We start from the raw sequence: 250,725 nt of genomic DNA on the forward strand, positions 1-250,725 counted from the left end.
CATTTTGCTTCTGAGAACCACACAGAGCTTAAGGGGTCTCCGGGCAGAATACAAACAAAAAGAACCCCAGGTTGAAGTACTCTTAATGAAACAGTTTTTCAACATGGCATTTAAAGCCAGTGAAAAGCAGAGTGTGGTGGCAGACCACACTTATCAGTAACCTGAATCTCTGAGAGGCACAATTAAACTGAACCAAGCAGGGCTTAAACAGCTAACACTATCCATAGAATAGCTTCCAGGTATTGAACCAATTGGATTAATAAGCTATTTTAAGTTAATCTTTTGCAAATTTTGAATATCAACATTTATTGCTGTGATCCAAGCATAACTGCCTCATGATAGCTCCTTAGAACCAATACATCACAGGCTGAATATAAAAGTAAAATGATCTCATTCAACAACACTGTCCAAGATGAGTGAAATGTAAATGAGAGATCAGCTGTATAGAGAGATCACTTGATGTAACTTATCAGGCATAAACCTTTCGATCAGAAGAAGATGAAAGTTCTATTGAATTGCAGGGGCCAAGGTTTTGATGTAGTTTACACAATGACTGTCAGTGATGCTAAGAACAGAGTTTGTTCCACAATTACAATCTTCTGTGTGCACTTTTGTTTCAAAATACCTGGCTGTGTGCATGTGTGATGCTTGTTTCTTTGGATTCTGGCTGAGAGTGAAAGGGGAACAATGTCCAAATCCCTTTTTATCTCTCATTATTGTTTTGGCATGGGGAGATCTCTGTCAATCATTTGCATCCACTGGCTATGAGCAGCCTGGCTTGAGGTTTAACTCAACATGCTTTGTCCTCTCCAGTGGTGTGTCTTTGCTGCTAAATATCATTTACTGCCATGTGGCAGCCAAGGCACACCCATGTCACCCTTGTCACAATGTCACCTTAGATGGGTACAGCGATAGGATTTAATTCAGCTGCCTACATGGTGCAGGGTCACTGCTCACAGCAAAGCTGCAGCACTGCTCCAACTGGTATGCTGGCAGCACAGCTGGGGAGAAGGGAAGGCAGGACAAGAAGGTGAGCGTGTGGGAATAAAACAAATAAGGAGCTGTAATTGCAAGTAATGTGCTTAGCTTGATTGCTTGATAACCTCTATTTTCAGCTCAGTACGATCATGTGAACTTCGTGGCCAAAACTTTGCTGAAACAATAGATATAGCTGTGTAACCTTTGCTAATTAGAACCACAACAACAGCCCACGGCTGTACAGGAGTGCATAGCTGGGTGAATGGCCAAAGTTAAAGCCCTGTGGAAATATTTTTTGCATGCATTGATCCAAATCCCAGTGAAGGCAGAGGGAATGCAGTCTTGTGCCAGAAGCAAGAAGACCCAGATCCTCTTCTGACTAAGTCTGGAATGATCTGTCCAGACCTTTTAGTTTCAGGTGTTTTGAAGGTAGTTTTTGCTTTAAGTGCTTCTCTATTTCCGAGAAATCCAGTTTGATTATTGGAACACCTTCATGTATGGGCAGAGGAATATGCTGAGTGATAGAGTGATAGAGAAGTGGTAGCAGTGGCCTATCCTTGGACATCAGCAGCCCTGTCATGGAAGAAACTCTGAAGCTTCTTTTGTAGGAAGGTTGGGGAAATAGAATGGTAAAAAACAAAGTGGGAGAGCTGGAAGCAGATGGTAATACTAATCAGTGATTATTCTGAATTATATGAAATTTTGACAGCATCTAGTAAGGTACAGGGAGTTTAGCAGGGCATTGACTGGTACAAAAATGAGAAGGAAAACTGATGGAGAGTTTTGGGAACTACCTGCAAGCATGACAAAGCATTAGGGCAGACTGAGAACTGCACCATGGGAAAGGACAATGCATTTCAGACTTGAATTTGCCATAATAAAAGACTTTTCTTAAAGCTTGGGTCAAAATGACACAAACAAATTTCTTCCAGAAGCAAATACAAGCTGGGTGAAGAACTATATCCTTTATTTTCTCTTCCCTTTAGCAGTCGCTGCTTGTGGGACACACACAAGGTGCACAGACCTGCTCCCCCACTGGACAATGGACAAGCTGTTTTTCCTCAAAGCCACATGCCAATCGTGGAGCCCAGCGTGCAGCAGGAAGCTGGTGTTGCTTGAGCAGGGGTGGAGAAAGCCACTCTTCTTCCATTTCCACCCCCTCCTTCTTTTCATCTAACAGGAATACCCTAATCAGGGAAGTATGCACAGGCTGTTTAGCAAGGGGTCAAATCCATTTGGATGAAATTCCAGGGCTTCAAGGATAACAATGGCAGGAAGAGAGGTTTTTAAGCTGGCCCACACAGTGCCTTGTTGACAGATATGGCCCGCTGCCTCATGCTGCCCGCCCTTGGAAAGCCTTGGCGGCTCCCGACACCAAGCGGAACTGAAAACTCACTGCAACTGGAGTTAAATGAAAGAACCCCTCCATTAATTATGGAATTATTCTGTGACCATACTTCTTGCCCAAACCTAAATCTCCTCTTCAATGTTTGGACATTTTAGGTGTTTTATGGGATGGTATGCTAGCAAAAAAGGGAATTCCACTTTGCCCCTTGCCTCATTCCCATAGGAAAACCCTCCTGTACAAACCCCAGTGTAAGCATGGTTTTCATAACAAGCCCAAGTCTCAAGATTTTCAGTCTGCATGAGGGAAATCAGGCTTTACTAATTGCTCCTCAAAGCATATGGAGTGACACACAACTAAGATGCAGCACATAGATTTTGTGTGTTTGCTGTCAATGTTGGACACACTTGCTGGTTTTTCATTATTTCAGCTGCTGTTTTTCCTGCTTCCTTGAAACTCGCCAAGTTAATGTAGATGGGCAAATGGACCAAACCCAGGGCACAGGACTGCGTCTGGCATTTGCTTCAGGAATGTGAGTGCTGTAGACTGAGGGATGTTTCTCTATCTGGCTCTGACCCTGGGATGAGGAAGGGGGAGGAACTGGAGGGATAGTGCGAATTAGAGCACATTTTTTCATTTCTAACAAGCCATGCAGTGCTCTGATTGCCTGATAGTGACTGTATGGGAAAATTCTGTCTTATCAATTAGTTAAAAATGCCTTTCTCATTGGGGAATAGGAGACAGTACTCACGTGCACAGACAGAGAGCGTAGGAGTGCTTTGAGAGAGCTCTGATAATCGGGAAACTCCAAACTCCAGCAATTCAGCAAAACAAACCAGAAACTCCTAAAAGGCACCACAACCACTAAAAGGAAAAGCCTTTTTTCTGTCAGTGTAATGACCAGATCAACCTAATTTCTGTCATGACTCTTTCGTTTGTTGGTTTGGGTTTTTTTCCCAGCTGACCACAAGGGTGCACGCACAGAATGATGTCCTGCATTGTTTCCTCCGGGTCATTTCCTTTCCCTCAGCTCTGGAAGCAGCTTGCAGCATGTGGAGGTCGGGGGGTCAGACCTGGGCCCACGTGTTGTTTCTCTGGACATACAGATGACGTGTCCCCTGGGGAGAAAGACGCCGCAGCTGTACATTGAGTGGAACATACTTCCACGATGAGTACGCAGATATGTCACCAGGGACACACTCTGGGTGTACATCTGAGTGGCACAGGCTTTGCCTACAGGCTGCGCTTTACGTTGGTAATGATTTTCTTCCTTATAAGGCACGGCTATACTCAAAGAGCATGTCCGAGATTCTTCCACAGTCTTGTCTTGCCGCATAGTTGGGGTTTGGGGGTTTTTTCCTTCCCTTTTTCCCCCTCCCAGTGTTTCTCTACTGCTCTTCTGTGACCTTCTAACACCGCAGATCATTTATCAAGTAGCCAGTAATGGCTAAACAGAGGCCCATTGTAGCAGGTACTTGCAACGATTTGTTAACAATAAATATGATGTGATTAGTAAATACCTTATAATTGAGTTTCATGATATAGAAATATCAGCTTTCGTATTTGCCAGAATGTTGTTTTTGGTTTTGTTTTGTTTGTTTGTTTGTTTTGTTTTGCTTTAATTAGCTTTTCTCTAAAATAGTTGTGGTGATTTTTTTTCACTTGCTCAGTTTTTTCTACAGCTCTGATTCAGGACTGTGGTCAAAGTTCAGCTCTGAATTTGTATCAGAGTCTAGGATTGAGACTTAGGATGACTAAGTAGATCAATAATTGGAAGCAGAAATGTGAAGGAAAACTTGAAAGTCAATTTTCACACCACACACAGTGTGCATGTGGATTTGACCTGCCTTGCAGGGCTTTCTTTATCGATAAACGTATTGCTGATGGAGGATGAATGATCTTTATATCCGGAGATGTACAACACAAAGAACAACAGTATGAAGTTCCACTGGTTCATGAAGGAGCCTCTTTCGTGGCCTGGGCTACTAATAGCAAAAAAGTTGATCCTTCACTGGTATTTAGTGAACTACACATAAGAAATAAATTCGATGTCTAGGATGGCAGTTCAAAAGAACTAAATTTTTTTCTTTTTTTCCCCCACCTCAATACTTAAGTTTTGAATTCAATACAGACCCAGACTGTCCATAAGCTACCGGCTATATATATCTAGCTGTGGGTCTGTGACCCCTATGATTTCCAGATATTTCTTCTTCAGATAATGTATTTCTTCAACCAGGAAGGGTAGCCATTTTATATTCTCTCCCAAATCCTCATTCAAAGTGATCCTTTCCAAAATCAGAGCTGCATAAAAGCATCATTTAAGGTGCAATTGCACAACCACCAAACTCATGAATTATACGCAAATTGTATTGTAGTGATATGAGTACTCAAATATTTGTGGTTTCACTTCTGCAACAACTAGAAAATGACTGCATAACTAAACCCTTCACTACCGTTTAATATAAACTCTTTCTCACAATACTTTTCTCTCTTCCATCCCCTACAACTTTCTTATTTCTACTCCACCCACTTCCAGTGTTCCTACAAGCTTTTCAAATTGTTCTGCTCCTTTTGGGTTTATTTGTGCTGTACACCATCCGTAAAGGCATCTCTGGAACTTTTAAGTACTTTTGCAAAGACAACAGTGGGAAGGCAGTTGCACATCATATTATTTTTGGCTAGACCCTTCAGGAACAATGGCCTTTGTTTGGCAAGCTAGTAACAAGGAGGCTGCATTAGTGATATAAGGATTTAGAGCCTTGGGGGTTGTTCCACAAATGATTATGAGGCATTTTGGAATATGTGTGATTCAAAAACATTTGGCAACATGTGTTTTTAAAAAAGATTTTTCAAAAAGGGGAGGGTAGGGTGGTAAAGGCAGGGGGAGGGGGGGGGGGGAAGAAAAAAGTGCAGAACATCCAGAAACCTGAACCCATGGATAAAAATAATGTGCTCTATAAACTTTTGGGGTTTTTTCGCTCTTGCGCATAACTGTTACATGTGTTGATCAAAATGACTTTCTATTTGTTCTCCCCCTTCCTGTGATTTCGACTGAACAAGGCGGTGTTGGCTGACTGTGAGACGCCGCAGCGGGACCCCGCGGGGATTTGCTTTCGGGCTGGGGCTGCTTTGAGCTCACAGATGTGCGAGTGCAAGAACGCCTGTGCCAAAGAACTGCCCCCGCGCTTGAGAGGCAAACGCTGGTGCATCTCTGGGAATCCATCAGGCGTGTCTGCTAATGAATCAGTAATTAGCACCGTTTAGAAAGCTGAGGCGACCCCCCGGCTGCTGCACCCTGGAACGCCATCGGCAACGCCGAAATCGCCCACCAATGCAGGTGACGCTGCAAGGAGCTGCTGTGGGGAGGATGTGGCAGCTTTCCGGGGCGGGAAAGGGTCCTTCCCGGCGCTGGGGGCCGGCAGAGCCGGGCCGGGAGTCGCCCCGGGATCTCCCGCTCCCGCCCGTGCTCCTCGGCGCTCTTAGGGCGGGCGGGTGGTGGCGCTGTGGCGCCGTTAGGCGGCGCTGTGGCGCCTCGGAAGCGGGCCCGCATTCCCGCCCTGCCACGCTTCCCTCCGGGAATTGCCCGTGGCGGAGAGGCCGCGGGGCCGGCGCCTTGAGCGGAGCGGGGCTGCCGCGGTCTGCCGCGGTGCTTCTGGAGCGGGGGAGCCCGGCGGCAGCGGCGCTCCCGCTTCTGCGCTGAGGGCAGCGAGTCCTCGGCACCGGCGGGACTCGTGCCCGCTTGTGAGCCTCGCACTACAACGAGGACACCGAGGGCTGGAGGGCTGTAAGGCGCTGGAACGGGCTGCCCACAGAAGTCGTGGAACCACCGTCCCTGGAAGAGTTGGAAGGACGCGTGGATGTGGCATTTTGGGACATGGTTTAGGGGTGGACTTGGCAGTGCTGGGTTAATGTTTGAATTCAACGGTCTTAGAAGTCTTTTCCAACCTGAACGACTCCATGATTTAAAGTGTGCTTCGCTGTTTGAAGCACACTTCCACAATTCTGCTTCTCTCTGTCCACAGCTGAAAAAAAGAGAAAAGCCTAATGGAAATAAATGCTTAACCATGGAGCTCCTTTTATACTCATGTCCTCATTTCCCACTTGGGCACTGATGTTTGGGCACACTCACTGGGTGTTTCCATATCAAAAACTTGAATTAACATCTCAAAAAGCAGTCTTGTGTTGGTATATATTGGTTTCCTCCTTCTTTCCCTAAGGAATGTAGTCCATACTAACAGCGAAACCATTTTGTCCTGCATACTTGGAGGAGGCAATTCTGCTTGTCTTGGGTGTAAAAAGAAGCATTATTCTCTTATATATGTGCTGTTCTCCAGGTAGTGTGGGGAATTACCCACTCAAGGTGAAAGGAACCTGAAGCTTTGCTTAAATGTTTTGAGAACATTTGATAGAAAGTGACATTTGAAACACCAAGTATTACCATTAAATTTTATAGCTCAGAACTATCATTGGGCCATATCCTAGAGGTTTAACTCAGACCCTTGTTTTTAGACTCACCAGTGTCTGGAATCTACACTGAAGGGTACTGATATCAAACACTAAGAGACTTTAGTTTGCTTTTCAGGAACACTGAACTCCTTGCAGTGCAGTGTCTCTGAAGACCTTAAAAGGCAAAAATTCTGCTTTGGGGCTTTTGACTACTTGTTCGAAGATCTGACCTATAGTAATTGTGTTTGTTTTTTACCTGATGCTTCTTTCCAAATGGTTAATCCAAGGACATACAGTTTCTAGCTGTAAGCAGGAGCTTTAGTTCAAGAGTAGTTCTTGATATTGGGGTTATTTATATGAATCCACACTGCCAATAACCTCTTCCTCTGAGGTAAGAGGTTACTACAGATAATCAGCAAGATTAAATTCTAACAAAAATTATTATGAACCCATATGTGACTGCAATGATTTTTTTCCCCAATATTTACTGAATAACTTGCCTGGGAAGTGGGTCTTGGTTTGGCTCTCATGGTTGATTCTAAGCCTTCTCTTGCCCATACCCCTGAGACACTCGTTAATTTTGTGGCACAAAATATTTAATTATGTGTTCTGCCAAGTGAATACAAGGTCTCAAATTGAATTTCAGCGTCCCTGGGCAACTATTTTAGACACTTTGGTAGAATGTAAATGCATATTTTCTGCATGCCAGATCCTGGCTTCATATCCATCAAAGTAAATCCTCAGTGGTTCCACTCAAGGCTTGGAACAATCTTAAATTATGTTGTTGAGGTCACATTGTGACCCTGAAGCTCTGGCAGAGACCCAAAGCAAGAAATTTGTGTGGGAAACTGGGGAGGGAATAAATTAGCACTTGCCTATGCTTTTTGTGGAAGTAAACTGTTACAAAGGTGTGAGTTAAGATGAAAGCTCCTCTAGGTGGTGGATATTGCTTTCCAGCTGTTTCTGCTGGAAACAGCTCAGTGTGTGTGTATGGGATGGGTCCTTATTTTCTGATGATGCTCTGTCTCAAATAACAACCAGTTTTGCATTTCCATCCCCCCACTGTCCCTTCCCCCTCACCCCCTCTAAACAAATATCGCTAAATCTTATAAAATGAAAGTCCAGGGGTAGGTTCTAGTCTGGGTGGGTGGTTTTTTTTTTTTCCTCTGGTGAATTTAATCCTTCATTTTCTCTCTCTGCCAAATGCAAGTGGCAGGTCTAAACAGTATTAGGTAATTGTGGTTGTCATGCTGCAGATTGCACTGTGGAAAAAATTAATTGCTGTTTTTTCGCCCAGGGGTTTGAGCCGTGGTCCCTTCGTCTGCCTGGAACAGCGTCGTTTCCCGCCCCGTTGGGGCTGCGTTCCGTGGAGCAGCATGAAAGGGCTCCTGTGCAGCTGCTCTGGGCGAGTGGGCGGGCACCTCATTCAGTAATAACAGCTAATTTATACAGCCGTGAACATCGCCGGCTATAAATAAACAACTCTGACTGGCTTTGCATACTTAAAATGAAATGAGAGAGACTGATGGACTGGAAAGAGAAATCTGGTGTAAATGTCGTCAAGACCAGATCCTTACACAGGGTGTCTCAGCAAAGCCTTTTGAAAAATCACAGGGAAAATGTTGCTTTGTGAGCAATGACACATTTTCCTCCTTTCAGGGCTTTGTGGACGTGAGAGAAAGGAACAAAGCAAATCCAAGATCTCAGCAGTTGTGTTTTGGGGACAGGCATTCCTCATTGCTTTCCCAAAGTGCATGACTGGAATCTAGCTTCTCTCCGTACAGGATGTAGCAGAGAGAAGTGCCTCTTCTGAGCCCTTTTCAAAGAAATAAACAGCCTCCCCCATGATTCTCCTCAAAGCCCTGTAGTCCAGCAGCTCAGTCACCACATCAGATCCTAAAGGTACCCCTGGAACAGGACCTCCTGGAGCAGGAGCTGAGGGTGAGGTCTGCCATTTGGCTGCTCTGGTTGGAAGTGGCAGGACCTATCCCAGTGTGCTGGGGCCCAGGCTTAATTTTGAGTTTATGACAATTAAACAGTTTGTACTGGAGTATCAGTACAAAATAAAAGAATTTAAAAAGAAGAGAGGTAGAGAGAAAAATACCCAACAAACCTGTACAGGAAGTTTCCATAACTTTCTCTTCTTCCTTAATTCTCTCCATGTTTTTTCTTCTGTCTATCTCCGATATATTTCCTTTGACCAGCATCTTTCAACTTCAACAATAAAAGAGGGAGGTGTGTGTTTGTGTGTGGGCATGTGTAATTGCTTACATTCCCCTTGCAAAGATAGCTGGAGTGAGTTATCTATATAAGCTGGGAATTACTGAATGCATGCACGTCTCTCATTGAGTTCACTTAGTTTACAGTCTAGGCCTAGCATGTTAACTTCCCAGATTAGAATTTTTATCAGGTGCTTAACACATGAGAAGAACAATCTTATGTATACACATTATCTTTTTATTGCTCACAGGCAGCTTACAATGTGCTTCGTTTTTACTAAGCTCCAGCAGCATTTGAAAGGTGAAAATAACACCCCAGTGAACTGCGTCCACAGTAGCTCTAAGCAAGGGGTTTTGGCAATGAGGATGGAGTTAGACATTTAAGTACTGCAACTAGTTTCAAATCCTCTTTGAATGCAAGAATAATAAGAGAGATTTTTCTTTTTCACATTGACCATTAAGGAACACTTATGCTACTCTCAGTCTTGCATGTTTATTGGAGTTTGCAAAGCAGATCTCCAGTGTTTTGGATGTTAACAAAATGTTGAGGCTAATAACAGAAATCAACTATATTGAGGAAAATTAGTAAACATGTGAATGGAGTGTAATTATATGGCAGGCAGCTTTATGTTAAACAGTGCTTTAAATTAACATGCTTTCTGTCAAAGCAATCATACAGTCAGTATAATTAGGTTACTTTTGCTGAGACATTAACTGAAACCAAGAAAAAGGAAGAAACTGTTGCCTTCAGATTTCCTGTTAAAATGGAGGGGAGATATTAGGCATATTAATACTACAGAAAGTTTCTCGTTAGGAGAACTCAGCTTCATAGTGAACTTTCTGAGCAGACATTTCTAATTACAGTGCTTGTTAGCCCAATTTGTTATCTAGCTAGCTTGGAAGTCACAGCACTGTTAAAATTATCTCTCCTCTTAATTTTTTCCAGACTTGATGAAGGGCAATCCAAACAAGCTGGCTTGCATTCACAGGTCTTTTACAGAGTGGTTCGAGGCTCATGAGGGAGTGCATTTACCAGTGACAGCTTTTGACCATGGACACATCCTCACATACGTTGTGCAAGAGATGAGAAATCTGTGTAAACAGATCAACACAATTTTCTTATTCATAGCAGTTGCAGAGTTATCATGAAAGAGGCAAACATTTCATATTTTCCACCAGTTTTCCATATGTCTGATGTCATAATGGCTTCACCAGAAGCTGCAATGCATTGGAGAAAGGATTTATCACAGCTGCATTTATTTTCCTCTACTTCACAGCTTCAGCATTCATGGAGAAGTTGTTTGTCTTCAAGAGGAGGATTCACTTGCCTTTCCACTTGTGGTCCAGTATTACTATCGAATCTCCTGTTTGGACACAGAGGAGAAGACATTATTTGGGGTGTGAGGGGGAAGGCACAACAGAGAAGTCCTTTCACGCATCAGGCATGAGGAGGGTGTGAAACTGGCCCCAGCTTCCGAGTATCCCCAGGGGACTCTTCCCATTTGGGAGTGGGAGTAAACTGCATGTCTTGGACCAGCTGCTAATGCTTAAGTGCTGCAGAAGTCAAATGAGCCTGGGATGTCCCCAGCAAATTAGAGGTTACTCAGCGATTGAGGAATTATTTGAAATCTGACATGGGCCACACCCATCGAGAATAATGGTGCTTTGCCAGTGGGAGAAAGTATCTGCCACCAAACCTAGCTTGTTGTAAGAGTATGTGGAAAGCTTTAAAAATAAAGCTTGTCTGGAAGGGCAGCAGAGGAGTAATCCCTGCACTTGGGGTATCTGGAGGATCCACATGTCTGGTCAGGACAGCACAGGACCTACTGAAATCCCACAGCTTTCTGAAGCACCAGTTACTGTGCTACTGTGGAGCACCCAGTGTGGCAATAATCAACTGTTTGTGGGTACCTTTTCTAACACACTGTCTCAGCCTCTTTTCTTCCCCTCCAACAATCATTCACTCACAGGAAACTCCTTTAAATGATCTTTTCTTGTCCATAGACCTCAGAGGCTCTGAAACACTGATTGCTGTATTGTATTGGGGTGTCCTGACCAAAATATTTATGGGTGAGGAAAAAAATCCAAACCACAAAGAAAAAAAAATAGCCTGGCTGGCCAGGCCCAGCATGTTAACCAGCACTTGTTAATGTCTGGCCTCCACTGATGAATTCGTAAGCCCTGGTTTGTGAGAGGTTCTGATCCAGTCTGCCTCCAGTGGATCACCAAATAAACTTATCACCAAAAATAGGACTCGTGACAAGTAGCGCAGGTTTCCTTTACGCAGTCAGTCATCTCTGCCTGAGGGATAAACTGCAGCTTTGGGGAGTGACAAATATGAAGGACATAAATATGCCATCACAGGTTTGTGGTACGACTAGGATGAATGGATGAGTCAAAAGTAAATATTCATATTTAGTTTGCAAACTCTGGGATTTAAATTGTGTAAAATCTGAGTTCCATTCATCATCGATAATATAGTGAAATTATGGATATAAACATTGTTTGGTCACTGAAAGGAATAGATGGACTCTGGACTCTTAGTCTTTGTTTTTAAAGGCATGATACAACAGATCCTCTGGAAAGGAATCTCAGTTAAAAAATCCCTCCTGTATACTGTAATAACAAAGGGTAGAACCTGTGTCTGGAGTAATAACTACGTGCAGAACATCAGCATCTTAACATTCATACAAAAACTGCTGTTGATAAGCCTGTACCAGTGCAATGGTAGCAGGGCTTCATACCCCGCACAGTTGCCCTTCGCATCCCTTTACTTGCCATTCGGGTTTCTGCAATCTCAACAGCTGCTCGTAATAATGACAGCATCAAGAATTCAATCTTATTATAGTATTGCTTTGTATTGCACAGATTTGTGAGCTGCCACATAGGCCGGATTTCCCAAGGCTACAGGGTATTAAGGGAGCTTGGTTTCAAAAGCCCATAAATACAAAAATAAAACTCAGGGAAAATAATCAGTTGTGAAAATATGTTGTATGATTCTGGAAAATGCATTGAATGCAAAAGTACTTCCAAAAAAAGTGGAAAAACAGGCTCAAGAGAAGATTGTTGTTTAACTTTATTTCAGCCTTAGGTAAGTAGGTTTCAGCAATGTCTTCCGGAGATATTTAAGAGCTCATAGAAGATCTGGAAGAGCGCATCCATCTCTGCACTGAGCATGCAAAAGTTTTTCCACCATAAGTTTTCTCTTTTTTCTCAGAGCAATGGCTCTTATTCTGGTTGTGCTCCCTTATCTCTTGCATTATAATATCTTTAATTTTTGTTTTGCCCCTGACAGTGTTCCTCAGCCAACGGCTGGCCAAAGCTTTCCCTTCTAGAGTACAACAAGCATCCAGGTGGGTCTGCTGCTGTTGGAGCTGCTGCCCACTCCAACAATCAGCCTCCTTTCCTCCCTGTTTCTCTCCCAAAGGACAGTTCCACCACCTGGGAAGAAGCATTTCTCTGAGAGAGGCCTTGGACTCACAAAATCTTGCAAGTTGTTTGCCAGGTGTCCCTCAGGAGGTTTTTCAATCACTGGTGGAGCAAGCTGTTGCTAGCTATAGCTCCTCTCCAGCTGCCTTTCAGAGCATTGAAATGAAGCAGGTGATGAATGTTATTTTGGGGTTTTTTCAGATGTGTTAGATGGAAGACAAATGAATGTGCTCCATCTTCAAATGCTGGTTTTAGATAAGAGACCTCACTTGAAAGGCTGCTCTGTCTGATGTGGAGAACTTTGATCCAAATTTCTCCCAAGGATCTGATTGTCCCAACAAGATCAAACCCCAAGCGAGCACTGCTTTGCTTTATTTTTGAGGATTCTACTTTGACTGGTCGAAGAAACATGAGGTCAGTTGCCTGTGTGATGTTTTCCACCCATCAGGAACGGGAGAAACTATCACACGGTTCATCTTTGGTACTCAGACCCTGCAGCCAAGTTCTTGGCTGAGGTAAATTTATGGCAGTAAAAGAATCAGCTCATTGTTTCAAATTATCCTCTTTGGAGTTTCTCTATTGCTCAACATTGTCTGGTACTCTAGAAACTCTGGGATTTAAAACAAAAAGAAGTCATTACTGGTACTATTTTCTGTGCCTCTCAGGCTGTGCAGCTGGGTTGCCTTAGTTACCACCAATCCAACTGTGCAAGGGGAGGGAGAGGAGAGGCACATGAGAGATAATACATTTTTAAAACCTCCAATACTGTATGAAACAGTTTGTCTATAAATAATGAAATGAATTTAGGGTCTGGCATCCTGAAAAGGAAAAAAAAAGGTTCAATTATTCTACAGCCTGGATTTTCCAGCTCTCAGAAATAATACTGCATCTTTTTGGTCAAGCACAGGATGTAGATTTAACACTTACTTGCTTGAAGCTGGAAGCTGACATTTATGGACTTCGGAATAAGTTGGAACTAAATATACCTTTAAGTGTGAAAAAGAGTAAATATTAATGTAGCTGGTTTTAGGAAAAAATAATAATGGCCTAGCATTATAAGGAGTGGGGAAAAGCCCATATGAAGCATGGTGTGCTGTGGAACAAGCTTCGTTAGCAGCCTATGTCTGCCACAGGATGCAAGTCCAGAAGGGAGCCAGGCTTGCCACTCTGGCAGAGCTGTTTGTTAATCGCTTCTCACACCTTTGAACAAACACATCTGGGCAAGCGTTCTTCATTCAAGTGGGAAAGAAATAAAAAGGAGCAATAGCCCCGTATTTTTTTCCTTTGGGGAGAATCCTGGTGCCAGCAGCCCAGTCAGAGAGCTCTGCCTTGTCATATCTCACCAGCATCAGGTCTAATTGTTTGGTGGCTGTAGGTTTTATTAATCAAGGTGTTTTCAGATGTGCCTATAGGAACCTAGTAGATTCCTGCATTAACCTGTAACCCAAACTGCCTTTGGGGAATGAGGAGGAAGCAAAAGAGAAATCAAAAGTGCCCTTCCATGTACTTTGTCTTTTAGGGAAGACGAAGGTGGAGGGTGGAGAGTATGGAAAGATGAAGAGGTCTGTTGTCTTCCGCTACTGATTGTTTTGCCTTGTGTGGGGGGTTGGCTTTGGGTTTGGTTTTGTTGTTTGTTTTCTGCAGGATCATTTCCACTGCATCCTCTGCCTTACTGTGATGAAAAGGAGAGACAGGAAAGGGTGAGATGAAAAAAAGTGCATGGAGCCTTTTTGCTGTGGGAACAAAGGTATGTTGGAATGGGGTCTTCATTCAGTTTGCAGCTCTTTTTTCTCTGGCAATGCTGAACCAAAAATTTGTCTCAGTCAGCAATATATTAAAACTCTGGCACACTATAATTTGGAATAGCTTCCCTGTGGCTATCTTTCAAGGCATATTGGGCCTTCATTATTGATACCAGCTTAAGGAAGTCCTACTCTTCTGTTGGGTGAACACAGCTGGGAAGTGGATCAAGAAAAACACTTGGCACCAACATGGGGAACTGTAACTCAAGGAAAGTGTCTTGCACATGGATGAAAACACCATGTAATTGTTAAGGCCAGGATTTTGTGGCTCCTTTGAAAAATACCAACTATACATGGAGAGGCAGACCCACCACACAGATGAGGCCTCCAGGGATTGCAAGAGCACACCAGATATCAATGGAGAATATTGTGTATTGTTTATATACATACTCTGAGGTTACATTCATGCCACCACAACTGGGGTGCTTTTCAGCCTCTCTGTGTGCACAGTAGAGTGCTTGCCCCAGTTTCTTTAGTCAGCTGTTGAATATGCATCTAATTTTTGCAGTTAATTTGATCTCTGCTTGGCACAACATTTTGTCCAATCAGTTAACACTTTGGAAATCAAATTATTTTAATTCTGATTATCTCCAGCTTAGGCAGCAGGCATACTCTAGGCCTAAAATTACTAATATGTACTCAGTGATGAAAAAAATCTGATACGTATATGTATTAGATATCTCATATAAAGACTTATGCTATCATGTAGTGATGGTGCACTCTTTGATTGGTAACAGTTACTATTTATGTGATGCATCCTAAACCAGAGCTAGTGCAGAAAGGCTGCATATCTGTTTCCATTTACCAGCAATCCTCATCTCATATTATGTTTATGCAGAACAGAATGTGGCCAAAATCTCCAAACATGGACATGTAGAGCAAGCATCTTGCTTGCAAAGGTAGCAAGTGGTGAAGTTGGTTATTCAGCACATTTGAAAGCCAATCTGCTGCTTTTAGTTAGCTGAGTACGGATGGTGAGAGACTAGCTACAGACACTCTACTTTGGCTTGACAGGCATGTGAGACTTTGCAAAATGGATCAGGCATCAAATGTTCCCTGAGAACAGAGGGAGGTTGTCTTATTTATTTTCAGAGGTGTTTTTGCAATGATTTTTCTTTCATCAGAAAGCTAGTTTAAGAAATTGCAAATGTTCACACATTTGTCCTAAATAAAATACACACATTTTCCTGACAAACACTTTCATCCTCAAAAATTCAATCTTGAATGAAAAAGGAGAGGAAACCAAAGGAATAATAATGATAGAAACAATAATAATAATAGTATCCCATGCCAAACCCCCAAAGGTGCTTCCTCAGTTCTCTCTTTCTTCCACTGGTTAAATATGTTTTCCTAAATTACTCTTTTTCCCCTGCAACTGCCCATTATGTGCAAGGAAGCTTCTTTTAAATTTTTAGGTCACTACTGCTTATACCACTACCAAAGCAGAAGGGAAAAATTCTCAACAGTTTGTAAACCTTTCCAAAGTGCTGTTTTAGTCATGGAGCTGCTGCCGCAGTGCTTTCGCTTGGTCACACAAATGCATTCCTGTAAATTTGCAGCAAACACTGCTATTCCCTAGTCTGACAAACAACATGTGATGCAGGTGTAAGAGTTTTAACCCAAGACATGTGGCTTCTCTGGACGCTTCTTTGAGCAGGAATTCACAATCCAGTGATTATGCTGGTAAGAGGTGCTTCTTGAGCCAAAATAGAGGAAGCTGATCCAATCTTTGTCTGGTAAAGTTGGGATCCTTGCTCCAATTTGTTCTCTATTTGTTAGCACATGGGTGGGACCCAACAATCACTATCTGACACCCAAATACCACCACCCCAGCACCTTCCCCAGTGTACTCATGCCCCCTTCCTCTCCCTGTCTTCCTGGACAATCACAGCAATTAATTTTAGGGTTTGTTTTTTTTTTCATATACATAGAAATAATGAGGAAAACTTGGACTGACCCCATATCATACGGTTGAGGAACTCTCCGAAGTTGTAGAAGGAGACGATGATGGCAAGGCTACCGGCAAAAAAGGCTGCTAGCCCAGGGGGGCTGAACAAAGCAAAGAGAGGATATACCCACTCTCCCGTTACAGAATAAATCCACAGGACCCTAGGCAAGGAAAGAGAGAAATTACCTTTGGTTAGGACCATTTAGTTAGAAGAACCACTTCAAAATTTCCAACTCCTGAGGGGCTGAGTTATCAAAACAGGCTTGATACAGAGAAAATTAGCTCAGCTGTCAATACATCTCCTTGGCACTTGGACTATTTGCTGTGAAGTACACTTGAGCCAGTGCTAAATTGAATGAGTTTCAGTGCAGGTTGAAATGTACACAATATTCAGCTGTCACCCTGGTGGCATTGGCTATTAACAGCAGTAAAAGCACAGTAAAATAGCAAAATGTTCAGGATCAGGGATATGCACTTGGCTATGGTAAGTGAAGCTTATTCAAATAAGCTCTCACATATGTTTGCTCTTTAGATACAACAGCTTTCCAGCCCCTATCCAGATCCCTAGAATCTGTGAAGATGCAGAGCTGTTCCTCCCTGTCTCAATCCTTCTGCTGTTGACCACTGTTTTGAGGAGTGGAAAGAAGTATTCAGGAGATGAGAGGGCAAGGGGAATTCTCCAGCACCTTTTCTTTTGTAAGAGAAAGAACAGAAGAGGAATAGTTAGGTGGGAAACAGATGTGGCTGCTTCAACCTTTTGTGGCAGAACTGTTTGCAAAGTGTGGTTTGGAAAAGAAGAAAAAGGAAGAGGATTAATATGCCTGCTTTATAGGGTTTCTTCTGATTGTGCCTTTTTTTATTCTTCCAGAAAATATCTTGTAGTGTATGTCAGTTCGCTGGTAATATATGCATTGTTTATGGCTCATAAGAGTAGTTGGTAAAGAATAGCTGAACTTAAGAATATAAAAGTGATCTTTATATGTTAATATAGGAAAAAATACTTTTCTGTGAACGTTTTTGTGAATAAATTATTTTTATTTGTATTGATTATGTAAAGAACTTAAGAAATAGGGTAAGTCCTAATTGATCGTTATCAGGATGTGCCATTTAAACAAGGACAGTACTTCCCTAAAACTAACTTTTGGGTCCAAATGGTAATAAAAGATTTAATTATTTATTAAAAAACCATATCTGAGGATTATGCCATACTTTCCACCACCTGGAATGTGCTAACATGGGAATGCAACCACAATTTTTTCTGATGGCACCCAGCCTGCTATCTCACACTGAACATCATGACTCAAAGAGAAGTGACAAATGGGCTGCCACACTATCCTGAAACTATGTCATGACACTGAGGAATGGGAGAATGCTAAGGAGGAAAAAAAAAAAGGCTAAAAAGATGCTTCTTCCTTTCTCTAGTAAAAGAAGGAAGGAGCAGGGCATAAAAAGGTGCTTTTTTGTCTTGCCTGTAAATTAAGATTTACTGTCCTCACCTAAGGGATAGAGTGGAGAAATGGAGGGGATTGATAGTAGATCTGTCTGGACTGAACATGGAAATATTTAACGGTAGGGACTCCTTTTCATGATTCAAGATTCTTTCATCTAACAAACAGAGCTGTGAAACACCTAAGTGATTAAAAAAATAAAAAATAAAAAATAGCCTGCAGGAAAGGCCCCTGAGAGGCTGAGCAGAAACACTGAAGTCCAGGTGCTAAGTGTAGCCTGTGCAAATGTCAGCACGTGTTCTTCACTGCACAGGACTCCTCTTTTCATATTGTATCTCCAACAGTAAAACAGAGAGTGACAACCACCTTTCTTTTATATAATGAGGAACTAGATTATCTTCATGCTATTTGGCCAGATGGTGTGTCCTATATGAAGCACTCCAACCCTTATTTTCAAACCTAAATAAATGACTGTGCAGGGTGTTTAGAGCCACAGTGACACCCTGCTCAGAGGCAGGTGTCTGGTGTGAGATGTGGCTGCTCAGTTTCTCTGCTGCCTCAGAGGGACCAGTCACTTCTCAGCCCATCAGCATTGCAACGATGGCAGTGACAGTCCAAGAAGAGGCTTGGAGGAAGGACTCTGTTGCTTATGAAACATATGGTGCCCAACTGGGGCTATTAAATCACCAGGTTGTAGCACCAACAGTAAAATATGTTCATGTGTTGAGATTTTGGTGTACAGGCCAGAAAATTTTTCTGTTGGTTGAAAGCTGTTGTCTGTGGTTTGCAGGGAACCACGAGGTGGAGGCAAAAAGAAAGCAGTTAGGGGGTTCCTTGCTGATTTGAAAACTGTATTGACATCCTAGAATCTTTTATCCAGTCATCAGGGCCCTGGCACACAGGGGACAAGCACTCTAAAGGACCACCTTCCACTCAGGACCCTGGCAACACAACACAGCACCAACTTCCAGAAGATACTGGGAGGGCTCAATGTGTTGATGCTTGTGTTGATCTTCATCCTTCAGTGTGGATTCAGGTCCTGATATGAGCGATGTCTCCTGAGGGATGAAATTGCTCAGCTGATAGGGATTTTAGAGGAAAGTGTGGCTCACATGGCTGTAAGAGCAGTCTGGTCTCAAAGACCGTAAAACCCAAATGTTGTCATAAGACAAGCAAAACAAAGCTGGTGTTAAGCAACTGGGTGAATCAGAACATAGAAAAGGAATCAGAACATAGAAAACGAATTTAGGAAGCCATGGTCGTAATCCTATTAGGCTCTGGGCTGGATTAGAATAAATGGCTCCTAATTTGCTTATGTAATGTATCAGTGAAGCCCCCTGTTTCCACAGGCACTCTGATGGGTTTCAAGTTGCTCCAGTGTTTCATCTGAACAGTTTGTTTTCTATTTCAGATTTTTGCTCTCTGGGCTGAAGATGGTCTCTAGCTGAGAGTGAGCACTGGTGAGTGGGAATGGGAAGGAAGGGTTTCCTCATAGTTCCAGTGACTTCTCAGAAGTCTGCATTAGGACAAGTAGCTTCCTTGCTGACCAGTATCCTCTTGTTGCTATACAGGTGTTCTGTATTCTTCACCCTAGACCCTGGATATTTCCTCAGCTCTGGAAAGCTGTATCACAGCATACCCTGAAATGATACACCCCCTTCCTGAGCTGGCATCCTCTGAGAGCTTTGAAGTGTTGGCAGGTGCCCATGGTTACATGGGGTGGCAGTGCCTCCATATCCCGGCACTGCAGCCAGGATGCAATGAGCAAACGCTCTCCAGGGGTACATTACACACACACAGCAGGTGGACAGATGGCTATGAGCTGTGGGAGGTGCTGATCAGATATAGTTTATTCTCTCAAGATCATTCTCCAACAGGTTGGGGAATCAACTGGTGCATTGCTGGAAATGTGGGCAGTGCCCACTGGTGGAGTGGGAGGTGGTGGTGGGGCTGATGCCTCCTCACTTCCCACCAGTTTGCACCTGGCTCTGATTATCCTTTTCTGTCTCAAGTTTGTAAAACCAGCCACGTGTCCCTGCCAAACACTAAACTAAGTTTTACTCTTCTCCTGCTCCCATGACCCCCAGACCTTTAGGGATTTGGTGGTTTTGCAGTGAGCAGGACAGAAAGTGGAGGTAAATTTGAAGGCACCAGTAGAAGTAAAAACTCCAGCCCAGAAGAAATTACTCAAATTATCCCTGAGTTTATGGCAATTTAATTACTTTCCTATAAGAGGCCTTATAAGAGCAGGAGACATTATGTAAGGTCTCAGGACCTCTATTGTGTTTGAAGAAACCTGCCTTGTTTACATTTGCAAATAGTTTTCATGCATCTGAGCTGAAGTCTAAACAATTTCTCCACACAAAAGACTGCTGTCCTCCATGTGTCTGGGTGGGAACTTTATATCTAAAATACAGCATTTGGCCTTATTTTAAAAAGTAGATTTACTTGAAGAAAAATACTTAAATCCTTACCAACTGATATACAGAAAAGCAACAAATCCCAGTAGGATCAATCCCTTCTTCTTTGCTGGGTAACGATGCGGCAAGGCAAGGATTTCCAGGAGAGCAAATGGCAATACAGCCGTGTGCTGAGGGAAAAAGAGAGTCTGTCACTGACAGATCACAGTGCCTCACCTTCAGTCATTGCTAATCACAAAGTTCAGGCACCTGCTCAGAAGCAAAGAATTATTTAACAATAGTGAGTATAATTGTATACAAATGTGCATGCTTTATTTTTAACAATGAAGTACCCCTAGAGTAATAAGTACAAAAATCTCCTTGTTAATATGATGTAAAAATGAGGTTTGCCTGTAGCATGGTCTATGTTTATAATAGGTGAGCTCTCCTTTTGCATTTTGTAATACAATATTTTTTTTATAATTCCCATTAGAGTACAAAAGATATTGAACTCTAACATTATGTGCGGCTGAGTATGTCAGAAGAGTGCTCCTTGAACTCACTAAGCAATTGCTGAACTAAATAAGCAATTGCTGAATTGCCTTCATGTTCTCTTCTAGTCATTATTGTATTTTATATAGTGTAATTTATTACTTGCTCCAGTGCAATCCCAGTGTGTAGTGCTTCCCTTTGTAAATGGAAAAATGGGGTTGTAAACATACAGGAGGCTTCAGTTAGCTGTGATTGAAGGTGATGAAGGAACTTCAAACAAGTTTAGCCCAGAATCAGAAAGGAGTTAAATTGATGGAGAAATGTGTTTTTCTACTCTTTTTTTTTTTCTTTTTTTTTTTTTTTTTTTTTTCCTTGTTGAAGAGTTTGGATTGTAGCTTCAGTTTCAGGGACTTTAATGATAACTGTGTGAGCATGGAGGATTTTGAGCTCTGGGCAGATGGTTTGGTGGCACTGACTGTTCTGTGGTGAGGAGCTGCCTCCAAGAGGGATGCTCCTCACCATGGGGATGTTGGGAGCACAGCAGAAAGCCTTCTGGGCTCAGATGTTAAATGGCCAATGCAGGGATTCATGAGATGGTAATGCTTCAGATTTTTGACTGATTTGTAATAATTTCAGAAAATAATTTGCCTGGGGGAAATTTCCCTACTGAAAATGTTGTATTATCTGTGCAAGCAAACAATAACTTTGAATTGCAATACCTAGGACAGATGGCTTAAACAACATTAGTGAGCAACAAAGCAAAACTAGTCAATGAAATGCAGCAGAAGAAAACTCTAGCAACAACTGTAGCTGATTAGGTGGTTAAATTCCTGTTAATTATGTAAGTAGTTTCATGGGTAGATGGGGGAGGTATGGGAGGAGGGCAACAGAGAAAGATAGATAGACTTTTAAATAGAAAAAAGAAGTCAAACTAAGGGATTTCTTTTGTCTTTCTCCCTAAAGGCATAACCTGCTGGGTGTATGGTATGAAGATTACTCTTGTCCCAAGGAAGTGGTTCTAACATTTTTAATCTATGTGTTTTTCAGAAACTGTTGTCAGTATCTGATATGGTAATATGGTGTCAAAGTTTTATCGCCATATATTTATGCTATATGTTGTGAAAAATACACATTGAATTCTTTAAATGCACAGTGAGCTATAAACAGTATAATGTATTTAGCTATTTGTTTAAGAGATGGACATGCACTTTTGTCTGCTGCTTCCTAGTGACCACTCCCTGGAAGCTGAGTATCCTCCCTCAGCCCTCCTACCACACCCAGGAGCTGCTATTCGTTCCTGGCTATCCTTCTATCAAAATAACCATTCCACCTCAGTTATCCTTTTCCAGAGACGAACGACAGAAAATACTTCTTTGATGTTCCAGTTCTTCTCAGTCATTGGCACTGGGATTTTCTTCTGTTCTGTTTCACAAAGATATTCTTCAGCTCTACAACCTGCTTGGTTGATTGCAGAGGTCTCATATCAGTACAAGTGATTCCTGGATTCATTTAACCAGAAAAATATCTTCAGTGCACACAGTTTTCATATATAATCCCTGTAACTTCTTTTAGTCATAAATCTATGTGTTAAGCTGCTTTCAAAAAGATTTAAGGGTTTATTTTCCATAGTTGAACAATAGTTTGTCCTTGAACAAAATCCAAAATGCCCATGGCAAGGCAGTAGTGATGGAAAACCTGCACCTTGTCCTCATTTTTAGGCTTTAGCCTAAGCCTTTGGCTGGCACGCTGATTTAGAGCACCTCATTTTGATAGGTATTTTGGAGCATGCCCAGGAAAGAGCAGCACAAAGAGCCAGAAAGTATGAATGGTGAAGCACCCCAAAGGCAGGCATAGAAATTGTGAATGCACTGAATGTGTTGTTGCATCTAGAGAGGAGAGGAAAATGAGGAGTTTCAAAGGCCTAAGAGATTGATGCAGTGATGACTGTGATGGGCAAGGGTTCCATGTTCATCATGTCCACGACCAGGGGTGAGTGGCTCAGTGTTCCACAGGAGAGATGTAGCTTCGTGCTGGGAAGCACATTTGCTCCAGCAGCACACAGACAACGTGTGGACAGCAGGATACAGTCACAGAAAGAGGCTGGGGGTGGTGAGGGGCAACCTGCTGCTCCAACACGCTGTGCATTGGCACTACTGCTGAGCAGTAGGCTGGTAGTGCCTGTCAAAGATTGCTGGGAGATCTGCTTTTTAGTCTGTGCTGCTTTAGAAAAGGCTAATATGCTTTACTACTCATTTTTTTCAGGCTCCTCCACTTACATAGGAGTTAGAGGAAACACTCAGGGGCCTATAAATCAATAGAAGCTTGAAAGTTACTGGCAAAACTGGAAAATTTGGCTGCTTCTGGGAACAGCCAGGAGTTTAGTGGAAGAGATAGGTTGAAATTTCTGCTCTTCCTGATTCTACGAGCTTTCCTGTGCTTGTAAGAGTGTTTCCATGTCCAAGGACAGCAAAAGCATTCAGGAGTGGGACTGTCTGCCTCTTGTTTTGCAGTTTCTTAAAGGTCTTGGAGCTAGCCTGATTTGGAAAAACAAACTCAAAAAGAAAAAGGAAGAAATTTGTTGTGGCATAGGAAAGCTGCAAGTTGCTCTCTTCCAAGTTCAGTGGTGTCACTGGCCAATGACTGTGTGCTGTGTTTCCGTTCAGATAATTGCATCTTTTAAAATATATTTTGCCATGTATATTAACTAGATGTGGGGTTTTTGTAGAGTCATTTAAATTTGCTGTGAAAATACCCTCTTGAGACAGATTTCTACAACAGTTTTCAGCTTCCTTGAGCACCCCCAGGATGATTTTTAAAAATTGTATTATTTTTCCTTTGTGGATACAAAGGTTTGTTGTTTTTTTTTTTTTTTTCATTTTTCCCCTCTGGCCCCCAATTCCTTCTCATGTACACATACATCCCAGGCTCGTAAACATGTGGGAAAATCTTCCCTTGCACCTCTGCTATCCCAGAGTCTCTTTCTGCCAAGCTGAATTTCTGCATTAACAGTAAAATCACAGAGGAATTTCTCTCGCATACCCCAGCAAGTTTCTGACAGCAGATGTGTATTTGTAGAGCAGACAACAGGGGAATGTGTGGATGGCTACGGGCTGTAGAGCCTGCCCTTTGCCTACGACACACAGTTGACTTTCCACATGATTTCCCTCTCACAGCCCAGAGACGTTGACTTTGGCAACATCATTAGTGATAGACCATGTATCATGGTTAATCAGATCTGCTGAAAGGCTATAAAGGCTTCTCATATCCTTCTCTAAAAAAAAACCAAACCCCAAACCCAAAACAACGAAAGGATGAAAAAAGAGATGCATTTTCTCATCCGCATTGTTTTTAATCATAGGTCTCTGGTGCATAGTCATTAAATGTATTTTCAATCCTACTTAGCAGCGTTTTCACATTCTTAAACTGATGTATGTCTGAGGAGCACAGTGTTTGTATGGGGCCAAATTAAAATATACAGTTTTGCCTCTTCCTTTAAAGAAAACTTAATAATTAAGCTCAGATTGACACAGATCAAAACATTGGCAAAACTTGCTGGAAACAGTGACTCATTTTTTATTTCAATTAACAGCTTCTCAGTTTCATATATAAACAGTGAAACTGTCAAAAATAATTATCACAGAGGGAGGGGAAAAAAAAACCCTATTTCACTCCAAGGTAAGAAAAAGAGGCTAAAACAATAGCTGTGTGTACTGATCAGGCTATCAATGAACCAAACTGAACCAGAGAGCTTTTCCCTACTCCTGGCAGGGATCCCATTGGTACTTATTTTTATGTTCTTTGAAATATTAATCTAACAACCTCTGTTTGTTGAGGAAAGCTTTCAGCTTACAAATTTTGCAAAAGCAGAATTTTTTTTATTTCTTTGTATTGTGAAGAGGTAAAAGTGATGGGACTTTTAAAATTATCAGAGACATTTACTAATCACACTTTTAGCCTGAATTCTGCTACCAAACACTCAATTTTAAAATCCTTTGTGTCTCTTTTTTGGCAGTCATTAAGATTTTCCAGTTGATTTTAGTTTCTTTGCTTCTTTTCTGAAAAACTCAGCTGAATCTAAACTAGTTATAAAATTACAAATTTCTTTTTCTTGTTCATACAAACTCTGGCATATGAATACAAGGGGAAGAAAGTTTCTTAAACATATTCTGAACTTCATCTCAAATATTGGCGAGTTAACTTATCTCCTGCAGACAAGAACATTCCCCTGCTTCTTTACTTTTTGTTTCCTACCCTGTGTTGTATGTTTCCCAGGATACGTTTCAGGTTCATGAGTTTAAGCTGAGATAAATAGTCCCCTCTGAATATTATTTCCAGTGTTTGCTAAGACCATATGGAATTTTTACTTCCCGTATTTTGAGTAATTTGCGTATTTATTTAATGCCATATCCCCATTGAGAATTCCAGTAAGAGCGAGTTTCCTGGGGCTGAGAAGACAGGGTTGGGTAGAGTTTGTGCTCAGCTGCAGGCTCCAGCCTAGGCTGAGCTTTGAGCCCATGAATAATCTCCCCAGAGCTGCTGAGATCACTGATGCTCTTGACGCGTGTGTCGTGGTTGACTCGGTGTGACCTTGTTTGACTCCAGAGCGAAGGAAATGATGCCTTGGTTGACCAGAGCTGTTTGTTTCTAATTCGTCTGCATTTACATACCCTCCATGTCTGCTTTCCATTAACATGTGAGACTTTAGGGAGGGATCTTTTCACAAACAGTTACCACTGGCCAAACTAAACTCCACTGGGCACAGTTGGAGACCATCTAGCGGTTTTGAAAAACTGCCTGCGTTTCTCCTTTCAGACGGATTCCCAGTGGAGCCTGTGTGCTGACAACCAGTTGTGGCCAATGCTCATGATTCCCTCTCCCCCATCAGTGTGTTACTGCAAAGAAAAAGGAAAAACCCACTTTGGTGTTGCCTTGTGAGGCTCAAAAGCCAGTTCACTGATTGTCTCTCGAAGTGGTTACTCAGATACTTTGTTGGGAAACGTCCTCTTGTCTATGGAAATTTCCTTCAGCTGGATGTTTTCATGAGCAATTACAGCCTGTGTTATCTGAGCATAATAAAACTAAACAGCTTCCTTTCACCATAACCTCTGTTTAGTTTTATACTCATAGTTTTCCAAATCTCTTTATGGTCTCTCCTTTCTTGGGCTAATTTTGGAACTATTTCCCTCTTTTGATTTATTTTGCTATTATTTTGCCTGTGTTCAAATGCCTCCTTCAAAATTTTATTTTGCAATCTCTCCCTATACATTTTTCTTCTTCTCTTAACATCTCTTTATTTTTCAGGGTGGAAAGGGCTTAAGCATTATTGTTCATTTTATTTCTTTAACTAGTACCTTGCCAAGTCTAGCTGAAGAAGTAATTCTCTCTTATGGTTGCTACATGTCTTTTGTGTTTCCAACCATCAGTGCATTTTCTGGGAACCACAGATTTATTTTATGGATAGAGCACGAGTCACAGGGGAGCCCTGTTATGAGCAAGTGTGTAGCAGATTAGTAAGGAAGCTATGGCTCAGTTTAATTCCGGCAGCACTCCTCTCAGAACTATCAGCTACTGTCTGTTTCTGCCCTTTCCAGATCCATTCATGCTCACCTGTAAAGCAACATTAATTTTTTTTTTTTTTCTTAGATACGTAGGTAGTTTGGGAGTGTTACCGTGAAAAATGGATGAAACATTAGACCAATTGTATGATCAAAGGTAAAAGAGCTTCAGAGATAATGTTTCTTGCCTGCACACATGCATTTTTGGGAATAGGGCCCTGGCTGAATATCCTATTGCTTACTAGCAAATGTTTTGTCTCAATGCCAGTGCCAGAATTTTAATTGCCTTTCTCCCTGACATTAGATATGTAGTCTAAGAAACTGATGTTGCACTGCATCTGGAGGCTGACATGAGACTGAAGTGACACATCCTTTGCCATGGAATATTTTTCTCCAGCTGTTCCTTTGTGGGGAGGGTTGTGGAGACTGCACCTGTGCACGCTGGGGTAGCAGCAGCCCAGGAAGATTCCGTGCCATAACATTTGTCTGTGAAACACATACTTTCTCCCTGAGGAAATGGGCTCATGTCAACAAAAATGGAAACTTCAAAAAAATCTGTGTAGTGCTGGGAAAAGCTAAGCATCTTTGCTCTTAAATGTGTGGGGTGATTAATTTTGTGTGCCATATTCCTCACACACACATTATTCTTCTTTTGCCAAAAGCTGAATATAATTGGCAGCCTGTGAATGTCCATAGTTGCCAGACAGCTTAAAATTGAGATACTGTGAAATGCAAACAAATGGAAATGTTTCTCCCTTGTGTAAATATGCAAGAATTATTAAGCATTAAATAACACTTGCAAAGAGAATAATTTAAGATGGTCAGAGATAAACTTGAGGTTCTTCTCGTGTACACACCTAGAGTAGGAGCCGAGTTCAAGTGGCCTGAACAAGAGGGTTCTTCTCTTCAAACTGAATTTGCACCCCATTTTTTGGTTAGTGATGCAGCAGCTTCCTAAAATAGCTGTAGTAAGATGTAATCCTTCACACAGATACCCTCACATGACAGTAACTTATATTCACATAACTTACATTTTTTCCAGATGGGAGTAAATCACACTGATTCAAAATACCATTTCTGTTGATGTAGCTGTGTCCACACTGGGGAAGGTGAGGTTTAGCTAGGTAGGCAGAACATAAGCAGCTCGTATAATACCAAGAAGCTCCAAGATGAGAGGGGACATAGTGAGACCTGCTGGTATTCCTACTCTCAGGACATTGGTGGCCTGCTTCAGTGAAGGAAAATTACTTGTATGTGCCTTGCTTGTTCTCTCACTCCCTTGCATTTTATCTTTTTATTTTCAGATACAGCTTAGCCACAACAGGGCAAAGTGCAGAGGAGCTGCAGAAGCTCAGGCAATGGGGGAATATGTTGTCATCTTTGCTGAAAGTCGGCCAGGTAAGAGATTTTTTTTCTTAGCCTCCATTTACCTTCCTTCCTTGTCTATTCTCAGCTTTTTAGATAACAAAAATCTTCTGAACATGCACAATTCATAACCATGTGTCAGTAGAGTGCCCGGGGAACTAAAATGCCTATTTTAGTAAAGGTGAAAGGGTAAAATATCGACAGGGCAAATTAGAAAAAGAAGTGGCCAAACTCAACTTAGCTGCACTCTGAAAATAATGAAAGTTGTGCTTTTGAGAAGAACTGTGCCAACAGACTGAAAATAGAAATCTTCTTTTACAAAAACACAATTGTACCATTACATTTTTTGTGAACACATCTGCTCAACATTTATATGTATCTTTTGTTATAGATCAAAATATTTTTGAGTTATCTCTTCTGACCCACCAATGGCCCACTTTATTTAGCATTCAATTCTGTCAGACCCTTCAAAGTGTAGTGTTCCCCAATACTGCCATTAAGTTGAATAATACATGCATATGGTTTAATCCAAGCTGTCTCCAGCAGTTAGTCTCCTTCTGGAGAGTATCCAGATGTTGCTTGAAAAGGGATGACTGGGAAAGAAATAAACAAATTCACTTGACGAATTGGCCAACATATCTTTTGTCTCAGCCATCTTCCACTTCAAAAATCTTGTTCAAATAAAATAATTGTGCTTGAGACATAAGTAGAGCAGACTTTTTTCATCCCTGAAGGTCAAGGTTTTGTATAAAGATGGTAAAACATAATTATCTCAGGCAAATGGAAGTGGAAACTGAGGCCCAGCCTTTGGGATAAACTCAGTAAAAAAGCAAAGAGAGAAACCTCAGTAGTGTGGAATACTTGGTCTTCTTCAAATATGAGCAAAATTCCTTTCTACATTAACCATCCTGTCTGCAAAACAAAATGTTTCTGCTCGGAGCGCAAAAATACGGGTAAACTGTAATGCTCACTCTGCAGCTCTGGGCTACCAGGTGGGCAACAACAACTCTCTGGCACTGTAAGAGCAGGCCATGTGAGGAAAAAGATGGTTATTCATTTCTGCATGGAAGGTACTGCAGCATCACCACAAGCCACAGAATTCAGTATTCCTGAAGTGGTTTTGCATAGTTATTTTTTAGGTTCACTCTCCAGTTACATAGCAACATATGCTTTCTCTGTTTACAACATTAAAATAGACCGAGATTTAAAAAAAAGAACTCCCACTGCAAATGCTATGGCACTGATGGTTACTACTGATACAACCATGTCTTTCTCCTCCAAAGCCAGCTACATGCTGCCTCAATCTGTCATGAAATGCCTGTATTCTCAGAGCCATAATGTAACGGCAATATGCAAGGAAATGAACCCAAAGAAAAAGTGTCTGCTTGGCAATCAGAACTTGGAGATTGTCCCTTAAAGTGTTGGTATGTCCCTGGATCTCCCTAGAGTTTCCAGTAGATATTTTGTGTTGGAAGAAAGAAATGTCTCAGCTAAGCCTGAAGGCACCTGTTGGAAGGTGTTCTAAAATACAAGGATTGTCGATAGCAGGGATCAGGCTATGCCGATGGCAGATGTTTTATCCTTGATTGTGACTGGAAGGAAAGTTTCCTATCCAGGAACTGTCAAGCACAAGATGTCTGCAGTGTATTAAGAGCTTTAGAAATAAAATACCAGGTTGTGATAGAGGTTTGCCTTATGTGAAGTTTCTGTCTCATCAAAATAATTTTCAGGAAGAATTGTTTTTCCTTTTCTAACACCTGTTTTTGACATTTCTGATACAGAAAAGACTTTTGTTGTAGTCAAAATAACTCTGTTAAGAAATTTAGATGTGCGTAGGGTAAGGAGAAGTTATAGCTGATATGTTTGAGGGGTTTCTGCAAAGGGTTCTCACACATGAAATAAAAATGTATGCCCTAACACCTCTCAACCTTCCCATGTCGTAAACAAATGTGGAAATGGAAAGGGCAAATTCTCAGCTGTGAGCCAGGATTAAAACAAGCAGCAAAGCCTATCTTCTCTGGGATTCACTTTGTGCTACCCCCCTCCCCCCTTGCCCAGCATCTCCATCGTGAGGATTTTAAACCAGTTGCCCATACTAAATCCTGGACCTCAGACCAGCATGGTGCTGAGGACATGAAGAATCTTTCATTTTGGTGGATGATGGTTTTCAGAAAGAGCAGTGCCCTTTTGCACCTGTACAGAGGTTTGGACAGCCACAGAAAGGTCCTGGTGGAACTGTATTGTTGGACAGAGAGCAGGTGATGAGGTTAAAAGTGCATGATGGCTGTGGTTCACCACTCGGGTATCAGCAATGCGGACATGCCTCTGTATGTTTGGATTCCAGTCACACGACTCTAAATGCACCTGTCTAAATCAAGGGGCTGCTCAAACCTCAAGCTGTCCTCAGCCAGACACCCCAAACCCTCCCAGATTTACCTTCAACACTTACTGGGGATTGCTGCAGTGGATGGCAAGGCACTGTGCTTAAGAAATGATGTCTGGAGAGAAATGAGTCTTCTATGAGATTATTTCATACTTTTTGGCTTCTCTGATTCAGCCTAGTGCTGAACCTCTCCCATCTCTCCCACTTCCCATTCACCCCACGAGGCCTCCCTGACCTTGCAATCCACCCACAGTTTCCATGTTACTGTCAGCCTCCTTTCACTTGACTGATGAGAAATATGTGATTATTCAACACATCATAAAAACGGCCACAGCAAATGAAGGAGAAATCTGGAAAGTATTCATAGAAAATCTGTAAACAATCATTGCAATCCAGCTATTTGAAACTGTGCACACATTAGTTTATTAGCTGTAGAGCTGTCAGATTCTCTTTTGTTATTTTACCTTTTTTAAAAATTAAGGGCTGCTTTGTTACACTCATAGCCATTTTGTATTTCAGAGACTTCTGTTAGCAGACACAATTTCTTTTTTGAGCTCACAATAAGTGAGATTTTCTTCCCTTATGACTACATATCATTTCATTGACTTCAGAGGTTTGACAAGCACCGATTCACTGATGTTTCGTGTGTGCTAAAAGGCTTCTTGAGGCAGCTTCAAGCACATGCATCTGATTGCTGTGTACAGCTCAACATCAGATTCAGATAAGCAGAAAGGAGGAGGTGAGAAAGGAAAAGCTGTGAAGCTCTTCTGGAAAACGGCACAATGCCGTGGTGTGGTGGGGCACACGTTGCAAAGTCTCCCTTTTCACTGCAAGAGAGGCTGAGGTGTTTCTTACTCACCATAGCGTGATTTAACCAGAGCGGGATGACTCCATCAAGGCTTTTGGGGTAAACTAGCTCTCGGTTGTAGGTATACAGTGTCCAAAAGGATATACACACAAACTGGAATCAAAGTGAAAGGAATTTAAAAATGAAAGAAATTTAAAAATGGAAGACAAACATAACTGATAGGATTTAGTTAGTGCTTTCATTTCTGAGAAGGCAAAACGTCTCCATGTTTTTCTACATGAAAAATTATGACATTGCCAGATAAACTCATGTTATCTCACATTTACTCAGAGATGCAGTGTTCTGTGTTGATACTGAGAGAAAAAAACTCTACTTTATAAACTGCCAACACTGACATTTTCTGTGGAATCTGAGATTAGCTGCTACTTTTTTTTTTCCCCTTTCCCTTTGCAGACGGGGTCTTTTGATGGTCAGGTAGTTCTCCTCAAGGGACTGTCTGTCAAACCTTTGTTTTGCTCAGTAATAAAGTAAAAACAGATTTTGATAAGGCAGTTCACGTAAACTTAACCCTTTACCTTCACAATTCTTAAGCCTGATTCCTAAACTGCAGGTGAAAGTTGCATACTGTGGCCACCCTTCCCCCCCCCCCCCCCCCCCCCCCCCCCCCCCCGATAGAGCAGGAATTACAGTGGGACAACTTAACTGGAGGAAATGATCCCTGGTATCAGTTATTGATACCTGAAATCTGATTTGCAATTTTTGGCCTGGCTTTGTATTTGAGCACAATTTGTGCTTGGGGTTAGAAATCAGGGGTGTGAGATGCTGGAAGAGTGAAACTATTCCACAGTCCTGAGGGCATGGTGAGGATGCCTGGGGGGATATGAGAAAAGCATAGTGAACACTGCTGTGCAGGGAAGATAATTATCCAGTCTCTCTGACTCCATCCCTGGCAGGGCTTTTTTATGGAGCCAGCTAGCTGAGCTGCTTGTGGACCATGTTTAAGCAGTTTTTCTCAGCCCTCTGAGATTCAGCGGTGGCTGCAGGCATCACTCTCACAGAGTGTACCTGCACGTATAAATAACCCATCAGTTCCTGTCGAACCCACGGCTTTTTGATAAACAGCATTGTCTGTGAGGGAGTAGGTGATCCGTGAGGAATCTGACGTAGGCTGTGACTATAATTATTTTTCTGTGAATCTGTTTCTCTCCAGTGCTTATTTAAAGCTACTTTGGCATCAAAGAAGGAGATGTGAGGTTTTGCTGCCTCTTAGGTACCCTCTTGTGTCCTCCTGACCTGTGCTGCCCTTTAGAGAAAAGCCCTAAGTTGATAAATCCACAGCTATTTGGACCATGAGATTAACAGAGAGGTTACACCTCATTCACCCTTTGGGGTCAATCTGTGTCCACTTGAGGACAGCAACCCTAATGTTTGTGCAAGAGGCTTTGCTCTCAACCACCACAGGCTCAGCATTGTTTCTTCTTTTAAAGGGTCCAAATCCATTCCAAATTCAATGGTAAAAGAAAGCCCTTAATTCTTATCTATTTCATACACATACTTTTGGTACTATACACTCCTAACCATTTATGCAAATGTTATTTTCACATACAGAGAACAAAGGGTACTTACTGTGGACACTGGGAAAGCCAGGACACTGAAAAGAAGGTCTCTGCTGGAAATTACGGGCTTAGCACATCGCAGTTTCCTAATTAGTCTCAACACATCAGCCAGGAAGGACACCCCATAGAAGACAGCCTGCAAAACCTAAAGTAATTACACCTAATGAGGGAAACTCATCCAGCTTTCATTAGCATGTTCCTCAATGAAATCTGTTCGTGCTCTTCAGGGAGCTGTTTGTGTTCATGAGCTCCAAGCCTGTGTGAGGGAAATAGCTGTTGGCTAAATCTCTTTTACTAACCCAAACTGATTAAATAAAGTTGGTCAGGAGATAACTTTAACAGTATCCCAGTTAATAGACTAAACAGAGATGTGTGATGTGATTCAGATGAGTGAAGGGACATGTTGAAAGCCAGCTCCATCATGCTTCCTATGTTAATGGTTGACCACTGGACATATCTGAACAGGAGAGAACAAATAATGCCAGGATATATTTCCTGTAAAGCAATTGCTAGATAGCTTTCCCACTATTTAGCCAACACAAGTTCTTCTTTCTAGGGACTCATAGTGCAGTTGATCTCTGTGCCAAGTAGCTCAAAATGATCTAAGGTGAGAATTAGATGCAGAAGTTACAAAAACAGAACCACTTTTACTGAATGCAAAGGGATTCAAGAAAGGATTTCAAGTGCTTAGAAGCGAAGATCCAAACGTCACCAACTAAAAATGAAACTTTACTTAAATTTAAATGAAACAGTTTATAACTCATGAATTTTAGGACTGGGAGGTTGTGTTTTGGTTTGAAGTTTTATTCCTTCTTTCTTTAAATCATTTATAGGAAGTAAGGGTGGGATTTTTTCGGGAGGACACTAGGAGGATTTGGTAAAGACTTTGATACGTGCACAAATGATGAGTAAAATTGTCGTATTATTCTGGTTTAAGTCAATATTGCTTCTCTCAGTGTTTCATTTTCTCTCCTAACAGTACACAGCAAATCAAGATGAACCAGATTTGTCAGACATGCAACAGCAGAATAGAAGCTTGCAGAAAAATACTTCTCCCACTGCCTTGCATTTAGCAAGTTCAGTTCACTTATTAAGGCTAAGTTATCCCAGAGTGATGCAATATGAGAAATGCAGCCTACTGCAAACTCTGGATCAGCTAGTCATGCTTAAATGGAAAGCAGGCTACAGCTTTCAGGATGAGATCTCTTTTGCCATGATCTTACCCTGAATCAGATATTTATTTAGAGCAAAGTCTCTGAAGTTGTGGCTGGTTACTTCATCAGTTTCTGAAGAAGCTAAAAAGGGTGGTGCTTGGGAGGGGACAGGATTAGTGCAATGTTTTTCCTTCAGAAATTCCTTTATTATCAAAATATATGAGGGGAGGAGGAGACTGTGATTTCGCCATGGCTGTTGTCAAACAAGGGCTTCTGCAAGCTTTAGTTTCCAGAGACTGAGTCTTCCTGGGCAACAAAATGACTATAGTTTGCAGTTTTCTGCAACCATCCCCAAACATTTTGTTTCTTCGCAGCACAGGGAAAAAATACAGTCTTCCTTCCCTATCCTTTCCACAGCCCAGGGAGCCACAACAGTAAGTACCACTGTTGGATTGTCCCTCTCCCTGTGCAGACCCACAGCAGTGGAGGTAGGGAGGTGCTGACACAGGTGGGTAACTGGCCCAGGGTCACTCAGGACCAGGTATCAGAGGTTGTGCATCACCCAGTTCAGCTGCAAAGCCCTGTATTTCCTATCAAGGCCTAGGGTGAGCAGACATATCTTAACGTAAAAAAAAAACCCCAAGCAGCTTCACCAGAACCCACATAGGTTCAGTTCTGAGGCACTCAAAGCAGCTCTTTCAAGTGTGATGTGTTCCTCCCCATTATCACAATTAGCAGGCACCTATTTCAGTCAGGAGGGATTCAGCCCTCCAAGTCATGGTTCAGTGAAGTCCATGCTGGGGTGCAGTGTACATAGACACAAACACATGTTCAGCCCAAATGTCTCTCCCAGTCCTTGGCCTCACCAGGACACCAATACCAAGTCCTCGAAGAGCTAAGAAAAGCCTGGTAATAAACAGAAGCTCTTGTTACACCCTGTAGAGTCAGCAGTAACTTTCTGTAAAAGGCATGAAAAATGAACATGAGGGTGGTGACAGTCCAGTGACACATGGTGACTAATTGCCAATAAAGCAATTAGGGAGAAGCCTGGTTCCCAGAGGATGGGGCTATTATTATCTTGTTCATGGTCAGCCTTACATTAATCATGGGACAGGGATAGGCTGCTTCTTTCCCCGCTTCAAAATTAACTAAAATAAACATTACTGAAAAGAAACAGTCCCAAAACAGCCACATTCTCAGCCTGGTAAATATTTTGTTATACACAGGGGAGGACAATGTTATCTTGTGTATGGAAAATTCTTATCTGAATGTGTAACCTGACCCATTTCTCTGGCTATGGAGAAGAACAACTCCTGAAGAAGTTTGAGCTCAGCCTCAGGAGCTTGGATTTGTGCTGCTGTAGCTCTACCCTTGTTCATCACCATAGTTTCAAAAGGTATTTCAGACACTTTAGTGAACACCCTGTTTTTACAAGAGCATTGGAAGGTTATACAAGTAGTTTTCAAATTAAAAAAAATTGAATTTAGCTAGGATCATCCCTAGTACTGTGCAGTCTGGCATTGTACACTCCCAGAAGATCAGAATCCGAGCTCCAAACCCACTGGGGTTATTGTTGTAAGAAAGGCCCATCCAAAACTTGTAGCCCTTCACTTAAGGGAAAATTTTGACACCATAAAAAAAACCCGAAAACAACAAAATGTGAAAACATCAAATTATTCCAGATGTGCTGTGAATTTCCCAGGCAGCAGTGCTGGCACTCACAAACCCATTGCAGGCGCTCATGGAATATAAATCCACTGGCTGTAAATAGAAAGGATTCCCTAAATTGTTCCCACACGAACAGAAGGAAGACTGGAAGCATTCAGAAAGCTAATGATTAACCCAAAGAGAAGAATATGGATATGATTATCCCTGCTGGAGAGAGGCTGCTTTCCCCTCTAGACCCTGCAGAGTTCCATGGTGCTGGATGCTGTAGAAACATTTAATTTGGCCAGATCGATTTTCCAAACTGAGGCTCACAGTGACAAAGACAAAGCTCAATTTTTATCTGGTGCAGTGATCAAAAGTGTGTTTCTGTTTAACTAACCTGACATGATTTACTTTTGTGTATAAGATCTTGCCATATGTGTATATTGAAATCTACAACTAGTACAAATAAATTGGGCTCCAAGCTCTGCCCTTTAGGGAGGGATAAATCCAATATTCTGAGCAAGTTATTAGACATGAAAGTCAACATTTAGTGTAGACACACATCCATTCACATGATAATGTCCAGGAAAATATCTTCACTAAATACTGGGCCTATTCTGAAATAAATACAAAGCATCTTTCAGGACAATTGAAAAGTATTTCCATTATGAAAGACAAAAGCATAAGGAATAAATTGTGGCAGAAACGCAATTAGTAGTTTTTAAAGGTGCAGTGTGCTCATTATGCAGTGATTTACTAATGGATTTACAGCAGTGAGCAGATTTTTATGGGCTCAGATATTTCAGGCAACGAATGATTCTGCTTTCACTGTTTTGTGTCACAGATGAATGAAATGAATACAAAACTGTTTTTATCTATCATTTCTGCTTCTTCAATAATGGGTCAATGAGCCACCTTGATACAAAGCCCAGTTATCCTTTTTTTTTCCCCTACAAAAATATTTCCTCTCTGAATCTTGATTGCTATGATCATTAAGAAAATGAATCTGAAGCAATGTCAGAGCTCTGGCTCTCCTGGGAGAGGCACATGACTAGCAAGGAATTAAATGAGGTGCTAAAAGAAGGTCATATCTAGAAGGAGTTCTTCCAGCATCTCTCCAGCATAACTGGGAGACAAGCAGCATTTCCATCCCCAGAAAATACTACTTTTCCCAGTACTTCCATTTCAGATCACAGTGAGGCAGCCAGAGCAGCTTTCCACAGAAAGAAATTTTTAAATGCTATTCCAAAGAGATAAGAGAATTTTTGGAGGGAAAATTTCCAAGTGATTCAGACAGCCAATGCCAGAAGCCAGGCAATCCCAGTCTGGCAGGACACAGGTAGAAGAGCTGAACAAAGGCCGTCTCTGTGTTCCTGGCTCTGGGGAAGCCTCCAAGGAACTGCCCAGGCCTTCCCCGCACAGCAGATCCACTGAACCAGGACAGCCCAATGTGAAGCTTTTGCCCACTCTTCTTCCCCTCAACCTGACCTCCCGACATCCCCAGGTGTTTTCTAGGACTGTGTCCAAACTGACAGAAGTTCAAGACATAGGATGTGCACCCAATGGACAAGTGTGGTTGACAGGCACCTCTTGTTCCTTGATGTTCCTCAGCAACCACAAGGAGTGGGTTATTGCCAGACCATGGGATGAGTCTTTTAGGTGCAGTGGAGCCCCACAGAGAGCACCACAGTATGTGGGACATATTGTCTTCTCACCCTCTTCCTCTCTTATACAGCAGCTCAAGAACCTATTGCCACCTTTTTGCTGCTGCTTTACCAAAAAAAAATGCTGCCCAGTTCAGCAGGAGAAAGGGTGTGACAGCATTTCTTTCCCTAATCCCTCTTCATTTTTTGGCAATCCTTTCTTGAAATAAATAAATCTCTGAAGAAGAACTACCATCCATGAAGGAGTAATTTTGCACACCCTGCCCCATTGCCACATTTTCTGCATGAGAGAAAGGAAATATCTTCAGCCCAAACCATTTCTCTGTTGGCTGGCAGCTCCATTTTATCACTGGGATCGGATCAGTGAGTGGTTAGAAGTTGGGACTTAGAGGACTGGGGAAGTGGAGCAAGAGCCCTCACTCATGGAGATTTAATAAGACCTGAGCTGTTCAGCAGATCTGTAAATGAGCTGGCAAAGGGAGCAAATATTGAGGTGGTACAAATTTGGGAATGTGGTGGAGTTTTTTTCCCTGTCAAAGTGACCTGACTGTAAAATTGCCAAAGAATCTCAGGATACTGAGTGCCTGAGCGATCAAATAGTAGGTAAAAAACAGTGTTGATAATGTAAAGCATTTCAGAAAAAAAATAAAAAGCAGTTTCAATTATATACTTTTCAACAGTGGGTTCTATATTAGCTATCACCATCCAGTAAAGAAATGTTGGACTCAGTGTGGATAGCTCTCTCAGTTTGCTGTCTTCTTGCCTACCAGTGGTCAAAAAAGACAAATAGAAAGAGTAGTCAAGAAGAATTAAACTACAAACAAGAAAACACCTTTAGGCTAGTGTATGCATTATATGCTCGTAACTTGACCAGTGCGGCCTGCACCACCTACCCTCTCCTGAAACTTGAAAAACTGCTGCAAAGGGTGACATGGATGCTTTAGTGAAAGAAGCAAGACTTTGTGAAGAGAAATGAAAAAGGCTTGGACTTCCAGCTTGCAGGAAAGAGTAACTGAGAGGATAATCTAATGCCACGCTAAGGAGTGGTGAAAAAAATGTGAGCAGGGATGGATGATTAGATTACAACAGAGAAATAATAAGGCATCCAGTTCAGTTGTCAAGAAAGTAGGTTTACACCAACAAAATGAACTGCTCTTTCACACAAGGCACACTTGCCTCATGGCACAGAGGACAGGGAAAGTACCAGAAGTATGAACAGGCATGTTTTTCCTTTAGATAGAGGAAAGGAAGGCTTTGATGGGTATTAGCTACCTTAGCCTGGATTTTTTTTTTTTTTTTGGCAGCGTTACTCAGTACACTAGTGGGACAGTAAAGCCATGGAAACTTCATTTCATGCTTGTACATGCTCTTGCTTTGTGCAGCCTTTCCCTGATCATCCACTGCTGGTCACTAAGGGAAGCTGGATGATAATTTCAGTGAGTATTTCTTCATCCCAAAATACTCGGAGATTGGTTACTTGCTTTGTCCTTTTGATCTCATGCTTTAGAGCTGGGTCATAAATCTCATTATAATGGTGCCAGGGGATGGGGGTGGAGATGCTGTTTTGCCTGAAAGTATGTGTGGTCTTTTAGTGAGGTCAGCTATCCCCCCAAAATGGCTATCCTGATAAACAGACAACATTGCAATTAGCAATACAAATGCCACCTGACTGCAGTGATATATATGTGTCCTCATCCTTCCATAGCTGGCTTGGCCACTGAGGAGAGCGCTGGGGCTTCCAGAACCCCCAGGTTGTTGTGGCCACTTAACTTGCCACTCACTGCCTCTTGGTTGCAAATCTCTGGCAGAGTCATGGAACGGTTGAGGATGGAAGAGAACCAAATTCCCCACCTCCCTGACGGTCTCCAAAAGCCCCCACTTGGAGCTGGGGAAACTTTAGGCTTCCACTGAACTCCAGCATAGGGTGTCTTCTTCTGAAGGGTAAAAGCAGAGACAAACATGCCCCAGACTAGACCTCCCACTGACATTTAACTCTGACGGTCACACGGGATGGATGAAAGGCTACGTAGGTCCCTGTGGTCATCCTTCAAATCAGCAAGTGTGCCTGAAGTTTTTCCCTTGTAGGAAACCTCTCCACAAGCCTGCTCTTTCCAGCCCACCAGCACTAGTTCCCCAAGCTGCTGATGAACGCCTTGGACTTTGAACAAGCCTTCTCCCCTGGGTATCCCATGTACTTTCACTTTGATCTCTATCCTGTGAAATGTTAGCACATTAGAAGAACCAGAATACATTACAGCCTCTCTTTTTCTACATGCTTTTAGGAAATGTACAACCAGTTGATAGCACTGCTGAAACTCATGTATGTAATATCACAAGCACCTCTCTCCACAGGCTGGAATTTCTTTCCGTTGTGTTCTCTACTGATTGTCAAATGAAGCAGGTACTCTGAATGGCTAAATTAGCATGATGCTCTGCTTTGTTTCACTTTTCCTGTAATTTAGAGGACATAAAAGCCTTTTTTAAAAATTTGAAGCAAAACTCCAAGCAGTGTTGAAATGTTTTGAATCAAAGGCTAGAAAACAAGCACCAAACTTGTATGTGTCCTGGCTGGACATACCCCCACTTTTCTGTCCTTCTCACTGAAAATGTCTCTTTTACAAGGAGGCAGCTAGCTTCAAAGTATTTTCTGAAAACCAAGCTTCTCACCAGACAATATTCTTTCTGCATGAAACCTGTGAATACATTTCAAAGCACAAGCACAGATGCCTCCTTAGTTTCCTCTGGGGTAAAAAACCACCAAAGGAAGCAGTTTAACAGCAGCAAATACACCAGCTGCATATGTCTTGAGGCACAGATGGCAGACAAACAAATAGACATATTGGTATCACTATACAACATGATTTGCTTACCAGATTGAGGACTGTCAAATATTTCCACTGCCCACCGTAAAGGAACACTTCAGATGGCCGCTCCTCTGTCTTTATGTGTGTGATGGAATAGGCAACAAAAAAATACCAGACAAAAACAAGGCAGTGGTATGTGGCGAGAGTAGAGATTTCCATGCTTCAGCCAAGAGCCACTGACAACTGCTCTGAAAGCAGCTTTTCTCTTAAGGTGCTCAGTGCATGGGATAAGGCAAGGCGGGAGGGTTTCCTTCAGAGCAGTCTTGGGGCACGATGCCACTTTGCTCTTGTCAAAAGGAAAAATCACAAGGCTGCAAACTTTGCTTCTATTTGTTTCCTTTCTGCTGTAGAGATAGGCTGGGGGGTGGGGGGATGAAAAGAATAGGCTTATTGCCTGGATTTAAATGCCTTGCTCAAGATTAACAAAGATTAGTTGCAGAGTTACATAAGTTTTGGGTTGGGTTATTCTTTTTGCAAAAGTAGGGGGAAGTTTTTCTGCTGATTTTGTGTGACAGGCTGTCATGTGTTGGGTAGAGAGTGAAAACCAGCAGCATTTTCCTCACTTGTAGCTCTGTGTGCAGCCATGTCTCCAGCTCAGCTTGGGAAGCCTCTGTGACTGTTTTTGCCTTGTGCCAAAGAAAGGAGTGGGAAATGTAATGGCCTGTGAAAGAAAAACCTAGTTGATTTGTTGATAGGCTCTGGAGGTGGCAAGGAAGCTGACAGGATTCATAGACAAAGGTCCTTGGGGCTGAAAATGTCTGCGGCTGTTAACATTATTTTGTGGGAAAAGGCTCTGCCACCTTTATGCTGCTCCCAGCAGCCAGGATTCATCACAGCTGTGCATGGCAGGTTGGACAAACCCTGAGTCACACTGAAGCTCTGGCAGGGATGGAGACACAGGGCAAAGGCCTTGGGTGACAAACAAGAAGTGCTGAGCAGCGTGTCTTGCCTCTCTGCTTCTGTATTTGCTGCCATTCACCTTCAGACAGCCCCTCTTCCCTGGCACAATGTCATTGCATCATCAGGGCTGAGAAGAATAGAAGAGCCAGTACAAAATGACCTTAAAATGAAGCAAACAGGAAAATTCCAATGAGAATGGTTGCTTTTCCCTCTCCTCCTGCCTCACCAAGTGGCCATAACTAGCACTGGAAAACACACACAGCATTTCCTAGAGTCTCCATAGTTGCTGCGATCTCAGCAGTTATTGCCACCTGAGTGTTTCATGGGGGCCTTGACGGGGAACAGGTATCATGCCCCAGCCCACAGCTGGACCTTCCCCATGCAGGATGGGGAGGCATGATGTTATTCCTGCCCCTGCAGAGGTTGCCCTGTGAGCAGGGCTCAGCTTTGGCCAAGCAGACTGCATTAAGAGATCTCTTTTTCCTCCCCTTTTAACTGGCCTACAGACAGCATTGAGCAATCTGCTGTGGTTTGGTTTGGTTTGTTTTTATCTGGGTTTTTTCTTCCCTCCTACTGGATGCAAGGCTCCATGTGGGATAATTTCCTATGAACTCAGACAGCAATGTGCATGCATGTTGGGAAATAGACCTCGTGCTAAGGCACTTGAGTATTCTCCTGAGTTTCACTGACTTCTCCCCTAATTCAGATTGCTCGCATCCAGATCCTCCAGGCGTTCCAGCCACCACAATCCCAGCGAATTATTGCTGCCTCACTTATGAAAAGTAAAGATACAGAGCCTTCTGTGGTTGTTTGAGGTTGGAAGAGAAAACTCCCTGCCAGGAAAAGAAAAAAAAAAAAAAAAAAAAAGAAAAAAAAAAAAAAAACCAAAACAAACGGAAAACAAGACGGGATTATGTTTTTTGTACTCTGACAATGTCACCAGTCTTTTCATAGAATTACAGAATCACAGAATTATTTGGGTAGGAAGGGACCTTAAAGATCATCTAATTCTAGCCTCTCTGTCATGGGAAGGGACATCTTCCACTAGACCAGGTTGCTCAAAGCCTTGTCCAACCTGGCCTTGAACACTTGAAGAGATGGGGCATCCACAACTTCTCTGAGCAGCCTGTTCCAGTGCCTCACCACCAGCAAAGAATGTCTTCCTAATATCTAAATTAAACCCATCCTCTGTCAGTTTAAAGCCATTTTCCCTTTGTCTTGTCACTACATGCCCTTGTAAGAAGTCCCTCTCTAGCTCTCTTGCAGAATCCTCTTTAGGCACTGTAAGGCTGCTCTAAGGTCTCCCTGGAGCCTTCTCTTCTCCAGATTAAACAACTCCAGCTCTCTCAGCCTGTCTTCATAGGAAAGGTGCTCCAACCCTCTCAGCATCTTTGTGGCTTGACGCTGTTTTACACCACAATGACACAGACTCCAAGATTGAGAAGGCTGAAAATGATTTTTTTTATTTTTGGGATGTGTCTCTCTTTTATACTATTTTACACAGACAAATTTGATTGGTGAAACAAAGGCAAACCTCTTCAATCACATTGGTCAGACCAGAGGGACATCAAGAAGAAGTCCCTCCTAGGAAAAGAAATTAGTAACATAGGTACAGTTACAAAAACATTTCTCGTATTTACAGAAAATACCCTGGGAAAAGAATTTCAGAAAACCAAAACACCTCAGGCATGGAACCAGGGCTGCAGTGGCTTTCTCTGGACTTGCTATAACAGCTCCTTCTTATGAACAGAGCTGAATGGGATTACTACAGGTGGGTCTCATGAGGGTGGCATAGGGGAGCAGAATCATTTTGACCTGATGGCCACACTACTTTTTATGCAGCCCAAGATACATTTGGCTTTCTGGGCTGTAAATTAACATTTCCAGGCCATGCTGAGCTTCTCATTAACAACCCCCAGACCTTCTTTCAGGGCTGCTCTCAATCCATTCTCCCCTAGCCTGTATTTGTCCTTGGGATTGCCCTGACCCACATGCAAGACCTTGTACTTGGTTTTGTTAAACTCCATGAGGTTCACACAGGCCCCCCTCTCCAGCCTGTCCAGGTTCCCCCAGATAGCATCCGTTCCCTCCAGTGTGCTGACTGCAGCACACAGCTCGGTGTCACCAACAAACTTGCTGAGGGTGCCCTCAATCCCATGTCACTGACAGAAATGTTAAGTAGCACTGGTCTTGATACCAACCCTTTAAGAATTCCACTTTTACTGCTTTCCACTTGAACGCTGAGCTGTTACCACAGCTCTTACAAGGCAACTATTCAGTCAATTCCTTATCCACTGAGTGGAGCATCTGTCAAATTTGTCTCTCCAGTTTAGTGACAAGGATGATGTCATGTGGGACAATGTCAAATGCTTTGCTCATGTCCCAGAAAATCCAGCAGAAAAGGGTTTTCATTTGCCTTTACAGAATTTCTGGGCAGGGGCAGTGCCATTACAAGCTGCTCTTCCTTGTCTAGACTCATCCCTAGACAAAAAGTGGGAAGAGATTAGGACTATGGCACGGGAGGGTCCTTTTTATTAATAGTTGGTATACCAAAATCACCAGGCAGTCAGCTCTTTTAACAAGTAATCTTCACACCAGTGTTTCTGAGGTTGAGTGCAGCTTAAAAAATGGGAAGGCTGAGCATTCTGCTCAGTAGGTGCCTGAATGCATGCAAATGAATGTAAATGTATGCAAAATGGCAAGGTGTGTTTTTTCTTTTCTAGAGGGTTTTGGCCAGTATGGCTGGGAAGGTGTCAAGTGTGGTGACAGTTTTCTGATGTGGACATCTGTCCCTCAGACTGAGACCATCTGCTTTGTTTTCCCATATACAAGAAGGAAGATACACTCCCTTCAGCCTAGCTAAGGGATAAAATTTGGATGCAGAAACATCGCAAAGAAAGCATGAGCACCAAATAGAATCTGAAATCAACACTCCACACTTCATGGAGTCTTTCTTATTTCACAGCCAGTGTGATGTAGCAAGCAAATATACAGGAAAGGTCAAATCTTATGTCATCTCTCCATGGGTATGAACATTGACTGAAGGTTCAGTGGACTAGGAGATTCAGCCCAAATCTTTTTGCAGTGAGTGGAAAAAGGAAGAAGGAACACACTTGGGGTGCAGCAGATGTGCTGCTGCAGATCTAGTGGGACTGTTTAGGGAAACACCATTTTCCATCTGCTTGGTACCACACCCCAGCTTGCATCTGCTTCTCCCCTGGAGCTGAGCCACATTCACACACTCTGACAATGCTCCCAATCCACTTCGGGGGCTCATCTGATTTGTGCAGCGATAGCTGACTTTGTGCTGAAGCAAACTGGGAGCTCCCAGTTAGTTCATTAACGTGGTTCAGCTGAAGGATAGAACAAATAACTGGAGCTGTAAATCACCTTGTGTCCACAAAATGTCCTCTGCTCATACCCAATTCTATAAGAGTGACTCAGGCCAGCTTGCTTGGCTGCACTGAAATGTGTTTGACTCACTCATGCTATTAGTATGGTTCATGTACAGAGGTGACAGCAAACAGTGTGAAGTGGCAATATCTTAGATGATTGTGTGTCTTCACTGATGGGCATGGTATTTCCAGGCCATTAAGCAGTCCCCAGTTGAGTCCATCATTACTATATAGTATTTAATTACCACCTCAATCTGTTGTTAATGAAGCAGCTGATAGAAACAAATATTTTGGTTTCCTTACTTCTGACAATTGATAGGTGCCTTTCAAATACTCTTCAATATTTTTGCACTGGCAAGGGTCCCTCCCTGCCAGGGCAGCATCCAGTGATGGCACAACAAGTGAGAGCAAGGCAAGAAATTACTGACAAGTGACAGCAGTTAGGATCAGGTGATAGGAACAGATTCAAAGTCGGGCAAAAGCCTAGAAAAGGTTTGGGGACTTACAAACCCCGTCTTTATGCTTAGCTCTCCTTTCTAGGCACCATCTAAGAATAAGAGACTGGTGCAGAAGGGGGTCTTGCTTCTGCCAGAGTGATTTTATGAGGTGAAAAAACCATAAGGCATTGGGTAAGTATATTTTTCTTCTAGTTTTTTGATGCGTGTTTCTGTTCTTGATGCCATTCTGCTATTTCACATGTAGATTTCCTAGTTTGGTTGTCTTTTATTTACTGCTGTTGTCAGCTGGCTTACATTAGGGGCAGCATCCCTGGAAAGGGGGGCCTGGGGCTGTTCTTGTGCAGTATCCTCTGTGCAGAATCCTCTGTGCAGAATGTGAATGTGTCCTGGGGCTCTGCTTCCCTTACTCTGGCTCAGTGGCAGGTGGTGCAGGGGTCTGTGTGGAAGATGAGTTTTCTGACAAGCCCTATCTGAGAAAGCTTTTTAGCATGTAGTGTGAGGCTGCCTGAGCTCTATGTCCCCAGGGACATCTACGATAACATTTCATCCCATGATAGCCCCAATGCAGGAAATGAAACATAATTGACAAAATTGCAAGCTCGGCATAGTCTGCTCCAGACATCCTCAAATCCTGAGGCAAAGTCATGTGGTTGGTGTAATTCACAAGACTTAATTCTCTCTGGTTTTATTTGTCTTGGGTTTTGGTAGCTTCTGGGGGTTTGAGTTAACTTTTCTTTGCAGCTGTGTGAGCAACAAGTGTAAAAATATTTTATCTTCTAATAAAAGCTGACGGCTTTGCCCAGCAATGCAGCAGTGATAGCAATAAGTAAATAAAGATTGTTTAAGTATATTCTGAACAATTTCTCTACAAATCTGAGAACAAACAATGCTGCAACATCTACCTAATCTGTGTGGCAAGCAGGAAAATTTTACAGTTCTTAGACAGCTTATCCTGCATGCGCCTCTCCTCTCTCATGTAAGATTAATTTTTTTTAATATGTATTTTTAAGGAGAAGGCGGGAAGTGGCTTAACTCATCTCAATATCTTTGTTCTGAATTGAATTAAAAGGTTGTTCCAAAAAGCCAAAATTCAGAGGGATTTCTCAGTCCCAAAGGGATGATTTGTGTACAAGCAGGAATTGGATTCAGTAGTTGGAATTATTTGCTTAGATTTCAGAGCTTCTCCTTCTCACTGAGTTGGCTTTTAAACTGTGTGTTTATTCAGACTGCTAAATGAAATGTCACTTTGATCCAAGCCCAAAACTTCCTGTGTAACAATGATTTGACATTTCTGACTCTTTTAAATGAATGAAAATTATGACATTAATCAAAACAAAACCTTTTCAGCTAACAACTTGGTTTCTAAAAGTAGATATGTTGAAATTAAGAAATATTTTATCAGAAAAACGCTTGCCTATCTCATTATCTCCTACTCATAGAGGAAATTAGTAATTGTTTACCTTACCACCAAACTACAAGTGTGTTCTCTCTTGGCAAGGTTAATATTGTTTAGAAATCAAAGGCATGTTTTTCACTTATTTTCAGCAGTTTCTGAGAACTTATGTACTTTTTTAAAGAGATGGATAAGTTGCTTCCTAATTTTACCTTTTCCCTCTTGTGTCAGAGAGGCAAAATTAATACTTGACTATTTAGAAATATTGTGCACAAACAACCTGAAGTTCAGAGTCAAAGAAAAACAACACAGTGTATTAGGGACAAAATGCCAGAGTATTTATCCTGCATACACGAAGTATAACTGGTTCTCAGACTCTGTTCTTCTACACAGTTGTGTTGAGCAAGATAAGGTTTGGGGGTTTTTTGGGAGTTTTTTTGGGTGTGGTGTTGTTTTTTTTTTTTTTTTTTTTTTCTTTGCCATTTCCAGACGGGGGTCAAGAACTTGTCTTGTAAATAGATGTGTGTTTGATAATATACTGTATATCAAAATTTTCAAATTTTTATGGGATTTCTTCATCTACCACTGGAACTCAGGAACTTCTAGGGCAACATATTGGAACTCTATGACAGAAGAGTTTCATAAAGATTTGTGACACAGAGAACACCTTGCTGGACTGAAGGGATAAGAATTGCAGGTGGCATAGGAGAAAAAACACAGATGTCACTTTTTCGTTACTAAGGAGTCATCACTAACAGAATTTTTTCCACTTCCTTTTCAGAAGATAGCAGATCTAGCACGTTACTCTTAATGTAGTCCATGTATAATCATAAGTAACTATTCCACATACAAGGCAATAGAGATCCAGCACTGACCCCACTAAGTGCTTAAAGAATTGATGTCATTTATGTGTAACTCTGCTTTAGATAATATTAGATAATGTGTTAGATAATAAGATAAAGTCCTATCTATAGTGTGTATTAGTATAGTACCTAAATCTGTTGTCACAACCTTTGATACTTAGATTGCAACAAATGCAGAGAAGACCAAGGAACTGCTTATCCCGGCCACCCGCGTGGAGAAGTGCAATCCAGAGCAGTGAAACAGTGTTCTGTTTGGAAAGCTTCTGCTGAAATGTAAATTAATGATTTTTCCCATTAAATCCTGATAACCTCTGAAGCATGTTGGAGGATAGGTCATAATTCTGCAAGAGATGTTGAAGAGGCGCTGGTCTGCCTCCTACCACTGGTATCGTCTTGATGGATGTCTCAGTGGGTTATAAAATGTGTAAATGCCAAGAATTTCCTAAACCCCACTAGATGCTGGGGACCTTGCAAGTTGGCCGGAGTGGCAAATACAAGGATCTCCTCTCCCTGGGAACACTAATATCCTTTGTACACCAAATCCATGTCCAGTTCCTGCTCACTACCAGACACTGAAGAACAAAGTAATTTTTTCAGTCTGTCAAAGACAGGATAAAGCAAAGGTTGCAGTGTTTTAATGATGCTAACAACCTGTTAACAGAATAATGAGATTTGAAGCACAGGGGTTGGTCTGACTGCTGTTCTAGCAATGGGTACAGAGAGTGGGATTCCTACACAAGAGCCACTGCTGTGGTTTTCACAAAAAATATCAGCAGTGTCTGACACAGCCTGTGGCTCTGAATCCTGCTTGTGTCCTGAGCAGGCAGCTGCTAGTAGGCCCTTGCTGGAGCAGGGGCTACTCAGTGGGCTATTCCTGCTCAGGCACAGCCTAAACCCCCTGCTCAACTCTCCAGGTATTGCCAGAGCAACCAGACTCTAGCTGGGCACTGTCAGCAGGCAAATGTTGGGTTTCCCAAGTCAATGCTGCTCTTCATCTCCCCCTTCTCAAACAAAAAAGGCAAACCCTGCAGCGGGAAGCCGTGTGTGATACCAGTGATATCTCAGTGTCTTGGCTGTTGTTCTTCACCAGCAATATATGAGTACTCCTGCAATGTGAAGAGCTGGCAAATTGCCCCCTATTATTCAGACCCTTTACCCTGAGAAGTTCTCTGTGTTTTCATGCCTCTTTGGTGAAGATGGGATGGGGAAGGGGCAAGCCTTGCCCTGCTTCCCCAAGCTGAAGTGGCCTACTGCCTCCTCTTTATTTCTTCTTATCCCAGCCACCAGGACCAACCCCCACATAAAGATGTTTCCTAACACCAGCACCTTTCTGAGGATGTTGATCCACTCCCTCCAGTTGTCACATGTATCCACACACACTGTAGGTTCCTAATTTTCACAGGTCTTCCTCCCAGAGTGGCTCTTCCTACCTCCTCAAAGTGCAGTGGTGATGTGTATTGCCCAAAGAGCTGTGCCAGGCATGACCAAGTTCTGGCCGACAGCACCTTCCTGCAGTATGCCTGTGCTCTAGCAGTGCTACATGTGAGGGAAGGTGGCAGTACAAGCATTTTCTCTCTGTTTCTGAGACTGTCTTCTGCTTTGCAGGCTGTGCTTGGGGCACAGCTTGAGCTTGCCCTCTGCAGGGCAGTGAGAGGCGATGGGGAGCCCCGTGCTTCCTGTAGCAGCTGTGGCTTACCTTTGCATCTGCAGCCAGGGCCTTTTTACTCCATTTAGCAAGTCACAACTTCATGAACTGGGTTGATTTAGGGGTGGCTTCTCACAGCATTTTGCCACAGCTGTTCATAAGACTGGCTGTCTCCCATAACAAAATGTTATCCTTCAGGAGTTATCCTGTGTAGAAATAAACTTGAGCAAGGGGAAGAGGGGAAAAAAAAAAAGACAAAAAATATTCCCCACAAAATCCACTTTTTCATCCACCTAAAGTTTTCCTCTGCCACTGTCTGTTCTATTACATGATGCACATTGGCATATTTCCTTTCTTACAGCTATTTTCAGTGCTGAGGAGAAGTGCCTCCAGTTTTTGGAACGCTTCATTTGATTACTGGTCAGATAATCAGATGTATTTGTGAGGAATTTGAGGTTGGAATAAGGCCATTTGGTATGAAACTCTTGTGCTGCCTCCTTTTCCCTGTCCTCTGAAATCATGCTCTGCTTCGTTAACACGAAATGTTTTCAGAGGACCTGAACCTTCTCAGTCATGTGCTTTGGCTGCTTAGTGAAAACATAGGTAGTTTGTACACCTCTATGTTTCTGGGATCAACTGGTGAAGGGAGGCAGTGTTTGCTGTTCACTTCCCATCTCAAAGCCGTGGAGTTTTCATGCATTCTTGTTTTCTAAAGTTGGGGGTGGAAAAAAAGCGGGCCCTTGCCAAATTCAAGATGCTGGTTATCAGCTAATTCTACTGTTTACTGTTCACACAGTGAGAGAACTGCTTGTGTTTGGCAGTGAGCTTGAGTTCATCTGCAGAGTGCAGGACAGAGCTGCCCGCTTGTTTTCTTCAGGAGCTTTCTGCTCGTGTTTAGTTGTAGCACTCAGTGGCGATGTGCTGTACTGCTTTCTCTGTGTGCATTCTAAGACCCTTTAAGAAGGAGGGTGTCATCTCCCTTGCTTTGAAAAAGGAAACCTGAGTTTCTAGACAAGCAGTGCAGATGTGCTGGTTCCAATACATTAGATGGAAGCTGGTAAAAAGACAAAGAACAGTTAGGAGTTCAGAGGGTTTTGTTTCTTCCCAAATTTTGCCCCTTGCTAACATGGACTGATGCTAAGTGGTGCTGCTGCAGGTGTCTGAGAGCAGGAGTCAGACTTGTGATGACTCCTTTCAGTGTTGGTGATCAAGGCAGGAAAATATATGAGGGGCGAAAAAAAAGGGTAAGAGTGATACGAATGTAAAAATAATCAAAAGTACCCCAGATCTGGATGAGGATTTCCCCGAGTACCATCAGCACTGGCCTCATGTAAGCCGAGTTGGCATTTTCCTAGGATACCACACCTGGAGCTTTTCTTGCAGCCAAATGTCTATGGGTCTGGGCAGTGCTGCCTTGCAGTGGTGCTACTCTGGCATGGAGAGCAGGGCTGCTGTCACACGTGCCAGAGCCAGCCCTCTCCGCACTCTGGGGTGCCAAGAGGAAATATCAGCCTCTGCGTCATTAGTGACAACTTCATGTTATTGAACAAGTCTTTGATCCCTTCCTCCTCTGCAAAACTGCGCAGTGGGTGGTAAATTAATCCCTGGAGTTTAGCCCAGCACGTATGCAGAAAGCACAGGGGGAAAAGTAGGTGATGCTGTGCTGAGAGCCCAGAGCTTGCCTGTGCCCTTGGTTTTCACTCGGTGTTGTGCCGCTGACTTGGCTGGCAGGAGGTCTCACAACCCTGTATGTCAGCATAGGCTGTGCTTCTTTCCTCATGCCTGCTGGTGCACTCATACAACAAGCATGAATCCAGATGCCACTGCTCTCCTCACTAAATGCTGCAGTCATTGTGGAGTAAAAGAACCTGGTTCAGTCTACCCTGGCTGAAAGCAAAGGTAGTGTTGTCAGCTAAGTGGGCTCAGTGCTGGAAAACTGGGTGGTATTGCTTCATGGTGAAACCAGGAGCAAAACAGAGGAGAATGACAACTGAGGAATAACCAAATAGCAAATCTAGTTGGTTCAAGGAAGGGACTTGCAGTTCACACAACAATGGGAGGAACAGAGGCTGCCACATTAAAAGAATGAGCCTTTCCAGTTTCACATATTTTGCTCTTTTACCCTTTTCTTTGTCTTTTTCTCCTCTCCATTGGGATTTAAATTTCCAAACTCAAAATCTAATGTATTTTAGGACGCTCAAAGGGGAGAGAACTTTTGCTCTGTATGTGACTGGAAAATGGAAAAAATACACTCTTAATATGTAAAAGGTTATAAGCTTTGTAATCTGCTAGCCAGCTTGGTGTGAGAGCTGAAGCAAGCTGATGCTCTTCTAGAAGAAAGGCTTTGCTGAGACCCCAGTGACTGGATCAAGCTACTGTCTGCTGACAATGCCTAGTTCAATCCCACTAGCTGTAGCTAGGATGTGGCACATGACTGCAGCACGTGCTGAGGATGCTTTGAAGTGTCTTTTTTGCTTTTATTTTTGCTTTTTTTAAAAAAAAATCAAGCTGTAAAGTATGCAGTTCAGGAAGGTCAAGTATCACGTGTGAATATTGCTGACTGCACAGCACAGTCGAAGGTCTGTGCTGAATGAAGTTGGGCCTCTGGTTCTTTGCAGATATTTAGTAACAACCTTGAGCAGAGCATCTTTGCTTTCCACAACAGTTCTTGTAATTCAGCAAATGCAAATTCCCCTCAAAGACAAATCTACATACCCTGGCAATTGCTATTTTTGTGTAAAGCTCTATTTTACTTATTATTGCATAAGAGTTAGCCTGTGTACATTTTCAGGAAGCTTGTCCAAGGCAGAATAGCTACTCTAAAGACAGCACCATTGGATAATGACTTCCAGACTGTCTAAATCTACATTCCTTCAAGCTTCTCCATCAGTGCAGTAATAAAAACTCTGAGCCACCTGGGCTGCATCTGTACTTTGTGGGAGGTAGAAACTGGTGCACTCTGCAGCCCTGCTCCCCTGGCTGTCCAGATGAGGCCTTCTGTTGAACTTCCCTCCTGTCACATGCCTGAGTGTTCTTCCAGTGGAGCCTTGAAACACATCCTGATGGGGGGTGCATGCACAGGCAAAACAGGGCCTCATCCATGGAGGTAATGAAGGCTGAATCATGCTGGAGATGGTTTCCATGAGCACAGTGAAAGTCAATTAGGAGAGGTCCTGCAAAGGACTGGAGGGGCTCCTTCCCAGGACAGCTTTTGGAGGTTTGGGACCGGCAGCTGGCAGAGGGATTTTGCTGGTGTAGCTTTGCTTTGCTCTGCCGGAAGCTGGTTCCAGAGGAGCTCTTGAGCAGAGTGAAATTGAAATGTAAAATATTGAGCAGATCTGAGCTGCACCAAAGATGGCTTGTGCCTTCATGGAACAGAAGCCTGTTTCCCAACAACACAAAATCCAGGGCATGTGAGGGCTTTGCTACAGATTAGTGAAAATGTCATCTATGGGGAGTAATCAGATAATTTAAAAAATAAATAAATAAGAAAGCTAAGCTGCCCCAAAGCTGATTCTTCCACAAAACTAGTTTTTGTGACTTCCAAGTGATGTCACAAAATCCATGGCTATGCAGGACTTGCAGAAGCCATTCCAGTAGTGGCTCCACCTTACAGGAGAGAGAAGATAACAGATTTTGCTATCAGGCCTTGAACAGTGGGAAAAAGCAGACAAGATTCAAGAACAGAAGCCCTTTCAATCTACAACAGGAGCCTTGCATTTCAGCGCTGGGACTTTGAATATGTACAGTCAACAGCAAATTAATATCTTGTTTACTCTCTGGTGTTTTTTTCTAAATATATTGTAGAAAATATTAAATAATGCCAGAAATATCTATGGAAACTTGTAGGAGAAAGTAAATTTAAGTAGTTTCTGAACTGACTCAGTAGTGCAGTGGTCTGGGCATCTTTAAATGATGAGTTTGAGGATTGCTGTTGCAAATCTGATGTTAGCCATGTTATTCTGTGGGACATGCATGGACTGTTAAAAAATTTATTTAAAGTGTCTTTTTGCAGTGGAGAAATAAGCTGTCTGTCCTGTGTAATTGGTGTCACTGAGTGCACCTTCTCTTTCAATGAGCCTCAACGTTTAGATTTGAATTTAGGCCACTGAGAAGTTCAGCTGACAAAAAAAGGTGAAGTCATGGATTCAAAAATATAATGAGAACTACAGGAAGGAAGTAGGAGGGCAAGGGAGAAAGCAGCCTAAAGGGATGGAAAGATGAAACAGCAAACAATCTCCAGGAGGCTGGATCACAACTTTTTCCAAAGTATTTTGCTTTTCAAATGTAGAAGATTACCTGTGCAAGTACATAGTTAGGTCAGGAGCAGCAGTTCAGAATGGCCTTGTTGCCTTTGGATATTGATTCTTTAAAGGCAGATGTACTGCTAAGGCTTGGTGAAGCAAAGAGGGGGATTCTGTCGTCTGGAGTCCCTGTAGTTATTTTAATATATAATGTCCGTGCCTGTGGATGACATGCTAAATGGCCTTACATGAGTTGTTTCATTTCTATCAGATGCCATGATGAAAGGAAGGGTCTGGCTGCATTGGACTTCTCTATGAGACCCTGGAGATTGATGACCACCCTTCAGTCAGAACCCACATTTGACCTGTAGGTTGCTTTTCCTTTGGCTAAAGCCCTACCCAAAGCAGGGTGAGTTGAAAGCTTGAGTAAATCCAGTATATTTCCAGTGTGCTGCTAAAGATCTGGAGCTGAAGCTGGAATTAATTAGACATAAATGAAAATGACAAAGAATACACATATCAGCCTTATCCCCAAACCCAGGACCTGACCTTCCCCCAAAATTAGGTGATCCTAGCAGCTGCCTGTGTGGATGCTTACTCTGCACTGAAGAATTCATTTCTTTACCCTCACTTCCTCATTTGCGCTTTTTTTTGGTTTTTTTTTGGTCCCAAGAACCTCAAAAAAAGCTCTCTTGATGCTACTCCCTGGAACCTGCTGAGGTCTGTGTGTCCCCAGCATCAAAACTAACTCATTTCCCTTGTTTCTCAACTGTTGAGAAGAAACAGCAGATAGTAATCAGTCTTTTTCTCTCTCTCAATAGCGCCACCCCCCTGCCCCCCAAATGTGGGAGACTCCATGTAATTCTGTCTTTCCTCTGTTTCTGGTGGAACCTTCCAGGACAAAACTGTTTTATTTGGGAGGTAGGGATACAGAAAGTAGGTGTCATGTTTCACTTTTGTTTCTGTTTTGGTAAACCTTGTATGAAAGTCACTTGAAGCTCACTGGCCCAGAGCGTTTATTTTGGAGAGAATACAATTCCTATTAAGCTACAGCGGTAATTGTATGTAATGTGTATTTTTTTAAGTGGATAAGTTATCCACAAATCCCAGATGATGATATGTCTTTCGAAGAAGATGCTGAAGAGGGCCAAGATTCCAAGAGTACTGTACAAAGGAGACAGTGTCATCAGAGGGTGAACAAAATGGAAATGTTTGCTAGGGGAAAAGAACCAACCATCCAACCTTGTGTCTCTTTTTACTGTTGCTCTGAGCCCTTGCCCAGCAGCTGTCCCAGACTTGCCCCTGAGACTTGAATGCATTTGTTTTGCTCGCTGTTTGCTGTGGGTACAGTGAGGAAAGGTGATGTGACCTGTGTGTGGTAGGGCCAATGCTTCACCTGCAACCTCAGGCCCCCGTTCTGAGCTTCCCACCACAGGCACCTCTTGGTCCCCTCTGGAATGGTTGAAATTGGGATGCTTGAATGATGGTGTAAATGGAAAAGGAGGAGGAGGAGGAGTAGTGCTCGGACATGTTACTGGGGTGTGATGTTAAGTGCCTGCTCCACAGGGCTGTGCAGCCCTGAAGGAAACAACGGCTGCTGCCACACTGGGAAAGAGGTCTTTAAAACAGAGAGCATTAGGTGGGGCTTCTCCTTCTGTTTTCTTTCCTTTTAGGTTTTTTGGGTATTTTGGGGGTTTGTTTGTGTGTGTGTGTTTTTGTGGTGTTGTGTTTTTTTGGTTGGGGTTTTTTGGTTGGGTTTTTTTTTGGGGGGGGGAGGTTGTTTTTTTTTTTTTTTTTTTTTTTTTTTTTTTTAAATAAAGAAATAGGAAATTTTGAGACTCTCCATCTGCCTGGAGACTTTCTAAGCCATATTTTCTCAGGAGTGGCCATTTTTATCCTGGAAATTGTTTTAATCCTGCTTCTTGCCCCTCACAGCCTCGTTGCTTTGGGCTCTGCTCCATCCCTCCCCACCGCCTTCTCTTGACCCCTTTTGGACAAACTGCAGCAGCGTTTGCCTCGGTTAAGAAAAATAGGGCTAGACAGAGATGGGCAAGGCTCCTGACTCGTCACAGAGAGGGCGGTGAGGAGGAAAAGCGGCCGCAGCTGAGTTTATTTTGGAGCCCGCCCACTGGTGCCCTGCCCTTTGCCCGGGGCCCCGACATGGGCTCCAGCTGTGCCGGGGAGACCAGCAGCGTTCAGGAGAGGAAGGAATATCGTGGAAATCCCCAGTGCAAAAGAGCAAACGCTGCATTATTTTACTTCAACCTGGGACATGGAAACTATGTGGGGTTTTTTCGTTTCCTTTCCCCCGCCCCCCCCCTTTTTTTTTTAACAGAAGAGAATCTGCAGATCTCAGTTTAAAAAACCTGAACGCTTGCATTCCTTTCACTTTCACACATATGTCACGATTCGGATTATCCTGCCATTCTAAAAGGGTGGGTTTGAATGCGCTCAACCTGAGGAAAGCCAGTAACCGCTGGGATGGCCCGGCGGGAGGAATGGGTTTCCCAGAGCTGTGCCCTCCTCGGGGCTTTGCTTTTCCCTTGCCCTCCCGTCCCCTCGGCTCTGAGAAGGGACTGAAGCAGCCGAAAGCTGACAGTTCTGCGCAACAACAGCTGCAAATCATTTCAAACCCATCCTTGGGTGGGAGCGGGCCGGGGGGAGCGTGCGGCTTGTTTTTGTTTTGCTTTCCCCGAGCATTGCGCAGGCTGCGGTCCGCTGGCCCCAGCAGCCTGTGACTCAGGGCGCTGCTGCTGGTGCTGCTCCAGGGCTGCAGGAAGGCTGCCCGCAGCCCGGCGTGCCTGGGGAACCACGGGCCTACGTAGGCGCTGAGCTCAGGGATGGGGATGTTCCTCGTCCCGCCACGGAGGAGCCTGGAAGATCCCCGTCACCACTGACAGCGGTTAGGCACGCATTTACAAAGGTCTTTGGGAGTACAGCTGAAAAACAAACTGCCTTTGCCTTTTTTTTTCCCCCCCCCCTCTCTTCCCTGCCATACTTAAAAGTCCCCTGGTGCTTCACCCTCCCTCGTAACACTCCCACAGCTCCTCTGCCAGCATCTCCCTTGCCACCGCGGCTGAGCAATTACCACCGCTGCTCCCAGGGTGCTGGCTCCCAGAGGGATGAGTGAGGGGTCCCCGGGAGAGCTCCCCGCCTGCCCGCCAGTTAGGTTTACCAAGGATGCTCCATCGGGGAAATCCCATGTGCCTCTCACAGGAGTAAACCAGCCAGGCATGCTGTACGCTCTATGTGTGTGTATATATAGATATATCTGTGTGCATGTACAGCAAGATATTATTTAGTGGCATAAGCCCTCATTAATGGCAGTGGGATTTGTGTGGTTTACAGCCCCTGGGAAGCTATTTGATGGCTTACTCCTAATTTGCAAATCTTTGAGGCCAATCGCCGTACCTGGTGATTAAGGGGTTTTTTTCTGCAATAATCCGGTGCAGAGAAAAACAGAGGCCTCTCAGTGGTTTTCATGAAAAGGCTGCTGTGCGGGTCCTGTGATTCACGGGCCAAAAATAATGTGTTCTGTTTAAACAACGTTCGCTCTGTGATACAAACTGACAAAAGCCAGCGAAATTTAAAGGGACCCTGTCAAATCGGGTCTAAAAATAACCCCAGCCAGCTGTGTTTTGGTGAGTAGGCATGTGTGCTCATGTGCTGTGCTCCCTCTGCTCTGCCAGTCTTGTCCTGGGCTGTGGGTTTTTTCAGAAACAGGCTAATATGACACTTGAGCTTTGCCATCTGGTCGCTCGGTGTATGAAATTACTCTGTTCTGGGAGAAAGGGTCTGGCTTTGGCGTGGGAAAGAGCAGCCTCATCCTTGGCCACAGCGTAGCCCCATCTCCCTGAAGGAGGTGGAAAGTTGCTGGTGTGGGATTTAGCATCCCAAAAGGATGTTGCAGCAACAGTGCTGGGTATCATCCTTTAATTCAGCGGGAATGGTGGCAGCACAGGGTCTCATCCACGCCGTCTTTAGTAGGAACCCTCAAGATGCAGCAGGACTCCTCCTTCTCCTCCCACCTCCCTGGGCTTTGGAGGCATCTCTTTCCTGGGGAGTGCTCTGACTCACTTCCCTACAAGCACCTGTGAGATGAGCTCCTGGTCATGAGATAGCTCCTGTTTGTAGGATAAGGCTTACTTTGAAACTGGGATTCCCCTTCTGCCAAAAATACCCTGTAGCATAAACAGGCCAATTTGCACCTTGTCTGACCTCACATTGCTCTTCCCAGGAAACAAATCTAGGCTTTCTGCCTCTGTGAATGTAATCATTCCCCGTGCCCTGTCCTCCTCCCGGGCATGTGAAAAGATGTATAAAAAGAAGTATGCACTTAAAGCCTGTGCATGTGTGTGATGCAGCTTCTTAGAGGAGCAGAAGCAGGCTTCAGTTGGTTTCCTTATCTAAAGGAGAAATGGGAGATGGGTATTTCTTAGTATCATCTACCCATGTGCTGTATTTCCCCAAGTCCTGTCTTTTTAAGTCAGAAATGGCAATAAATAGCTGCTGGGGAATTCCCTCCTGCATAAACCTCAGGAAAACACCCCATACCCAAGAGCAGCTTCCTTGTTTGCTCTTCCCTTTCCCATGCACCCACCAAATTTCTTGCTACCCTTTCTGCCTTCTTGAGGTTTCTGTTGCAGAAGTCTCAACCCTGTGGTTGCTCTATCACTGGCAGTAGGATATTGAGCATCCCCTTCCCCCTTGAGTAGAGACTGCAAGCCCCAAAAGATCTTTAGATCTTCCCTGACAGGCAAAGGAAAGAAGTTGAACATGTGCAGTATCTGGAAAACTTTCCCCTTGCTGCCACACCAGGAGCCGGCTGCAGGATTGAGGTTCTCTTTAACTATCTCTTCTGATTTTTTTTTTTTCCCCAGGGGTGATTTTATGTTAATTCAAACTAACGTTCCCAAATTGCACTATTCTTGCCCAAAATATTTACAGTGGTAAAACTCAAATCTTCCTCTCAGCATACTTAAGTGTAACTGGAGCATTTCCATGCCATTCTTTTTCTTGAGGGTTTAGGTATTAAATCAGGTATGACGACTGACTGAAATCTGAAGCAAAGGTGGCTTTGGAATTAAGTTAAACAACTTTATTTTACCACACTGAAACTGTAAATACTGCTATCACATTCCTTTTTGATATTGACAACATTTACTTTTTGATGTTATTTCCAAAACAAAATGTCAGCAAAACTTGAAGTCTTGGCAGGATTTTGTCCTTCTCTGATTTTGCTCTAAGGCTGTCTTCCAAGTGAGATTGTGCTCTTGCAATGGTGGTTTTGCGTTGCTGTATACTAACTGCTTCAGTCATCTCCCACATGGGGGTGAAATGTGCATTTTGCTGTTAATGGGCTATTTATAGTGATGTTTACATTCTGATAATTGGTTTTTTTTGTTTGGTTGGGGTTTTTTGTTTGTTTTTTTTTTTCTAGAGCATGCTTCCTTGACTCTGGGCTTCTAAGTGTAGTACAGGACACTGGTGTCCAAGGATGAAGAGAACATCTGCTACCAGGAGAAAAGTGGCAGATATTCAGAATATCAGATAGCCTCTGGTGTTCATTGAGGGGGAGAAATAAGAAAGCCTTCATTTTGATCTCATTGCTGGCACTGAAATGCCAATGGAGTTCAAAAGAACTTTTCATCTTAAGAAGGAGAAACAAAACTTTCAAGATGTTCCTCTGAAAAGAGTTAAATGGAAGACATCCAGATTATGCTCTTTCACATCCACTGATCTGATCCTAGGAAAGAAGGATGGACCAGGGAGAAAAAAAAATAATTCTAAAGCTCTTTTGACTTGGTATTGTCAAATTGCACTCTGTTCGTCAGCACGAATTTATTATTTGCCTGAAAAATCAGAGGTCAGAGCAAGTGTTGCAGAAAGCTTTCACAAAAAGTCAATTCCAAATTTCTACCAGAATGCATCCTGGATTACATTTCTGGAATGCATCCTCCTTTTCTGTTTACTGTCTGCAAATGGATTTAATGGTGAGTTATAGAATTAAAACCCCCAAAAAGAGAGGGGTGGCAGAATCACAAGCAAATATCAGAGTAGTCCCAAAAAAAGCAATTTTGAATTCATCATAATCATAAGTGTGGAGTTTTTTTCCAAAAACCATGGAGTTAATCATTCAAATACAGTAAGACACTGACTGATTTGTGTGTTCAATCAAGACTAATCACCACAGCTTGAATTTTGAATATTAAATGTTTGTGGAGTCTGCTCACAAATTATGTGCATAATTTTTGTCATGTAGATTAAGTTATTTGATGAATTATGTCAGATGACATGTCTAAAAGTTAGGAAATGCTGGTGAACAAAATGCACACAGAGGAAGAGAGAGGTAATTTCCTATGAATAGTTTATTCATTTCTGAGTTTGATTCCAAGATCTTCAGGTCTTAATTTTTCATCACTAGCAATTGATGAGTGTGACTGATTTTTTGCTGGGTAACCTTTTATGGGGAAGTTATCTCCCTTCAAAGTGAAGGTATTGTGAACTGCTGCCTGCTGCTACACTGCAGAGCCGCTTCCTTGGAGCTGTGTAGCCACAGACTGTTTGGTCTGCTTGTGTCCTGCATCTCCTCCTCCTGTTGCTGCCAACTGCAACCCAGGGAGGTAGGCAGAGCTAGTGAAAATTGAAATTGCAGGAATAAACCAAACAGCCTTTGGTATATGAAGCTGATGGTTAGTCAAGTGGAACTAGGAATTAGTAACTGGCTTGCTGAATCAGAGAGGAGCAATGGCCTGATTAAAAAAACTAAAGTGAGTTGGTAGGTGAGAGACATTAAAATGCTGGAGTTCATCAGTGTGTGAAACTAAATCAAGCAGTGAATGGCGGAGCAAGAAACAATATGAAAACCTTGTGTAAGACATAGAATAACAGAATAGTTTGTGTTGGACAGGGATCTTAAAGATAACCTAGTTTCACTCCCCTGTCACAATCAGGGACACCTTCCATGAGACAGATTACTCCATACCCTGTACAACCTGGGCTTGAATACCTGGGGGTAAGTGGATGCAACTGTGGATGGGGTATCCACAGGTTCTTTGTTGACTTCAGGAAAAAGATGCAAACTGTACAGTGCTGCCCCAGGTTTGTGTGAGCTGGGTTAAAAGCCGTGTTCTTTAAAGTCTGGCTGAGGTGCTCTCGCTGTGTGAATGGGATGAATTATCAGGGTCTGGCTGACTGCTTCCCGGGGATGTCCAGTCCTTTCCTTGGAGTAAAGCATTTTAGCGCCCCTGAGGTTTGTGTGTAGATAGTATTTGTTGCCAGCAGAGGCAGGCAAATTCTGTGCCAGTGCCTTGCTGTGATTCCCTCCTGGCTTTACTGGGCATCTGAGTGTGGCTGTTGTCTCGTACCCCCTTGGCTGGGTAGCATCGTGCAGGAGGGGTATTGTATATGTGATGTCAATGTGTCACAGCTGAAGTCCATCTCTAGGGTATGAGCTTTTTGAAACAGCATGATTCAGATTCTCTAATGCATTTTATAGTGTTAAGGACAAGAGTAATGCTGTGATTTGGACTCCCCTTACAGGAGAGGCTGCACAGTTAATTGAGAATTTCATGTTTTGGCACATTTTGTGTTTGTGGAAAAAGTCTGAAAAAAGCCCCTGACATAACAATCAAATGTTCGTGGTAGAAATGAAAACATACGCAGTATCTTTTCCAAAGCATTGATTTTGAAGCAGTTTTGTCAACTTAAATTTCACCTTGTTATGGACAAATACAAAAAACACCAGAAGTATCTCTGATGGGGAACCCTGGGTCCTCTGATTGCCACTGACTTCCTGTGACCTCTGAAACAATGAGTCTCCTGACACTGTCATCATCTGCATCCTTAGGAATGTGTCTGTGATTTACCATGAATTAGACAATGATAGGCAAAGAAATGCAGATATTTCTCTCTCCCCCCCTTTTCCCCCCCTAAATTCCAATGTCAACAGCTGGTTTTCATACAGGATTCTGTCCCCTCCCTATTTTAGCCTTTGCAATTGAATCCGCCAGTGACACTTAAGTGTAAATAAAAATGAAATCAACTTGATTACCAAAGCTGAGATACAAGGCAAATGGATCATGCTGATTTGTTTTTTCATTTATAGGATATTTTCAATTCTCAGTCTAGGCAAGAACATTAATTATTCACCCGTTTATTTAGGCTGTTAAAATCACACCATCCTTCTAATGAAGAATTAACTAGGATAGCAATTGGAATAAGCAAACTTGTAATACAAGACAAGATTGTTTTAAAAGTGCAGTCAGTCACTACAGTGAGACAGTACTATAGATCTCCTTGCTAGTGATAAGGGAAGGAGGCCTCAGTCTTTCAAGAAAAGCTCGTAATTTCAGTCCCCAGCTGCCCCCGAAACCTTCTTGAGTAAGACTCACACCTCAGGGCAACTCATTGTGGTATGCTTTTACAAAAAGTCTCAGAGAGCAAATTGGAAGCTTTGCTCTCAGGCTGCTGAAGCCCAGAGAGATGGCTCCTAATTATTTCCTCTCATGCTGGAGCAGGGATATTATTACACCTAACAGGAAAACTGGAAAGTTCTGGGGAATCTGTGCCAGTGTCCAAAGAGTACTTTGTTGAGCATACGGTGAAGAAAGTTTCCTAAATAAGGGACAATTGTTTGAAAGGCTTGTTACCACCACAAGTCACTAAAGTCCACAAGTTAGCAAGCTGCAATTAAAAAAAAAAAAAAAAAACCACAAAAACCCAAAAACAACAACCCACCAAAACCAAACAAAAAATCAGGTAAAGAAAAACACAAAGAACACCCCCCCCCCGCCAAGAACATCAAAACCCAACAAAAACCCCCACCACCACTCCCAAACAAACAGTCCCAAGGTTAACAAGAATATGCAGAACTGCAGTAGTATATGTTATCAAAATTTAGAAATGTATCTACTGGTGGCTGAAGGAATCCCCAAGTGTGGAAGATTGATGAGAGGTCTGGTCAGCTAACCCCATATTTCACCACTTCTTCATTCTTACATGGGCTTGTATTTCCCCAGGGGAAGAGCAGGAAGGTGGCTGAGCTGAAACTTGCTTAGTCACCCCTTTGTCCACAAAACCACCCAGCTGACCCACTTAAAATTTCCAGGCCTGTCACCCCTACTGCCCCTCATGATGGGACGAGATGATTAGAAAGTTGTCTGTGTGGTTATTGGACATCTTGGTAAAGGGCTCCCTCCATCTCGGTAATTCCCTTTGATGGCCCAGTGCCACAGGCAAAGCGTGGGTGTTTACAGAGACAAAAAAGGTAAAAGAGAAAGTGAGTTTGTTTCTCTCATAAGTGAAAGAATTGATTGGTGTCATGGGCGAAATTAATGCCCACCCTGACCACACAGTATCTTCAGACTTGCTTTATTTTCTCTTGCGTGGGAACCTATCCATGATCCATGGGGTTTATTTCTGGTGGAAGGATGGTTTGGGTAAGATAAGGCACTTCTGGGCATTTACATGAGGTAAACAAATGCTTCTAAGTGCAAGATATCCATCTTCAGAGATACTCAGAAGTCTTCTGGACATGGTTCTGAGCAACCACCTCTGGGTGACCTCACTTGAGCAGGGGAGTTTGGCCAGATGATCCCCACAGGTCTCTTCTCACCCCAGCCAGGCTGGTGTGATCCACCTCCAGAGTTTTCACTGAAACCTTGCAAACTTCCCATGTCTTCATGGCGAAAGGATGGGTGCCAGTTCCCAATAACTTAATACTGGAAAGGGAGAGGGAATACTAAGAATGGCAGAGCCTTTTCAATGCCTCAGGGTAATGAGAAGTGAACTCCCTTTGTTTTAGACCATGCTGTAGTAACTGTGTGTATGCTTTCTCTATTGATAAATGTCTCCCTAACTCTGGCTGCAACTTCTCATAACAGGAATATCAGGGAAAAAGATTAAATATATGTCTAGCAGCACAACTAAACTAACAAAAACCCCACCCTCAATGCAGCCTTTTCCAACCCGAAGCTTGGAATACAAAAGGGGAAACATGCCAGAATCCACTTCGTGCTTTAAAAGCTGTTTTTTCTCTACAACTTCACCCGCTCTGGAGCAAATCCTGTTCAGAAAGAACAGGATTCTCACTTTTTGCTGCTGTTGTTTTAAAAATCTCTTTTTCAACACCAGGTGATGTTTGTCTAGGCTTTCTCTGACCCTTGCAGTGCAGGCAGTGTTCATTAAGTTAGAGAAACCTGTGATGTCACCCCCCTTAGGTCTGACAATAGCAATGGCTGAGGCAGGCAATTAATGAGTACCTGCTGCTGTGTCTGTGTTTGCTGAAGGCCCAGGGGACATTAGAGTATAGGCTGTACCAAAGACAGTGCAGGACTGGCATTGTATTTTGGAGAGAAGTGACATGATAAGCTGAGAACTAGTTGGAGAAAATATATGAAGCATGGGGTGTTGAAACCCCACTAAGCAGAGCCTTCTTGGTTCTCACAGTTCAGTCAGTGAGTATTTTTGTGGAAATTTAGAACTGCAACGTCTCAAACTCTTCTCTAAATGTATGGTCTATTTCTCCTCTTCCTTAAAAAAAAAAAAAAAAAAAAAAAAAAAAAAAAAAAGGAAATGTTTTCAATCTATCACTTAAGGATAACAGGGAGTCTGGTGGCCCTCTTTGCTTTCTTGCTGGGGAAGTGCAAGACGTGGCAACTGGGAACAAAATTGTGGAATGACTAATGGAAAGGGAGATACTGTAATTTGGCATCTTCCATGGCATATGAGCAGTCATTTTAGAGATGCTTTTTCCTTACAGACAAATGTCAGCATTGGTAGCAGTTTTTTCTTTTCTGGTTGTAATCAGCTTTGTGAACAAGACCCAAAACTGTATTCACAACTGACTTATACATATAAGCATGGCATACAATAGATGTGCAGGCTTCAAAATAAATTCAAAGAACAAATTGTCTTTGTGATTGTTCTTGTTATAAAACAATTTTATGATTCCAGAATTTTACTGAACGGATAATATGTTGTTTCTCAAGCTGTAAAAACCCCCAAATGCTGGAAATGAAAATGAAATGCAGAGTTTTCCACCTGGCAGATCAATAGCTTTTCAACATTTTCCTTTTCTTGTGTTCCCCAAGTGAATGCCTGTTATTTGGAAGCGTAACAAAAATAAGACAGAAAATGACCATAGGAAAATTCGAAGCTAAGTCTTTCATTTAAACAACTGTAACACACAAAGAAGCGATGAAATCTGATTTTTTTTTTCTTTGAGAAAAGAAAGTGAACAATGCTGTATTACTGCACAACACTCTTGATTTGTGGGTGTTGGACTGAGCAGGCCCTTTTCTAATGGCAAGCAAATAGTTGGAGTCAGTATCTGGAGAACTATGCTCCATGGTGGCATTTCCAAAGCATCTAACATCGATGTCCACAGCTTTGCTACGTGCCTGGCACTGGAGACTTTGATGATGTTTTTACATGGATAGCTGAGTGCATGAAAAGAGATCCCCAGTAATGCTTAAGTACTGTCAAAAATCCAGGATTTACCCATGGCTGCAGAGATGTCTCCAGGAAAGTCTGAGTTCTGCTCAGAGGGAGGAAGATCTGGCCAAGTTGTTCAAGCAATAATGCAAAAGCATTGTTAGCTTTCAAACTTCTAAATCTGCCAGTGAGCTTGATCCTTTTGAGGGAGCATAGTGTGGTGGTTTGGGGTTTTTTCCCTTGTTTCTACCAATCTATGACGTTGCACTTTTAACCTGAAATACGTACTTGCCTTCTGCACCTCCTGGCTTGTGTGCAGCTGTGCTTTGCTGGTGATGCTCAGGAAAGCACCAATGTCAGCGGAAGAGTCTTGCACATAAGTGCATCTGCCAGTGGCACTGAGCAGGAGCTTCAGAGTGACTCGGTGTTTCCAGTGAGTTAAGAAAGCAATGCTCAAAACAGCAGGTGTCAGGGGTCTAACACAGCAGTGGAGACAAACTTAAAAGTGGGACCAAGCCCAATATTCCTGCTCTGCCAGATCTTAGAGTGGCCAGAGTAGGGTGGTTGCTTTGCTGAGCTCATGAGTGCTAGAGAGGGAGGTCACTGAACGCTCAGAGAGGAGATCTCGGAGCAGGGGTGTGACTCTACCCGGCGTCTCCTCAGCTACCAGGTGAGTCCCAGTTGTCTCATGCACAATGGGTCACCCTGCCCCACCACCCACCTGGCCCTAAGTAGGGGGGCTTTGGGCAGGAAAAGGAGCAACACCTCAGCCCCTCTTGTTTCCTGGGAAAAGTCATTCATTTCCATATGCAAGCAGGGAACAGCATCTAAGACAAGGATACAAACAAGCTGCCAGCTGCCTGGAAATCCCTGAGATCATCAAGAAGGCTGGATCTGTCCTGGCGTCACAAGATAAAGTCTGGCTATTAAACTGTTTACTCTCAGCCTTTCTCTTTGGGAGAAGGGAATTTCTACCCCATAGTGCCACAGGCTGCCTTAACCCTCATGGCATGAGCACTGAGATAGGACCCGAGGAGAAGACCTGAACAGATGAACAAGCACCAACTATAGCAGGCAACTGCAGCTCTCCCTGTCCAAATCCAGCAGAGCCACTACCGAAACACGCTGGATCTGGAGATCATCCTTGGTGCAGGAGCAAAAGGAGCACGGCTTTCTGGGACACAGTTTGCTCATGGAAACATGTGCTGCTTGGGAATGCCAGGGGTTTGTTTACATCACCTTTCCTCAGCACCTGCTCTGTGCTCACCCAGAGGGGGAAGGAGAGCCCAAGAGCCAAGGGCTGGTTGTGGAATGCATGACAAAGGTATGAAAATCTGGGGAGAATGAGGAGGAATTTGGGTGATAATTGTGGAATATCCATGGGCTGTGACAGCATCCTCTTCTGCATAGGGACCTCTCACAAGCAGGACTGCTTCATGCAGACCCTACTGACCCTTCAGGCTCCTCCTGCAAGCTCTTCCCCTTAGCTGTCCCTGAAGGTGCTGTGGTACCTGCTCGACCCTGCAGAAGAGGAGGGCTCAGATTGTCCATCAGTGTGCCTGTCCTCAGCTTATGACCACAGTCAGCACACCCCTCTGATTTGATTTAATTTGATTTTAAAACCTCTGAGGATCAACAAGTTTTGCCTAATAGGTGCACTCCCAAAGCCACAAAAAAGGGTGAAGAGAGTGTCATGGGTGAAAGCAATGGATCTGGATTTCTCAAGCATCTGGCAGGTGATTTTTGAGAACTCAAAAGGAAGCTAATTTAAGGAGAGATGATTTTCAGCAGGCTGTAGGCCACTTTGGCTTTATAAGGGTCATTAGGCAAGACTTGATGCATTCCCAATCACTAAAGCTTGTATTTCCAATCCTGGCTACATTTTATCCTAACCATCACCCTGAATGCTACCTTTTATTCAGGACAAGTTGTCTTTTCCGCTGTGTTTAAATGCATTCTTAATGTGAATTATCATGTTTTATGGTGGAGCATCTGAAAAAGAAAGAGGCTTGAAGAAAGCTTTTTGCTGGCAATAAATTAGAAGTGCTGTAATAGCTCTTCAGAGCAGATGTATTTTATCAATTTAAGAACACAGACGGAGAAAACATGTACTGCATTCAGACTTTTAAAGAAGTATTTTCATGTTAGTATGTTCACAGTCAACAATAAATCCAGAGAAGCTGATTGTCTTCCAGTTAGACATGATGCAGCTTGTGCTGTGTCTGTTATTTATATATAGGATGACAGAGGCACTTTTCAAGCCACAAGTTGCTCCTTAACACAAAGCTGGGTACTGTTGGAAATGATGAGCTGTTGGCCCAGGTTTGGTCAAGGGCCAAGGCATGCACCCAGGTAGATAATTCACCCACATGCAGGTTTATGGACTCACAGGACACAAGAGAAACCTCTCTCAATTATCTGCAATCCAGTTTCCTGCCCCAGGAGTCTTCTCAGCTGCTGTGGTTGTTGTCACACATGTGAGATATGTCACTGACATCAACTTCCTCCTCCTCTTCTTCCTCCTCCTCCCAAATGTCTATGTTCCCAGCCCCCAGGGAGAGAGGCTGGCTATATCTGCCAGCTTGGGCTGTTCTGGACTCCCAGCCATGTCCTTTGTGCCAGCAGCAGACGTGCATCTCACCTGACTCAGAGGGGTGACCCTGAGGGTGATAAGGCTGGAGGAGGTGTGGGAAATTCCAGTGAGGCTGTCCAACCCTGGAGTGCTGATCCACTGAGAAATCAACACAGTCCCACTCTCCCAGCTCTTTCTGTGGCATTTGTCTGAGCTTCTTCAGAAGAAGCAGATCCACCTGCCCTGGATTTTATACAGTGGGTATGGAACATGGTTTTTCCCTTGCCTTGTCATCTTCCTCTTTTTTACAGTGCCAGTCTGTATGTGAGGTAGTTTTGCTTACCCCTCAGCTATACAGGCTGATGAATACCACCAATCACCATTTCTCTTGCTTTTAATTTTTTTTTCTTGAGAAGAAAGTATTTTGAAGAGAAGTCTGCTCAGTTTTGCACAAATTTGTATCTGTTTTTCAGCTGGGCTGTGAAACTAGTCAAGAGATTTTTCATTACTTATTCTCATCAAAATACACTGGCAAACAAGCAAATATTTTGTGAAACACAAACACAGGTTTGATTTTCACACCTCTGTAGAGGATTGGGCACCCACAAATTTAGGCAAATCTCTAGGACCTTACAGATACAGACTGTGTGACTTCTGTGAAGGGTAAATTTTCCAGTCCTACTGGCAGACTAGTTTGTTTTGTTAGAGATTTAAGAGAACAGAAAAGCAGGTACTTTGAATTTCATTGTTTTCTGGCATGGTTTTTCTAAGGAAGCAAGTCTTCTGCAATCATGTTGGCTGCCTGGTTTGAACCTCTCAGTGTTGAATCATTTGGTTATTTTTAGGGACATTTTTCAGAGGGGGAAATGTCTGAGATGTCATTAAATTGCATCAGTCATGTGAAAATTAGAGTCTCCATAAAATAATTTTTAAAAAAGGCAAAATGTGTGCTCCAGCAGAGGCAATGTCTGCAACATGATTGCAGATGGTGTTAACTACTGGAACACCCACATGAGAGACAGAGACTTTATGAATGTTCCATCCACAGGAAAAGTTTCTCTGGGAATTTGAAATCAACCACAAGACACAGATCTTCAAGATGCCAGATTATGTTAAACTGGGGTGTGTGAGGGAGTAGCCCTCAAATGTCTACATTTTCCCCTTGCCAAGGCCATCCCTGTATTGTTTAGTTTGATATGCATACCTGAGAAATTTGCTCAAACATCTAAGAGAGTTTTCCATGAGCAAGGTAATGGATGCCAACAGAGGTGCACATCCAGAGCACACAAGGAATTTTTCAGAAACCCTGCTGAGCTGAGGTCAAGCAGAGTGTAGAGACATTTTCTGTCTTCATTGCCTCACTCAGTCTTCTCCCACCCACAGGCAGGCAGACCTGGGCAAGGAGGTTTCCAGAGGAGCAGTACTGATGTGACACTCTGCTGATCACATCAGAGTGATGTGACCTTTCATTGTGTTTGTTTCTCTTTCACTCTGCGGTTGGACCAGGGTTTGCACTTTCCACTTCAGTTCCGTCTTTCTGTGTGGAGGAAATTTGCAACTTCCCCTCATGACATGATGTGATGTAGATCATGACTGTCTTTATGAAAACCCTTTGCTAGTCCTATTCACCTTTAAGCTTAACAAGAGTGCCCAAACCAGATTTGTTCACACTTACTTGGCACAGAGTGGAGCAGCTCCAACAGGAAATGCTGAATCTTTAAGCAGAGTAGCCAGCAGCCTTGTGGTTCAGAAATCACTGGGGAGGGCCCGTGTTAAAATCCCCAATCTGCCTGATTTGGAGAGGGAAGTGGAAGCAAGACTGTCTGCTGGAGTGCCCCTTTCTGCCAGGGTGAGAGCTGCTGTCCTTTGTGTTGAAGATGATAAACTTTAAACCAGGTCTAGATTAGAAAATCAGATAAAAGCCCATATAATGTGTAGGAGAAGAGGCCTGCTAAAGAAAACCAGAGAAAATAGAGCTTCACTTTACCTTTCCCCTACCCTGTCCATCTCAGTGCTGTTTGTAGATGGTCACAGACAATTAGATCCAGGATAAAATGTAAAAAGTACATGAGGATCACTGGAATGAGAGATGGTTTAGCAACGGACTTGTCAGTGTTAGGCTTATGGTTGGACTCTATGATCTTAAAGGTGTTGGTGAAACGAAATGATTCTATGATTCTCTGTCTCATCTTTCTGCTCTTCAGCTCTTTGACTGCTGGGCTGAGGCATTGCAGACATATTTCTCCACTGAGATGAGCTTCCCTTCTCCTCTCCCTAGGCTCTGGTGCTCCTCAGGACAAGTACTGCCTCTTATAATGGGTTTCTGTAAGGCCTGTCACCATGGGCAATGTTGTGAGACCTCTTACCATGATTCTAAAATGCAGAATAACGGCCCCTGTAGAGTCTGTTCATTGCCTGTACAGGCCTGGTTTGTGTCTAAATAGGGTTAGGAGTAGATATTATAGAAGCTGCATAAAAAACTGCTTGCTTCTCTCTGGGCTGAATAGCCTTCTGGGTGGTCAGGAACTTTGCTGGCAGGGAAGTGTGACATTTGCCTTTTTCTCTTCACTGGATTTGGCCCCAAGGGGCAAGAGCCGGAGGCTGTGGTTTCTGCAGTAAAAGATTAGTTTTCTAAGTCACTGTCCCTGGCAGATAGGCATATCTACATATTTACTCTGGAATGTGATGGTGGAGGTTCTATGCTGTCAAGGTGCTCTCAAGGAATAAACATTACATGTTTTAATTTGACATTAAGTCTGGAGCAGGAATTAAATTTCCCCTTAGATGCAATCCCTGTTTAAAACAAAATCTCCATGTACCAAACAAAACCCTGGATTTGGCTCCTAAAAGGAAAAAAAAGAAGTCATAGTTGTACACTACCATTCACTTCATTTTCTGCAACTGCTGAAACTTTCCAAGAGACAGCAGTCAAGGTACTGAGCCAGCTAAACTCTCTCATCCTCAAGCATCAGATGTCTTCTAGACACGTTCAGCTGAATGGCATATTCTAGAGTTCAGAGGAAGAGAATGAGAAGACTTTTTTGGAAGGGCTAAACTTCATACATATATCCTTTCACACCAAAGGAAGCTTCCTTATTAAGTACTTCCAGTGCCAAGGGTGTTACTGTGGCTCACCAAAGGATAAGACTTGCATGAGAGTTTGAATATAAACCCCTTGACTAGAGCAAGTGAAGTGGCAAATTTGAAATGGCCAGAAAAAATTCTTAGCAAAGCCACAGGACATACTTTGTTTGGGAAAATTCAAGGACATGTGACCTCAGGGTGCAAGGAGCCTGAATTTTTCTTAGGGAAAGGGACAAACCTCTAAAAGCTCCTGTTACAAATACAACAGCAGATGCCTGAGCCTCAGACAGCAGAAATAGTTTTCTGGACATGTTTCTATTCACGAATTCTCTCATGATCGTTCTTTTCTTTTTAATTGAATATCTCCTGAAAAAAAAAAATTGATTACTTTCTAATGCTTAGCCTTAAACTGCTCTGCAAGTCTACATACAACACACTGGGCTTTGCAAAGCCACAGCTTGGTGCACACAGGGTCTGTCTCCCACCATCGCCCTGCAAACGGGAGATGGAGCAGCCCCAGCCCCTCTGAGTCACTGCCGAGGCACAAACAGGTTCTCTGTTCTCACGGGTGGGAACATACTTGTCCCAGTAGTGTTTGGACTTTCCATAGCTCCAAGGGTGCATGTGGTGTTATAAATAGCAGCGGTGGGGCTCTTGAGGGGTGCAGGGCTGTGAGTAACACTGTTTGAATAGTGCGCTCTCTGCGGTAGATTAATGTTTTTATTTCCAGTGTTTGTCCAGCATTTATAATCTTCCCTTGCTGGAGTTCATGATGAATCTGGAAGGGAGAAGCTTTGCTTTCTCATTTTGTGAACTGGAACAATCCTGTGCATTGGGACTCTTCAAAGCTCTCCGTCCAAAGGCGCCTCACAGTATAAAGTGATGTATCTTCCTGCTTTTTTCTTGGCTGCTTTAAAATATGCCTTTCACCAGATTAGCCCGAGTGGTAATTCTCTGCCAGCTCGCTCTGAATCTCGCCCTCCCACACGTCGTCTCTGTCAGTGTAAAGAGTCTCCCCTTTCCGAAGCGTTGGGAAAGAGGGAAGACAAAGGCAAGAAAGCCTCTGCCGGAGGCTGTAGGAATGGCTGAAGTTAAAGCAGGCGGTGCCTGATCTGCTGCATGTGGCAGGGGAAGCTCTGAGCCCGGCACAGGATGTAGTGGAGCTGCCTCGTGTTTCCACAGCTGGCAGGGAGAAGTCACAGATGCCACTGCCCATGGCTGGGAGACCTCCCTGCAATGCTGTGTGTGGCTACTGTGTGAGAAGCAGCAGAGGATAATGCCGTGAAACCCCGGATTCCTCCAGCACAGCCTGGCATGCCGGGGGAGGCTGAGACCTGACAGCAGGCACCACCAGCACAGGGCTCACACAGAGGAGGTGAAGCACCAGGGACACGCCAGCTCTCTCCCTCCACACCCAGCTAATGCCCGAGACATCCCTTCAAACAATGAGCTCTCTTGACAAGCAAAAGTGGAAAAAAAATCCACAAAATCCATTGCAGAGGAGCTGACACAGATTAGATCTCAGCATTAGGTAAAATATTCAGCAAGAATACCTCCTGCTGGGTTAGCTTGGGGAAAAAAAAGCACAGAACAAAAATTCAGTGCAAAGGAAGAGTGCAGATTTTTAGATATGGATGCATGAATTTGAAAAGCCTGTCTCTTAAAATAAGGAGGGCTCAAGAGTGCTATGTATTGGCTAAAATATAACGTGGAATATAACTCAGATATGCAGATGTAAGAGTATCTTTCAGGATTGGATGTTTGGTAAAAGCTTACTTTTTTTGGTAAATAAATGGAGCTAAGAAGCCCTACTGGCACAGACCTCATCTAACAAGAAACAGTCTAATTATTCCTCAAGATTTAATGGCTTTTAATGAAGATCTCAAACCTCAGTAACAGGAGTGGAAATATCCATTGGAAAACATATTCTTAATTTTCTCAAAATAATGTAGAAATCTTAGCTTTTTAGTAGGATCAAAGTTGGCCTTTGAGGAATAATTGGGAGCAAATAGGAGTATTAGAAACATCTTTGTAGAAGCCAACAATGACATTTTTTCCCAGTTTTCTCTTGTGTTTCAGGTAGGCGCAGATTTATTAATGCAGAGAAGTGTTACCAATTGCACCCTGAGAGAGCAGGTCCAGTCAGCCAGAAATCAGTTTACATACCTTGCATTCACCCCTCTGTGATTATTTTGCTCTCTGTCAAATGGTTGGTTGGATTACTAATTAAAAAGGAAAAAAAAAAAAAGGCTTTCCATTTGCAATGGTTTCGGGGACTTAATTTCCTTGAAGGTCTAACAGTGTGTGCTGTTGACACAGCTCAAACATTCACATCTCAGTTATCCTGAAAAAGTGCTGCAGACAGGATAATGAACTTAACACGTGTGTCAGCGTGGGAAGCTGGAGAGGCCGATTCCAACCTGTGACACTCCTCCAGCAGCAAGGAGTGGAGGATCATGCCCTGCATGGGGACATCTGTGCAAACACCACTGCCTTGCCTATCCTGCCCTGCTCTGGTGCTGCCCTTTGTCACATGGGGCTGTCACCAGCTTACACTGTGGCCCACAGCCTTGCAGGAGGCTGAGTTCCAGGGACGTCTTGTAAGGTGGCAGTTGTTTTTCCACAGATGCAATGGAATGGGGGAGGAAAAGAAAGCTTTGTGGTCACCCCAGTGAAACCAACAGAAGATACTGGCAGGTGTGAGACCATCTGGTGAGCGTGGCACAGAGGCTTCCCGTTGTGTTTGCCTTATTTTAAAGCACATTGGCAGGTCTGTGCACATGTGTGAGCTCTTACCTGCTCAGCCCATCTGAGCAGTCTCTGCCCAGCACACACCGCTGCTACTGTGGCAAATTCTATTTCCTCCTGCAGAGAATATGATCTGGTGGCTGTGGCCACTCTTCAGAAAAAATACTAGTTAAGGGCTTGTACAACCTGACAGAACAGAGCTTTCTACAGACATGAGAAGTGAAGGAAGCTGTAGGGGCAGGAAAGTGGAAGCTAGTCTCTAGTGAAAATCAGCATTGTTAACTTTGCTCTTACTGTAGTTCGGTCCTGGGGTCCTCTGCCACTGCATGAGAGGTTCCCAGCAAGGTACACCTGAGCTGGTGACCCCTGAACCAGTAGGATGCCCTGCAGGAAGGGGCTCAGTGGAGAGAAAACAGCTGCCATTTAAAGCTCTTGGCTTCTCTGCCAGGTTCAAGCACAAGCTGCAAGATGTTTGACAGTAACTCCAGGGACAGAACCCAGTGCTGGGAGATTTCAGATAGGCAGCCAGTGGCCTCTGCACTCCTTGTGTTCTTAGATCTTCTGAAGGGTCTTGGAGGGGATACACATCTTTGCGAGTTCTTGATCACAATCCTCCAGCCTCTCCACGTGTCTGACCCTGAGTTTGAGGGCAAAAGGAGTGTGCCCTCAAGAGGCAGGATAGGTGAAGCCATTGCTTGGGGATTGCCAGAGAGTGTTGTGTAAGAGCCTCATGTGCCCATCCTCTGAATGTGACAGTTTTGCTCAAACTTCAGGAGACAATCCTGTTGCCACCTCCAAGGCAGTTTCTTTCCAGAGAAGCTGTTACAAATGGCAATAAAATTTGCCTTCTCCTCTCTGCTGTCAAGATTTCTTGGGTAAGGGCGGCACTCTACAGGCAGTCAAGAACTGCAGTGCAAGATTGTGATTTCTGATTTGAGGGCTGCCTGCCCCTGACACCAGCTCTGCCCAAGGAGGGCTGTATAACCCTTAAATAACCTGTCTGCAACCAAAAAAAACTCAAATCCAAGCTGCTCACATGCCTTCCCCATTCTCCAGCTTGACAGGAGAAATGGAGATGAATTATAATCAGAAAGGAAACATGTTCTGTCTCTCAGGCTACCAGAGCAGTCATCATTCTACATGGGATAGTTATTTGCTGGCCTAGGAGTAACTATGCAAGTGTGTTCAATTTTTGTGGAGAAAAATGTACTTGTAGTCAGTATTTCAGCTAATGTCCCAGTATCCAGGCTTCTGAGGGGAAGGCAGAAAGAATCCAGTCATGGTCACCCCCTAGGCTGGTGGCTGTGGCTCCTTGGTGATGGTTCCTCAGGTCCTCAAGGACAGTGCAGGTGGGCCTAGAAAGTGGCCAAATGCTCCAAGTCCCCATGAAACAGGGAGCAACAGTGCTCCTGCCCTCTGTGCACTGTTTGAGGAATGGGGAGGAGTGGGAGAGAGGATGGTGTTTGCTGGAAGGGGATGATGTCGGCTGATGAACAGATGTCATGAGGGACCACAGTGCAGGTGTGGCCAAGCTCAGCCCTGTGGTTGGGCGCCAGAAATGAGAGATGCTCATCTGTCAGTCTAGTGTGTGTGGCATGTGCTTTTATAGTTGTCCACATTGCTCCCAGGTTGTGGTACTGATTTCACCCAAGTTAACCTCAAATTGCTCTAGTTCTGTTTACTGTAATAATTTCTTTCACTAGATCACTTCTGCTTTCACAAAAGGTGAGAACATTTATACCAGATTATACGTTGGTGGGCAAATACTCTAGGTTTTCTTACTTATTTTTTTTTTTTCTTTTCTCTTTTCTTTTCTTTTCTTTTCTTTTCTTTTCTTTTCTTTTCTTTTCTTTTCTTTTCTTTTCTTTTCTTTTCTTTTCTTTTCTTTTCTTTTCTTTTCTTTTCTTTTCTTTTCTTTTCTTTTCTTTTCTTTTCTTTTCTTTTCTTTTCTTTTCTTTTCTTTTCTTTTCTTTTCTTTTCTTTTCTTTTCCCCCCCTCCATTCTGTTCAACCGGAAGAGCAAACAGTAAATCCAAAATTTACATTGGGGAAAATAATTTCAAGAACTTTTATTCTACCTACCTTTGTGCTATTGAATGCCAATACAACTGCAGATTTGTTTCATAAAAACAAATTAAAGGCCATGTGGAGTGTAATCTCCTTTGTGCCCAGCTGAAAGTTAATGGAATTCCATTGTTTCACTCTCCCGTGATTACAAAAATGCTGCTTTATATTGCAATCTGCAAAAGCATAAATAAATCTGTGGGTTTATATACATAGATGGTCACTTAACTGTTTCAGAGAAATGAATCTTTCCAGATTGCTCTGTCTGGGTATAGGAAAAATGTAATGAGTAATGCAAGTAAAAGAAGCAGCAAAATGGCAATTCTAACCACCCTACTCTAAAATATCAAATGTGGGCAAGAAAACAGGGTTTAATCAGTATTTGCTCCAGTGTCTCTCAAAATAGGATTCCTTTTTTTCTCCATTGGGACACAGTTTATCATGGCACAAGTGCAAGTAAAAAGTGCACTACAGGTCATTCCCTACTTTGAACTGTGGGTGACCAGCTTTTCTGGGTACTTGGATATATGTGACTCCTGCTGGTCCCTGGTCAGGCAGAGGGTAAATGTGAGAGTAAGTCTGGAGTCCTTCTGTCTGAGCTGATTTACTGCACAAGTAAGTCTATCACTAATAATAGAGCAACTGAAGCCAAGGAGCACTGCAAAGCAAAGCAGGGATTTATAGCAACCAGAAAGCACGGATTTAAACAGTCAGGAAGAGAAATAATTGCAAATTGCAGCATAATTTAGTCTTAATGTCAGGTGCAAAGCATTAAGGAGCTAACCTAACAGCATGTGCCTGTGCAGACTCACACCAAGTGCTTGCCTGTTTCTTAAGGGTTTTGTTGGCACCTACTTCAATGATCCCCAAATGGAGGTGGAGCAGAGACTTGACCCAGCAAGGCTCTGGATGTCCCCAAGGATGTAACTGGAGTTGGAGAGCTCTCAGCATCCTGCAGTGCCACTCTCCCATTTAGGATTCATTTGACTACTCAAAGTTCTGTTAAAATCTCTTTGTTATTAAATCCATTTGGAGAGATGAGCGGTGTTTACTAGACAGACACTCCTCCCATCGTATGCATTGTCTTATTTCATGCACATAAGCTGTACTGACACTGGAGAAGACCACGTTTTGTGGAGGATTTTAGAAAAATTATTAGTAACTTGAAAAACAGCCATTTCAACAGCCATTTGTCTTTCAGGACCCCATTGTCACCACTCCTTGTTACTTAGAGTCAGGAGAGGACTCTCTCAGTAGCTTCTGTTCTGTTTTATGAGAGCTGAATGCTGGTTTCAGACCTCTGGTATGGCACTGCTTGATGATGCTGGCTTTTCTGCTTTGGATCATCCATGTTTCAATTTCCTACTGTGCTTGTAAAGAAAGAGCCTTTAAACGTGTCCCCTTTTCTCCAACTATCTTTGGAGTTTCTCTGTTTATTAACTATAGATATATAAAAGCAGTGGTTTTAGCTTAATTTTGTGTTCAGATACAGAAAGTGTTGAGTTGCTGTGGTTATGCAGGACAAATTTAAACAATATCCATGGCAGCCTGGCTTGGAGAAACATTCAGAGTTAGAATAAAGGCAGCAGAATAACAATGCATGGACTGAAAAACACAGATTCCGTCTCCTAAAAAAATATTCACTATTTTTAACTAGTAGTAGCACTTTAAAGGTTGTTAAAATAACAACCTGATGGCTGTGCCGCTGCTGGTCTCAGACAACAGGATGGAGGGCAATAAGTTTCTGCTCCTTTGTGTCCACTCCCTATAAACCACTGAGTAGGTCAGAAAAACGTTTCTGCTGGGAAAAGATACTCAGTTGCCCTTAGTCTTGATGGGGGCTGTGACCTAACCTCTGATTCAGCACAGTCTTGTTTTCCAGGTCCAGTCGTAAGAGCTGCTGAACTGATGCTTTTTCTTGCTCGGATGTGTCAGGCCATGCATCAACTGGTGATGCCCTAACCAAAAATTATTTAAGCAATTGTCTCTGTGTCTCAGAAAATATTAATATTGCTATATTATCCCCTTGGGCAGCACACCCTGTCAGTGATTCTGGCTACACAGCCTTTATCTAAACACCTTGACAAGCTTAAATCAGCGTTTTTACAGCAAATCTTCACCCAGTTTAAACAGACATGATTTTATCTATTTTAAAGCTGTGCTGTTTTACACCAGCCAACATAATGGCTCTCTTTTCCCAAAAAAACGATCTTGAAAACTTTCCATTAGATAGAATTTACCTGAGATGTACACCACAGATGATTTTGCAAAATCATCTATGCTATGTTAATGCAGAAAGAAGGAGTTCTACTGTTATTGTATTAAATGGTTTTGTTTTTATCTTCTTAGAGCAATTATTTCACTTGATTATCATAGAAGAATTTCATCTGACATTGAGTTTAGGTGCACCTGAATTCATTATACTCTCTAATTTATATCTGATATAAAATGACAATAGCTTGAAACTGTATTGACAGATCTTTATTGAAGATAATTACTCAACAGGAATCATTCTGCATGAATTACACTGAAAATTCGCTTCAATTTTACAGCACTCCAGCGATAAGAAACGTAACTATACACATTTCCTTTGCTAAATTGTAGCTATAATTTTGTTTAAAACTCTTTGAATTCTTTCAGGTAAATTTGAGCTCCCCAGAGAAGCTTGTAACACCTAAGCTCAACTTCTGAGACTTTATTAATTCACAATTCAAGATGATATTACTACAGGCAGATGTCTCACTCTTTTCCCTGGGATGGCAGGTTGTCAGCTGTTTCAGGGAGACAGTTTTGTGGGAAGGGTGGGAAAAGTGGCCACCTTCCCTGCTCTTATCCAGAAGAGGGTTTGTTCCCCATTTGCAGAGCAGGTAGGAAACTGGTCGCTGCCATGTGTGTCTGGTGATGTCTCTCCCCACACCCAACTCCAGGAAGGAACTGGAGGACTCAGGTTGCACCCCCATCCCTCTCGTCTGGCTGGCATGATGCAGATGGTCCCTGAAGGGAGGTTGTATCTAAGTGAGGGGCAGTGTTAGCCCAGGGAAGAAACAATATGACCAGAGGAAAAGACCTCAAGCTGCAGCACAGGAGGCTTAGATTGTATCTCTGGGAACTATTCCTCCAACAAAAAGTATATCAAGCTTGGGAACAGGCTGCCTAGGGCAAGGGCTGAGTCACCACCCTCAGAGAGGTCTGAAAGTGATGTGCACATGGCGTAAGTTTGCAACTGAACTCTGTGATCTTCAGGGACTTTTTCAACCTCGATGATGCAGAGATTTAAGTGTAGCTCAACCAGTGTGGAGTCAAGGCTGAGACTCAACTATCCCCAAGGGTGCCTTCCAACATGGATATCTATGAGATTGCCAGTGGAGGCAGCTGATAAGAAAGAAAGACAAAAGAAAAGTCAAGGGAAGTTCTTTGAAGATGATTCACTCGAAAGCAGCCTTAACCAGTACACCAGGGCCACTCTGAATGGCTGAGCTGGGGTGGGGACAGAGAGTGCAGTTGGTTGGGTTGTGATGCACTGTGGCACCTATGACATCACGGGGGACATGTCACAATGGGGGCAGCTAGAAAAGGCCCCAGCAGGTAACACTGGCCCTGTTTTGCTTGGGCAGGCGGAGGAGGAGGAGGAGGAGGAGGAGGAGGAGGAGGAGGAGGAGGAGGAGGAGAAGGAGGAGGAGGAGGAGGAGGAGGGAGAGGAGGAGGAGGAGGGAGAGGAGGAGGAGGAGGAGGGAGAGGAGGAGGAGGAAAAAGAGGAGGAGGAAGAGGAGGAAGAGGAGGAGGAGGAAGAGGTAGAGGAGGAAGAGGAGGAGGAGGGAGAGGAGGAAGAGGAAGAGGGGGAGGAGAAAGAGAAAGAGGAAGAGGCACAGGCATATGATATGAGATGGCTTCTAGAGGAGTGCATACAGTGGCCTGTACAGGACCTGGAGGCAGGCTGCAACAGGACAATGGCCCTGATGGACAACCTCACATCTGTATTCAGGCATGTCTTGGGTGACACTTTCTACCCGGTGCTGCAACAAGCCATTGGTTTTGGCAGTGCCTTCGAAGGCTGGAATGCCAGTGAGGAGGAAGTTGTGTACTGTGTGCTCGTACCCCTGACTCCTCCCCTCGGGCACGTCTTCTACCTGGAGCCTGGCACTGACCAGCAGACGCTCAGCAGATATTTCCGTGTCCTCATGAACCTGGAGTGCTGCTGCGGGAGGAAGCAGCAGGGTGCGTATTCGCTGTGCTTCCTGCACCACGCTGATGTGGTTAGGAGGGTGACAGGGCAGCCCAATCTTCTAGACACGCTGTGCACTGACTCCTACCTTGACGTGAGGAAAACTATCCTCTGGTTCAGTGCATTGGCAAGAGCAAGTTGGCGGCGTTTGCCCCAGTCACACAGCTGGGATTTAGCGCTGCCGCCCTCAAAACACTCCTGCAACCTCAGGCTGACCAACAGCCAAGAAAGCTACCAGGTGAGGGTTTGCAGTTTGGGGTGCAGTGACACAGCTCAGACATCTTTATCAGCAGCCAGTCTCAAGGGACCGGCACCCCAAGCACAATATGGCCTGAAACATACGTCGTGGCGGAGACCAAGTTCTTCAAGCATGTGGCCAGGCAGGTCCCCCAGGACAGCTCGCACCTCAGGTGCCTGCAGCTCCTTACTGCTGTTGCGTGCAAGGACTTTTCCAGCTATCCCATCAAGACCATCGTCATGCACCTCCTGAACACACTACCAGCGACACAGTGGCACAAGACATACTTCCTGCTTCAGCTGTTGGACGTCCTGGAGCAGCTGCGCTCGTCTCTGGAAGAGAAACGCCTTGAGCATTTTATTGTGGGCAACCCAAGGCTTCCGCAGGAGATCAGGTTGCCCCCCGATACACAAAGGGCTAGACCTCGCAACCTCTTCCACAGCCTGGTGCAAGATCCGGCTGCCCACTCTGAAGTGATGCAAGCCTACCATGATCTGTGCCAACGCTTGGCAAAAGTGCTGACCCGTGGCCACTGTTAGCAGGGCTCAGAGGATCACAGAATCACAAGGTTGGAAGTCACCTTCCAGATCATTGAGTCCAACCCATGCCCTAACACCACCTCAACTAAAGCATGACACTGTGTGCCATATCCAATCTTTTTTAAATATATCCAGGGTTGGTGACTCCACCACCTCCCCTGGGCAGACAATTCCAGTACTCTTTACTCTTTCAGCAAATGTTTTTTCCTAAGATCCAGCCTAAATTTCCCTTGGCACAGCTTAAGACTGTGTCCTCTCATTCTGTCAGTTGCTGCCTGCAAAAAGAGACCAAGCCCCACCTGACCACAACCACCTTTCAGGAAAGCTGTGGAGAGTGGTAAGGCCACCCCTGACTCTATGTTTCTCCAGGCTAAACAACCGCAGCTCCATCAGCCGTTCCTCGTAGGACTTGCCTTCCAAGCCCCTCACCAGCCCTCCTTTGGATGCGTGTGCTCGTGGGCCTTGCAGCCAGTGGCAGAGAACCAGCTTTTAGTGCCATGACTAAGACAGGAATAAATGGTGTACATGGACAGATAGATATATGGATATATAACTATAGTGTGTATATATATATATATAACTACAGAGGTTTTTATGAACAAATGTGGTTTTAGTAGATACATATTATAGCGATAGTTTATCAACTATCATATTATTTTATAAAAAGATATAGCACATATATAATGTCACTACCTGTTGTGACACATATTAATACTCTGCAGTTACTGCATTTATGAGAGGCAAGAGTTTTATTAAGTTGATATATTTATGAAATATATATTATACACATATTGTGTATACAAATACAATAATTTTAAATAATTTAAAATAATACAAAACAATAATTTAATAAATAAAATGGAAATTAAATAAAAAATAAACTGTATATAATTTCTATAGAATTACAGAGAATAATATATATTAATAACTATCATTTACTGAATATGTAAGATGTTCTATAATGAAAAAATCATCATAATAAGTATGATAATAAAACATCATAACTTTAGTATGTATATCATGCCACTATCTACAGTGACGATATTAACGCTCTGTAGTTACTGTGTTTATGGCAGAAAAGTTTTCTAGTATATAAATATATACTTAAAATATATATAATGCATATCACATATGTAGCATTTTTGTACAGAACTATGGCCATATACAGTGTCACTATCTGTTTGGACCCATATTAATGCTCCATAGTTAGTGTATGTGTGAGTGGCAAGCATGAAACTCCTTTTCTGTTTTTTCAATAAAATGCAACCTTACAGAATCTGGACTGTGCAAGACTTTCTTGATCTCAGTCAGACCTAGAGTAGTGGTGTATGTCACATGCTGGGAATGTGGGCTTGTGAACAGTCTCCTTGAACTTGACCAAACTCACACTGCTGAACTGGTTCCAGTCAGAAACTAAGCCCAGCTGCCGCCAGCCCCTCTGATCCCAGAAGCACAGAATGGTTGGGCTTGGAAGGGTCCTTAGAAATCGTTGTCTTGCAACCCTGCTGCCAAGGGCAGGGACCCCTTTCACCAGGCCAGGTTGCTCCAAGCCCCATCTAACCAGGCCTGGAGCACTGCCAGGGACGGGGCAGCCACAGCATCTGTGGGCAGCGTGGCTCAGGGCCTGAGCAGCTTCAGAGGCCAGAACTTCTTCCACATCTCCAGCCCATAATGGTTGTCATCCATCTTGCATTCTTTGCCTACAAACTGGCATGTGTGGAACTGGCTTTCCAATAATTACCTTTTAGAGAAATTTTCTAAAAATTATACTCAGCCAGGATGTAAAACAGCAAAAAGGAAAAAAAACCCCAAAAAACAAAAAACAAACAAACAAAAAAAACCCACCAAAAAACACCCCAGCTAACCATAGGAGGGCAGAGGAAGGAAGGAAGAAAGGTAAAATATCATCAGTACCTCTGAAACACAATTGTGGTGTGTTCACACTGAGAAGACATTCAGCATCCACAGTGGCTTGACCTAGTAAGTAGTGTAATTGTCATTCAGACATATTGTAGTAGTATTTATTTCATGTCACGTTAAAAAATTAGTTGAGTCACAAAAGTTGAAAATGAAGAATAGTGAAGACAGGAATACAGAGGTAGACAGAAGAATAGGGATTGATCACACTGAGAAATCCTACTGAGAGTGAGTGTGCTACAGATAAGTTAATTCCTTCATAGACTATTAATTAAAGGTTTATTTCCTTGTGCTGAATATCATTGTTCTAACAGAGTTAGACAGAGAGGAAGGAAAGGAAAGAATGGGGTGGATGAAATTCATCATCAGGAGAGGAAAGCCTCTGCATATAATACAGTCCTTCCATCCACATGGTCTGTCTCTCCATAGTAAAACACTTCTGGATTTTCCTCAGCACCTTAGAAATAATTTATGTTATTGTGCTTCAGCTGGTTTATTAGTATTCATTTTCTTCTTAGCCAAATGGGATCGTTTATTGAGAAGCATTACTGCTCATCACTGAGTATCCAAGCTATTGTAGTTTGGCCGTGCTTGCTTCCTTAAAGTCTCAAAGGTTGCCAGCTGCTTTGTGCTAAGGATATGAGCCAGCAAATTGTTGGTACCCACCTAAACATTGACTGCTAGGGGCTTATATGGCTCTGCACAGAAATGTGTACCAAAGGTTGCTGTCACTTGCTGGTCGCTATTCCCATCTGCTCTACCAGCCCTGCAACTCTTCGTGAGGGATACTACGTATAAGGCACTATGTGTGTGGGGAAGAGGAGGTGGTCATTGCCTTACAGGCCATGCACATGCTCTTTTCTCATTCTTCACCCCTAATGGGACAGCTTCTCCTCTCTGGTTTTGTTCTTCTGGCTCCAGTGGGGTTCTCCTATTTCATTCCATTGTGAGCAACTAGAGGAACAGTTGCCTTTTGAATCCTCCTCTTGCTAGCACCACTTTGATAGCTGTGTAATTCCATTAATTTCAGCTGAATAAGATAATTGATGCCTATTTGGTGAGAAGTGAATCAATTTCAATATTGCAAAAGTTGCTGTACCCTTTTTTGTGTTACTTTGTATCATATGTATTTTCCTGTCTCTATTATAATACACCTTTCCAGACTTAATAAGGGTTTGCAGAATGTCCAGAAGACCTTGGTTAAACAACTTGCAAATTTGCTCAGCCTTTCTAGGAAAAGAAATAAAAATATTGTGTAGGACAATGCAAAGGATTTTTCCATACCTTTAGGCTAAGCACAGGAAGAGGAAGCAAAGTCTTATGAGGGAAGATTTTGCTCATTTTCACAACCCCAATTACAGACCTGTGAATTAAATGCAGGAATAGCACTGATAAGTTCTCCGTCACGTTTTACTGCCAGTCAAGTATTTTCACTTATGAGTTATTATATAAAACCCAAAAACCACCTGAAGGAGAAAGCAGAAACCTCACTGGAAAAAGATTCGTGTGTGTTGGCCAGCTGTTGTTCCACCCGTTTTATCCAGTACTAGTTCCCACTGTAGAAGCTAATTTGGAAGCTGCTGAACTTTTCATCCATGTAGATTTTGCAAATAGAAGATGAGCGGGAAGGACATATAGTTCAGCAGGTGGACTTAGTCTACCCTGTGGAAGACAGGAGCTCATGGAGGATGCTTAGATGTCTTAAAGAATAGAAATAATAGTCATAGTCTTTTCAAATACATTATATTACACTGATGAAGTATAAATCTGGTTTCAAACAGAACTGCCGATAATTAAGCTATTTGTGTTCCTCCTCTTTGGATAAGGAAATGTATTGGACTGGCGTAGTCCAATAGCCCAGTATTTTAGAGGAATGATTTTTAAAAATAAGATTAAAAGCAAAGAAATATTCAAAAATTTTAGATTCTACAGAGGGGAAAAAAACCATGGAAAAACCCCACTGGGCTGAAAAGCCTGAAAACAAGGCTTTTCGGAGTTGGTTTTTTTTTTGGCCCTCTGTCTTTGAACCTTTGCTGATCTACACTTGCCAACCTCAACTGGTCTGGGGCAGAAAAGGCAGAAGGGGAATATGGAACTCTAGTGAGAGAATGTTTGCAGAAAGGCTGCAGAAAATTAGAACAGAGTTGAGGTAGCAGTTTCCTCTGGGTTTGGCGTTTGGTGAAAGGAAGCCCAAGAGAACCTAGAGTATGTCAAAAATGGGTGGAAAATCTTTTTTTAAAAAAAAAAATATGTACTTGGAAGAGAATGTAGAGAAGTAAATGACTCTGGTTTTCATTTTCCCTGTGTCTTACATGTTTGTAATAGCCTTTTGTAAATAGTGAATAATTTTAAAAATTAAGGTCATGTTAGAACAGTGTGAGTGACGAATAGGACTTCACCTGGGACATGAGATTGAATTGGAGCTGTCCCTTGTTTAAAAATTTACAGCACATAGATTTCTGGGAGAGAAGAAGAAAACAGCTGAGTTTGGGCAAGAACACAGATTCTCCTTCTTCAGGAAGTGAGGGAACATTGATTGGACTGCTGGAGCACTAGAAAGAAATTCCCCTAGCAGGAAGACATCCCTTAGTTATCTACTACAAAAATTCTTGTGTGTCCTGTAACACTGCTTGTATGGTGGCAGTACAACTTCCAGCCAAGTAATTTTGGTGCAAACTTTTAATACTGCAGATTCTCGCTAAACCATAGTTTATGCTTTGAAGAAAACTCCATGAGACAAAAAGTAGGTATTCTGACTATTCCCCTTATTTTTATTGCTCAGTCTGTTCCAAGGCATCTCCTCCTAAGTCAAACTTGCAAGATTCAGTTTCAAGTTACTCACACTTCATGATAAATCTGAGTAGCACCAAGATTTAGGGCTTTTATCCTTTCAGTAGTGTTCTTATCTTTCAAGGTCTGCTATAAAAAGTTGGACTTAGCCAGGTTTCCTTGCATCACTGTCTGTGTTTGAGGAAAGTTGTTTTTGGGAGTGTGGATACAATTCTGCTTGATTTTAGTGGAGGGGGGGTGGTGTGTGTCTTGCTTTTATTGGAAAGAGCATTGGATTTTGCTTATGTTTTGAAACATTTTATCTCGTGGTTGAAAACCAGACTTTTGAGTTGCATATAAAACTTTGATTAAACTCACATCACAATGTACATGGACTTTCTGAACTATTTTTATGGCAATTCGATAACTTACCACTTGAAACAACTCAGAAGGTAGTTGAGAACCAAAATTATTTCAAGTGTTGTCTCATAGGTAAGGAAACTCATACTGAAAGAATTAAAGGTAATATTAGTGGTTTAATTCTAGGAAAACGTAACTGGCAATTAAGTCACTGTCATTGGTCATACAGTGTAGTGGACTTGAATTATTTCTCCAGACTGTTGTGGAGACACTTTTTCTTTCTTTAACTCATAATAGAGATATGCCAAGAATTGAAGGCTGGATCCTGAGATCAAATAATATGAAAGATGTGTAACTACTGCACAGTAATGGCTGTCATATAAAATAAAAATTTATTAAGATTGTGAAGAATATCCATGCTTGAAATTTTCTGTGATCTCATCTTGGCTTATGGTACAGGATAACTGGTTAACCTGCAGTTTATTTCCAATGCAATTATGCGAAGTTATCAAATGGAAGTACAATGTTTAGTAGTAGTAGTGAGACAAAGTAATAAAGATGTGCCAACACTGAGGACTGTGGTCCATTAACAAACAAAAAAACCCAACAACAAAACCTCTAATGGACCATCCCTTATGTTCCTTAAAGAGGTAAAATCCTTTCTTTGCCCTCACTGGAGCAAGGGCAAACTGCCTAAGTAAGAAATATGGGACTGGTTTACATATGTGTTATCATTCTTCCCCCAGCTTGAGTGAAATGACCCAGTATCTCAGCCCAGCCTATCTGGTAGCAAAAACTCATGAGCCATTTTTCCACTACTTGACCTGACACCAACAAATAAATCCCAGGGGCTGGAAAGGACAGTCAGAGTGAGAAGAATAAGAAAACATATGGCAAGATCAAGAGATGTGTCTGGTTTGTAATCTGAAGAAATACACCTTCGGATTTTCCCTCGTGCTCTGAGAATGCAACTCTTAATCTTCTTGCTGCCACAGAAAAGCTTGGTCACCCTTTTTAGATAAAGCAGTCTACTTATCTCATAAATACCCACTCACCCATTACTTATTTCACAAGTTAGAAAGCTGTCAGCATTGCATAAGAACCATCAGCATGAATATTTGATGACCGCAGCTGCCATAAGCATAACAAATCTGATCTACTGCTAGCAGCCATTAAATATTCTGTTTACTCCATAAATGTACACTTTTAGAAATCTCTGGAGAGACACAGTCCAAGGAGATTTGAAGCTGGGTATTTAATATGAATCTTAGTTTTGAATATAAATTATAAACTTCTCCAAGAATCTATACAACATTTACATCCTCAGTGCATATTTCTGCATTTAATGAGTGCTTAGAATGCGACATCATTTTTTGCTTCTGACTCTTGTGGGATGAAATACAGTGACTTGTCAGTTTATACTGTACTGGAATGCATTTGAAAGCCACATGAATATGTCTGTTTTAATAGGCAGCAGTATTTTAAAAGGGTGGAATAAATTAAATTGTTTTTTATGAAATACTAGGTTGTAATTGCATATTTTCCCAATTTTTAATCCTATTAGAACTTCAGCAGCTTTGCTTTTATGCACAAAAATCTCCCTGGATTTGTAAGCAGACTTCTTTTTGTTTTGCTCTCTATGTTTAATGCAGCAGAGATTTCATTTATCTGTGCTGGAATGTGCTCCAGTGGCTTATACAGTGAATAACAACAACTCATTCTCTCAAGTTTAAGAGTTACTTTTAGATATCAAAAATCGCCCAAATTTTCAGCCTGATTTGTCATATATTTATTTTTTATTAGAGAATTCAAAAAATGTTAATGGTTTCAATTAGAAATCCAGTCAAGAGTGTTTGTTATGGACCAGTACTCAGCTTGTGAGACATTGAAGTGAAGATGCCAAACTGAGGCAATGATCAGAAGAAAGTTTGGCACTCAGTAGTTCCCCCATAGAGAAGCTGTTGAGCTTTCTCGAGAAAAAAAAAATAAAGAAAAAAATAAAGAAAAAAAATTATTTCAGTAAAGATACTGAGTACTGAGTCTTTCTTAAATTATTTTCACTCTGGTCTTAAAATGAAAATTATTTGCACAGGAGTCTTGGAAAGCAGGAAATAAAAATGGACAGTGTTCAGTTAGGGGCCAGAGCAGACAGAGATGGTTTTCCTCAGGGTGTCAGAATGAGCACCACACACAAATTGGCAATTTGAGGTCCATCACTCCCATGCCCATGGAAAGGGCAATAGTATTCTTCCATCTTCTACACTGTTGTTCCCAAAGGCCACAAGACAGAATGGAAAATCTGCCTGGTATTGAAGATGAAACCTCCTTCAACCAATGTTTGTATATTTACAGATTCCAAAACTTGCCATGTTTGCCAGCAACCTCTGGAAACCTTTTAGCCACACAAACTGCTTTGTGTACTTTTACAGACTTTCGTGGCCATATTCATGATGTACATTCTTTATCTAATATCAGATTACTTTGCAAAACTTTTATATGAAGTCCAGTTTAAATAGCTTGCAATTAGAGGTATATAGTTTAAAAACCATAAACAGTGAGTAGGAAAACCTTAATGAGAGGATTTTTGCATTCATCAAAAGAAATAAAGAATTCCCTGGTTCAGCTGTGTCTGTCAAAAAGCAGGGCAGTGGTAGCAGTCTGAATTCATCACGCTGTGTTGCCTCTCAGGAACACTGCCCTTTTCTTCTTTGCAAACAAAGACTATGGATCTGATTGAGCTGGATATTTTAAATCTGCATCTTTAAAAAAATTGTTGACACCATTTTAGTAGACAAGGAAAATAATGCAAAACATTCACAATGAACATGAATAACAGCTGTACCTTTTAAAATTATTTTTCTCCTCCTTGCCAGTGTTTCTAGTATCTCTCTAGGAGTCTGAAATTAAACCATTTCCCTGTTGATTTGGGTTGACTTTTTCCAATTGGAAAGAAAGAAAAGAATATGCTTTCCTTTTTTTCTTCTTTTCCTAGCATTGCAAAGTCCCACAAGGATTCTCTTCAAAGAAATCTGATCAGTGATTTAACACAATATAAAATGTTATGTAAAAGCACTAAGAAATATTCTCATAAAAGCCATTTGGGAACAAAAAAAAAGAGACAAAAACAAAGTTTCAGCCAACATTTCCAAAGGAAGATCTATCATTTTTATTATTATTATTTTTAGACTCAATCTTTTTCCTCATTCAAGCACATGAAGAATTGGATTTTCATATGCATCTTATGCCAGAGCCCAAGCTGGGAACAAGGTGCTTGTCATCTCTTCAGCATTTGATATGCTGGAGTTGAGGATCCTGAGGGGAGGGAACAAGGCTCAAAGCAACATTACAACTCTGGTCTTCAGGAGAGCAGGCTTTGGACTTGGATATGCTTGGAAGAATCCTACAGGAAACATCCCTGGAGAGAAGAGTGTTCCAGGAGAGCTGATTGATTTTCAAAGGTCATCTGTTCCCAGCACCGGAATGGTCCATCCCAATGGGCAGAATATCAAGCAAAGGTAGCAGGAGATCTGCATGGATGAACAAGGAGCTCCCTACCAAATCAAAATGTAAAAAGGAAGTATGCAAAAAGTGGGAGCAAGTGCAGGTGATCCAAGAGGAGTACAGAGATACTGAGAGTGCATGATTGGGGTAAGAAAAGTCAGCCCATATGGAGTTGAATCTTTAAGGGGAGGTAAAGGGTAACAAGAATAGTTTCTCTGGGTAGATTAATAGGAAAAGGAAAACTAGGGAAAATATGGGCTTGGTGCTGTATGGGGCAGAAGGGCAGGAGACTTGGTGGCAAAGGGCATAGAAAAGGTCAATGCTTTCCTCCCCTTGGATTTTACTGTAAGACTGGACTTCAGCAATCAAGGGCCCTGAGACCAGAGGGAAAGCCCAGAGCAAGGGAGATGTGCTCTCAGTGCAAGAGGACTGATTAGGGAACATTTAAACAAACTGGACACATTTGAGCCCATGGGAGCTGGCAGGGTGCGCTCACAGGCACTGAGGGAGCTGGCTGACAAATTGTGAGACTGCTTCTGACAACCTTTAAAAGGTCCTGGCGTTTGGGAGAGGCACTTCGGAGTGGAAGAAAAAAAATGTCACTCCCTGTCTCCAGGATGGGGGATCTGGGGAGCTACAGGCCAGTCAGTCTCACTTAGACCCCCATTAAGATGATGGAAAAACTCATCCAGGAGATAGTTTCCAAACATACAAAGAACAAGTAGGTGGCTAGGAGTCAGCACGGACTTCAGAAGGGCAAATTGTGCTCAATCAATCTAATAGCCTTCTATAACGATATTAATTTGTTAGGTTATGTGACAGGCAGTACAAGGGAGGGGGTTAGATCATTTTAGCAGGAACAAAAGTGGGAAAATAGCAGGGCAAAGGTATAAAAAGGGGTGGTTGTCCATAAGCTGTTGACTGGTCAGTATGGTTATATGGCTGTGCCCTGCAGCTGCATTCTGTCCTGAAGAAGCTGAGATTGTTTCATGCAGAGAAGAGAAGGCTTGAGATGGGCCTTGTGTGTAAAAATATCTGAAAGAAAGATGTAAAGTGACAGGCTCTTTTCAGTGGTGCCCAGTGACAGGACAAGAGAGAATGGGTACACACTGAAATACAGGAATATACATTTAAACCTTCACTCCAAAAGTGGAACACTGGGAGAGGTGTCCAGGGAGGTTGTGAAATCTCCATCCTTCAAAACCCAACTAAAAATTGCTCTCAAAATGTGGTCGTTCTTGTCCCTACTTTGAGAAGGGAGGTTGGACTGGATGATCTCCAGAAGTCCCTTGCTCACTTCATCAGTTCTGTAGTTTGATGGCATCAGTGAAGCTGAGGTGCAGCCCAGCAAAAGTTGGGGGCACAAGACATCCTCTCCTGTACTGTCACCTCCAACAGCTCCACAACTGCCAAAGGAATCAGTGAGCACATTGCTTGCCTCTGAAGGAGGGAGCAGAAGAGGTGACAAGGAAGAGCTGCAGTCTGTCCCTCATAAGTGGCAGCGGGGAAGCTTCAGCTGTGCTCCCAATGCTGGTGTTGTCCTGCAAGTGCTGTTGCGTTCATACACCTTCCTGCCACTGCCCAGCTCTGCCCCTCACCCTGCCCCAGTGAGGCACAGCTGCCTCTTGGCATCCTCCTGGTGTGAAGCCACTTCACGGAATCACAGAATTTTTGGGCTGTGATATGGGCAAAGGTGGAAGTTATCTGCTGGGGATAAGGGCCGGGAGGAAAAGTGCTAAGAGGCTGGCTCCAAAAGCATTGGTAACCACTGGCCTAGAGACACTGGCAGCTTGCAATAATTAATGTATTCCATTACCTCATTGTTTTATGCTTCAGATGCAGATTAATAGCACTCATTCAAAGAAAGAATGACATCATCTGCATAAAATCCTTTCCAGTGTCATACAGTATTTTCTTGCTCTCTGATTATTGCTGGTCTACTGGATTAGTGATGGTGTTTCAGGTTTTGTTTTACAACTTAAAAAATATAAGTCCCTCAATCCTCCATTCAAGCCTGTTTTGTAAGAATCCTCTTAATGGACAAAGGGACTTTATATCCATATATTTTTTATGTCTCCTCCACCTCCTCATTCTTACAGCAAACTTTCTGCAGAGGTTTTGTGTGTCTTCACAACCTGAAAGGAGGTTGTAGTGCATGGCAGTCAGTTGTGTCACAAGTACCAAGCAATAAGACAATAGGAAATGGCCCCAAGTTGTTGGGAGGAGATTTAGATTGAACATTAGGACATTGCCCAGGGAAGTGATTCAGTCACCATCCCTGGAGATATTTAAAGGAAGTGTAGATGTGGCTCCTGAGGACATGGTTTCGTGGTGGACTCACTAGTGGTGGGTAAACAGTTGAGCTCAGTGATCTTAAAGGTCTTTTCCAACTTAAATGATTCTATGATTCAGCCTCCATCCTAGCAGGGTCATCTGGGGGCAATTTGCATACTTGTGGGACTTTTTTTTGAGGAAAAATGGTCATTAGACTCCTACACACCATTCTGCGTAAGCAGCACAATCTAGCTCCGCAATTTTTTGATGCCATTGCCTTATTAAAAATAAATAATCTCCAAAGATAACAGGGCAAAGGAAATAAGACAGACAATATTGCTTTGGACAGAAAGTCTCTCATATGCTCATATGATGCAACCTGATATCAAAGTACTACTTGAATTTCAGAGAAGTAGGGTTTTTCCACAGCATTTTCACAAAGCTTCCATTAAACACCAATTGAGTTCACATGCATGTGGCAGGAGGATATACCCAAGAGTACATGTAAAAAATGAGTGAGTGAAACAAATTCTAAATACTTTACTGCTTTAGTTGTCTATTTATTTTTCAATACATTTCTAATCTGAAACCTGCAATTAAGATGTTGTGCTATCTGAAACAATAGACTGGGTTTACATGTAGTTGTCAATTACCACGGAAGGTGCTGGGAAACATTCTGTAAACTCTGTCTACACTATGCAAATAGGAAATCACAGCTGCAGCTAAGCAAGCAACATAATAATAATTTCCCTGAAGTCACTGGCTTGAATTTTCAAATGAATTCACCACAAGCAGGCTTAAGTTCAAATAACATTCCTTTTCCAGCAGCTTTCTATCAGTTCAATAGTCCAGACCCTTGTGGAAAGGATACTTCCAGGACTTTAGAGCTGGGAAGTTTTTCAGTGTGTCTGATTATTGTTCCCTGCTGTGGCTTGCAGGCACACTGCATCTGAATTCATATGAATGACAAAGCCCTGTCTTTAAAGGAAGGGCCAAGGAAGGAAGGAGTAAGGCGATTCTTTCTGTTATTTCCTCTAAAAAGATTCTGTCTGTTCAGAAACACCTTGTTCCCAGCTTGAACTTTTCTTAACTAACCTAGTCTTTTCATGTCAGTGATCTTTCCACTGTTTACCCAGTATTTATACAACTCTCCCATAATCTTTGCAGCACTGGTTTTTGACAAGGTAAACAAGCTAAAGTCTCATGGTATCCTCCAGAAAGTTTCTAGATGGTCCAACAAACAAACAAACAAACCCCCCAATCTGAACAAAACAAAAACAAAACAACTAAACAAACCCCAAAAAATCAGAAAAGCAGACCTGTATCCAGACCTACATATGGAAGTCAAATTTCCATCAAATGTCTGTCACCTTGCAAATAATATATAAATTCTTAGTACTGTTCTGTGTTGTTACTATAAAACAGACTGGCCCAATGCTCCAGAGAGAGCAAAAGGACTGTATTGTTTAAGCCCCAGGCTGAACATCAACATAACCCAGTGCATATTAGGCCTGTTTTTCAGAAATGTTAAACAGCTTTGACCCTTCTTGACTTCAGGTGGAGTTGAAGATGCTCAGATAAGGCCCTTAAAAGCATGGTTTGGCTCTTGAGGCATAGAATGAGTCTGTACTCACACAATAGTCTGATGCAGATCTCATATCCTCAGGTACATTTATAGTTGAGAAGGGTGGCAAGCTGTCACATCCTTAGAAACCCTTTTTGCTCTTCCAGTTATTTCAACTTGGCACTCTCATTCTCTGAGTGAATCACGAGTGGTCAGAAATTGTCTGAAGGAAGAGTTTTCTGCCCATTGGAGAAAGCTGACTCACCCAAACCAAATCCTCTGAAGAGACTGATTACAGAAAATGCCCAATTGTTGATGCTGTGTGACTCTTGTTTTCAGAGATCTTTCCTGGGACTTGTGCTTGGATAATGGATGCACAGATGAAATCTGCATGTTATAGGTGAAAGAGAGGTGAAGCTCTGTCTTTGGTAAGGGATTAGATGGGTCACTGGCACTTCCAAAAGATTTAGACAGTGCAATAGATATGATAAAGATATGAAATAGATATGATCAAGAAAATAGTGTAAAGGGGCATCATTTTGACTGTTTGTTATTAATGTTGGAAGAAAGGAGAGGTTAGGGCTCACAAAAAGGAGAGGAAAACTATCGGTCCATGTTGTAGGGTCAGGTCCAGAGATAAGAGGCTCTGCATTTCTCAGAGCAGCACCAAAGAAAGCTCTCAAAAATGTTCAGCATGGTGAGAAAACTGAGGCATGGTATGGCACACAGACATGTTATTGTTTTGCCTAGATCTGTATTTCTCTTGTGCTTCCTAAAATAGTGTTGAGGGAGCTGTAAGGGGGAGGATTGGGATGTGGTTGGAAACCTCATGCAAAGGCTGCAGTATTCACTTCAGCTATCATGTGTCCCTGAGGAGGCAGCCTGCCAGAATATCCACAGAGCTGGTGCTCTGGGAAAGAGTTTGATTAAGCCATCAGGGAGTCTCTGAGACCTGAGACCAGTCTCAGGATCTGCATCAGTGGGAGCAAAGGACTACACAGAGGTCAAGTTCACTCTGACTAAAGATCTGAGTTGGCACCAAAGGCAAATCAGCTACAAAGTTTTTGCTCATAAACTTGGCACTCAGCTCCAAAACTCCTACAGAGTACCAAGGCTGACTGAATGCCAAGGTCCCAGCTCTCACAAGGGGATGCTCAGAGAGGGTCTGCACTTTGGGAATGCATCAAGAAATCCAATGATGTGAAGCAAAGACATCCAGCAGACTGGACCAAGACACACAAGGAAGAGGGGGATAAGGGCTACAATGCCAAGCTCTCCAGAGATCACCTTGTGGGCTTCTGGGGAATGATGAATTGAATTACCAATTTGCAGCCTTGAAGCTGCCTGGGAAAATGGGAGACCCTGTGGTTTGCAGGCTCACTGGTCCCAGTCCTGCTAGTCACATGGAAAGCCCTGGGATGAGCGACTGAGGGTTTCTAGCACCCTCCCTTGTTCAGCAGCCTGCCAGAAATGCAGTGACCCAAGGGGTTTCCCTTTCATGGAAAAATTTTGAAATTTATATTTCATTCCAATTTGAAATGAAACCAGATTTTGCAATATCAAAATGCTTCACAAAATGAAATGGCTTTTCATAGCACAGCTTTACTGATTGATGCAGACAGCATGTAACTGAGAAGAGCCTGCTAAGTGGGTGTTTCAATCAGAATTTCCTGGTCTGTCACTTCCAAGAAGACAATTAAGTGCAAAACTGATGGCTGCAGTTTTGCAGGAAGATGGCAGGAAAGCAGATCGGGCACAGCATCGGCGCAATGTCACACGGTGTCTGGGTGCTGCTGCTGATGTGACAGCTTCTAGGGACAGGTCTGTCTGCATGCTGCACCTTCCCTTTTTGGTGCTGCTGACATGCCTAGGCCATGGTGGGAGTCTTCTCCTCGTGGACACAGGCACAGCTACCTGGGTCTCTTGGCTTAGGGGTGTTCACATTGCAGGCAGCAAAACTACAACAACTGGGGTTAGCTGAGCTCACCAGTAAAAGTATCTGATTTAAGGTGGACAGAAAAATAAACTGAGGGTGAAGGAGCTCTGTAGATGAAGGAGCATCGCATTAAATTTTTTTGCACAGAAATTACTTCTGTTTATCACCATCCAGCACATGCACATGGGTCCAGTTTTTACAGCAGTTTCCCAACTTACCTGCTGTGTATGGATGATAAGATACTCAACTGTGAGGAAGATTCAATTAATTCTACTCTGCAGTTAGTTTGGTAAATTCGTTTGATAGTCTGGTCTGAGCGACAGAGTGTTATTAATATCTGCAGGAGGCACAGGAGAATGCTGCAGAGTAGTATTTCTGAAGCAAAGACTCTAAGACATGATTGAGACAATAAAACTTCTCCTTTGTACAAGATGATTACTTTAAACTCACTTCTCTTTAAATATCAAAAAAGCTGGTGGCACAAAGATGGGTTAAAATACTTATTTTCACTATTTATTTTGCTGGAAGAAGATTAGAACAGAATAAGCATAGACTTTAAATTATGCTTATCAGAAAATACAGCTTACAAAACAAAGAAACAGACTTGCATGACTTTTTTCATCTCTTCACCTCTGGAACAAATCCTGAGTTTAACTGCAGGAATATGTTGTCCTTTCTGTGGTAGGTGTTGCTTTCTTGCTGGTTTTTTTCATGTTCTTAATTCATTTACCTCCAGCAGTTACAACAAAGTGGACAGTCTTTTTCCCCAAAAGGAGAGCCAAAATGGGTCCCCCTTGAAGGAATTCCCCACCTAAGGAAACTAAGGCACAACCTGTTCCTTCAAGCTACCCAAACACAGGGAGCACAGGTTTCCCATGGGTTTTATTTAAGCCATTTAAATTGTTTAAATAATAAAATTAATTAATAAAATTATTTTTGAGACACTCAGTGACAAGGTGTTCCAGACTGTCTAAAATCTGTCAGTCTGTAGGTGTTTATTAGTATGTCAGCCCCATTCTCCATTCCCCTCCAAATTCTGATTTTCTGGATGCAGTTTTACAACGAGAGCCCCAGCTCTGCAGCCCACACTTAAAGCAAGAACTTGTATTAGACATGGACCTCTCTTCTGTGGCACCCAGCTTGCATCAGCGTGGCCAAGGCAGGTGAAAATATGCTCCCAGCAAGGTTTTCTGCAGACAGAAAAGGTGAAATCTGTATTGAACAAAATAAGCAAGAAAGTATTTTCACTCCTTAAAAATCAATATTCTCTGGGAACTTCACCTCATCCTTAAGGTATCTAATTACTTCTGAACTTCCATTCACAGTGACATGTAGTGTTGAAGGGATGAAAGCTAATGGGAACTGTCTGTCTTCCTTTATCCTGCAGAAATGTCAGGTTTAAGAGTTGTATTTGTTACAAGCACACTCTTTCCTTTGGGAAAGATTACATATTTAATCCACTTAGTATCTTGCTACCAAGACAGATACTCTTTGGAGCAATACATACCTTTTCAGTGCAGTCTGGGATCTCAGTTTACCAGTAAATAAACCACAAAAAAACTTCAAGGGAGTGTTTCTCTTTGGCCAGGGTTGTAAGGCACACAAAATCCAGGTTGTAGCACAGTCTTCTACTCTACCAGAATACACAACCATTGCAAAAAAGCAAAAAACAAAAAACAAAAAAACAAAACAAAACAAACAAACAAACAAACAAAAAAATAAAAAAAAAAAACCCACGAAAAAGAGAAAGAGAAGGAGAAGGAGAAAGAGAAGGAGAAGGAGAAGGAGAAGGAGAAGAAGAAGAAGAAGAAGAAGAAGAAGAAGAAGAAGAAGAAGAAGAAGAAGAAGAAGAAGAAGAAGAAGAAAGCGCAGTGATTAACACAGTGAGTTCATTTGAAAAACATCTGAAAAGTTTCTAGGAGCATTTCCACTGACCTGCTCTTTCATACCAGACATCTTTTGTTCCCCTCCTCTTTAGGCTGCAAGCTGTCTGTGAGTACTTACATGAGAGTAGTAGTTTACACTGGAACAGTAACATTTCTCTGGAGACTTTTAGGTGTATGCACAAGGTGAGGAGGTCTTCGGTTTGTCCAAAGAGGAGCTCCTCCAGGATAGACCAATTGGTTGCTTTAAACAAGGAGAAGGAAATGCAGCTACCCATTCTCTCTCTCTCTTTTTTTTCCCCCTTTTCTATTATTTTGTTTCAAATTAACGTTACACTGAGTGCTAGGCAAAATAAACATCTTCCATGGAATTTTAATGAATGAGATAGTAAATTCCAGAACTTTACAAAATAGGTAAATAAACTGAGAATTCTCTCAGGTGGAAATGTGGAGTAGCCTAGATGAAATTATTGAAATAATTCTACACAAAGGAGTAAGTATGAATTAGAAACTCATTCACAGTGCTAGAAAGGATCAAAGAAGAGGAATGATCAGGTAGGAGTGAGAATGATGGTACACAGACTTTCATAAGAATGAAACAGACAAAGGGAATCAGCCACCCTCACTCACACACAGGGCTGCTGCAGTACTGGAGTGTATGTTGTTACTTGGGTGAAATACTCGGCATTGCCTTATGGGGTGTGCATGCCTGCAAAGTTCAAATATTTTATGTGAGACCTATCTGGCCTGGAGGGAAATTCCTGCTGCCTTTATATTTAACTTGCATTACAGAAGGCAAATAAAATTCCCATCGGATTTAACTGTCTTACTTAACAACTGCCCAAAATTAGCAGGCAGCCTTTTTTTTTTTTTTTTTTTTTTTTTTTTTAAAGAGGCTAGAGCAATCCAAAGGAATTTTACTAGATTAAATAATATTTACCCTATGCTAAAGTGGGACGCCTCTTGAGAGGAGCCTGGCTTGTGGCAGGGAGGGGGGTGTGAAGGGCATCTGGGCCCTCACAAATAACCTCCCCCTCTGGATCAGGCAAAGGCAGCTGCCATGCTGGCAGTGGACTGGAAAAGTCTGCATCACTTTCTGCAAAGCGGGAAAGGTGCTCGTGCCTGTGTCTGATTTCTGTCGCAGCATCCCTGGACACCCTAACCCATCCAAGGATGGGCTGAATGGGGCTCTGAGCAACCTTATCTAGTGGAAGGTGTCCCTGCCCATGGCAGGGGGTTTGAACTAGATGGTCTAGTTCATTTCATCTTGCCAGACAAAGCCTTTGTTGCTCTCCTGTGTCCCACCTCCCCATGTTACTGCTGCTTTTTCTTACTGCCTGCTCCCAAGAACAAGGCCGCGGATCTCAGCAGAGCTTATTCACTTGGCCCCTTGCACTGTACTGAACCTCACCTTCAACGTGGACATCACTGGTTGGGAAGTCCTAAGAGACCTGAGTTGTTCTGCTAGCTCAGCAGGAGTGGTGGAGGGAATGTGAATGCAGAGGATTTGTGTGGCATGTTTTCCATCACAAATTATGGAAGTGCATGAGAGTTCTCTGGTAGGAGCTCATTATTGCGTACTTCCAGGTCCTTGGCACTTGCTCAGGAGGGAACCTCAGGGGATTTTCAGAACACTGTGTAAATGGCCTTGCAGAGCAAGCTATCAGCATTCCCAGACTATGTCCAGAACTAGTAAATTATGCTAAGGCAATAGCACTTCCATCTGTGTTTGGAGGGGTTTTTTTTCTGGTTAGTTTCTTGGGGTGGGTTTTTTGATCTAATTAGATTGTACATCCTTTGAAGCATATTTTGTAATGCCTAATATAAGTACAGGCAGATAACTGATCCTGATACTCAATACAGGTTTTATAGTAATGTATTAGAAGGATAAAGATAGTCCTGGCTATTTTTATAGTGGTGTAAGTGCCAGGTCTCTGACCCCAAGGTCTGGTCTGCCACTCCCTGAGGACCAGAGCTTAAGCTCTCAAGTTATAAGCAATCAAGAGACTTTATTTGTGCAGCTGACATGCTAAGGTGTTTAAGGTGTCTGAGATCAGGTCAAGGTGTCTATAAGGACAGAGTCAGCAGCAGCTCCAATTCAGGCCTTGGGTTGAAGGGACAAAACTAGACTGAGTCCCCTTCTTTACATCTTTAATAATCCATCCACATGCTACCAGCCAAGCAGCTGGTAGTTCCAAGAGAGAGGAGAAGTTGTGGAAGAGGAGTCTGGGAACCAGGGTTTAAAGGACAACTGAGGAAGCTAAAAGGAAGATGACAAGCTTGATAAGGAAATGAGAGCGGAGCATGAGTATGGAAACTGGGAGAGTAGAGTCAGAACCGGCTCAACAATGCAAGACTGTTTGGAAAATCAGAATGATGGTGGGACAGGGGAAAGTAGTCAGGGTAAGAAAAGGCAGAAGACTGGAACTCGATGAAGGGTCTACAGAGGCACTCTGGTGGGCTGAGTTACTTTTTAGGAGGAAGCTTTGGGGTAGAGCTGGGTCTGTCTGGGCAAGGAGGCAAAGGCAGAGCATTCATCAGGGACAAGGAAGACTGTACAGCAAGGGGTTGCTTGTGAAGCAGAAGGACTGATGGGAGGAAGAGACTCAGGTAGGGGAAAGTGTAGTTTGGCAAAGAGCCTCAGATGGGGATTCACAACCCAAAGGAGGAAGGAAGGAAGGAAGGAAGGAAGGAAGGAAGGAAGGAAGGAAGGAAGGAAGGAAGGAAGGAAGGAAGGAAGGAAGGAAGGAAGGAAGGAAGGAAGGAAGGAAGGAAGGAAGGAAGGAAGGAAGGAAGGAAGGAAGGAAGGAAGGAAGGAAGGAAGGAAGGAAGGAAGGAAGGAAGGAAGGAAGGAAGGAAGGAAGGAAGGAAGGAAGGAAGGAAGGAAGGAAGGAAGGAAGGAAGGAAGGGATTCAGCTGACAAGGAGAAATGGATAGGGCTGAGGAGTGCCAAAGGAAAAGAATCAAAGCAGAAACATCACAGTGGGCTGGGACAGAGTCAGTCAAGCTCAGGAAGGAAAAGCAGAAGAGCATGTGTCCCAATGGACATCAGTAGTAAATGGTGTCCCTCAGGGGTCTGTACTGGGACTAGTGGTATTTCATAACTTCATTAAAGACACAGACAAAGGGATTGAGTGCATACTCAACAAATTTGCAGATGACACCAAACTGAGTGGTGCAGTTGACACATCTGGAAGAGCGGATGTGGGACCTGGACATGCTTGGGAAATGGCCCATGGGGACCTCATGAGGCTTACTTGATAAAGAGCAAAGTCTCTTTGGAACAACCTCTGGTAGGCTGGGGAATGGACAGGTAAAGAGCAGCCCAGCTGAGATGGACTTGGGCGTGCAGGTAGATGAGAGGCCGGGCATGAGCCCGCAACGTGTGCTTCCAACCCTGAAAGTCAAATGTGTCCTGGGCTGCATCAAAGGCAGTGTGGGCAGCAGGTTGAGGAAGGGGATTCTGCCCCTCTGCTATGCTCTTCTGAGACCCCACCTGGAACACTGCATCCAGCTCCAACAGGTCCCCAGCACAGGAAGGACATGGACCTGCTGGAGTGAGTCCAGAGGAGGCCACCAGGATGATTAGAGGGTTGGAGTACCTCTCCTGTGAGAAAAGGCTGAGAGAATTGTTTATTCAGCCTAGAAAAGAGAAGGGTTCAGGATGACCTAATTGTGGCCTTCCAGTACTTGAAGGGAACATAGATGGAGAGGGACTTTTTACAACGATATGTAGTGACAGGACAGGGGAGAATAGATTCAGATTGAAAGAGTGTAGGCTTAGGTCTGATATTAGGGAAAAAATCTTGACTGTGAGGGTGGTGGGGCACTGGAACAGGTTGCCCAGAGAAGTAGTGGCTGCCCCATTCCTGCAAGTGTTCAAGGCCAGGCTGGATGGGGCTCTGATCAACCTGGTCCAGTGAAAGGTGTCCCTGCCCTTAGCAATAGGATTGGAGGCAGATAATCTGTAAGGTCCTGTTCATACCAAACAATTCTGTGATTCTATGACTCTATGTGCCTCTTGCAGCATATATTTCTTTTGTTCATACAGTGTCAGCAAATAGCACTGAAACTCACTGGCAAAGTCTGTGTGTGTCTGTGTATGTGTGTTTGTGGTATAGACACTCACATACACAAACATGCATATCGGATGAGAACCTGTCAGATATACCAGGCAATGGTCAAACACTAACGAAAATTGTCCTTTAGTTAAAATAGGTGATGTTTTCAAGAACAGTATGCAGGCTCCTGTGTGCTGGGGTACTGAGAAAACAGAAGCACATTGCTGGGCTTTCGGTGTGTCTTTATAAACTTAGGAAATAATGGCCTTTTTTTTTTTTTTTTCCTTGTCAATGTTTAAAAATATCAAGTCCTTACTTTTTAGGCAATGCTAGAATTAAGGCTGCAAAATGCTCTCAGCCCCAACACCTATAATTTTAACTGCATCATCATACATACTTCTTCCCCCAGGACACTTCTTTGCTGAAGACACAGGATAGATCTGCTCTGGGACATATCCAGAGTCCTCTTCCCTGTTCTACATAGAAATTGGCAAATGGGCATTGCATGAGACAAAGAACTGAGGATAGAGACTAGAGATTGTCAGAGTTGTATCTTGGTTCTGCTCTAACTCCTATATGATGTTAATCAAGCTTTGACAGTTTGACAGCTTATTTAAGCAAGTCTGTTTCTTATATACTGTATTCCCAGATTTCAGGTGCTGATGCTCATGTTTGCAGTGAAAGTCAACGTAAGCTGTTCCCTTGTCAAGTAAAGTGCTGTATAATGCTAAAGCTTCTGAGAAAAAAAAAAATCAAACTGGGCATTTAAAATTAATGAACAAATGGGTATTTGTGATATTCGAGTGGCGGGTGTTACGGATATTAGTAATTCTGTCTCCACCACAGGGTTTGAGTGGCACCATTACTAAGGCTTTGGTACCATGCCTTGAGCAATATGGCAAAAAGGAATATTGAACAGGAGCTCATTAATGGTGCAATCACACACAATTTTCTGGCTGCAGCGGATCCTGTCTCACGGGGTGCTGACCTCTCAGATCTGCTGGTAGAAGAGCACATCTCTCTGTTCCTTGGCTTTGCAAAAATGATCTGCCTTAGCGTGGGCACTGCTTTGACTGCCATTTAAAAGCACACACACCCCCGTGCTGCCCCCCTGAAAAACTGGATCATTTGACAGAATTGAGTTAGGAAATGACTACAGATGGAGCTGTGCTGGCAGATCAGAAAGTGTGATTATGTCCCTGGTAGAGAAGGGGTGATGAGCAGCTGGTGGTAGCACCAGGGCAGTGACTCTTTCTTGGGATGAGCTGTGATCAAAACACATCTGATCCTGTTTCACTGGGGTCCCACCCTAAGCACCACACAGAGCATGGGTTGGCCTTCATGCACAGCAAAGGAGCACAACACGATGTTGGGCTCCAGCACTCACTACACAGGATGCAACTATGCTGCACAGGTGACATTTCTTGTGGTGTTTCCCAACTGCTAAGTGGTGAATTTTACAGTGTGAAATGTATTCTGAGCACATTTTTATATGTCAGTACACATGGAAATACATGTTACATAAGGTATATGTGTGCCATGCATATGTATGGAAATATATTTTTGCTACCTTTTCTTTGCTATGCACTAGGAAATACTCAAGGGGCAGAATAATCAGTCCTAGGGCCCAGTCAAAGTTACAATGAGTCTATCAAGTAGACCTCACAGAGAACATTTAAATCCCATAGGCATTTCAGAAACACTTACTAACTTCTGGTGCTCCTTAAATATTAACAGCTGCTCTGGACTGTTGGACACAAGATCATTTGGAAAGTGTTTTGTGCAGATCCATGACATAACGGTGTCTGAGTTGAAGAGGAATGATTCCTTTAATCAAATCATTGTGTAACATGTTTGATTCACCATGGAGCTACTAAGTAGTGTGTCCCAAGTCTCAGCAGCAGATACAAGGCATAACTGTATGGGGTGGGGGGTGGGGTGTAGAAAAGAGAAATGTTTTTTGAACCACTCCCATAACCTGAATCTCAGGCCAGAAGTGTTCAAAACAAGTTTCCTACCTGTAGGTGGAGTCTGAAAGCTTCTTTGATTTGTGCCAACTGGTGGTCCCAAGAGCAGTTTGAAAGGAGAAGCAAATAGGCTGAGGGCAGCAACCAAGCATCCACTAGTGGTGAGGGTACCCCAGGTCTTAATCTGGGGTCTTAATCTTTATGCCATCCTCAGAGAAGATAAAAGGATATATAAGGTGGTCTGCTAACTTCATATTAGCAAGTTAGGCAAGTCCCCCAGAGTGAAGCCAGATGGCTTTCAGGACATTTTGGTTTGTCTCTGCTATTCCAAAAGACTGTAGTGAAGATATGTGGGCTGAGCTGGGAAACCTGCCGCGCTGCTCTGGTGTACCTTGAGTGATATGCATGTACGAAATGCATCTGTTTTGATTGAGAAGGATTTACAAATGACAAGGAGGCTTGACATTGGCAGAACTATCATTCCCACCACCTGGTACAGTTTTCTGCACAGAAAGAAGGATTGAAAGGTAGTTAGAGCTCAAAACCCATTTTTTAGAAATTTAAAAGACAAGGGGTACACCACTACACTGACATGGGTGTTGTGCACAAGCCTTGAAATGCTTTACAAGACTTTACCACTTTACCACACAAAGCTTCCCTGAAGGAACTAATTTTGCCTGTTGGGAGAAAAATAATCTATTCTTCTTGGGATGAGAAAAACTGAGTTTAAAAATGGAAATCATCTTCTGACAAACTGCACCACAAAGGTGAAGAAATCTTCCTGTGGAACTCTTGATGTGATAACCTAGAATAAATGCCAGTTGGTTGAAGAGGTTGTCCACATGGTAACCATTCATACTATGTACAAGTGATGCAATTGATTTTTGTAATCCCAGACAAAAGTAGACTCTTCTGAAGCATTGTCAGCCTGGGAAAAGCTTCCAAAGACCAAAGCTGCTGCTGAAAAGCCAATGGTGTGGCCAGCTTCCAGCTTGGCATCTGCTGCTAATGTTCCATCTACCTAAAATTGCCATTATAACATAGTTAGAAAAGGCGTTTTTCATTTCCTGCTCCGCGCTGATGTGTAGAGTTACTGTGTGCTGTTAGCAACTAAGTGCTGGTTTTCACTTCAGGAACAGATGCCTTTTATTGAAGGCTGCATCCTGGCAGCCCCTCCATAATTACAGAGATGGAAAAGGGTGCAAGAAGCTGCCTGGACTCAAATGTGCCTGTGTGATGCTCTTTCTGTCAAGTTTGGTTTTCTCTTTTCACTGTCCTCATCTTTGGTTTCTCGGATGTGAGGCTTCTCTTCTGATAAGAACATGCTCATTAAGTGAGCTGCATCTCTCCAGCACAGGAGAGTGTTCCTGGATGCAGGTAACTGCAGTCCCTGCCCAAATCTTCCCTGTGTGAAATTGCTGGTTCAAGCCTTGTGGGCTGCTCTGTAGTTTCTAAAATATTTCAGACTTCCTCTATTGGGACATGATAAGCAGCTGCCAGTCTCTAAAGATCAGGGCACTCATGGTGGCCAGAGTTTGGTGTGAATCAGATTAATTTTCTCTGAAGCAATTTGAAAAGCTGAAACTGTCCTTGTCCTCTCCCTGGATAATCTCCTCCTGATGATGGTCATGAATCATCATTGAATAACTCTTCCATAGAGATGGTTTTGACATTCTGTGGAGTCATCTGTGCAGTCTGGGAGGGTTTGCTGTATGCTGGCTCCACACCTGTGTTTTCCAGAACAATCCAGTGGGAAATGCCCCACAGAGTCACTTGTGGTGTCCTGCATGCAGTAGCATGCACCATTCTGGGTCACCCCCATCTCTTTTCAAAGGTAATGTAGCTTTTGCAGCATCCTTGCTTTCCAGGTCTTAGCTAAGCCAGGTCATAAGCACATGTTTACTGTGAGGCTGTCTCTGCTGGTTGAAGATAATGGCTCTGCGAGGTACTGGTGACTGTTCAAGTTCAGAGGTCTCCATTCCCACTGATCAGCCAGCAGGTGGAAATGTGTTTACATACACCATTTGCTTCTTTACAGAATGAGCTCAGTTATTTCAAACCACTGAAGAAGGCAGTCTGAAGTAGCCCACGTGTGGTGGAGAAGCTCAAGGGGTGTCCACACAACCCCTTCTGCTGGCAAAGAAGGAGCTGTGAACTTCGGGTGGGACTTGGACACACACAGTCACAGCTGAAAAAGTAACGTGAGTAGAAAACATTTATCCACAGCATGGAAATCCATCTGACTTCAACCTGGTCCATTTGAGGTAATGGTAGCCCATGGACAGGATTTTAAATATTTAAAGATTCCAACATAAACTAAATTAAAAACTAATTATACAAACTTGCAATGAAGAGGGAAGAATAAACATAATAACTGAACTCTATTAAGGGATTTGCATTTGTACAGGAACATTTGCAAAAGTAAATGTTTTAAAAATTGTTTCAGATAATTTGGCCAGGAATAATTATCACATAAAATCAGACTGTAAACACAAAGAAAACCAAATTAAGCTGAGACATCAGGTAAAGTAAGTTATTAATAAGAATCATTGTTTCATATTTTGTATACTTTTTTTCAACAGCCCTGAAATATCTTACTGCAGGATAATTAGAATATAATCTTGTTCCAGGAAATCCAGCACTTGCAAGCCCAGCCCTGTATGTGTTTGCATTCAAGTCTCTCTGCACACCGCTTGGAATAACCTGACTGATGTGCCAGATACTGACTAGTATCTACTAGAGAGCAGGGGGAAGGCAAACAGCACTAATTTTTCAGTTGATTTTTAACTTAGGAAGGAGTACAGGTGCCACTAAATACCACAAAAAATAGGGAGCATGTTGTAAAAGTTATCCATGTGGAATGGGAAGATCAAAGGGAGAATCAATTTGGGGAAAACAGCCTAAAAGTGGGCATAACAAGTAGTAGTAGAAGTACGGAGCACTAATGCAAATTTGAAAAAAAAAGAAAAAAAGAGAGGCTGTGGAAGGAACTATTCTTTCCAGATTTATAATCATTTGTAGACAAGCAAACTAGAAAGTTCTTGAATAGATTTTAAAGTAGCCTGGATGCAAATTGGAATGCAGGCCATATTATTTGCAGCTTGAAACTTTTGCCTAAAAGCACTTGCAATCCCTTTATTACAGCTGTGTCTTTCTTTAATTTCCTAGTCTTTTACTTGCTGTGTGACATCAGATAGATTTTTAGAGTTAAGGTCTATTCCAAAACTTAGAGGCTCTAAAATCACAAGCCAGATGTTTGGAAATGGAGAGTAGGGCTTAAGAAACGGAGAATCAACATAGTGACGTATAGGTTGTGTGCGTGTATATATATATATGTGTGTGTGTGTGTGTGTGTGTATGTTTTGCAGTCTCTTTTGCTCATTCTCTCCATCAGGGTCCTGAGAACACTTAACAGCTCTTAATAAACCTGGCCAGCACCATCTGGGAACTCCACCCAACCACCTTAAAAGGGAGCAGAGCCCCTTTTTAGTTTAGCTGGGGACTGTCAGCCTCTTCTTGAACGGTTGTGGGATATTTTGGTCTCCAGCTCAGCCTAGCTAGGGCTTGCTACAGAGACCTTTTTTTCTGAACTCGCTGTCTGGACTGTCTTCCCAGCCTAAACTGGGCAGTGTCTTATCATCATGGCCCTACTTGGATGTCACTGGACCTGACTTATGAACTGGCTTCCTGGTTCTGCCTTCCTGCTTTGATCTTGGATCTGCCCGGTCAGCATGCTTTTGCCTTATGGTCTGGACTCCTGGTTGCTATCTCTGAGCCCATCCTGCCTGGCTCACTTGAGCCTGCAGGGCAAGCTATGGGGTCACCCCAGTTCATGGCTTGCCATCCCTTGGAGAAAAGACCTGTTTTTGCTGCTCTGTCCTTTCTTCAAGTGTGTGTGTGAGTGCACAGAGGTGAGGTACTGTGCTGTCACAGTGACAGAAGGTGGTGGCTCCTACCCATTTGACAGAAGTGCTGTAACTGGAGTCATCTCTTTGCCTAAGGAGGAAGGAGCTGTTGTTAACTGTCTAGTCTTCCCCTGGAAGCAGGAAAGGAGCAGCAGAAGGCAGTGATAAGGAATAGAAGTCTCTGGCAGCATTGCTATGTTATCTGCACCACAGGAGGAAAATCTAGATAATGGTTTTATTTTCAGATGTGAAGATCTGTGGTTCAGATTTAGCTAGAGGACTTTGCCCACAAATATAGATAATCCTCTATTCAGTGTTTCACTTCACTGCAAAGCCTTGCTTGTCTAGGTAAGAAATGTGCACTGACATGCCTCATGTATTCCCAGAGCTCAGTGTTTAGGTCACACTCGGTACTTCTTATCAGTCAGACTGATCCACTTTTGTTTTATAGGTCAAGGGGACTGCGATTCTGCAGTAAGCTTCCAGAATCACCTTTTGATCACTTTTTGTCACTGTATCCAACCAACTCCACAATATCAAGGAATGTTTTTGGCCTCGTTAGTAACAGAGCTGGGAAGCAGGTCCCAAATTCGAAAACAAGAAGCAGCTATTTGTATTTCCATGTCTCCTCTGTGCTTTCACTGGGAGCTGCTGAAGAGGTATCCACCAAATATTTAGCCCAGAGGGAGGATGATAGAGAAATGAGTGAAGGAAGCTTCAATCCCTCCTTTCTTAACCTGCAACTTCTCAAGATATATCCAGATTGGGAAAAATAAGATGGAACACAGTGTCTCCTCATGCAGCCTGGGTAGGGAAAAGCTGCTTTGAAACTGGGAGAGGAGTAGTGTGGAGAACAACTGGATAAAGAGACAAAACACAGCAGGATCCTGAGAATGGGAGTAGGGATGAAGAAGTAGTTAAAAAGAATGTGTAAGTGGAAAGGGTATATTAAAAAGAAAGTTTATATGCAGTCTGTGGGGCAAAAAGGGGAGATACAAAGGTAGGTACCATGAGTTTGGCCTCCATAAGCCAGACTGAATTATCCTGCTTACTTTATACTGCAGTCCGTAGCAGTGGAGCGAAGTGCTTCTGCATCTCTTGGTTTGTGTGAATAATATGTTCTTGGCATCAGCTTTGGTTTTAATGTGATTGGTTTTTAAACATAATTAGAAGTGTTTTTACAGCTTTGTGTATTTCTGTTTAAGAGACAACAAAAATTAATGCACAGTTATGTTTTATTACTAGAGAAAGATCTCTAAACTATTACACCAGAATGGCACTACTGTCTTGATAGTAAGATCATGCATGGTGGATCAGTGCAGAATTGGCTCTGAATGTTTGCCAGCAAAGCCTCTGACTCAACAGAAAGCACAACCTGTGGTTTGTTAGCCCCATTGACCTTGGTGCCTTGTTGTGCAAGCTGTTCACAGGATCAGATACCCCAGAACAGAGCCTTAGATGGGGGAGGAGGTGTTCAGTAATGTTTCAATTATGAACTTCCTTGATTTAGGAATATTCACTTTCCTTTTTCATTTGGAGTTTCCTGTGGAGGCTACAGTAAGATCATCAGGGACTCCAGGAATGCATGGTCCCTCTAAGCCAAGGGGATAATTCACATGCTCAAATGATGCCTGTAAAACTTGATACAAGGACCCCTTAAGCACATGCTCTGGTTTTCTGAGAGTGCATTAGTGGGACTTAACAGACACACAAATTCTTTCCTGAAGATAGGCACAGGAAAAATTACTCCACAAAGGAAATGCCTCTCCATAGAAGGATTCACAGCTGTGCAATGTACTCTTCCCTCTCACTGCACTCTGGTGCCTGAAGCCTCTGGGGAGCTGGGCTGTTCTTCGCAGGCTTGTCTCCTATCTGTGTCCAGCATCTGCCTCATGTGGCTTGGTTCTCTTTATCTCAGCTGGCCTGGCCTCCATGCTGGATTTCTTCTGGTCAAGCAGACAAACCCAGTATTTTTAAGAAGTGAGTGCACACAGGTTTTGGGTTTTATGGGTTGACAGGCTGCTCCTCCTGTAGTATTTCTATGGAAATAACAAAATCTAAGTATCTTGAAGGAACTTTGACAATTTAAGCCAGTGGAAGATTCAGTGTCTTAACTTCTGCTTTTTCTTGTGTTTCCATGAGTTATCTGCAAGCTTAACAGTGCATCAGTGTCAGATTCTACTTTTCACAAATGTACACACATTTAATTCATCAGAATAGCTGTTCCACAGTTTGGTCAAAATAATATATAAACCAAATTTTTGTGACTTAAAAAAGGCCTTAACACTTGCGATAAAGACAGGGCTGGGGAATGATTCACCTCTGAAGGAAATAGTGCGCTGTTTCTGTTGTACCACTTCTTAAGCCAACAGACAAACAGCTTTGAAACCTGCTGCTGCACCCTAGAACATGTTTTGATGTTGCCTTTCAAGTGTTTAAACAGAAGATAGAGTCAGTTGTGAAATGTCTTACTCCCTTTTGATGAAAAGAAGCTTCAGCTGGAATCTGACAAAGTCATGGCACAACTTTCTGGAAGGGGTGCAATGTGCAGCTGGAGCTGAAGAAGTCTGTGTGGAGGCTGCCAAGCCAGACTGGAGCAACAGCTTGGGTCAGGGGGAAACAGGGCTGGATGTTGCAGCAGCTGTGGGCTGATCCATGAAAAACCAAACCCCAATTATTTCTCTCCTTCCTGCAGTGAGAAGCCAGCCTTGACCCATGTTTCTTATTCATATCACTGTAGTTCTTCATCTGTCTTTCCTCTATCTTGTACGCTACGTGGGTAATTGTTTATCAATATGTGAAAATGGGTAAAGGATGCAGTCATACTGCTGTGATAGGACTTTTGGAAAATGAGAACCATGGCTTTTACAGTGTAGGCCTTGTGAAATTTTGGGACGGCTGCAAGACTGCAAGTACTGTTTTCAACTTGCATTTGTTTCCTGCAGCATGTTTAAATTTTTCTACACTCCTCAGCATTGGAGCTTTACCTTGTTAGCCTTAGGCTAAAAAGATTTATAAAATCACTGGCCACAACTAGAGAAAATGATTTTTCAGGAGACACCATAAACATGGAAATTACATAGAACCATGATAATTCAAAGCAAAGCCCTATGTTTAATTGTTGCTGTAGCCATTTGGATTTAAGGATCACTCAACATCTTTAAATGATAGAGCATGGCTTACTAAAGGTGAGCTGTGTGGTTTGTGATGCACCACTGCAAATATTCTGTGTACTGTTTGAATGCCACTTCATAGTTCTGAGGAATAAAGGCTAAAGGAACTTGAAGCTTTGTTGTTGATCTGTGTCTAGTGATCTGCAATATTCCTACAAAGTAAACATTCCAGTAATCAAATAAATTTAACATATTTGAGAATTTTCAGTAGAATGGGGATTATTTCCCCTTTGTGGATTTCTTCTATTCATATTTTTACTGGGAAGGAGACAAGGGAAAATATTTCCACAGAAAATAACTATGTTTTGCTTATTTCCTTTTAACCCTGCAAACTCTGAGCTGCTAAGCTAACTTAACGTTCTCAAAAAGTGATATTTAGAAGACCTCTCCCACACATCTGTGGCAAACAATACTAGAGGGCCACTGAATGGCAAAAAAAACCTTGGGGAAGAAAGCATGGGTTGGAATGCTTTTTAATCATTCAGATATGTTAAAATGTTTGTGGTCGAACCTAAAGAAAAAACATACCACTGAAGGCATCTTGGCAAGGTGCACTTGTGTTAAGTGCCTCATGTGTCTCCTGTTTCTTTAACTGATAAAATAAAAGGCTTAGGAAAAAATGCTGGCAAACCACACCATATTTAAATGAACAGTTCAGAACCTAGAGCTACTGAGAAAGAAAGATCAGAGTGAACTGGTGGGGTGAGGTAAAAAGGAGATGCAGTGGAAAATATGAGCAACTTCATGAAAAGTTCAGAAACCCATCTAACTCAGAAGTAAAAATACCAGGGTGGGAGGGAGTAAAAGGGCTGTGAAAGTGCAGAGCCTGCTGACCTACAGAGAAGCAGCACTTTCTGAAAAGACAGAAGCAATTTTCAGTGGAAAGCCAAAGCTCTGGGGCTTGCTTTTCATGGGTACATCTACATTAACTTCAGAGCACCGGCCCAAGCTCAAACTTGCCTCATGTTTGGACACAAGACTCTGTTCAAGGCCTTGGGTGAGCTTCATCTCTGAGAGGAGGTGGGGACTCTGTGCTGGTTCAGCTCTTTAATATAACCCAAATGGTATCATACCATGCACTTCAGATGAGTCTTTTCCTTCTCCCAAATCCTCCATTCCAGATCTCATAATTCTGTGTGGCAATTATCTCCCTCCCAGAAGTGCTTAATGTCACATCCCACAAAACCCTGCTGGATGTGTGGTGTGCTGAGTACGAGGCATTCATAGCATGCCAGTGGTCCAGCCTTCTCCTTATCCTGCTAAGGGCAGGTCAGCAGCAGCAGGGCCACACCATCTGCCCACTGCTAGGGCTTCCTCTTGGACAAAAAGGCAACGGTGGTTTAACCAGTACAATTTTAATTATTTTTTGTTTTTCTCCTTAGATTTTGGCATGCTGTCATAAATGGTTTGGCAAGATAGGGAGTGGGGCCAGCCTGGGAAGTGCTGAGGGTGACTCCCTGTCTCTTGGCTTCATCAAGTATCTCTGCAGGGAGGATGCTGCATGAGGTGTGGGCTCGGCAGAGGGCTTGCAGTACCGAAGGACACCTCATAGAGACTCTGTTTGAAGGTATTCTTCTTATTAGCTGCTTTGCTCTGTGGCTGGCGTCTTGTCTGATCTCTGCCCTGTGACCATCCCATGAGGCTGCATGTGCTAGGAGGAAGGAAGGCTGTGGTGGTTAAAGCAGGGTTGAAGTAGGATTTCTTCCCCTGCCTCCATGAGCTGTTCTGTGATTACCCTTGGGGAAGCACCCCAGCAGTCAGGACCCTTCCAAAGATAGAGAAGGACAAAAACTCACCAAAAGAGATTTTAGCATGGCCTCTTAAACACAGGTATTCTTGTCTGAGATGCCCTGATATCATTAAGATGAACATGATGTAAGTAAGTAGGTATGGTATCAGTGATGTTGAAGTTCATTGAAATGTTTGGTTAACAATACCTGGAAAACAGGTGAAGTACTGTCAGTGAACTGTGCCCTATATCACATGATTAACCTGAAACTGGAAAGATTTGTACCCTTTCTTGGCCACAGGAGTTCATACCAGGTACCACCACACAGAGCTGCAGATGAATGATATTGCCATGAAGAATGTCCCAATGAAGACCAGCTTCTTGTTTGGAGCTGCAGGCTATGAGGAGTGGTGCTTGACCCGGTCCCTGCTGTTACCTTTGCCCACCTCCAGGAAAGTGTCTGGCTGTTGCTGACAAGGGAGAGTTGTGAGTATCTGGGGTGACAGCTACTGCTACAGGAAAGTGGAAAATGGCCTCCCTTCACATCATCAGTTGCTGCCCTATCTCTCCAGCCCCGCTGCAGGAGTGACAAGCCTAGAAAAGCTCTAAGCACTCTCTGGTGCCAGGTAAGCCAAGATCCTTTGACTTTCATGTGAGTGGTTCTCAATGAGAAGCCTCAGAGCATAAGCTAATAGACAGCAGCTCTTTTAGTGAAACCTTTATGTTAATACAATACAGACTACTTATGGAATTTCCCTTCTCTGAGAAAATCTCAACTTCTATAGAGAACAGCCCTCAGTCTTGTTCTTTTTCTTTTCAGAACTTCAGAAGTTCCCTCAAAAATTCCCTGAAGCCTTAATAATAATGATTTTCAGTTGCATGTCAGGATGTAATGTACAATGTAAAGTTTTCACATTTGACGCTCAGCATAGTTAAATTTACCACAGTGCTTCAATTTCAATTTATCCCAAGAATTCTAGCAAAATCACATACTGTTCAACTAGAGATTTATCATGGGGTGCTTAACAATGAATTATTCAAGACTACCTAATGTATCGTGGTTTCTTGAGAGCCTAATGTGTGTATGTGTATATATTTATACATAAAATACCTGTGAGCCATTACAGAAAACCAGTTTCTGAGTGAGGTTTCAAGAGTAAAACTAGAGGATGTTTAAAAATAGGTGTCCTCCTGAAAATACAGTGGAGTTTTAGAGAGAAGAAACCTCAATAATCTTCCCTGTTCAGCTATACACACAGTCATTTAAAGAGCATCTTTATCCTGTAGGACTCCTTTTAGATGAAATTTGAGAAGTATCTAAATTCTGCAATGAAGGTGGTGTTGTGGTGTTTTTTTGTTGTTTTTTTTTTTTTTTTTTCCCCATGTGCATATTCATGTTGCATTTTAGATCTCACTGAAATGTTTTAAAGAATTTCCCTCATTTGCAGGTTTGAGAAGATTACTCTGTGCCTCCTACTAGCAATCATCCACAGTACTTTTCCCAAAGTACTTTACTGAGTGGGTATGCACTTCCTTTTTACTGAGGGAAAAACAGACAGAAAAATATGAAATAGTCTGCCTGGGATAAGCAGCTTGGTATGCTGCCTTTTAAAAGCCCTTGGGATTGCATTTTTTACCTGGCCAGGGGACAGCCTGCTGGAACAACACTGAACAGGGATCAAGGCAGCTCTTCAGCCCTTAGTTCTGCTCGCTCGAGGGGAACAGGCTGAGGTGAGTCCCCAGCTCACAGCTGCCTCTTTGGCCACTTTTTCAGATGGCCATGGAAATAACCCCAAGGGGCAAGACTTTCAGTTCTTCCTTTGGTCCTCTGACCCAAACCGACTTTGAGATGATTGGTTTTATGTTCAAGGGCGGATCAGCTGCCACCATCTGATATGCATCCCTGGGGACCTGTCTCCTCTTTGACACCTCATTGAGTCTCTTTTTACGACAGTTGTGCTTGTTTGCAGAGGAAGGGCACCTATTATACTGCTGGTGAGAGGGCTGGATTTTCACACTGATGAGTGGGAGGCAGTTTGACTACTTCTAGAAACTTTTCCTGCTGGCTGCAGGGGGTTTGCTATGGTCATATTTCAACTTGCAGGCTGGAGCATCTATTTTGAACTTACTTAGGTCCTTAGGAAGAGATGAATGACCTAGAACTCCCTTTGGCACCAGCAGCAGCTGTGATGGCTCCTTTTTCCTAAGGCATCTTGATAGGAAGGGCCAGTATCTGACGCTTTCTCCCTGATGACCCTGCTGATCACAATCTGAGCTTTCAGACAATGAGTAGTAAAGGAGCTAGATGCTGTGTGCCCCAGAGGCCTGCAGGACAGCCTTTAAGGAACAGCTGAGCAGAACAAGTAGATGTTCAGATGAAGCTTCAGAGGTCACTTGGTCTTGGGTTTGTGACTGGTCAGACTTGGTACACTAGTTTAAGCTTACAGCAGCTGTAGGATCATATTCTTGAAGATGTGTTTAGGATAACAGCAACTCCATTCTTTAGCAAGTCTAGAAGAGCCCCAAGTCTGAAAGCCAGACAAAGGAAGAACAAGGGGGAAAGGGGGGGGGGGCAGACCAGGGGGAAGACAAGCACTGTCTCTAACAATAAAGAATCATCCTTTTCTTGCCCAATAAGAGTAGCAGAACGCATTTCTCCTGAAGATACTCTTTGAGGGTCTGATTTTCCCATGAATCTTCAGTTCAGCGATGAATTCTATCTCTTGTCCTAACCACTAGTTGCAAAGTAGCCAGGGATTTCACTCACATTTGCCTCCCGTGTTGCCTCTGGGCAGGACGTAGAACAGGTTACGCACAGCAGACGACCTGCCACCACAGCAAGCTGTAAGTGTTCTCAAGGTATAATTTAAGTGAACTCAGGAAAAATAGCCCAGAGACAGTGCCTGTGGTCAAAAGTACAGGCAGAAGTCATGTCAGTCCACAGCTATGCAGCGAGCTACTCTGCATCTTCCTGCCTTGGTTTCTCCCTTGTCAAATGAGGATTAAAATACTCCTCTGTCTTACAAAGATAATTAAATTTAGGTTGAAAGAAGGTCCTGTAAAAACCTTGAAAACTCTGAGAATGGTGATCCCATTCGCTTAAGGCAGGATCTGGTCTGGACACTGAATTCCAAAGGGAAGGATGTAGCAGGGCCAAGGTGCTCACAGCTGAGCGCACAGGCTGCCAGGGGAGTGCAGGCACGAGAGGAGGGAGAACACGGAGGTGATGCAAGAAACATTTAACTGGGTTTATTTGCTAAAGACATCACGTGCTGTCTTCAAAAGAAAACCCGATGGAAAACCCGAGTGGCAATGAAAAGCTGCCAACACTGCTTTGTCAAAGAGTTTGGGTGACAAAATTTAAAAAAAAAAAAAAAAAAAAAAAAAAAAAAAAAAAAAAAAAAAAGAGAGAGAGAGAGAGAGAAACGCCAAATCCCCCTCCTCAGTACCCAAAGCCCAGCCGGGGCCCCCTCGCCTTCTGGAGGGCGGCCCAGCGCTCCCTTGCCCGCGGCGGGGGAGAAGGGAGGGCAGCCCTTGGCCGGGCAGGGTGACCTGGCACAGAGAGCGCACACACACACACAGACACGTGTGGGCTGAGCACACACACCCCCGCAGCTGATGCAGGAAACCAACCGCGGCGGCACAGCCCCCACCGGCAAAACCCGCATCCCGGGCCAAAAAAGGGGCGCCGCGGCGGAGAGCACGACGCGCCTCCTCCTCGTATTTCCTCCCCCGCCCACTTCCAGCGGCGGAGGGGCTCGCTGCCGCCGCCGGCTGCCGCCCGGGATGGAAAGTTGTAGCCGCGGCGGGATGCGCGGCGCGGCGGTGAGTTTCCCCGGCGGCGCCGGGGCGCGGCGGGCCGGGCGGGCGGGGGCGCGGGGAAGCCCGTCCGGGCGGGCGGCGGGGAGGAACCTCCGGCATCTCCGCGTCAGCCCCGTCGCTCTGCGTGTCCGTCTGTGTGTGTGTGTGCGCGCCCGGCCGTGCCGGTGCCCCGGGGGCCGGGCCCTGCCAGGGGGTAGCGCGACGCGCACCGCGCAGCGCCCCGAGCGGCGGCGGCGGCTCCGGCCGTCGGGGGGAGGCGCTGCCTCGTGCCGCGCCGAGCGGGAACCCCCCCTTGAGGAGACCCCCGGGAGCCGCGGCGGCGCGGTGCCCCCGCTGCCTCGGGGCAGGAGCAGGGGCCGGGGCGGCGGGGCCCGGAGGGGTCCCACCGGTGAGAAGGAGGAGGAGGGGAAAGAAGAGGAGGAGGAGGCGGCGGGGCAGCAGCGGCCCCCCGGCGCGCCGGCCGGGCCTCCCCCACCGGGCCGCGAGGAAACCCCCTCGGTGACCCCTCCCCCGACCCGGGGAGGGGGCGGGACCGGGAGACCCGGTGACGTCACTGCTCCGGCCGCGCTTCCTGCAATAGAAAGTGAGAGAAGGTAAAACACCCCCCGCCCCCCCGCGCTCCCCCCGACGGTGACCGGGGCGCCGGGGGGAGGGGCGGGGCGGGCCCGGCGGGGAGCGCGGCTCTCCCCGAGGGGTCCCCGGCGGATGCGCCGAGCCCGCCCGTCCTCCCTCCCTCCTCCCCCGCCGGGCCCGCCCCGCCTCTCCCGCCTGCCAGGGGAGGCTCCCACTCCCCCGCCCCCCGTTCCCCCGCATTGTGTCCCTCCCCCCCGTCCACCGCCCCACGGCCGAGGGGCAGGGCCGCCATGGGGGCTCCCGAGTGGGACGTGGGGGATGGGACTCCCGGAGGAGGGGTCTGCTGCCGCGGGGGGCGGGCGCGGCCGGGGGCCGGGGGGCTGCGGAGCGGGGCCGTGCCGGGGGGCGGCGCCTTGGCCGGCCCGGGGGGACGGTGCATGGAGGAGGGGTGGGTGCCGCTGCCGGGCTCTGTGTGTGCGTGTGTGCGGGCGCGGTGGCGGCTGTTGCGGCGGCGCTGGGTCATGTTTGTGTTTGAGGTTGTCAAGTGAAGGAGGCTCCCGGCCCCCCCGCTCCCCCCGCTCTTTCTCCCTCCCTCCCTCTCCCTCCCGCCGCCGCCGCCGCCGCCGCGCAGGGGTCGCCGCGCTCCCCGCCGCCGCCATCAGCCGCCGCGCCGGCCCCTCCGCCAGGTTTGCAGCGGGCCCCGCGGGGGGCGGGAGGGGGCTCGGGAGGCGCTGCGGGGACGGGGTTGCGGGGCGGGACGGCCGCCCCCCGCCGCCCCCCTCGGCGTGGAGCTGCGGCAGCCACAACACAATGTGTCCTCCGCCGGCGGCGGGGGGGAACGGGCGGGCGGGGACGGGGAGGACCGCAGGCCCCGATCCCCCCCTCAACCCACCGCGCTTCGCCGCGGCCCCTCCGGGACGCGCGGGGACTCCGCGCTCCGGCTGCGCCCGGCCGCCCGCGCTGCTCCCGAGGGTGCCGGTGCGCCCCGGCTCCGGGTGGGTTTGTGCGGGCGCGCCCCCCCCCCCCCCCCTTCGCCCCGGGTCTGCACCCGCGGTTTCGGGGGCACAGGGAGGCGCGGAGCCCCGGCCCGGCTCCTGTCGGCCCCGGCGCCGTCCCCGCTGGGTGCCGGGCCGCGGCCGCCCCCCGTCCCTGTCCCCCACTTCCCACCCACCCCCCCGCGGCATGTGTGCAGCGCTTTGTTCGGTGCGGCGTTGCAGAGGGGTTTTCCCAGGCTCCTCCCTCTTTATTCATTCATGGATTTTTTTTTGCCTGCCTCCCTCCCTTCCCTTCCCCTCGCAGTCCCGCTCGCACATACCGGCGGCTCCCCGGGCCCCGGGGCGGGCTGCCTCCCGCCCCGATCCCCCATTTTTGGGTGGATACGGGGGGATACGACCGTAGCGACCGCAAAGGCCTGTTTCTCCCTCTTCCCCCCCCCCGCCCGCCCCCCCTTTTTTTTTTTTTCCCCTCAGTCAAGCAAGGGAGGCAATGACTTTTGGCGTCGGTCCTGCCCGGTGTTTCCGCCGTAGCTCTCACACGGCCATCTCCTCCCCGAAGGAGAGGGTCCTGCTGGCGAGCAGGGGAGCTTGCTGGCATTAAAGCGTCAATAGAATGTCATTTGTGCTGCGGGGAAGCGTCGGGAAGGGCTCCCGATTTACGGAGACCGTGGGGGATTTCAAACTCGCTCCAAATAACTTGTGTAAAGAAGTGACGGTGTTTATTAGCGTCTTTAAAAACCTCAGCCCAGCCCCAGGGATTTTCCCAGTCCAGCCAGAGGAAAGGGAGACGGGGGCTTAGGGAGTGCTGGTCGCTTCAAGCCCTCCAGCCACTTTTCTCCATTTCCAGTTCGTGCCTAAGACCTGGAAAACGGACCTGTTAGCATAAGGTTTTATTTAATTTCTAAATATTTCTGTTATGCATGCAGATAAAGTGGTATGAGTTAACAGCTTGACAGGCACTGTGCTTTGTTTCGGATTTTTTTCCGTCTTTTTCCTTCAACGTGCAGTAATACCCTAGTGAAGAATCATTTAGTCAGAATAGCATTTGCAGTATTTCTTTTTTCTCCTGTTTGGGTCTTTCTATGCTGCAACAGACAAAAGAAACATTAAAAATTAATGATTATATTCCTCAACAGTATGTAGACTGAAGGGGAGGTTGCAAGTAGTCTATCGTAATTGGGTTTGAATTAAATGTGCACAAAAACATGGTTGCCTTGAAAATCAGTATAAGTCCCCCTAAATTAATACTTTCAACAAATGCTAAAAATTCTACATCCTTCCTCCTTCAAGTATCTGTCGTTAATCAATTTACCTACATTAGGGGCCATTCCAAAGTTCATATCGTTTTAAAAAAAATTCTTCCTAGTGTTTACTAAAAAAAATCTGTTCACATGAAGTGGTATTACTCTAAAAAGAACCAGAAACATGTTATTTTATAATTTTGTTTAGATGAAAGAGTGTAATTACACCAGTCATTTTTTTCTTTAAGTTCTTCTGCCTAAGTAGTTTTCCATAGGTATTTGAGAGATTTCATATCCTGTATCAGAAACTGAACAAAACAGTCATTGAACTGTTAGCAATTCCTAAGAACGTTTGAAAAGTAAGAAAGGGCAGGTAGGTCAAGAGCTACTGTGATCCTCTGCTGTATTTTGGCAGAAATATCCCATAGGGAATTCTTCCAAACTTACATGCTCCAAGTAAGGATTCTGTAGGTAGTGTTACAAATAGGATGATGCTCTATGTGTTTGCCCTCCCCTCTGTGCTTCCCCTACCTGAAGCTGAAGATCTGTATCTGAAAGCCTGATGCCAAATTTTGTTTAATTTTTTTTATTTACTTGCATGAGACAAGGGCTTTTGGAAGATGTTTTCTGGCTAGAAAACAGCTGACAAATGTGGCAAAGTTTTAGTTTTCTCATGCTTCCTGAGTAATCTTAGAAAGAGTTTCAGCCTCACGTGGTTTTCTTAAGATACTGGAACACTTTACTCCATAAAACTTGTTGAGGAATTCATTCAGTGCAGGTTGTGCAGCCGCAGTGGGAGCTGCAGGTTGAGCTCTGGGTGGCGGGAGCCTGGGGCAAGAGGCCGGGAAGTGGTGCCGACCCTTTGTTGTGCAAAGGGCACAAGGGTCTGTGGCCCTGCCAGGGGACCAGGGACACAGCAGGAACCCAGGACTCAGCTGGAGGAAGACTGGGAGGGTTTAAAAGCCCAGGGGACCCTTGAGGATACCTCCTCTGAGGCACCAGCTTGGACTGTTGGTTGCACTATGAAAAAATTACTTAGAGGGAGGTCTGAGACTGCTGTGGGAAACCTGCGTCAAACCGGCAAGGAAATCTTGTCTGACTGTGGGGGAGTGGAGAGTGGAGGGAGTCAAGCCCACTGTGAGGAGACTTCGGTCCCAGCAGTGTAACTCTTGACTGCCAGAGTGGCTCCTGGGCTGTCAGACAGGAAAGGTTCCTTAACAAATCATAGGTGCAAAAATATTTCTTGCTAATTTTCTTAGTCATTTGAGGATGAAAGGGATCAGATAGGTATCTTTGCTTTTCTTATTGATGCCTACATCTCATAACTTTCTCTCTCTGTTTTTTTAGCATATGGATTAACTGAGCCCTTTGACAAGTTTATGGAGCTGCCATCTCTCTGCTTGCTGTACTTTCCATTTCTGAGAGGAGAAAGTGGTGCATGAGATTAGAGGAAAATGCCTCGGACAAAGCAGATACATCCCAGAAATCTGAGAGGTATGTAGCTCTTAGCTGAGAAGAAAAAGCTCTTGGAAAACTCAGTTGTAGTTTCAATTATAAGGTTAAAGGAATATGTATTTAGGAAGTTGGTTTTGTTCCAAAAGTAGTTTGTAAGCAACTTCTAGGAGTTGTCCGTGAGACTGCTCTAATTTCCACAGAGAAATAACTGGAATATGTTCTTATTCTTGCAGTCTGTGTACTTGACAGCATTCTTGATATTCTCCAGCTTACAGCAATAGCCAGCATGAACTTCAAAAATGCAAAGGAAGAAGCAATTTCCTTATCAGAGAATTTACAGTTGAAATACAGGGGGAGGTGGGAAATGGGTGTGACGTGGCAGAGCTTGACATCTGGCAGCTGGTAGTTGTTTTTCTTCAATAGTTGTCAGTTTGGCTTGCTTTTGAGGGGATCAAAATCTCCTCCCACGCATGGCTTCTCACTATTTATCTATCACCTGTCACCCGTGCTACCTTGTGCATTGCTAGGTTTGACCTTGGTCTCCTCGCTCTCCTGCCTTTGCACAGCCACACGGTAGCTTGGCTATAAGGGGCAAGCAGGCGAGAAACCTGCTCTGCAGTCTGGCAGGCTTACATGTCCTGGCATTTCCTTGAACAAAATCCCAGTGCACTTCACCAAGCCCGTATGAATGTGAGGAATCTGATCCTATGGATATTTGTTACTGCCTTGGTAGAAGTGTCCCTAGAGGAATTAAATGAGAGGAAAAATGCAGGTCAGTTGACTTGCAGCCATCCATGTTAAGGGAGAACATGCTTCCATCCCCACCCTTTTACCCAGCTTTTGGGAGAACATGCTTCCACCTGCACCCTTACATGTAGCTGTCATCAGCTTTTTTCAGCTTAATTTTACAATTGCACTATGGAAGCATCCCTTCAGAGGAAAAAAAAAAAAACCCATTACAAAACCACAAACACCAACATATGGCTTTAGGGGCAGGAACAGCATTTGATTCTGGTTTTAACTTTCGTTATGTCAAAACACAGCAAACATCCTCATGTGTCTCAGTTAGTTAACAGTTGTGAGTCTCTCAAGGGCTCGTGCATACAGTTTATCTGAGACCTCGTGTTTGGGGACTGTTGTCATTGCTACCACTAACAGTCTCTGCTGGAGGACATTTTTGCAGCGTTTTTGTTCAGGAAGTGCTGAGTAGCATTTTGGTATGATGGATAAACCTCCCTCACAGATCAGGAATTTTACATTTCTCCTTCTTACTGGATGTGAAGTAATAAATCAAAGATGAGTTTTTAATATTGCTGCTTACCAAGTTGCTGACATAACTGAGCTTATGTTTTCTGATCCAATATGAGAATGATCTAATTTTAGTACTCTGCCTGATATCTACTCTTGTATTGCTTGAAACTTAATAGGAGTTAAATCTGTTGTAAAGCTCTCTATTCAGTTAAATAAATAATCTAATTAAACTCTTAATTGTGTCAGAAATTAGTTGCCTTTTTTTCCTTGCATAATTTCTCCAGTCATTTAGCTTTTATCAACCCCATTACAGCAGTTCTCATCAGTTCCTATTTTTCTACAACTATTGGAGTTCTTGAATGAATTGAGATGAGTTAAATGATGAGAAGGGAAATAGCGGTATACAGCAAACCCATGGTTAGAAATTATGTTGGAACAGCTCAATGATTGTCAAAGCTATACAGGCTGCTGCAAACTTCAACACCTTGTGAGCATATATTGCTACTGTCATGGGTTGTTGGTGGTGAAGTGATTTGAAAAATCAGTTTACTTCTCATTAGTTGTACACTGTTTCCATTTCTAGTCTAGATAATGAAGAAAACTGGATTTCACTTTCTTTAGTTGTCTTATCAGTCCTCAAGAACATTGCAGAAAATATTTGCTTGAAGTCTCAGTTTTTGCTGGAACTTGGGGAAACTGAAAGGTTTCACAGATCTGTGGGTATGCAAAATTAGACACATCTTAAATTGATACTATTAATTAACCATTAAAACTTTAAAGAAATGGGTGATTTAGCACATGGTTTAATCCGTGTAATTAGTATGGATGACAACTAAGTGTGCAAAAAAGCATAAATGTATATGGTCGAAGGTGAAACTCAGCAAACTTGGCAACCAAAAAAAGGTGTTCTGTAACATTTGAAAGACAAAGGTGTAAGATTAAGTAACCTGTGTTTTTACAGGTTTTTAGGTTAAAAGCTATTTTTAAGTTGTCTAAACCTGATTGTCACCTTTTGTACTATGTACAAAGAACACTCCATGGCCTTACCTGGCTGCTCCTTCCGTGCTGCCAGCTCCTCTCTTTGCTCCATAGCAATCAAATTGCCAACAGCTTTAACTAGGCTTGCTCAGAGCCCATCAATGTTTAACTTTTTTGGGAGATCACTGTTGAACAACCCTTGAGACTCTCTATGCTGTTGTGCATTAGATGAGTTATTTGGGTTTTACTTGCAGTCCAAATCAGCATGGAGAATAAATAACCAAGTCCGAGAACCTAAAGTATTTTCCCTTAAAACAATCCCAACACAATCCTTCTTTCCCTTCCTGCCAAGAAAACACACAGGAGAAAAACCACCATAGAGATCCCCCCCCCCACACACACTCCCATTAGTTAATTTGAGGTTTGCTGCAGTGTAGGAATAAGTTTTGATGGTTTTAATGTTGGCTGAGTTTACAGTAAGCAACCTTGTTGTCTGGGGAAAATAAATGTTTAATATAGAGAGCTAAATTTAAGATTTTCTTGGGAAAGCTTAAGGCTCTTTGTTTTGTGTCATGGCTTGATTTTGCTCCTTTTGTATATTCTGTGAGATCTGACAGCCTTTGGCAGAAAAGTGGTGGCCCTAAAGAGTTAGGATTAGTGAAGATCCTAATATTCTGAAGATTTCACTGTCTTTTATGCTGAAGATTTCACTGTCTGCTTATAGATGAATCAATATAGTGCTGTACTGACCTGATTTTACAGCAGGAAAAGAAACCTTTATAATTAAGATGGGGTATGGGAAACCTTATTTTGCAAATAAAACCAAATCTAATTAGTTGGCCATTTGTTTTCATGGATGTATTATTGACATGGCTTTGATACCTGTTTGCATCTGAGTGAGCATGTTGAATGTGAAGGTACAGATAAGGCATGTGCTGTGCTGCTCTTGTTTCATCAGGTTGTTTTGTCACATCAGCCTTCCCTGCTTCTCACTGCAAATCCCTCCCTAACATGAAACATGTTGCCATCACCAGTGGGCTGCTTTGGTAAGAGGAGTCATGCACTGTGTCAGGCTTAGTCTCCTGACCAACTTAACAATCGTTGTCATCCCCAGCAGTGGGGCTGAATGACTAAAATTTGAGACAAATTGCAGTTTTCCAGGTCTCAAAGAAAGATATGGATTGGATGAATGGAAGTTCTGGAGAGTGTTTGGTAGTGTCAGAGATGAAGACCAAAGGTATGTCTGGGAAAAGCCTGGCATGGATTGTCCATCGGTGACATGACTGAAGCCAAGTTCATAAGCGGGTGTTCCTGATGTTGTCTTAGTCTTTTAAATATTAAGGGCGTGTTTTGTGTTGCTAATTGTCGTTCCTCCTTCAGAAAGCAAAGAGGAAAATACTTGCAAAAGAGGAAAATACCCATCTTGCTCAGACACCCAGAGATCTCATTTTCTTATTTTTCTTTGCCGTTTTAGCTCCCTAAAACTAACAAAAAGACTCCTTTGCATGTGGCTGTACCCTGTATTTACAAGGCTGATTGATCCACACGTGTAACAAAACATTTCACAGAATCTGTAACGTATTCCCAGAAGTACAGTTACATTAGAAAATCATGCTTTTAGCAGGGTTGAGTGGGCTTGGTTTGTTGTCAGATGGTTGTGAGGATATAGAAGGAAAAACGACTCGTGTTTTTGTTTACTTAGAAATCCACAATTGCAGAGTTTAAAATGAAAAGTTTTGTTATGTGTACACAGTTTAGTACAGTGCTGTCATTTACCAAAACAAAACTGTAACAAATATTTTGAATTTTGTCTCTTTCTAGATAAGCTTTCTGGTATTTTTCAGAAGACAAGTTGTTGCTGTTTTTCCTTCTCAATCAAGTATTTCTCTTTGGAAACAATGGCAGACAGGCCCATAATGTTCAACGGCCGCTTCCAAATCTTCTAGCGTTTTGTATTTGATAAGGAAATGCAAGTATAATATGAGTAATTTGCTGAATAGGTTGATAGCTTTGCAGTAATCTGAAAAGCATGCTTAAGTTTGCTGGAAAGCTGTGTATGCTATGGCCTTAAAATGTCCAGAAAAGCTGGGCATCTTCTGCTTCTCAAGTGTGAACTAGCAAAGTCTCTTTGTGTTGTTTTAAGATTGTAAAGTGCTTTTAGTGCTGAAATAGGTCTGTCTACATTGAAAGCTGACAGATTGATATTCCTTATTAGTGCTGGTTGTGTAAAAGTTATGAGTAGATTGGTGTGCTGTGCTTTATTCATAATGTTCATCAAATGACTTAATAAAAATACTGAGCTTTCTCAAGGCTTGCTTCTGGAATTTGTGCTTGCTTGAGTCAAAAGAAGTGTAAAAGCACATTTGACTTTTGGGTCTTGGTATTGTTTCTGAGAACAAAATGATGCTCTAATTTAGGGTGTTCCAGGGGCTGCTGTTGCGATATTAGTACATCAGAAGTGCTGATGGTCTGTACTCTGTGACTTGCTTGTGGGCATCTGTAAAGATGTTGCATATGTGTCTTGCTTATGTTTCTGGAGCAAGTGTGAGACACAGGTGGAACAAGAAGTCAGAGTTTTGACTTGGTGACTTCACTACAGAAATATCCTGTGATTTGGCAGCAGTTTTTGTTTCTGTATATCAGATAGTTTTGTACAATTTCTTATACAAACCAAATCTGAACGCGACGTCTCTCATGAAGGTAGAGAAAATGCATGGCTCTGATGGTCCAACACCAGCTGGAGTACCAGCAGATCCACCTGTAATTCAGTGAATAGACAGATCTTTTGTTGACCACAGAAGTACTCTCTTCGTGTGTGTCTTGAGCTGCTCCTTTGGGATGTGGAAGGATAATGTTTCTTTTTTTGCATATTTTTGTTTTACTGGTTAAAGGTGTAAGATCTTTAGGCTGTGTCTTACAGTGTGTATGGTCCAGCGTCTCGCAAATTAGATATCAATATGCCTGCAGACCTTAAATTTTATTGTAATGCGAATGATGTCTAAATGCAAAAAACTGTCCCACGTACTCCATGGTGTAATAAAGGCTAGGTTTAAAGCTGCAATTTTCCACCTTTTCCAATCACTTCTATTGCTCCTGTTTCCTTGTGCCGTGTTCCTAAATTTGATGATGTGTTTTCAGCAGAGTGTAGACCTATTCACTGCACAGGATGGTTGGGATCTTGTGTCAGTAGCCACAGTTGATGGACAAAAGTCTGTTGAGAGTGTCCTGCAAGAGGGGTAGGAACTGTGGGGTGGATAACACTGGTCACTGTTGCCTTGAGACACCTGTGTTGAATTTCTGCCTCTACCACTGAGTTTCTTGTGTCGAGACTGAGAGGTGTTACACCAAACCTTTGCAGCCACCCACTAATGGTGAGTGCTGCACTTTGCCTGACTTGAGGTACCAAGGCACAAGTTCTGAGTTTATGCAACCACAATTGTTCCACTGTGGTGACAGTTTGGTGCAAAATACTGCAAAAGTGCAAGGTACATTAAAAAAAAAAAAAATCAAGGCCTGGGTGAGGTAAGCTGAAGATCCAAAATTACCCAACACTTTTGGCACATCTTTTAATCTCTCTCTGTCTCTTAATCTCTCTATGCCTCTGTTTTCTGCTGTAAACTGAAGATACCAGTACCACATCAGCTTTTAATGACTCAGAAGATGAAGTTGTTAGTGTTGTGAAGCAGACACTTGGTGGCTAAATAAACGGAAAAGATGATGAAGAAACTGGTAGTAAACAGAGCCAAGCAGTGAGCACAGCTCAGTTTGTGCACTGGCTTCGTTTGCATAAACACCCTTGCTTTTGGCATCCTCTGACTTCTTGTTGCTTCACCTCACAATCTTAACATTTAAAAGGTATTCTTAAAGCTTTCTTCCTAGCTTCTAAAATACCAAACTAAAAACCCAAGAAATTCCACCATATCGAACACAAACTGCTCCTGTGAGTCACCGACGTGTTAGGACCTCAAATTTTAGCTCAGGTTTCTGTTGTGTGAGCTGGGCAGCATGTGGTGGTGTGCCCTGCCTGGACCTGGCACAGGCCTCTGGAGAAAGAATCTCTCCCATCAGTGAGTGTCACCACGTGTCAGAGTTTCAGGCTGTTTAGGAGAAACCCCCTGAAGGCAGGAGGGAATACTCACTGGCAGGAAAGGTCTCTAGAGAGGAGTGCCTTTAATGGCTTTTTTTTCCAGTTGGTTTTGAGAATGTTTTAAGCCATTGCTGCTGGAAGGAGGTGTAGTGGTCCTGCCTCCTGTCCGCCTCAGATGCCTGTTCCCCTTCTCACTTGTCTGTTTGCTGGCCCCATCATGGAAAAAGGAATGGCACCCAGAGCAAGTTAATGCCAGCATCATCTGGGTTGGCTTTTCTGGGCTGGGTTGGTTGTTCCCTGTTGCTGAACACCCTTGCTGGAGCTGGAGCTGGAGCTGGTGGCAGTGGCAGACAGGGAGAGAGATCACAGAGGCAGGGGCTGCCTTTAGCCTCTTACTTGAACTCACGGTGAAACTGTGTTGTAAGGCTCTATTAGCCATCTGTGAGCAGCAGGCTTTTTTGAGCTTCTTTAATTGCCCAAAAGCAGGTCGAGATTTTCATGAGGATAACAGAAGGTGTGTTTTGTGTTTCTACCCTCTTTGCTTTGCTTTCCAGAACCCTCCTTCTCCTGACAAATTTCCAAACTTCACAGGTGATGTAGGTTCTCAATGGATGACTGTAGGATTTTTACGGTACTGGTAACCCGGCAGGAAACTGAACTGGTCTCAACTGACACCTTAATGAAAAATAAAATAAAACACTCCCTCTAAAATTTGGCATAGGCCTTTCATTCAGAATGAAAAAAAATTGGATAAAATTTAAGGAATTAAAAAGGAGGTCTGGAAAACAAAACTCAATTGTGGCTGGCACTCACAGCTCTGAATATGTATTTATAGATTTTTGCATATGCATGCTAAATATTGGGAAAAGAAAATTGGGGTAATACAAAGAGAATCTGCTGGATATAGACCATGGTGAAAATAGGTGCTTTCAGAGGGAGTTAAAAGAACATGAAGGTGGAAGGTGTAAGAATGGTATTCCAGCTAACAGGATAGCAAAGAGATACCTGCAAGAATGTTGATGAAAATAAAAGAAGGGAGGAAGATCCTTAGTTCTGCTCTTTTGATTTCAGGAAAAAACAAATTGTATTTTTATGGAATAGAAAGCCATTATAATTGCAGTTAGATATCAGGCTTGAGCTGGAAAGGAATGGTCAAGGGTAATGTCAAAAAAATTGAATTCCTATGGAAACAAAAAAAGTAGCAGTGAACTGGGACTTGAAGGCTACGTATGGTGAACTGGCTACTTGAAGGCCAGTTTGGATTTCTTTCAGAAAACAGTGAAGTGGAAACAGTGCATGTCTTTAATTCTGCCTCACCTTTACATCTGTATCTTGTTTATTGGTAATTGAGTGTGGGGTAAGAAATGCTACAGAATTTGACATTTGCTGAAGCATGAACTCCTCCAGCATGTTAGGAAGGTCATGAAGAAAATGGTAGTTGTGAAAAGAGAAACAAAAAGTAAGATTTTGGCAGTTGTTCTTTCAAGTATTTTTATTACAGCAGGCAGTTGACTTTGGGATGAAACTAAGACCAGTCTTTTGAGGCCAAGAACAATTACATTTTCTAATAACCAGGCTTTCTTATGAGCATTTAGAAGAACATGACTTCTTCAGTTTTCTGGTTTTTTTTTTAAATCTTTGCATTTCAGAATGGTTACTTGGGTTGCTGTGAGTGTATATGTAAGGTAACTTTAAATGGGGGGAGAGTGTGTGTGTGTTTGTGAGAAAAACCAAAGCAACAAATTAATATGTAACCATCTGAAATAAACATGTAAATAGCAAAATTCCAGAGAACCTTGGTTAAGAGAGCCTTCTTGCAGATTTATGGTCAACTACATCTTAAATGGCTGCTTTGAAAAAGGCAAAGGCTTGTGGTCTCATGTTTTCACAATTAACTTTTTAGGGCTTCAGAACTATGCAAGTTTGTCTGTTGACTCCTGTCAGTATTTTCAAACTTTGAAGTTTTCAGTCCACTGAGCTTGGCAGTTATGGTAGTGTTACTGCCATGTCTTATATCCAGCCCAATAAACTGTATAAGAACATTGTTACCATTAAAAAATACCTCATTCCAATTAATTCTCCTTAATAAAAAAGAAACCAGCGGAATTTGCAAGCACAGTAACTGTTTCCTTCAAACTTGCATCTGCCTGTGTTACTATGCTTGAAAGGGCTTGTGTCCCAAACACTTGCCTGCTACTCCAGGTGAGGATTCCTGCCTGTGGAAAGAATTCCCAGTCCTTAGCTGGGTGGACAGGCATGCAGGACCTTGGGCAGGGAGCTCAGTAACAGCACAGTCATCTGTATGTTAGATGGAAGCCTCTGTTTGACCCAGCCCTTTGCAAGATTGTTGAAAAGATGAGAACTGCTTTTTTTTCTAACCACATTAAGTTGTTACCTTCAAAACAGTCACTCATAGCTCACCTTAATGTAGTCATGAAACTTTGCAGAAGAGTCTGTTTCGAGAGTTATGTTGTTCTGTTTTGGTTTTTAATCCAGGAATTGTTTCCTTTCATGGTGTGTATTCTGAGTTTCTTCTTACAATCAGATATTTTGATTTCAAATTGCAGACTGCTGTAAATATTTATGCTGGAAAACATAAAGAAGACTTCCTAGAGCCACACATTTTCAGAGAGCTGGTTATACCAGTCTGAAGTTCCTAGGCTGGTTCATTCTTTGGTATGCTGGACTTCTGTGTTAAGCATTTTAGTTCAGTAATGGCTTATGAGATTATGGAGAGAGAAACTGGGGCTCTTAGTTGGAAAAGTAAGATTTTCCTTGCTATGTTAAAACAGATGAATAAACTAGACTTTCCAAATCACATGTGTTGGGCAAAATGGAATCTTTCCCACCACTTGTTTAAATGTATCATAACTCAGAATATTTACATTAAGAGGAAGGAGGGGGGAAATAAAACACCATAGCAGATTTTTGGAGCCTTCAGCAAAGCATTTATGGGAGAAGTAGGGAAGCTCTAGTTCAGTAGGTGAGACAGTGCTGTTTGTTTTTAAATAAAAGCTTTCTAAATGCCTTTAAAGCTTCTCTCAGAATGTGGCTGCTCAGAGACTCTGCTGGTTTAGCAATTCCTGTATGACCTTTGGTGGCAGGCTGAAGAAGAAATGTCTTTGTAAGGATCCACAGGTTGTGAAAAGCAGGAGGAGGATTTCTGCTAAGGCAAAGTCAAAAGTCTCTGTACTCCAAAATTTAATTTTTGTCATATGCATGTGGCCAATTCAGTAAACTGGATTTAATGTCTTTGATTATCAACAGAAGCAGTAAGTAGAGAATGCATGTTCATATTTTAAATACCCCATGAACTTTCTTCCCCCTGAATTCCTGTGTGTTTAAAAGATAAGTTCCCAGCAAGTGCCATTTGTAAATCCCAGGATAGACCTCCTGAGCTGAAGCTGGGAAAGGTTTGGAATGAGCTGCAGGGAGGAAAAGCAGCGGTTCAGCAGGAGCCCGTGGTGTAGTGTCGCTACAAAACAACTGTGTGTGTGTTCCTAGTTACCTATGAAATATGTGGCTTACTCCCTGCCAGCAGTGGTAGTCATGGAATATCCAGAGCACACCGCATGATTTCCTCTGATTTTTGGCCTAATTTTGGGAGCTGGGAAGTCGGGTGAGTTAATATTAAATGGTATTGTTTTTAACTACTGAGCTCTGTTAAGTCAGATGGAAGATTGCAGGCTTGTTCTTACCCTAAAAGTTGCAATGCAGACAGAATACAGAGCCAGGAAGAAGGAAAAAAGTGTATGGAAGTGGCACTTGAAATATAGTTGCTGTGGTGCTTCGCTGTTCCGTTACCTGTAAGGAATCTCTAGCCACTGTACTTTTTGAAGAGAAGTGCATGTCTCATACTCAGTAGATGTATGGATTTTACCTTTCTCCCTGCTTTAGGATTTCTTACAGAAAGAAGCATTTCTTTCACAGGACCATGAAGAAGACACAATGGTGTATGTATTAATAGTGTTCAAAATACTGTATTCTATAATTTTTATTAGCACAACACCTAATATGCCCAAGTGTTCCTGTTATTCTCCACTGTCAAGAGGCAGAGCAAAATATGTACATTGCATAGTCTAATGCCTTGAATTGTAAAAGAGAATTGCGTCTGTCAGTGTAAGGACAGTGCTTTTGTGGCTGAGAGGCAGATAGAAACTGTGAAAATACTAATCTTTATTGCAGGAATGATTTAGTAATTTTCAAACATATCTTTTGTAGTTTATAATGAGGACTTGCTGCATTTGTCTCAAGTATTGCATGTATTTGTTAGGAGGTGTGATAGGACCCTTTTTGTGTTAACAGTTTGTGGAACATTTAATTTTGTTTTCCCCTGGTGTTTTTTTCATTCTTTTAAACAACATACATTTCTGTGACAATAAAATATTATGTTTATTTTAGAACACTGCCTACGTGTGCTATATCCAGATATATGTGTCCGTTAGTATGTTCAGAATAGTGTTTTCCTTATGTGCTTTTTTTCTTTTTCTTTCTCAAAATTCTGAAATGGTGATGTAACTTTTGGAGATACCAGGAAAAATTGCTGCTCTCATACCAGATGGTTTTCCTTTTGTCAGACTTATGAAATGCAATTGGTCCTTTAGTGCCCTTTCAGCAAGGTTTGGTACCAGAATTGCTGCAGAATCTGGGTGCCATCCCTGTCCATGTACATGAAATCCATTGCTACAGTGGAAGAAAGCAAACCAGTTTGTCTTGTTTGGCTGCTGAAATGTGGGTCTGCTTCTCTGTTGAAAGGGTCAGTCTTCTCTCTCTTGGACTCTTCTGTCATTAATTAGACTAGAATCCTATCCTAGATTGAGAGGTCATCATACGCAGATGGGGGGGCCGCATCCCAGAGCTCATGGGACGTTTTTATAGGCACCCAGGTGGGATATGAGCTTGGCAAAAAACACGTTAATTATTAATGTTTCCCCAGTATCTTATGACTGACTTATATCATGCCTTTTCAAAAATAAATAAATAGCATATTCTCCTTTAAGACTTTGTTTTTAACTGCTTTTTTTTTTTTTTTCTGTGCTTTTTTTTCTTTTCTACCATTCTGTCAGCTAATGCAGGTATGACAAACAGTCTAGCGGGCATCTAGGAAACAAAAATTCATAGTGTCATCTTATTCCTGCCTGTTTTTAAACCTGACAAACCTTTGATATTGAGAACATATCACACATTTCAGTTTGCTCCTTGAACAAAGTTGTAGATACAAAAAAATGCAGTTGAAGTGTGTTCTTCAGGAATAATGTCTATATAGTGCTTTGAGAAAGCAGAACAAGAAGTTGGCTGTAGAGAAGCCAGGTCTGAAGGATGGGATACCTGTAGGTAATGTGCTTGGGAAGCAAGGACAAGTAATCGATTTTCAGTATATTTGAAAACTGACCCCATTATTTTAGGCAGTGTTTCTACAAACAGTACCTTCGAGATAAAAGAGAAAGTGAAGTGTATGTATGGCTGCATTTCTCATAGGTCTGTATAAACACATTTAGGACTGCTTGAAAGTGCAAAAAAAAAGGGTAATACTGGAATATTTTCCCAACTGTTGCAGTGATTTTAGCACTTTCATTCTTTTTTGGAGAAGGGAGAGGAGAGGGGGATGGGCAAGAGCAGTTCTCAGTTTTCCCATTTGTAGGAGATTCACATTCTAGCAGCTTTTCCTTTGAATGTCCAACATCCATGCTTTAGCAAAATACTGACGAGATTTTCCGGTAGATCTCTTTAGTCAGAGGAAACTTGTGTGTGGTAAGTGGGCTGATGTGCCCCACATGCCTGGCAGCCTCCTTTCTTGCGTCACTTTGTAGCCTCAAGGGTAAAAGATAGATTGAAGCCATTAGAATATATTTTCCTGTGGACCTTGGTGTTGCCTGCAGTCAAGTGGCAAAATCTTATAAATGCTCTTTGTGAATTTCTGATTTTCAGTTTTACTGCTAAACCACAATTTGCACAGCATGGCTAGTGACAGTCCTAGCTCACCAGCATTGGCCTTCCATAGTTGGATGTATTCATTTATAAAAACGGTTCAAAAAATACTTGGAAACAGATGAGAATCTGAACAATAATTTCTTGCAAGTGGGAAACATTGGCCTGAAAAGGATGTAGTGGTCAGTGTTTTCGAGAGCTGAAAGTTTCTGGCTAACCATGTAGTTCTGTAAGGACATTCAGAAATATGAAATATTTTTAAATCTACTGTTATGAGGAAAGGGGAGAGAGGAGACAAAGCCTGGTGCTAAGATAACAAAAAAGGGTTAATGCAGATGCACGTTTATGTAGTGGTTACCTGCAAGTAAATGGCAGTCTGATATTTCTAGGAAACACTGTCCTAAAATGTGTCTCTTGAGCCAATGTTGTAAATAATCGGCTTTTTCACCAAGAGGCTTTAAAAACACAATTTTGGCAACAGTAACTAAGGCGGTATTTTACAGAAGAGCCCCCAGTAAATGGAAAGCAAGCTGGTAATCAGTTTTGATTAAGGGATCTGCATTCTGTTATTTAAATGTTTAGATCCTGATTAGCATTTAGGCTGTATTTAAATATGTGATTTTATTTTAGCAAAATATGAGGCATGGAGACTGAAGATAATCTTTCAGATGCTAAATGCTGGGGATGTAAGGTAAAAAACATGCACCCACCTCCCTCAGCCTTGTAAAGTGATACTGATGTGACTGATATTTTCACTTCAGTTGTACGATTATGGAGTTTCGTCATCAGATATGACTAAAGGAAAAAGTGTTTGTGTCACTTAAGTTACAAAACTAAGTTTTACTTTAGGTATTAAAACTTTTGTTCATGAACTAAATGTCTCCTGCTCCTCATTTTGTTAAAGACAAAGCAAGTTGAGCAAGTACAAAAGTTTATAAGTTTTTTCTCAATTATTTTAAGAATTGCCAATCTATTATAGCATCTGATCATTTAAATCTGCATTTCCATTGCTTCATGTATGTGTGGAGAATAGTTACTATTCCATATGTTGCTCATAATGTGGTTTTTTTTCCATGTGAAAGCACTGATTCTGACAACAGTTGTTAGGTACCAGAGATAGTGATTTGCTTTGCCAACTCACTTCGGCTGCAAAGTTGATACTTCATGGCCAAAGGAGCATGCACGTCTTTCTGGGTTGCAGATCCCAACTTTGTGAAAAACTGACTGATTCAACAGAAAGGCTGGCCTGCCACGTAAGCATGCCATAAAAAACGAGCATCTGACAGCTCTGTGGCTTGAAATAGTGGATCTGACACAGGCATATGGAAAATTCATGCAACAGGGATACTGTATCAAAACAATTTCTGTAGAGAGGCAAAACGGAATCCTTTCCCTCCCTTCCTCCCCTCCTTTGCTTTCTCATGACTCTCTGTTTTTATGTTGTTTGCTTCTTACCCTTTGCCCTTTTAATGATGCCTCTTTAAAAATTGACATCTTACACAATGGTTGAGCTGTTCTCAAAGAATTTTTAGGTAGACTGATTTAACTTTTCCAGGGGAATATTCACACAGGGATAACATCAGGAAGGTGGGACACTGCTGAAAAGCAATGGCTCCTCTTCCATTTAATGTGACTGCCTGAAAGGAAAGACAATGTACTGTGCCCATGAGTTGGACAGGGAGTTCCTGCACAGGATGACTTGACTCTTCCTTCTTCCAAAGCAAACTCAGTGTCCTTTCTGTGCCTTCTGATGGCACAAACCTTTTCTCCCCTCCCCTTGCTGTTTTTTTGTTGCATCGGGTTTGATATCCTCTGCAAGGTTTCTTACTAGTCTTCTACCTGGGCTTGTAGAGCCAAGACTTCTGTTTACACAGAAGGACTTCTGTTGTTGTTGAGCTGGCAGAGGTTTTGAGAACTGGGAAGGGATAGAAAGTAAACATATGCAAGCAACAAATGGAACAATCACCCTCCTCTCATAGTGAGCAAGTCTTTAACTGATATTACTGGCTTATTTTTTCATAATTTTCTTTTTTTTTTCCCTCCCCTTCTGCTTTTCACATTTTTCACCAACTGTCATTGGGGTTTCCATATTTTTAGCTGCACTTCTTTCAACAGACCTTTGAAAATAAGATATTGCTGTTACAACTACCACAAAGTAAAGAAGCGGAGGCACAGGAGGATTAAGAGACAGCTTAACCAAGGTGTGTAGGCACCCACTCTCTGCTGAACCCTGAATTGCTGTTGTGTCCAAGGTCTTTGCTGGATCATGCCTTGGAATGGTCAGTAAGGGTCATGCTGGGAAATAAAGCTGGGTCTTTCCTGGTTGGCCTGGGCAGCAGTGGTTACTGCTGTCCCAGTGTTTTTCAACAGAACCCTTCCCTAAAATGTTTGAGCTCTGTGGTTTTCTTTACAAGAGCTACCCACTCATATATTTGTGCCTACCACTACAGGGTATAGATTAATGAAATATAGATATGTTTGTCCAGGGGCCCATGTCTTGCACTGCCAGTGGGAGACGACTGAACAGCATCACCAGCTGCCCAGTCTGCACTTTCCTCTTATGAGTTTTATCTGAGGGAAGCTCTCTGTGGTGAATGAATTAGTGAAATGAAATGCCTGAAGACACAGTTAGACTTTCATTTATCCTGAGAAGTAATTAACATCTGGATATCTTGCTGCTGAGAATTAATTTCCTTCAGTAGTGGCCAGGTCCTTCTCTGTGTCCCTGCAACTGTGTTTGTGAATTCCGTTCGGCTGGGCTGTTGCTGTGAATATGGCAGGTATGCTGCTGAATGTGAAGAACTGTGTAGAGCAAGCCTGTGCAGTGCACTAGAGCACATACTGTTGATCTTGAATCACCAGCAGGTTCAGTGGAGCCTGGCCCCCGTTGTGTAGAGACTGTGGAATTCTCATCTGTATGCAACCTCTGTGAAGCAGCTGACTTCATGCCCGTGGAACTGCACTAGCCTAGGAACCATAAAACCTGAATCGTGGGAATGAGATCCTCATGGGAAGATAGAGGGAATAGACTTTTGGCTGTCCAGAGGGGGAAAACTTATTCTCCACCACTGTTGCCATCTGTGTGCCCAGAAATGCTGAGATCCTTGGTGTGATGCCGCATCGATGAAAATCGACATGGGTTTATCCTTTATACGTGTCCATGTGCGAAAAATGTGTTTGGTAAATGAATTTTTAAAAGACTGGTTTGTTCCTTCTGCTTCATATGTAAATCCCAATGTGAGAACTGCAGATCTGCTTACTTAGTGTTTAGAAGTTATAGAGGGGTGAATGATGCTGCAGCATGGGTGCATGAAGCCGTGCTGCTGCTGCTTTTTGTTGTCAATTTTTTTGTCGTGTGCAAATCACCCAGGGGTCTGGCAACACGTGGAGAAAGGAATATCTCACTCCTGGGAAGTTGCTTCTTTGCTCCCTTGGTAAAACTGCTGGATCCACACATTGCTTAGCTTCTTTTGGTGCTCTTCCTAGCTATTGTAAATATTCATTAAAATAACAATGCAGCTTTCTAAGTAAAAAGCTGATTGGAAAAAAAGATGAACTTTTTCCAGAAGCAAATCCAGTTGCCCCACCCATTTTCTTCAGAAACTGGAGCTGAGGAATTGCTACAGGAATGCTCTTCCAAGTCATGGTGGTTGCTTCATCCCCCTCCTAGTAACTGCACCCTGTGGTGATGAAGTACAAAAATTCTTCCAGGCTCAGTGTCAAAATCCTCCATACAGTCACCAAAAAAAGTAGTTTGCAGTTAAGTGGATAAATATATTTTCAAAGAAAAGCTTTGTCCATAACTGTCCTTATCTGACACTAGTGTTGGAGCATGCAGCTGAGAGAAAGACGGGGGTAAGTGTTCCAGTATCCCAGCTGAGTCATCTTTGCTTCTTCCTGATTATCCCTTTCTGTTCATGATTAATGCCCATGGAAATATTTTTAGACATTATTTTATTTGTTTTTCTTTTCCCTTTTCTCAGTAAAATTATATAGAGAGTATCTTACCTTAAAAATCAGATTTAAATAACACATTTGAGCAACTAAGACAAGAACTAGAAATCAGAAAAGCAGATTTGTGGGTTTTCATTCAATATTGATTCATTTTACATGTACTCCTGTCCTGTATCTGGCCGAGTCTTTTTCTCTGCAGAAAATGAGAAGCATGTACTCATGTCAAGAGCATAATTCATAGTTATTTTCAGCAGGTGCTTAAAAACATTTGTAAATTCCAGCTTATAACTGAGCAATTTACCCTCCACCGCCTGTATGTAAATTTGTAACAGAGGATTCAATAAGGAGTTTGAGTGTATAAATGATACCTTTATTTTCAGTGTGGAATTCCCATTGAGAGGCCATGCCTAAAAATACTAAATGTTTCCGCAAACAATTCCTGCACGCTGCATATTGAGTAATACAGCTACAACCAAGGGGAGAGCTTCTGCCGACAGTTTCCCAAATGAATGCAGGAGTCCAAACTGAGTTAGGTTATATATAGTTTTTATTAGTGGTCATAAGCTCTTACCAGAAATACAGATGTGCTTGAATCATGCAGCAGATTAATGACTGCGGATGGAGGATGAAGGCTCCTTTTGTTTACCGGAGAGGATACTGTAGCTTCCAGTTAAGGACTTCAAAATATCTTACAGAATGCAAAGGAGCAAATTAAGGCATGTAAACAGAAGTTGCCAGACTTCTTATCAAGCTAATTACATGGTATTGAAATGTATGACTTGATTTAAAGAAATAATTTTGTATCAGTGCTGCCCGTTGCTAGTGGCATGTTTCAATAAATAAATATTTTAAAAAGAAAACCCCCCAAAAAACCCACCTCAAAACATTCTCAGTAAGTAAAAGGGAAATTCAAAAGGGAAAAGCCAAAGGGAGCAGAGGAACTTTACAGGGCAGGCAATGTGTCTTCTAAAATAGTAGAAAATCTTGTATAAGGGAACCCAAAATGCTTTGGTTTTGGAATGTTTAAACATAGCATATTTTTGAGTGGTTCCTAATTTGAAATGTGAAGTTCTGCATGGAAGTTGGTAAGCTTACGAATCTGGGTATTTATCAGTGCTCATGTCCAGTAGGTAAATAGGCATGTTTGTGCAACATCAAAACTCTTTCCTGCTCCTGCCGTACTGTATGTTCCTTGGAGAAAATCCTGGTTCAGTGATTGTGGAGTTTCATATTAATTAAATCCGTGCAGAAGCAGGTGAGTGGCATAGGGAACCTGTTTGTTGTGACTGCATCCAGCAGGTACAGGTTTTCTTGTTGCTCAGAGTTGCTCATTTATTTGGCAAAGAAGTTGGTTAGGGTCAGGCTGTCACTGCATTGGTTTCGCCGGTATCTCTGTAAGAATGGTTTAAAGTACAATATGTAATTGGAAGCAATGTGGAAGAGGTCAGCAGCCCTTGTGAAGTTTTTATCTTGAATTTTGCGAGTTGATACAGTTTCACCCCTGAAAGTGAACAAAAGATCCTTGTAGACCTGTCAGCACTGGCCTTTGGCACTCAGGTCAGTCGCTGTGTCACAGAGTCTGCTCAGAACTGTAATTTCCATTCCAACAAATCCAGTTTAAAACTATCATTGGGCACTACTTCCACCAGCAGCTGTTGTAGCCCAACATGTGCTCATGAGTAGCTGTATTTTTCACTCTGTGTATTTAAAGTCTAAGCTGTTAGTAATGGTTGAACTCTTCCTAAGCTTATTTCAGGGTTTTTTTGGCAGAGTATTTTAATTATTGTCATAGACTGGGATGAACTGCATGTTTCCTCTGTGTTGTGAAGCCTTCACATAGTGACTTTTTGCTTGCCTTAACTTCTGTAGAAATCCACTTTTGAGAAAAGGCAACATTTGCACCAAATTCCCTACTTCCTTTGGAAACACAAAAAAAAAGGAAAACATGTTTCCTGTTAGTAAATGTTTTAATTTGTATTTCTCTTTGCATGAGAATATATCTAAAATGTACGGAGAGGGATTTGTTTCAGGGTGCTGTTAACCTGAGAACTTGTAGGGTTGGTTTTTTTTTTTTATTCCTGGTGGTAGGATTACGTTCACTGTTTCTCCAATTTTGAATCTCGTTCTAAACATTATGGGAATTGTAATGTTGTCATCTCCATTAAATGTCATATTGTGAACACTTCCAGGTTTTTTGGGTGTTTTTTTTTAACCAGTGGCTTGTCCAGGCTTGTCCAGTGGGACTGTTTAGCCAGAGGCACTGGTGGCTGTGTTGGGCATGGTCAGGTACCCTTAGTCTTTGATCACTACAGTTGTAAATGGTACTGGGTGTATTCTGATAAAACTTCCTGAAAATAGCCAAATGTTTGTACTTTCGGTTTTGTTTTGGTTTTTTGTGGGGTTTTTTGGGTTTTTTTGTAGAGATAGTAAGGGTGCTGATGGGCATTTCTTTGTTCCTGAGGCAAGCACAGTATTGATACAGAAGTGTTTTCTCTCAGGACATCAGAATTGAGTCTGGTTTTTCTGTGTGCATACTTAATCCTTCTAGGCTTGTAATATTTTCTGGAATCCCCACAGTTTTCTGCAAACAGCTTTATTATTAGATACTCATTTTCTGAAGTCTCCATTTAGGTTAGCTTCAATATCCTGATGACATTGAGCTCATACCCAGCAGCCATGCAGCCCAAGTCATACATATACATATGTGGGAGAAGTGGACAGAGAACTGGGGTAGAGTGAGGGATTATGGAGAAATCAGAACTATGTCATTTACATGCCTCTATGGGAAATGTCTATATCTAGTTATGAAAGAAACTTCCTTAGATGTTTCCTCAAACTTATTTTTTTCTATTTGCCTGAAGTAAAGATATTGGAGAGAGATTGTGACATTACAAGAGGCCGTGGTAGAGATTCTCATAGGAGTATAGATTTTCCTGTTCCTGAGAAGATTGTTTTTAAAATTACTTATATGCTCTGAAAGTATGTAGAAAAAAAGGTAAGGACGAGGATTGATGGTTGGTGCAAAAAACACCCAACAAAACTAAATCCAGATGGAGGAAGTGGGATCTATGTTCTTGAGCTGTGCAAAGGCTGTCCCACATTTATTCCCCTTCCCCATTATTTTTGGCACAATGTGAGGAACTCTATGCTATATTTATGTATTGGAACTGAGAGTAAGAAGGTAGTAATGAGTCTGTTGTCAACATGTTGTGCTTTCTTTAATTTACAGCATCATCACTGTGCTGTGCTGCCATAAAGGAGAGAATATAGCCTTTGTCCCCACGCGGCGCTAGCGGAACCGAGAGTGATGCACGCGCTTGGCAAGGGCTGCAACAACAGAGTCCCCATTCATCGCTGCCATCAGGGCAGTTTGGTTTAGCTGTGTTACGTAAGCCATTTGTGGTATAACTCAGGACGTTGCACAGAATAATATTGGGCATGGATATCCAGCTGTTGTGCGAGATATTGAGCAGGGAATAAAGGTACCTTATTGCAGTCGGGGGCTGGGGCACGCCTTCAGAAGCTCATTGAATTGAAGTATTGCGACCCATTCCCTCAGCAACCATCACATGACTAGTGCTAGAAGCAATATTGAGCTACTGCACTAGACATCCTTCTTGCACAAAAAATACTCAGTTTTACCCTTTATGAACCTAATGCCAATCCATGTGATTTTGTGGCCCAACTGGTAAGGGAAAGCTTTTTCTGAAAACACTGCATGAGTTACCAACTTCATGCTCTAAGGGTGATGCAGGGCTATAGGAACTATAAAACACGTAATATTTTTGTCATTGAGCTCTGAAAAGTTAATGCCATTACTTATTTGGCTTCCTGAAGGTAAATCCACCTGCCTTTTGTAGTTAGTATTCTGCCCAAGACTATGCAGAGTAATATTATTAAGTAGAATGTTTTGGCTTATCATGGAAAGAAAGAAAAGAGCTGCTGAAATATATCAGAAGTTGGCGATGGTGAAAATACTGCCTTGCCATCCCGAATATTATCTGATGAAGTAAGATGCTGTATAAAATTCTCTTCAATTACAGTGATGGGTCCCAGTGTTTTCTTTTGGAGGGCTGAATAAGTGAAATCAGATGTTTCTCGGAGTCACGGATTGTCTTTGCCTTTGTTTTGTCTGCCCTGTGCCAGGGAGGCACTGGACATTGCCTTCTTGGCAAAAGGTCTTGCTTTTCTTGGCATTTGATAGCACTACTCCTCAGTGTGACCTTGCAGAGTGACTAAAGATGCTGGAGAAACTTCAGGCAAAAACTAGTTTTGTTTCAGCCAGGTGGTGGTTTAAGTCTTTGATTACTGAGTTAGCACAAACAAAAAATGTAAAGCATAAACCAAGCTACACAAAGAGTGTTGCTGTATATTCTGTTCAACCTATTTCTCTACGATTTTGGCCAAGGTGTTTTATAGCTACAAAAATCGGAGAATCCAGCTTTGCATAGGTGTCTTTTGCCTTTATAATGTCCCTTTCTAAGGGGAAATCTTTGCTAGAATTAACAAAAGAAAATTTCAGATCATCTTTCTGATGATTTTTTTTTAAGCTCCTTTTTTCCTGTTTGTCTTCAGTTATATGGCAGCCAAGATGCTGATCCTGTCATATCCTTAAATCTTATTTGGGAACAGGTCTTGATGCTGAAGAGCATCCTTAAAATTCCTGTCTTTTACCTTATAATAATTCACTTACATCATGCACTAGAATCACTTTATTGAATTGTGTAGCACTTTGTCTTCTGGAGCAATGACACTTTATTGTGATTATGTATGACATTAACATGAACTATTACTTTTACTTGGGGACCAAACCTGATGCATTGAATCAGTGACAGACTCGAGCTTGCGGGTGATACTTCTAAACAGTGTTCAGATGCTGAAGCCTGTTCTACAGTTAGCAATTTTGGGGGGTTCTGGTCATCACAGCGATGAATTACTGAAAACAATTTGAGATTCTATTGTAACTACAAATTTTGGTGCTCTTAAATATATATGGGCAGGAAGTGCTGCCCATGTATTCTAGTTAATTTTTCATGGTTTGGGGACCTTCTTTCATTTGACTGTAAAATTGAAAACAACCAGCTGAATTGTTTTATTAGAAGGCAGCATCCATTCCTTACATGTATAACCACATCTTCTGTAGTTGGGCCATGCAAAAAAAAAAGACACAACCCAAAAACCAACAAAAAAACCCAACAAAACAAAACAAACAAACAAAAAAGTAAAAAAACCCTCTTTTTTTTGTTTTATTTTGGGTTTTTTTGCATTTGAAATTAAATTGAATTTGAAGGATGCATAACTGTAAAGTTAGGTAATGTTCCAGTTCTGGAACAAAACCCAGTGCTCTGTGTCTGTTCAAAGTTACCTGTTTTTTTAAAATAGAATACTTAATCAAGAATAGCTCCTAGCTGTGCTTAGCTAGGCTTTGAGTGTACAAATGCTCTCTGTGTCTTATTTGGGCTCCTAAGGAGGCAATGCCCAAGTATTATTTAAGTATTGGGTTTCAGGCTGAATGATTCTCTCTGTGTGTTTTGCAAGCACCTAAAATTACTGTAACTGAGAGAAGGGGGAAAAGTGTAGTTTGTGCTTTTGATAACAATATATATGTAATCAGCACCTCCTGGTTAATGAATTAGTTGGCTGTTTCTTTCATACAGCAGTAGCAGGGAAAACTGCTGGGATAATCAGCAAGTATTGGCAGAGGGATTCAGCAGTGTATACATCAGTTAATATTTCCTTTAAATAGTTTTCAAGTAAACTAGATGAAAATTTTGGATGGGCCCCCTATGTTTCTAAATATTTTTCAGGAGTTGAGGCAAATAAAATATAATAAATGTGCAGTATTTAATTACTTTCTTAAACCTCAAGGAGCCACACAGAATGGTTTTATTCCCCTTTCACAGTGCAATCACAGTTTTCAGAATAAACTCCTAATTTTGAATTTAAAACATTGAACATAATTGAAGGTTTTTCTTGTTTTTTTTTTTCTTGTAACCCCAAAAGGCCTTCTTTTAATGTCCATATAAATAGCTTTTTCTTCTTAAATGGTGATAAAAATATGTTCTTTCTACAGATACCTTTTGCGATTGCAATGCATTAAATACCTTAGGCTCAACCACGCATGCAGAAGCCCTGTTAAAATTTAGAGTTCACTGCTTAGAGCCATCCCAGAACGCAAGTGTTAAGAAGTGGATGCATCAGCAGAGAATAAATTTACCTTAGGTGATGGCTACCAAACCTGTGCCCTCAACAGTGCTATGTTCCAGCACCCAGACTTGTCTTTAACATCGTCTCTTACCAAGTGGCCAAAGTGGGCACAGGGCCATTCCCTGAGAAAAAAAGAGGGCAGTGCGTGGATGACCACCAAGTGATGGCCATCTCTTCCTCACAGTGAGAGGTTGTGGCTGAGGGGAAACTCTGGCTTCAGCCTCGCTCCAGTGCCTGTCTCCCTGGCCCTGTGATTTTCTTCAGCAGAGATCGCCTTGTGACTAACTGCACGCTTTGGGAGTGAAGCCTGGTGAGGAAGGGAGCCAGACAGCTCCTAAGACAGGCTGGAATTGAGTACTGCAAGGGGAACAGCCCCCAGGAGGGAGTGTTTGCAGGGGATGTTTGACATGAGCTTCCTCTTGTTATCTGCATTTAGACAGATACTTCTGCTGATGGTGAGGATTTGGGGGCTTTTTGAGGGTGTTCTTTGGTTGGTTGGTTTTTTGGGTTTAGTTTTGTTTTGTTTCTTTTGTTTCGGCTTATTTAACAGAATCAACAGTATCGTTTTGTTTAGAAGAAAAATGCTGTAAGGTTAAGATAAGATTCTTTCATCTTGGCTATAACAAAACAGCCAAACAGAGGGCTTGGAATGGGTGTGTTTTTCCTAATTAGTGAGCCTCATTGCTAGTACAGTGGTTTTGTAGAGGTTATTACTTGCTCTGCATGGATGTGAGGAGCAGATTTCTTGCTCAATGATGGTAGTTGCCACCTGTGGGCACCAGTGCTGGGGAGCAGGGACTTTTTCTGGGCTTGCACCTAAGCCAGGTGCCATGTAGGGAGGCTGATCCCTGTCCAAGCAGGGAGCCAGGCTTCATGAACTGCAGAAGGCTTTGCTGACTGTGGCTCTTGGGAGGATCCAAGACCTCTGCTGCTTCATGTGTGAAGGTAATTTAAATAATTGCAGCCTGACCTTGGGGATTGCTGTGCCACTTTCTGCTGGGTGGTAGTGACCAGGTCTCAGTGTGTTCTGGTGATATGGTGTGACCACTTTCCTTCTCTGCTTTATTGGTGAGCCAGTGAAAACTCATTATTTTCTGTTTAACAACCCTACTGTCCTTCTGTAAGAGCTTTGGTAGCAATACAGTAAATTACAACAGTATTTTCGTCAAATGTCCAGCAAAAATAAGTTTCTGGAAGGACTCATAATTGTGGGAAAGTGTTTTGCAAATGTCATTTTCTAGTACAATACAACAGGAAGAAACCATGGTTTGTATTTTGCGTTTAGAAATAAGACAAATTTAAGCTACAAATAATTGTAGAAGTTAGGATCACCAAGATAGAAAAAATGGTCCACACAAATGACTTAAAATTTTGTGTCTGACTGTGCTTGTACTTTTCTCATGTCTAAAGGCTGCCAAATTCTGGATGCTGTCTTTCCTGGGAACTAACCAATGCTCTCTGGCATGATTTTCACTTCCCCTTATGTCTATATTTGAAAAAGCATATGTGTAGTCCCTAAATGAATATAGTGGTTAACAAGCTATGGATGACAACCCACAAAACATATTTCCTAAAGCAAGTTTCATACTGCTTAATGGAAAACAAATACCAGAACGACTAAACCAGGGATATTGCTGTACATGCATTTATTTCATGTATGAGAAAAGTTAAAGGGAAAAATCCCCTTCTGAGTTTTTCTTGGGCATGCTTCTTCCCACTGGAGTTAAGTTACTGTAGCTCTGGGGGCAGAACTTGGTTCTTCCATACATATTTAAGTTTTCCCTGGTAGGGCAGGACATGCTATATGGCAGAAGCAACTAGTTATTGTCATTACATGAGTAATAGCTTCGTTCTTCTTAGCACCTAAGGAAGGAATCATCCTTTACATCCTAAGGAAGTAAAGCCAGCAGTGCCTGGCAGCACTGTTAAGTCATTCTGTAGCAAACAGTGTCTCTGTTGTTCCTAAAAGAAGAAAGGCCATGCAGAATTTTCAAGGCGTCTATGATGTGTCTCGTGTGCAAGTGACGGGATGTACGTGATGCTGGAGAGGCTTAGGGAAGGACTGCAGTGCTCAAGTGGGGAAAGCCCCTCCTTGCAGGCACTGCATCACCCCTGGCTGAGGGGTGACCCTGGGGGCAGGTGGGGAACAGCCCGTGGCTGGGATAGAGCAGATTTTTGTGCCTTTTTCAACAGCAGCTTGCCACATGGAGCCCTTCCTGCCCAATCCAGGTAGCACTGAATTTGGAAGTTCATTCAGGTAGTAACTGCTGGCTTGAACACAGCATGAAATTAGAGGTTTTATTACAAAACCCTAAAGCTTAGTAGTGTTCTTAACCTTGGATGCTCAGTCTTCAGCCAGAGCTTCCCGAAGGTTGCTTATTCTATTAGACTTTTTTTTTTTTAATTTAAAAGTAACGAAGTGTATTTACTTGCTTTCTTTCATCGGATGACTCACATTAGTTTCTCTACATGAGTGCTCTGCTGAGAAGGTTAGGAACCTAAGAAGTAAAACTGAGAATTCTGTAACTTTCTGCTTCCTCTATCAAATCCCTTAAGAAATTACCAAACACTGGCAAGGTTTATGATGTCATTAGAGCCTTTTATAACTGCCTAATACTCCAAGCAGAAAAAGAAATTTGGTTATAACATGTTGTGTAATCAAGCACACTGGTCTTCAAAAACAGAATTTAAAGCCCATTTTTTTTCAAATTACCTTTCAGATGCCTATGTAAATACAGTAAGTTTTGGTGAAACCAGTGGAAGTTTTTAAATGGGCAGCACTTTCTCTGATATGAACCACATATAAGCTTTGTTTTGTTGTTCTTTTCCCCTAATTTTGGTCCTTAGTTTCCAAATAGTTCGGTGATACTAGTGCACTTGGTATTTAGGAAAAAGGAGGTGCCTTCCATATTAGTTACCTAGTTTTGGTAAAGCAGCTGTTAAAGAATGTTGACCCTTCTTCCAGGGTTTAGTCCATGAAATGTTTAAACAAACAGCCTTGCACATGCATGACCATCCTTTTTTTTAGTTAACTGCTATGAGAAACAGTGGTTTTCTGACAAACTTTATACAAACCAAGAAGTGACCTTTCTCATTTGCTGTAGGTGAACCTGCTGTAGAAGGGGTGTTGGACTAGTCCCTTCCAACCCCAGCCATTTTATGATTTCAAAATGAGTTGAGGAGTGACTGCTGTGTACTTTCCAAATGAGTGCAGTGTGACATCTGTGGCCCACACAAACCTCACTCAGGCCAGCTGTTGGCACCCTGTCAGTGAAGCCAGATCTGCCATGCCCTTGCATGAGGCTTTGGCTTCTTCAGAAAAAAAGGAGGATGAATAGAAGTATAAAATAAACTTTCTTTTTATTTTCCTTGAAGTTAAGAGAACATGTGTGTGTTTGATAAATATATATATAAACAGAGAAACAAAGCCCAGTATTTCAACAATCCTAATGCATGTGCAAGGGAAAGAAATACACTTCTCAGATAAGCACCCCTGGTCCTGGCTGTACCACATAGGTGTCTGCCCAGTAATGGTTCTGATGAATTGTTTGTTAAAAGCTGCTGTAGTTAAACTCAGCTTTGCATGAGATGTGACTTCAGAACAAACTGCTGAAACTTAGTTATGCATGTGCTGTGGACAAAGCTGTGCTAAGACAAGCATGTGTTAGTATATTAGTAATGTTGTTACCGAGGTCTTCTGCTCTGCCTGGATTGTTTTCTCAGAGAGCTTCAGTTTTTAATACACTGCCAATTTCTGGGTTGTGGTAAAAGGACAAAGGAATGTGTATGTGTTGTGGCTGAGGTCTTCACCCAGACTGCAGTCCTGTCAATTTTCCCCCAAACGCCCCAATCTAGAATGTTTTTAATGAGATCTTTGACAAAGGGTAATTGCTTTAAATTGACAGAGGGTGGGTTTAGATTCATATTAGCAGGGAAAAATAACTTTTTTGACTGAACCCAAACTTTTAGCTGTAGCTAAATCACAGTGAGGTAGGTGGGAGATACAACTTGTTGGGACAGCTAATGGCTGGTCAGTGCCTATAATCAAATGAGCAAGTTTCCTGGGGTTTTTTTTTGTGGGATGATGTAAATAAGTAAAATAGTTTTTAGCCCCAAACTACTGTGCAGACAAAATACACATAAGAGAGGAAAAAGCTATGTATTTTATATAGAGGCAGGGTGCAGGAAGGGCTGATGTCCTCAAACAGTATGGATTGTGCTGGTAAAGTATAAAGAAGGGAAAGGTAGTGTTGCAGTAGACTTTTTCCCTTTCTTATTTCTAGACCTCTTAGCAGCTAACTGCAAACCCCTGATTTTATTTTCTCTGTAGCTGATTGGAAGGATGGTGAGGTTTTTGTGCAGTTCAGGTGACTTGCAGTAGTCCACATGGCTACATCATCTTTCATCATTGTGCATTAGACTTGCTGTTGATGGGCAGGTTGTACTTGACCTTCACCCAGGACTACCAGGGACAGCAAGACTGAAGTCTCTCTTGTTTCTGTATTTTAAAATAAAAGGACTACTCCTCTTACAGGCCTCAGTGGGCACTTAGTACTGGGCAAAGGGCAAGGCAGTTTGCCTGCATGCAGAACTGCAGGGCTGAACTGTGTGCCCAAGGAACGATCTAACCTGCTTACCCGAGACAGGGTAGGCAAAGTCATTTCTGACAGCAACTAGCATCTCTCTACAGGACATACAGATATATGTCCTCATCCTAATAAAAAGATACAATATGTATCACATATGGAGGTGTGTGTGTGTGTGTATATATATATATATATATAACATACATATGTATAAAATCTATTCCTGTGCTTTTCTTTCTGTCAGAAAGCTTTTCTCACTGTCTTGGTAAAGTCTTTCCTCTTTAAATTTGAAAAAGGGTTCATTTCCTCTTTGCAACTTGCTTCTGAACAATTGAAGACTTTTACCTTCCCTGCCTTCAGTTTCCTTTTATTTAGATTAGATACTTAATTTATTCTTTCTACTCTTCTCTGAATATCTTCTGACTTGTCCTCATATCTCATGGAGAGCAGCAGTGAAACTTGACGAAAATGTTCCTGTTGACATCTAGTAATGGTGAGTACAGCAGAAGACTTTCTTCACAGACCTCTCTTGGTGTCTGTTCCAGCACAACATTTGCTTTTTTGCAAGAGTGTGATATTGTTGATGCTAATCTAGCTTATTGTGTGCTGTAACCTGTGGCTCTCTTCCACAGGACTCCTGCCTGACTGGCAGAGTGCAAGCTGGGTGGTCGATGAAATATAGAAACCTGTTTGTGAGGCTGGCCTGGCATACTGAAAGAGAAAAAGGGGTAACAATGGCTTAGAGAAAAACTACCTAAGTAAACATTTCACTGAAAAAAAAGGACAAAACATGGAATATTTTTTCAGTAGTTACTAAAGGAGATGCCAAAGGGATTTTTGGCATAAAATGTGCTGAAGTTCAGTTTGGGTATCAAGGTTATAAAGTGTTTGAGGCTAGGAGATTGCCAAAGAAATGTTTTGCTTGTATATGCAAGACAGTGTTCTTAATAGTATTAACACTAACATTTGCCTGTTTGCTCTGGTGCCTTCTGAAGTCTGTCACTTTGCAGCCGAAGCTGCTTTTCTGTGTTACCTTTTCATCTTCCTTGTGGAAGAAAATTCAGCTCAAGTGATTTTTGTATTAGATAAATTCAGTTGGGTTTGTGTGTATGCATTTTCTTGTAACAGTAGTAATTCTGTATGTTTCAAGAAGTGGTACTTCAGATTTTTGCATGATCTTTCCATCCCACATATGGAAGAGCAGTGTTGCCTTGCAGTGTCTGGAGTGGGGACCTATGCAGAGCAAGTCCCATGAAGGTTTTGGTTATTTAGAATGTTCTACACATGCACAGTGAGTTCTTTCTGAAAAGAAGGGAAATCCTCACTCATTGAAGCAATTTGTCTTCCAGATTAGACAAAAAAAGCATGGGTTTTTGTAGTGGGCTAAAATCCTGCAAAATTTCAGCACTGTATTTTTCCAGTAATCCCAAAATTGTTTGTTCAGCTGCTTTCATTCAGTGTAGCACTTGATGAGGGTATTTTTTGAAAAGAGATGTTGTTAGAACATGGAACTTTCTTTTTTTTTTTTTAAGATCTTTGACAAATACTTGCTCTTTCATAGTCCTTTCCACATTCACATTGTGTGCGTGTGTGTAAAGGAGTATGCGAGATGCACTCCTGGGAGGGATGTCAGCAATCTGTGCTCCTGAGTCAGCAGAAGTTGCTGGAAACAGGACAGAAGTGTAGTAATTGCTGCAGTGAGTGCCGCGCTTCGCGTTGTGTTGCCTGATCCCGATTATGGGTCTTAAGCCCCTACTGACAGCCACAATCCCCTTGTTTATGAATCTGTTTCTAAATGCTTTCTTTTGGAGAGTCACAGAGCTATGACTGCACCCTGATTCGTTTCGACATTTCTTCATTAGCCTGAAGGGAACTCTCTAAAACCTGCTACTCCACGCTGCTTCCATCCTCAGCAAGAAAGGGGATGGTTTCACAGTCCTGTGCAAGGACCAGAGGCTGGGGTGGATTTGGGACCCAGGGAGGAAGGGCACTCCATGGTGGCTGCAAAACCATGTTGTCAAATATCAGCTATATTCTTTTATAATTTCTGATCCAATTGTTACTGGGTTGGCCAGGAACTGGGTTGAAATTATATGGGACTCTGTGAACTTTATATCCCTTTAGGTCTTTCACCTTGGGCTACTTCGAACCAGAATGGCAAAAGTTGAATTGAAATATATTGTTCAATTTAGTGTATCTTCCAGCCTTGATGTGGTCTGGGTTAGGGGTTTGGGGTTGCTTTTTTTGTTTTGTCTTGTGCTTTTAAGTAGCTAGCCACCTAAATCCACAAAGTAGTGCACTTAATAATCCTACTTTGCTTCTGTCCTTGAGCATGTGCACTGCTACAAATGGGACAATCACCTGTAGAATTGACCGGTGCTTCATCTTTCAAGGCCCACACATTGGTGACTACATTAGTTGCTGTTTAGCATGTTCTGTGATCAGTGCTAAAATTTAAGTCACAAAGTTTGCAGAAATGCTGAGTAACTACTGTTTCCATGTTATTTTGTTCTAAATAATTCAAAAAGATGCTTATACAAAGCTGTGGGTGCTCTCCTACATAATTAACACTACTACAAAACCATGGCAGCATAAAAATGAATAGTCAAAAAGGAGCCCTGCCTATCTGCTACCTAGAGAGAAAATTCTGTCCTACCTTTTTATTGCTCTGGAAAGGTCTCTACACCACCAGTTTAAAGTAGATAGCTTTTGCTTCAGTCCCTCAGTTGAAATTTAAGGAACGGTAAAAAGAACAGGAGCTAAGAGCTGGCACGCCCCTAGAGAGCTCAAGGGAAGGAGTAGTGGATGCAAAGTGAAATCAAATCTTTGCTCTCAGGAAGGCAGGATCTGTGTCCATTGGTTTTCATAAAGGTACAGTACGGTTTGAGCAATGAGTGGAGCTGAGTGCAATGAGGCAAGTCTTGGGGTGACCCCAGCAAGTAAGCCACCAACTTTTCCTTTTTTTTTTTTTTTTTTTAATAGAAGAACCCAACATGAGCTCCCAAGTGTGGCTGAATTGTGATTTTTTTTTTGGGGGGGGGGGGGTTTGGTACACAAAATACTTTTGATGCTGAAAGTTAAGTTGAAAGTTAACAATGATTCCTTTGTAGTAGTCCCTTTTGAAGTAGACAGTCCTATAGCTACAAGAAAACACTACACAGAGGGATAAATTCTGCTTTCAAGTCTGTATTTTATATATGAATGTCTTGTGGATGTTTTTAAAACAAGATATGTTAACCGGAATACCTACATAAGAACAGGAAATAGGATTTTAAACGATTCCATTGAATATGTAAGTATCCCTGTCCTTGCTTGATTTTTTTTTCTTCAAATAATAAGCAGCCTTTGGCATTTCACACCCTTCTTACAGTAATTTTCAGTAATTTCTTTCTGAGTGCTGATACTTAAGTTTTTCAGAAAGCTTTTACATCCATATTCACTTGTCAGAAACTGTTTGGCTGCTTTTTTGAAGTCCCCATCTTAATTCCTATCACAACATTTCCTAATCTTTCTTTTTGGTTTTTTTTTTTTTCCTTCCTTAAATTTCTTCTTAATAGAAAACCACTGGTGTTCTCAGCTGTGACTGTGCTGCCATACCCAGCAGCCCCATGGCAGGGCTGTGACCTGATGAGAAGCTGTTTCCCAGGCTGGTCTGAGAACACCAGTAATCGTGCTGGTTGTCTCTTCTGAACCAAGTTTAGCACCAAGCACAAGGGAAACACCCAGGCCGTGCAAACGCAGCCGCCTTGGGGCCTGTCACAGGCTGCATTGCCTCTGTCTTGATTTAGATAGACAGGTATCTGCCAGGGAGGGTTGGAGTCTCCCTTAAAATGTAAGCCCTTCCCCCCCTTTTTGAAATTATCATAAATTTGCAATTAAAAGGCTGTCAGGCAAAGATTTTGGGAATAGGTATAGCAGTTCTTTACTAGGGATATAAAAATACAGATGTTGTAGTACAGAAGAATAAGCAAACAAATAAACAAAGAAATCCTAGAAAACCCTGACAGAGTCAGAAATACAACCTGACACCCTGTTGGTCAAGTTGTTGGAAGCAGTCCAAAGTAAACCCTCCTGGAGTGGCAGATGTGGTTCTGTTGGAGTAGAGATGGTCCCGTTGAAGAAAAAGGGTCCAGTAATGGTGAGATGGGTCTGGTCTTCCTCCAGGGATCCGGTGGAAAAAACTGGACACCTAGTGGGACTGTGGCTCCTTTTTATCTAGGTTAAGATGGTTTGGCTCCTCCTCCCTGTGTGGAGCAGCTTACAATAGTGCAGTGTAATGTATCACGTCATTGATGAGCTCTTAATGGTCCATTAGCAGAAGACATTCCCATGGAAGTAGTGAAACAATGAAGAGAGATAAGTAGCACTCCACTATTTGATAAGGGACACTGACCCATTTGAGCAAAGATAAGCAATTCTGCTCCACCCAGATGGAATAGAATAATATGCTCTTTACAAAACCTATGACAGCCTCATGCCATGTAGCGCTCTTGTTGGTTATTAAAGGCATCCATGCACTCATGTTGGCAGCCTACCAGACCTGTCTTCTTCCAGCTGAGCCTCAAGGCTTCTTATATTATCAGAGCTCAAGAGAGACATGCCTGCCCTCACTGCGTGCTGATGGTGTCAGTAAGATGAGTGATGTGGCGTAACTGGCCACTCTTGATCACGTATTTTGGCCTGATTTAAGGGCCCCAGTAGATCCTAGCTCAGAGGAGCAATACACATGACTGCTGCTGGGCAATGGGATTGAAACCTCAGCCTGATGACAGTCAGAAGAGGTACTGTTTGCTGGGTCCCCACAGTTGGACCCATGACAGTGGTACACCAAGAACTTGTAAGGAATCCTGTGAGTTGTTCCATCGCTGCTTGACATCTCCATTTCCTATACCTTAGTGCTGAGAGGGAGCCCAATTACTATGCCCAGTGGCTCCTTCCTTCTTCACCTTAATTTTCCATCGCTGTGTGGTCTGGGCAGGCAAGACACTTGTTGTAGGAAAGCACCATGATTTGCACCACCGCACTAAAATCCGTCCTGGAGAACCAGCATTCGCATTGCATGAGAGCCATTCTGTCGTCATCTTCCATGAAGTAACTGCAAAGTTGTGTCACAAAGAATGTGCGGTTCTGATCATCACTGCAGAACATGGTGTGTGACAGACAGCCTTGCTTAGAGGTCTGTCTCTTAGTGATTGTGTTGAGTCATACAGTTGATAATCTAAATGTAAATAATAATTGATGCATATTATAAATTTGAATTTCATTAGGTGGAGGTTTTTAGACTTGAACAAATGAATTTTTCTTTCATGTAATGCTGTAACATGCTTACTAGCTTTGACAAAGAGCGTTTCCCCTGATACAGAGATAGCAGATAATAATAAGCAAGCAGACAAGGTTATGCAGCAAGGGGGTATTTTAATAATTTTTGTTTTGGAGAAGACAGGCCAGAGTGAGGTACCTCTTAGAAACAATCTACTTCACTGATACTTTGCTTCAACAGATTGACATCATCTCAGGAAAGAAAATAACTGTTTGCTATTCCTGTCATAGACTTCTTTCAATCACTGCGACAGATGTTCCAAGCATGTTGTTCCTCTGTTAGGTTTCTTTAGTAGTAAAAATACTGCGGTCTAAATATAGTTTAAATTGGTTGAGGTACCTTGTTTGAATATGATTCAAAATTGCATTATACCTGGTTTAAATCAGAGTGTAACAGGACAAAACCATTGGAAAGTCTAGTTACGATAATTCAAGCCCAGGTAGGAATTTTTATTCAGTTATATTTAAAGTGAAATGCTATCTTTTTCTGATATATCTTGCAATCTTATTTAGGATGAACCTAGATGACATAGTGAACTTCCCTCCCCCCCGCTCATTATGTGGAATCACCTTGGACAAAAAATGGGAAAAATACTTAGGTAAATAGTTCTCTTTTCTGTATCTGCAGTGTTGTCTTATGTGGCAGCTGAATGTTCTACACCAGGAATACACAGAATCTGTTATCCTTTTTCTTCAATGAAACAGAGTTTTGCATTCAGGAACAACTGAGGTGGCTAAGACTAGAGAGAGAGAACCAGTACATATGCACAAGGTACCCATTATTCCTTTGGGGACTTTGGAAGCTGAGAATGCTATGGTCCTTACAACCCCACCCTTTCCTCTGCCAATGAGTTCTAGTTTAAAGCTCTTCTCTGTCATCTTCCCTGCTCACTTGCTTCTGGGAGAGCTACCAGGATGATGCAGGGTGAGTTTTGCTGAACCTGTTGGTAGTAAATAGCTCCTTCTTTTCATTCTCCCACTCATTTTGTACCTAGATGATTGGTTGCTGTTCATGTGGCCCACTATTTAAGACCACTGGGTTGGGAGCATAGCTTCTCCTGCCTGAAACTGGGTCATGGTGGTGTAACAGTAGCTGCACTGGTGTGCATCCCTTCCAAGTGCGATTCCAGTCAGTGATGTCGATCAGGGGAATGCTCTTGTTTGGATACTGGCTGGCTGGAGCTTTCTGCTCCCTCTTTTTGACACGTATACAGATGAAGTTGCTAAATTGTGGTGTCTGGGACAAGGTGCTCTTTGTTTCCAAAAATGATGAGTAAAGCAACAAAGTTCAAGGTTTATTTCATCACTTGGACTTTTACTCCAGTGATAGAGACTGGGAGTTCAGCATTAGAAAACTGAGATCCTTGGTTTGTGATCTGTTCTTGTTTCACTGCTAGTCAACTTTATTTAACAGATTGTTAAAATAATCCTCCAAGAAGGAGTAAATGTAGGGACTTACAGGAGCAATGATCTCCAGTGCCTAAAATCACTGACAGTTAGCATCTTTCATTTTGTGCTTGTTTTTGGGGGAGGAGAGAGAAGCTTATGTGGTAATCACACGCTGCCAGGTCATTGCAGGAAATCTGCAGCCAGCAGTAACTCTCTTCAAGGTCCTGCTTCTGTGGGAAAACTCATGGGTGGTTAACTTGAGCATCCAATTTTGAGCCTTCACAGAGGAGAGTGGTTCAAGTATGCTTTGTCTTGAAGCCACTTGAGCCCCGCTATGATCTCACGTAAGGGGACATTTTCTTTTAGATTTGGTTTACAAATTTGGAGTTGGGATCATTCATATTGATCTTTCTTTGGTTTCAAGCTTCTTTGTGCAACAGTGAAGGTTGTAGATGTTTACTTACTAATTTCATCATCGTACTTGTTTTGATTTAGTGCCCATAGGTATTTAATCTGTGAGAACCGTGAGAAAGACTTTAACATCTAATTTTTCCCCTTTTTGTTCTTGTAATTAAACAGAAATCCTGCAGCATTCACCCAAGGAATCACTTTGTAAAGTTCATGGGTAATTTCACCGTCCATGGACACCTGAATGCACTTTCAGGGTTTTTTTGCAGCATGATCGTGGCCTTCTCTTAATTGTTTCTATGACAATTTTATATTTGGTTGGGTTTAGAATGAAAGAACAAAAGGATTCTTCAGCATTCAAACAGGCTGCCTAGGGAAGTGAGTTGAGTCACCATGCCTGGAGGTATTTAAAAGATGTTATACATGGCACTTCGGGACATAGTTCAGTGGTGGACTTGTCAGGACCGTGTTAGTGATTAGACTCAATGATCTTAGAGGTATTTCTAACCTAAATTACTAAATGGTTCTAAGATCCAACCTACTACTTCTTGAGTTTGCTTTCCTGTTTGAAGGGCTGAGTGAGGCACGTCAGGACAGTTGTGGTCCAGGTTTCAAACTTCATCTCTTTTGTCCAGCTCCCATGCCAAGTGTAGGAGCATGGTGAGACCTTTAGTTCTTGAAAGGTAGATTGGTTATTTAGGGACAGACATTTGAGATTACTCTTCATTTCTTTGTCCTTATTTGTTTATAATAACAAGGTTTCCAGGAAGAAGATACTGCCTTTAGCTCAGGATTTAGCAGGGCAAATTACTACTTCAAGTGTGAAGAAGTTTCTTGGAGGTGAATGTAGCAGAAGTGTTTCTGCCTGCCTGTAGCATTTGGATATACCTAATATGGATGGGAAACACCCTGACCTTAAAGTAACCTTCTGCCCTCCTGCTTTGCCATCTGTCTCAAGACCTGCAAAAGATTTGACTGCTTCTCACAAGCTCTTCCACCAAGGTTGTCCCCCAGAAAGGGAAAACGAAGAGTTATATAACAGTGTTTTCCTCCAAAACTGCATTATGGAATTCAACCAAGACCCTGATTTTAGCTCCGAGTCTAAAACTGGCACAAATGTTTTCCAAGGTCTCTTCTTCTTTGTGTATATAGAGAGTAAATGAACCAATAGTTTAGTTTGTGGGGTAGAATATTCCTAAATAGCAGCAAAGGAGAATCGTTCTTGGGAAGAGCCACAACCACCGATTCACTAGTTTGTGAGCTTTCCTTCTCTGTCAGTGGATACAATTGCTTTGTCAGAAATCACCAGTGGAGAGCGTCCAGGAGAGGAAATGCACTGTGAAACAGCAATGGAACCCGTTTCAGATATGGTACCTTCCTGTTGAACATTAATGAACTGCAGCAGTTGTACGTAAGGTTTGTGGCTTGTTACATATGCTTAGCTTGTCAAAAGTTTCTCGGGGCATTCAGGGCAGGCAGTGTCATTTGTGCAACAGGCAGAGCTCTCTGCCTGTGGATGTAACACTGACCTTACTTGAACTGATAAATAGCTGTCTTATCCATGACCTTTAATAGCTGAAATGTGTACACCATCTACAGCCCTTTTCAGGTTTGCTTCAAAAGAGATCGCTGGATAAAGCGTATGAATGTTTATATGCAGTGCTCTGTGTGATCTTTTCTGGCTTGTAACAGCATATCAAAAGAATTCCAGAGTTTAGGAGTAGCAGAGCAATCACTTTTGCACGTGCTCTTTCTTCCTTATGAAAGGTGTTCATTCATAGGGATGCATGGTGTTGTGCAGCCAGCTGATCTTAAAAAAACCACGACAGAATGTAATGTTGGGATTTATCCTCTTAATATAAAATAAGACTTACCTTCTGTTTGCATTCTCTAGTTTAATTTGAACGAAGACAGAGACAATATTAAAATATAATGAGGGTAATTCATTTTGTGGTTCACAGTGGCTCAGATTTAGAAGGGAAGAATCACCTTAATCGCACACTACTTAAGGGCTCCCTGTAAGAAGGTTGTGCTTAACCTTCAGCAAACGCTTATGGGCTGCCCTGAATAGTAATGGATTTAAGCACATGCTTAAGTGTTTTTCTGAAGGAAGACCTAAGCATCTTCTCAAGTGTTAGATTACAGCTTCCTTTACCTTATTCATAAATCCCAGCATCAGAGGCAAACTTTTCTTTCATCTCTTGGTGGCTATCTGGTTGTATAGATTTTTCCACCTCCGTTTGCCCTGCTTTCTGTGGCTCTCTTGCTGCAATCTGATCAGCCTAGGCTGACCTTCAGGGGTGCTCCACATGGTTCGGGAGCCTGCCCGCATGGCTCCGATTGCACGATCAAAGTCCGTACCTTGCCTTTCATCTGCCGGCTCTCTGCCCTTCCCAGGGTTATTAATTTGAAGAACTCAAAGGCGCAACCCCTTTCTGCTGCGCCTGTTCCCGAGGAAGTAGGAATGGGAATTGGCGGGTTGTCCAACGGCTTGGCTGTGGTCAGTTTTCCATGGTGGGAGATGGGATTGGAGCGGGTTAAATCTGTACCACCTGGTTCTTGGTTGGCTGTCGGAAATGCAAGGAAAAAACAAAACCAAAACAAAACAGGAGAGGAAAAAAAAAAACCCAACCCTACAAAAAATATGGGGGGAGGGGAAAGAAGAAATAAAAAAAGGGGGGAGGGGAAGGAGGAAACAAGAAGAGGGGAAAACAAAATAAAGGGGGGAAATGGGAAGAAAAAAGGGGGAAAGAAAAGAGTAAACGGGTGTAAAGGGATAAAAAAAAGGAGTTAACAAGAAAAAGGGAAAAGAAAAAATAAAAATGGGGGAAGTAAAAATAAATGGAAAAAAGAAAGGGAAGAAGTAGGAGAAAAGGGGAGAAAGAAGAAATATCACGGGGGGAAGGGAGAAAAAAGAAGAGAGGAAAAAAGGAGAGGAAAAAAACCTGAGGAAAAAAGGGGGGGAAGGGAAAGGGAAACAAAAGGGGAGGGGAACCCCCCATCCGAGCACGCCGCACCCCCGGATCCCGCGGGCGGGCCCCGCAGGCCGGAGCCCCGGCCGGGCCGCCCCGGGCGCTCGGCGGGGCCGGGGGGGCCCGGCCTTGCGCGGGCCCCGGCGCGCGCCTCTTGCGTAAGCGGCGGCCCCGCCGCCCTCCCGGTGCTGCCGTTGCCATGGCGAGATAGCGGGGGAGGATTCCTGGGATCCGTAAGCCGAGGGAGAGGGACAGATTACGTCTCAACCCGTCACTTCGCGGCGCCTAACGTGATGTGGCAGGGTCGCCCAGGTGTCCCGGGGGGGTGACCCGGCGGGCAGCTCCGTGCTGTTGCAGGCATCGTTTTAAATAAAATAAAGCTGGGAGGCAGGGAGAGGGGGGTGGCTCTCGGGGTAAGAGGATTAGATGCGTTTGCATGGGGGCCAGGATGAGAAAAATACTGCAAGGCTTGAGGCAGGTGGGCTTGAGGAACTGGCCTCGATGGAAACGGGAGGCATCCTTCTTTATGAACATTCCTAGTTCCTGCTGAGAACTGCCTGGCAGGCGCTGGAAGGGGATTCTTTTAATCTTCATCTGCATATTTTATTATCATATTTAGCTGTCAGCGTTTTAATCGTAAGATGTGCACATAAACATACCCTGAGAATCTCTAAGCAGCGAGTCCAAGTACCAGCCCTATGCTGATACTGAGCCTAGATCAAATGATTGGCAGATGTCTTTTACATGAATGGAAGGAATGACGGGAGAAGGCATCAGTGTCTGCTTGGGTAAGTTTCCTTTCTGTTATCTTTAATCATTATTAGTATTTTACACTGTCTCTTTCTAGAGTCAGAATGGGAGCAGTCAACTCTGGTGGGGTCTTCTTGTGCTTTTGATCTTCTCACTACTCTTTACCTGCTAGAATTCCTAGAAGCAGGTGAGAATTTATTGAACCCTTTTGCTGTGGTCTCTTGTCGCTGCAAGGATGTCATTAGTGCAGGCAAAAACTTTATAAATTCTGATGTTCAATTTTAAGTCTGGAAAAGATGATGTCTGGTCTAGAATTGAGTATGAAAAATACCGGTCTCCAAATTTACTGTGTTGTAAACATATTTCTTAAGAGAGTAGCCCCTACCTGTGTTAATAATAATATTCATTGCCAGAAAACAGATGCGTGTGGGGAAAAAGTCTTAAGTGAATTTAACATTCTTAAACAGTTTTACAGCAGTAGGGTAAGAAATGTAAGCGAGAATACTACTGGGAAATGAGCTTGCGTTACACCCACAGAGCATATACTGTACATTAGTTATAACCCTGTTGTTTTTGTTGCCTGCAATTAATTGAGTAATTTCTTCCATGACTGAAACTGCAGGTTAAGCATGTTTGCTTTGAAAGCCAGTCTTCTGAATTGAGGTGGCTTTTGCACTTACCATATATTAGCAAGCTCTCGCAAAGTATGTTTTGTGCGCTTTGGCTGTGAATTCCTGAAAGGTGTCAGTGGGGGTTAATTCACTGTTACATAAACAGCCAATAACAGCTTCCAACTGTACTGGAATTGCTCTAAAACAGTTATTAGCTTCAAGGCCATTATGGAGGAAAAGGCATTTCACTTTTGCAGATATTATTTCTATGAAAACACCAGAAGTGGACTACGAGAACTCTGAAGCATTGAAGTGAGGACACTGCTGTATAAATAGGGAAAGCTGTCGTGTAGCTTTACCACTGGGTTTTACAACTCTGACAAGGCCTCTACCTCCCAGTTGTACTTGGAAACCAGCAAAATCTCAACCAAATCAGTTTTCCAGAAGCTGAGCATTTATTGTATGAAGACTTTTGAGTAGAGCATCATTGCTTTAGTTAGCAAAGCCTGCCTGCTACCTGTGTGCACCCATCCTGATATTCTAAAAAAGTAGAAGTCAGCTGCCATCACAAAAAGCCAAATCTTAGAGCTGTACTGAACTGTGGGAGCACAGGGGCAGCATGGGGAGCCAGAAGCTGGGATCTATTGCAGCAGGGTTATGCAGCAGTTCAGCTTACTCCAGGTGGTGCAGAAAGGAGCTGAGAATCAGTTTCCGAACTCCCTGGCTGGGAAGCAGGAGTGCCTGGAGGGTGGAAATGGCCTGCAGCCATTTCTGGTGCCTTCTGGTTTTGAAACTTCCCATGGGGAATTTGCTAGATAGTTTTGTTGCTGGAGTGTTTCTTTAGCAAAACAGGCCTGGTACCTGTTGAAGCAGCCTGCAAAATTGTCTCTGTGCTCTCTGGGCATGAACAATTGTTGTTTGCTCAGAAAACTGGAAGTGTTTGGATATGAGACATTTGCTTCCATTTAGACATCTTTGGTTGCCCCCAAAGTAGCTTATACCTTGACTTTTCAGGAACTGGAAATACTGCTTCTGCTGCATTTCTAGAAGTAAAAGAGTACAGGAAATGGTTTTATGCGTAATTCAGCTGGTTTTTGCATATCTCTGTTCATACTGGCAGCTACTTTCCAAGAGATAAAGTAACTTTATGTTTTGGTTGTTTCAGCTATTGGATTTGACCCCTGTTTATTTTAAATGCAGTGTTGTTCTGCATCACCAGCAGTTATTTATTTAGGTGTCTGAGGGAAACACATGACTTGGCATTAGCCTTTCTTTTCCTCCCATCTCCCCTGACCCCAAAGTAGTTCAGGCCGAAACTTGATAAGTTAATCACAGTTACCTTGGAAAAATTATAAACAAATTAAGATGGATGAAGCCTGGCCATAAAATTATTTCGGATAGGCTGAGCAAATGCAGCCAAGAGTGTTAATTGCTGCTGCTTTCGCTGCTACCTTTGACAGTGTAGGGTTTCAGTAAGTAATTCCTCCTTGAAGGAAGTGAGACTTGTCATGTCATCTGTTTCACTTCTGAAGCCTTTATGAAATTCCCTGGATTTATGACTTGTATTAATCAGTGTTGCGTAGGTAAGTGTTTCAGGTATTTTCACTTCCCTGACATGGAACTAATCCATCTCCGTATCTTTATTTTGGTATACGTGTGCTTGTCACAGGGAATTACATGTTTGTATACTGTTTAAAAATGGCAGACCCTTACTACAGTCAATATAGTTTTAATGGAATTAATGACATTTTAAATTAAGAAGAATTTTTGCTTGTTTGTCTGTTACGGACCATGATTTGATTACAAACCCCTGCAGTGCTGACGGCCCTGGACATGATAGATGACAGGACACAGCACATACTAGAGGATCAGCTGTTAATGTTGCTTCATCCAGTCCTGCTTATGTGTGTAAAGACATTTAGGACGTGCCTATAGCTCAACCATGGAATTTATTTAGAGGGAGATTTCAGAAGAACACCAAGCATAAATCATATTTGCAAGGTTTTTTTGTGATATTAAATCTGATGGCACATGTTTTTGTAGTATATTTTACCAGAAGTGATCCTAAACATTGACAAGTTTTCTTTCATCCAGAAGGCGAGTAGTACAGCGAGATTGAGAAGCAGGAATAAGGCGCTTGAATCTTAATGAAGCTAGCTCAGCCAGAGGGGAAGTGTCAGGTGGGAGGCAGAGCTGTCTTTAAAGAACCACATGGGTTTCTTTTGGTGTGGTCTAAGTGTCCATTTGAGACCCTCTCAGTTTATCATACTGTTTCGGTCTTTACTTGTTTAGGTTTTGTATATCATAAAGTATACGGTTGTAAACCACTTTGTACTGACCACAGTATTCATTCTGGTTGAATAAGCATGCTTTATTGTCTGTCTTTCTCATCACTGCAAGATAAATATCAAGACTTTATGACTTAATAATAAGTTTTATCTTTAAAGACCATTTTCTAAAAGACTGAAATGGGTTGTTACCTCACCCAGGAGTTATGAGTGTGATTGTCAGGAGCACCTGAGAACTGAGTTAGATGAACGGTGTTTTAATTGGCAGATTACCAGTTTCTGTGGGAAAATGAATTAGTCAAAACCCGTCACAAAGGCCTTTTGAAAATTCTCATCTGTATTATGAAGATTGTTGATTTTGAAATTAATTACTACAAGTTGGAGGAAGAGGCTACTTTCTAAGTACCCCAGTTTTTCATTGTCTGTACAATAATTGGTTTACACTGTATTTAAGAGACACATACAAAAGCCAGTTGTGTTTTTGCAAAAGGGTTTTAGGAGTAGCTTTGTGTGGGCCCACTCTGAAACAATCTAATAGGATCTGATTTTCAGAAAGCCCCTTGCTGAAAGGCAGGCTGCTTTAAGAGGGGTGTGGTTTGGCACTTTGACTCGTTAACTCTTTTGGAAGTCTCTGGTCTCACTAGTTCGTATTACCTGTCAGAATGTGTAAGGGCCGGAGGAGTTTGTGGCCACCCTTGGATGGAGTATGTGATGAGACACTGGCACAGGTTGCCTGGAAAAACTGTGGGTGCCCCATCTCTGGCAGTGTTCAAGGCTAGGTTGGATGAGGCTTTGAGCAGCCTGGTCTAGTGGAAGGTGTCCCTGCCCATTGCAGGGGTGTTGGAATTAGGTGATCTTCAAGGTCCCTTCCAACCCAAAGCATTCCATGATTCTATAAAATAGCAAAAAAAGCTGCCTTTAAATTTTTGTGTGTCATTGAAAGGGCACTGGTAAATGAGAAGATATGCTCAGGAGAGCAGGCAAGGGGTTAACTCTAGAGTATCTCTGTGTAAGTAGTTGGCAATAAAGTATCTAAGTATCTGTAAGACTTTATGTGTGCAGCCACCATGTTCCTTAGGAATATAATTATCTTTCCAATAAATTCTTGGAGCATGGAAATGGACTGGAGCTATAAAGTACACAGGAAGGTTGTGTTGGGTGTTGGTACCAAGCTCACGTATCCCATGACAAGTTCCTAAACCCAGAGACCAGCCTTCCCCTCACTAAGAAATTCCCTCACCTCTCCATCATCATCCCACACATTCTCTTCTGTCTTTTCATCACTGAACTATGTGGTCAAAAACAAGAATCACCTTCCCTTTTCCCTCTTGCCTTAAAAGAGGGAATTTTGAGCTTCTGGTAGGTGGCTTGCTGCCTGCTGGTTTTACTGCTCTGTGTCTGTACATTTTCCAAAGCAATCAGTCCTCGCTTTCATCTACGCCCTGAGATTCTACAGATGCGATGGAGAAGTGAACCTTTGTGTGAGATTTGGCTGGTTTGCAGTCTCTTGCCACAGGGGAATGGAAGTAATAACAAGGGAGTTCCCACAGATAGGTGGATGTTGTGGGGTTGTGCCAGGAAGTTTTGGTTTCCTAATAAAATTGAAAGACGAATTTCTGCTTCTCTTAAAATCCTTGGGAACTTTATAGTCACCCTGAGCACTGTATGAATTTTGGTGAATAGTCAAATGCTCACCTGAGACTGGAGCATGGGCTTAGGGAAGGCATTTTGTCTTCATCTAATTTATTCCACGTGAGATACTCACCTCTGTGTGCCTGCATACTGCTGCAAGAGGCAGGCAGATATATAGCAAAGTAAAAGCCCTGCTTTTAGACATCCATAAATGTCGCTTTACAATGGCTATGATGTTGTTAGTGCAAAAAGCAAAACATATCCCTGTTGAAATTGCTTAAAACAGGTGTATTTTCAGAAGGAGTCCCCTGAACAGTAGTAAATTTTCTCACAGATTGGAATAAGCAATAGATATTAAATCCACTCGTAATAAGTGTGTGCCAAGCCATTTCCTTGTGGGTTTGTCAGATGACCTTCAGAGTAGATTTGTACTGTACTCAAACATCTACAATTAAAGCTCATTGAAATTAGATTCATGGGACAGCCTTGATATTATTTTTGGAAGTGTGACTTTGTTTTCCTTTATAACTTGCATTTAATGGGAGAAAAACAACAAAAACTAAAATGTTAGAAAACTCAAGACTTGTCATATTTCTCTAGTTTTTCATTTTTTCTGAAATTATGTGCATTTAATGAGGGATTCATTGTTACAAATTTTAAAGACTTTGTATTTAATTTGAATTTTCAAAGTCTCCACGGCTTCTAGTTTAAATTAATAAAAAACTTGAAAGAAAGATTGGCCAAATGTTTTTGAGGTTTTTTGTTGTTTGTTTAGGAGAGATTAAACTGTTCATTCCAAAAAATATTTTGTAGTGTAAACCTTTCTGAAGCTCATCCTTTCCACAAATACCTTAGGTTTGGTAGTGAATTTTGTGTCTTTTTTTTTTTTTTTCAGTCAGATACCCTCTGACATCATCTTTTTGTCATCTTCATGGGAGCTTACAGTTTTAGGGCAAGATAGGTGTCAACCACCATATGCTATAGCCAAACAATATGTCCTTTCGTAATATTAGAACATGAGAAATGGCCAATACATCATTAAAGAAAATTGAATTTAGGGTTCCAAAATGCTGGAATATCTTAATAAGAGTCCCAGTATTGACTCTGGATTTAGGAAGTCTCCAAGGCCCTTAACAGTGAGTTTCCCAACCATGATGTGTTTCAATTTATTTTGCCCTGATTTTATAGATATATATTACTTGTTTTGGAGTTAAATGTGAGGATAATGTGCCATATAACGCATTTTAGTCTCCAGTTGACATTTATTGTCAACCTGTTTTCTTAAACCCTGGTTTTTATATGGGGAGTTTTAGATGAGAGCATCTGGATTGATATGTTTGATCTGCTTCTTGTTACGCAGGATTTGCAGTATATTACTTAAAGCCCCTTTGATAATACAGCACAGAGTTTCTTATTGGCCTGTTCAAGATATTTGCTAGCATGGTTTAGTGCAGCCTTCAGGTTTTCCTTGGCATTATGCCTTGAGGAAGCTTTACTGTTGCATTGTTTGTTTTCAAATTATTCTTCTTAAATCTAAATTAGATGTGATATAAAGCAAAAATTTGTAAATTACATGGCCAGCCATCTCAAATCTGAGCTAGAAATGAAATATTGCAAATAAAATTTTGGTTTGCGCTAAGTCTTGTTGAACTGTATGAGACAGAAGGTATCATTTCCTGCTGTGTGTCTTCAGCAATCAGCAGCGTAACAGCAGACTGATTGGTTATTTACTTTTTATATTCTCTCCCATAGATCTTATGTCAACAGCATTCAAACAGAGTGCAGCATGGTTATTTTTACTGTATCTTTATTGGTTGCATAGATTAAAACATGAACAGTTTTATGGAGGTTGCCTTTTTACATCCTGACAACTTCATATTTGTTCTTGTCTCTATTAAAGCATTTAATTTCTCTCAGACAGCTTAACCTTTTCCTTCTACTTCAAACAGAGGAAAAGGACATATAGAAGGACATAGAATGACAAGTATTTCTCAACATCCTTTCAAATTGATGCATTCATGGCTCTGTTAGTATTTTGGGGGTCTGGAAAAAGTGTTTCTGACTCCTCCTGTAGCCAAGGTGGTGGTATGATATGGGAATGCTCATCTCTGCTTCCATCTCTGCAGCAGATCTGGTGGTGATGTGCACCTGCTCAGCATCACCAGCAGCCCTAAGGGCCACCTGGAGAGCTCTCCTTGCTAACGCACTCTCCCAAAACCCCGGATTGCTGTGGGAGCATGGCAAAGAGCAGGCTGCAGGTTGGGTATGTTTCACATCTTCCTTCCTCCTAAGGCATTGTTCCAGACCTCTGAGCTCAGGTGGAACATAGCAACAAGGCAAGCAAATTCTACAGTGCCTCCAAACCTGGTATAGTTGTGGAGTTCCACCATTTTGCTTTGGATAAAATGATTAAAAATAGTGTTTGGGGGGAAAGAATGAACATCACCTGACAGTGACTTTGTCAGGATGTGTAGGGCCTTGAGCAGAGATACAGGTTTTGGGAATCTGTAATGCTTGTGGAACAGAAACAGTATTTTTTAAGAGTATGGATAAGTTAAACTTCTTGGGAGAAAGGGGCTAAGTATTTTTTTCCCTTTTGTATGTGTTGGGCACACTGCTCAGTAAATAGGGTCCTAATCTTTCACTAGCCGACTGTGATATGAACACTGGTGATTTCCCTGTGTCTCCTTCAGGCCTGTGTGATTAAAAACCTTACATGTGTGATTAAAATCTTACATCAGCATTGGAATGATTTGGATTCCTTCATGCTTTCAACTATTCAGGTTTTCAGTAAAAAAGTCCTATTTCTACCGACATGTGATAAGAGATTTCTGTCGCACTCTGCCTGGCACAGACCTAGTGATGATGGATGTGAGTGGTACCTACACAGAATGTTCCTGCTGTGTCTTTTCCTGAATGTGTGCCTAAAAGGAAGCTTTCCACGGTTTTTGAATGGCCTTTAGCTGAAGACCTGTTCAGGAGGGAGAAGGTATTTTAAGGAAACCGTGGTAGGTACGAATCCTGGTGATAAGGCTCTTGTGGTCTATGCGGTGGTGCCTGACAGATCTGTATTTGATTTCACTGATGGCCTTTCACATGCTGAATTAGATTTTCTACATGTTGCTGCAGCTGAACAATTGCTGGTATCTTCCCACAGAAGGCCTCATTGCCTTTCCTGGGCAAATACTCCCTTATTTGTTCATACCCTGTTCTTTCTCTTTCTCTTTCAAAATGAGTGGAAGCGTTCCATTTAGGAAGAGCACAGTTAAATATTTTGTGCTGTGAGATGGCAGAAGGGGTGTTTGTTCCTGGTGGTGGGGCTTGCTGGCGTAGGTGTCTTCTGTGGCTTTGGAAGGAATGTTGAGCAGATACTTGATGACCTTCTGTAGGAGGAAGAAGGTGCACAGGTGAAAATGGAGGAGGTTCTTGTGAATGTCGAGGTCTCTTGCAAGTCTGGAGCTCAGCCTACATTCCAGTACATAGAGAGAGAGTTGTGCTGCCAAGAAATTAATATCTCCTTTACTGGGATGCTGAGGGTCTCAGTGCACCGCTTTCAGAGTGCTTCTGTGGTTTTGCTTACAGACCTAGGTTTGAAAAAAACAAAAATGTTGCAGCTGGAAAGAAACTGATTTTTCTTTCTTTCTTTTTTTTTTTTTTTTTTTTTTTTTTTTTTTTTTTTTTTTTTTTTTAAAGAGCCTTGTAGTGCCTTGGGTGTGTTGGGTAATTGTGTACTCAAGAAACGCACTTACATAAGTGAAGACACTCCTGTAACCCTCGCCTGCCAGGAAGGCAGGCGCTGCAGAAAATCCACTCATTGCAGAGGAACTCCAGTAGGTGCAGAAGGGGAGGAGAACCTTTGTTCTTTGTGCTGTATTTATTCACAGAGAAGTTGTCTTTGGCATGTGTGCTTGGCACCAGAAGATTCACATTTTTTATCCTGTGGAGCTGCTTTTTCTTGTCAGTGTTACGGGTAGGTTTCCTTTCCTAACGCAGAAGGGGAGAGATGGGTATTTTCCATAGTTCATCACAAGGCTTCGCCCCCACTGGTTGAAAGAGTCCAGCAAAGCACCTTCTGGATGCAGGGTAGGAGTCAGAAGCAAAGTCCTGGACAGCAGCTCTGGTGGATTCCATTCCAGTGCTGTTTAATGAGAGAAGGGAAAGATATGGGAGGATGTGGAGGTGGCATGCAGCAGGGCACAGTGTGCAAGATACCTGGGTTCCCTGGGTTCCCTGGTTCAGTAAGGAAAGCCCACACAGATGGGGAGGGATTTTATACAACGGCATTAGTGATAGGACAAGGAGTAATGACTCTAAACCGAAAGAGGGTGGATTTAGACTAGATATAAGGAAGAAATTCTTTACTGTGAGGGTGGTGCGACACTGGAACAGGTTACCCAGTGTTAGATGCCCCATCCTGGAAACAGTCAAGATCAGGTTGGATGGGGCTCTGAGCATGCTGATCTCGTTAAGATGTCCCTGCTCATTGCAGGGGATCAGATTAGATGACCTTTGAAGGTCCCTTCCAACCCAAACTATATTATGATTGTGGCACATGCTCAGTGAATATGGTCCTAATCCTTCACTAGCAGACTGTGATATGAACAGCAGTGATTTCCAGGTCTACCTCACATGCTTAACAGTGTGTGTTTAGGGAAGTTCTAAAACAAGGGCACTTTTTGGGCAAAACTAGGCTATACTGTATTTACCAAGTAAGCACATTTTCCATTACTGTAGTTTATAAAAACGTACAAACAGGCCTTAGTGTTTGCTTACATTGCTTACTGTACAAATGTCAAATTTAAATGCATGTGAAACTTTATTTTGTATGTTTATTTCAAATGTAATTTGATTTTACTGAGAGAACATTTCAGGAGTTAAGTTTGAGATGTGTGACAGAACAGCAAAGATATTTAATACTTAGCTTAATTTAGAAAAATGACCTTCTGGAGAAAAAAACTGTGCTTGTCAAAAAATATACCGATGAATTAATTTCTTGTGATGCCAGTGTGATAGGTGGCTTTTGAGAGCAACCTTATAGATAATGAGTTTTATTTTTATCTTAGATCTGTCTGATTGTAGTGCCTCTCACAAATCAAGTCACTTTACTGACTCCTGTGGTTATAAATACATAGCAAAATTTGGAAGCAAAAAGGAGCAACCAGAAAAAAACCCCAAACAAAAACAAACAAAAAAACCCCCAAAACAACTCCAACAAAATTAAACCAAATCACAACAATGCAAATCTGACTGATCAGTGTGGATGGCTACTTGGAATTTTAGATGACATTGCAGTTGTAAGATCAGTACCCCCTTTCACTACCACCACCTCCCCACTCCCCATCCATAAACCACCCTTGCAATACTATATAGAAATACCAGCATTGTAATCAGCTTTTAAATGTCCCTAATAGAAATGTGGTAGCAATGCTGTCTTAGAAAATAGTAACTTTGTTTCCAGAGACTATATCAATGACTTTTATTTTGTAAAAATCTGCACGGAACTTGAAAGCAATTTTAGTACTTCTTGTAGGTTTCTGACTGCTTAAATTGATTTATGTTTAGAACCTAATCTTGCTCACTTTGACAAAGCTGGCAACTTCAGTGGGTTTATTTGTGCAGATAGAGTGAGAAAGATTCAGCTTTTGATATAAATACTTTAGCTTTCTGGTTTCTGAGAACTATTTCCTTACAGTTAATTATGCATTCTTAAAAATGTGTACATTCATAGGCATATGTAGAGGGAGAGATGGCAGCTTAGTTTGCAAAATATTGAGCTTCGTTTTGCCTGTCAATGTTTTTAATTTTAGTCAGAACAATCTCCAAAATCTTAAGACAGATCAAGACTTAAAAGTCATGTCACATATATTGTCACATGTAGCATCGTAAATGTATAAGCATAGCTATTAGAGGAACATCAGTATGTTTTAAAACATTGTTTTAGAAGTTCTTTGCTGCATTGGTTCAAAGTGGTCCTTTGAGGTTCATATGCGGAGGGACAGATGTCAAAACAGGAGATTTGTGTTCTTGTGGGCCATGGGCAGCTGTCAGATGGAGGGAAGAGTGGGAGATGACTCAGCATGGATGGGCCTGGGAACGGGTTTGTGAAAGCTAAAATATGGCGAAACAAAAATTCCTTTCCATGCTTGAATTATATTAATTGAGATGGTTTGAAATAAAGTGGTGCCAACTTGAGACAGCTTACAAGTTTAAAAGTCTGTATTGTTTAAAACAAATACTGAAGAGTCAGTGATCATGTGTGCATCTGGCTAGAACTGAAGTTTTTGTATCAGCAAACAAGAGAATGTGAATTCATCAGTCTAAAAGTTTCCAATTTGTGTGAGATGAAACCATAAAAATGCATGGTAAAACCGCATGGGTTTACTTTAATCATTGAATTTTAGCAATATTGCAATTTTCTTGTGTAGAAATGTCATCTTAGTTATTTGCGTTCAGTTTCAAGTTTGCTGAAAATACCTTTAGCTGCAAGCTGCTGTTGAAAATAGAAACGCTCCTCTTGCTGTTTGATCACTGCGGTTATGATGGACTCAGTAAGCAGCACTGTCATGTTTTGGCGGTTACACTGAGGTCACTCCCAGCTAGGCTTGGCTGAGCATTTTTGGTAATGTTGCAAGTATACTCCAGCTTTGCAGCAGCAAACTTACTGTAATTCTGTGGTGATCTCCTTTTGGGTGGTAGTTTCTTAGAATAGCTTTAGTTATTGTTGGAACAGTGGCAAGTTTAAAGGGTACTGCATGCATGTAATGGTATTTCATCTCAAGCAAAACAAAGGATGTCAGTTTCTAAAGCAACCAGAATTATTTTTAACTCTTTCCTCAGTTCTTTGAAACAAATTTGGAGTGATTCATCAGGATCCTGTCTCAAAGTGGCTCCTGCAAAGTGTTTCTGAGAGAGAATAACAGGGAGTTCAGTGGGCAATTTTGCAATAACCAGCTGTGGACTGTGGTATTTTTCTTCATGGATTTTTTAATCTTTAGGCAGTACAATTAGTAGCTAGGTGGTGATCTGAAAGTCACATTTGATCTTCATCAAGAGTGTTATCTGTTTGCTCTTACCTAGGGTGTGTTCTTCTGAGTAAAGAAAGTGCTGAGATTCCCCAGCACACAGCTTCAGTATTCCAGGACAGAAGCCCAGGAACTCATACGTCATTGTGTTTAAAAGCTGTCAGCTTCAAATGGTGTTGATCAATGAATTCATTTGCAGTGGGAAAGCTAAATCTCAAACACATATATTTTAAATATCTGCCTGAAAGCAGGGAGGAAATGGGAGCTGAGATAAATTGATAACTCAGAATTGGTGAGAAGTTCAACTCCTAAGACCTACAACTTGATAGAAGAAGTATGAGTTACAAAGCTTCAGTTTGGTCTTCTATCCACTAATGCTCAGTTTGACCTTCCGTGTATCATGTATTGTTTAAGATACCCTTATTTCAAATATTCCTCACCTCTCTGTAAATTAAACTGCGGTAAACTTTTAGACTCTTCTCACTGGGAATCATCTGTAGGCCCTTAAGTATTTGTTTTGCTCTTTGAACTGTTTTTATTTCTGATGTAGTTGTATTGGCTGTACTTTTTCTGAAGCAGCCTAATATTTTATCTGCAAAGACTGACCTTCCTACAAAGAATTAAAAAAATAAACTAGCAAAGTACTCAGGAATGAACTTTATGTGCTATGTGGTTATTCTCAGAGAGTCATCAAGACCTGCAGGTCAGTTCTTCGGCGCCGCAGACCAAAAGGTCATAAATTGAATGTTATGAGTAGTTTAAAAGATACAGGGATTTGACCTATTTCTTTCTTCATGTATTTCAGTGCTTTCATTGTGGCTTTTTGCCTTAGCATTCTTGTTGTAACACAGCATTCCAGGTACAAACACTTTCCCATAGTCCAAAATTTAGGCTGCTGATATGCTGGTTGGGTTGCATTGCTCCAGCCGTCATGTAAGGAGGTGACTCGCAAGGTGCCATATGACAGCCTGTAGTTCAGCTGGGAATTAAGCCAGGAAATTAAACTATTTACATGCTCAGAATTATATCCTGATAATAATTTTAAAACACTGTCTGCTTTTCCATATTTAAATCCTAATTTTTCAAGGGATATTTAATGAGTGAAACTGGGTTTGTGCCTACTTTAATGCTAAATTTGGAGCAATAATTTCCAAATCTTTTGTTTACTGTAGCACATGAGGTAATGAAATTAGAGCCACCAAAATCATAAAGATCTAGGACTGTTAAAATTTTATCTAGTTGATAATTGGTAATTAAGGTCAGATTCTGTTATTGAGTCTTGGCTTGAGTTGAGTTTTGAATACTCAACTCAACTCAATACTCAACCAGTAGTGGTTGAGTATTCAGTTTGAATAAAGCATAATTTCTGGAAGTTCTTAAAAATGGAACTGTCTCACTTTAATATGGTTGGAAGTAGTCACTAAAATGGTTAAATGAAAACTTAAGCATTTAAACACCTAAACCATAAACTTGATGTGAATGAAAGGGTGTGGGGTGTGTTGTTGACTTCTAGATGTGGTTGGTTGATTTATTCTTTTATTTCTTTCTCTGAAAGTATTCTATGCTTAAAATTTATTCTACAGTATGAAACCAAAAGCCAAATACTTGACAATGTATAAGAAATTGGTTAGTCTTGTTTCAGGAGAGATAATTTAGTTTGTAAACCGAGATTATTTAGTTTGTATTTATGAATTGCAGCTACAGAAAATAAGAAGCTGTACAGAAAGATTGTCAAAGATATGTAAGCATCAGGTCATCTGCTCTAAGATTATTTATTTTAATTAAATTTAGTCACTGATAGAATATTGTCCAGTGTTTTGTAAAAGGGAAAAGAAATGGGAAATCATAGGTTTAGTATTTTCCTACTTGCTGTGATTTCTCCTAAGTAGATTCCTCAACATATGAACTGATCTGTCATTTTCTCAGGAAAAAGGAAGCAAAGAAGCAAATAATTTCAGTGCATCGTTTCTACAGTAGCCACTTTTTATATGCCTTGTATTGTACTTCATCATTTTCTTCTTTTTTTTCCCCTGTACTATCTTTTATGCTGCCTTCATTCTCCTGTGTCCTTTCCTTCTCTCATCAGTTTCCACATGAAGCGAACTATTTCTATTTTTGAGAATCTTAAAGAAAGAGAAGAAAATGTGGTGTCCCTCAAGTCAGAGCCATCAGGAGCCTTTGACGTGATGCAGTTCACATGGGCAATAACAGATCTGTGCATTTGGTGGATACCCACGACTCACAGCCCTAAATATAAGCACCCGGTGAATCTGGTGGCAGTAGAAGGGAGGAACTTAGTTTTGCTGATGTGATTCTTGTCTGAGGAGGGGTTGGCAAGAGAAAGAACCTGACAGAGGCTGAGGAGTACCAAGCCCAGCCTATCTCTTGTTTCTTCTGTGCTAGAAAATCCAGTCATTACAGCAGTTTCATGTGATGATTTGTGATAATAAGCAAAGTCAATTTGGAGAAGATGTAAGTGGAGAAGAGTAAGTCTTAGGGAAACAATATCTCTTCCTTGGCAAGTCATTACTATGATTTCTTAGCTTGGTTGAAATGTTCAAGGTGTAAGCTTTAGTAAGAAGTTGGCCAAGCCTTTTCCCTTAACACCAACTCCGTGTGCTCAGGCGTGGGAGACTCAGTGGTTTACTGGTCACTGTGAACCTCCTTAGGGAAGAGAAATCAGAGAGCAAGAGAGGTCATCCTGTTGGCCTTGTTCTCTGTCATCCTTCCCTTCTTCATGCATGTGAAGTTTCCAAGGTTACTTTTCTTCCTATTAACCATGCACAATTTTTGTCTCAGTTAGCCTTTCTCTGCCAGGAAACATGGAAACTTCAAGCAAGACTTTATTTAAGCTGAGCTGTTGAAAAAAAAAAAAAAAGAAAAATATTTCCATAAATAGGTACGACATTTAAAACTGAAATAAACAAATTAGAGTATATATAGGGGTAGGGAGGACATGCCCTTTAAAATCTGAATAGTTCAGGAAATTTGGAGCTGTTTCTTAAATCACTGATTTTAGTGCTACCAAGAAAATGTCTGAACAAACTTATTAAAAACAAAACCAAAAAAAGCAGTTTCAGGACATTTTACTGGGTTTTCATTTTATTCAGTCAAGTGTCACATTCTGATAATCTCTTCTCCCACCCACATATTTTCCAGAAGTCATTGTTCCAACAAAACAAAAATCTTACTGTAAATTTGTTAATAAAGTTGGATGTAATTCTTTCTACTCTGTTGCGGCACGAGGTTGACTAATGTAAAATCTTTATGTTAAAGGCCAAAAAATAAATTTCTTTGAGGACGGGAAATCCTTGGATGCTCACTTTGGCACATGGTTGCTGAGGTAAGCTCCCTCCAGGTTGAATTGTTCACTTCCAAATGCAGGATAAGAATGGTGTGTGCGGCAGCTTGCTGTGTCTTTCTCCCCCACATTCCTCACTGCCCCCTCTTCTTCAATCAGACAGCACAAAATTGAGCATGAATTCTAAATAAAACAGAGAAAAAACACTTGGGTGATGTTCACATTGCAGAGTGCCATCATGTTGTAGGTGTTTAAAAAGTAGCTCATTAATTATCTTCCTAAGCTTGCAAGTACAGAAAGAAAATTTCACCACTGAGCCTAGCAAAAGAAGGGAAGAGAGCTGGGTTTTGGATTAGTGTAGATTTTACTGACAAGATTTTCTTTTAAGGAATTCATAGTAGTTTCCTGTTCCATAGCAATAGGAACTGTACTTCTTGTGGGATGAGGTGAATGTGAATCGATCTGTAAAATTTTTTCTTCATCTTTCAAAACACTTCATAGCGTATTAATAATACACTTAACAATCTACATACTGCCATATTTGTTTTATATTCTTTATTTACTGAACAAAACCTTCTCAGCTACTTAAAATAACTAGAGGTTTTTGTGTAAAAGTCAGTGAGCTAAATTTGCGGTGTCAGTATTCCAGGATATTTTTTTTCAAGAGCTGATTTCTTATCCAAGGGTATCTTGGAGATAATAAAAAAAAGGAATGCAGGATACTTCAGCCTCCTTTCTTTTATTTCCTGGTAGAGAATGTATTTTGTTTCTTGGAGGGGGAGAGAAACAGCATTTCAGGTTTTTTCTTCAGATTTGATGTTGATTACCATCTAGGGCAAATATTTTAAAACATCCCAGCCCTCCTCGAAGAGAGACAAAGAAAAACAATTTTGGTTGTGACTCTGCTTTGGAGGATTGATTAAAGATTTCACTATTCTGTTCCCTTTCTGTATAAATTCAGTTCTTTGTCTCTGCTCCCTTTTACTGGGTTTCTGTGACCTGCGCAATTTTGACTTCTTGCAGTGGTCAGGGACAGGAGCAGTGTGGCCATATGGGTGCGCCAGGGCGGGCAGGATGCCTGTGGGTGGGACCAGGAGCAGCAGGGAGGCTGCAGCAGTGGTGGCCCTGGGGCCAGCCTCCCCTCTTGGCTCCCGAGACCAGCTGGAGCAGGCATGGAGGAAGAGAGACAGAGCTGGCTGTGCTGGAGACAGGTTTTAACAAGTACTTTGGGACCCAGCACAATCCTGCTCCAAGCAGAAATCTCAGAGAAGAGAAGCAGTGGTTTGTAGAGTAACCAGGTTGGTGCTTAAATCTGAGCACAGCCTCAGCAGGCTGGCGTGTGGTTGTGAAATTATCCCTTTGTAATAATGTGAACTGTTCTTTCAGTACCGAACGTCTCCCCGGCGTGCCTGATTTCCTCACTGAAAGCCTGCTGATTGGTCCCCTCCTTCCCTGAGTCAGTTCCTTGGGGTGTGTCTGGGAAAATTTGGATGATGTAGGGTAATCACTGCACAACTAACTTGCTCTGCCTGGGGTCTGCCTAAACCCGGGCCGAGCATGATCAGTTTCTGGAGAGATGGTTTATCCTCATTCCTGCCATCTTTGTCAGAATATCAATTGGTTGGAAAAGACCCAAGTGCTCACTGGGATACTCTAGATCTAGTTTTTGACTCAGGTCTTGAAAAGAGGATGGGAACAGGTAGAGGAAAACAGTAGAATTAGTCACTGAAGTAAGGTATTGGCTTAATATGTATATTTATCACCACCAATTTCTAATTTGCCCAGAGAAAAGAACATGAACTCCCTAGGGCTGTTTGGTTTGTAAGCCTCTTAAAGTGGCTAAGCCCCTGTTGGTGGCTGCAGCACACTGTTAACATGAAAAATATCATACCTTTGTGCCTTTGCTAAAGTTTTCTGTTTCAGGTACACATAATTCTACATCAGCTTGTATTGACTAGCTTTTCAAAGGTGTTTTTCATTTTCTGAATCCAGTTTCTGATTTTGTTTTTTCACTTTAAAGCTGCAGCTAGTAACATTTCATTTGGCATGTAAAAGGGCAAAAATAGAAAATCACTATGGAAAAATAAGTTTTCAAAGTCTGTAGAGCGAGGTCTAGTATAGCAAGTGAATTGTGGATTTTTAGGGTTTTTTTTTGTTTTGTTTTTTAGCACTAAGACTGACTCATGCCATTATGATGGTTCATATGTTAGACTGACATTAAGACTTACTAAGTTCTTGGAAAAACAAGTAAGCAAAAAATGAGATACCTTAGTCAAGTTAATGAAAAACTTTGACTTTGCATTTAATGTTTAGTCATGCTAAAAGAGTGATTTTGAATTTTAAGTTGTGATTTTGCAACCCTGTTGGAAGGGGATTTGCCTAACAGCATAAATAGGCAGCTGCCCTCCAGTGTGGAAAAGCCCCAAGCTGTGAGTTAGAGTTGGTCCAGTTATTGCAGTATTACATGAAGATGCTCCAGCACAGACAGGAGCTGGTGAGGAAGAAGTGGGCAGGGTGGCTGGAGGTGGTGACCCAGAGGCACTTTGTACTTTGGTTTGTACATGGTGAAGGGGTGATAGTGTTTGGGCGGGCTGGATTTTAAAGACAAGTTGGAAATAAGGGCAAGGTTTAAAAGATGACACAGTTTCAAGTGAACTCCCCCAACATACCCCAGCAGAAAAATTTCTTGTGTGTAAATTTACTGAGAGGCTGATATTTACACATTTTGCAGTCAATACCTGCTCCTTAGCAGACAAGCATTGCCTGCTGTTTTACAGTTAATAGAAATGTGCCACTGTCGATTCCCGTTTGCTGGGAGAAGCGCAGGAATAGCGAAGTGACAGTGTTGCTGATTTGATGGAAGTTATCAAGGGGAAGGTGAAGATGAAGATGCAAATGAAATTGGAAAGGATTTCAAAATGACATTAGGTTGCTGTGCAACCAAATTGCAAAAATGACAAATGAAATTCAGTGCAGATAAGTGTGATGTCCACAGGAAAATTATTCAAACTTTTCATTTAAATTAAGTTGCTTGTTAACACTTGGGTATGAGATCTGGGGGTCATGTATTTGTGTGGCAAAGTGAACTGTATACTCGTTAGTTGTCAAAAAGCAAATAAAGCATTAGGAATATTTAAGGCAGTAGTACAGAAAAACATATCTGTCACAGTAGCATCTGTGGTGTGCTTTCATCTGTAACAGTGGGATTGATTCTGATGTCTTCCTTCTAATTGTCTTTCCCTTCTTCGCTTTCATCTCCAAAGAGGATAAAATAGCACTGCAAAAGCTGCGGAGGTCATAAGTCTATTGAACAGCTTTTGTGTAAGGAATGACTTAAGTAGATGAGGCCGTTTGAAGTTTAAGAAAGATATGAAAAGCTTACATGGATCCAGTATGCAAAGCTCCCATGGATTCAAATGATACTTGGAGAAACTAATGTAGGGATAATATGTGGGACCCATGAAGTTCAAGAACAGCTCCTGGGGCTCACTTCAAAGCTGCTTGGTTTCAGAATCTGCAGTGTGCTCTTCTGCTTTTCCCTCAACTTACAGTGTCAGCTGCTGTTGGAGGCAAGATGTTGGGCTGGACTTTTGGCTTGACTTGTGGGCTTTTGATTTGCTTTGGTTCTTTGTGAGTCATCAAAAACTTCCTTTTTCCTTAGCTAGCACTACTATTTATTGTCCATCTTAATATCAGGTAATTATAAGAACTTCAGTATCCAAAGTCCTACTAAAGGTCTCATATTTTAAACCATTTCTATAGACACTTTAGAATCTCAGTAAAGAGATGACTTTTAGGGTATATACCAAGCCTAAGAAAATTAATCTCTGCTTAAACAGGGTTGTTGATGCTGTAGGTTCCTCTTGCTGAATCCATCTACTTACCTGATGTCTGCCTTGTAAACTCAATAGTGTTCGAGGAAGTCCAGGAATAAAAGAAGAAATTACTGAGAAGTTTGACCCCTCAGAGAACTTGCAGAAAGCCTCTACACTGTTGTCTCAGGTGATGAAACGCCAACTCTTGGTATTGTTCTACCTGTTGAACCAGTTCTCTGCCTTTTTGTGTTGGGCAAGCCCTCCCTCACCAGCCATGCATCTGAGAACAAGTGCTTTTGGAATACCAGAAAGATGCACGGAAACTTTTCCCCATTTGGCTGGCGATTGGCTGGCTCTACTGTTTGTTGCTTTGGTTTAGGATCTGTATTTGAAAAAATATGGAATTCAATGAAATATTTTGGGCTCCACATATTATTATGCTGACATGTTTCCAGTGAGTGGAAAGCTGTCAGTTTTGTCTGTTGCTTTTTTTTTTTTTTTTTTTTTAGTGGTTTCAGTTATTTCACTGGCATTTATTTAATTTCTGTGTTAGACTTAAAAAATATATATCATTGAAAATCACACCTTTTTCCAATATGGGGGCAACAGATCATAGGCCAGTAAACCTGCCAAGGGAGGCCTTTCTCAGTGCAGAAGGTATGAAGGTGCTCCTAGCTGCAGCTTGGCAAAGGTGGTGAACTCATGGCTTTAATATTGGAACTTCTAACACTGATATTGGGTTAGGTATAGAAAAAACACCCAGAAAGCCAAAACCAAGCCTAGGAACAGTGAATACCCTAGAGGCTGTTAAGTAATTATTATGCAGATTTTAGTGATAATAATCACCATGTCCTAGGTAGGCAGCTGAAATTTGGCAGTGGGGCAGAACAATGCCGTAGGATCAGTATAGCGATGGGGTAATTATTGGGCTAGATGACTAATTAGGAGCTATGCAAATGGATGCAATCAGTACCTGTGTTTGTAATTCGGTACCGGAGGGAAACAGTGTGTAAACGAATTATCTCTGGCGTCTCAGCTGGGTGCTCGCAGAAGCACACACAGGATGCAGGATCACCTCGCTTTGTGGGGCAGGTGAAAAAGGAACTAACCCTGGCAAGTGCCACCCTTGCGTGTTAGCTTACGCAGGATGAGAAGGTGCCAGGCAGGAGGTATTGCTGAAGATACTTCACCTACACTTCTGAAATTTTATGCTTGGCAGCTACTGTGCCTCTCCCCACAGGTGCCTCGCTGTTTGCTATATCCTTCTGTAAGGCAACAGTCATCCAAAAATTCTCTTCCTCCCCACCCCCTCCTGTGCTCAGTTTTTAATGAGTTTACAAGCCTCATGATAAAAATTCAAATCCTGTAAATAAACAAACAAACACAAGATGGAAAGCTCCCCAATCACAAATGACACAGGGACAGAGTTTAGGTTCATAGGTAAAGTGCTTATGTAATTTATGCATGTACTCCTTACCAACCTTATCAGGAGCCTTTACCATATTTGAGTAATATATGTGATGGCAAGGATAAAGCCATTATATATTTAATTTATATGCAGCCTTTGCATTGACTGTTTTATTGTATATACAGTACAGCAGATCATTGCTGATACAAATTTAAACTGGAGATTATAGATTGTATTTTCAAATATACAAGCCTCTTTTTTTCTTGAAATGAAGAATAATAAAAGGAGAATTTTCATTTTCTGTTTTCAAGAGGGTTATATAAAGTATCTGTCATGAGTTCTTCATTTTTAAATGCAAATAATTATATATGGCAGGGAGTACGATGAGCATTCAAAGTTGACATTAAAATAAAAATGCATCAAAATTTTCTGAAAAACTGATCAAACAGGTTGTTTGTTAGTCAAGGTTATAATGACTAGTAGAACATTTTAAATTGTTTAAAAATCTCATTTTAGATGTTTAAAAAAATAGTTTATAGTTCTTAATAGGATGTCTGTTGCTAAAAGTTTTGAATTTACATAATTTTTTAGAGGTCTTTTTTACCCCCTCTCTTACAGCTTTACAGACAGTCTTCAGACGTGGTAGTTCTGGACAAACTTGAGATTTAATCTGTTTTACCTTGCATTTTTGGTAGGCTGGGGACATCCATGCTATCACTTACCAGGCTCAGCATTTGGCAGCTCTCTAAGCCATGGTGCTGTGATTCTCTAAGCCCCACCTGGAAAGGAGAAGCCGCAAAACAAACCATATGCCAAAAAGTGTCAAGTTCCCACAGTATGAAATTACAAAGATGGAGAGACTGTCTTTTCTCATCTGATCTCTTCCTTTTAATCTCGAGTGTTCTTCATTAAACTGGAAAAAGGAAATGTATGGGGACAGAAGAGTGGTTTCTAATTAAAAGTAGATTTAAATCTGAGTGAGAAGGGTGTCTCGTCCAGTGGGTTTTGTGAAATGCCTTCTTGCTGCTGTCTGCCAGCTTTGAATGAAGGTGTTTGCTTTGTGGCAGGAGGGCGGTGGTGGAAACTTGGGGCCATCAAAGGCATCCTCAGCTGCCTGTGTCTGCCAGCCCTTGCACCCCTGTGTGCAGGGTGCCCTCCTTCAGCACAGAGGGACAGTGCTGCCATGCCCAGGGTGCAGTCAGGACCCTGGCTTGGCTGGTTGGGTTTCAGGTTTGGAGGCTCTCCTGCGGTGTGGGGACGTGCAGGGACCTGCCGAGCCTCCGCGCTCCCCGAGGAACGGCAAGAGGCAGCATCCCACTGGCTGCACCGCCTCCCAATTAACCTAATGGGCTCCTTGTACAGACAAGATTCTGGGGTTTTGGGTTACGGCTTTTATTCTTTCTTTTTTCCTTAATTAGCTGGTTAAAGGAAGTCTTGGGATTCATCTCAGTTAACCAAAACACATTAGGACTACAGCGTTCTTGTTTTAGCAGGTTGTAAAGAGCCTTTCCTCCTCCTAGCAAAAGGGAAAGACAAGCATCACAGCCCCCTTGCAGTGGAGCGTGGGTGCTTCTGCATGCTCTCCAGTCCCAGGTGGGTACCCAGAGCTGCAGGCAGGGTGCCTTGGGATTAAACACTGCCTCCCGTGCCAAGGGAACCTGCCATCTGGGAAAGGCTCCAAGCTTGCATCATCTTTGAGTCGTTTGTTGGCTTCATGTGGCTGCCCTGCCTGCACTGCATGGGCACTGCTGCTTGGAGCATGGGTCTTCCCTCTGGGGAAGGTGTGAAATGGCTCCGATGGGATGTGGGGCTGGGCTCAGGTCCTCCAAGAGTCAGGTCTGAGCCATGGAGATGTTCAAGGCCAGGCTGGATGGCGCTTTGTGTGGTCTAGTGGAAAGTGTCCTTGCCCATGGCTGGGTAGCTGGTATTAAATGATCTCTATGGGCTTTTTTCAACCCAAACCATTCTATGATCCGGAAGATGTGCCACTCTGCACCACCTGTTTGGTGTTCAGAGTATTTGTTTGTTTGTTTAATTTATTTAACAATAAATGCTTTCAGGCACACTTCTCATCCAGTGAAATGTGAAGCACTTTGTTATTTGCATATTAGTGGGTTTCAATAGTCTGAAGATGGAGATTTCCATGCAGGGACTCAGCCTCTTTTCACTTGCTCTCCGAATTTAAGTAGTGGTGGAAAATGCAGCATTTTGTACTTTCATCAGTGTTTTTCTTAAGCTGTGCACACCCCTCTCCCCTCCAAATTAAAACCCACTGACAATTGTTTTCATACTACTGCCAGTGCATACAGACTGATTGCATTAATGTTCTTCAGCTGAAGAATATTTTGTCACTTTGATTTTCTTTTCTGTCCCTGATCTAGATGATCAATGCAAGAAAAAATAATTGAAGTGACATCTTTCTTTGTGTCCATCTTAAAACCAATGCAAAGTGATTTTCTAAATTACTTTTCAAATATCTTCTGATGCAGTAAGGTAAGAGAGAGTGCAATTTATGAGATAGCAAGAAGAAAATCTGCTGCCATCTGAAGCTGTTTTGCAGGTGGTATTTTTAGGATGACTCAGGCCTAAGGCCTGAGAATTGGTCTTGTCTTTAACTGAAGGGAAAAAATATGCTGATATTTTCCTCCTCATTGATTTGGTTAAATATTTGAAGATTTAACTCTAGCCTTTCAGGCAAGATATAAGCTTGTATTTTTAAAAGTTTTGATATCATAGCCTGTTCTCAGCATCCAAAATGGTCTAAATCTGCTAATTTTCCACTTACCCATAAACAGAGTGTTTGTGATTAAAAAACAATTTTCATTGTTTTAGAGCAGAAATTGTACATCTTAAACAAGAAGCCCTAAAAAATTTATCACTATTTATCACTATTTACAGTGATACAGACACATACAAACATGTGCAATGAAAAATACTCGTGTTTGAGTGCTTTGCAAAAGCTTAATGAACTTTTCACACCGACCACTCCCCTGTAAGCTTTCCTGGAGGCTTAAAAGTAGGTCTTCCTCAGTGGCTTCATTCCTTTCTGTGTTGTCATTGCATGAGGCAAGGTGATTTGTTCAACAGGACAAAGTCATCTCACTGTGCTGCTCTGGGGACACTTGAGACAAACAGAGAGATGGGAAAAAAAAAAAACCAACCAAAAAAAAACCCCACAAGCAACCACCCACCTAGAAAATATATTGTGCTCCAGCTAAAAATGCTGTCAGAAGTTACTGGTTTTATATTTTGCCAACCTCACACTTCTCAGTATTTCTGATTTCCTGGCTAAAATTCCTAAACCTTTGTTTTCCTTAACTCACTCTATAAGTAAGGCCTTTAAAATCTTTCTGAAAATTTGTAATGAATATCTAATATGTAGAATACCAGACATATTCAAGGTTTTATACATTAATGGGATCGTCTCTTTGGAAAAAAACCTGTAAATTACATTTTATTTGTGAATTAATTAAAATCTGTGAGGTTTTATCTTTCAGTAAAGACCAAAAATAGAGACTGTAAAGCTGTTGAAAAATCTGGTTTATTTTTTCATTTAAAACCCCACCACAGCACCACCATATCTAATTGAGACTGTTGGTATCCTTGTAATGATCTATCACAGCGGGAGGTGTGTAAAACAAGAAGCATATTTTTTACAGCATGCCAGTCTCCTTCCTTGCATTCCTAAAAAGCACAGTTACATTATATATTTAAAAGCTCAAGGGATTTGATTATATTTCCACCAGCAGATACCTGCTGGGAGAGCTATATTGGAGAATAACATGAAAAGATTTCATGCTGGAGTCAGAAAAGTGATTGTGCACATGTTGTTTCATTTTCTTTTACACATATGCAGGTATGCATGTGTATATATAATTTATATATATAATATATAGATAAAACTATTACATGATGCTACTTGTGGTTTGCATTTTTGTGGCATGCACCCACCTGGGATAACCAAGAGCTGCCTCTGTGGTTCGTTGCACTGCTGTCACATGGAATCTCCATTCTCTACAGCGATGCGTATGATGATTTCCTCGTTCATTGCTCCTCCACATTTTCCCCTCTAGTAAGTGCTTGGTGAGAAGTTTCCCATCTTCAGTGAGAGTGTGTCTGTCACTGTCATTTGCGTCTAGATGTGTGCTACTCCAGGAGGCTATCTGCTGAAGGTTGGGGCCATTAGGATAGGTTTTAGAGTAAGGTAGTTAGGATATGTACTATTCTGGCACGTAGGGGAAATGAAGAAGATGCCATGTCTACCATATATGAGAAGTTTCCTTTAGTTAAATGACTTTCTCTTATCCTAGTAGAAGTAGATAGTATTCCAGTGCTAAGGAAATGTTTCCTTTGTAAAATGTTCAGGTTAGACAGTATCACAGGTTTAATTCTGAAATAATATTGAACTAAACAATTATTGGATAGGATAATATTATTTGCAATTAATAAAGGACTTCTTGGTTTTCAGTTCCACCTGGGCTTTATAGATGATTTTTTTGTGTGGTGTATTTTTGCTTATAAAGCGTTTTCAAAGTCGTGTACCGTTAGAGTATCTATAATATAATTATGAGAGAATATGGTATGTTGTCTGAAATAATTTTCCTTAAGATGTTTGGCATACAGCTAATTTAATGGCACACAAGAGAAGGAGATAACTGGATATTAGAAATGTGATGTAGTTAGGAAGTTATTGCTGGCGTACGTGCGAGTTGGCAGAAGACCTGGGGAGGCTGTCTTTTGGTGTTGCTGGGGTACTTGGCTCTAAGACTGCTCTTGCCACCTGCTCCATAGCCCTTAGGGATAACCCACTTCTTCCCTCCAGCCTGAAACACAGCAGTTTGTCAGGCAGTTGCCTGTGTAGGATCTGTAGCTGTAAAATGTGGCAGGGCGGAAAGCAGCTGCCGCAGATTTTGTACCATGGTTTGGATGTGCCCTGGTGCAATAGCCAGAGCAGGTAGTGTGTGATGCTGGCCATTAGGAGGACTTAGACCCTAACAAAACATTTAGTCCCAAACTGATGTTAATACCCACGCCTCATTTACAGTCCAGATCACTGCCTTTGGTTTCCAGCACCAACACCAAGATTTTTCAGTGTTCACAATGTTCAAAACTGTTCTGCACAGAGATACTGCCATAGGTGTGAAGAAATATACACAGCAAATGTAAGTCCTTGGGGAAAACATTTCAGGAGAGGCAGGAAGTGTAGGAGACTTTCTGGCTGTGTACCAAGCACCTGTTTACCTAGCTATTATTTCTGTTATCTGTGGTTCTTTGTTTGGGATTACAAAGAACAAAGATGATGAAGAAATGGTTGGGAATTACTGATAGGAACTGATTTTTTTTTTCCAATAAGAGAGACAGAGGAGTTAAGGAGATCAAAGCCTTTAATCTATCTGGCAATCCTCATGTAACGTGATTCCAAAATACTTAAGTAATTTTTCTGTTAAAAAGTAGGATGTTTGAATTAAAATGCATATATTTCTTGTAGCATTTATGTGAAATATGCAGATAATTATTTTAATAAGAGAACTACAGTTGTATGTGTACTTAGGTGTAAGTTTTGTTGACAAAACATGTACTCTGAGAGCAGAAACACCATATATTGTGCATTAAATATATCTGTAAACATAGGGGAAGTGAGTTTGAGAGCCAAACTATAGGTCTGATTTCGTGTTGTCTTTTGGTAAAACCTACAGCTCCATTTACATGGGTAATTTGTCGATTTTTTTTTGTCCTGTGCATTCATATATTCAACTTTGTAAATTGCTTATTCCATCACCTTTCTGTTAAGCAACAGTCTGTGGAAAAGCCGTGCAAGATTACTAGATACATTTTGCTCTGATAGTACTAGTGGCACATGTATATAAAAGATGCTTTGTTTACATTTCCTCTTATTTTTGTTGGAAATGGTTGTTTACATCCCTTTCTATACAAAAAAATGTATTAACACATTTAGTATTTCAGCTGTAGTATTTAATCCAGGAAAGCATTAAATATCGAGTCTTCTGTGTTTAAAGTAAGCCTGCATAACTGGCTTGGTAAAGAGATGGTGAAGGATTGTGCTCTTTTTGAGTTGTGTTTGTCTTCAGCAGCCAGTAAGTCAGTACAAAAGAAAATGTGATAAAACTTTCCTTTAAATATGTATGTATGTCTCACTAACCCCAGGGGAAGCAGGAAGAGGTTTGGCTTTTAAAATTGCAGTGGTAGTCTGCCTTGTGAGAAGCTCTGGGAGTCTTCTCAGTTAGCACCCTTGTGAGATGTTCTGGTTCATTCTCTGGGACAGTGTACGATGGAGAAAGGAAGTCTGGTACTTGTTCTGAAAACCAGAAATGGCGAACCAGAGTGTGCTCGATAAAACTCAGTCTTAAACACTGCAAGAAGGGTTTGAGTCAGTTATTTAGTTCTACTGAGGAAATAATTGAGAAACAATATCAGACTTCAACTGCGAACAAATGGTTCCAACATGCTTGAGTGATTCAGCTGATAAATAATAGAGAAGTCATTTAAACCCACTTATTAAGAATATTGTTGAAGAAAGAGCCATTTTTTGAAACCGTGTATTGTATGGCAAGGTTGAGTAAAATTCAGACTGAGTAAAGTCTCCATGCTTGTAAAGAAAGAGGTGAGGATTTTGCAGAGCTGTCGTCCTCCTCCTCCTGGGTATGGTAGCCATGAAGTCTGGCATTTCTTGAGTTGTGCCAATAGGGTCTGAGAGATTTAGGATTAATCCAGTTACATTCTGTTCTTTCAATTTAGTTTGATAAAAACTGACCCCAGCAGGGGAAAAGAAGAAAAAAATAATACAAGGAAAAATGGTTTTCACAGGTATTTTAGAAAATCATCATTTGCATCTGAAAGCCACGTTCCAAGCTCAGATCTTAGTCAGTCAGGACATAGTTTGATGCTCGGAACATCAAGAGAGAGAGCTCAGCCTCTCCCAGTGCTGCTGCTTCTTACCAAGACAACCTTTTATCCTGAACCCACTCAGAGGACTGTTTGCTACGAAAAGAAAATCGGTCTTGAATTTTTATTCGCTCAGTTGCACCTTTTTTTACTCCTTGCTCTGTACATGCTAGCATGCACACATGCAGAACAAGAACCCCCCCCCCCCTTTCCATGGGACTTTCTGTGCAACAGCAGGCAAAGCACAACTCTCCTTCTAACACCAATGTGTCTGAGGGGCAGCAGGTAAACTGCAAAGACAGACTGGGAGTAAAGACTCAGGTCTTCCTTTTGCTCCTGCTCTGTGTGTGGGGGAATTTCTTGTCCTTTCACAGAGGAATAAGGTGGGGGATACCATTCAACCCCTGCTGTTCCAATGAGAGATTCTTGGCTCCATAGCTTCACTTAGCAAATCCTCTTTGCTGTTCTTCTCAGTATGTTTAATGCAACATTGACTTGCTCTAACAGCATTTTTCAAAAATGTATTAAAATACTCTATAATGCACCATAATACCTATTCCAAAGAGTCCCCTGAGTGCACACATTATTATAGATGGTAGGAAGCTACAGTGGGATTAGCTGTTGACTGCAGATCTGATGCCAGTGCTTTTCCTTCTGTGGTTCCATGTAATTTAACATGTCAATACCCTTCCTGGTAAAACAGGATAAAATTTTATTTTGGTTGTATACTCATACATATGGTCGTATTACTCATAATGTACCACACAGTTACACATGAGTGATATCACTGCTAAAAAATAAACAGATATTTTAAGACTGATCTCAATAAATGACTTACTACATACAATCTTGCCTTTTTATATAGGTATTTTAATAGTGACCTCTCTTTCTTGCAGACAAAATTGAAGAAGCACAAAAACAACTTAATGGAACAGAAGACCAACAGAAAGGTAATAACAACCCCCACCAAAATAAAACAGAAAATAAATAAAGTATTCTGGTCCTAGAGGCTGGTCCAAAGCCTTCCTGTGTCAGTGAAAAGACTTGGCTGGGCTGGGCACTGGATGAGGCCTCAGGCATGTCTGTCTGCAGATCAGGGTCTGTGTTTGTAATGTCCCACTTCAGCTGAGACACAAAGGCTTTGTTTTAACCATTCCACTAGCTGCCTTGACCTTGATGAGATTGCTGAAGCTGTAGCATCAGGGACAGGCACATTGCTGACCACAGCCTGTGCTAACCCTAGGTTCATTATGTGATTTACCTAATCATTAATAATCGTACTAGGTTTATGGTGAGCAATATGTGATGATTTCCAACATATGCTGAGGAAGGGGACTGATCATCACAGCTTATTTTAAGAAACAGATGACCTGTGGCAGATTTAATCTGTGTGTTAGAGCTTAGAAAGCTGGTACAAAGTCGTTGCATTTCAAGAATAGCTGACAGCAGTGATACGTGTTTGGTTGTGTGATAAATCTCATTTGCATACCATGGGGATGCCCAGACACAGAGTGGGGGGCCCAAACAGAACTTTGCCAGGTTACTACTGGGCCCATAATGGGAGAAACATGAGAGGTCTTCTCAACAGCTTAGAGGAGCACAGGGGCAGGAAGAAACCCAAATTAAGAGCTCAGAGAAAGAGTGATCCTGCCCAGTCTTCTCTCAGGCCTGTGCCTGCAGAGCCCCAGCCCGTGTCCAGGAGTGAAACTGTCACCATGCACTGTCAGGGAACAGCTCTGCAGCTCATTTTTATACTAACAGTGTTGGTAGCTGGAGGTGTGGGACACATTGGAGGATGCAGGGGAAAAGCTTTTGGGGATTGTGTAATGCTCTGTACCAGCAACTGGAGTGGGGCTGCAACCCTGAGGGCTGATACGTCCAGGTGCAACAACTGAGGAGTCTAGGATCCGGGGGTGGCTACTGGGCAGACTGAGTTTCTGAGCTAAGCTGCTGGTGAGATCCACCTTGGATTCATAGATATAGTTCCATTAGTGAACCTTTGCCCTGCTTAGCCAGATCAAGGAGCAGGATGAGGTAGGAGTGCTCAGAGTGTCTTTCCAGGATCTGTGTGTCCAGCCATATATATGTACGTATGTATGGGGTGTGTGTGTTTGATCTGTGTATATATGTCCTTCTTGGGAAAACATTTTCAGCCTTGCTACTAGTTGGAGCTGGGGGAATGGAGCAGCAGCAGCCTCCCACTTGGGCTGCTGGATTTGGCAGATGAGATTTTTTTTAGTATCTGGTGTCAGTGCTTTGGCTTTTTCTGGGTAGGCATTTGCCTTTCAGTGGTAGTGAGCTGCCCATCTGGCTTATACATGTCTGTGAACAGTGTTGTAAATTGTTGATGCTCTGTCCTGGAAGGTTTATTATCTTTCAAAACCATGAACTTCAAAACTTTTTGAAGAGTAGAGAGCAGAAGACACACCCAAGTGGATCTCAGCAGGGTCTCTCCAGTGCAGCATTTAGCCTCCAATGGAGGGAGTAGGACATACTGTTTAAGGGACACCACATAAGCCTGGCCACTGTCTTTAGCCTCTTCCCCTTATGAAGTCCACACACATTGAATTTAGGGATGTCTGCCTCAACCCTTTATTATCTAGACATTCATGGAGCTCTTGTCTATGAGTACAGTTGATTAAATGCTGTTTGCACCCAACATTTTCTGGCAGCAAACTGCAGTAGTTCACTTACAATGACACTAAAAATACACGATTTTATCTTTTTTCCTCCATTTCCAAATTTTCTTCCATTTTCAACAATTGTGTCCTAGCTCAAGCACTGTGAATCGTTAAATAGCAGTTCTACACTCACCTTATCTACTGCCTTCATGATTTTATAAATCTTGTCCATATTTTGCTCAGTTTTCTTCTCTCCAAACTTGTAGCTGCTTTCATATTTCAAGATGTTTAATGTAAACTGTCTCATATGAGTACCAGGACTGTGATGTTGCTCTATGTATTTGTAAAAGGTGGAAGAGATAAAGCATAAGTGGCTAGATAGCAGGTGTTCAAATGTTTGCAGAGACTTTTAAATGTACTAGACCTTCTATTAAATCTTCCTTACGTATTTCTGTTTAGTGTATCATAGATAAGTGGTATTGTCATCCAAACATGAAAACTTGGCACGTAAAGTATAGCTGTCTGTTTTTGTTGCTGTTGGTCTCACAAAAGTAGTACTGTTCTGGATTATTTTTGGTGATGGACGTGCTCAAACTAAAGAGAAGCTAACCTCTGCTTTCAGGCATTTGTTCTCACGTGTGGCCCCGTAACCTCTTTGCATAGAGGAAGATAAATTCTCTAGGGTAAACGTAGCAGTGTACTCAAAAGGGATGGGGTTACAAAGGTTTATGTGGTGGTAGCACTCAGCTTTCAGGCATCTCAGAATCAAAGAGAGATTTGACTTAATTTTTGGCTTTTAGCCTAAATTCTTACAGCTGGAAATAGAAAAATAAGTTTTTACATTGAAAACTGATAGAGAAATAATGGAGGTAATAAAGTTACTCTTTTCAAATTAAAACTGCCTTCTGCTGCTGTGGGGTTTTTTTTGTTCCTTAAATGCCTGAATGGATCACATTCTTGGTAATATGAAGTAAACCAAGTTATTTACTTGCAGCTTTAGACTCTGAAGGCTGCTGAAAAAAGAAAATACATGTTTTGAGCTAAACAAGTAAACAAAAATATGCACATATTCACATAACTTATTGTAAATCACAATCCAGTGTATACAGATTCATGTGAAGTATGACTGTATATTTTTCCCCTTGGTTAATTTATTGGTTTTCAGTTCATCTAGATCATTTTAGATTTGTTTATTTCCTATCTGAAATGATTAAGAAATGTAATTTTATGGAGTTAATCATAAGTTAACTGCTGCTGTGTCAGAGGAGCTGTCAGTGGCACAATGTATTTGTGGGGAGGAGTTTTTCATAAGTTTATTCATGCTGAGTTTCTACTGAATAGCATTGTGCTCTGATCAGTCATAACTTTATACATGTGTAGGTTTTAATTGAGTTTAATTGACTACAGAAATACATGTATTTAACACCTCACTTTGCCATTAGCTATAGTAATCCAGTTAAGTGCAAATTGGAGTCGGACTCAAGCACAGGTAAAACAGCAAATGGGCAGACATGGTTTTCAAGTTTGCACTTTGGTTATTTCGTATAAAGTTGCAGGTGCTTTTTTATTTTTTGAAGTGATAGTCCAAAAACTATTCAAATGGCCTTGAGTCAAATAATCACTTGAGACCAGAAACACGTTCATTAGGGGCTGTGCTCAGCTGCCTACTCAGCGAGTGTGCAAGGTGGCTAATTCTCATGTATTTTCATTTTCTCTTTGCTGCCCAATCGCCATTCTGAATTTTCAGGAGGAGAAACTGTGCTTCTCCTTATTTTTGCCAGTATCTCCCAATGCTCTTTCACACCCTGGGTGTGCCCCTACTCCGTGGATATTGTGGGCTGGAAAGCTTTCAGGTGAATGTAACTGCTTTATCTTTCACCTGTCAGTGGCCATCCTCCTAAAAAAGCCATTCCAAGGATGTCTCTGTGTCTTCTTACTTCCCGACAAGTTAAGTTCTGTCATATTGTGATCAGCACAGAGGCATCTGATTTTGTCATCCTCAGAAAGAGTCCAGCCTCCGAAGTGCTGTAAGCATTTTGTTCCCTGCTTTATTCTTTGCAGCAGTTCTTTGCGTGTCGCAGCACTCTAGGTCTTTGGTACATCAGCGCCACCAACACCATCGTTGCATCCCTAAGGACTAGTGGAACTAACTTGGCTGGCTCCATACTTGGTGTCAGCAATGCTGACTGTCACCTAAATCTCTCTCTGCTTTTGAAAATGTTCGGGGAACTCAAGTTGGTGACAAACTGTTGCAGCGCCAAGATTTGCCAGAAATTGGATGAAATTTTTCCAAAAGGACCATCTCATGGCCTGATGTATACTCTGTGTTGCCTACCAGTCCTGGGGTCTCTCGGGCTGTTAGGACTCCATCATTTCAGGTAACTGCTTCTTGCCATGTCACAGCCAAAAGGATCAAGGATATATTTCTAGGTAAGATGGAAGATGGATTTCTTCATTCTCCTTCTCATTCATGGCTATTGCTATGTCCTCAGACTACAGGGTGGTCTGAGATGGACTGGAGACATGCATGTGTTCATCAGCCTCATTGAAGTTTAGACTTGCAGACTGTCCTGGTTGTTTGTCATGTGTGAATTCATCCCTCTGAATAAGCTGCTGCACTTGTTAGATCGAGTTTTTGTCTTCCTCCAGTATAAAGGTTTAACCCCAGCTGGCAACTAACCCCCACCCAGCCACTCATTCACTCCCCCACAGTGAGATGGGGGAGAAAATCACTATAGTAAAAGTGAGAAAACTGGATGGAGATAAATACAGCTGAATAGGTAAAGCAAAAGGCACTCAAGCAAAGCAAAACTAATAACTCATTTACCACTTCCTGTCAGCAGGCAGGTGTTCTTCCATTCCAGGAAAGCAGAGGTCCACTGGCATTTGTCCAGTGACAAATGACATCATTCCGCCTGTCCACCTCCTTTCTCCTTCCCTCAGCTTTATATGCTGAGCATGATGCCATATGGTCTGGAATATCCCTTGGGTCAGCTGGGCTCGGCTGTGCTGGTTGTTACCTCCCAGCCCACTTGCTGCTAGGGTGGTGCGAGCAGCAGGAAAGGCCCGGACACAGTGCAAGCCCTGGTCAGGAGTAATGAAAACATCCCTGTGTTACCAACCCTGTGTTCAGCACAAATGCAAAACATAGCTTCCTATGAGCCTCTGTGAAAATTAGCTGTAGCCCAGCCATAATGAGCACATGCAGGAAAGGGGGAGATGGGTCTACTGTCTGTAGCTATTCAATAGGTAAAATTTTAAACAGGTTACTGATTGCCTCTGCAGGCTGTGTAGCAAATCCACCCTGAGCTCATACTCCCAGACCTTCTAAGGGCATGCAGGCATCTGCCAGTCTCTTCTCCTGATTCCTTCCCAGAAAGGTATCTCTCTTTTTAACTTCAAGGAAAAACCTATTTTTTTTGTGTGTGTTTGGATTTGAGGCTTTGTATTACATGCTACCTCAGCAATTGCAGCTGACTTTACTCAGACGAAGCATGGGAATAGTTACATCTTGGGTATCACCTTTCCTTCAAGGTCTGTGCTCCATAGCATGAACAAGGAGGATCCATGTTCTAAGTGGCTCAGTTTGTTGCAGCACACCAAGTCTCACAACCAGAAAAGGCAATGCCGTAAATAGCAGAAAGGAATAAGCTGTTACTTAAGTTTCAGATCAGTAAATTATGTTGGTCCCTTGCAGTTTGCCAGTTCTGATAGTGAGTACTCATTTTGGAGTACCCACTTGAGTTAAAGGGTCTGTGCAAAAGTCTATTTAGCACCTATTTGAGTCTATCATTTGCCTGTCAGTCAAGTTGCTGTAGTTTCTCACCCTATCCTTTCCACATTCCTTAAAGAGCTTTTTCAGTTTCTTGCCTTCAGCTGCAGATGCAGGAATTTAAATATTAAACTGTTCATTTTTCTGTGTCATCAGTTCTAGATCCTCAGCGTAGCTGTTCACTTTCTACTCTGTGAAGATGCATTTCTAAGTTGCTCTCACTTATTCCAGAGGCCAGTTGTGGCAGATCTGTCTTGGTCATACCACTCCCTTTCAGAGGTACCACAGGTTAGGACAGTATCAGTTACTTAGGACAGTATCAGACTTTCACCCAGATCAGCTCCCTTTCCAGAGTCTTATGCTTAGATATTAATAGAGCCTTTTCACATTTATCTTGAGATACAGGAACATCGTTGGCAGGTTCAAGAGCTTTGCTTGACTTGATCAGTGATGGTTCAAATGGTTGTAGGTTCTGTCAGTGGTCACTGTGAAACCACCTCAACAGAACCATTCAAAGCCCTGGTTTGGACTCCAGCAAGGTCCAAGCAACTTCTGGGGTGCTGTTGAAGTACACCTTTATTTCCAGCCTCTGTCATGGAGCTGCCTGAAGCCTCCATCATCTTTTTCAGTGGATGCTGATCTGTCTCTGAAGCCTCAAGGTTGAAGCAGTGTTTGGTGGAGTGGCTCTGTAGTCACTGCTTGCATGCAGAGCATGACTCTCCATTCGCTTCCTTCAGTCCCAGTGTGGCTGTGTGGAACCACCCATGGGGTGAGAGGACCTTTGAGCTATTGCGCAAAGAAAGAGAAAGAGATTGCGTTCACCACCAGATACTCTCTGAGATGCACAATCCACATGCACATATGTTCCCCTCCCACACTTGCAGTCCCTTCAAAGCAGTGTGTTGGCATGGAAGAGAGGCAAGCAAAATTAAATGCCCTTTACCTTGTTTGCCCATCTGCTGTTTTTTTAACTGGAATGTTATTTTTCTCATATACTGAACGGCACTAAGATTTGAGTGAGAAGGTTTGTCTTTATAAATGTGAGCATGAGACTTAGTTCACAAATGTAAGTTCTGCTGCAGATTCATGGTGGACATATTTTGTATCTTCAGAGTTCTTCCAAACCCTTCCCAGATTATTATCCCTCTTTTTAAATTACTGCATGTTGTTGGCAGAATTACAGAGAGAGTTTTAAATAAATTATATAGATATACCAGCATTCTGCTTAGATAAACAAAGCATTGCATATGTCTTACCTTAAAAATTGCTGCTGTTTTCATGTTGTCATGTCCCAGCTTCCAGACAATTCACCAGCCCATCTGGCCCCAAAGGAGCAGCCAGGTCCCTTCCATCCTCTCCCCTCCTCACAGGCACTCCCATTCCTCCCTTCTGCCACTACACCTCTCCAAAAAAGCAGGTGGGAGCACTGCATGCTGGTGGTGTGCCCTGCTCTCTAGGCCATCACAGAATCATAGAATGGTTTGGATTGGAAGGGACCTTAAAGGTTCTAGCCTAGTTCTAGCCTCTTTTAAAGCCTCTGCCATGGGCAGGACCACCTTGCACTAGACTAGGTTGCTCAAAGGCTCATCAAACCTGGCGTTGAATGCAGCCAGACAGCTGCAGTCAATACTGTATTCTTTCACTAGGGGGAAATAGGAATTGGAATGAGAAGGGGAGATACCAAACAAAAATCTGGAAATGTGATGCTAGACAATTTATATGTTTGATTTACTAGCTTAGTGTGATGTCATCCTCCACAGATGTTTGCCCAAATTTTTCCAGGAGGTTCAAAGGCACAGGAACTCTCTGGATTCTTTGCTGCTGTGTGGTACTATCATTGTCCATTATAATTAGTCCAAGAAAAAAATTTTCTTTCCATTTTGTATTTGTAGGAAACTGCCTTACTTTTTGGGCAAGGTACATAACCGAGATCCAGAGTTCCATTTGATTCTTTTCCCCTTTTCATCCTTATCTTCAGCAACCCTATGGGCTAGAAATACAGTCATTTTAAATGGAAGTATATAATCTTCAGAAATTTCAAGTTGCAGTTATGTTGTGTTTGTTACTTAATGCTGGTGAGAGGATTAGCTTTTTTTTTTTTTTTACATACACCACAACTATCTAGCTTTTCCTTTCCAAGTATTCAAAACTACCACTTAGCAGTGGTATTTCAGGCAATTCACTTGTGCTTTTTCCTGATACCTGATTTCATCAAGTATTTGTATCTGCATTTAAATATGTCAATGCATCTATCTGAGAGATAGTTTATTTATATTGTGTGTCAATCTGTAAGGCTTTAATTCAAGACTGAAATGTCTTCCTAAAATATTTACATCAGCTCAGGCATCTATGATTGGCTTAATGCAGGAACTATTCTATGCTATAGTTCTATTCTATATATAGAACTATGTCTATAGCTCAGTCATACAAGATCTCATGTTTTCATAAAGTCATATCTCTTCTTATAATCTCTGATGTTTTCACATTGAAGGAATGTTGCGTGCTGCTAATAACAGCAGTGACAACTTGAAAGGTCCTTTCTGTCTTCAGGCACATGGAATGCAGGGGTTTGTGCCCACAAAGAACAGTGAGAAAACTCTCCTGACTTGTGTGGGAACAGAAATAGTCTCTGATATCATTTAACCTCGTTTTTCTTTGCTCGTCTTCAACAGTTAAGTACATTTTAATGTCCCCACTTAGCCAGTGGGGGCAAACTGATAAAAATGGAGATGTTTACGTGTTCTGTGCTCAGAGAGACAATGTTAGAATATGGGCTTAACCCGGGGAAGTTTTCTGACTCCTGTAAACCTCCCGCGTTGTGAGTCAATGTCTGTATCTGTTATTTCTATTTTCATTTTCTTTGGTTAGTACATTTAGTTTAGACTACTAGCAGATGAAGTCTGCTCGGTATATCCACTGCTGGTGCTAGACATAGCAAGAGCTGGTGTTGTTTTGACAGGCAGACAAACAGATTTACAGTTTTAAATTGAAAATTTCATCCTTTGGAGCTATTATGAGAACTTGGTTAAAACATTAATGGGATATTAAAGGAATAGTATTTTGACTTCTCCTGACAAGTATGGCAAATTTTCTGAGTGACAGTTCAGCAAAAGAGATTCCAACCTGCAAGTATAATTTTCAAGGGGGCATTTTACAAATTAACATAATAAAACAATCGTTGGAAAAGCATCTTCCTGATAGTAAATGGAAAATATCTATTCCAAATCTACTGTTAAATCAGTGGCTATATTTTCAGACAAAGCAACATTTTGAGCCTAGTCCTGCTTTAATGAATAGAAGGATTTCTTTCAACTTTATAGGATCTGGGGCCAGAACAAACTCATTTTTGTGGTGGGAGGATGCTGAGCTAACAAACTGGCTAATTTGAGAGCATACCTACGCACACGCGCGTAGTAAATTCAATAGGGTGCTAATTTTAGCTGATTCGAGCTGGGAGCAAGCCAGTTGTGGAAATGCAAGGTTTTTACTTGTTAGCTTCCTTGTAGTCTGCCTTGCATATGAGTAATGAGTGGGTTTTTTCATCCTTTCCTGATACTCCTTTAGCTCTGGGAGTTGTTCGTTTCCTTTAGTCTGCTTTGGAAGGGAAAAAATACAATACATAAATGGATGATGAGTGATGAGTTGCATAAAATGTACCATACTCTGGTAACTGTATGCTTATGGGCTGACCTGGATGGAGCCTTTCCTAGGAATCTCCTTGAATGTATGGATGTGTGAGAGGGCAAAAAGAGACTGTGCACATATGTGGATGCAGTGCAGGTGAGGCTGCACTTTGAAGGGGAAGGACTCTGAGTAGCTCGGAGGTCTCAGAATTGGGGGTTTCCCACTGATGCTGAAGCAAACCTACCCTGGGGAGATCATCATTCCCACCTGCAGCACAACAGAACGAGTTTCCACAGTCTGGATATTCCATAGTAAGGACATCCCTTGCATCTAGATTTCTGTCAAATGGACTTTTACTCTACTTATGTCTTGTTCACAGCACCATTTAGTCCCAAAAGAAAGACCTGCTGTATGGGACTTTTCCTACTCTCTTTGCCAAAACTCCTATTCCTTTCTCTGTCTTTAAATAAGGTTGTTAGGTGTGAGCTCTTTCCTACGCTTCATTCCTAGTGAATTGCTACAGCAGTATGGAAATTACTCCATTTGATCCCTGCTTTTCAAATGGAAGATTATGTTAAAGAAATGCAGAAAATGTGACTAAGGAGCTTGTTCTGTTTGAACATCATTATGTGCAAGGATGGTTTAGTTAACATCTTGTTCCTTTCATCTCTGTTTTTTCTCCCCAGACTCATGTTTGGATATTTTGTATTCAGTGTCTCATCTGACCATGTAGCAGTTGCTCTCTGCTGAAAACCCTTAAACTGGCTGCTGTATCATGAGCCTGTCTATCATTCTGTTTTCATGGTCTTTCTTCTTCAGCAGTGTTAGAGGTGAAAGTTGTGCTAATGATTTGCTAGCCAAATCCTAACTTTCCAGTACCAACCGGACATCCTTAAGTTACGAACAGGTACTTAAGTTGTGAAACTGTTGACAACATTGCCTGACACTCAAATAAAAATTCAGCATGTCCCTGAGCTATTTTAGTTAATTTCTGGCAGTGTACTTTCTTTAACTATTTATATTTAAGGTGTTTTTATTTTTACATGGATAATTAGGTGGAACTGGTTTCTGTTTTGGCTTTGACTGAGAGCTAATTAATATGCCTTTTGGGAGGCATCCTGTCTTTTTGGTAGTCTTTGGACTGCCCAGCAAGGAGGAGCTTCTCAGGCTGTGATTGCTGGTGATGTGAGTTACAATAGCATGGTCTAGCCGCTTTCTCATAGTCAATGTGCTTTATCTTTACAGCACTTAAGATGTGATTACTTTTCTTACATTAGTATGAAGGGTTCTGTGTAGATTAGTGTTATAAATGATCAGAGCCAATTTCCAAAATCAAAGATTTATTTAACAAATTTGAAAAGCAATTTCGGGAAACCCCACGATAAATCAGGACAACATCGATCGAATGTTGGGTGGACAATCCGGGAGCAGCAAAGGGTGCTTCTCCGGAGTACTGCCCACAAATTCGGGGTCTCAGGGCAGGTGTTTTATACCATTTTTCTACCCTGAGGCGAAAACAAGACGGTAACAAAGAACCCGAAGAACATGACATCATGTACATAACATAATCATTGAAATGTCTGGTGTCCGCAAGGGATATCTGAAAGAGTTTCCTGAGAAATTGAAAAGACGTCTGAATGAAAAGTCTCCGAATCTTCTGTCAGAAGGTTTCTGCAGCCCTCTGCCCAGATTGGTATCGGATCTCCTGATGAACTGTGAAGACGTGGTCAGCCCATGCTTAATGGGCCGTTTCCCGGTTATCTCTCTGGCAGATGTCGAGGTAACACCTTTGGACTGTGAAAAGACTGTGGTATGCAAAGAGATGCCCTGGAACTGTTTTCAGGAATTCAGGGGTTTTTACATTCCACTGCAAAGTTTTAATACACACAATTTTAATCCACGAATTTAATACTATGTATCTATTACATTAGGAATACAGAGCTGTTAAAGGGCTATAATGCAGAGCCAGTACATGAATACCATAGGGCTACTTAATACCGCAAATATTTTAAATTTTTTTCAGGATGTTTAAAATGCTGTAGTATATGCCCTTGCTAAATGTTCATACATTGCCATTTCATGTGTGTAGTTAGACATTAACTCTAGCCTGTGTGGTCAGTGTCTGCTGTTTTTGCATTGCTTTTCCTCTGTCTTTCAGTGTCAAGTCCTATGAAACTTCACAGTGGTTCAGCCTCTACTGGTTTCTTACACCCTAATAGTGGGAAATCTCGATCAGTATCAAATGTCACATTTCATTTAATGTGTGTCATGCTGGGCAGGAAATTAATTCTTTTGGGGGAAAACAGAAATTCTATTTCCCTTTGGTCAGAGATTGTCAGATGTGTTGAAGTGTTGCATCTGATTCCTGTTTGCATATGGACATTGGAATTTCTCGGTTGAGGCTCTTGTGTTACCTCAGTTGTCAGATGTTTATTGCTGTTTGATCTTCAGGGTCTTCCTCATCAAGCATGCTGATTTTATGGCCAAAAATCTGCTGGTTGTAACTTTCTTCACTTGAGATGCAAGATGCACTAAATGAGACCAAACTGTTCTAAAGAAGGTATTTCTTGGTCTTGTTAGCAGTCATGTCCTTTACACCTCATCAGAAGGTGTCTTAATGTGAGTAGCCATGACTTGAGAAGGTGCCGCCAGGAAGAGAGCTCCAGACTGCAGCTTATCACTTACTCTTTACCTGTCCCAAGGCCAAACAAGGGTTGGCAGGTTCTCACATCTGAGGTGAAACTGTATCATGGGAGAGCTTCCTGGTAAGTCCAAGCCCTATGCCTGGGGGCGAAGGTGTCTCCCTTTCCTTATGCTAAAATGTTATTGCACAATTTATAATGCTAATCCACTCTGCTCTCTGCCCTCGAAATGGTATTTCACCATATGTGAGGACTAGCTCAGAGGACACCTTTGTGTCTGGAACCTTTAAACCTGTCGGGTGCTTTTTTTCGCTTAGGAGGTTATGTGTGTTCCTGTTTCTTGGGGAGGAACCTTTTATGGTTTGAATTAAGAACTGGATCTAATCTGTATCTCTTCACTGTAGCTTCAATCAGTCCAGAACATTTTTCTCCCTTTTCAGCGTCAGTGTAACTTTGCAGCTTAAACACTGGTGAGGGAGGTCCTGAAACCTGGGAGCTGAGGAGCCCCTTGCTCACTCCCACATCAGCTTCCCTCTCCCTCACAGAAGTATAGGCAGGCCTATTATTTCAAGGAAACATTACTCAAAGGCAAGAAATACTTCTTCCTTTCCTCGGTGTTACATTCATTGGTAACATACCTTCACAATTCACTCCTGTAAATATGGAATTCGTGGAAACAGTAGATTGTGTTGTTTAAACTTTACCGTTTGTACTAAACATTATTAAATAATATTTGCCAGTTCTTAGCAATTGCTTGTTTTTGGTAGCCAGAAATCTGGGTATTTCTTGGAATGTCTGTAGTTGAAAACCCAAAAATTCCATATGAGCAGAATGTTTTTATATTGCATTGTTTTTGTTGAGGTGCCTGTTCGTTTTGCCATTAGTAAGATGAAATGTGAACAGAATTTAGTGGTGGAATTTGTTTCACGATGAAAGTCACAAGTGGGGAAAGGAATTAAGCAAAAAGGAAAAGAGAAAAGCAGGATTCCTGGAGATGCTGTTTCTGGTGTAGCGAGAGAATGTATCATTGGTGTGTATTCTGATGGTGATGACTTCTGTGGAAGCATGCAAACAGTGTCTTGGGTATGAACGTGAGCAAAAGTACTTTGCAGAGATTCAGCTCTATCTATTCCAGTCTCATAACAATGGAAGTTGATGCAAGCTCTGGTAACTATGATGAAATGGCTTCTATTTTAGAGTTGGGGCCAAGGGGACACTGTTTCCCGCAGTATTGGTGTATCTAGGTGGGGTTGATAAGGTCTGGCTAGGCGGACACCCAGAGGAGTGGTTCAACAGGTAGAAATTCAAAGCCCTGCACCCAGGCAGGAGACCCCCAGGCTGGGGACTGACAGGCCAAGAGCAGCTCTGTGGAAAGGTCCTGGGGGTGTGGTGCGCAGCAAGCTGGGCACCCACCAGCAGCACACCTGGCTGCTGGGGAGACCACAGCATCCTGGGCTGCGTGGATGAAGGCATGACCAGATCAGGGGAAGGAATTGCCTGCCTCTACTCAGTGATCCTTAGACCACTTTTAGACACTCCAGTTACACCAGCAGCACCCCACTCCCCCCAGTGCAGGAGGAACATCAGAAACCTGGAGTGAGTTCAGTGTTGAGGTACCACAGCCATCAGGGCTGGAGCATTTGCCCTCTGAAGAGAAGCTCAGGGCTCATTCAGGCTTGAGAAAAGGTGGTTTTGGAAATGGTTCTCATGGAGTCAGATCCTCCACATTGGAGAATGATGAGAGGATGAGAGGCAATAGGAACAAGTTGAAACAAGAGTGATGAAGACTGATTTGTTCCCCATGAGGACAGTCAAGCAGTGGAAGATGTTGCTCATAGAAGCTGTATAGACTCTCTCCTTGGAGGTTTCCAATACTTCATGGTTCAAAGCCCTATGGACTCAGGTCTGATCCCATAGCTGGCCCTGATTTGAGCAGGAGGCTGGACTAGAGATTTTATGAGGTCCCTTCCCACCTGAATGGTTTTGTGATGGTATGAAATACCAATTTTCAGTTTGGAAAATTTACTCAGTGGCAGAGGTGCTGGATGTGATTCCTGGTGTGGATAGATCAATGTATATTTTCCTCTATAATTACTTTTAATATATGAACTTGAGAAACACTGATTTTATGGGCTTGTCAGGGTGTGATGGTAGGGGGCATTAAAATCCAATTTGACTTTACAAAAATGTGTGCTGTCATCAAAGTTAGTGGCACTACTCAAATGGGTGTGGGTACTCCATATTAATGCAGGTGCACCTTTCCTGGAGGTTGTGTTAATAGGATATTTGGTATTTTGGTTAATAATGAGAAATTATGCTGATAAAATAGTCATTCCAGTGCAAAAATCTGATGTGAAATGACCCTTGAAAGAGGATTAGGGAACCTCTGCCTGACAGCCAGTACAATACCTTTGATGGGTCACATATCAATATTGTCTGTTAAAAACACAAAAAAAATAATCATGTGCTTACAGACATTGTGAAATCCTGAAGCTGTACTGAATTTATCCATGCCCTATGGAATCAGCTGCTGTTTCCTGGTATGAACTAAAGGACAGACATTGGTACAGAAGAACACTTGATCCAATCCCTGTCAAACTGCTTTAGCCTTTGAATGTCAATACTCCTCCCTACTTTTCTTTTCAACTAATCCATGTTAAAATGTGCTTTACATAGAAATCCAGTGTTTTTAGGGGTCTGCTCTAGATATGTTTGGACTGGTGTTCTCAGTAATAAAAGTACGTAAACATGCATTAATCCTTCTGACAGGGGTTTTCAAATACTGCTGATGACTTGGTGTGCCCCAAGTTCTGTCACTCGTCTTCTGACCTCTGAGACAGGGAGTGACCACCCTCTGGCCACTTCATGACATCTGAAATTGGGCACCTGAAAAAAGACTGTTAAAATTGTTGGTGATTTGCTTTAAAATCCTGTTCTATTTGTACTTAAAGTTAAGCATGGCACTTCTGTTAATCATGTTCGAATCTTTGTGTTAACTTGTTGGCTGTGAACATTTTCATAGTTGTATGGGTTGATTATGTAATCAAGGTTTTGTTGTTTGGAAAAAATGTAACTTTAGGGAAAATATTTATGGCTGTACTTAGCATGTAGGAAGCAGTATGAAGCTAAAAAGGTAATTTATTAAAAAATGAACATTTAGTTACTCCTTGATGCATTTAATGTGAGTTCTGGTGGACTTATATTTGCCAGTAAGACAGACTTCTTTATTTCATAATCATGTTCTGTACTTATCTATGGAAACAGATCCAGTGAGGTGATTCATGAGTGCTTTTGATAGTTTTGGTGAAATCAAAATTTAAGATTATGTAAAGCTTAGCTTAAATCAGAATAAGATCCTTAGTAACCATCTCTCTCTTTTGGAAACCCTTCCATCTTTGGATCACTAGCATTGTTGGGTGTCAGAGTAACCTTTTAGCTGTTCATTTAAGTCATCAATTAGTAGTTGAAGATTTTCAAAAGAGACTTTGTCTTACTTGCAGTGCCCAGAGAGCCAAAGTATGGATTAGGAGCTAAAGATCAGGCACTTGGATTTGGAAGTCTGGTCTTTGTATGGGAGCCAACAGTGATTTTTTTTAAAAAATTCTGCAATGTGAAGTGAGTGCATGAGATGGAAATCGTGGTGCTCACTGGACTGCAGGTATAGATAGTGGTTTCTTGCTCCATGTTCATAGGATGGCACTGAGGGAGAAGGGAGTGTTGCCCTACCTTGGTTCCCTCTTATTCTTTTGTTTAGGTTCAAGGCTGTAGCTCTGTTAGAAGGGAGCAAAAGAGAGTGGGTGTTATAATAACATGTAGGCTTTGAGACAGGCAGTTCTGGGAGTTACTTAAACAAAACCATTGAGATCATTTTGTCAAGACACTGTCTGGTTCACCAGTAAATGCTTTGGAAGAAAAAATCAGATCCCTTATAACTTCCCTTATTTGCTGTGTGAGTTACTCTGCAGATTGCTATCTGCACCATCACACCTGTTCTTCTTTTCTATTTCCTGTGCGTAGAGCGAAGTGCATCAGAGGAATTGTAGGTGAACATAATCATATTTAGAAACATCAGCTTTCTCTTGTCATGTTTTGAGTGCAGAATTCATGCTGAAGCAAAGGAATTAAGTGGAGAATCTTGAGAGCAGGCAGAACAAAGCCAACCAGGCAAAGCACAAAAGAGATGCTCTGGTGTCCCTGGAATGTGAAAAGTGAGGTACTGAGCACAGTGACATTGTCCCCTCTTCTCCTGGCCTGGGTAACTTAATCCTATTGGATGTAATACAGCTTATGAGAAAGATTCTTTTTAGACATCTGATTGAGGTGACTTCAGTTCTCAAAAATACCACTTCACCACCAGAGGAAAAGGGGAATTACCACTGAATGATGAGAATAGCTGGGTGACTGCAGAGGGGGTGAGCAGACCACATGGTGTGGCAGGGAAAGAAAGAAAAGCAGATCAACTTCATACTTTTTTTCCACGTGAGGATGTTTTTACATTCTTTTTGTTCAGTTTGTGGATGTGGGTACATGGATGGCCCTGTCAAGTCATCACTCTCCTGAAAGTTGCAAGGCAGAGGAGTCTTTAGCATTTGGGGACTGATGCATTCTGCCAGTTTTGTTGATTCCTCTGGAAATACTGATGCAGTTGACCTTTGTGCAGTCATGTAGCTGTAGATTAAAAACGTGTAGTGGAATACCATCAACATAAACTGGGAATACGAAGCAAAGACTTATACAAAAAGAATGACAAGCTAAAAGTAAGTGAAGCAAAGTTGTTGGTAGTTCCTTTTTTTCTCTAGATACACTAGAAATTTGGTTGTTAGCAAATATAAGGCGAGTATTTCCATTAAGAATAATAATAGATTTCTAAATTATGCAGGAGTAGGGTAGAACACAGGATTTAAAAGTTTTTTAAGCCACGTGAAGTCATTGTCAAGTAAGTACATTTACAAGATTTTATAGACGGATACACTGAAGCAATTCAGTGACTCCACCCCTGGGATCACAAAACATGTTAAAGGCAGAAATACAAATAAGAAGTTAGTTCTTATGATTTCTTCAGACTGGAATTTTATTGGTATAGAAGCAGCACAATTATAGTGAAGACTGAAAAAAAAAACTTTTTCTATATGTAATGCTATGCATAACTTGCCTTTTGTTTATTCATTTTTCTTTTCAACTTCGCAAACAATTTTTATACTTTGGCATGTGTTGAACATCATTTTGAAAAGTAAAGCAGTGAAGAGATTATGGAAAATTCTGATCTTGTTATTCAGAGTTAATGAATCTTTTTAATTGTTTGATTGATAGATTGGAGATACATTTTTACTTCCTTTAAGGCTTTTGTAAGCCACATTTTATCTTTCAGCTGTATTGGTTTCCAGTTCACTGCTACATTGTGCGGTTTGAGTATCCTTGTTCTTTGGCACTGTATGGTTGAAACCCAGAAACAGTAGCACTTGGATTTGAATATTCCGATATATCAGGAAGCAGCACATCATTTGATTGCTCGATTGCTGCAGTATGAAACAACTTAGTCTTTTTTGTTTACATTTGCTTGGATGTTTGGAATTCATGGCGCTCTTACTTTCCTAGCTGTGTAATCTACCCAGCTCTTCCCTTAGTGCTCTGGTACAAACATCGACAGTATGATTGGTGTGGAGGCGTGATTGTGACAGCACAAAAGCTACACTGTGTGCATAAAAGGAACCAAATCACTTATGCGCAATTAACGTGGCCACATTTCAGAGAGATCACCAAACCATGGCTAAAAGCACAGTTCTATATAATTACCTTGTTATTTTCTCTTTGATTTGTGTAAAACTGGTTTTTCTTGTTATTGAAGAAGAAACAGTTGCAGTAGACTATGAATTGTAAAGAATTCACCCTTAATAATATGAATGATAACTTATTAGTGTAAGTCACTATTAAATTGTAAAGCAATGGAAAGTACAAACCATTGTGATGGAAGATTGCTTGGCTTTGATGGAAGATTGCTTGGCTTTGAATATGTTAAATCCAGCCTAATAGGAACAGGTTTTGATGATACAGCAATAAATCCAAAGTTCATTTAAGGGTTAAGTGAACAATAACTGCAGAAAGTTCTTTCTAAATGCCCAAGAGGAGCACAAAGTTACCAGAACTAAGATTTGGAGCCAGTAGTTCTGGCAAGGGATTCAAGCATCTCTTTCATGGGACTGCTGAATGTGGCAAAACAGACTCTTACTCTTCATGGGTAAGCTTTCTCTAGTAGGGCTGGGAGAGGAATGGGTCAGGTTCTGCGGAGCTTTCACATTTGCAATGTATTATGTGTGCTGTGGTTTCAGCCCAGCCAGCAGCCAAGACTCCATAATTCCCATTCTAGCCACTGTAAAGAAAATTAACTCTACCCCAGCCAAAACCAGCACCACTGTGTTATATGTAGTCTTTAATCTTTCAGTTTGCAGGGTAATCTGAATATCCATTCACCCTAACTGAATATATGTGTATAATTTAATTGGTAGAAATTAGGTTTTGAAATTCCAAGCATCTGGCATTACCACGCATCCCAGCTGGGTTGTGCTCTGGCATGAAGAAAACATAACATCTTTGCTTTTTTTCCTCTACTGGTCACTTTGCATTCTCTTCTGCTAGACAAACTTTAGGCATTGCCTGGATTTCCTCTACACAGAGCAGGAATTTCACTCAGGGTTCATCAGCTACAGTGTCTTTTGTCAGATGCACACAATGCATTGGCTTTCCTCCCACCACAGTATGGAATCCAGCTGGTGTTTTTGCAAGGGGGCAGTCCTTGTGCCAGTCCAAGGGGCCGTAGGGTTGATGGCTACTGGAAAGTCTGAGATTCCTCCACTTGCGTCCTTGTGAAGTTGACTGTGAGAATTTCATCCCTTTATATGTTGTTGTAAGGCTGTTCTTTACCTAGAAGTGCACATAAACCTCTGTTCCTGAGTTACTCATGCAGGAAAAACTGCATGGGATTACTCAGTGCTGCTTTCCAAAATGTGTGTGTCTGAGCTTCCCCAGAGCCATCAGCCCTCCAGTCATGTCGGATTCCTCCTTTGCTTTTAATATTGGCAGTCAGATGAGTAGGGGTTTTGCTAACAGCATGATGGTGGAGTTGTTAAAGCCTAAAAAAATTAATTTACATCCATTTAATATTAAGCTTCCTCTGTCCTACCAGTGATGCTAGTGGAGGCAGTGGCTGTGGCTGTGTCTATGTTAGGATAAAAGTAAAACAAAAAAATTAGCTGATAGATTATCATTATTATTATTATTTGAGGTAGACAAAGGTGTGTAACTTGGGTATCCACTAAAAAAAACGCTTCTGTGTATCAACACTGAAATTCAGTCTATTTGTGATTTTCATTATAGAGGGAATCAGACTGTCTACAAATACAAGTGCTTCCTACAAAATTTTTCTGCTGAATAATGCTCCAATTCATTTGTTATTCCCTACCTCCCTGAAACTCTGCATGCATGTCTGCTTAAAATCAGGAACAAGTGTAGCTAGTATGAAATAATTCAAATTTAGTTTATTTTGTTTCATGATGCACAAATAGGAAGTCATTTAAGTGCGACTGATTTTATTAACCCACAGTAGTTGCTCATCTGAAATGCTATTGAAATTCTGTAATTGGAGCTTTGAAATATAGTATTTGACAGATGGTGTGGGTGGTTGTGCCATTTCCATGATAAATCTACTTAAAAATATAACCATGAGGAAGTTGTGTTCATTCCTTGACTATGGGAACATATAGATGGAAAAACTGACAAACATGACATATGTGTCTTGGTTCTTCATTTTCCTCCTATAATGATTTGAATTCTTAAACTAGTGCAAGAGAGAGGCTTCTTTTACTTGTCTGAAAAGGAGTTGCTAAAATATTCCTTCAGTAGCCTTCCTTTTCTTACATGTCCTTTGAAACTTTTCCTATAGTGAATTACTTTTGTAATGTCTTCGAGCGTCAGTTAGAAAGCATTGCTCATTTTAGATGAAAACAAAGTAGGAGCTTCTCTAAAATACATTTACTGTTAACTGAAAGTATTTGGTGTCTGGAGAGACAGACAGTCCTGTTGCCCCAGGGCTTACTGTTGAAACTTAGAGATGGTAAAATGGTATAAATAAAAACAATACTGCATTATCCAGTTTGAATATTCTTATTTTATTCTTTTTGTGTTTTAACAGAAATCACCGATGCTGGTACTAGAGGAACCCAAGATACAATTAAGGGTGTGAAAAGAAAAAAGATTGTGTCTGAAAACCATCTTAAAAAAATACCAAAATCGCCTTTGAGAAGCCCTGCTGAAGCCAAGGTTAAGCAAAATGTAGACCCTTCTCCGCTAAAAGCTCTTCCGGATGCCTCTGAACATGCCAAGGCACAGGATCACCTGCCTGTGCAAAATGGAAGTCAGTGTACCAAACAAAATGGGGGAGCACTTAGCGGTGAGATAAGTGTTGAAACAGCCAAATCAGAGACATCAATGCAGACAAAGCTTTCACTGACGCATCAGTCCTTAGATTTGTGTAAACAGGCAGCAGGGGATACTGATGCAAAGCAACTGAATTCAGCAGAGAGGAAGCCTCCCTCAAACTCCTCATCAAGTAATACAAAGACTGACAGTAATGAATGTATTAATTTTGTTGATTGCGGCACATCGTCCCCATGTACGCGTACTGCATTCGATGTCTTACTAAAAGCTATGGAGCCTGAACTGAACACCTTAGCACAAGAGTGCCCCCCTTACGGGATGCAGATAGAGAAACTGAGACCAAATAAAACTGTAAGCACCTCTTCTAGTCTCACGTCCAATACAATAAGTGTCCAAAATCAGTCTGCTTTGTCACAGCAGGAGTTTGCAGCCGGACCTCCTTATTACGCGTGTACGTTGAACAATGTGCATGTAGCAACAACAGCTAAGACTGGACAAGCACAAGGCCAATCAGTTTCTCATTCACAAGACCTTATTACTAAAACCAGTCAGCAAAATCACCAGGTTGTTATGTGTCCAAGCTTAACTAGGTCGCTGGTGCAACAGCAGAGTCAGGAAAACCCCAAGCTCCAGCAGATCTACAGCATAGCAGTAACTTCATCAGTCGTTCACACCTCGTCTTCCACTGTAACTCAGGTTTTTTCTCAAAACCCGCTAGTAGCTAGTTCATCTTCACCATTGTCAATTAACACATCAAGTTCAACACACTTGTCTATAGGTCCCGTGTATAATTCAGCCCAGATAGCATCAGTTGTAAACCATGGTGTAGAACAAATATGTAACCTCTTGAAAGACCAGAAGCCTAAAAAGCTAGGGAAATATGTCTGTGAGTATTGCAATCGGGCCTGTGCCAAGCCCAGTGTTCTCCAAAAGCACATCCGATCCCACACTGGAGAGCGACCATATCCTTGTGTGACTTGTGGGTTTTCATTTAAAACCAAAAGCAATCTCTACAAGCACAAAAAATCTCATGCACATGCTATCAAACTTGGACTTGTCCTACAACCAGATTCAGGTGGCCTCTTCTTATCTCATGACTCGGACAAAGCACTTAGCATTCATTCAGATGTGGAAGAAAGTGGTGAAAGTGAAGATGAAGGCACTGCAGATGAAAGACAAGATGATCAAGAACTGGAACCTGCACAATTAGTGAAAGTCATTTCAAGTGCAGAAACACTGCAGAAAGGAAGCCCTATTCCATTAAGCAACGCAGACTGTATACCAGGTGACTCTTCATTACATGATGCAGAACCTCAAGTAAGGGCAGCTCTACCAAAAGTAGTAGTTCATCCTGTAAATGTTTCTCCATTGAGGGCCGACAGCCCAAAAGTGACGGAGCCAGCACCTGAGCTTGCTGCAGCACAGAGAAAAGGAGATTCTAAAGTCACAACTCTTCAATCAAATTTAACACATACAGCCGCATTCAAGGAGAATGACATAAAGCAGCATCAGAAAGTAGAAGCAGGCCTTTTAGAGGAACAGCCAGGAACTACAGGAGGACCAGTGCATGCTCAACTCCAGAGACAACAAGCAACTGATGGTTCTCAAGATCAGCAAGGAAAATGTCTTCTGAGCCCTAGAAGTTTAGGTAGTACTGATTCTGGTTATTTCTCTCGTTCCGAAAGTGCCGATCAAACAATGAGCCCTCCAGCTCCTTTTGTAAGGGGGTTGTTGACCTCTGAGAAAGATCCAAATAAAAATCTGCCATGTGTGCCACGAGCAAGTGGCGTGGTAGCATCAGTGGTACAAACTGTCTGTGCCGAAAAAAATCTGATTCTCTCTGGCCAAATGCGACCTCCCTTGGCAACAAAAACTCTTGAGGAGCGTATCTCAAAGTTAATTTCTGATAATGAAGCTGTTGTGGATGACAAACAGTTAGATAGTGTGAAACCAAGAAGAACATCTCTTTCAAGAAGAGGAAGCATAGATTCACCAAAATCCTACATATTTAAGGATTCTTTCCAGTTTGATTTAAAGCCCATGGGAAGAAGAACTAGCTCAAGCTCTGATATACCAAAGTCTCCTTTCACACCCACTGAGAAATCCAAGCAAGTTTTTCTTCTTTCTGTACCATCCCTTGACTGTTTACCTATAACACGAAGTAATTCCATGCCTACCACCAGTTACTCAGCAGTACCTCCTAATGTTATACCTCCCTCTCATCCTCTTCGAGGAAGCCAGTCATTTGATGATAAAATTGGCTCTTTATACGATGACGTTTTTGTGTCGGGACCTGCTACTCCACTGAACCAAGGTGGACATCCTCGGACCCTGGTTAGACAGGCAGCAATAGAAGATTCTTCTGCTGGTGAAAGCCAAGGTCTTGGACCAGTGCGATCTGTAGAAGAAAGTTATCTGGGGTGTAATTTATCAAATGAATCCTTATTGCAAAGGAGTAAATCCCTGGCACAGGGATCAAATTTAGAAAAAACAAAGAAGTCCCCTCAGGTGCGAGGAACAATGTTTGAATGTGAAACCTGCAGGAACAGATACAGAAAACTGGAAAACTTTGAAAACCACAAGAAATTTTATTGTTCAGAATTGCATGGACCTAAAACTAAAGCAGCAATCCGAGAGCCTGAGCACAAAACTGCTCCAAACAGTACACAGCCTCAAATTCTACACTACAGAGTCACAACTTCAACTGGTGTCTGGGAGCAGACAACCCAGATAAGGAAAAGAAGAAAAATGAAAAGTGTTGGTGATGATGACGACCCACAGCAAAATGATACAAGCGTATCATCAAAGAACACAGAAGGCCAAAGCAAACCAGCAAATTCTTCCAGTCTGTCAAAACACAGTGCCACAACCGTGGTAGGACCACAACAACCAAGCAAACTTCTGCTTCAGAATTCCCAAATTCAGCTTGTGGCTCGCGGTGCAGATAAGACTACTGAGCCAAAGATGGCTCCACTCATTGAAAAGCAGGCAAGTTCAGCTGTGCAAGAAAAGGTGGAGTTAAAAAGACAAGGGACTGGCATTTCAGTAATACAGCACACAAATTCACTGAGCAGAAATAGCTCGTTTGAGAAATCAGAGTCGTTTGAAAGAGTATCACCAGTTTCTTCTCAAGAGCCCAACAAGGCTGCAAAGCACCGCTCTTTGAATACAGTTGTAATCCAAGAAGACAGACACTCTCATCTGAGCACTCCCCAGCGTCACCAACCCTTGTCATCAGAACTGCCTAGAGGGGAAGGTCAGGGAAGCCAGTTAGCTTCTAGTGAGAGAAGTGCGCCACTTCAGCCTTCAAGACTTGTTCGCCAGCATAACATCCAGGTTCCTGAAATACTGGTCACAGAAGAACCAGACAGAGAGCAAGAAAACCAATGCAGTGACCCAGAAAAGACAGAAAGATTTAACTGGCCACAACGCAGTGAAACACTGTCAAAATTGCCAACAGAAAAGCTTCCACCGAAGAAAAAGAGAATTCGGTTGGCTGAAATAGAACATTCATCTGCTGAATCAAGTGTTGACTCCACACTTTCCAGAAGCCTAAGTCGGGAGAGTAGCTTGTCTCATGCCTCCAGCTTCTCAACTTCACTCGATAAAGATGAAACTTTAAAGGCTGAGAACCCTTCCAAAGCAGAGTCTGTTAGTAAGTCATCAGAATTCCTCATGATTCCTGCTGGCTCACACGCACTGGCAGTGCCTGGACCTCATTACCGGGAAATGAGACGTGCTGCCTCAGAGCAAATCAGCTGCACACAGCCCTCGATGGAGGTTGTGGACTACAGGAGTAAGTCTTTCGACTGCGGAAGCATGTCTCCATCAAAACCTGTCCCACTTGTAGAGGTAGCCACTCCAAAAGTGTCATCTGCAAATGGAGCTGCTGGACACGTGCCTCTGCTGGAAAGGAGGAGGGGGCCATTTGTAAGACAAATATCTTTAAATATTGCTCCAGAAAATCAACAGCCTCAAGTGAAATCAACTTCTTCATTGCAGGCAGCTCATGCCGCAGATGTGCCCACAGTGCCATTGCACAGGCTGCAGACCTCTGGCAAATCCTCAGTGGAGTTTCCTTCAAGTACTCAGCATTCACAGACTAACCCCAGGCCTCATTCAGCGATTCAAAATTGTAATCCTGTTAGCCTGTCTTCAGCTCAGCAGCCTCTAGATCACATGTTGAATAATCAAGGCCAGCCATCCTTGACTCATCAGCCTTCCCAACCATCTACTAAAGCATCAGCCCAAGGGGAGCAAGCAAGCACAAACTCACTTTCTTGTCATCCTGATGAAAAAAGGGACTGTTTTGCTCCAAAGTATCAACTTCAAGTTAAAACGTTACATATAGGTCAGCCATACTCTTCTAAATTGCTAAAAAATACTTTATCAACTCAGATTAGTCCGAGTCAAGTTGGGGTGGACCAGAATGCATCTTCCTTTGAAGTGCAGACAAAACTCTCTGACATGTCTAATCCATACTCTGTGCCTCCTTTAAAGCAAATTGTTCCTAATAACTGCAGCAGTCAGATGCATCAGATTCCTCCTTTTGTGGTTCCCGTCCGTATTCAGAGCAGTATGCCATCCTATGGCTTCGCAACTGTTACACCCCTGCCTCACATTTTAGTGACGCAGGATCAGGGAAATCAGTCTGTCTGCAAAACAAATGTTATGACAGTGCCATCGCTTGAAGGCAAAACTCAGCTGCCAAAATCTCACAAAGATAATCAGAGGACTTTGCCAAATTCATTTGAATTTGAAAATTCACTACCGGAAAGTGCAAATAGTAATTCGCCTTTGTCAAACTCTTTGAATATCATTCAGAAAGTGCCAGTTAGCGGACTCTTGCCTCAACCAGAAGTTACAGCTTCAAGTAAACGAATGCTTTCCCCAGCAAACAGTTTAGATATTGCCATGGAAAAACAGCAAAAACGTGTTAAAGATGAGAATGGAGCTGCTTGTATGACAGATGCTAGACCATTGCATTCAGGGGATGTAAGACCTAATGACCCTACTAGTAAGCAAAAGAAACCAGTTTTGGTAAGACAGGTTTGCACCACAGAGCCTCTTGAAAATCACCTCTTGGATCCTGATGTTGTTCCACAGCATGAAAAAGGCAGCAAGGCTAGTACTTCAGACCTACCTGACCATCAATTGTCTGACACTGGGGTTTCAGAAACCCTAAAGAAGTCACCAGAATCCGAAGACCTTAAGTCTTTCACATCACCGGTGTTCGTAGTTAGGAAACCTTCGGAGTTGTCTCCAGTGAATAGCCAGAGTTCTCTTCTCAAGGCTGTAAGTAGCAGCCAAGAAAGAAGGTCCCCGAATAACAGTGATGAGAGCACCCACATCAGCAGCCTGGGCCAAGCAAAGCCTGTGGCGACACTGGCTGTGATGAATACAGGAGAAATGCAGAGGTTGTCATTTCCGAGCCTCAAGACCACAACGAATTTTACCTGGTGTTACCTCATGAAGAGAAAACCATTGCATCTGCTGCAAAATGATCAAAAAATCTCCGCCTATTCTACATGGACCATTAGTCCCAACAACCCAAATCCACTTGGTTTATCAACAAAGGTAGCTCTCTCCCTCCTCAATTCCAAACAAAAAGTTGAGAAACCACTGTACACTCTAGCAAGAACTACGCACCCCAGATCTGATGTATTGGTTTATTCAAGCAAGTGGAAGAACAGCTTGACCAAGGTACTTAAGCTATGTTTGACGTATACTGATCATTTACAGAGGATTTGCTTTGGAAATCATGCTTCTTCATATTTTAGAAAATGTAATATGCCTGACACATACCATATATGTGCTTATTTATTATTCTAATTATGCTGGACCAAACTACTAAAAAGATCTTAGGTAATTAAATTTAGAAACCTGTTCATAAGGATTTATTATTTTTTTATGGAAATTAGTTCCTGGCTTTAAATCTGTGTATTGAGTGTTTATTGTGGCAGGAATGTGTTTGGCTTTTTTTGTCTTGCAAAGGGTAGAGCAAAATAAGTCTGATGTAATTATTATTTTAAACACTTCTAACTTAAATTAATTTAAGATCATAATTGCATATTTTGCCTTAAAAGTCAGCTTAGGAAATAACAATAAGGGTATTTTCTGCTTCAAAAGAGTGCTCAGCTTGAACAGGTGTCCATGGATACTCCATGAAAACAGTTTTCTCCATCACTTATTATCTAATTGTAAGAGGAACAGTATACCATTTCTCTTTCTCCCACCTAGATTAAGCAGTGGTGTGAAATAATAACAAAAATAATAAGGTTTAAACAAAATTGCCACTGTCATAAAACCACCGATAACTTCTTGGATTGATATGGCTCCAAAGACAACATTAAATCTTGTGCCAAAGAATGTAATCTAGGCAAAGGTTGTGACCCACATAAAAAACCACATCACTACAGAGTCCAAAGTGGCAGAGCAAAATAATCTCTTGTTATTTCCTTAGCTGTTTGGGGCTGCACAGATGTGATCAAGATTTTACTTGCTGGACAGTTTTGCTATGGACAGGACCAAAGCTGTTTGGTTGAGACTGGATTTGGTGTTCCTTAGTGATTGAACCACTGCTGTGCATGGGTGAACGTGGCTCTTAGCCCCACATTATAGCAGCAGGTGTCAGTGTCTCCGTAACAGACCCAGTAGTGAATTTTACTGTCCCACCTACTGAAGCTGTAAACCTCTCTGAAACGTGCAGCACGGCTTTGCACTTTTCCTTGCTCTGCGCCGCATACGCCATGTCTTTGGTGCCAAATACGTTGGAGCTGGCAAAAACAGGGCATCAGCAGAGCCACAGACCTTCCTTTCTCCATGATCCTTCAGGCCATGGGAATGGTTTGGCAAGGGGGTAGAAGTGACTGTAACTTGTCCTACTGCCATCAGCAAAACGTCCCAGACATTGGGACTCAGGGTCCATATGTCTCTAGAGGAGACATTCCACAGCCTTGGGAAAAGACCCCTATTTGTGTGGGTGTTGAGGGGCAGAAACTGCTGCTGTCAGAGGTCACCCTGGATTGTTTCTGTGTCTGCTAAATGTTTTGCTAAGATACAACATTGTCAGTGGAGAGAAAAGCAATAGGAAGAGAAACTGTGTGGTAGGAAGAAGTAGTTTCAGAATTACAGGGTGAGTTGAGAAGATATGCTGAAACCTTTAAGGCCAAAAGGGCAGTGGAGTTAAACCTGGTCCTCCTGAATCAGTGGGAGACTTGCTAACGTTTATATTGGAGTTCAAAACTTTATCCATAATGTTTCCTGCATAAAATGCATACAGGCTGCCGATTTTGTTTTAGTGCTGTAGTTGAATCGAATTGTTGGTTCCATGTTAGTGTGCTGCCTTTGTTTAAACTCCTACTACCTTTTTTTTTTTTTCAGTCTGCTTCCTCATACATTTCATGGGATGTTACACTTAAATAGAGCTAATTAAAAAAAAAAAAAAAAAAAAAAAAGGAAACAAATGTTTAGCTTTTTTCATTGTATGTAGTTGAGTGAGTCTTTCTAAGGCAAGTCTTACATCCTTGTGTCATTGAGTCATGTTTGTTTTATTTTTGAAGATCAGTCTATCACAGAAGAAATTCTGTGATAACAAAGCAATTGTATGCTTCTTGAAAAATAGATTTTCTGTACAAACAAATTCTGTTTAGAATACAAATAATGGATAATAATGTTTTGAAAAAATATTTTGACAGCACTGTTTTAAAACACTCCAGGAGTGCTTAAATGCTGTAATAGGCAGCTGTCAGGTACATTTACAGTGCTTCTGCCACAAAAGAAACACAGTTACTAATCTTTCTTCAGTCTTTCTTGCTGACGTTTTGAATGAAGCAAATGAGCATGATGGAAATGAAGAGGTTTTTAAGCTCTGCTTGGGCTGATTTGCCAGCTTTGCTCAGAGCCATTGCTAAGGAAAAAAGTGCAGCAAATAGCACCAATTAAAGTTTAATTGGCACCTTAGATCGTATGAGCAAAGTGTACCATGGCAGAAGTTAAAAATTTTAAAGATCTGATAGGTTTTTCTATCTAATACTTCTAGAGTTTGTCTGCTTTCCCTTCTGATGATTTGGTCAGCAGGATTTCAGCTGGTTTCCAGAATGATGCTGTTGCTGCTGCTGTTACAATACACCTCTGTGTTACCAGTCTCCAGTTAGACCTGGTAATAGAATAGCTGATGCCAGCTTGGAAACTGCCTCACAGAAGCCATGGTTAAAAAAAGCAAAACCTGGAATTCCTCAGCTCAGGTCCAGTAATTCCACTAAGGTTTTTTTGTTGTTGTTGGAGTCTGAGGATGGAAAACATTGGAGATAATTTTGCAAATTTATATTCCATTTAAAACCCAACAAAAAAAGGCTAACAAAAAACCCAGCACAAATAAAGCCAACGAAAAAAATAGCAAGTGATTCTAAAAAAAAAAAAAAAAAAAAAAAAAAAGTGGTTGATTTCCTGCTGAGAAGCTTTGCAGGTTCCTGAGTTCCTTGGGAAACCATGGTTTGGATTGCAGGTGTTGGGGGTTGTGTTTGCTCAAGTGGTTTGCACATTTTAACCCTGATCTGACAGAGAGCTTTAGGTGCTACCACAATCCAATTTAAAAATAATAATAAAAATGCAGCACTGTTATGTCTCATCTCCTCTCTAACAGCCATAGCCCTTTCCAGACTCATTTGGCATATTCTGTTCGTGGGGCTAGAACTGCTGATCTTCTCACCGAGATAAAGCAACTTGCTGAACTGTTCTGGGTTTGTCCCCAGAACTAAACCATGTTTACAGGCACCTCGTGCTGCTGCATAACCGCTACTAATCACTGTCACAGAAAAAGGCAGTTCTTTCAACAATAGGTACCATGGGAAAGGAAGATACACGTGAACAGAATGCAAACAAAAAGGAACCCTGGGACTTTGTTTGCTCTTCACAATTCACTGCTCAGAGGCAATAGGTGAAGTTGCCACGTTCCAGTGATTCAGTAAACAAACCACAAAATGTTATTGTGAAAGAAGCTCCTGGAATGAGTGCAGCATGTTAAAATGTAACAGGAGGTTTCACCTGCATGGAAAAGGCTTATCTCCCTCATCTTTTTATTTTATTGTTGCATTTATTACTACTTTTTACCAGTTTTCCTCACTTGAATTCACTGGTGTTATATCAGGAGGTCTTTCTCAAGTCTCCACATTGGTCTTGGCTCTTCTCACTAAAGTGAATCAGTAGTGTGTGCAGTATTCCAGGGTGATGATTTTTGAGCAAGGATAGGCTGAAGAATGGAAAGTTTTTCCTAACTGTGGATAGCTGTCCTTTCTTGGATGATATGCCACAACAGTCCGGCTCACCACTGGAAAGTAGTTAAATGCAGAAGATTTTTATGTGTAAACTAGCAAAAGTTTTAAGATTAAAAAAAATTTCCCCAAGTGGCTATGTGCCAGTGGGAAAAATGTTTAATGAATATTCTAATCTGAAATTTATAACTTTGATGATTCAGGCTGCGAGCGTGTTTTTTTTCCAAAGGATGTTGTAAAGTACCGGGAGTATCTGTTGAACTCTGGTCCCTAAGCAGCCCTAAGAGGAATTTTTTTTTTTTTTTTCAGTTTTATGCCAGTAATTGAGGACAGTGGAGTTAAATCGGAGCAAGATGAGTAAAGTAGAAATTAATCATGGTCCTTGTCTATACTGGAGTAGAGAGACAAGTTTCTCTGTTAGAAACAGAAAGCAGAAGTAATCATAGAGAGGAACATTTTACAGCACTGCTGTTTTTCTGCCCTTTCCACCAGTTCATGTGGGGCTTGGGCGGATGTCAGGTGAGGTACCTTAAATGATTTCCATGCAAGAAACCTGTGCACCTTAGAGACTGGTTGCTTTTTAAAATGTACAGAGGGCCCAAGTCATTTTCATAATCAATTTGAAATTTTTCAGCAAAAGATAAACTGATTGCTTTTTTCATTGTCAGTGAGCGTTTCTGTAGATTTCTGTTACTCTGATATCAGCAGTTTGCATGTCCAAGACACTGAAACAATTTCCTAAAGTAGCAAATAACCAGTAAACTAAAGTACAGCAGGGGAGGTAGATAATTTTAACACGTAAGTTGGGCTGTCTTATATCTGTACATAGACGCGTGCTTTAAAGAAAAAGAAAGGGTAGTGGGAGCATCAGAGGTATTTGGTTTCATGATAGTTTTTGCATTCTGAGTGCTTTTGTGAATATACAACTTATTGCAACACTTTCATCATAGTTTGGATAACATCATGGGTCTAAGACTTCTGTAATCTTTCTTTTTCTTTTGTCTTTTCACTACTTAAAATTAAATCTGGAAAAAAAATGGTATATAGTATTGAAAGATCAGGCACTTAAAGGTTAGATTATTTCAGCTGCTGGGAATATTTATGTGGTTGGTTTGTTGTGTGTATTCTGTATTTTCCACAGCTCTCTTCCTGTTAAGCTACAAATGTCACCTTGTTACTCTTTATTTGCAGTGAAAACAAAAGCAGTTGATGTGCCAGGTAGTGTATAGGAACTGCAGAATAGCTGAGTTGTGATTGTTGGAGCAGGCTTCACTTCTGATATTTCTCATCCAGAACATCATCTCCTTTCACCTTGTATGAGTGCTGTTAAAACATGCAGGGTGAAATTTCTTTCTTCCTACACACAGGCAGAGTTGTCATGTGTGCTTTGGGAGAAGTACTCAGACGTTTGAAAATGCAGCCTGAATCAATCCAGAGGGCTGTATGAGGGCATACGGATTGGGGTAGTGCTTGTGCATGTGCAGCTTCCTGGAGCTTTCAGTTGAATAGGAAGATGCTTTTCCTCTGATGTGTGTTAATTCCTTATCACGTGGGAATTAGAAGTGAAGGCAGTGTCTGAGGCTGCATGAAGGACAATGGGCAAGGACCAGGTGCTAGAATGATGTCACCCTTCAATGTATGTAGCAACCAGCATAACTGATCAGTCATTTTAAGCCAGCCAGTGAAGTCATTGCTCTTGCCAAGAATACACAAGCTTACAACATTAAATTTTATAATGAGTGAAAAACATAAGGCCAGACTTTTCTTTTCCTCTCATCATTTTATTCACTTATCAATATGAGCAAGTGAGGTAAATATGCCAGCTACGTGGGTAGAACAGTTTATAAATATAGCAGTAATAATTGCTGGCTAATTGGATAATTTCTTCATTGTTGCGCATTTTACAAATATCCCAGCATTGGAAGGAGTAGATTTTAATTGGCAAATGTTGGGGGAACTCATCCTCCTTAAACAAAAAAAAAAGTTCCTTGACTAATAATCAAGGAAAATAAAGAAATATAATCTCGTTCTGCTAGACAACTGTATGCTTTGTCTTGTAATTTGGTCTGGCAATAGGATTTTAAGTGTAGAGTCTTGCTTTGGAAGAGTTCTGGAACCCCTGTTAATAACCTCACCAAATCAGGAATAGTCAGTCTCCAGAGCAAAAGTGCTGTAGTTCTTGAAAAATATTAGCACTCAGAAATGTTACCTGTTAATAACCTCCCTAGGTACACCCCTCAGTCCCACCCTTCTCCTTTATGCTGTGCCCTGGGAAGGCAGCTCTTGAGGGCCATGAGGTGTTGCTGTGTCCTGGGTCAGCAGATGGGTTGGTCCAGTTGCTGCTGTTCAGGAAGCACTTCAGTTTGATTGTACGCATCTTTCTCTGAAGGCTATTTGTGAGCTAGAAAGCATCACCTTCATCTTCCCAGAACAAGGAAAAGGAATGTCCTACTCCAGACTCAAAGCATTCCTGGTTTCCTACAGGGCAGTAACGTGTATGGATTTAGAAGTCCACAAAGAGGCAATGCGTGGTAGAGAAGAAGTTTAGTAAAAGATATTTTTTGTTTCATGTATCTTAGCAGTTTTGGAAACCAATTATTAGAATTGTGGCTTTTACGATGCTTTTATTCACCCTAACTTGAATGTTTGAATAGCTTATGAAAGACGCTAATTTTAATGATAAGCATATCTCACTTTCTTTCAGAGAGCATTAAATAGGAAAAAATTGACTCCAACTGAATTCAGCAACAAGGAAAACTCTGAATCAAGCACTGAGCATGATAAAGAAAACTCCTTTATCAAAACTGTACCAAGAAGAGTTAAAATATTTGATGGAGGGCAAGTATTCTGCTTTGTATACTAGATAGTCATTGGAAAGATATTTTTTCCTAGATTCTAGACTTTACAGAGATGTTTCTTCCTGATTGATTTATTTTAAAGAACAGTTCCCATATTGTGGTCTGTGGATGTTGGTTTATATTTCCAAGAAAAATGGAAAGTCATCAGTAGCATGGAGCCATGAGAGTTATGAGAAGGGGTAATAAAATAAAGAACAGTAGACAGTGCAATTCATTTTTTTTTCCAGGGAATGAGCATTAATCAGCACAAAAGGCAGCTAGATACAGCTCAAGGTGTAAATTCTTTTCCTATGTTTCTCTTACATGATAAATAATACCTATTCTGCAGCAAGGTTGTATAACTGTAGCTGGAGAGGAAATAGTCCAGGGGCTAAGCAGCAGCCTGCGGTGCCGTCTCTGTCTGACACCTTGCTGTGGCATACACAGGCTGGAGAGCTCTGATCTGAAAAGTGCCATGGAAATATTTACTGAGAGCTCTCCTCCCTACACCATAATACTTTAAATCTGTTGCCTGATATAAATAACAGTTGCTTTAGCCACAGCGTTGCACTATGCACAACATCTTATAAAACAGATTTTTAAATAGAAAAATTCCGGTGACACCTGTAAAATTTTGTAGCAGAAATAGTGCATATTTGATTAGTCTCGATGGTCAGCTGTAGGGCTTTAGTTACTGGTTCCCAGTTTGAATCTAGTCTAGGCCAGCAGTTAAATCATTTCCAGCTGCTCCGGTAAAATACTGGTGTGTCTCTGCTCAGATCCAGGCATTGCAAGGACCAGGACACAAAAGCTAAACACAACAATTTGGCATCCTTGACTGGAAATATGAAGGGCGTAATTGAATCCAAATTACTTTTTCCATCTAGAGATAGTCCCCATAGGCTGAGTCCGGAGGACATTGACAGGGAATTTTAAAGACTTTCCCATCATTGTAACTAATGTTATTCCTTTTCTGCACAAGGCAGAGCCTCAAAGATGCTCTTTTAAAGCTCTCTCATGGTGCTCAAACCTGCTTCCAAGAACTTACACCTTTAAAAGATATGTTCCTGTGTTGCTAAGAGGAAATTTGAAATCTTTAAATGCTTACTATCAATAGTACCTTTATTAAAAAAGATCAGCTGCTATTCCTAAACAAGTCTGTGACTAGCTAGTGATAAATATAGATATGAATATAACAAATACATGCAGGAGTGAGCAGAGAAAGAGCGTGATCAGTTTTGTCAGCCATTGATGTTCATCTAATGTGTTATTTTAAAAATTCTGGTAGATGAGAGTTTCTAGCTGGACTCATTTTCCCATTACACCTGATTGCCTTACTCTTATGGTACTGTTACTAGGTACAAGTCAAATGAAGACTATGTGTATGTGAGAGGGAGAGGGAGAGGGAAGTATATCTGTGAGGAATGTGGAATACGTTGCAAGAAGCCCAGCATGCTGAAGAAGCACATTCGCACACACACTGATGTCCGTCCTTACCACTGCAATTACTGCAACTTTTCCTTCAAAACCAAAGGTAAGGCTAGCTTTACTGGGTATGTTTTTCCCTCTTTTTCTTTCTGCTTTCAAGTAGAATTCTTAGAGTTGGCTGTTCATGAGCTAAAGAGGTTCTCTCTCTCTGGAGTTTTATTGTCAAATGCTTCAAATATTTGTAATTTCTTATTTCCTGCTTTTCCTTTGTCTTCTGTGTATTTATTCATATGATCACATCTTCATATGAATGAACTGTCTGACGTGCCACAGTGGGTGAGAAATTGGAATGGAAGAGGGAAATCATGAGAGTATGATGAAAGTTAGGTGAAGACAAGTGAGGTGGTTAGCTGCTCATCCTAGACAGAGATGGGACACAGAATTTTAAGTCCCTTAAAGTGTCTTTTGGAGGTAGGAGATGGACTCATATTGTATATTGTACTCATACTGGCACTCAATCAATTGCTCTAGGAAAGAAATTGGCCTCTAATAAATTACTAAATTGAAATTCTCCATTTTTTTACCCTTGAAGGATAAAGGTTCCCTTTCCACTTGACCTTCTAAGATCCAGAATTGGACATCTACTTTTTAAAGCCTGCTTATACCTTTAGATACTTAAATGCATCCCAGTTCATGCAGGCAGTATATTAAACAGGACTCAAGTGAAACAGACAGGAGAAATTCACAGCCAAAATAATTTCAGAAAAAAATTCTAAGCAGTAAAATTTTTCTTGGCTTTGAACATCATTTAGCAACAATCCCTCCCCCCAGCTGTAACCTCAGGAACATTTGTGTTTTTAGTGGGTTTGAGACTACTCAGTGGTTGGGTGGAAGACTTACAAGAAATAACCCAGTGCTGCACAAAGTGGGATGAATAGGCTTCAGATGTGTCAAAACTCATCACTTGGGTGGGTCATCATATTGCCTTTAGATGAAATGCTGGAGTGTAAACCCAGTAAATTCTCATTGTGGTTTTTGCAGTGGAGGAGTGCTGGCCAAGTTCAAGTAATTAAGTTCTGGCTGTTTAAAGTTCTCCCTGGTTTCAGTTGTAGCAGATACTTGCATTCACATGCTCTTCTGCCTTTGCTGTGCCTGGCTCTTGTCATTACTTCTGACAGTCAGGTCACACAGATGGGTGTTTGATGTTTGGTAAGCCACTTTTCATGACAGGACAGTGTAGCCAGCAGCTTCATGAAGTGTGCAAAACCTGGAAAATTTGCTGTTTGTGAGTCAGTATATTCACAACAATTATTTCAACATTTGGGATCAGTTACCATCTTCATTTCCAAGCAGAAATAAAGTTCTCCATAACCCTAGAAGAGTCAGCATTGCACTTTAATTTTTCCTATTTAAATACCTCAAAGAAATATTTTTTCTGAAGCTTAAGATGAACAGTTACTTCTAGTAACATGCATTTCGTAAATATCATCATTTACAGATCTGAGCCACTCTTTGCCATTTCTTGATGATATTTACCATATTCTCTTTTTAAAGGGGAAGAAGAGAGCAGCCTGTGGGGCCTCTCAGCTACACATTCACTTTTGAGATTCAGATCAAATGTGTTCATGCTAGGATTTTGAATAAAATTAACATGTTTGCTTAAGTTGGCATTGAAAATGTTTACACTAAAAATAGAGTTCATCAAATACTGGAAGAGCTGTAAGATGTGAACTTCAGTTTTGCGGGATAGTTTTCTGTCTTTGAAGACTGAATCACCCCTTTTTATACTTCTCCATAAACAAAGGAGGGATCTCTTACACTGGTAAAAAATACATCACCATTCAGAATTTCCATCCTCTTCTATTTTATCTCAATAAAAAGCTTCCTGAAATGTAGCCAACGAGCTGGTAGCTCAGAGTGGTGAATCTGCTGCAGCCCTTGACAGCTTTCATTGAGGGACAAGGTTCTAGGAAGTGTGAAATCAAATTATACGGTTGTTATGAATGTACCTGAAGAAGAGATGGACATGTTGAGCATATATTTGTAGACATTTGTGTACTCACAGAGCAGGTGATTTTTATTTTTTTTCTTAAGGAAATTTAACAAAGCATATGAAGTCAAAGGCACATAGCAAGAAGTGCATGGATTTGGGAGTCTCAGTAGGATTAATAGATGACCAGGATGGAGAAGAAGAATTTGGTAAGAAATGAAGTCTTCTTTCTTTACTAAATTACTGTGTCTATTTTGTCATCTCAGCTTCTTAACCTTTCTTTTCCAAAGCTTTTTAATTCTTGTACAGGGAAAAGACATAGAAATAAAAATCTTAAGAGCTAGTCCAAGGGAGCCAGAAACACTGGAAAAACTTTCACTGAAAGAAATGACAAGCATATGCTAAGGATAAATTGCTGCTGAATTTTTCACAAAGTGTTATGCAGTTTAACTTTATCACTTTCACAGATAAATATGACAAGATTGAAAATACCAGAAAAACAGCTGTTTGCCTAGAAAAAATGCAGTCAAGTGTAGTGCTTCTTTGAAAATAGCTGTGCATGAAATGGTCCAAATTTTTGGGATGCATATTTCATAGGAATTAAATCACTAACATGCCACACAAATCACAAATATGTTCCTGAGCGCTTTGCAAGGAGGTTAATCATCTTCCAGCCTAGAATTCTGTCCTCCTTCACAAATAATTAGGATAAATCTGCAGATAGAGAACATAGAGAAATTAAAAACGTTATTCATCTTGACCTGTTCTACTTCTTTGTAAGTGATGAGACCATTTTCAGAATGAATGTATTTGCTAAAAACTGGAATTCTGCACTTCCCATATCCCAAGAAGATTCTGCTGAAGAGGAGATGAGATCAAGGACAGTCAAAGAGGGCCAAACCAGGTTCATGACTGACTTGCCCAGCATGATAAGAAAGGTGTGCCTGCACCAGAGCCAGTGAGATGAAGAGCAGGGTTGTGCATTAGGACTGTTTAGGATCTTGGCATGTCTCAGTGTAGTGATGGCATTTTTCCCTTCCTCACGTTCCTCTGTGGGGAGATGAGTTGTGTTGCCTTGTCTTGGTGTATTTTTCTCTCTCCAGTGGAATAGTTTATTAGATTGTGGACGAGGCTCAAAGAAAAGAAAGCAGTAGGGGTCTTTATTTAAACTGTAACAGGAAAGAAAGATGAATGCACTTGCTCCCATATGACAAGCACTGGCAGAATAAGCAAATCATCTTGAATTTAATTCTAAATAATGCTGGGAATATGACTCAGCTGCTGTGATTCAGTAATGCACTAGGTAGAAAGAAACCTGCATTTTTCCCTTTTTTGGCCTTCTTCAATATAGTCCTTTTTCATCAGCAAAAACTATGTCTCACTTCACAATTTGAGGTACCAGATAAATAACACAGAAGATAAGCAGCAGGACAAATTACTGTCTTTTTCTTACAGAGGAACAATTTCTATTAATATTTTCAATCTTCACATGACAGAAAAATGGTCACTTTTTTAAGCAGTGTTCTGTAGCACTTGACATTTTTGTGAGTTGCACAAACTACAAGTGAACATCTATTTCCATTTAGTAGGGACTGAAAACATTTTATTGATTGATATTCCCAATTGCATGCATTAAAAGTTGCATTTGTGGTTATAGTACAATGGGAAATGTTTCAAATATTAACTTGAATTTTCAGTAACATGGGGTCGAAGGAAGCCACTTCAAACATTTGTTGAAAGAATGCTTTCCTTTGACTTCAAGACTATTCGATCGAGAATAGTTCCCTTTTTACCTATCATGTACAGGCATGTTTGACCACAGTATAAATATATTATATATTCCCTGAAATATGTTCCTTGCCCAGCACAGTAATTACTGAATAAATGAAATACTCTATTTTGGAAAAGCTAGCACAGACATTCTACAAGATTTGCTACATAATCCTTGAAATTCTTCATGGAATTTAATTTTATGGCTACAATGCCTATTTTTTTTTCAACAAAATAGAGGATGTAGCACTTCTTTCTTTAACTGGAACCCCAAACCAAAAAACAACTTGGTGATAAAACCCTGCCTTTTCCAAAGGATCTGGCTCAGGTACCCATAACAAAACCAGCAGTGCAGCACAAAGTTCAGCACTAGAGACCTATCCAAGAATCAGGGTAATTAAACCCCTGATAAAGGTGCATTTGCTGCAGCCAAACCAGTCCAGCCTCTCCAGTTGCTGCAGAGCACAAGGCATTTGCAATTATCCACAGAAATTCAGTGAGCAACCCTGCACTTTAAACATGTGATTTCATCTGTCTGCTCATCTGGCCAGCCATGAAGGTTGTTCTCATGATAATTCAGAATCTTCTTGTCAGCCTGTTTTTTAAGGCAGAATCAGGAGGGGGAAAAACGTGTGATGTATTTGCATACATGTTTTTTTTTAACTGTGGTTCAGTTGCCCTCTCTGAAATCTTGAACATGCTAATTTTAGGCAGCATTTGAATCAGCTTCAACCACCTCTTTGGCTGCCCTTTCCCCAGGGCAGAGCCAGCAGAGCTCACACTGGGGCCAGCACCCCTCGTGCCAGGCCTGGGCTCCAGGGACAGCCCTGGCAGCAGCACATCACCCACAAAGGACAGTGTGATGGGCTGTGGGTATTGAGCTGCACTTGCAGTGTCACACCTTTGGCCCTTCCACCCCTCCTCCCTCTAGCATGCATTGCTGGCACAGTTGTGCCACATATCCTTCAGATGTTTTAAAAACCAATGCCTTCAAATGCTTCAATTTTTGGGGTTTGGTTGTTAAAAATGTTCTGTCTCTTAGAGAGTGGTCTGTCTACTCCCATCACTTTCCTCAGCTGGAAGGCAACGTGAGAAGCAGTAGCGGAAGGTGAAGAAAATCTGATAAGAAATAATTATGACCTCAGAAAAAAAAACTTCTTCCTGAAGACTGTGTGAAATTGGCCCGTTTCCTGACCTGTAGAATGTCTGTCTATCTGTCCGTCTCCACCTAATTCATTATCTGAACATTTGGAATACTGATTATTCTGATGGTAATAGAAATGTCTGCACCTTTGCTTAAAATAACTAAGCTGTATGTCTTCCACTAGAATTCCACTTTGAATTAGAGAATTTACCCAGAAATTTAAGAAAGCCACCAACTTTTATTTATGAGGGAATTTGCTGGTTCCAGTCTTCTGTAGTTTTTGTGGGGGTTTTTTTGGTTTTTTTTTTTGTTTTGTTTGTTTGTTTTTGTTTTTTTAAAGGCTGGATAGTCACAGTTATTTGAATATACAGGTTTTTAGATTCATATGAGAAGCTAGCTGTGTCTGACAGCAGTACCGATAAAATGGATGCAAACTGAACCAGGAGTGCAAACTCATGCACAATCCTGAGCACAGGCAGACACACACACACAGAGTCTGTTTTTTCAGTAATCTGAGAAGCTGAAATTTTGTTGTGTTGTGGTGTCTCGGGAAAAAAAAAGAAAGATGCTCTCTAGCTGTCTGAGACTGTATGTGATCAGAGCTTTTAACATAGCATTCTTTGTATTTGGACTTGTCATCATTTGGGTATTAGTAAATACTTTCTGGCCTGGGTTTTTGTATTCAAAACTATTCCCTCATCCATTTATCTTTCATCTTCTGCTCTGTGGAATGTTCTTGTCACCAAAATACAGGGTTACAATGTGAGGAATGTTAATATCTGAATTAAATTGTCAGAGGAGGTGAACTGTTTAGTGTGACAGACTGCGACTGGGGATATCCTCTTTGGCCCTGCTCACACATCATTTTGCTATCCAGTCTTAAAAACAACAATAATTTGTGTTCAAATAAAAACAGTTAAAAACTTTAAACTGGTAATGAGCTAATGTATGAATGGTATAGTATTTCTGAGTAAACTTGCACAAGAGAATTCCTTAATAATGAAATCTGTAGACGGACAGAACATTTAAGGGGTTTCTGTGCAGAAATTCTATCCCAAAATACATTACTTTACCAGTAAAAAGACCTAATTGTAAGTTTCAGATATGTATTTATTGATATCTACACACACACATTAAAAAAATTCTTCCATTTTCTACAATATTATTACCACAGTTCTAAGTTAATTAGCTATATGTTACTTACAGTAGATTTTAAGTGAGTTTCAATGGCTCTTCATTAGCTTAATCGTGACTCAGTCTGTGTTTTCACTGAATCTGCATTTAAGAAGTGAAAATAAATTAAAATCCTTGCAATAGTAGCCTCCTTTTACAAAGAGAATGGAAAGGCTGGTTCTGTGTAGTTTGGAATTTTTTTTTTTTTGTGATATCAGTGTCTATTCTTTAACTAGATGTACATTAGGCATGCTGAAGCAGTGCACCCACATCCTGACATTAGACTACCCCTAGTGCTAGGTTTGATTTACAATATACGTGTTACTTAAGAAGGTTTAGGTGTAAATAATCTCTCTAAGCAGAAGTTGCTCTTATTTTTGGGGGTAGTTTCACTTCATTACTTTCTGTGGTCTTAGGAATGAAAAAGCCCACAGGTTTTCTTCTTGTTTCTGAGGAGCCCTAGTGATCACCAGTCTGAATTTAACCCAGTAGATGTCACTGTGAGTCCTGTAAGAGGGTGATGAGCAGTGGACAGTAGCTGAAGCAAGACTGAATTCAGATAACTAAAGCCTGTGAACAGGCTTAGAATGACAGGACAGCAGGGTTTGGTACAGATGCTGGCATTGTTTAACAGTATCTTGTTTAGCCCTCTTTAAATTTGTGTGAATGGTTGTGGAATGGTCTATTGCAAGTCTAATACAACGGGTGAAGGGCACGTCTAAGTTATAATTGTTTAGAAGAATTGAGTGAATTGATGATGTACAGACCTCACTTTTGATTTATGATCATATAATGACATGCTGAAAACTACTTCTGCCTTTCTTGCCATAGTCTGCATTTTTTCTTGAGTTTGGTGGAGAATATATAGAATATAGAATGGATGCTTTATTTTTAAATGCGTTTATGTAGATGCCAATCCATAACTGAAGATACTCCCAAACCTGAGACAATAAACACTGCTTTGTATTACTCAGGTGCTAAAAGCCAAAAAATGTAATAAATTTAGATTTAAATGCTAATAGATAATGAGTAGACACTTAGTATCTATGTCTTTAATCTGCATAAGTAGAGCTAACGGCAATCATATATTTATGTACGTAACTGCACATTTCCATAGGAATCTGTAAAGCTGAGCAGTCCAGACTTGTATTTTCAAACCATTCTTGTCTTCCTGCCACTGAAAGAATGAAAACAGACATTTTGCTCTTTATGTGACAATCTACTTAAATGTGATTAAGCTATAACTAAATGTGACTAAGTTATTAGCTTTTGAACTTCATCACTGAAGTTGGTACAGAAATTACTGAATCTGTAGCAGGTCCTCAGTAAGTCAGGTCATGTGGCAATGATACTGTAATTAAAATTAAAAGCTGGAAGTTGAGGTTCTGAAGAACCTTTATTTTAGTACTTTGCTCTATGATGATAATTAGATGTCTGTTGTTAAGACCATGTACAGTAAGCATTCCTATAGGAAAGACTTCTAATGAAATTAAAAACTTTGAAGTACATAAGGAGGCATATTTCAATTACCTAATTCATAGCATTCCAGCTGGAAATAGCAGTATGTGGACTTATCAGCCCCAGGCGCTTCACAAATGGACATATTAGGATGCTGATAATTCCACTAATGCTAATGTGTTAAAGAACTTGGAGTTTTTCTTTTTTGCTCTGGGGTAAAATGTCAGTATAACAGAGCCTTGTCCAACAAGCTCAACACTAACACCACAAACACAGTACAGAGCTGACCAACTGAGGACTGACAGCAAAATAAATGAAGGAGTAAGGTATTTTTGCCTATGATTTGTATGCACTTCAATATATAGGATAAAAAATTCAGTTTTCTTAAAAATAGTTGTAGCTAGCATGTGAACAAAATCCCCAATCAAAAGTTTTGTCCATGTTTCTATTAAGCCTTTATTTCCAGCTGTTCCTAATTTCTGCAGAGTTCAGATCTGTAAAATTCACTTACTCCTGTGAAGTCCAGGAGGAAGAAAGAGTCTTTCTAAGGATTTAAAAGAAAAGATTGCAGCAGTTGACAGAGGATTAAAGGCATCACCTACTCTTCCAAAAAGACTCTTTGTAAAAAATTGAGGCTGTCTTGAACAGTTTGTCTGTTAAAATGGTGAGAGTTGAGTTAGAAATTTGAAAGAGAAGTAGCTTTCATAAGCCTTCACTTAATAGTGTAAAACATTTTTCCTGTTTTCTTTTTTAAAAAAGAAACTGTGAACTTTCATGCCAAAAGCCAGTTCTCCATATGATAGGAGCCTTTAAATTTATGATACATCCTTCATTGGAAAATATGGTACACCATTTTACAACCTCATACAAAGTTAAACACAGAAGTAATTTTGTTCCCTCTGGAAATTGAGTCAGTTCTAGTCATATGTATGGGTTTTTATAGATAGATAGATAGATAGATAGATAGATAGATAGATAGATAGATATGTATATATAGATAGATAGATCAGCTACATAAGCATATGGTTATAATTGTGCATAGTTCAAGATAGGAAGTGAAGAATTAATTTTTCCCCAGTTAAAACTGCCTTTAGTTTAGGAACTTTAGTAGGCAGTGTACAATTTCCAGAATGGATTTGTGCCAGTACTACGTAGTAAAAAAGACACTGCTTGGAAGAGAATCTTCCACCACAAGGAGTGGTCACACCCTCAGCCCGAAGCCTCCTTCAAAGGAGACCCATAACCCTGCCTGGGTATTCTAGTGCTTAAAACTCCAGCATCAGGTCCTCTTGTAGCTCCGCAGTGATGCTTAGGGATCACTGATTGGAAAAGCCTGGGCAGCTCTTGTTTCAGCAAACATGTATGCATGCAGGTATAAAAGCCAGTGCAAAGCATTCCTTTGTGCATTGCCAGAACAAGCAAGTCAGGAATCTTATTTTTTCTCATCTGATATTGCAAAGCGGTGTGGGAGTAAGGGAACCACATTCATTGCTGTCACCTCGCCTACACTGCAGGCTCTGGCTCCAGGTAACCACACTCAAATAGAAGCTGGCAAATGTACAAAGGGAGGTACACAGGGAACAATAGAGGGAAATTATATCCCATGGAGTTTTGCATGTAAGGAATCTGTGTTCCACACACAGTTTCCCTTTCTCTTTCTATGGCTTTGTTGTAGAAAGCTGGGATGTATGCAGAAAATTCCTACGTAAGCAGCATTTGCTGGTAAATCCGGTAGCATTTTTAAATGTTGATTTGAAAGAATATAGTTTCTTCTAAATCATTGTTTGCATATATGTTTTCCTTGCTTACAAATGCGACAAGTCAGTCTAATCACTTCAGGTATTTTCCTCCTGACAGTAGAAACAGTCATTCATGATTGACATCAGCTTTCATAGAAAATGTGATTCATGTGGAGAGAGGGAGAAAAAAAGACAAGAATCAGTAGAATTTCATAGAGAATATTTATGTGACATTGGTAAAGAGACTGAATTTAAGAGGAAATCCAGAGTGAATTCTAAGACTTTGCAATGCCCCCTGCATTATTTAAAGAGTTGCAGGAAGCCTGCAGGTCATCCTTTAGATGTGACACATGGAGAAGTCTTCAATATCTGTTACAGAGGCATTGAAGGAATCACAGTATTCTGAGTTGAAGTGGCCCACAAGAATCATTGAAGTCCAACTCTTGGCCCTGCACAGCACCATCCCCAAGAGTCACACCATGTGCCCAAGAGCAGTGCCCAAAACCTTCTTGAACTCTGTCAGGCTTGGTGCTGTGACCACGTCCCTGGGGAGCCTGTTCCAGTGCCAGCCACCCTCTGGGTGAAGAACCTTTTTCTAATATCCAACCTAACCCTCCCTTGACACAACTTCAGGCCGTGCCTTTGGGTCCTGTCACAAGTCACCACAGGAAAGAGATCAGCATCTGCCCCTCTTCCCCTCAAAAGGAGGCTGTAACTGCAATTACAGCAGTCTCCTCCAGGCTGAACAGACCAAGTGACCTCAGTATCTCCTTTTAAGGCTTCCCCTCAAGGCCCTTCACCATCTTTGTTACCCTCCTTCAGATGCTTTCTAACAGCTTGACATCTTTTTCATATTGTGGCACCCAAACCTGCCCCCAGCACTGGAGGTGAGGCCACCCCAGAGCAGAGCAGAGCAGGACAATCCCCTCCCTTGCCCATCTGGCCATGCTGTGCCTGATGCCCCCCAGGACAGAGTTGGCCCTCCTGGCTGCCAGGGCACTGCTGGCTTGTGTTCTACTTGCCACTGACCCCCAGGTCCCTTTCCATGGGGTTCCTTTCCACTCTCTCATTCCCCAGTCTGTCCGTACATCCAGGGCTGTCCCATCTCAGGTGCAGAATCTGGCACTTTCCCTTGTTGAATTTCATACAGTTGGGGATTGCCCATCTCTAATTTGTTGAAGTCTCTTTGCAGGGCCTCTCTGCCTTTCAGGGAGTCAACAACTTCTCCCAGTTTTGTATCATCTGTATTATTTGCTCCGTGTCCCTTCCAGTCCTGCATCCCAGTAATTTAGGAAGATGTTGAAGAGCACAGGGCCAAGGATAGGGCCCTGTGGAACCCCGCTGGTGACAGATCCCCAGTCTGATGTCACCCCATTCACTCTAACCCTTTGTGCCTGACCCGTGAGCCATTTGTTCATCCATCACATGTTGTGTTTTTTGTCCAGGAGGATCTTCTGATAGACAGTATCAAAAAAAAAACCTGAATAAAATTTTTTTTACTGAACAAAAATTTCAGTTTACTGTAATCCAGAAAGGTTACATCAGCTGGCTTCCCTTGGTCAACTGCTTGGGTTAACTTGTCATACAAGGAAATTTGGTTTGATAAGCAGGACTCTCCTCTCATGAAGCTGTGCTGGCTGTGGCTGATGACTGCATTGTCATCCAGATATTTTTCAATACCTCCGGGGATAATCCCCTCCATAACCTTACCAGGTACAGAAATGAGACTGACTGGCCTGTAGTTTCTGGGGTCTTCTTTCTTGCCCTTCTTGAAAACTGGGACAACATTAGCCAGCTTCCAGTCAGCTAGGACCTCTCCAGATTCCCAAGACCACTCAAAAATCATCAAGCGAGGTCTTGAGATGACATCAGTAGATCTTCAAGTATTCTCAGATGAATTCCATCAGACCCCATAGACTTTAGGCATCCAGCTGGAGCAGCAGCTCCCACACAGCTTCAGAGTCAACTGGGAGCTTATCATTCTCACAGCCATGGTCCTCCAGCTCAGGGCGCCAGGACCCTCATTGCTTGTCAATGGTATTGAAGGCAGAGGTAGTTGTTTCCATTCAGAAATCAAACATATGTAGATGTTCTAACATTTTAGAAATGTTTGCTTTTGCAAGTTACTGAAAAAACACTGTTTATATGAAGAATAGAAATGACAGAATTATAGAGAAAAAAATTCCAAAATCATTTAGTCAGTCCACATGTTATTGCTAATAATATCTTTAACAATCATACTTGCCATAATTTTGGAATGGAAGTTAATGAATTAATTTTTCCACTAAAGCATATTTTCTATTTTGAACAGCTTTGTCTGTGGATGAGAATTATAAATTAAGACTATTTAAAATTCTGATAAATATTTTTGTTAGGATCATTCCAATGACCTGGAGGATTTGGGGTATTTTTAATAACGTGTCTGACATGTTCACGTCTGCTGTAGTAAGTGTAGGAAATCTAGTTTCCATATTTAGCTAATGTACAAATTATTGTGTAGGCAAAGAAGGGGAGAGTCATTACAGAAGGATCTTTTCAAAGAAGCTATTAGTTCCTAATTGCATCGCTCATTTGAAACCATAAAGGCTTATAATGGTGGGTAACTTACTGAAAGGTAGTTCAATTAAACCCGTTTATTTTATCTGGAGTTCAGAATGTGTGTTTTGGTTTTGGTAACTTAGCAGCCTAAAGTATAGGCAGTATATTCAAATTCTTTTAAGGGTCTTGATTTTTTTTCAGAATTGTTCATTTTGATGGTAAGTTGCTGTGTAGATTTCCCTAGAACAGCATCTCCCAGATTTTATCTAACCAGACATCTTTGGTTTTACAGAGCCAAATGAATTTTATGTTGATATGTTTTTTTGGACAGCTCAAGAGACAGACCTTTAATCAAATACAAAATATTAATGCATTCAAAGCATTTTGTCTTTTACAAAATATGATCCCAGACAGTCTGGCTTGGAATGAGACAGAGCAGATGGGATTTTCTGTCGCATTACTAAAGACAACTCTTTCTTTCCAAGTTAGATACAAAAGAAGGTGAAAAACTGCAGTAGAACTGTATTTTGTAGAGAAATGTACCCTTAGAGGCTTTAGGACTTGAAGTCCAGAGGGCTTCTTTATGTAAAGAAAGATTCATAAGTAAGTTTTGATATGACTAGTGTTTTGTTGGCTCCTAGGACATCCTGGATAATTTTTTAATAAACCTTTCAAAACATTAGTGGAGTGAAGAAATTTAGTAAGTCTAATTTTGGTCTCTTTTGCCTGTTAATGAGACAGATTCTTGACTAACAGCCTCCAGTCTTTCTGTTTGCATCCTTCAAAAACCTTTGCAGCCATGACTCATATTAGGTACAAGGACACCCACTTATGAGTCAGAACCAGCTAGAGAGTATCCCACCACTAAGGCTCACAGACCAGCCCCACATGTCAGCACTGGGAACCTAATGAACCGGGAATCTGCTCACTGCTCCCTGAGCAGAAGAGTGAAGGGTGACTTTGAGCAAATGGTTACAAATGGCATGAAGAAAAATGGCCAAATCCAGAAGGTTAAAAATAACAGAGAAGCAGAAGATGAAAGATTATGTAGCTGTATGTTCAAGTATGTAAGCTGGAAAATAAAACCAAAAATTTAAGTCTTCCCGGTTGCTTTGATGCAGTGGGGTGTGAGTGGAAAATACATGCGTCATGTGTTTTTTTGGTGGTTTTAGTTGATCTCTTTTGCTTCCTTCCCAGTCAGTCCAGGGCCCTCATTGTCTTAACTTCTACTTCCACTTTTGCAGGTGAGAAGCAAAGGTTTGGCTGTGACCGGTCAGGATATGACGTGGAGGAGTCTGATGGTGGCGATGAAGATGAAAATGACAATGAGGACGATGATGAAGACAGCCAGGCTGAGTCAGTGCTATCCACAACACCCTCGGTGACGGCCAGCCCCCAGCACCACCCCTCTCGCCATGGCCTGCAGGATGCCACCAGCACCGACGATGACATCAGGCTTCCAGACTGCATCACTGGGGCTCACACGGACTCCATGGATGGTCTCCCCAAAGCGCTACTGACCAAGATGACTGTCCTTAGCGCAGTGCAGTCAGTCAGCAGGACCTCCAGGTCGCCAGCAGAGTCCACTCATCAGGAAGCACATGAGGACAAAGCCCAGGAGAGAAGAGTGGGTCCCTGCAGTGCTGATGCGACACTGAAGGACATCACTCCTGCATCTCCAGGACGCCAGATGTCTGTGGATTACCCTGATCCAGATACAGCCTTGGGCCACTCCTTAATATCAACTGGACCTCTTACAAAGGTAGGAGTGTCTAAAACCAGGGAGAGAGTGGGATTTTAAGTCCTCCTTCTAAAAAGATCTTTTTGGAGATTTTTCAAAGATCAAAATATTTGCCTTTCCCTTCATTCTTAGAATTCTTGGTGATGAGTCTTTCAGGAGAGTTAAAATTAATTCAAGCACAAATATGTAGGACTCTAGACACGAGGATGTTGTAGGAGCATTGCTTTTCAAATTCTTTAATTTGATTGTATTCTTCCTGAATGGTTTAATTGTAATATGGTCATTTCAGCTGATATTTGGAACTGGTAGATTGTATTACAAATCAGAAGGAAATACATGGAATGAACATATGGTGGAGGTTATAAAGTTTTCAGGGGAAGGTGGTAGATTTCAGCAATCATTTCAGTCTGAATATGATGATACAATAATTGATAATTCCAAAAGGAAATTAATCTAGTCCCAAAGTTTTTTGCCTTATCACTAAAAACAAATGGTGCAATTGTTTATCTATCCTCCAAGTATGCTTAATAGTAGAATTAGAAAGGGCACCTGATGTTCAAGGAAACTAGGAGATTACCCTTGCATAACAACAATAGGAGAGATGAACACAGGACCAAGACCTAAGTTCCCAGTGCTCTCAGCTTTGCTCCAAGCTGAAAGAAGATGGATCAGAATAGGATGGATTTTGCCTGTGCACATGTTAGACATGCAACTTTTCAAAGAAGTGTGCAGGAAGATGAGGTCAGTCTGCGTGCAGGTCTGTAGGAGCGTTCAGTAATTTTGGCAGCTGTTTTTTTTAAAGCTGCCCATGAAATCACAGAGGAAAGTGGCAGGTGCTGAGCCTTTTTCAATTCAGCAATGGCTTTAATGGACTGTGATGGGGACGCTACAAGTCACTTACCAGACTGACCCTAAAGATACCTTTTGGAAGTTTTGAATTCTTGTTACAGACCATGAAGGTATTCAAGCTTTTCAGAGTAATGCTCAGAAAAATGAGATGCAAAGTACTTTAATTAAAGGGGTAATCAAAGCACTGCCTTCTCCATGATGAATGCAGTATTTAGAAATATTACATAGAACCATATAATCATTTAGGTTGGAAAAAAATCTTCATATCATCAAGTCCAAGCCTAAACCTAACTGTGCAGTTATTGAAAAAAAAGTAGCAGAAAATTTTCAAAAGCACAAAGTAAAAATTTCATCTTTTTTAGGTACTTAGTGGCTTGGTTTTTTCTTCGAAAATTTACACTACTGGATTTATTTTTTACACAGTTTAACATAGCAAACTGTTGACATGGAGAAACAGTAAAATTTATTGCTGCATTGTATTGTTTGATACAGGTTCATCCCTGCTTGTAGAAACTGTGAGTACCTGGAGTGAGTTTGTAGTGTGACAGAATAAAATGAAGTGATCTCTGATCACTGTATATGCCTGCCATAAAATGGGTAAGGTATTGGAGTTTAGGTTTCATTGTTGCCAATGGATACCACAAGGACATTTAACTGAGTTTACTCCCTCATTAAATAGAGCCACTGAAGCCTCAAGTAAATATTCATGCAATTAAAAATGTTGAACGGTGTTCATTTATATAGCTCCAATAATTGTCTACATTAATATATTAAAGAAAAGAAGGCATGTAAGTGATACAAGGAGGTAATTCCTTTCCAGATTTTCTTTTCATTTCCCAGACCAAAAGAAGCATCAGCCTTGTGTTTCCAGTGGTTAATCTACAGTCTGTTCCTATTGTGAATGGCTGTGGATCCCCGTTCTTGCAATTGAGAAAAGGAGTCAACACAGCTCAGGAAGGCTGTTGTACGTTCCTTCGAAAGCATCCATACCAGTTTATCAAGATCTCTTGTGAGGTGTCAGTTCTGAGAAAGCTGTTGGATTCTTTCTCACACCCATCTTCTCATTTAGACAGGTCGGCACTGCATAGCCAGTTAATCATATTCTCCCTTAGCCAATACATTTTCTACCAGCAGATTTCAAAAGCATTTCTCTCTGGTTTTGAGTTTTTTGCCTGCTCTAGAGAATTTTTGAGAGTTAAAACTGTAAAAACTAAGTAAAGTTGTACCAGTGTGTGTGTGTGTGTGTGATGAATATGCCTAAAACAAAAAGATAACCGTGAGATTGCAATTGCACTTTCAGACTACTCGTTTTAGGAGGTTCTAGGAAAGGAGTTGCAAGCCTTACTCATCAGTCACAGGTTGTAGGAAAAGAAAAGAGAGGATAGAAATAGCCTTACATATCCAGGTGTGTGCACCAAATAAATCACAATGAGCTGAGGCAGCAATGGAATGAGGGTCCCACATCTCACTTCAGTATCCACCCATCACCTCCACCTCTGCAGGAGCTGTAGTTGTCAGCCATCTCTTGTCGTTGCATACCTCATCTGCCGCATTAGAAGCACCTACGACAAATGTGCCTCTGCCTGCCAGAGGCTGTAATGCTTTCATGAGAGGAACCTGGTGCATCAAAAATGCCATCTTATGCTTATTTAACCCTCTTGCCTGGGGTGATTTCCACATGAAACAGTTCTGCAAAGCCTTCTCGCCACTTAAAACACACGTGCAAAAGATATTCAGCAATGTTTTTTGAGCGCTACTGTTTGAGAGAAATTAAGCAAGAGTAATTAGGGGAGAGGGTGAGGAAGGTGGTGGAAAAAGAAAGGAAGGAAATCAGTTCATTGTTTAAGCTGAGCATTATATACTATGAACCATTTTTTTGTTGTTCTTTCTTAAAAGGGGACATGGGAAGTACTCCCAGCCCCCTTGTGTTTTTATGTCACTGAAGGACAGTGGTGATGCCACATTAACATGCCTGTGTTGTTCTCTCCCAGAGCACACCCTCCATCAGCTCCCCGTCCTTGCTGGCAGACCGCAGCATGCTGACAACGGCACTGTCACCCTACACGGAAATCCCGGAGGAGAAGCCGGCTGCTGAGCCAAGAGCTCCCCAGACTCACCTCTTCAGCCACCTGCCCCTGCATTCGCAGCAGCAAGCCAAGGCTCCCTACGGCATGGTGCCGGTCGGGGGCATCCAGGTGGTCCCTGCCGGCCTGGCCACCTACTCCACCTTTGTTCCCATCCAGGCCGGGCCGGTGCAGCTCACTATCCCAGCTGTGAGCGTGATTCACAGAACTACCAGTGCCCTTGGTGAGGCAGGCAGCACGGCTGCTGGTACCACCACAAATCCCGTGGGAGTCGCCGAGGTGAACGGCGTGGTGCCGTGCATTCCCATTGGCCAGGTGAGCGTGCCAGGCATTCAGGGGCTCGGCACGCCCAACCTGCAGCCTCTGCCACCGCTGGGCATGGAGACAGTGAACATCCTGGGCCTGGCAAACACCAACATCGCCCCACAGATGCGCCCTCCAGGAATTACCCTCAATGCCGTGGGCCTCCAGGTGCTGACGGCTGGCGCAGCCCCACAGGGCACCCCCAGCCCGCAGGGACACCTTCCTGGCCTGCAGATCCTGAACATCGCCCTGCCGACCCTCATCCCCTCTGTCAGCCCTGCCAGCGCCGAGGGGCACGGAGCCTCCGAGGCACCCACCTCAGGCTCCAAAGGCGGCGAGGTCCAGCTGGAGTCAGCTCCTGTCGGCTTCCCCGCGGCCGAGGCCGGCCGGGATGCTTCTCCTCAGGTCGTGGCTGGCGGCCAGCGGTATGGCGGGAAGAGCCATCCCGAGCCCACCCCACTGGCCAACCCCAGTGGTCCCGGGAAAGCTGATCCTGAAAAGACTGACCTCACGAGCCCCAGCAAGCCAAAGCGTGACCTCCCTGCCGTCCAGGTGAAGAGGGCTGCCCTGGCAGAGCCCCGCTCCAAGGTGAATCCCAACACGTTAACCAAGTCCCCAGTCCACCGAACTGTCACGCCGGACAGACAGGTACCCCGGCCGGCTGCCCCGCCCCAGCGGCAAAACACGGTGCAGTTTAGTGATGGCAGCAGTGACGATGAGGATAGACTTGTAATAGCAACCTAGTTTTTGTTTTTCATTGTGTTTTTATTTTTAGGGTTTTTTGGGTTTTTTTTATAACACTTGCAGGTTTCTTTGCAAACCTTCCTTTCCTTAAAGCACATTTTTCTGACACAAACCCATTACTAATATTCGTGCAATCATGAACTCTTGACCAATAATTGTTGTTTCTTGTCAGCTCCAGCCATTTTTGTACATGTTGTATAGACGATTGTGCCTTTTTGGAGTTCTATGTTTAGAAACCTGTACAGATTGTTGAATATATATATATAAAATATATATATATAAAATATGTATATTAAAACCAGGTAGTTGCTTGTGTTTAGTAAGTAAACATCCTATGTCAGATAAATAAAAGATTAAATTATATGTTGCACTGTTAAATGTAAATTTTTATGGCTGTGGGACAAAGTTTCTGTGTACAGATCTAGTATGTAAAACTCCATATTTATTGTATCCATATTAGTCTTGGAAAAGGGTCTGTCCATCTTTCTTGTGTAAGACGGTAGCTTTACACTTCAAAGAGAAATACAGTATCTGTGTTACAAAATATTACAGTAAAATTTTGTTTACTGACTTTACCATTGCTTATGTTGTGCCTTCTTGATGCAGCCCAGTAGCTAGAAAGGTGCTTAGCTCGTTCCTTTCAGTGCCCTTCCAGCTGGTTCAGCTTGAAAAGATCTGGTGGTGGTAAAAGCCTCTGTGGTTTCACCTGCCATGGGAGAGAAAGTAACTCATCAGGCTTTACTTGGAGTAAAATCTTCCATTTCAAAACATCCAGCAAATGCAGAGTGGGGAGGGAGTCCCTCAGCTTTCCGTAGAGCGAGCATCCATCCACCTTATGTTTTTTCCTAACTAAAATTTGAAGACTTGCCTGACGGAAAATGGTAAAAGAATTAAGATGAAATATTTTTTTATTTGTAATCTTGAACTATAAAACCACTTTTTACTGACATTAAAATGTTGTTACACAAGAAAGGAATAATTCTTTGTGTGTTAATTGCAAAATCCGCCATACAGTTGGTGAAAATGCCACTGCCGTAATGAGGATTTGGCATTACTGATTACCATCAACCTCTTACGAGACTGCGTTTCAGGAGATCTTCATTTACAGGTAGACAAAGCTATTTTCTTCCTAAATACAACTTTGTCTTATTCATGCAGGGAAAGAAGAAGGGACCAGAGGTTTTACACATACAATTAATGTGCCGTTTTAACAACAAACCTGTCATACTGGGCATACAAAACACGGTTAGATCCCAGAATAATGAAATTTGACACTCCTCTGTTTGCACGTAGTGAAAACAATGTAAAATTATCACAGAATTGTTGAGGTGTTCCAACCATGGCAGGAGACATATCTGACAGTTACAGGCCTACACATTCCTAGAAGTTTCAAATTGACTTGGGATTCATGCTGCAGTTTTTAAGTAGAGTTGGTTTCCTGCTGTGTCCTTTTATCACATTGTTACAGAAGATTTTATAACCCCTTTAACAGCCAAATTCCAGTAGGAAAATGGAAGGTGTAAATTAAAAGCATGATCACCTTTATGGAATTAAGAAGGATGAGCACATATTAAACCACTGGAAAAAAAGGATGGGAAGCAAATCTGAAAAAAAAAAAAAAAGGGAGTGAACTTGAATGTGAGCCGGGCTGCATTGTTCACACATTAACTCCTGTATCCATCTCAGCAAAGTAATTCATACCTTGCACTGCTCATATTCAAAAGCAGCACTATCCAAGATCCATTTTTAACTTTACACTGGCTTTTGTACAGTACTCGTACTCATTACATTATTCCATTATGGCGTGTTGTAAAACTGTAGGCGATGCTGAATGAGCTTTATTAACTTCCAGAAAGAGCACTTCAGTATCAGAAAGCCATTTCTATTACTCGTGATTATCAGGCAATTGTACTAATCTAGCAATTAGAAACACACGCACTGGAAAGGGGAAATTACTCCCGTCTCCGACATGAATGTGCAGAGCCTTGCTGAGGGCCCGAGCACCTGAACCACCAAGCGTTCTCAACTCACTGAACTTAATGAGCGCCAGACTTCAAATTTGTGTCTTACGTGCAACCCCCATGTGAAGTGTCACTGTGCATTTGTATGTTCTTTTTAGTGGTGTAGTAGTGGTGTCAACGTGTCTTGTACCATCATCATTTATACCTATGTATATGAAATTGCCTCAACCAGCCAAAGCTAGAACCAAAAGTTTGCTGTGTTACATGTGCTTTGAGAGCCTGAAGCTTTTTCTAGTAGAATCAGGTGACGGTTTGCAGTTAACGAATTCAAGAAGTTTTGCATTAGTTTCAGCTCCTTTGAAATGGACACCTAGTAGCAAACTAGTATGATAATTAATTTGAGCATATTTGTCTAAAGCGCGACCAAAAAAAGATGACGGAATCACATAGCTTTACAGCAAACTATCTCCAAAATTATGAATGCCATCACAACTTACTACCATTTCCCTGAGTTTTATAAGGCAGCAGTGGGTAAGGAATTGCTGCTGCACGTGCCCCAAAGTCCTGATTTTACTAAACTCCAGAGATTCACTGTATACACATCTTTAATATTTACTTGACGAGCCACTTGTGGTGTGCTCATATTCTGCTCAGGAATAATTCCAGGAGGCCTGCAATTTAGCAGAAAATTCAGCCTGGTGAATCAGGTGATCTAAATCTGTCTTTTCTATTCTAGGTGTTTTGAAGACATCAAGGGCAAGAGATGGAAGCGTATCTTGAAGAGTAAGATTGACATGACAACAGATATGTCATAAAGAGGAATGTAAGACATGTTATTTGGTAAGTTCACATCAGGAAAATAGGGAGAAAGGACCAAGAGAGTGGGCATTGATTCAGCCATAAGGCCCAGAAGATGGGAGTTGCTTCTGGGGATGTAAAGCTGCAGGTCAAGAGATCTGAGAACAAATAATGAATTATCACTTAGCCAGGCAAAGCAGATAAGCCACATTTAAAGCAGGAACTCTACTATTAGCAGGTAGTTGCAGATATATCAAATGTTCACATCCAGGTTGGAGGAAATCACAGTTTTCTAGAAGACTGTGGTCCTGAATATTACAGTTTCCGTTCCCTCTAGGATCTTTCCAAATGGGCATTCCTTGAGTTGCCTCTACAGCTTGCACAAGAAGAAGAAACAAACTAGGAGCATGACCAGACTTGAGAGAAGGTTAAACTCAGTACCTCTTCTCTGTTAGTGCCTGTAACCGACATCTATAAATACGTCAGTGCACACAGGTGTCCTGGATGAGCACAAGCCTGTGACTACTGCATTAGCAATTACATTTTCATTCTGAATGAATTCCTTTTGTTTTAAATTGTGTTGTATCTTTTATTGTCTTGTCCAGAGTCATCAGTGATGGGGAACTTGCATTCCCCTTGGCGCAAGAATCTTTCTGTTCAAAGCAGTAGCAAACATCTCAGAGACCCGCCAGTGCAGGATTAGGCTGCTCTTCAGATGGTGTGAATTATCACAGCTGAATTGGAGTAAATAACACCAGGCTGTTTACTCAGGGATCAGTTTTTAAGGACTCTGTCAGACACCTAGCAAATCCAGCACAGCTGTTTAAACATTAAAAGGCCAGAACAAGTGTTGCTCCTCAGTGTACCCAGGCACACTGGCATCTTCTCCTGTTTCCATCAGGAGGGTGCAAGCAGGTGCCAGCTAAAGGCTGGGTACAAATACAGCAAGAGTACAGACATGGCACAGTCAGCTTCTGTGGGATCCATGCAGATGCTTCCCTGTGATCTGCCAAAAGCCCTCTCGAGCAGAAGAATCCACCAGTGGCCTGTAGCTCTTTCAGCTTGACCTTACTTGGTTTCTCATTGCAGTACATGATGTTTGTTGGTCATGTGGGTACCTGATTTTGGAGGCAACATGTCTATGTAATAACAATAATAATGGGTTTGAAACCTGAACTCCATTAAATGTGTCTGTGTTTCCTGTTGGGGCTTTAATAAGCTACAGCATGGCCTACCTGCCACTTCTTAGGTCAAAAACTAAAGCAGAGGCAGACATGTGCAATGTACCTGGCCTCAGATATCTTGACCTGTAGCATTACATCCCCAGATGTCACTCCCAACTTCTGGACCACAGCTGAAATAAAACAAACTTTAAAGGGGCAGGGATGCTCTGCCCTGCTTTGGTTACTGCTGCTGTACACACCTTGTCCCTTTCTTTCTCAAGTACTTTGCTGAGCTTCAGGTTGCTGTAAATTATGCCCTGAGGCTAGAGCAGCCCACAGTTGGTCCATATCAGCCAGTCCCCTCCCAGAAAGTCTGACAGCAGTGTTTTGCATACAAATTCAAGTGCCCATCACATGCATTTCATCTCAGACAACCTAGTGGGCTGAACACGGTATGGCCTACCTCAAAGCCAGAGATGTACCATGAAACAGACATACCATGCCTTACACTTAGCTAAACATTCTGTATGATTTCTTAACAGATTTATCTTGCCTTGAATTTACTGACATGTGGTTAAACAGAATATAAAATTAATTTGACACTATATAACTTACCCAGAAGTCCTCATTTTTTGTGAGATAATCCTCACTAAGCTTTCATAAACACTGTAGTTTAAACCTGTACACCGCCTTTCAAATATGTGTTTAACATTGGGACAGTTTCATCAAAACAAAATAAAAAATCCTCAGTTTTAACATGAGTGACTTGCCAAGAGCCATGGAAACCAAACAATCCGCAAGTGAGAGTACTCACTCACGATACCTTCAGCTGACTTATCTGATGGGCCACTGCTTCAGTTGCTTTGGAAAGATCCTCTGAGACCAGTATGATCATCTCATAGCAGGGAATCCTTTACTTGCTTTCCTGGTTTTTTATGTGAGCAGGAAGTGTCACCCATCTTAGGTGACTTCTGGCCAGTTGGTAATTGTGATTGTTACATTTTGAATGACTAAAAAAACCATGGCTAGAATTATCGTCCCATGTCTTAGGGATATTTCTGCTCCCTGTAAGGAGTCTCAGATGGTCTTTTTAAATGGTACCTAAAACACTGAACACATAACACCATTTCTGGCTTATATCTTTGAGGATAAGATCCCTGTCTTAGATCTAGACACTGGACTGCTGCTTCTGTTACTGATTTAGTATGAAAACAAGCCACTTTAAAATACTTCAAATTGATTATTAGGTAATTTTATATGGAATGTTCGTGGGTGGATGAGCATACAGCAACAAGGGTGTAACAGCCTGTAATTCATTGATTTGATGTTCATGTTTTGTTCCAGGAATGTTACATCAAAAAAAAAAAAAAAAAAAAAAAAAAAAAAAAAAAAAAAAGGTGGTGTTGCCATTTATGTTTGTCTGTACATTTCTCCTCTTTATACTGAACAGACTACTCAAAATGTTAGGAGGTGACTGGTGATTTTTGGATATTCCATGAGATCTAAGGAAACCATGCTAGCTGAAAGATGGCAAGGCTTTACATTCCTATGGTTCAGTCATGGAAACAAAACTTAGAGCTTTCTAAGATGAGTCAATTAGCTAGGCATGCTTAGTTTTCTTTAGTAATTGTAGGCTTGTTTTCCCCAACAAGGTCAAATGTTAAGGCTTGTTTGGTTTTGTGGCCCCCTCTTTAGTGTATTTGAAATCCATTACCATACATGAGGCATTTGTGCTGGAAATGAGCCAACTGAAGGCTGTTTGTAAAGTCAAATGCCCCCAGCATTTCCTCTTTTTGCTGAGTTTCGGCAGTTACAACATCCCCTTCAGCTTCAGAAGTTCCATTTGCAAGTCATTCAGGTCTAAGGTGTTTTGGTGTTGGTACCTAAATACCTTAGGGTTGGATTTCTCCTTCTGAGAAAGAGAGCATGTGACCCAGGTGACAGTTCCATCTCGTATAATGAATAATAAGCTCTCCATTTAAATCACTGACTGCTAAGAGCTGTTTTCCACCCCATCATCTTCCAGATCCAGGTATGGAAGTTCAGAGATCACTTGTTGGCATAGGACTTATCCCCATTGCAGCCCAGCTCTCATGAGGGGCTTTTCATGGAATGCCTGTGGAAGGCAAGAGTGATCCCTGGACATGAACGTGCAGTGAGGGACACAGCGTGGAGGGAGCATCACCAAGGACATCCACCCACCTCCCAGGAGCACAAGGAGAAGGTGCACCAGGAGGGATTTTGCTCAGTGCTAGGCCTCGTGCAGGAGCAGATTTTGAAAAAGGAGTTTGTCTTCATTGCAGGGGGCTGGAATAGATGACCTTTAAAAGGTCCCTTCCAACTCAAACATGATTCTATGAACAGGACCTACCCAGACCTGAAGCACTGGAGTGGAAAGCCATCATCTTGAGACTTAACCCTTCCCATCCCTTATGATCAAGGCAAATCAAGTCAAAATGAAAGATTAAAAGGCATCTTTTGACAGAAACTTTTTGACTAATTGGAAGGAATTTTGACAAGAAGCCAAAATTCCGTTTGAACAGAAAATTATTACATCCTCTGATTCTGCTAATGCTCAAACATTTCCCAGCCTGAGTAGCTGCCCTTCTGGCACCCAGCTGTCCTTCACAGGATCTAACAGGGTACTATCCTTCAGGAACACTGTGTCCAGAGTGATCATACCCTTTGTACAGCCCAGTCACAAGGGCTTCGTCCTGAACACGGGAACGTGAAGAGGAGGAGATGGTTCTGCCCATTTTTTCTACACTCAGCTACCAGCAACGCAGTGGTGGCAGTCTCTGCCACCAAGTGGTGCCAGGGAAGATGCTGTCACCATCCTCTAGTGAAGCACCAGCTCCCTCATCATCAGTCAGGGACTACACAGCAAGGGAGGTGGTGTCCCTCAGGTCCCTGGGTGAAAGGGCACCTCCATTAGTTACACCTCCTTCCCAGGAGGCTGCTCCAAGCTCCTGTGCTTTGGCCAGGCCAGCTGCAGGCACTTGCTGGCAGAAACAAGGCCAGGAGAGAAGGAAGAGGGAAAGATGGACCAAGCTGCAAGACAGAACAAGCGAGGGAGAGCATGGCATTGTAACCAGGCTGTTGGGCTGTTTGGTACAGGAAGGGAGCTCTTGTATTTCAGACTTGTTTTACCCAGTGTTAGGTGTGTCCCTAGTTTGCAAAAACACTGTAGGTGCCAGAACAGAAGCAAATGTTGAAACAGTGCCTCTTTGCAAAACAGAAGCCATGTTTTTATCTGGACACTAGACAGTTTTGCTCCACCAAAAAATCAAGTGGGTGGTTCAGAAACCATTTTTGACACCTAGAGGTTTAAATTGTGTTTCTCTCTTTGTTTATTCTCATACCTATAATGATCTGTGGTGCTTTTCTTATTTACAGTGTTTCAGAGCAAGAGCTCACACAGCTAATGCTGATTAACTCTGCTGGACTGGGCAACTGGCTCCCCTGTGGATATCCTGTTTTCCTGTGAATCATTACTCCTTCTTGAGACATCCTCCAGCTCAGATCAAAGGTCCTGAATGTATTAGATATGAAAACATCAGACAGCTCAAACAGATTAGAAAAGACACACACAAAAAAATGTGTCCCAGCTTCTCCCTCCTGTCCTGCTGAAAACTGGCACAGTGAACACAATCCTAAGCATTTGTCATAAAAAGTAGAAAGACAAAAAGAAGAAAAATGGAGAGAGACTTTGGGAATGTAGTTTACCCAAAGATTTCTGCAAATTGCCCTTTCTAGGTATTTGCACTTTTGTACTTACTTAGTTCTCCCTAACAGTTGAGAACTCCTCAGGCTAGATCCTCCTCTGATGGAAAATGACATCCGTGAGCTTCAGCAAGATCTGCACGCACTGCATCAGCAGAGGACTTGGTACTATCCTTTTAAACACTGAGCCTTGTCTATAAACACAAAAATTAAAGGAACTTGAACACCTGTGGTCTGTTTTTCCAAGTTTATGTAGTCGGCTGCGTCCTCCGTGGTTTAATTCAATTTTCCATATAGCTACATGAACAGCTGAAAGGGTCCTGTACCAGTGAAATGCCAAAACCTGAGGTCATGAGGTCAAACTAGATTATCTTAATAGTGTCTTCTCCCCTTGCAATCTTTGCACACAGGTTTTATCTGATAAAGGAGTAAAAGTCTTTATTTCAGCAACGTTTGATCTTGAAGATTACACAAATAACTAGTCTTTTAAGCTTCTGAGCTTTTTTTTAAAATAGAATTTTAAACTCTCCTTTTAATGGATGCCTTTTAATCCTTATGTTTAAGAGCCATGCTTGATCTAAGATGACAGACAATGTGTTTGGATAGTCAGAAGACCATTTTCATGGGAGTGTTTGGGCTATGCATTGTGTTTTTTCACGAAGCTCTTCCTCCAGTCAGTGGAAAGAGCTGACTGAGGGACCAGAGGACAGTCTTTTGCTGTCATTAAGTTTATATCAAAGGAAGATAGGATGTACCACTCTTACATCTTAGAGTGTACTGTGCCAGGCTTTTTTTTAGTCCCAGACTTCTAACTCTTCTTGTATCCTTCTACACTTGGAGGGGAAAAGAAACTCTTTTAACCTTATGCACTGTGAATGCTCACTTGAAGGCAGTGGAGGAAAGAATACTCAGCAGAAATGCATTCTGCAAACACTCAGCAAAATCATTAGATCTGCATATCCTTAATCAATGAGGTCTTGGCAAAATAAAGGGTGGTGGTTTTTATCCAGACTGTAGTTTGTCCAAGTCCCTGGGTGGGGTTCAGCTGTTTATGTTTTCTTTGAGGAAAAATGTCCTCAAGGTCTGGTGCTGAGTTGTTCTTTGCCTCCAAAAAAAACCTCAGAGTGGGAGTGTCAGCATATGGCAGCGTTGTGAGAGGCATGTGAACTGAGCCCAGAGTTTGCCCCTTGATGCAGCTCAGGCCGCCATCAAGGCCACTGCAACCACCAAAGGAGGTGGGACTGTGTTTGAAAGAACAAGGGCCAAATGACATGAAAAATATTAACCTTCTACATAGAAACAGAAACCTCACTGCCCATTCCTGAGGACAAATGGATAATCTTTTTTTTTTTGTTTTCAGTATCAGTGGAATTTCTGTTGTTTTCATGACCTTTCCCCCTTTAGTTGGACCTGTGTATGCAATACACATGTACTTAGAAATTCACTGGAAATAGTGATGGATAACATAGTTTTCCAGCATTTGAAAGAGGAGGAGGCCAATTGTTGGTATGCTCAATCTGGAAAGCAGTAGGAATGCCACAGCATATGCTTTAAACTTTGCTAAGCATGTAGGACATTAAACCAGATGCTTCACCTCCCCCAGATTCCTCCCTGTCAGTTCATCTGGGGCAGTGATGAGGAGGCTGGGGATTGCTGGCTTTTTACCCAGTGCTACCTTGTTCCTCAAAAGGATTCAGACTCTTACCTCCTGCTGCTAGGGACCATTTACTGAGCACACCTCGTGTTCTGTATGTGCACAGTAACACAATTTTGTGAGGCCCATCAAACCATACAATGCCTTGGGTTAGAAGGGACTTTCACAAACATCTCATCCCACCCCCCTCTGCCATGTGCAGGGTTTCCCCCCTTGTGGAATACTGACTGGACAGTAAAGCTGTCAGGGTAATGATGATGCCAAACCACCACTTCCCAGGGGGGAAGTGGAGCTGGAGGTTGCGTGTCTCACTAGCCATTATCTTGTGACTTTCTGGCACAGCATGAAAAAGAGAGCTGTCTGAGAAGGGGCTGAAATTTGATGCTTTGGAAGGTGATGTGAAATACTTTTCAAATATTTGCTTGGGCCAGAAAATTTAGACAAAGAAGACAAAGCCTGGCCTCAGCATTGTCACAGGCAGTCTCCTACTGCCTTTGGGAAGGCCAGGATTTCACTCATGGATTTTTAAGGCTGGCACAGAGACAGGATCTTACAACAGAGCATGGGCATTTCTGGCACTGTGGGGATTGCTGTTAATGACACCGGAAAGTGATTTCTTTTTTCTTTTTGTTTTTAACCTGGCATTGCTCCTTTGAGCAAATTAAAGTCTGATACATTCACATCTCTATGTGTCATTAACCCAGACACCTACTGCAGGGCCTAAAGCTTGTGGCTGCTGGAGAGATTAAATGCTACTAATGCGCTTTTCCTAACACACTGAGGGAATCTGGAGTCTCTCCTTTTGAAGCTGATTTGCTATTTTGACTAATTGCTTCTGGTAACAGTTAATAGCATTTTGCAAAGGCACTTCATCTGCTGACAGCAGATTGATGTAAGGAAGGGACACAGTTCACATTTCCAAAGGGAGCATCGGGAAACCCATTACCAGCTTCATTAATCTGTTAATAATAAAATTAAAGTACAAATAAAATGTGACAAATTGAGTTCTGTTGTAAAAGTCACTTTAACAGGAGGCTCTGAATAAAGGTCAAAACAGACTCTGATTTCTGCTGTGTTCTAATGGTAGGAATCAGAGGAGAGCATTGTAGAAACACTGTAATTAATCTGGCAATACTATAATTGTCCCCAAATGATACAGAGTTTGAGGAGTGATTTTTTCTTTCCTTTTTCCTTGAGAACATATACAAAACCTAGAACATAAAGCTGTGTCACACAACATTTAAGTGCTAATCCAATTTCACAGGAAGCTTTCAACAATGTAGGTATGGTAGATAGGCTTACTCTCACTGCCTGCCTTCTTGTGGCTGGTACACCAGTCAAAACTCGAGTTTACCCTACACAAGGGCAAAAGAGAGAAGAAAAGCCCTGCAGGTGTAGATCTTCTAATAGCTGTGAAAGAAATGAGCCCAACATTGGAAACGGGCTTCACCAGAGTCGATAAGCCAGATCAGACATCCCTTTTCTGGCAAGGATAGCATTGGCTTGCCAACCTTGTTTAAAATTAAAATGGATTTACTTTTAGGGTTATTCCCCAAACCTATTGGTACCCCTGCATCAGCCTTCCTAGCCACATTCTAGGTTAGCAGGATATCTTAATCTAGACTCTACTCATAAATAATCCTCCTGCTAGGACCTTCAGCTACTACTGCAGAAAAAAAACCCTGCTAAGATTGTGACTGATTCCAGTCTCTCCAAGGCAGAGTATGAACAGGTCCTGTAGAAAAATATCCAATTTATCAAATTCCTTCCTATTACTGTTGAGCAATTGCCCCAAAAGCAGTCAGTCACAGAGCAGAATTATGAGACACAGCTGCAGTGAATGGAGGCTTCCTGCAGCCTGGCAGAGCAGCCTCTGCTGGGAGCACCTGAACCAAAGGCAGCTATTAAAGAACCCAGCCAGGCAAGCAAATACATAAACATGTTAATGTGAAGTGTTTGAGGAGAATGGCTCATTAAGTCAGGCAGAATAACAATGCAGAAAACTAATAGCTCTATTTTAAAAATCGGCAGGAGGAAAAGGAGAAAGTTGTCCTTTTGCTTTTTTGCAAGCCAAGAGGCATCTCTACTGTAAAGCCTCCTCTTCTCCAGTCATTTCAGGGGTAATCCAGACACTGAAGAGACCCGATTTCCAGTTTGAGAAGCACCATATGGAGTCAGATATGTCAGGATAAAGAATAAGGGAAGGGGAACACCATTGTTACCTGGTCTCATAGAAGATGTGAACAGCGTGGTGAGGAATTGCCCCTAGGCGGATGGGTTGAGGGTCTGGGTAAGGCAAGAAGCCTGAAGCAGATGCCTGTCAGTGTGAAAACACTCATAGGTTAGAAATGGGATATAAACTGGGCTTAGCAGCCAGAAATGTGTGTGGGTTGTGAGAGGAGCTCTTAAGAAGAGAGGCAGACTATGGAAGGGAGAGGGGGCAGAAAAAAAGCTGCTGGCTCTGGATGGATGAATTATTCACTAGCACAGTGGCCTCCCAGAGGAAGGAGCAGGACAGAGGCTCATGTGAGCAGATTTTTCTGCCACAACATGTAGCAAGAATTATTCTTGTGCTCAGACTGACTTTAGCTGCTTTACACTCAGTCTTACTTTTTATATCTATTTGTGATAAACACTGTCAGACCTCTGATTCTTGTGGTAGTGATTTGAGCCCTGGAAGTGGAGCAATCCAGTTCAGTTTGGGTTCACAGAGAGCTAAGTTTTCTGTGCATGGGGAAAGATTCTGGGGAGAGCAATGATGGGTAGGCCCAGGATTGCAGCTGCTTTGGGATGTGGAGGTAACCTGATTTGAATTTTCTTTGTCAAGGACTGTCTCCTGCTAAGAGAGTACTACTTCCTACTTCCTTGTTCCCATTTCCCATCAATTTTCCTATACTTTTATAGTGGATCTTTCTCACACAGTGTATAAGGCGAGGTAGACAAGTTCTGGCATCTCTCTTTCCACCTGCTTTTCTCTCTTCTTTCCAGCAGAAACTTGTGCATTATTGACCCAGTGTGAGCCTGAGGGATATGGCCACAACAACTGTAAAAGAACATCCCCAGGTCTGTTTGATACCCACCAAACTCCTGAGTCTTCCTCGAAGTCTTTGCTAGCCACATGTGCTGCGCCACAAGGAAGGGAGCTTTGTATTGCTATTGGTTATGTATGGGATCCTGCAGCTGCCTGCTGTAAAAGCAATCATGCCCCAGGCTTTTCTTTCTGCATAATATATGTTTCTCTCATAATTGCTTTCCTTTTTTCCTTTCCCAGGAGTTCTGCCTCGTAAAAAATTAGAGAGCAACCCTATGCAGAGAATTAATATCAAATACAGAAGACCCAATGCCTGAATGCCCAAACACAGCTCTGGTAGTCCAGTCATTATAGTATAACTCTGGGATCAGCATTTGCTCTAGGTCATTCTGACTCTGCAATTTAATTCTTCAAAGGCACTATTATTGTGGCAAAAACATGGCCTTGATGGCCAAGCACCAGAGCCTCAGCTGAGGTAAACATCTACATGTCTATCTGTTGTACCAAGGTCACCTAAAGGAACAACCACCACAAAATTTCCCACGCAGTCTAAATGGCTGCTGTCTCCTTCAAGAGGCTGTTTTTAAGCTCTCCAGGGCTTCTCACACAAAAATAAAATGGTTGGTAACAGAAAATTATTCAGCTTTTAGCAACAAAATGGTGGCCTACTCATGGAACAGTAGAGAGAGGAAGTATAAGTGATGGTATCTTGGAAAACCAAGCTATTAAATCAAGGCTGTATTTTTTTTTTTGTGGGGCGGGGGGAGTAGGAGGAAAAAATTATTCAATCTGGCAAAGAATAATGAAGCAGCAAAGACCTAAAGCTAGAAGCTTAAGTGAGACATGTAAGTTGTTACAAAGATAGAAGGCAAATGAGGATACATAGCCAATATGAGAAGAGTTTCATATGGGATGTTCCCCATTCCTTTCAGTCTTATGTCAATATTTGGATAAGTTTCTCCATGGCTCAATCACAACTTCTGAGCTTCACACAGAATGTATTGAGTGAGTTTCTTTGGCTCCAATTAAACAAAAGATAGAGCAGAGAGTCCTAATGTTCCCCATGGCTGTAAAATTTATAGACATATGAATTTATGGGAATGGACTTTGCTTTTAACATCTCAGTGTCTGGCTGATTGCCTGGTGTGAGGAAAGGACTGATCTACCTGCAGGGATTTGTGCTGGACACTGAGCCACGCCTGCCCTCCAGGCACTTAGTGTCACCAATATCCTCAACTGAGAGCTGGACCCAACTGAGTACTTTCAACACATTTTCCAGTGGAGAATTTCTATCCTAAAGTCCAAGCCTGAAACCTGCCATGATTTATGTGCTTGACCCACTGTGAGCAGTGAAATCGACTGGGGGAATGGTTACCACATCCATCACAAGCTATAAAGTCAGGTATATATCAAGTCCAAGGGGCAACTCCTTGCTACTAAACTAAAATTCTGCAAAGTTGAGTGAGTGAGTGAAGTTTCAGGGCCCAGAAGGTTCAGAACAAGTATAGATGAAAAAATACTGTGCTGTTTAGCAGGCCTGGGCACTGTGGTCTCTTAATCAGTTTAAGAACATAGATTTTACCTTGGTTGTGGAGGCATGAAAAAAGATCTATAGTCAGAAAAGATACTGATAACTGCTGGATGGGGTTTCCTCTTCCTTCTGGAAGGTAGCATCTCCCAAGCTTGGCAGGAGCCCTGGTCAAGTTACCCAGGCAGAAACACCAAGCTCTCACCTTGAGGCATGGGGACAGTCCTGCAGGGGAGGGACTGCAAGGGGCAGGCAGAGGCCTGAAGTGCCTGTGTCCTTGTGCTTGGAAGAAAGAAGGTGTCATCAGTCAGGAGTGTAGCCAGAGGATGGGAAGAAAGGCCGGGCTGCTTGGGTCACGAGCCTGGGGGTCAGTAATGCTGGACAGAACAGAGGAAATAAAGCCCACACATGTTCAGAGGAGCAGGACTTTTTGATTTGTCTCCTCTCTGCAAGCACGTTCACACAAGGGACTGATGTGTGTATTTATCTCTAGGTCTCTGCCTCAGCTGTCTCCCTCGAAGGAGAAGGAAAGCCAGTAAGGCCACCAGGTTAGCAGGTGCTTTGGCAGCCTGACCAGCAGGAAACACACAGCTGGGATACAGCTATCAAGGTTTCATCAGGACCATGGGATTCCCACTAGTGGGATTCTCTTTCCCCCTCCCTCCCTTCTCCTCTTACACTTGCCAGTTTTAATTTCATTTTAGTAAGAGTTTCTTTGCTCCTGACATTTCTTCATGTCTTCCCTAAGTAAACCAATGTTTATGACATTAAATATATTCACTGTGCATTGGTATTAAGCAATTGCTTTTAAAAGATAATCTTCCCCTTTCTGTTATTACCACTTTATTTCCACTGCTATTTTTCCTGGTGAGTTATATGTGGAAGAAATTACTGCTACTTTGTCTTGAGGTTTCCCTGAGGAATCTTGTCAAAATGAACAGTCCTTTTACTAAGCTTTCCTATACAGATTGAGCAGAAATAAAGCGAAATAATTAAATGGCTCCTGAAAGAATCCAGTGCCTAAAACCCTGGGGAAAAATAATGGTTCCATCTACGCCATTGTGGAAGCCTTTACTGAAGTACAGTGTTTATGTTCTGCAAAGGATATTATGGCATCATACCCACCACCAGCAGCTCCAAGTGCTTTCCAGGCCTGCAGTTAAGTGACGTGACTCAAAAGTGTCACCTGTTTGTTCTCACAGCCTCTCCCCACTGGGAGAAATCCGTGTGGTTGAGAGCCTTGTTTTGGAAGTATATTACTTCTGTTTGAGTCATAATTTTATTCTTGTTTTCAGTATACTTGTTATCATCTGTATCCATTAAAGAAGTTTAGTGGCACTCAGGGAATGAGTGTGTCTCGTGGCTGCCTGCTCTCCCGAGTGTTTTGTTCTTCAGTAAGAGATTGAGAA

At 42.0% G+C, this 250,725-nt stretch overlaps 3 protein-coding genes and 1 long non-coding RNA gene across 12 annotated transcripts; 3 read left to right on the forward strand and 1 right to left on the reverse strand.

The window, feature by feature from the left end:
- Positions 1-9,227: 9,227 nt before the first annotated feature.
- Positions 9,228-39,914, reverse strand: ADTRP (androgen dependent TFPI regulating protein). Of its 2 annotated transcripts, XM_066188209.1 has the most exons (7): positions 39,572-39,914; positions 32,244-32,378; positions 30,669-30,770; positions 20,090-20,205; positions 16,177-16,328; positions 13,345-13,403; positions 10,333-10,352 (listed from the first exon to the last, which is right to left on the reverse strand). In XM_066188209.1, the coding sequence occupies exons 1-6, from the start codon at positions 39,722-39,724 to the stop codon at positions 13,369-13,371; spliced, it is 693 nt and encodes a 230-aa protein (XP_066044306.1). In that variant the 5' UTR covers positions 39,725-39,914; the 3' UTR covers positions 10,333-10,352; positions 13,345-13,368. The 2 variants fall into 2 exon arrangements, with proteins under 2 accessions (XP_066044296.1, XP_066044306.1); XM_066188199.1 differs by lacking the exon at positions 13,345-13,403 and having other exon boundaries at positions 9,228-10,352.
- LOC136292467 (uncharacterized) lies at positions 12,681-16,233 on the forward strand. The gene is made up of 3 exons (XR_010721903.1): positions 12,681-12,831; positions 14,062-14,164; positions 16,151-16,233. It is a non-coding gene; the product is annotated as an uncharacterized lncRNA (long non-coding RNA).
- A 38,243-nt stretch (positions 39,915-78,157) lies between the features above and the next one.
- On the forward strand, positions 78,158-79,365 carry LOC136292064 (inositol 1,4,5-trisphosphate receptor-interacting protein-like 1; the record flags this gene model as incomplete). Its single annotated transcript, XM_066187350.1, is given in 2 exon segments — positions 78,158-78,838; positions 78,841-79,365. Coding segments are annotated over 2 exon segments (1,206 nt in total), but the record flags the coding sequence as incomplete, so codon positions are not given.
- A 34,773-nt stretch (positions 79,366-114,138) lies between these two features.
- Positions 114,139-243,401, forward strand: HIVEP1 (HIVEP zinc finger 1). 8 transcript variants are annotated; one of them, XR_010721908.1, is made up of 11 exons: positions 115,241-115,485; positions 118,383-118,529; positions 184,196-184,249; positions 204,144-210,091; positions 216,365-216,498; positions 217,856-218,031; positions 220,020-220,124; positions 230,982-231,499; positions 234,319-235,302; positions 238,156-238,259; positions 242,777-243,401. XR_010721908.1 is itself a non-coding variant. In XM_066188240.1 (9 exons), exons 2-9 carry the CDS (start codon positions 118,490-118,492, stop codon positions 235,456-235,458), a joined length of 8,115 nt encoding a protein of 2,704 aa, XP_066044337.1. In that variant the 5' UTR covers positions 114,139-114,229; positions 118,383-118,489; the 3' UTR covers positions 235,459-236,033. The 8 variants fall into 8 exon arrangements, 7 of the variants coding, with proteins under 7 accessions (XP_066044337.1, XP_066044346.1, XP_066044328.1 ...); XM_066188240.1 differs by lacking the exons at positions 115,241-115,485; positions 238,156-238,259; positions 242,777-243,401 and adding an exon at positions 114,139-114,229 and having other exon boundaries at positions 234,319-236,033; XM_066188249.1 differs by lacking the exons at positions 115,241-115,485; positions 238,156-238,259; positions 242,777-243,401 and adding an exon at positions 114,732-114,819 and having other exon boundaries at positions 234,319-236,033.
- The last annotated feature ends 7,324 nt before the right edge of the window (positions 243,402-250,725 follow it).

The sequence above is a fragment of the Chamaea fasciata genome, unplaced genomic scaffold (assembly GCF_029207755.1).
Source record: "Chamaea fasciata isolate MVZ Bird 193981 ecotype frontalis unplaced genomic scaffold, bChaFas1.0.hap1 SCAF_1, whole genome shotgun sequence".
Classification (NCBI taxonomy): domain Eukaryota; kingdom Metazoa; phylum Chordata; class Aves; order Passeriformes; family Sylviidae; genus Chamaea; species Chamaea fasciata.

Excerpts from the sequence above, each read along its gene's own strand:
- HIVEP1 (XM_066188240.1), top strand. The coding sequence starts at position 118,490 with ATGCCTCGGACAAAGCAGATACATCCCAGAAATCTGAGAG. Across the intron at positions 118,530-184,195 it reads ACATCCCAGAAATCTGAGAG|ACAAAATTGAAGAAGCACAA; the intron begins GTATGTAGCTCT and ends TCTTTCTTGCAG. Across the intron at positions 216,499-217,855 it reads GTTAAAATATTTGATGGAGG|GTACAAGTCAAATGAAGACT; the intron begins GCAAGTATTCTG and ends TACTGTTACTAG.
- ADTRP (XM_066188199.1), bottom strand. The coding sequence starts at position 39,724 with ATGGAAATCTCTACTCTCGCCACATACCACTGCCTTGTTTTTGTCTGG. Across the intron at positions 30,771-32,243 it reads TGGCTTTCCCAGTGTCCACA|TTTGTGTGTATATCCTTTTG; the intron begins GTAAGTACCCTT and ends CTTTGATTCCAG. Across the intron at positions 16,329-20,089 it reads GCTTTTCTGTATATCAGTTG|GGTCCTGTGGATTTATTCTG; the intron begins GTAAGGATTTAA and ends TTCCTTGCCTAG.